Source organism: Amia ocellicauda, chromosome 10, assembly GCF_036373705.1.
Source record: "Amia ocellicauda isolate fAmiCal2 chromosome 10, fAmiCal2.hap1, whole genome shotgun sequence".
Classification (NCBI taxonomy): Eukaryota; Metazoa; Chordata; class Actinopteri; order Amiiformes; family Amiidae; genus Amia; species Amia ocellicauda.
Window position 1 is genome coordinate 32,531,063 of NC_089859.1, and position 209,141 is coordinate 32,740,203.

At 37.6% G+C, this 209,141-nt stretch overlaps 3 protein-coding genes across 3 annotated transcripts; 1 reads left to right on the forward strand and 2 right to left on the reverse strand.

Moving 5' to 3' along the window:
* The first annotated feature begins 26,403 nt into the window (after positions 1–26,403).
* On the forward strand, positions 26,404–141,882 carry ext1b (exostosin glycosyltransferase 1b). The gene is made up of 11 exons (XM_066715969.1): positions 26,404–28,162; positions 113,749–113,842; positions 118,503–118,610; positions 120,889–121,008; positions 122,225–122,357; positions 123,672–123,790; positions 124,254–124,349; positions 129,059–129,148; positions 134,371–134,531; positions 134,701–134,872; positions 136,136–141,882. The coding sequence occupies exons 1-11, from the start codon at positions 27,213–27,215 to the stop codon at positions 136,319–136,321; spliced, it is 2,229 nt and encodes a 742-aa protein (XP_066572066.1). The 5' UTR covers positions 26,404–27,212; the 3' UTR covers positions 136,322–141,882.
* A 9,352-nt stretch (positions 141,883–151,234) lies between these two features.
* med30 (mediator complex subunit 30) lies at positions 151,235–175,408 on the reverse strand. The gene is made up of 5 exons (XM_066715970.1): positions 175,304–175,408; positions 173,915–174,126; positions 172,720–172,878; positions 167,400–167,507; positions 151,235–152,433 (listed from the first exon to the last, which is right to left on the reverse strand). Exons 2-5 carry the CDS (start codon positions 174,086–174,088, stop codon positions 152,338–152,340), a joined length of 537 nt encoding a protein of 178 aa, XP_066572067.1. The 5' UTR covers positions 174,089–174,126; positions 175,304–175,408; the 3' UTR covers positions 151,235–152,337.
* Positions 175,409–182,793: 7,385 nt separating this feature from the next.
* On the reverse strand, positions 182,794–192,834 carry LOC136760528 (proton-coupled zinc antiporter SLC30A8-like). The gene is made up of 8 exons (XM_066715968.1): positions 192,479–192,834; positions 190,326–190,501; positions 189,884–190,030; positions 189,428–189,581; positions 186,719–186,932; positions 186,194–186,299; positions 185,653–185,787; positions 182,794–184,874 (listed from the first exon to the last, which is right to left on the reverse strand). Exons 1-8 carry the CDS (start codon positions 192,553–192,555, stop codon positions 184,729–184,731), a joined length of 1,155 nt encoding a protein of 384 aa, XP_066572065.1. The 5' UTR covers positions 192,556–192,834; the 3' UTR covers positions 182,794–184,728.
* Between the last annotated feature and the right edge of the window lie 16,307 nt (positions 192,835–209,141).

A 209,141-nucleotide genomic window follows, 5' to 3' on the forward strand; every position in this document is an offset into this window, starting at 1 on the left:
ACCAGTCACAAACATGTTTTTTGTTGTTTTTGATTTACTGTGCATGTGAGGCAGCCATATTATGATGCAAACACATTGCTTTTTTCACCAGTGGTTTACAATTACAGATACTGTGGGGAAACTGTAAGCATGCTTTTTTATAGTAGACCGACCAAGTTTGAAGGTAGCAGTGGAGCTGGTTATTGATATAGATCTCAGTTTTAGTGTATGTCTGCTTTGCCCATAGATTTATTTTTAGACTTTCCCCCCACCCCCACTCCCACTCACCGAAAAAGATGAAGCAACCACATCAGCAAACGTTGCTGGCAAGAGTACGACGTAATGTTTTCAGGCACATTGCCAGGGCATTTTGCAGAAGCATGAATCGAAATTCTCCCCCTGTTGCTTACATAAACATACTGTACAGGTGAAATGAAATTGAAAGGCTCGCCCTGTTCTAAGAAACGCTGAAGCTTTCTTCAACGTGTTGCTGCAGCATGGCCTTAAAAAAATGATCTGTGCCTGTTTGCCAGATGAGCTATAGGAAGCAGCAGAGCTTCTATCAAGTCACCATCAAGTTTCCAGTCTGTATACTGACAGAAGTACATTTGCTAACAAAGTTTGAGTTTTGTTCATTATATCATATGTCCACTGTTGTCTGCCTTCCCTCTATAAGAGTGTGTATAAATATCACGGCACAGCTCTGGGTCTGTAGTCTGTTGACTGTAACAGATTGCTTTTAATGGCATCTCTGGCAGCTGTTTCCATGATAAATGTAACTATTGTCACATTGTAATTAAAATGTACTGGATTCAAATATTCAATTGTGTTCCCATTTTGTTGGTGCTCCCACTTCTAGAGTGTATTTACCAGTTGCCAGTTTGCCTAATTACCTTAATCAGGCAGATAAGGCTTTTTCCCATTGTAATTAGTTAGTATCAATTGAAAAACAAGATGAAACAGCAACTGGAAACTATTTTTCTTTCACACATTTGTATATGAAAGTGGAAGACTAACTTATTTGGATCTCTTTGAGGTCCCTGTACTTCTGTACCATGCCTTTGATATGTGCCATTGCTCAATGCAGTCTTTGCAGCTGAAGGATTGGGAGGAAGAAAACTCTACTGGCACACAAGATTTTTTTTTTTGCTTTGTTTGTGTGCCTTTTTGTTGGTTTTGTTTTATTTTCCTTTTTAACTTCTTAATAGCTTTGAAAACAAAGCAAGAATAAAAAAGTGATTTTCTTTTTGTTCGTTTTCCTTTTTATTGTCGATGTTTGTTTGTATGTTTACTCTTTTTATCTTCTCTTGAGACCAGTGTTCTTTAAAACTGTACTCGGTGCCACCCATACATATCTGCATCTGTGAAATGTGTAAAAAAAAGGATTTAAACTCAGCAGGATACCCTTTGTGCCTCTAAATCAGACCTATTTCCTTATTAGTGTGTTTATTATGTTTAGTTTTGTTGTGCTACTGCATACCTCACAATTTTTGCATTATGAGCAAATGGTTTATTTTTCATTTTTATTCAAGCATACCACTTGATTGTTGGTAACAATATTTCTAGACAAAAAAATCCTACTTGCTAAATGTGTAGTCCATTGTGCATTGCTTAATGTTTTCCCTGATTAAGTTATTATTCTTTTGCTTTGCTGAAGATGAGGTGGTTTGGAATTTTCATATGCATCCGAACAGAGAAGAGAGGATGATTTCTTTGATTGTGTCATCTGAGGATATTAGTATCAGTATTTATAAATGTGACAGTGCCATAGAATTGCATTTTTTCTGTTTTGTACATAACTGTGTTCTTGACAAATGTGCATGAAAACAAATTGCAATACAGTTTATTTTACAATTGTTAAAAACCTATTGAAGTTTGAACATGCCTGGACATATTTTTGCAAGATGCAAAGACTGAGGCTGCATACGTATTAATGGGGCTCCTGCTTGGATTGTAGGTTAGCAGTTTAGGGGTCATTGGTTTCATTCTGGGTTTTGTCATAACTGTGACAGGTTTCAGTTTGCCACAATCTTCAGGATGGGATCAGTTACAGTTGGTTTAGGTTTTCCTAAGGTTGGGGTACATCAACAACCCCATGGCCAGGCTAAATCCTCCTGTCAGTAAGACATGCATTTTAGTCCTCTCTATACTGTTGTTTAAGCTATGGATTGGCAAAGTGAAAAGAGAGTACTTGTTTCAAACTGTAAAACAAACAAAAAAATAATACTGATATTGACAGTGCAACTACAATTCATTTTCAATGCTAATGAATCACATTAGACAAACAGTGAGCCCCACACATTCATTTTACAGTAGACATAACCTGAAGTAGGACCTAAAGAGTGAGATGGAAAAACATAACTAACTGAAAAAATTTAAAATGTCTTAAATGTGTGAAATACGTATAGTAGTTATCAAAGATGGCATTATTCTTCTGTTTTAGCATAGTACATTCTCTAAGATTAGATTATTGAAGTTAAGGACGATCTGTGGTTTATACAACAACAACAACAACAACAACAACAACAACAACAACAACAACAACAACAACAACAACAACAAAGTAGGCCTAATGAACTAGGCCAGACAGTCTCAGGGAAGGAATATGCATGAACTGCAGCAGGAACTCCCATCTAGGGTTTTTTATTCTGCATTGAGACTTAAATTCCCAGGGCCAGTTTGGCAGAGAGACTGCTTTGCTTGGAGCATATGCCCTGGCACTGGCCCCTGATTGTGCCAGCTGTAACAGAGGTACAAATCTGGGAGGGTTAAGGAGGTCAAGAATTAAAGATTAGTACCAAAAACATGTAGTGTTTCACAACTGAATTAAAATGATATGCTTTTAATGTTAAATAAAGTGAATTAAATTTGTATGCCTGCAAGTCAAATAGTCATACATCAAGGGGAAAATAGCTCCTTTTGCCAACAAAGACCAAGAAATTGATTTATATTTTCAAAATTGATTATGTTTGGTAGCAAATTGTTTGGGATTATCACATAGACATCTGGTATCTATGGCCTATATGTAGGATGGATTTTCAACAACATGAATAGCACAATCAGTTCTCTGGAAGCAGACATTATTTCTAAAAACATCTTAAGTATAATGTTATGGTTTCAGGCTTGATAACAAGTGTCAACATTTTTGTTCTGTAAATTTCCACATATCTGTTTTGGACCACAAATTCTGCATTTGACTCTACATGAGCTACAGGCAATGCTATTAGCTAAGCTTGGAAGAAAATGAGACAACAGCTACTTGAAAAGTGAGTTCAACAGACTCTGAGTTTAACATCCTGTTCTTATGACAATTTTCAAAGTACCGTATGTAGTTGGATCTCTGATTCAAACCACCACCACAGGTAAACCTCCCATTGTGCAAGACACACAGACCAAATATGCCTCACACCCGCTTAGCCATAATACTAACACAACCATACACGTTTTGTAAATCTATTGGATGAGCCCCATTATTATTATTTTTTTTTTATTTTTTTATTTTTTTATTTATTGGCAGACACCCTTATCCAGGGAGACAGTTCAGTACAAAGCATAACACATTTTACAAATTCCAATTTACACAAATGAATACAATAAAGGTCGTCTTACATCCTGGATTGTAAAAGCTGAGAGCAGACAAGATGTTAGGTCACAGTCAAGGGCCAAGGGGAAGGAAGCAAAGGGGAAATCAAAATAACAATACGAGTACTAGTAACTCAAGTAATTTGATAAAATGTTGTAAAGTGCTATCTTACAGGAGAGTAAAGGACTAAATTACAAGTACTGTCTGAAAAGATGTGTCTTGAGTAAGCGCTGGAAGGGGGTCAGGGATGAGAAGGAGCGGCTCTGGAGGAAAGGGAGTGGAGAGGAGGCAGAGTTAGTCTTCTGGCCCCAGAAGAGCGCAGTGGTGTGGAGGGGATGTATGGAGAGACGAGGGTCTGAAGGTAGCTTGGTGCAGTGTGGTCGAGACAGCGGTAGGTGGAACGGTAAATGGTGGAACGACCTTCCCACCGAAGTTAAAACAGCAGAGTCCTTGACCTCCTTCTGGTGCTTACTCAAGATCTTTTCAGACAGCACTTGTAATTTAGTCTTTCATTCTCCTGTAAGATTGCACTCATACAATGTGTTGTCATACTCCTGCCATTGCATTACTTGCACTTTGCTACTATTGTTTATTTTGATTTCCTCTATGCTCCCTCTCCTATTGTCTGCACTTCATATATTGCTTACTACATCTCATATACACTTGTTAATTCTACAATTGTAAAATGTATTATGCCTGAATGGCACTGTATTATTGCAGCACTGTATTACTACACTTTGTGTAGCTCTTATATTTTGTAAGTCGCCCTGTACAAGGACATCTGCTAATAAATAATGTTTCCATTCAAAAACTGCTACACATCACCAAGTATTTGTTAAGCTGTCCTTAATTGTTATATTAATTGTTTTAAAATCTAAATTAACAAGTGTTGAGTCCAGTACAGTCACATTGAAGAGGTTACTTCACATTTGCGAAAGGTTGTACCCACATGACTGCTGTGTTTCTACTCTCCCTGTCTGAAGCTGGACAAAATCTCCACAACAGACCCCTCGTTCACATCACGGTTTAGAGAAAGGCATTTCTCTAGTAGTTGCAATTGACATCAGTCAAAGAGCAGCTTGAGGACACAAACACCTACACAAAGCTGCCATCTTGAATGTGATGGCATTAATCTCAGAACTGATTTTATTCAGGAAGTGAACAATGGAAAAAATAAAGATTATACATGTTACATAATCAGTTGATGTAATATAGTAATGTATAAAATGATATTTTTCAGAACACTGATACTGCTCCTTTAATATTTATTATGCACAAAAAAGAGAAGCTTAATAAGTGGAGGTCATTTCATGTTACAGTCTCTATTATATTAAAGCTTTCCTAAGTGTTAAATGCTTCGGCAAATAGAGAAATATTGCATTGCTTTAAATTGTGTTTGTTGAAGCATAATTAAAACTCTTAATGAGAAAAAATAGTTTGCTACTTAAACCAAGAAGTATGTCATAATTAAAAATGCCTATTTGCTCACTTGTAAATTGCAAAGGATAAATTAGGGGCATTTTAGATCAATGGGCATGATCAATCATGTGTCCAGACAGGTCTATAATGGCAAATGGCTTATTTAAGAGAGCATGGATAATACATAAATGTCATCGTAAAACTGTAATAATAAAATGAACAATAACTTGTGTTGTTTAATCCAGTTTCCATTTCCCATAGTACGAATCTCTGAATACGACTTGCAGTATTCCCTTTTACTGATAAGAAAAAATGTAGGGTTGATGGGAAGTTTCTGGAAAGGATTTTATTGCCTCTCATTTTTTTCTAAATACCCCAAAATAAACACTAATTCCCCATGAATAAAGCCAGGCTGCTTCCTGGTGCAGAGAGGCAGGGAGAAGCAAAGAACGAGAATGAGAGCTAGACCGAGAATGAGAGCTAGACCGAGAATGAGAACTAGACCGAGAATGAGAACTAGAACCAGAACGAGAACTGCAGACAGTGGAGAACAGTTATTGATTTGGATTTATGAATATGGACTCTGATTGGGATTGGTCTCTGTTTGTCCTGTCATTTATTAGTTGTATGTGTAGAGAGGGATCTGTCTCTCAATTTGGTAGGCTTAATAAGGAGTTAGAATTTGTTTTGTGTTTTATGTCTATTTCATAATCTTATTTTCATCACCGATCACTGTAAATAATAAATCACCACTTCCCTTCATGCCTGCCCTTTGTGTATTATCAAGCTTGGCACCATTGCAACACTCTACTATACATACATACATGGATACATATAAGAATTACACAGTACTTATAAGACCAACACCCTTATGTGTAAGACAGAGTAACACACAATGTGTTTTTATATTTATACTCTATTAGCTGCTTGTGGTCAAGGGAATTTCTCCTCCAAAACACGACTTTTTCCAAGACTGTTTCACATCTGTTTCAGGACTTGTGGACAAACAAGTTCAATCAAAAAAAACCTCTAGGTCTGTGAAGGGAAGGTGGCGTGACATGGTGACAAAGATTCTTCATATGGAAGTCTCCCAGGGCCGACCTGAGGTGTGCGGTCTGTAGAATTTCATTACATACACAAATTGGTAGACGTGCCTGTCTAAATGAGAACATTGATCAGATCCAGTTCAATTGCTTTTTCCATTAGACTGACACTGTTTCAATCAGAATGATAATGATGAGATCAGAAAAACATATATGCCAGCCTAATTGAGGATTAATGAGCTTCATGGCAGCAAAATGATAATGCACGTACAGGTACATTTGTTGATGATGCATTACAGAAATATGAAGAAAGTTCAATCTCCAGTTATTGGCAAAGCAACTATATTATACAGGCAACTGTTATACTCTGGGTCCAAGTCACAGGACACAGCCAACACAAACACCTTCTTTTGTTGTTTTTCATTTTGTGCAAATGCAAAGTTGATTTCAAGATTTCCTTCTCGACTGAGATCATATTTACTTTAAATCATTACAAGTGATGGGACTTTGTGGAAGCTGATTTCCCAGGGTCCTTTAATACACAACTTAAATAATGCTACTAGAACGAAAAGAAGCATGGTGGTTCTTCCAGGTATTATGTTGATGTTATGTAGCGAATAACACCAATAAGTTTAAAAATAAACTGATGGTGTGTGATGTCATTTCAGTTGTGTGTGGGTCTGAGTTTTAGAAAAGAAGTCAAGCTTAAATTATAGTATTTCAACATTTAAGATACAGTGCTTTGCATGCATGGTGTTCAGTCTGGAAACTACCTCCAATGGCATCAATCATGCAGAATTGGGTGTTTGTTTTGACATGCAGCGGTGTCCACAAGGATGGAATTTTTGATCTCAAACCTTTTACTGAACTGAACCTTTTCACCCTGGAACAGAGGAGACTATGTTGTGATTTGATTCAAGTCTTCAAAATCTTGAAAGGCATCGAGCACATCAAACCAGAGGAGCTTTTCCAGATCAGCAGGGACACATGCACCCGGGGACACAAATGGAAATTGGGCTTCAAGGCATTCAAGACAGAAAACAGGAGACACTTCTTCACACAGAGAGTCGTCACAATCTTGAACAAACTCCCCAGCGATGTGGTTGAAGCGACAATTTGGGAACATTTAAAAATAGACTGGATAGGATCCTTGGATCACTTAGTTATTAATGGACACCAAACTAGCATGATGGGTCGAATGGCCTCCTCTTGTTTGTAAACTTTGACCTAAGTGACACTTTTCAACTAACCTATTTCCGCATTGTTAGTGTGCATTTCAGAGAACTGTTTATTTACCCAATATGAACATACCATTTATCTTTATCCAAAAACTAAACATCCCTCCCCAGTAGTTTATTTATATCAATATGTCTGGGCAGTGGTGTTATATGGTTAAGTAACACTGTTCTAAATAAATCATTCCCTGCTGGGTGCAATGGAACAGCAATCACACAGTTTGCTGTTGACACAAAATGAAGCCAAAAGTTCACATTTAAATTCATAATGTTGACAGAATTAGTGCTTACCTGACAGGTATGATTTATGACAAGCCCAGTCATTCACGCAGATCGGTCATAGCTTGTGGCATAAATTATTCAGTTTAGTTACACAAGATTGCACATTCACACATAGACACCCACACATATACACACTTATTCATGCACATATGGCATCGAAAGGAACAGCAGGATAAAGTTTACTGTAATGCTACTCGAGAATTGACCTAAAGGTTTCATAAATGCTGGCTAGTTTTTTAAATACATATTTACCTGTTTAGATTCAATTGTGCTTTATACACAAGTTTACAAACCATCTCAGGTCAGTCAGCTGAAATCTTGTCAGTGATTTTCTAGGCTGAATTTGTGTTCAACAGTGATTAACAAGTATTGTTTAATTAACATATTTAACAAATAGCATTGTTTCAAATGAAGGGTTTGCATTCTTTCCACCACAGCTGAATAAACACATACATTTTTCATTGCTTGCTCTTTGGCTGCATTTGCACAATCGATCCCTTATGATTTACTCTCAGAAAAGCTGAAAAAAATGTTGTATCCTACAGTACACCATGTGATGTTTCAACACCATTTTCTTTACATTTTCAATTCTGGGAAGTACAGTGCAAGATAGATCGATATACTATCCACAGAGATCAGTGTGTTTAAGGTGAACTGCAAAGCTATTATCCATAGCTCCAGGTGTAACATAGAAACCATGTACATGTGTAACAAAGCAGCAGTTTCTAGTGTTAACCTTATGGGCACGTTGCTAATGTTCCCAATCAAATGAACCACTATTAGATCCCCACAGCGATCATATATAAATAAAAATTAATGGTTTTATCTATGAGTCATTTATTTTTCAGACTTTAGATGTCAGAAACTTTGCAGAAGAGGAAGAACAATTTACCAGGATTGACTTTTGATTGCTTTCCTAATGACTACACCAGGGGGAAGTAGGGGGCCTGACAAAGATGTTCTTCTATAATTTAGCGCTGCCTAAAATTAGATTCACTTTCGATCTATGTCTATCCTTTTTCCCAGAAATCCTATTTCCATCTAATTTTGTATTATTTATTTTTATTAATTGTATTTATTTCTGGAGAGGATCTGTTCGATGTAACTCATCAAATTGCTTACAGTGAGTCCAGTTAAAATGGGGCACAATTTCCTGTAAAAGAATGATACACTATCAGCTTCAATCAAGAAATCAATCAGTATTGGATATACACCTTTAATTTTGTTTTCCAGTTCAGGCTTTTAACGCACATGTTTATTGGTCTGTGGCAAACATATATTTCCTAATTTATTCTTTGTATTCTCAGGAGGTAGGAGATAGTGATACTAATATCTAGTCATTGTTTTCCGGTACCATAATACCAATAAAAGAAAATGGTTTGAAGATTTCTATATACTAAATGCAGGAATTCACCATTGTTAAGCAGAAGACAATATCAGTCAATTCCAAAACAGATTTAGTACTGTGCTAAAATACAGATTTCAATACTGTGGTTAGATTTCTGTTAGAATGATAATTCTGCCAGAAGAGTTCCCCTTTTCCATATATTTGATCTGTTACGAATGAATTCTATCTTGATTTGAACTGAATATAAAGAGTTTTGAAGGAGAGGAACTTTGCATAGGTGCATTGTTTTCACAAGACATTAATAACGGAAATGCATAATAAATAACACATAACAGCCTTCAAAGTTTGCACATTAATTAAAAATGACATCAGGACTGTGCACAATTTAAATAAGTGTTGAAGCACTGTTAAACTTTAGACAGTATTGATGGTAGAATCCAGTTATTGAGAAATACAGTGGTCATAAGATGTCTTCTGTTGGCACTCTGACAGTAAATGTGTTTGATATGTCATTGTCACCAGCTGCCAGCACCTCTCGACATCGCCTGCTGGCTGGCAGGGTTCTACTGAGATTCTGTGAACAATAAAGCTGACTTACAGCATCGCCTGCTTTTCCTTTTGCAAAAGTTGTTTGTATCAACTAAAACTCAGAGCTTTATGATATCAAAAGCTATGCCCCATCTTTACATTCTTTCACAAAGGGTGGTCTAGACTAACAACCTCAAAATGTGCAAATTTTAAAAAAGTTGTTAGTTGCAAATTTCCTTTCATTTCCCCTGCCACAATTTATTTCATGTTCAAGGTATAGTAACACTGACCACACTGTATATTAGCATTAAGTATACTAGGTTCTTCAGTTAATTACAGCTTTTGGCAGACCATGATGGCAATTTGTAATATTTCACTTTAAACAACTACTACTTACAACCAAGACAGGGTTTACATCACTTTCATTGTATGTGTGTAGTGGATGTTTCCCATCAAATGAAGATAACCTTAATTGATGTTTTCAATCTGAGATTTACACTTTTTCAGCCAGTACATATACACTGCTCAAAAAAATTAAGGGAACACGTAATCATCACAGTATAACACCAAGTCAATTAAACTTCAGAGATGTCAATTTGTCCAGTTAGGAAGCCTAACCGATTGTGAATCAATGTCACCTGTTTTGGTGCACACGAAAGTGACAGCAGGTGCACTGGAGAGGCAACAGCAAGACAACCCCCAAAAAGGGAATGGTTTTGCAGGTGGTGGCCACAGACTTCTCTAGTTTGGTGTTTTGCTAGTGTCCTCATCACTACTGGTAGCATGAGGCGGTACCTGCAGCCCATTCAGGTTGCACAGGTAGTCCAGCTCCTCCAGGATGGCACATCCATACGTGCCGTTGCAAGAAGGTTTGCTGTGTCTCCCAGTACAGTCTCAAGAGCATGGAGGAGATACCAAAAGACGGGCTGTTACATGAGGAGAGCTGGACAGGGCTGTAGAAGGGCATCAACCCAGCAGCAGGAGCGGTATCTGCTCCTTTGTGCGAGGAGGAACAGGAGGAGCACTGCCAGAGCCATACAAAATGACCTCCAGCGGGCTACTGGTGTGCATGTTTCTGACCAAACTGTCAGAAACAGACTCCATGAGGGTGGCATGAGGGCCCGACGTCCTCTAGTGGGACCTGTGTTCACAGCCCAGCACCGTGCAGCTCGACTGACATACGCCAGAGAACACCACAATTGGCAGGTCTGCCATTGGCGCTCCGTTCTCTTCACAGATGAGAGCAGGTTCACACTGAGCATGTGTGACAGACGTGAAAGAGTCTGGAGATGCCGTGGTGAACATTATGCTGCATGCAACATCATCCAGCATGACCAGTTTGGCGGTGGGTCAGTGATGGTCTGGGGAGGCATATCCTTGGAGGGTCGCACAGACCTCCACGTGCTAGCCAACGGTACCCTGACTGCTGTTAGGTAACGGGATGAAATCCTCAGACCCATCGTCAGACCTTACGCTGGTGTAGTGGGTCCTGGGTTCCTCCTGGTGCAGGACAATGCCTAGCCTCATGTGGCCAGAGTGTGTAGGCAGTTCCTGGATGACGAAGGCATTGATGCCATTGACTGGCCCTCACGTTTCCCAGACCTGAATCCCACTGAGAACCTTTGGGATGTTATCGGTGCATCCGATGCCACCAAGTAGCGCCACAGTCTGTCCAGGAGCTCACTGATGCCCTGATCCAGGTCTGGGAGGAGATCCCCCAGGACACCATCTGCCGTATCTTCGGGAGCATGCCCAGACGTTGTCAGGAGTGCATACAGGCACATGGGGGCCATACACTCTACTGAGTCACATTATGAGTTGCCGTGATGAAATTCACACAAGTTGGAACAGCCTGCGCTTTCAATTGTTTACTTTGATTATCGGTGTGAGTTTGAATCCAGTCCTCAATCGGTTGGTGATTTTAGTTTCCATTGACTGTTGTTACGTCATTTTGTTCTCAACGAATTACACAATGAAAGTAAAGATTCTGATCTTTAATATATTTCGTTCATCGAGATCTGATGTGTGATTTAAGTGTTCCCTTATTTTTTTTGAGCAGTGTACAAGAGAGTATATAGCAATATAATGTGTAATAGAAACCCTATTATTTTATACATTTTTAGAATTATAGGAGGCAGGTAGCAAATACAGTCTATAAACAAACTTTCCACAAAGCTTTCTCTTCTTTAGTGTTCCAAGTCCATCATTTGTTAATGTTTGTTCGATTTGCTACAGACGCCATGACTAAGTGTCTAAGGTTATGAGGCAGTCCCACAAAATGGATCATTTATATGGTAAATGCCACCTGCCACAGAAATTAATAGGCATAACACTAATAAACTCCTCAACACAAGTATGGCATACATCATTCAGATGCAGTAAAAGTGATAGCTTTTAGACTGTTTTGTTTTGTTGCAGCCAAGTTATTTTAGGTGTTATGCCCTCATCTATCATAATTCCTGGTGTAACACATTATTTGAAAAAGTTGACAGAAAGAACACCTTCTACTGCACTTATAAAAGCTATGATTGATAAGGTAGGTCTCCATTGTACTAGTTTCTACGTGTGCATTGTAATGAATACAGATTAGGTCATTTGTCAGATTCAATGGCTATATCTGACCAGCATGTGTCAGCCAAGTTAACCAACAGACATTGCTGATTTATATATTCAATAATATGTTTTAAAATACATATGGCTATTGCTCCTCATCAAAAAGTAAAAAAGAGGGCATATCTGTGATATGATTAACTGTAAAGTGTGAATGACCTGCTAAATATGCTTGGCATAGGTCCTGAATGTTTATACAGTTAAACTGGAGTTTCCTTCAAACTGGGTTCATATAGTGTTATGTGTTTTAATCTTGACAGTGTCTGCAGTCTCCACACAGAGATATTGCTCTCTTTAACATCCTAGGCATCTTTAATTCTCTTTCCTGTGCTGTGTGGTTCTGGAACTCTGCATCCCTACACTATTCTGAGCCACATCACATGACCACTTCAGCTAGATCGGTAACACGTTACATAATTGAGATGGTTGTTGGCTTAATTAGTCCAGATTAACATGATCTTTAGCCAATCTTTCAACACTCATATAATTCCTGTAGGACAGACTCTCCAGTAACAGGGATTGAAGATCACGGCTATCAAAAGATTGATCTTCTCTGTAGACTTCTCATTAGTACAATATTCTAAAACAAACGGGAGAATATTTGCATGTAAATGTACCTATTGAACAGCAGGGCTGATTTACAAAGGAAAATAGTCAAGTGCTACCTGTATAATAATCTTTTATCATCTTTTTGTTTGTTTGATTAAATGTAAGAAGTTGTGGAGAAAATGAACAAATGAAGAAATCTGCTGGCTTCTTGAATAAAAGAAATGTGTGTTTTTTGTAGTGCCTCACTAATTGATGCACCCTCCCCCCACAAAAAAAACAACTTTGATTTCCTCATTGAATTTATGTTTTAGATCAATATATTTTTTTTTCTTCATATATTTATTTTCAAATTCAAATATTTAAGATTACAGTTCTTAGCATAATTTAAAACCATTACCAATCCCTCTGACAGGCAAACTCAATGTCTGGTTTCCACTGTGTACTACCACACTAATGAAAGCATCAAGACTGACCTACATTTTTCATCCAGAATATTGCTGTTAATTTGAGTTTATTTCCATAACATCTGAAGTGGGTGTAAAGCATTTCATTCTAGTTCTGTTTATTAGTGCTAAAATACTCCAAGAGATATATGAAATTGCTTGCATTGAAAGCGGTATGAGAACGATTGTTATGCAATTGACATTTGAGGCTTTATTATCTGTAGTACGATTGGGAGAAGCCTGTGGAACTATGATATTTGCTCAATCTGTCATGCGTCCAAAAACTACAATTAAGATCAAAATATTCTGATGAATTTGATACATTACAAGGGCTTGTGCAGAGCTGGCACACCTGTTAAATGCTTTCTGTAACAACTCAGAGACTTCAGGCTAAAATTATATGGAACTGGATTTCAGACAGGCCTAGAGAAGCGTGTCTAGTACAAGCTAGGAGACTGAGCTTCAGGGTAAAGTCACAGGCTGTCAGAGAGAGGACTGTACAGATATCAGCAGCTAACACCATGTACAAGGTCTTCTGGCCACTGTAATGTTCACATATTTCCATATCTCTTTAAGAGGAGAGGCTTTAATTGAGCAGTAGGGGATGACATACAGGAAATGATAGGGGTTAGCAAACAGGAAATAGATGGAATATACCACATATCATTTTATAAAACACCTTTGTGGCACACAATTTAAACCATTAACATGAAGGCAATAATTAATTGATTGATTGATGGATTGGTGCAAATACAGATCAATTGGTCAAAGTTCAGAAGGATACTTAAGGTCTTGTACATGTGTGTACATCTTGTGAATGTGTGTACATGTGTGTATGGTTAAATAAAGCTACCATCAATGTACCACAATTAATTGCAAAAGACAAATAGATGGTTAGAAATATCACTTATTATGGATAAATTGGATATTTACACAAATATATGTTTTGATTGTTTAGGATCAATGGGAATTGTGTTTAAAAAGCAACAAAGAAACAAACAAATACACAGTTTAATTAAATGACTCATAGTAACTTCAGCAGTTCTTAGTTTAATGTGTTTATCCTGTAGGAATGACTTTTATAGTGATTTAAAAATAATAACCACCATTTTTCAACAGCGTTTTATTTTTATTTTAGCTTTTATAAGAAATGTTTTCTAGGTCACTGTGTTCTTTATTCAGTATATGCATTAGATAAGCTGTTTTGTTTGTATAAGCTGGGCAAAGAGTTTTGTTTAAAATCCTAAATGTCTGCATGGAAGTTCAGAATGAATACTAACAGCTGTCTTCATTTAGAAGTGTGCTTAAAGTGACGAGAACCAAACAAAACAAAAATAATCTTGAAGTTTTTTAGGTCAAACTTTTACAGAATCCCTACTTTTTCCCTTCCGTTCATTCAATATCAATAACCACTTTGTCCTGGTCATGCTGAACTGGAGCCTAACCTGGTTCTAACCTGTACACCATAGACAGGATACTGCAGTATATAATATTTATAGATAATAAACAAATGTTTAAAAACTTCAAGCCATTCCAAAAATATTCTCTGAGCAAAAATACTTCTCTGATTAATTTGTTAATGTAAATAATTTGACCAATAACATATACGGCACAGAAAACAAGTATATACATTTTCAGTGAGCTTATATCAACAGGATACGTAAATTCAGTCAAACAAATACATATCTAACACTGTTCAGCTACAGATACTATCGGCTCAGAACCTAATCCCCCTTTCCTCTTAATGGACTGTACCAAACACATATAATTTCCCACAGGTGGCTCTTTCAAGAATAGTAGCCTTTGTTTTAGAAAGCTCTTTTCCTTAGGAAACCCATGGCAACTGCACAAAACAAAATTTAAACTTCTAAACCAAAAGCCACAACAAACACTTCTAAACCCAAGCGAATACAATTGCAGCCTTCTTTGGCGTCCACGTCTGAGCAGGTGTTAGTATCCTAAGCGCCATATGGAAAGTGACCAACGGAACACGTAAATATTAACAGAGCATGTGAAATTCCTCTAGATCCAAGTTAAACTATCCCAGGACTGCTAGAATCCATTCCAGAGATCTCCCCACATTTCTATTACTTCAAAGTATTCTTTACATTAGTGGAATATGTATTGTCGAGTACCACTACGGGCGCTTGAGTTGTTTGAATATTTTAAAACACATCTCTGTTTATAATTGATTTATTATGATTATGATTATGATTATTATTTCTTTCTTTCTTGGCAGACGCCCTTATCCAGGGTGACTTACAAAATATAAGCGCAATACAAAGTGCAAAAATACAGTTCAGTACAAGGCATCAAACATTACAAATTCCAATTTACATAATACAGTGCAATTCAAAGCATAATACATTTTACAAATTCCAATTTACACAAGTGTATACAATATATGAGGTCTTACATCCTGGATTGTAAAAGCTGATAGCAGACGTTGTTAGGTCACAGTCAAGGGCCAAGGGAAAGGGAGCATAGGGGAAATCAAAATAACAATACGAGTACTAATAACAAGGCAAGTAGTATGATAAAATGTTGTATAAGTGCTATCTTACAGGAGAGTAACTAAATTACAAGTACTGTCTGAAAAGATGTGTTTTGAGTAAGCACCGGAAGGAGGTTAGGGACTCTGCTGTTTTGACTTCAGTGGGAAGGTCATTCCACCACTTAGGGGCCAGGGATGAGAAGGAGCGGCTCTGGAGGAAGGACAGTGGAGAGGAGGCAGGGTTAGTCTTCTGGCACTGGAGGAGTGCAGTGGTCTGGAGGGGATGTATGGAGAGACGAGGGTCTGAAGGTAGCTAGGGGGTCAATGTCTTGAACTGAATGCGTGCCGGTATTGGGAGCCAGTGGAGGGAGCGGAGCAGTGGAGTACCGTGTGCGAATCTGGGCAGTGAGAATACCAGACGAGCCGCAGAGTTCTGGATGAGCTGGAGCGCCAGGTAGTAGTTGCAGGCAGGCCGGCCAGGAGGGAGCTGCTGTAGTCCAGGCGGGAGAGGATCAGTGACTGGACGAGCAGCTGAGTCGAATAGTTGGTGAGGAAGGGTCAGATTCGGCATATGTTGCTCAGGAAGAATCTACAGGTGCTTGTCAGCGTGGTGATGTGCTGGTTGTAGGAGAGAGCAGGATCGAGGGTGACTCCTAGGTTCTTAGTGGAAGAAGAAGGAGAGAGTGTCGTAGATTCCAAGGGGATTGAGATGGAGAGGTCAGCATAAGGTGAGAAAGAGTACTGGAAAAACAGGAGATCCGATTTGGAGAGGTTGAGCTTGAGGTGGTGCGAGTGCATCCAGGGGGAGATAGCAGACAAACAGGAAGAGATGCGAGAGGGCATGAGAGGGTCAGAAGAGGGAAAAGACAGGAAGATCTGGGCATCATCAGCATAGAAGTGGTAGGAGAATCCATGGGATGCAATGACAGGGGCCCAGGGAGCGAGTGTAGAGAGAGAACAGGAGGGGACCCAGGACGAAGCCTTGGGGTACGCCTGTGAGGAGAGGTTGAGGGGTGAATGAGGAACATCGCCATGTCACTTGGTAGGTCCGGTCGTTGAGGTAGGAGGAGAACCAGGTGAGAGCAGTCCCAGAGATTCCAAGGTCAACAAGGCAGGAGAGGAGGATGGAGTGATCGACAGTGTCAAATGCTGCAGAGAGATCAAGGAGGATGAGGACTGAGGAGAGGGAGGCCGCCCGAGCACAGCTAAGGGAGTCAGTGACTGCCAGGAGAGTCGTTTAAGTGGGGTGAGCTGTGCGGAAGCCGGATTGCAGAGGATGCAGGAGTGAGTGTTGGGAAAGAAAAGCAGAGAGCTGACGGTGGACCGCCCGCTCAAGAGTCTTTGAGAGGAAGGGGAGTAGGGAGACAGGGCGGTAGTTCTGAGGAGAGGTGAAGTCAAGGGTTGGTTTCTTGAGGAGTGGGGTGACAGCAGCTTGTTTAAATGCAGAGGGGAAACAGCCAGAGAGGAGTGAGGAGTTGAGGAAGGAGGAGATAAAGGGGAGTAGATCAGGAGCAGTTGCTTGGAGGAGGCGAGTGGAGAGAGGGTCCATGGCACACATTGTAGGTTTGTGACGTAAGAGGAGAGAGGAAAGTTCAGAGTCCGAGAGAGGTGAGAATGAAGTAAAGGAAGATTGGTTGGTGGGAGGTTTGGGTGTGATGGGAGAGGAGGGGGGAGTGTTGAAGAGCTTGCGGATGTGTATGATCTTGGAGGAGAAGAAGGAGGCAAAATCATCTGCAGTGAGAGACGAGGGAGGAGGGGGCAAAGAGGGAGGAGAAGGTGGAGTAGAGTTTGCGGGGGATGTTGACAGTGGATTCAAAGAGTTATTGGAAGTAAAGTATTTACTCAAGTTATTTTATATTTCGATATTTTAATAATGTCCTTGGTAAATATTACAAGTTAAGGTAACTGTCTCAGATGTACAGAGAGAGATTTTTGACCTCATGAGACTTCCTGTTTAAATAAAGGATACATAACTTCAGATCGCCTTGCATGAGGCCAAATCATTGCTGGGAATATTCATACTCACAGACTTAATGATTATGAATATTTTATACATGCTAATGCTTCAGAGTGATTCCTTTTCATATTCTGGAAATATATTTCAGCACTAAACCTGGTCACTTTAAATGCAGGTGATATAGCAAAGGCCTACAATGTAATCCAGGTAAACAACAATACCATTAAACAGAAATTCTGTTTATAGGAAATGCTGATTATTAACAAAGACTGCAAAAGGCTGAAAGTGGAAATAGGTTCCAATAACAATTTGTTTCTATCTGTTATATATGTAGTTTCCACTGCTTGAGCACTGTAATCTGTACAATTTGTTTTCACATCCTGACCATTTTAAAACCTATTAGATGTAAGTCACAGCATGACTACTGTGAAGTCTTTCTTCACCTTTTCTTTGATGTGATGGAAGCAGATGTAATTGGTGTTTCTCCAGCAGTTGTGAGAAACATCGGACTTCTCCAAAACAACACAATGAGCACAAACCACTGCATAAATGTAAGCTGACATCTTTTAAGCATTGTGCTTTAGATTTATAACGTAGAGGTTTATAAACAACTCCAAACAAGGATGTAAACTGTGAAAAGGAAAAGAATAAACATGTAGCCTAAATATGTGGTGATATATAGCACTGTCCCCATCCTAACCCCACTATTTGCACTGTCGTTATTTGCACTTTTTTGAGTTCAATGTCTAAGTACAAAAATCAATAAAAGATGGCCTGATTTAAACTCAGAGATTATGGATTTTCCATTTGCTAAAGATATTTAACTGCCTATGAGCAGAACAGCAATCATTTTGAAAACTCATGCTGGATAAACCAGTCAAAAATGGTGAACTTGCTCTGGCTGTAACTGCTGTCTCTGTGCAGTAGAGCATAGACACGGAAGGAATCGGGTACCAAGTTAAGGGTAGTGGAGCAGAGGGAATAAGCCAATTTAAGAGCATCCCTTCACTCCACCACCTCAAGATAGCAAGTGGAGCTATTAAGCTTTCATATCAGGTATGGTTGAGCCAGGGAGAGAGAAGCAAATGCAAACAAAGTCAGTGGCGGAGACAAGCTTTGAAATGCATAACCTTTTTCTAACCTATATTTTTAACCTTTCAATGATCTGGGCTTTCTTTACAACTTGTACCACTTCCAGTCAAGTTTTATTGTTGTTCTGTTCTTTGTGTGATGGAATAATTGATTGATAAATATATGCCATTTTTCTACAGAAAAAAAAACAACACTTAAGAATGCCAAATGCTTCATGCTTGACAAAACTGCATTGATGTCTGGACTAGAGGGTCCAAACTGTGCTCTGAGCACATACTATTAACAGTTGAGTCACTCTGCAATCCAATCTATAGTATGTATTTTTCGCTTTTCAATTCTCTATGTTTATTCATAGATATCTGTGCATTCCCATAGTATATTGCTGGCATACCTATAAAATATACTATAGAAAAGAGCATGGACTTAAATCACTAATATGTCAGATCAAACATGACTTTTTTCTATATTTAACTATAGGTCTAATGCAAATACAATATATTTTACTCTCACAGCACATGCATGCCTGGTTTTGCTTATATGAGAACAATAAAGCTACAAAGGGTCAAATACAGTACGTTTCCAGATGCAAACGTAATAGTCCCAATAGACAGGTTATGTTTTATTTTATAGCATTAGCCGTTTGTTTTTCCTTTTTTATTGCTGCTGGTGACGACGATATCAGTGATCATTCCATTTTTAAAACACATTTCGGAAACCATTCAATTGATGTTTACCCACAGTCGCCAGCTTCGTTGAATGACATGTGTAATTTGTACAGCGCAGTTACTCCTGCATAAACATGACAAACCACATTATGAATACTCAGATGACCATGACCGCTTTTCTATAACACTTCATGCAGTACCCTCAAACCACTCACAGTGAAGCCAGTGGTATTGACAATGTGCTAAGCTCAGCCATTCAACCTGTTCAGGAATGTTGCTATTTTCTTACTGTTCGAGGTCACAATGTATAATACAATTCAATCTAAAGAGGAATGTGAATCATGCCTATTTTTAATTAAACTGATGTGAACTTCTCTGAATGAGGAGTCATAGCTGGAGCAGAGCTAGGATCGCAATTATAGAAACAGGTTAGTCAAGGCTGGAATTGGTAACTGTCATCTGTCGGTATTGTGAACAGATTACCATGACTCTCTATCGGCTTGTTTATAGCGTTTATGTTTAGATGGTGTGAGGGCATTTTCTTGTGTCTGTAGTGCAATAGACTCTCCCCTGAACGGAGAGTCCAAAGGAGAGCTCTTCAGTGTTTCAGGATGGACATTTCAATATTTACAAGATAGCAGACTACACCTACAAGAGCATGGGGTTTATCATCCCTGCAGCATCTCGGTCGACAGTTACATTTAGTGATAGTGTGACCGTATGGCTCTGTATTCACCGGCACATTTTGAGATTGAGTAGGATGTTTAAAAGCCTGTAAATGGAAACACATTATTTGCCAATTACCAACACAGTAAACACAGGCTCATAACACATATTCATATTCATCTTCTTTATTTGTTTGCCGTTATATGAATACAATACCGTTTCTCTTCCTGTAATTATGAATAAATTATAATTATAAATGCAAAATATAAGATTCATAATTATGCCTGATCTACCCACTGTGCACATTATGAATCTAAGTCTGCACTGTGTTTTGTACTTGTTTTGAGTTCACATTAACTATGACCTATACTGTATATTATTGTGTATTGTATTTTACATGTATTGTTCTTTACTGTATTATGTAAATCTTGTGTATTATGCAGATGGGTATTTACAAAATAAACAACCAAACAAAGACTTTTTAAATCAGTAGCATTGCTATTTGCTGGGTGGCAGGAATAATGAACATTAACAACAACAACAACAACAACAACAACAACAACAACAATAATAATAATAATAATAATAATAATAATAATAATAGCAGCAGTAAATATTACAGGATATATTACATACACATTGACCATGTGTTCTTGCCAGCTCATAGTCAATTGTTAACCCCTGAACAGTTCAATTCTTAGTTTGTACCATGATTAAAGTCAAAATACCTAGGTCAGGGTAGAAGTAGTAATATGCATCAGTGACAATGTGGATAGTAATAATAGCAGGTAGGTTAGTGTCAATGCTAGGTTAGCAAAGTATGTACAGTATGTTGGTTAGTAATAGTAGTGTATGCAGGCAAGAAGAAGAAGAAGAAGAAGAAGAAGAAGAAGAAGAAGAAGACGACAATAGCCTGTGCTTTATTCAGTGGTGCACAGGGAATGTGGAATCTTGATGAATCTGACAATCCAAATTCCAGATCACTCACTCTGTCCGAAAATGTTCCCTGCAAAACCACTTTACATCCCAAGGCCACAAGCGCAAATACAATGTAGGTACTCCTGTCCCCAGCAAACAGTATTTGTCTACCTTTTTGTTTTTCCTTTTTATTTATTTGCTGGCTAGACTTACTGGAAAGATTAATAACACTTTCATGTTCTAATGCTCTTAAGACCTGTTACCAAAGGTGATATTTTCAAGTAAATATAATTTTCTCTTGGGTTTATTTTGATTGTTTTAATTTTGAAAAACAAAGACTTAAATAAAGCAAGACAAGACTGTGGGGAATTCAACATGTGTATAATTATGATGGCAATTGATACCAGATCTAGTGTAGGTATTCAAAGTTACCTGCAAGATTAATTGTTTGCCATTATTCCAATTTGCAGTGTTTCTTTTCTTTTACCTTTAAATAGCTATTTTTTTATTCCTTGCATCTCCCTTTCATTTTTCTTCTGCCATAAACATCCTATTATGTTTTCTTTAACATGATTTCAAGAATATTGGTTTGTTATTAATTGTCATGCTAAAAAAATATTCAAGAAAAAAATTCCCTGAATGATGGATTCTGAAAATATGGGAATATCTCGGTCAAAGAAACAACCCTGAAAGTAATTTATGGTCTGTAATAAATCTGCTCATTAGATTTGTTAAGAAGATTCAAATTACCCATACTGAAAATAAATATAAAAAAACATACCCTGAATGTATGTTTTATTAATATACTGAAATATGCCATACAATATTCAGAATGCTTTTTACAGGCACATTGGAAGCCCTTTTTAAAAACAGTGGTTTGGAAGAAAAGTCTGAAAACAAAAAAATCCTAAAATGTAATGATGACATCATTATAATTGCATTGAGTCGAGAATAATCACAATTACCAGTTCACAAACTACATACAGCTCACATCAAAGGAGGTCTGAAAATTAATCTAAAGAAAATGAAAATGATGTTTATTAAATACGCTCTTCCCAAGGAAATTGATGTAAATGGCATCAAGCTAGAAGAGGTCAACAATTATCTGCATGTGGGCCAATTAATATCAACAACTGAAAGCCAGATGTCCGAAATAAAAAGCAGAGACAAAATGGGCTGGAGGGCTTTTGGAAGATTACGTATAATTTGAAAAGGGGGGAACTGCCTTTCAAAATAAAAATGAAGATCTTTGACCAGTGTGTGCTTCCTGTATTAACATATGGATGTGACAGCCTGGACTCTGAATGCAAACATTGTGCAAGAAGTACAGATGATGCCTTAAATTAAACGTATCCTTGGATTAACAAGAAGAGACGTTAACATAAATGAATGGGTTACAAAAATAAGACAAAATCACATCAAAGAGACTATAGACATAGGCAGGACACACAGCAAGAAGAATGGATTGTTGTTATGTCAAGAAATCTAATGTGAGATTAGATGAAATCAAGATGTGTTGGGTGGGATGAGGCAATTCACGGTACAAAACAATCTTAGAGACATTTTCATCAAGTAATGCAATGACAAAGACTGAAGATGCTAATACGTATGCTTTTGTTCATTTCTGAAGGAAGAAAGTTACTTTTGTGTGCTTTGTGTACTATAGTGTACTTTTAGCTATTTAGAAGTTAGAGCATTCGTTATTGGGACACTGCAGTGATGATATACAGAGACTATACAGAATGTTTGTCTTCGTTATAAAGGTTTTTGGACAAGTCAGTTATCAGATTAAAGATAACAAAAGTTCAATTCAACTGGGAGAGGTAGGGAATGCACTGAAGAAGGGTGGCTGAACTCAAATGATGGAATTGCATTTAAATGCATCATAAGCCTGAGAAAGCTGTATTATACCTTAAGAGCTTAGTTATTACTATGCCTTTCGCAAAATAAATTAAATTGCTCACACTTTGTCAATCTGCATTTGTCAATTGAAAGCTTAGATAAAGTTCTTCCTCCATAATTATTGTTAGTGTCACACTGACCTTTTGTTTAGGAGACATTTTTACTCTCATCAGCATTTGTTCTTTTCTGGTTTCCTCCGAGGAAGTGGTCAATGATTTAAATCTTAGCTTGCAGGTTTTTAAATTTGTTTTAAGGGGGGCCACAGAAAATGATCATTTATAGTGATTATTTTTCAAATCACTCAAAATATCTTTGCAAAATAGGAAGTAGCAAAAAAATGCATTGCTCGTAAGAAATCTATCCAAAGGTAAAATAAACATACAAATCATTTTTCATTCAAGTATGGAAACCACAATTTTTACAACAGAAAATCCATACTTAAGGGAGACTATTTTGAAATGTTTTGTAATTGGCAAAGACAATGCTCTGATTGCTTAATAATGTGTGAAAATCTGATATTGAGGCCTTCAACATCTGTGTTGGTGTGGTCAAGGATCCGCATTATTGGTACACAGAATAGCACAGTAGTATATTCAAACTAACAAATTACCATAAATTATAATGGAAGTATGCATATTCAGAAAAAAAAGACAAGACTGTGATGTACATTACACCACCGTAGAAGAGGTTTCAATGTATCCTGGAACCTGCCACACATTTGCCTGGACCAAATCAAACCTTTAAACCAAATACCAATTGTAAATTACAACACCAATGCTGGATGGTAACTTTATTTTTGTTTAATAGTGGACTCTTTCTTTCTGCCTTATGCAAAGTAACAATCAAGCACTATGTGTCTTCATTCGTAATAGGGTTGAGCTATTTTGTATTTGTATCTTTCTTCTTGTTATTTAGACCATTCCAAGGTTTTTGGTAGCATTCAAAGTCCAGGTTTTGGATCCATATCTTAATACTCACAGTATACATTTGTGAAATACTTTCCTTTTAAGCACAAAGGCTGTTTCCCTTTATCATCATACTTAATCTTTCAAAACCCCTGTATTCTAGTTTGGCTTTTCTGTTTATTTTGGACATCTGGTTTTCAGTTGACGATATTAAGTGACCCAGATACTCATAACTGTTGACCTCTTCTAGCTTGATGAGATTTACTTCAATCTGCTTGAGAATATCATATTTGTGAGACATCAACTTTAGTTTCTTTTAAATTCATTTTCATAGAAGCTTCATAAAAGCTTTTGTAATTCTTGGACTTGTAAATGTATTACAAATGTAAAAAACTGACATATATATACATATATGTTAGTGTGTGTGTATAGTGAATTAAATATGATAATAATTTGACTACACTGTAAAAATGTACAAATACTTCATATAATTTACACAAACAAAAATATATAGAACAGAACATTCAAACCATCTTAGAAGACTCATTATTTTAATAACACCATGTATTGCTATACATTGAACAGACCATATGCGATATCTAGAAATCAGGATCAAATGTATGTAATGTCCAAAAACAATTTATTGTTATTGTAAGATATAGCTCATGCAAAGGCATCATGCATATACGTCATATTCACCTCTGGGATGACCACCTTGCTAAATTCATTGGACAATAATTTCTGACCTCATCAAGGCTGTCAGTGTGAAAGCATGGAAATATTTCAGGCAAATAAAAATGTTATCAAAGGTCAAATGACATGCTGAAGGACATTACTGGAAGTGAAGGTATATTTAGTTTAGGGGCAGACAGCTAAATATATCTGCACACCTTTAATAAAATGGACTGCACTCTGGTATGTTTCATGCATGCTCCAAAAACTTCTTTCATAAAAAATAAGTAATGGTCCAAAACACTTCCATATCCTGTTCTTTCTCTCTCTCTCTCTCTCTCTCTCTCTCTCTCTCTCTCTCTCTCTCTCATATACTTATCTGAAATAAATAAATAAGTAGTATAGCCAAACTTACTAAATAACACGGTTTGGGTTTTTGCAAAATCCCAATTTTAAGTGATTACAACAAACAGGTTTGACCTTATGCTTCTTTTAAAAGGACCAGTTTTTGCTGTGGACTTCATTATAGCATGTATTATGCATACAAGTTAAAGTGTATCAATCTATCAAAGGATGTCAGATCTTAATGTTCAAATTATTATTAAATGTTTCCATTACATTTGTCGTCATATCACATATCAATTGTACTCTTTTTATCTTTTTCTACTCAAATGTTCTTCCTATTTTGTTAATACAGTAATATGTTACATCATCACCAGGGTAGTTTATCAGAAGATTCATCTGCACTGGGATAAGGATATCAAAGACTGTTTTGTCTGCTCTTCTATAATAACGTATTGTACCTGCGGTTTGCGTTAACAAGCTAGGTATTTGTTTACAATGGCCCACTTTGGGTCTTTATGATGGCCTTAAAGAATGAACCTGCATTCTGAACAGAAGTGCTTTAATACCACATCTCTGTCTTCCCAAGGAACAATGAAAACACAAATTCCTATAATGAAAAAAAATGCAATCTGTGCAATATTGCTAGCAGCAGATACTTTTTTTGTTTTATTTTTTTTACCATTCTGAGTTACTTTTGATGTAGTTTTCTTTCCACTTACTCATTTAGTTAATGCATTCGACTCACTCTGTTCATGAGTGAGATTAGTGTTGCATTGTGAATGCAGAGTGTGCCAGATTTTGATTTGTAATGTTTACAATACTATGTATCATGAACTTGATACATTACACACAGTGCAGCCTGCCCTTACTGAGCAGACCCCAGCTGGCAAGTTGACAGCATGGAATTGAACTGCATAAACAATTGAAATATATGTAAATAAATAAATCAGCATCTTTTAAGGGGATGCTATTATTATTTACTATTTATTCGCATTCTTAAAATTACAGATATGAATATTTTGGGGGGATAATATGGCTTATATAAAAGTGTGTGTGTAAATGTATTTATTCTCTGTCTGTCTGATGCATCTGTTCTGCCTTTATCATTGCATATGTTTGTACTGTATGCATGTTCACATACATGGTAAACAAGACGTGCATTTGTGCACAATGAAAATACATTTCATTTGCATCTCATTGTGTGTCTGCTGTTATAGATCGTCTAAACATTTCTGGTTGTCCTGTTGTTGACAGACAGTTGGCTAACCCAGCTCCCCTGTTTAGTGTTATCTGTGGGTTGGTAAATAGACCACTTTGTAAATAGGGCAGCCGGCAGACTGTTTAAAACCTCCACTCGGTGTCGTGTGTTAAGCTGCGGTTGTTCACCCCGAGCACTGGTACTGCTAATCCGTTATTTATCAACATGAAAGACTGCCGGATAAAAATAGGTCCAAACCATTAATAATAGAAACTGGTCCGTAAAAGACTCAGTGAAAGCGAGGCCGCCTAACCGATCCTAATCGATGGGTTTCCTTTGGGCTTGATTGGCATCAAAATGTAACACACCATATCTTTAAAACGTCATAAAATGGGGTGACAAAAAAACGAAACCCAAACACACTTTCTCTACAACGTACATTAGACCTACTTCTCTCCCGAGGCGGCCGGCCCGTGGTTATGAATGGGTGCCGTGCGTGTCCCGCCTCCTCCGGATGTGACGCAATGGGAAAGCCCGCTGCGTAACCCGGTGACGTGCCGTCAGCCGCCGTCGTGTCTGGATTGGAATGTTACAGAGCGATCGGAACCGCTGAGCATTCGGGCATTGGGTACCGACACTCTGCGGCTCAGCTCCCCTTTCGGATTCATTTCTCCAAAAAAAACACACAAATCGCAGGCTTGTGACGTTAGACGCCTTGTTCGTGTATCTCTGTGATTAGCAGCGAACCTGAGAGATTGAAGCCGGTGTTGGTCTTATTGGTGCGAATGTTAAAAAAAAAAAAAATAGTCAGAGAAATGCAGGGATTTGTGAGGCTACAGTGGTAGAAATAAACTGAGGTTTGTCTGCAGGAGCCGTGAGATCCGAGGGAGCCGGCGATCTTTCCTGGGTTTACCAGACTAGGGGTTTAAATCCTGCTTGGCGGCGTGTTCATGAGTTTGCATTGAAAGTGTAGGGCTTCTCCCGGCGCCGTGTATACAGGCAGGCAGGCAGCCCACGATCCTTCACTCCACTGTGGAAATAGTGTATTTGCCCGAGCAGTGCACAGGCTACGGATTGGGAAAGCGTCTGGTGTGTGAAGCTGGTGTGGAGGTGCTATTAGTCCTAGGTTAGGCGACATACCACTAGCACTCTGGAAAAAGAAAAAATGCTAGAAGAGGTGAAAGATAAAGAATAAGTCGCCCACATGCGCTGGATCAGTCCGAGGATTGGGGAACGGAATAAGAAGAAGGGGGAAGACGAGAGTTTGAAATCCTTGCCGGCTGGTGGAAGATGGCGGATTGGAGCTGGAAGTGGTGATCGGCAAACTTCGGGGCTTTTTGGATTTATTTGCAAACATCTCGACCCAGATAGTAGGACACATGCAGGCCAAAAAACGCTATTTAATCCTGCTCTCCGCCGGCGCCTGTCTTGTGCTACTGTTCTACTTTGGAGGCGTACAAGTTGCAGCTCCGAGAAACCCGAACCGGCGTGAAGATCACAGCCGACATGGCTCTCACCCGGATCAGCCCTGGCCCCACTTCTCCGACCATTTACAACCCTTTCTTCCCTGGGATCAGTTGGACAACGAGGATTACAATATGCACATCTCGCCCAGACAGAAGAGGGACGCCAACTCCAGCGTCTACAAAGGCAAACGGTGTCGCATGGAGTCTTGCTTTGATTTCTCCCTGTGCCAGAGAAACGGCTTTAAAGTTTATGTCTACCCCCAGCAGAAAGGGGAGAAGATCTCGGAAAGTTATCAGAACATTTTATCGGCCATCGAGGCATCTCGCTTTTACACCTCTGATCCCGGCCAAGCCTGCTTGTTCGTCCTCAGTTTGGATACTTTGGACAGAGACCAGCTCTCCCCCCAGTACGTACATAATCTGAAAACAAAAGTCCAAAACTTGCATCTCTGGAACAATGGTAGGAATCATTTAATTTTCAATTTGTATTCGGGAACCTGGCCAGATTACACGGAAGACTTGGGCTTCGATATTGGGCAAGCTATGTTAGCGAAGGCCAGCATCGGTACTGAAAACTTCAGACCCAATTTCGATGTGTCCATCCCGTTGTTTTCGAAAGATCACCCCAGGACAGGAGGGGAACGGGGTTTTCTGAAGTACAATTCGATCCCCCCCTTTAGGAAATATATGCTCGTGTTTAAGGGGAAGAGGTACTTGACTGGAATCGGGTCCGACACAAGGAATGCCTTATACCACGTCCACAACGCCGAGGACGTGGTCCTTTTGACAACCTGCAAACACGGGAAAGACTGGCAAAAGCACAAGGATGCGCGGTGTGATAAGGACAACGCGGAGTATGACAAGTAAGTGTGTGGGGGGAAATGTTACACTCAACTCAAGATACATCTGTGGAGACAGTGTGTATCCAGCTAACCCAACGTTGTAGCGACTGGCTACAGCTCCTCTGTTGCATGTGCACAGTGCGAGGCTGCACTGCACGCCAGTTTGTGCAATCTGACCCTCAATGGTATAGCTCTGCGAGTTGATTTGATTGCTTTCAGTATTAAACAAATGCCCAGGCTTTATTCGAAGCAAACATTCTCGAAATCAGAATTCGAATTCCTGCATTCTAATTCTAATGTCCGAATTCTACTCTTTGGTTCGGTTGTTTTCAGTAGTCATTTTGTGCCCAACTTAATGTGCACTCTAACCCGACTTTGAATAATAAGTATGTTTGCGTACCGGTTTCTGTATATATAGTAGGACTGCAGACATACCCATCAATTTGTCTGCTGATTGTTTATGAATGAAGGATGGACTCTCCTTTTTTGCAGTTAATGCCGGGCACTGAACCACTGGCGCATTTAATGGAGCTTGTAAATCGCAGTCGTTCAAATTCCCATGCAGTGTGCTTTTCTTAGCCATGGCCACCGCCACAAGCCATACAGCCTCATCATATGTCTGCATGGAAATATAAACTCGGCCGTCTCTTTTAGAGCCATTCAAATACATGGTCAGGCCTGGCAAGATCTTGGATCAATCTGTTGACAGGTCTTTTTGGGGTCTGCTGTGCTGTTTTCAGGCTTGACTGGAAAATGGAGGACATCTCCAGCTACTCAATTATTTATCAGTGTTTGTGTAAATCACTGCTGTCAGTCCTCCCAAAAAAACTTATCCCAAATTACAGGTAACTGCACTTGAATTTACTGTGACCATGATATACCACGTCCTCTTTCCTTTTAGGAATGTGTGCTGGCTTTGTGGTTATTATAATTTTTGTACTTGTTAAAAATAGCAAGCCACAGTGAGGAAAAGATTGTAACCAATATCAACAGTGGTGCAAGAATCTCAAATGCCCTTTGCGCAAGAACTGAAATGGAAATGTAGGCTATAGTGAACGATTAAATCAACTTTATTTCACAGAGCAGTAATTCTCTCTAGTTACAGAATAGGGTATTTAAATACTAAAGCTACAGAAGGTCACCATCTAACTAGGTTTCTGTAGTTAAAAAAAACAAACAAAAAAACGATATCCAATAATGCAGTTTTTGCATCATAATTGTTCGCAGTTTGGGAGTCAAGTGTTAAGCATTTGTATGAATTTAGTTAACAATAAAACCGTATTTATATGTACAAAATACAATGTTTCACTAAATCAAAGGTAAGCATGCATCTTTAGGGAGAGAGTGTGCTATTTTTTTTTTTTTTTTTTTTTTTTTTTTGCAATGCAGTATTTGTTATTGTGGATGTAATTAATACCTTAACTCAGTTTTCATTGATTTCCTTTATCTTGAGTACAACTGATTTAAATGCTTGTATGACTGTAGTTAGGCCTGTGATTGTTGTTTGGGGGCTATTTATGTGCAACATCAATATTTTTTGCACCTTGCCAGAAACAAGGCTATATATGAAAAGGTGTTCTTCCAGAATAGACTACTTATAGATTTGTGTTTTTTTATATATATTTCTTAATATGAGCCTCTGTGAGAAGGAAAGACATGAAATCTAACTATTTGTCAAAAATGGATAGAAAAAGCATGACATAACTGATATTTCAATCTTATTTTATCTTTAATGAGCTTTAAAGATTAATAGGTGACTGATCTTACAGTGTTTCACATATGGTCTTATTAAGTTGTGTACTGAATTGAACTTTATCTCCCCACCTCCCCACATGACTGTTTGTTTCCCCAAGAAATACTGCTTGACACTAAAATAGGTATATTTAGCAGATTTTTTTTTTTTTTTCCGATATCACATCAAATATTGCTAAAATACATTGACATCGTGGGGCTCAGTTATTTCATCACATCTGCCAACACTGGATCTCTAGTTGGTCCCTGTGGGACAGGCAGCTCAGTAGTCATCTGTCCCATATAGTTTGTGTTCCCAATTTGGACTGGCATGCATGCGTTATGATTATAATGCCTAGCCACATGTCAGGAAGGGAATGGCTCATTTTTGTATGCCTGTGAAGTAATTTAGATGGAATGAAATCCTAAATATGCTATAAATGGTGAAAATCAGGTTATATGAATAATATATGTATTTATTTTAGTATATAAAAAATAATAATCATAAGGCAGTGTGTTATTTGTAAAAATAGCAGTTGAAACCATAAGATAACAAAGCTTTTTAGATTCATGACTGCACATCTTTAAAAGTTGTTAACCCACCACAGAGACTGCAGGACTCCTAATTAAATATCCTATTGCTGGTTATTTTCTAAGGTTGAACTTGATCTTTAATCTTAATTCAACATTCTTCTCAAATTAAGATGAACGTCATTGTGAGCTTTAAAATATTAGAAAAGCCAAGAAAGCCTTTTTGGTTTTTGCTGTTGGACAAAAACCAAGTTTATTATCTGCATTGAGCTGATGCAATTTCCAATATAATTTTTTTCCTTAGACATCTTTAGTAACAGTTTGACAAAGTTAGAAATGTGTTTCCTGCTTCAAATACTTAGACTCCTTATTAGTTTTGACTATGTACCTTTATTTTATTGCCTGGGTTGGTAGATTTCATTGGGAATAAATCATGTTAATGGGGATATAGCAACATCTAGAGAACAGATGTCTGAAATGTATGCATGGCACAAAATGGAAGTGGACTAAGTTTTGAAGTTGATTTGTTACTTTTGTATTGTATTAAATGTATTATGTATTAAATCTTTAGGTAGTCCTCTACATTCATTTTATATATATATATATATATATAATATATAATGAATGTAGATGACTACCAAAAGATCCATTCAGTATAATAAATCCCAAACTCCAATCACTTTCATTTGTTTGCACATCATGAGCAGTCAGGTCATACAGCAGTGCTGTCGAGTGGCAGAAATGAAATCTGTCATATTTAAAATATAACAAAATCAGTCTGTCACTGGTTTTCCCCTTTTGTTTGATTGTTTCTGTTGGTGAGGTCTATTTTTATTAATTGTGCCGTGCTCGGCAAGGAGAGAGATGACCACTGGAAAAAATACATGGAAAACATCAAAACAAAAATCCCTTTTATTGCATAGCCAAGCCCAAGTGTACTGGTAATGTAGATTATATTTTTGGTTTAGGCTTTTGTCATTACCAAGTCATCTGACAGGACTTTCAAAATGAAAATGATTGTTAAAGACTATTGAGACCTGAAGGAGATAAAGGATAGAAGGGGGGGAACAAGTCTTTAGCATTGTTTTTAAAACAAAATTAAAACAAACTTTTAATGTTATTAATCAATCATCCATGGTTTTATTTGATCTGTATGTCTGCTTGTGAAAGCCACAAATTATACAGGCTAAAAAACTGATATTCATAAACTACCCAAGCAGATCGCTCACCCACCCTCCAGTACACTTGAAAATGTTTCCCCCTTTTTAAGGCACTTTATTTCTGTTTTTTTCTATGTTAAGTGTTATTATAAAAAACAAACAAATGTATGCAAATTGACTAATTTTCTGCTTGCTGCCAAGTATTAAAGTATTTCATTTGCCATAATGGTACATTTGTCCTCCAGTATTAGACTTGATCCAGAACTGCTTACTGTTTGTACAAACTATTTGCCTTTTGAAGTGCTTCTGTAGTATTTCTTTCTTTGTACCGCTTGCAGTTTCCTTTGGTAAACAAAATTACATAGTGTATACTTGGATAAATAAATAAATATATGCATTCAAGCAATTAATAACAAATCTATACTCATTAGTATTGTCATCCTTCCTATTCAGATACTTAAAAGGGTATGAAAAGGCTGCATAGACTTGCATGAAATGAAATTGTTACTGCTGTAATCTTTTCAAATCGCTGTGGGAGCGCACTGCACATCCTGAATCAGCTCATTTCTGACCCCAGGACACTTCAGTTAACACGGTTTCCTGTTAGTAAGGTACATGATATCTTTGTGATGGGGAAAGTGTAAACTTCACAGTTTTGTTTTTGTTTTTTGTCAGATTCATTCTGTCTTTCAGTAGTAAATTGTACTCTGAGTGAACGCCAGGCTTGAACATACATTTTGAAGTATTAGTTTTGATTGGAAACCTATTGTATGCTTCATTATATTTTATTACAGCAGGGGAAGCTACTTTTAATTGTTATTTACCTTACATCCCTGCTTCAAAGTGTTTCAGTCTGTGTACCAGACGTTAGTTCAGTTTTCTTCCCAATCAATTTTTGGCCTGCACTCTTGAATTTGTGGCCAAAGATGCAAAAAATGCCAAATATTTCACTTGGGTTAGGCTTATACCATACTCCGTCCAAGTTTAAGTCCAATTTTGAAGTATTAACTATGTTTGAAGTCTGCATTAAGATGATGTGATGATTTCAAAGCTTTCTGTAGTACTTAAAACAGGACTGTGAAGAAAAGGGCAAAGGTGTCATATGCAGTTTCATATAATATACCCACTAACCATTTCAAAGATGTTATTAAGAGAAAATGAAAATTGAAGAAAAGTAGAGCAGGACTGTGAAATTAAGTAAATTAAATAAAAATGACCTCCAGATAGAGGGTGGGAAAAATAGACTAATGTTTTTCTTTGACTACCTGAAGGTCTGTGTGGGATCTGGAATGCTTTTAAAATCAATAGGTCACTCACTACTGTACTAAAGCAAATCATATTGACACATTTTGCTCTCATATTGAAAACCATGTGACAATTACAGGGTTATGGATGTTTAAAGATGCAGGAAGTTTCTTTTGCAGTTTCATTATTTTACTTCTTACAGTAAAGGGTGAGCTTTTTGTTTGGGATGCAAATTAGATTGAAACATCAAGTCATAACGCTCACAGTTTGGAATAGCGCCTCCATGTATGTTTGTAATCTTGTCCCAGTGCTTTATTCAATGAAATACATATTTTGGCTTGGCATCACCTATTTGACTCCCTAGTCACAGGCTTATCTTCGGGCCAAGCTGTTTCTGCTGCAGGCCGTAAATTCTCAAAATGTTTCAAACTGCAAGCTGTGGCTTAGTAATTCACCTGCCTTTGTCCTCTCAACAGCCGCCTCAATGATAGAAATCTGTTGAATCAAATGTCCCCCCCTTTTGTCTTTCCTCCTATCCCCGTCCCCCCCCCCCCCACACACACACACACACACACACACACACACACACACACTGTTTTTATTGGTAACATGCTGCACTTTGTATTTGACATTGGTGTCTCTTTGATGGATTAGAATGAATAATGTGCTGGTGCCAGTGGGGAAAGTCGGAGTTACTCAACCTTTCCAGTGTTTGTTCAACAATTCCCAGCCACCACTCCATTGTGAAGGCAGCTAAGACCACTGCAGAGTAATGTTTGTTCTCTTTAACCCTTAAAATGGGGGTTGTGCGACCTGGCTTGCATTGCTGTGGCAAGTCGGTAATTAGCGCTGTGAGGGGAGAAGGGTTAAAGTGGCCTGAATCAAGATGGCTACCTGGTCCCTTTTGTTGTACTATTTGTACTACACTCTCTCTGTATGTGTCTGGGTATGTATATCTCTATTTATATCAGTGTTGCCCACCTGCCCGGTCCCCCAAGCTCACGAGTCTCTTGAATGACACGTGGGAGGAAAAAAAATAACCTGGCTTTAATATTTCGTAATTGTACGAATTATTTTTGCGATGTAGTTGTGAAGATTGATGCAGTGTTTCCCGCAGCGCCATTTGGTGCCGCCTGGCCAATCAAATGCGTGAATGGACAAAAAATCCAAAACAAAACCAAAGAACTTCAAAACACAAGCGCACATGCTCCGCCCCCTGCTCTCATGCACTACGACTATACCACGCTGGTCGACAACAATTCAGAAATTGACCGTCATGCCTATACTAATTTCTGGCTAGGGGCAACCCTGTATATCTGTTTATATATGTGTATATATATTTATTTGATGCATGACCTTTTCAATCATGACGTATGAAGAACAGTGTAAGAGATGAGCATTATTAGGTATTAAGGGAGTATTTTCAAATGATTATCCTATAGCTTATTTAATTTTGGATGGGCTTCCAAATGGGCTTACAGACCTCTGTAATGCTGCGAAAAAAATTAGAAAAAAGTTGTAATCATTCATGTCTTATCAAAGATATCCTGTCAATTGAAGGAGAAAAATAAAATAATTTATTCATATGCTGTCAGAGGAAAAAAACTTGAAGCACATGAATTAATAAAGAAAATCAGTAGTGGTAAAAGTCTTAAGTCGTGTATGCATCCTAACCAGGCTTTTAGCTTTGAGTTAATTCGAGATGTATCATAGTAAATGGAATAAAGGAAGCAGGCATTCTTATTGTCAACCCAGCCTGAAGGTGATATGATTTAAGCATTCCTGACAACTGTCTTGCAGTGGAGATGAAAGCCGCTCGCCTTGCCTTTTGATACCAGGACGTACAGGGGAGTGCTGAAAGCAGTGCTTTTCGTCTGAACCGCCAGCTCCCTTTAATCTCTTTGCCAAAAAAAGGGAAACCTACCATGTCACTTGTGTGATTAACTGCATTTTGATTATAATCACTATGAGTTTGTTGAAGTGTGTGTCAAAATCTAGATCACAAAAAGGATGAGAGAGGGTAGAGTACAAAACAGGGGGGAAAAAAACAACAATGAAACAGAAAAGTAGAAATCCCTTCTTCACTCGGGCCTTTCCGATATTGTAATAGCCTACATGATTATTTTCTTGGCCAGATCCCCGATGCTCAAATGCAAGGAAAAAAATGCCATGGAGCTGTCTGCTCAGGATGCGTGTAGATACTGAGGCCGTGTACTGTGCACAATTCATTCGTGACAACAAGGGTGTTTGATACATCAGTAACTGTTTTATTTTGTCTTCTCTTATTCAATTACAACATACATTTTTTTTTTTTTTTTTTTTATCCGAACAGGTCACATTTAGTGATTTAGTTATTTACTTTAAATAACTTTAAGAAACACACTGACACAAGAAACCTTTCAAACACACAGATGACATTGGTTAAAACTATTCTTATTTGAAGTTATTGATTCTAATTTTCAAATCCCCTGTCATTTCCGTTTCGCCCAATACATGAAATTCAATAATTTAATAACCATAACAATAAAACATTAGTCTAATTTATTTGCTTTGACAATATAAGTGATTTATGATTTGCTTTTGAAATTATAATGAAATGAAGCAGGATAAAATTGCAACTCAGTAATTGAAGCTGCATTCAGATTCCCATAAGTTTGCTAAAATGTTCAAGTTCAGAGTTCAGTGTATTCTAAAACAAATCTATATGCCTCTGTTTTCATTCATGAGGTTTGAATTTTGGATTACCCTAATATTGTCTATATAAAAATATATAGACCAAAAACAGGTTCTTGATTCATGAGAGAGGACTTCCAGGGACCGTCTGTGAGAAACTTTGCACATTTTTAGTGGTGTCTTCCCAACATCCCCTTCCTTAAGCCTCAGCTTGGAGCTCCCCCCACCCTGCAGCTAAACCGATCGGCAGTGACGTTTTATTTCACCATTTGCTTTTGAACTTTGTGAACAGCACAATGGTTGTCCAGAAACTTTACCGGCTCTCATTTAAGCGGAATTCATGACACTTCACGGATCATTGGCTCTGCTATTGGTGGAGAAAGAAAGAGCTAGAATGTCTGGGAGAGAAAATGACTTTTGAGAGCGTTGAGAGATTTAGCTTGTCTAGGGGCAAAGTCTTAAGAATCCCCCACCCCCCGTCCGCCGATGCTGCTTCTTATTGAAAGTTTTCCTGGTCATTTTTCTCACCTTTTTTTCCTTCCTTCCTTTCAGATAGGATGGTGGAAAATTAAGCCTTTGTCTTTGTAGAAGTTGGTAAGATGTCAGCTTTGACCTAGGGAAATGTTTTGTGAAAACAGGAGTGGGGACAAAGTGTACCTTTTTTGTTAAGTAAATGCTGCAATCAGATGGTACATTTGCTTTGTAATAGCAGGGCTGGAAAACATTTTTTGAAACTTTTATGTGAGGATAGTGTTAATTTTTTAGGACCTTGAATGGAAGTAAAAGGCAGAAGGCTTTTGAAACCAGGTTTTGTTTGAAATTACCCCAAATTTGTGGGTTATTCATACTCAAACTACACCTGTCTGTTTCAGGATTACCAGCTATGCAACATAAATTGTGCTATTTTGTGGTGCCTGTTTCAGTTTTATCAGCAGAAGAACAAAAGTACTTTGTCATTTTAAACCTACTTTAAAGATAATAGAGAATGTCCTTGACTGACTTTGAGCAAGGAAAAACACCCAAGATAATTGCTGGCCCCTCTACTGCATAGAGCAACTTTTATATAATGGAAACGATCATATTGTAATGAGATAAGGCAGTGATATTAACCCAGTGAAAGAAGTCCTTGGTTAATCTTTCTGTATATCGTCCATCTCATTGAGATGCCTTGAGAATCAAAACTTCACTAATTGCACATTTTAAATCCTGTACTTGATGATTTGTAGTAGAAGGAAGAATCCTATGTAAAAAAAAAAAAAAAAAAAAAAGCAGCATTGGTGGCTAAAAGGTTTGATTTGATTTGGTCTGGACTGTTTAAGTTAACTAATCTACCTTACCTTATCTTAAAAACTCTCATATAATTCAATAACATAATATGACTGTCAAGTGTAATAATAGCAATAATTAAAACAAAATGCAATGTTTTTTTATTTCAACTTTGTACATTCTAATTGTGTAAAACCAGTGGTTAATTACTCTGCTATAATTTTAATACTAAGCCCAATTAAACTCATTCAGCTAAGGTGAGGTCTTACTTGTCAGATTGATTCATGTATTTATTTATTTTACAATAGTTCTTTTTATATACCCAGTTCAACACTGTCAACTGATACTCACCCCTGCTTGCAGCTGCTCTCTCTACCTGATCTACGGGAACTTAAGACATTCCAGAACGGGAGCAGTGATGTTTCAAAGTGTCAGCCGGAGAACAGAAAAGACGCATTGAGCATCGTGCAATTGCTGTAGGCACCCAAGGAGTGGGGCTGTGTGGAGATTCAAGGATCTTCTTGCCATTTGTTTACCCCAAATAAATCCCACTGGCAAAAGTTTATTTAGTGTGTCCTCTGGGGAACACGTAGCCACAGGTGTACAATCACACTCCATGCAAATTATTTTACTGTACAAACATCTTGCGTCCATCCATTTTTTTTGTTTATCTATTATTAACCACATGCAGAAATGAATTGGAAGAAATACCACATTACGTAACAACCCCATCTGTGAAGCTGACACGGATGGTTTCATAAACTTTGACCATTACTAAGTCCATCTGAGTCCTTCAGTTAATACTGGTGTGTGAAACCAACCCTTAAAATCCATTGCTTCTTCTATTCTGCTAAATCTTAAAACCAAATCAAAGTACAGCTTTCTTTTTGGAGATTTGTGTTTGTATAATGGTGTGTAATCCCTATCGCGCTCTCTCCTCACACCTAAAGGATGTTTTGTATATACATTTGAAATCTCCAATTCACTTTTCTTTTTCACCCTCCCAATTTTTGACATCTGCCATCAGGTTAGCTCAATGCATAACCCCTGTACTTATGCAGGAGCGCTGTATGTAGCGAACACGTGTCCTTTGAAACATGTGCTGTCAGGCCAACAACTTATTTTCCCTCTGGGACTTCACAATGCAACCAGAAGATGTATGCCACTATTGAAAGGACTGATGCTCTCACTGGTAACACTGGGCTCACAGGTGCCAGGTAAAACCAAATGAGTGTCTGTTACACCAACTATCCAGCCAACTATCATTACCCCTCTGACTGGGCTCCACTGTTCTGGAATTCAAGGCCAAAGTAAAGGATTCTTGAGATACATTTTTATTGGTCAATCATTTTGAAAAGTTTTCCACAGTATATAACTCGCATGTTTATGTATATTTAGTGATTGTGAAAATCTTCAATTTGGTGCAGGCCTCTGTCTGAGTGCAGCAAGATTAATTCTGTAATCTTTTATGTGGGTGTTTCCCCCGATTCCTCAGGTCCACAGGCGTTGCAAACCTGAAAGCCACAGTTGCACTTGAAGTTTAAAACGTCTGCAGTTTTACATTCCTCAGGGGGGAATCCGTAGCAGGGCCAGCGGTGTTCTTCATGGCTGGATATTATCGTGGTTTTTGTTAGTCGAATTTGTACCTCGGCGTATGCAAGAGTTTTGTTTTTGTCATTTTAAACTGCTGGCTGGCCTAGATGGCAGGCTTTATTGTTCTCCTTCAAAAGCTGCAATAGCGATCACTTAAGAAAGTCGTAAAAAGTCTGCCTCCAGTGGGAATGTGTATTAGGCTAAGCTTCACAATCTGGTTTTGTGATTTGCTGAAGGGTTTTGAACTACTGCATTTGTGCTTTTTTTGTTGTTGTTGTAAAGCCCCAGGAATTGGGACTACCACGGTTTCGGCAAGTGCCTGTTAGGAAACCTCAGACGTTTCAGAAGTTTGCCTGTTGAAAGTCTTGTTGGCCAGGGCATTAGGCTTTAACATTTTTGTTTCTTGTTTTAACTGTGGCTTCAGGGTATGTGGCTAGAACAACCAGGCAAGAAAGAACGGACTCTGTTTCTCTCTGGTCTTTTATTCTTTTTTTTTTTTTTTTTTTTTTTTAAATATATATATGAAAAAATTGATTATTCAGTGGTTGCCAAGGCAGAGGATTAGCTAAGGTTTTAATACAGTAGCAGAGCATTATGCCATAAAATTGTTGGCAAAACAATGACTAACCTTCTGGCATTCAGAACAGTAATTTGAAAGTTTCAGGCTTATTTAATGCTTGTGAATGAAATACAAAAGTGTTATGCCTGTTTACTTCATTTTGTGTGTGAGTCCAGTACTTTGTTTTGAAGGGGTTTTTTCTTAAACAAATTTTCCTTAAAATTATATTCAACGCACACAAGCACAATTTATTTTAATTTTTTTATCAATAAAATGAAAACTTCTGAAACTAGTTTACAGATGTTAATTGAGTTTATCCTTTCTTCTGCAGAAGTGTGTTTTAGTAATTACTGTGCACTGCTTAATAGCTCCTTGATGTGATTACAATATGATTCTCAATTTCAATTTGTAATTTATTTAATCTTTAATTTGAAGACTGATTGCTTTTTGCTGAACAACTTTAATGTTGGAATCTTCACGATTGTCCAGTGGGTGTTAAAATAAATGCATACATTTATAAAGACTTGTTTGGTAGCCATCATGCATTTCCCCATCATATTACATTTCAAAGGGATTTAGGTGTAAGTGAATATTGTATCTTTATTCCAGGAAATACTATTGTTATAAATTAAAGCTCCCTCTACAGTTTGTAGCTCAAAATTCTTCTTGAATTGATAGGGATCTTTCATTCTTTGGTAGAAAGTCAAGTGTCTAGAAAGTGAAGCTTCTTTTTTGACCACTTCAGCCCAATTCGGACACTATAGCCCTGTCTGCGTAGGAATGGCTAACAACATTGGAAACTAAAGCTCTGTGCTGATTTTGTTATTTATCCCTTGTATACAAATTTGAAAGGATCCATGTAAAGGGGTTTCAAACGTTGCAGATGGTGTTGTATTGTAGATATAGCTGCAAAGCCATTCTTCACCTAAGGGGTTTCTTTACAGGATCATAGAACAGTTTTTTTTGTTTTTTTGTTTTTACAAAACACATCCTTTTATTTCGATAAACAAAGAGGTTGCTGTGCATGATTGTTCATGCTGACCGCAATTATTTTATTTATGAATAGCATTTTTCTATTTTTTTTACAGTAGGTTTTACTTTTGTTTCTTTTTTTTAATTTGTCCTTTTGCCATAACACAGTTTGCCTTGAACTATGTATTTGATCTTTTCAGGTGTATTTTAATATTTTTTTTGGTTTAAAACCAACAAGACCAAGGTTTTTAAGGTGTCCCACTAAAAAGTTAATTCATAAATGCACAATCTGCTGACTATTCTATTACTATTCTTTCATAAATTCCATTAATTTAGATCTTTCTTTTTTTGTTTTACTGTTTTATTAGTTTAATGTTTAAAGTTTAATGTATAATCTCTTAATCTAAAATTTGAAACATTAGTGAAAGCAATGGCAGTGAAGTAAAACATTTGTACAAAGGACGCTTCTCTGATGGGCTTTATTGTACACCAGAACTGCACACTTAGTTTTGAGTGAATTCAAGGCTTTATGTTTGTGTGCATTCCTTGTTGTTGGTCTTTGGCACAGCCAGCGAGAGGAACTTTTCTTTTGTGAGGGAAAAGTGAAAGAAGTAGTTGCTCCCAGGCAGCAATAATGAACAGTGAGGTGTGTAATTACTAGTAATGAATGCGTTTCTAGATATGTGAAAGTACGGGGGAGCGACGGTACCATAACTCCTGAAGGTATTAAGCTCCAATTAATTTGCCGCTTTCCCTAATTCATTACTCCTTAATTATATAAATCCCCGTGATAAGTCACTGTGGAGAGAGAGAAATACACTGACTTGATTGTATAACTGCGTTATAATTTCACATTCACTTGGTGTACGGAGTAAAGCGGCGGAATATGTTATGATACTAGCGTGCAGGAAGAAATATCCTCTCGTCTGGACCTGTATATCTCTCATAAACATTTAAGTAGGAATACCATTCTGTAATCCAAGAATGAGTCTCTGTTCTATAGTACGTAAATTATAGGAGTCTTACATTTGTGTCCACCTGATTTTTTTTTTTAGGAAGTGCAAGTGCTTCTGTTCTCTTTTTTGGTTTCTCTGTAGTATATCAGTACCTGAAATGTTGTCTAAAATGAAGTGAAGTGGTCTGAAATGCAATGAACATCATGTTGAGACCGAAACCTGCACTGTAAGGTTCTTTTTGTGTGTGGATTAGGAACAAAGTGAATTGTACTGGAATAGACTTCAGCCACATGCACAGGATTGAACACACTGCTTCCTGCTTTCAGGATCCAGAGGTGGGCCCAAACGTGGAAGCAGATGTCTACCTCAAGAGCAGTCCAGTCCTCGCCGGGTTTCCCCTGGCAACTGCTCACATATAGATTCCCACTGATTTGGTGACCCATGCTGAAACAAGAACAACTCTCAGCCTCAGATGAAGTGTATCCCTAATCTGTTTACCCAGTCTGGGGAATGTACTGGCCTTTGATCAGAGTCTGAGGTTTCCAGCCAAAAAAATAGACCCAACACAGCAGTCTGTTACAAGTTTTTCCTGAATGTTAAAACTTATAAACAAATAACCTGGCAGTGCTTGTCTGCTGTATAAAATGAAAATAAAATGAAAACCCAGTTCTGATGGATGCATCTAATCTAATTTGAACATGGGATTTGGACCACAGTCGGCCTGATTAAGTAATCAGTTCAAATTCTGCAGATCCCCCACTAAGGCTATTTTTCCTGGATTACTGGTGCATTTAACTCTCTGTGTTGGTAGCATTGTTCTTTTCGGATTTATTTATTTAGTACGAATCAGGTTGTGTCCCCACCCCCATCATAGGAAGAAGAAGAAACTGTTTTAAAAAATGTTTTGCTTTTACTTAAGTGCCTGACTAAGTTAGAACTGCTCCAAAAAGGACTGAAATGTTACTTTACTTACTTTAAAATAAACTAAAGTCATCTGAAGGGAGAAAATAAATCTAAAGATTCCTTATCAACTGTGTAGGTTTCTTACCATTTTTGAACCTCCTTCTGCTTGCTTATATCACCACTGGTAGAAATCCTTTGTTTCAATGATTTTTTTACAGACGTAGGGAAGAGGTCCCATTGGTTTTGCAGAGGGTTAAGTTAAAGCCACCATGCCCAATGCAATTATAAATTGAAAGGAGAGTGGTGCTCAAGATAGTTGAATAGCTATATGAAATTGTCAGGAGCAGGGTTGAAGGAGACTGTATTTGCAGTAGCAATTTAGCACATGGTTGACTTAGTTGGTTCTGTTGTTGTAGCGGTTACAGCTGGCTGCTTTTTTTTTTCTTCATACAGGCAGCTAACTTTGTTTCACTTTGTCCCTCCTCCATTTAAAATAAAGTGAACAAGACGCTTAGGGAGCTTTTGCAGTCCGTATTCTTCAATGAAAGTATGGAAAAACTGTTCCATACATGACCCTGAAGAGTAATGCCTGTTCGGCCCAAGTTCATATACTCCAAAGCTCATCCTAAATTTTAAAAATGAAGTTGTCTCAATTGAAAACATTATATGAACTATCTTCAGACTGAATGACTCATGCCGTACTTACTGACCTATGTTAGTGCAAGATAAATTACCTTTCAGCATACTGCAGGTGTGTTTTTTTTTTTTTTTCCTGCTCTGGAAAGGAATGTGCATTCAAAACTGAACGCCACAGTACAGGATGGCAATGGGATTTGTTTCAGAATTCAACAAGAACTGCCGGGTAGCTGCAGGAGTAATGAGTGCGAGGAATATGTAAATGAAAGGGAAAGTATGCGAGAATGGCCCCAAGGTGGCAAATTAACCATAGCTGAGTGGGCTTTTAGGGCGCTATTGGAAACTGGGTACTTGTATATTTAAGCTTCCCTAAGTCAGAGTAATAGCAGAAATGTCTAAATTAAAACATCTCTGCCGGTTTAAGTTAAGTTTTATTTGGTTGCATCCTGGATTTTTGATGACTTCCAACTATCTGTGATCCAAATGAATGACCTCCTCTTGCTAGAATGACCCCCCCCACCATTCTCCTTTGCTTAGACTACCACCAATCCCCCTCACCCGGTCAACGATCTACTAGCACCTCCTCTCACCCCATAATAATTAACAGACCGCCATGCCTGTGCGCATTTCTTGGTGGAAACCCTGTATTTATTCTTATTCTGTAATTAGTACACATTTTAAATAAAATCCTGCTTATCTGACAGTTTTTCTAGATAGCCTTTCTCTTAGTCAAAAATGCTAATTTTATGGACGTGGACGAGACATATTTTCAAAAAAATGTGCTCTCTAGAGCCGTATCTATTGTTGAACTTCGGGGGGGGGGTGGATGCAGAATGGCAAACAAACTGCGGGAGGATAAAGTAGGCATTCGCATGACAAAGCACACCATTTACATTGCAATCAGGTAGTACAGAGTTGTGAATGGTTCAGAACAAGAAACCAGTCTGTGCTCTGCTCTTTTCTCTGTGCTCTATTTGCTACAGTGAGTTCAATAAACCTGAATAAACCTTTGAAAGAACACAACTTTCTAATGAATGTATTGTAACCCAGTTTAATAGTTTTTGGAGAGGGAATTGAAAGTTGTTTGCATTTAAAATTATATTTATTTATCGATCAACATACTGTAGTTATTGGGGAAATGGGCCTGTTCAAGTAGTTTGTGCTTAACAGCATAATTCAATTTTCTTCTAATGTTGTCCTCCAGGCACAAACTGGAGTGGGTTTTAAATAACTCTTTTAATCCTTACCTATTGTAATCCCTAGTAGGGTTAATCCTCTGGACACTTGAACAGGACGATGTAATTGTTTATACCATGAATTAAACTTGACTAAATTAAAAATTATTGCATGGAAGATTAACACCCCCCCCTCCCAATTTGCTATTTATATTCTTATATCCTTATTTGTACAATCTTGGCCTAATCAAATAATGAATACTAGTCAGACGTTCACACAGCCTGGTCAGTGGAAAGAATCCTAAATGCTTTTATTAGCGAAACGGAACAGTTTTTGTGTTTCGGTTTCTGAATTCTTAATTTGATATCTTTTTAGTCACTTTTTGGTTAAGATGCATATTAGAAACCCTTTTTAAAATGTGTTCCAGCCAGTTGACTTCAAGGATTATTTAGTATTGCAACACTAGCTCATAGTAATCATAAATTATTTCCAGCTCAAAAAGGTTGATAAATGAGGTTTCGCACACAGGTTTTATTTCTGTCTTAATGTGTCTAGGGGGTTATGAGACCAGATGGTAACCTGTGAAAATAGTTAAATTAGTTTGCTTAAGTGAGCAGTTAATTGAACTAACTTATTAAGAACTCAAGCGGAAGACAAAAATAAAAAATACCCTGTGGCCATCAAAGACTGGGTTAAAAACACCGTCTTTCTTTTAAAATACAGAAGGCAGATATGAGGAGAGTGCAAAAGCAAACCCAATACATAAATTATGTTAAAAACCTAAACATTCACAATTCCTTATTCGTATAACTTCAACATCGCACCCTAATCTGAACAGACAGTCTTTGTAAAAGATGCATCTTATAAAGCCTTACATAATATCTTGCATTATATTGGGTAGGGCTTTATTTTCCTTTTTTGTGCTGAAAACAAGTTTTACTATCTTTGCATTTTCCTTCTTCTGAAATCGTGCCTATTTTATAAAGTCTCATCCCGGTTAAACTGAGAAGTAGGAAGGAGAGAGGTGGGGGAACCCAAACTGTAGCTGTGAAGCAGTACTTTAATCTCAGCAGTGTCCATTACTATTTAATAACTGGATGCTGTTCATCTGATTTTGCCATGCCAAGTCAATGCCATTGTTATCTTTCTCCAGGGGCGTTCTTTTGTATCGGGATTTCACAAAAGCCCCCATCTTCAAAGCCTTTCTTGGAAGTCATTTTAATTTATTTGTTGGATAATGCTTTTTAAAAATAACTTGGTTCCGTGCACCCAAATTAATAAACAAATACTTTTAAATGAAGATGAGGAAGTGATTCAGCAGAGAAGAAAATACACCCAAAAATATGTATTGATTCTTCGCCAACTCATGCTTCCTAATCTCTTGTGAAACTGCTCTGCTGCACAGAACCAATTTTGCATTTGATTCTTTGAACAAGTGCTATCTCGAAAAGGGAAGAAGCAAAACTTGAATGAGAAAAAGGAACTCTCATTCAAATTATTTTCATCTGTTTGGACTGTTCTTTTTTCGCCTAGAAATTGTAAAAGTTTTTGTGTTCCAATAGGAGATGAGAAACCTGACAATCTGAGCTATAAGAGAATCATCCAGTAACAAACATGTACCTAGTCTACACTGTGTGCCTATTATACTGCTTCTTTCTCTCTCCAAAAGCCCTCAGGTTTCCAGGTAACAAATAGCCTAGCTGGTGAAACAAAAATGTATTCATTTATTAACAGCTCAGATTTTCCATTAATCTATCACCTTGTGCAAATTTGCCTGTGATGCCTATAGCGGACTGAAACAGATTACCGCTCATGCATAACATATACTGGTTGTTTTTGCTGAGGTATCAGCTGCGGAGCAAATTAAGTGGATCCGCTGTCTACCTTTAGCTTTTATAGTTGCGTTTGTTCCCCACAGATGTCTCCTGCTAAGGTGCGATGCTGTGTCTTGTGCATGATGACAAAGGAAAGGAAAAGCCTACTTTTCTTCCTGCTTCCTTCTGTGGCAGTCATCCTTGAACATTTCCATATTTGGCACAAGACAGAGACGTAACCCCTTGGCCTTAATTTCTGTGCCTGTGCGCTCAGTTTTATTGTGAATTTGATATTGAATGCAGAGGCTGTTGGTCCTAGCTCAGAGTTTGAAGCTCCCGGAGGATTATGCCACACAGACCAACCCTGCTGGGGAAGTGTCCATCTGAATCAAGTGAGCAGAGCTGATTTCAGATCAGCCACAGTTGTTGATATGGTCCAGATATAGCAAGTGGAGTAGGATTTAACACCACCGGACTGAAATAAACCTCTTGGAGTAGGTTAAGCTGTTGGTGCCGCATCTAAGCTCAAAAGAGGAGGGTAGATTTTCCACTGGCTAGATGGGATAGGAAGGCCACAGTGTATGCTGGACAGAGTAGGGGGTTGCATAGGAGAAGTTATCCCTCATTTATCAACTGTCTTGGGTCCCCAGCAAGCGATGGTTTGATGGTCTGGAGATGATCTACCAGCTGTGGAATGAATAACCCTGCAAGTAGTCCTGGGCAAAGACAACCAAGTTTAAAAAATGTGAAATGCACTAAGGGTTTCAACAAGCAGAGTGTTTACTTTGTTTTTACGGCTTCTCTTTTTTGTGTTTCCCCCTCAAGTGCTTTGAATTCGTTTTAAGCCCAGTTACAATGTTTTTATGATCTTCAAATAAGTGGAAGGGGCAAGTGTTGGGATTCATGGAGACTTTATTTGTCTACTGTAGTGTGCTGGAGGCCACAAAACTGAGATTTTGTATATAAACGCACATTTCCCTGCATGAAAATGGGTGTGGTGGCACTTAGTTTTTATTGACCCATTTGAAAAACCTAGTAAAACACAATTTCCTTTTTCATGTCTATCCCCAATGTCTGTGATTTTATTTTATATCTGGAAAGTGATGCAAAGTACGGTAATTTGACTCTTGAATATTTTTGTAAAGCCAATTAAAAACATGACAACATGTTTCTGGGTATTCCCCAGGTTTGCAGTGAGGAAGCTATGTCAGCTGTGGTTTTGTGGTAAGCAAATTGAGTTTTTAAGCTTTCAGATTGTACAGAGAGATGTGGACAAATACTAGCATGTTAAGCAATTTACCAACCTGCACAGTTTACATAGTAAGCTTTTTGTCTGCACTAGAAACATACATCTGTGAAACAAAAGACGACTTTTCATTCACCTTTTAGTTATATTGACTGCACATTTATCATTTTATTTTGCTGTTAAGCACTTGGATTTGATTAATTTGGTTTCTAAAATTATTGAAAAGAAAATGTCATCAAAATATAGTTTTTATGTCCCTGTGATCAAAAGACGATACCAAGAGGTTCTTGAATGACAAACTTACTTAATATATAGGCTATATATTTTTTGTATTCTAGTAAGATCCAAGAAAAGTGCAGAACACACAGTAATGTTTGCCACAGGATTTAAAAAATGTAACATGAAATATTATTATAATTTATTTCTTAGCAGACTAATGTATTCCAGAATAAACTGTATTTGTAAATTTCTCCAACATAAGAACACAACATTTTCATTTTTTCACAACAACCACAGTTATGTAATCTTTCTTTAGAGTAGTGTGCCATTTGTTTTCTTTTTATTAAGGACAGAATATTTATTTTGCTGGACCTGACTTATTAACCCTCATATATTTCTGGTCTGAAAATTGTACTGCTTCTGGTTGCGCAGTGCAGTGTGTAGTCATTTGTTTTTCTCTTTCATAATCCTTTTTAATCCACTGGAATAGGCCTACTTTCACCAGTTAAGCCTGAGGTTTGGTTTCCGCTCGGTTTAGAACATTGATCATCAGTATTTTTATTTTCCTTTTGTCAGTACTGTATAATAAGTTATGTAAATATCTCTGAAGTGTAAGGGGATTTCTATTGAACTTTCTTGTTTGTTTGTTTTTCTTCTCTTTCCTTTGAAAGCCTTAACTTCAGGTTGTGGGTTTGGCATTTCTGAGTGTTGAGAGAAGAAACCAGTTGTAGTGCATACTGTTTCTCATTTTCATAGTCCTTCATTAACTTTCTTTGAGAAATGTCTGGCTCATTCCAATTTACTTTTCTAATAAAATCAAAACAATGAGCAGCAAATTAAATAGTGTCCGTAAATTATAAACATAGTATACATTCAAAGAATGACTTTGATTGAACAGTAATTGAGGTTTAGTCTGTCTTCACAATGCCTCTAAATATGGATATTCAAATTGCTAGCTTTTGGCACTAACATCACCAAGAGCTACCCATTTACTTGTTATTTCACTAACCTGTGCATTGTAAAAATAACCATATAATTTGTTCTAAACAGTAGTCCTTACAAAGGGCATTCACTGGCCCGAGATCCTGTATATTCATTGAGTAGTTTTTTTAGTTGTTTTTTTTTTTTTTTATTGAAAGATGAATGACAGAGTATATTAAAATAATTGTGGTGATTTCTAACCCGACCTAAAGGTGTCTGATTTTGGAGACCCCTACCTTCTGTAACTCTGCTTGAAAATTCAAATTCAGTTTTATTATTTTTTTCATTCCAGTTATCTGAGAAAAGATTAAAGTGTTGACTCGGATATTAATTTAACCCTTAAAAAGTGGAAGATTCTTCAATACCTACACCATAAATACAGTTGACACCTATGGAATCATTTGTCATTTGTAATCGGCTAGGCCTTGAAATCCACCTCCGTAGTTCGAACAAAGTATGAAATACTATTTCTCCTACAGCAACACCTTCCAGAAGTTTGTTGCTTCAGTAAAACTTGTAGTGTTTTGATTCCTGTTACCAGGATGTGGGGCAAAGTGTTTTTTTATACAATTTGGTGTTTGAGATGTCATCACTGCTGGAAATTCACTATTTGAAAGGTGTTCCAATGTATTTACTTTGCCCTTGGCACAATCACACAAAAACTTTAAACCATAAAAAAAGGCCAGCACAGTTTTAACTTGTTTTTCAGTTTTTCTTCCCTCTACCTTATTCAAAGGACATGTTAGACAGCAATTGCCATCCAGTGTCCAATTAGGATTTATTACTGGTGGACGTGTTACAGTGGTGCCTTAGTTTAGGTAGGCTTTGTGCCTTGTAAAATTGTATAAATTAAGTGTAAAACCATAGCAGTGACTTCAAAGCAGCCTTTCACCATACAGCTTGTCTATGCAAGTACGACTTGGCCTTTTTTTTTTTTAAATTCACATTAATTCTTCAGACATTCCAGCCATGTTACTAATGTCTAAAAGATAAGAAGAGTAGGAGTTTGGAAGTATTATAGAGGGCTTGATCAGTCACTCTAACATCTGGAACAACTGTAATATTGGTGCTTCAGAGAGCTGCAGGGAAGAACAAACAAAAAACATTTTAAATTAGTAAATAGTTGTGTAGTAGTTAAGGGCTTCGGGTGGATTGAAAAAACAGGTATTTTGCCTATCTGTCGCCAGAGTCATCAGGCTACTCAATATTAAATGGATATTTAATAACAAGTACTCTCTAAAATGTAGGGGACTATTCAAGCTTATTTGGTTGTGGTTGCTCTCCCACAAAAAAACAACTGTCCGTCTGATAATGCTGAGTGTTGGTAGTCAATAGACATGTAGTTGCCTGGTGCCTGTAGACTAACCTTCGGGCATCGTGTGCAAAGCCAGAACACAAAAATGTTCACTTTCTGCCCGTTCTGTTCTTGGAAATTGTGTTTCAAGGATTCATACAACAAAGCTGGCGAATGCCCAGAGTGGTTCAGCTTACAATTAACAGCCCTTGCAAAATTTCTCGCATTCCTTGATGAAATATCACTTACACAGGCTTAGATTTCATTACCTGCATCTGAGATGGTACATGTATCTTGGGAGATTGCCTGATGTACAGTTTCAGTTCACCTGGATTCTGTTCTCATTGCACGGATTGTGAAATATTGTTTTCTCATTCCTTAGTTTAATCTTCAATAGTAGGTTGTTATGCAAAGATTATCTGGACTATTCCATTGGCTGCAACCTATTTTCTTCACTGGTAACATTTTATGACTGGATAATACCAAATTAGACCTATTTCTCAGTCTAAAACTACAATTATATCCTTTGTGAACTTGCAATATATTATTAAATCAATTTTTGATTCAGCTTCCAGGTAGGATTAAAATGCGAGGGCACATTTTTCATAACCCTCCTTACTGTAAGAAGCTTACAGTGAGGGGAAAAAAGTATTTGATCCCCTGCTGATTTTGTACGTTTGCCCACTGACAAAGAAATGATCAGTCTATAATTTTAATGGTAGGTGTATTTTAACAGTGAGAGACAGAATAACAACAACAAAATCCATAAAAACGCATTTCAAAAAATGTATAAATTGATTTGCATGTTAATACTGTTTTATTGGGAAAGTATTTTACAATACAGATAAAAACATTCAAACACATTTTAATACTTATGATTTAAAATTTGTTAAAATCAATATTCTAAAACCACTTAAAACATTTTAAATCTGAAGTGATTAACAAAACACATAAACTCAAATAAACGTGCAATAAATCAAATAAACCTGTGTTCAGGGCAATACTGCCAAATAAATCCATTAAACAAATAAACAATATGGTCAAATACATTGAAATTAACTGAAAATGCACCGGACAAACCAAAAAACAAATAAAACGATAAAATAAAAAACAAACCAAAACAGTCCGATGCATTTAAAATTATAACCAAACGACCAATGTATTTGACAAAAGAAAAGAGACCAAAATCGAGCTCTTTGGCATCAACTCCACTCACCCTGTTTGGAGGAGGAGGAATGACCCCAAGAACACCATCCCCACCGTCAAACATGGAGGTGGAAACATTATGTTTTGGGGGTGTTTTTCTGCTAAGGGGACAGGACAACTGCACCGCATCAAAGGGACGATGGACGGGGCCATGTACTGTCACATCTTGGGTGAGAACCTCCATCCCTCAGCCAGGGCATTGAAAATGGGGCGTGGATGGGTATTCCAGCATGACAATGACCCAAAACACACAGCCAAGGCAACAAAGGAGTGGCTCAAGAAGAAGCACATTAAGGTCCTGGAGTGGCCTAGCCAGTCTCCAGACCTTAATCCCATAGAAAATCTGTGGAGGGAGCTGAAGGTTCGAGTTGCCAAAAGTCAGCCTCGAAACCTTAATGACTTGGAGAGGATCTGCAAAGAGAAGTGGGACAAAATCCCTCCTGAGATGTGTGCAAACCTGGTGGCCAACTACAAGAAACGTCTGACCTCTGTGATTGCCAACAAGGGTTTTGCCACCAAGTACTAAGTCGAAGGGGTCAAATACTTATTTCCCTCATTAACATGCAAATCAATTTATAACTTTTTTGAAATGTGTTTTTCTGGATTTGTTTGTTGTTATTCTGTCTCTCACTGTTAAAATACACCTACCATTAAAATTATAGACTGATCATTTCTTTGTCAGTGGGCAAACGTACAAAATCAGCAGGGGATCAAATACTTTTTTCCCTCACTGTACTTGAACAGCAGTTTTAAAGGCTTTTTTTATTGATGAGTTTCACTAGAACATTTGTCTTGTTTGGATTTGAGGACTTTTGGGGATCTTGTGCTTGTAATATGGAGATGAGCTGCTGTTTAAATTGAAAAGCACTTTTAAATAAATTCTCATTGTATTCCCCCCCCCCCCCCCCCCAAACAACCAATTTGAATTAAATGGTCATGTATCTTATTTTGCAATTGAAGTGTTGCATTTAATCTGTTAATTAATGATAATTGAATGTTTAAATTTAAAAACGTGATTGTTTAAATTGATTTGTTATGAGAGCATTTTTCAGTTAATCATTGATTCGATCCAATACATTTGGTCTAATCTGGAGCTAGGCAGCATGAACTCTGTTTTATAGTACATGTAAGAATAGAGCAAATTAGATTTAATTAATAACTGAGGTTCTAATGGAAGTGGGGCAGATGATACAGTAATCTTTGTGACTGTAGCCTGAGCAATTTCTAAAAACCATCTTAACTTTGTTTCAAAATGCTGTCTTAGTGTTCAGTTTCAGACCATCTGCTGTTTTGATCATGCGCTACTTAAATAAATGGAAAGAACATACGTTTTAATAGTGAAATCAGAATCCATCCACGCTTCATTAGGAAGATGAAAAAGTGCCCCTGAAGATGGGGAGGAAGTCACTTTGTCCCTTTTGCCTTCAGATATTTGTGCTGATAAAATTCATAATGAATTTCAATTTCTGTTTGATGCTTTGAACAGATGTCAGGGTTCTTGTGTTTGTGAACTCTCAGGTGGACCTTGGCATCCAGACTCCCAATAAATCTTTGATATTTTACAATCAACACACTAGTGCTCAAGACATAGGAAAAAAAAAAAAGAAAAGAAACACACACTTGACACTTTTAGATGAACATCCAAGAGAAATTACAGTATAAGCAGGGTGATAGATTAATTGTCTGTATTACCGAATTACCGAAGTCTTCCAACTTTCTTATTGGCAAATTAAATGTGTTTAAAAACATTAAGTGCCCCTTTTCAGGATTAGTTTTGCATCTATATGGAGAAAAAAAATAGATTGGCAAGAGTAATGTCTTGATTTAATAGCTACTTACTAAGCACATGTTTAATCTTTCAATTTGCTGTGTCTGAGAATGAGTTAAATTATGTAGTATCAAGGGAAATGATCTCCTTTGATTTGCGTGTATAAATGATAACACAGCATGGGCGAATGACCTTTGTTTTGTTTGTTTTAGTTTTTCAGGTCATGAGTCATTTCTTTCTTAATAACCGTAAATTGTTAAGCAAGCTTTTTTTCCCCCTCTTTGAAAGTCTACATTTTATTGTTTTTGTATTTCATATTCTTGAGTGACAGTTCTTGTTGTGCTCCTTGGATTAGGGCTGCAACTATAGAATATTTAGGTCTTAATAATTGGAATAAAAAGTACTTTTTAAACAAAATATTAATTTAATTGACATATGTTTGTTTTGGACTCTTGGAAGCAAAACTAAGCACTTTTTATGCATGTTTTATGCTGTATTTGCAAACAATAATACAAAAGAAGGATTTGGAGCTAGCCTTCATATTTTGTTTACAATATTTTCTTCTCCCCCCCAAATACTGCAAGTGACAATTACTATACTTTTTTTTTTTTTAAAGAACACTTAAAAATTGTAGTAGAGAAAATGTGATGTCTGCATCGTCTGGACTCAAGCATCCTCTTTTCTTCTAGACCATATTTCCAGCAGAGATGTCATTGGTCAACTGACACATTGGTGACCGCGACAGATGGTTAAGAGCAACATAGCTAAAGACAACCTATTTCATGCTATCGTCTACTGTATTACATAAATACTAATAAAGTGCACTGCAATATATCGTTCAATTATTAATAATTTAAATACAAATTAACATACCACAACATACTTGGCGTGCCCCTCAGTTTCCCACAGACATTTTATTTATGATCCCTTCGAATAGCTAGTGATAGATAATTAACATGCATAGCTAGATCTCAAAAAACAGTCTAACAAACATGCTACTGTAGTTAGTAAAACAAAATAACCATGCGCAAATCTAATGAGTATATCATAGTGATATCAATTTCACTTGGTGTCATACGTTTTGTGTGTGCTGGACTAGTCTACAGGCAGAACCATAATTTAAAAACCACGCTACCCGTCCTCAGAGACACGGCTGGTAAGCAAATGGGGATGTTGTATTTTCAAATGCGCAATCATATATGATGTCATTTGTGTAAGACTTGTAGAGTGCGGCACACATTTTCGTTGATCGTTTTCTGCAGAGAAAAATAAAATCCATCGAAGACTAAAATTCCAATCGAGAGATATTAAATGGAAGTAATCCAATAGTTAGAATAATCGCTGCAGCCCTACTTTGGATTGACTGTATATTTACTGTTTCTGCCCGTTTTATAATTCTAGTTATAATGTACAGCATTTGCAATAGTAAGCCTTCATTAAGTCTATCAGTATACTGTCTATCCAAAACTATACTGGATTCTCTCTCCTCTGATTCTCTAATATGTAAGTAAGCAATTCCTCAGGAAAAGGATTTGAGGTCCAGAAACAAATCCAGAGATTGCTTTAATCATGTTATCTGAAAGAAGCACTTTTGACCTGTCTTCCAATTATGTAGTGGACTTTAGAGTTCATGCCAGAAAGGAACATAAAGAATGCTCACAGTTCTCTTTGTATTTTTTTTCCCCTTTTAAAGGCAAGTAGGCAAACTATCTCTCATTAACCCTGCAAATTGCAATCAAATCTAAGCTAACATCTGTTGATCAGCAAACCAGAGTGATTAGCGGTTATAATTAGCAGACTGCATTAAAAAAAAAAAAAACCTATGCACGTTTTTAGACCCGTGTTTACTTCGTTGTAGGAGAACTCCCTGAAGTGTTTAGAAATCTATTAGTTCTTTGTGATAAACTTTTGAAACTCGATGCTTGATTTTGTTCTGTGTTTTACGAGAAGGTTATCCACATTGTTCTGTAAATTACACGTTTAAATCACGTAAACTCGGATCAATCAGATGGAAAAATGAGAAATGAATCTGTTAACACAACAGTTATGTTATTACTGCAAAGGTAGCTCATGCAGTGGTTCTGAATGAGGTTCCTTATGAAATAAAATCAAATTATGCGCAACAACGACATTGTAATATGTGTGAAGGGAAGTTAAAAAGACATGGCCATTTTTCAGCCTTCATCCATCATATTACATACTTCGCTCAGCCATACAAAAATAGAAAAGCCTTGTAACAAATCTGTGGACATCCGTCTCCTGCAGTGCTTTGAAATCATAGCAGAAAGCGACATCCATGACATCACTTACACTAAGCATGTACTGAAACTGAAAACGTGTAGGCTTATATATCCAGGCACCCTGAGTATACTAATAGCTTTCCACCTTCTTAGCCAGATATCAGGAAACCAGACAGAAATAAATTGAGTTTACAAGAGTAAGGCAACAAAGGGAACAAAATAAATAAATATGTATGTATGCACACCACTTTCTTACAAGCCTTGTGACCAGATGAGCTAATTAAATGGGTTCCCCCTCAGGTATCACCCTGTCAGGCCCTGTCCAGTTTTTTCTGTGTAACATAAATCTTCGTCCAACAGAAACTAATAATAACCCATGCTGCTGTTCATTTTGCTAATCTATAGGCCTCGTGGGACTAGTTTGGGGCCTGGTCGGGCTTTAAAGTTTCGTTCCTTCTGGTGTCAAGTAGCAATGAGGGGTTATTTCTCCCGTTTGTCAGAAAACGTCATAGGCCTCTTGGAGCACCGACTTAATGATGCTGTTTCCCGTTGCAGGAGGCACCAGTTGCTTGAATCGCTCTTTTGTCTGCTGACATGTAGACGTTTGAATAAAGATGGCCCATTGACTGGATTCTGTGGGAACTGATAATTGGAGTATATCTCCTCTCTTCCATTGTTCTGATCGCTCTCCGAGAGCGGCTTGGTCTTCCAGCACACATGAGGGTAAAAGTGGAAGTGGCTGATGGCAAGTGAACTTGCCCGAACGTAACAGTATGTCGATGAAAACAAAAGCACCTGCCAGCAGAGTCCTGACAATTCAATGCCCATTTTTTGCAGTGGAATTAAGTATGATCTGTGAAAAACTGATAAGATAACAGATGACCAGAAAAATACAAATGTGGCATATATATATATATATATATATATATATCTTTTTTTAATCAAAATGTAGTCACAGTTATTTAATTTCCATTTATTCTGCAAACTGTGTTATCTGCTCAGACAAGTAGAATAATTATATTTAAATTATGGTCATGAAGCAGACATAAAGGAGGTTATAGATATTACATTATGTGACAAGTAGAAGTTTTAACTCTGCTTTCTTTTACTTTTAAACTGGGTTATTGAATTCAGACTTGCAGAACAATATCGTAAGCAATAGTTTTTAGAATCATAAGTTATAATTGTTTATATAATGAGTAGAAATGTACAATATTGTAAAAGTGGACAGAGCACTTTAAGATTTTTTTTTAACACACCAGACTGCTTGATATCATCAGAGATTAATTCAATCACCCTGTTGCCGTTTTCAAGACAAGGCACTTAAAAACAAGTAGAGTTGATTACACTCAGTTTTCATCAATGTTTTCTGTATGGTATTGATGGGGATTTATTGATATCCGGTTGCTTTGTGGACGTTACATACACCAAACTCTCTCATTAGCCTTATTATACCGTTGCTTAGAATTTCTCCTCCTATGTCACATGTACATCGAAGAGAAGTTTGAAGGTGATGAGTGGTCACTATAAGCTGTAGCAGGTAGCCGTAGAGCTTGGTTTAACATCAAGGAATGTTGTGTAGAAATTGGTTTATAGAGAAAAGGAAGAATTAAAATAAACCAATACTTCCCATTGTGCCTTACTATAAATTATATTTGTCATTGGACTAGTGTCTGAGCAGTTGGTTTAAGGTACGAGAGACTCATAAGGCAATGATGTGTGCTTCATTGTTGCTGTAAACCAGAATGTACTGGAGCCCACTAAGCAGACTAGAAACAATAAAGCAATTTTTTGGCAGCTATGTAAAGATGCCCTGGACATTTCACATTCATAAAAATGCAGTTATTTACCAGAGGAATGGTAGAAAAAGCTGGTATATCTGAAAGTCTGGCTGTCATGGCACTATAACTACTATTGTGAATCTCTTTTATGAAAAGAGTGAAGGCATATACGGGCGGGTGGATAGTGATCACAGACAAAGAAGCTCTTCACATTTTTACAGGCACTCGTAATCTTCCTAAATGTAACCGAGCCAATTAAGTGTTTGTTAGCACTTTATGGAGGTTTTCTTTGGATGTTTATCTGCGATATGGATTGTAGACGGCTTGTGGCTTAGTTTAAGTAAATTTCCCAAGGCCTGCTTGTTTGGCTTGGAACCACAATGTTTACCTGATTCGAAACCGTAATGGTGTATGTAAATATAATTAGATTTTTAATACTTTGCATGGCGTCCCATTTTTTTATTAGGCCTAATGCTAAATATCACTCAAAGCCTTGATTTCTACTTCCAATATTAAAAGCCAAACTAAATAAATGGTCTTTGTATTCAATATTAGAATCCTATCCATTTGTTTTGCGGTGTCTAAATTTTTTTCAATTAGATCATGCCTGAGGCCTGGTGTCAATGTTTTTTTTTTTTTTTTTTTTCCTTTCTTCTCTCTGTCTCCCTTCACATTAGTAGGACATCAGATGTACTCTAAGGTGACGGTTTTATATTACAAGGGCCAGCCCCAGATGTGTCTCTTACTTCTCCATTTGTCAAACAAAGACCCATACTTGGAGCGAAACAAAGCTGCTACCAATCTTGCTATCTCCTGTATGCATTAACCTTGCTGGGTGTAAGAGAGGAAAGGCCTGCAAAGTAGTTGTCGCTCAATGTTAATAGCTGAGCTGTGTGTCACTGTAGAGAAAGCTCCTTAAGACCTTGGATAGAAATGTTACATTAGTGTATGACAAGCACGTCTGTGCTGAAATAAAATCGTTGGTCTCTTAGGAGGATAATCGGGGCTGAGGAAAATCCCAGTTGTCTCACTTAAGCTGCAGATGGGCTCTACCCCTGCAAAAGGACCACTAGCATGTTAGGTTTGTTAGGGGGCCGTTTAGTAGCTGGAGGTGGTAGTGATGGGGGTGGGGCTTGTCAAGGAGGTTGGACATCTTTTGAATAGAAGGGCTTTGGGGAATGGGCCTTCACTGGGACTGCTGGGAAGGCGCAGATTAGCAGCGTTTCTGGACCAGTCAAAGTGTTCTTCAGTTCATTAGCGGTCATACTTGACATGAGGGTCCCTGATTTGTCTCGCCAGACTCGTCACGTGGCAGATAGCAGGTCCACTTTCAGAGTGAAGGGAGCTAGGTAATTGGGTGTGAAATAGGAAAGCCAGGTTTGTACATATTTACCCAAGTAGGCTTTACCCAGCCAGCTGAGGTCAAATCTCTCTATTAATGTCAATTGCCTGTGGATGCTCCTCAGATTTATACAGTGACTCATAATTCATAATTAGGTATAAAATGACAATCCATTTCATTATTTAATATATTATTTTTTCTTAATAGAACCAAATGCTATTCATTCAGATATGCAGATAATAGATTAAATGTATGTTTGCTTGGCTAAGTATATTTGGGACGTTCCTATTGAAATATACCTCTCCTTAAAAAAATAAAATAAACTTTTGGTGCTGAGCTCTTCACGTGAGTGTTTTATTGTTAATATTTAGATTGATGGTTATATTACAGACCTCTTCCTCTAGTGCCAAGAACGTGGGCAATCTCCTTGGATTCTAAAATGCTTTTTGCCTCTTAAATCATTTAACATCTAATTTACCCATCTGCACCATATTGCAAAATATAGGCCTATAATGTACCTGAGAAAAGCAGAGAAATTGATTCACATTTTTGTTCAGTGATGTACTGTTTATGGTAATTCCCTTTCTGCCGGTGTCTTCACCTTCTGGAGTTCGCTCCACGCATTCTCCCACTCTCCTCCTTCGTCGGATGGCATTTTGAAGCCGTTACGTAGGTTGCCTCTTAAATTTCAACTTCAGAATCTTCTTATCAAGTCATGAAGTTGTTTCCTGGCCTTTGGAATGCATATTTTTCAACTTGTTTCATATTTCCTCTTTGATTCTCCAGATAACAAAATGCTAACCTTATGATTGCATCCCCCTCCCACCCCCACCCAGCCATACAATGTTTACTATTTTCACAACTCCCACTCAGCAACTCCTCCATTTGTATAATTTGTATGGACAGGCATATGAAATGTCTTGCATGGGTTTGTTTTAATGTATGCATGATTTTGTTTAACATGCTTTTGTTTTCACTACTATTTGCTATTTGCATATATATATATATATATATATATATATATATATATATATAATGTGTATATATATATGTGTATGTATATATGTATGTGTATATATGTATGTGTGTGTGTATGTGTATAAATATATATTATACACATACACACACACATATATACATACATATATACACACATATATGTGTGTATATGTATGTGTGTGTGTATATATATATATATATATATATGTGTATATATATGTATGTGTGTGTATATATATATATATACACTCACCTAAAGGATTATTAGGAACACCTGTTCAATTTCTCATTAATGCAATTATCTAACCAACCAATCACATGGCAGTGGCTTCAATGCATTTAGGGGTGTGGTCCTGGTCAAGACAATCTCCTGAACTCCAAACTGAATGTCTGAATGGGAAAGAAAGGTGATTTAAGCAATTTTGAGCGTGGCATGGTTGTTGGTGCCAGACGGGCCGGTCTGAGTATTTCACAATCTGCTCAGTTACTGGGATTTTCACGCACAACCATTTCTAGGGTTTACAAAGAATGGTGTGAAAAGGGAAAAACATCCAGTATGCGGCAGTACTGTGGGCGAAAATGCCTTGTTGATGCTAGAGGTCAGAGGAGAATGGGCCGACTGATTCAAGCTGATAGAAGAGCAACTTTGACTGAAATAACCACTCGTTACAACCGAGGTATGCAGCAAAGCATTTGTGAAGCCACAACACGTACAACCTTGAGGCGGATGGGCTACAACAGCAGAAGACCCCACCGGGTACCACTCATCTCCACTACAAATAGGAAAAAGAGGCTACAATTTGCACAAGCTCACCAAAATTGGACAGTTGAAGACTGGAAAAATGTTGCCTGGTCTGATGAGTCTCGATTTCTGTTGAGACATTCAGATGGTAGAGTCAGAATTTGGCGTAAACAGAATGAGAACATGGATCCATCATGCCTTGTTACCACTGTGCAGGCTGGTGGTGGTGGTGTAATGGTGTGGGGGATGTTTTCTTGGCACACTTTAGGCCCCTTAGTGCCAATTGGGCATCGTTTAAATGCCACGGCCTACCTGAGCATTGTTTCTGACCATGTCCATCCCTTTATGACCACCATGTACCCATCCTCTGATGGCTACTTCCAGCAGGATAATGCACCATGTCACAAAGGTCGAATCATTTCAAATTGGTTTCTTGAACATGACAATGAGTTCACTGTACTAAACTGGCCCCCACAGTCACCAGATCTCAACCCAATAGAGCATCTTTGGGATGTGGTGGAACGGGAGCTTCGTGCCCTGGATGTGCATCCCACAAATCTCCATCAACTGCAAGATGCTATCCTATCAATATGGGCCAACATTTCTAAAGAATGCTTTCAGCACCTTGTTGAATCAATGCCACGTAGAATTAAGGCAGTTCTGAAGGCGAAAGGGGGTCAAACACAGTATTAGTATGGTGTTCCTAATAATCCTTTAGGTGAGTGTATATATATATATATATATATATATATATATATATGTATGTGTATATATATATATATGTATGTGTATATATATATATATATATATATATATATATATATATATATATATGTATGTGTATATGTATGTGTGTATATATATATATATATATATGTATGTATGTGTATATATATATATGTATGTGTATATGTATGTATGTATTTATGTATATATATATATGTATGTGTATATGTATGTATTTATTATTTTACGGTTTAGAGTTCTTTGTTTTAAAACACCTTTTTTGTAGCCTGTGAATTTGATTCTTCTGAAAATATTCCCCTTGTATGAAATACAGTGATTGATTCAATTTAGGGCAAGGAGTGTGGTTCTTTGTTTTGCCATGGGGACTTTTTTTCCTTCCCTGTAATAATAAGAAAAGCAAATAAATTGAAACAACAAGTAATAAATAATGCACTAAATTGAATGAGAAAAACGAGGCAGAAAATTGAAAAGCTTCAAAAGTATATAGTATAAGCTTCTTCTTTTAAAAGTACCAAACAATAATATAAAGCTTAAAAGTTTGAGAACAAATACAAGCAATCCATTTATTTGGCATACTGCAGATTTCCCTTTATTTTATATATTCTGTTTTATGTTTACTCACCTGTGCTGTTATTTTTATGAGGCCAATGAAAAACTTTTGTTATAGCTGTATTAAACGTTCCCCATCTTCTAGCAACAATTGACGTTTTGGAAATACCCTAGTGTTTATTTGATATGTTTTATACTCTCACAGCTACTGTGAATAATTTAAAATTGGAAGACCTCTCAATTCCTAGCTTCTGTTTGCTGTCTTGAGGCAGCAGGATTTGTGGTTTGTTTTCTTGCTTACACAAACCGCTTTCGATCTAATTTCTAGAGGAGTTAACTGTTCAAACCACTTCAAATTGAAACTCAATAATTTGAGCCTTAGAAGAACTAATAATACAAAAAAAATAAACCGTCAAAATAGTTCTCTTCGGTAGGAGAAACAAATCCTAGATGTTTACTTACAGAAGATTCTGCAGCCCATAAAATCTGAAACAGATAATACTGCTATGCATTACTTGTTTCATCTACCGTTATTGTTTTCAGTTAGTTATTTATAAAAAAAAAAAAAATCTAGTAAATGTCCTATTGTCTCCTTGAAATACAGAATGTCTGGCATCATTATCTACAACAATGTTGAAAGCAGGTGGCACAGTCTCAATTTAGCCCAAAGCAAAGCCCCATTCCATTGAAGTTAAAAGAGAGAAGGGTTTTACTGCTGCTTTTCGAATGGGGAGAGAATGTGACTTTAATTCCTTGGCTATTTGGTAGTCAAAATAAGCCCAGACCGGCTGTGTTGTGTTGTGGAGCTCTTGCTGATGAGAGGATGTCAAAGTGTTGTGCTTTATTTTTATATGGTGGCTTCTCAGAATTAAGGACCACTTAAAGAGAAGTCTGGCCTAACACAGCTCTCCCTATCAACATCAGTTTGGGGACAACAACAGAAAATGATCAACTTTAAGTCTTCTGTGGTCAGGAGATATAGCTTGTACGTTTACATGTATATTAATAGATGCTCACATGGTACAAATGGCACATAAAATCTAATTTCCAAGAGGTATGTATTTGTGGAAGCATTCTCCCTTGGCTGCCCTTATCTGGAGATCTTTGGTGGAACAATATGTGATTTAACTTACTTCAGTTGGCCGTTGATATATATACAGGCATTTGGTAAGTGATTTCATATGTGTAGACACGCTATTTAGGTATGTTTGGGGCTATGCATAGGTGGACACCAAGTCTTGGTGAAAATCTTTCACTTTTAAAAATGTAGTTCTTGGGGGGAAAAAAAAGTGTGTGCTAATTTTTGTTCATTTTGTCTGGAAAATCCTCATACTGGTGGTGGTCATGTAATTGTGAAAACAATGATCATTTAAAATCAAAGGCAGTCTGCCTGCCATCAAGCTGCCTGTGCTGGGATTAATTTTGCAGCTCGTGGTTTTCATGTAATGTCCCTGTCCTGTAAATGGCACTGATGCATGGAGAATCTTTTCCCCACTAAGAAAAGAGATAGCGACAATTATCCAAGCTATTTGGAAGCATGCTGTCCAGACTGCTCCCTCGTCCCCGCTTTTGATAAAAGGTTGTTCGGAAGCATCAGAAAAAGAACGAAGGCTCATTTGAAATCACTGAATTGTAATAAAAGATAGGATAAGCATACAGGGCAGTGAATCCAGTAATAATTTACAGCGTTAAATGGTGTTGTGGTTATGGGTTATCTGGTGGGCGACTCATTTGCATTGGTAAAGTTTCTTAGCTTTTTTCTGCTACTGTGTCCCCATTGACCTTCCTGTCCAAATCTCTCCTCTTGCTGAAATATATTTGTAATGCCAGATAGTTGAAGTATATAAGTGGAAGTTTCCTTTATAACTTTCAGTACTTGACACTTCATACAATTGTTAGCAGTGAGAAGGCATCCCATTCATTTATATTGTATATATTTATCTCATAAATAAGGTGTTTTAGGCTGCATACTGTAATATGTATATCATAAAACCTGAATCATTATGATTTGTAAGTCTGCTCTGTCTAATCATAATTAATTAGATTAGCTTTAGTGGTTACTTTTCTTCATCAGTGTGATATTCATTTGCAAACATCTGTGATGCATAAAATTAATAATGCAAATAGTTTTACAGCTTATTTCATTATCGGACTTTCCAGTGACACTTTTATGTAGTAGTGAGTTGTCTGATCTTTAGTTAGACATATTCTGAGCTCTCATTATTAACTTTCATAACAGCTAAAGCTCTCTGAGTATTAATTAAGCATTGATCCAATACATGGTGCATCTAGCAGATATCTGAGGTTTGTTTCATTGAAGAAAAAATAATCAGTGGTAAACATTTAAGGTTTTTAAACAGTATTATTCTTTTTATAGTAGTAGACCATTTCATTTCTGTTTTCCTATTTGTCTTTATTGCACTAGGGTTAGTTTTGGTGGAAAATTATGGAGAGGGCCAACTCGTATCACTAAGGTCCAACAGGCAGTTAAATTCAAACCATTATATCATTACTTATCACTGTTTTACACTGTTTTTTTTTTTTTTATCCCATGCCGGATATTTGTGTTTCCGTGTCTAGGAGTGCAGGATTGAATTTCTGAAGGTCTAGGCTTTGACTGTCAGAGCAGAGATAGCCGACATCAATCAGCCCAGCTCTAGAAAGGCAGATCTGTAATGGCACTCGCAGCCGGTCAGTACGGGCCAGAAAAGAAAGTCTTTGGACGGCTTGGATTGTGATTTATAATGCTACTTTCTCTAGGAGCTGCCAAGAGCTTGGACCTTAAACACAGTTAAGTATTTTTAAATCTGATTCCAAAACAAATCTGCTCACAATCCCTACATTTCAAGGTGGCAAGTTGAAGTGGCATGTCGTGGTACTTTCAGTGAAATCATTTGGACTCCAGGAAGAGTTGGGTGAGGTTGTATAGTCAATAAACAAGCACTGCATCATTATAATAATGTTCCTATAACACAAGCAGCTAGTAAGCTGACCATTAAAGTGTTTTTGTTTAATCATTTTGGGTGGGGATAGGATATGGCCTGTATAATCATTCTTCATGGTTTTGCAGAAACTCCTCTATCTGTACAGTGGATGAAAAATCCTGCAGCTTGTATTGATGTAACAGTTGTTTTTGTATTATTATAGTTTAAAACAATTTCGAAAACCTTTATCCAACATTTAGGCCTAACCTTTTTCTTGCTCTTTCAGGAGTTCATTTAGTTAAGGTAAGTAACAGAATTGGCCCTCTTTGGTGGACAGAAGCTTTTGATATTTGTGACTTGTCATTTCTGTTAGACTAATGGTCCTTTCAAAGAGCAACTTGGATATTTTGCTGAAGATCCTTTAAAAGATGACATTCTTCGCAATCTTCGTCTCCACCTCTGGATTGATTTGGCATGAGACCTTTTTTTTTTTTTATGGTTGTTACCATTATGCAGTCATCAACTCAAAAGCCTTTCATGATTTCATTTCCCCGAGTGCTGCACTTGAATCAAGGACTGAATGATATTTTGATGTTTGCATATAAAATCAGCCTGTTGTTTTATGAGCATTGGGACACGTGTTAACACAGAACTTGAAAGTCAGAATGAGTGTGACTCATTTTAATTTGAACTCTACCAAAAAAAAAAAAAAAAAAGTTTCTTTTCCGAGAATGCCTGCATTAGCCAGTTACTCCTACATGTTTGTAGTAGGGCGATGTGAAAGAAGAAAAAAATAATGAAGCTTCACATCAGGCTCAGACTTGTAAGTCTTTATTCCTGTTGGTCGTGTTGGTTTGGGTCTGAGTGCAGGAATTAAGACCCTGAGGTAAAGAATGTCTTGGAAGCTAAAAGAAAGGTCAGCTAAATTTTTTTTCTTTGTCGGAGAACTCTGAGTGACTGGAGGATAACTTTTTTTTTTCTTTCCCCCCCCCTCTCTTTCTTCCCTTCTGGTAACTTGCACTTGCCTAACAGGGTTCTGCTGTTTTGATTCCACTTATTTGACCTGTTTCTTTATACAATGGATGGTTAATTCTGAAATAAACGAGGCCAATACAAAAAAAGCAATTTTTCATGCCGACTACCACAGTGAACTATAATTTGTATGTGTCAATAAGTAAGCAGTGGATGTTCAATAACTGTACAATAGAAACCTAACCGCTTTCTTTTTGTATTCTGGATTGCGAGTTTTGAATTTCTTATGTATTTCCTGCATGAACTTGTACTCCGATTCTACATACTGATACAGAATGTGTCCAAGCCAAGTCTGTTACCTTGTTCACCTCTTCATTACCTATTGAAATCTCTTCTAGCAGGTAGGAACAGAAGAAAAACAATCGGAGACTCGTATTGGTCTAGGGTGGAAAGTTCATAGTGGATGACTGCAAATATTTGAGTCTTTTGCTTCTGAAATCCCCAATCTTATTCCAATGTCATACCTTCCATTCCAACTCTTCTCCTGACACCTAGACTAATGTTACCCCCACACCCCTACCTATCTCTTTATCAGCCATTAGACTAGCTCCTACCATTTCAAGGTTCACATTTTATAAACCCTGGTATGGGCTCCTTCTGGTACAATTCTCACACTGAATTTGTTTTCCGATTTTCCACATCCACTCCAGGTTTTGTCGTAACAGACACAATTCTCCCACAACATGGAGAAGGAAGCGGTTCTATTTGGCCACTATTAACTAAAGGTTAAGGTTGTTGTTTAGAAAATGTGTGAATTTCCTAAAGTAGTGTACATTCATGATTACTTTTTTCTTGGGGTTGGTGGAGAGGAACCCTACTCAAGCTCTGTACGATGGATGCACCTGCATGACTTTTTTTTGCTTGTGATGGATGGCTAGAACTAGAAAAGTCTGAGTGGCATCATTCGGGATACAAGAGATTGAAATCTGTTCCTTTGATGGTTAGTGCTGCAGCTGGTGTATATCAGAGGGGCAAAGAGGAAGCTGATTTTTCAAAGGTTTTCATTAACCTCTGCAGATGAAAAGACCTCATGCAACAAAACATATGTCCATTCATGGTATATGCCTCTTAACACCAGTCAACCAATGCAGAAACACAATTATGGTTATCATAGCCGTTCACTCCCGGGACCTCGCTAATGTTTTGCGTTGCAGGTATGTGCGGCAAATGTTAACAACGTAGACCTTGCTGTTACAAGAGCTGGCCATGCTTCTCTCACTGCTGAGGCTGAGTTAATTTGCCGAAGTGCTGCGTCAGAAATGCTTGGATTGAAATGGAAATGCCAATTAAATGTCAGCACAGCTTCACTTCCAATTGACTGATTCAGGATCGTAATGGCAGTCTAACCTGTCTCTATCATTGAAATTCTTCCACTGCACTATTACCAGCATGTGACTAGTTTCCAGATATGGCAGAATTCACATTTTATGGTCCAGTAAATGAAGAATCATGGCTTATTTTTGTCCTTTATTGATGAGAGAAAAAATAATGTTGTAAGGAACTTGCATATAGGGGCCCAGGGTTAGTGTTGCAAAAAAAAAAAGGCCTGTAAGCATTGACGGCTTTGTTGTGTTTAGCCGAATCTTATGAGAGTAGGCTTTACTGGCAGACCAAAATTAATATAAATGCATCAGAACATTACATTGGAAAGTTACCAGAATGGTTTTGTGAAGATAAATGTATTTCAAATGTTTCTCCCAATTTCGCAACTGTCTTAATTTAATTTATTATTCCGTCCCGTTTGTTGACTGCAGTTTGTCAAACATCACCACAAAAGACGACTTGATTAGCGTAGACCTTTTGGATTGCTGTAATTTTCTCATTACACTTCAGTGAGTTATAACCATTTATAATAAAATCATATTGTTACCCTTAAGAAAACGAAACATCTGGACTAGGTGGTCCAAACAAGGAACTCTTTGTTAAACTCCTAGCGAAATATCATCATGTTTCCAAGAAATCTTCTGCCTTGATTAAATCTCCTGCCAAGATGTCTTTATGAAATGCGTTCTGAAGCCGTACGATACATAAGCAGAGCGATTGGGTGAGTGGTTGCTATGGGGTATTGTTACATTGCAGTTTGTAGAGTTAGTGTTTGATACAAAAATGTTGATTTAGTACATTTGGTTGCTGAGGACTGAGGTTTAAACATTGATTTTTCTCAAAGAATTAACAAGAATTGCTTAAGCTTTCTTTCATTTCAGATTCTGCTTTCTTCTCTTTTTGTTCCTTATTGCCTCCTGCAGCAGCTAACCCTGAGGGAAACCTCTACATATTAGAAACAGAGCTGTTTTTGGTTATTAGATGGAGTTAAAGAAATTACACGCTAAGGCAAGACGTTATTAATTGCATTAGTGTTTATAGGGGGTGGTCAGGTCAATTTCCGTAACGCACTTTGTTCCACTGTGGTGTCCCCCCTGTGAGACCTTTTATTAATTTAGATAAGAGCCCTTTTGTAATTAAGCACTCCCCTCTACACTGTATCACTGCTGTGGCTGTCAGCTGCCTTCCTGAGTACATTGACAATGGTTATGATTCGCTCTCAGATGATTTAATTCCAAAATTTAGCTGTTTAGCTTATTGGCTAGTGTTTGTATGAGGAATTATTTAAAAGCCGTAATGCTCAAAGAGGTACCCCCCTCTTCTGTTAACGAGTGCAGAGATTGATTAATTGAAATGGTCTTTTTCCTTTTTGTGTTTACTACAGACCTTTCTAAGGGGTAATTAAGATTAGTACAATTGAACAAATAGGAAATAGTGTCCATTATTGATAATAGTAGGCATACTCTAAATATATATCTGATGTATCTTTCGGAAAATTATCGTTTTTGTTTTAATCACATTTAGGAGTAATGGCAACAGATCCAAAACTCCCATGGTAGTTGTCAGGTTCATTTTCAATTTCATTTTCTTTGCCCACAATCCTGTTGTCATGGAAATGGCCTAGCTTGTATGTGAATATATTTGTAAAATATTTATCTCCACAATACTTGGTGCCATTTGTAAACTGACAACTCACTTTTCTTTAGATGTGGTTGCGTTTCACCGCCGTCATTGCTGTAATACTTTTTACCTTCTTTCCCCTCTCCAGCCAAGTCCAGACTTGACCAGAGTCCCTAAGGCCCCAGATGTTCATTTTTATGCCTCCACATATTTGTTTGAAATCCTTAAGTTATCCTCCTCCAGGCAGCATTTCCCCCCCACCCCAGATGAAAACCTGGGCTCTGAGTACAATAACTTTTGTCTGAACTGTGGTTTTCAAACGCAAACGGAAAAACCCGAGTTTGATTACGTTTGTAGGTCACAATTTGGTTTGCCTCGGATGCAATATAACCTCAGTGTAGTAGTTATATACCTGAGGGACACATCAGAGTATGTATTGGAGTTGCTGACACATTAAATGTTATCTGACAGCCTCCAGTTGCTTATATGTATGTATGTATGTATGTATGTATGTATGTATGTATGTATGTATTTTTGTATTAAAGATAGAGAGGTATCTCGGAGAGCCGATTAGACTATGCTATTTGGAGGTCTGTCCTGGTAAAGTTAGTTGCTGTAATGAACATAGGTGTGTTTTTATTAATTTGAATGGGTACAACATCAAGCAGGGATCTTCACTCTCTGCTTTGACTTAAAGGAAATTAAGTATACTTTGACCCACATGTTAAACCAACACAGTTCAATCTCATCTCCCTTCAACCCCTCACAAAATGGAGATATTATGGCAAGGTAGGCAGCACATTCCTCTCCACTGCCCTTGGTTAAAATAGCAACAGTTGTTCTCCTGATGTTATAAATCTTGAGAGCAATACAAAAATAAACTTTACTGGATCTTATGCTTTTTTTGAGAGAGCTCCTCCTCTGATTATCATAAGTCTACCACAAGCAAAATGTGACATTTATCTATTGATTTATTTATTTGTTCTTCAAGCTATCGAACACTTAGACCGTAAACTTAAGCTTAGTCTCTTTCCTTTATATCTAATTATCTCCATTTTAGCCTGTTATGCTTTGTTCCCTTTAAGACACATTTAAGTGTTTTTTCTTATTATTTATATTGCAAAATTTAAATGCACTTACTATGCCAAATGAAGACACCCCATGGTTACATTATTTTAGCCTGTCAATTTGCTCCTAAGCAAATAACAGCAATTTCTGATATGCATTTGCTTTTCAGAGAGTGTGAGAGAACAGTTTGCATTTTCCAATAAACCTAGCTCCCCAAGTCTGGTAGCCCAGGAATGAGAGCTGTGCTATAGCCCTCTCCAAATCCTTCAGCTAAAGACAAAAGGAATCTTGTGCATTTAATAACCTAATTAAACTTCTTAATTTCCCCATACATATTTATAGCCTGTAGCGTGTTGTGTGTTTTTAAAGACATGCCAAATACTGCAAAATTTTAAATGGGTGACGTACACTTTGGGATTTTTATCATATTCATTAACGTCAAATAGACATTTCGGCTCTAGGATTTATCGCTATCTGCTAAATGCTGTTCTTCTTGGAGCAATACTTAGCCTGGAAGTAGTTTTCTATTTGTGTCAGTGTAGGCTATAGTATAAGCATGAAAGATGTGCTGTAGAGTCAGATACTAGTCACCACCACCCAGCCTTTGATGCTTCATAAATTATCCCATAAAAACCAACCTCAGTCTTGCCTAATCTTTCCAATGAGCTCTGTTTTTATTTTAGAAATGTCGAGGGAATACGTGACGATTGCATCAGTAGCAATACAGTCCTCATATAGTATGCATGACGGCCCTAGAATAATCATTCTTGAAATGGAAACCAGTATAAATACAAGCAGATGGCAGGTCTGTCCTATAAAATATCAGTTCTGCTGGCATTTTTATTTAAACCAATTCAAAGCCATTTTCCATGGAAGGTACATGTGAAATGGTGTTTGAAAAATGTGTCCCAGATCTTTCCACTGTGTCATCCATTTGTAAATCCTTTATCCTCAGCTGTTACCTTCTTGTTTGCTATATTGATTGAATGCTATTAATTTGTACGAAGAACTGTTATTGTCCTTTGCTGGTGATGATGTGTGGGGAAAAAGCTAACCCATCACCATAGCCTTTTTAATTTTTAAATCATTTTATAGATGCACTTCACTTGTCTGCCTGCATTTAAAATTTTAATTTATCAAGCAAGTCGGTTTAGAACTTGGTCTTTTTAAGCAAAGCATTTAATTAACTGCACACCAAGAGAACAGCTTTCAGTCCGAAGTATTTAACAGCGAGAAATCAATTCATGCATTTTCTGTGCCCTGAGACGGAAAAAAACCCAACCCCCCCAAAAAAAAAAAATTGTAACCGCTATTGAAAAACTTCTTTTATAGGAGGATCCTAGCTTCACAAAAATGGATAATGGGATCATGAGCTTTTAAATTGCCTAGACTATATTGTGTTGTCCTCAGTTGTTTGAATAGTGTACTTTTTGTTGTAGGCTATTTAACTTGGAATAAACTTTCACAGAATCTCAGGAAATGTCTCCCTTTTGGTAATCATACCCTTTGCAAACTCAACTAACCACCTACTGTGTGGGAATGATGAGGAAATAACTATTGCACCACAGCTTAGTGTGCATGTGAGGTTAAGACGGCTGTTGCTATGGTATACAGAAGGGTCTGTCTGCTCTTGTGTAGTGTTGTGCGTAAGCTGTGCGGTAACAGACTTGAGGAAAAACTCTTCTGTTGACTGTTTTTTTTTATATATCTGAAAAGATGAGTTTGTTACTGGTTGTGAACTTGCAATCTTTTAGTGTCCCCAGAGTCTGCTGTGCTACTTCTCCACTCTTCCACACATGATGACATCTTTTTGCACTTTGGGATCTGGCTAGAGTATTATTATTATGTATTGTTATACATGTTAATATTTTTACTGCACTGTGTTGGAAATTAAAAATACCATGAAACCAGACAGTCTTAGAAAAATGTCGACATTGAAGTCACGTGAAGTCCAATCTGCTCTCAGTTAGGGTCCTGTTGGCTGTACAATCTATTATTTGACTTTTGACCATCTTTCTTTGTCAAATGATTACTCTGTGTCTTGTGAAATGTTTTCATCGGGGATTGTTTTTCTGAGAATTCGTGACAGGGGCCGTGTACCGATTTGAATTTCCTAATTATGGACTTTCCACTGGTTTCAGAACAAAAGAGGATGTTTCAAGAGCTTCATGTGAAACCCAATGAATAACAATTTTATACCCCAGTAGTTGAAAGGTAAAGCATTGTTCAAATTGGCGGGGGGGAGTGTGAGGGAGAAGAGCCTTCCAATGCATGTCACTTACCTAACTTCCTGCTCAAGTATATAACAAATGTCTTCCTTCCTACTGTTCATTGACTTCTCTCTCTCCCCCTTCATCACTCCATCCGTGCAGCTGCCCCTTGGCTTCAAATGCCTATAAATGTTTACACATTACCTCCTACCAATAAAGCACTAAACAGCAAGATGTTGTGGGCTGCTGTTGGAATGTCCTGAATACTAAGAGCAATAAAGAATAAAAACAATACATTTGGAAAGTTTTTTTTCTCTAAATGTATTAATGCATCTCTTCTAAGAACTGTGCTTATCCCAAAAAACAAAAAACGCTTAATGGACTCGTATATAAAATTATGCCGTCTCTGAGAATTAAGTAACTTTCACAGTTGTGTGTTCTTATTGGGGGGGGGAGGGGATGAGGTGTGAACTTAAACTAGTAGTAAAAGCTTTATATAGGCCTGGTTGTGCTAATCACATTAGCAGGCCTGGAAGAGCGTGAGAACGAATGCACTGTGCTCAGTGGGTTCATGCTCTGCCTCTCAATAGATGTCAGTACAGATGTAAACAAGCACCAAACCCCGAATTGGGGAAAACCGAGACCGAGACAAGTCTTTTTTTTTTTTTTTTTTTTTTTTTCTCAAGGCACCTTTTGATTTTCTTAAGAATGGCTTTTTGCTTGTTAGTGCAAAACAGTTGAACGGCTCTTTGAAAACGTCCCTTTTTCCCCGTGCATGGTAGCTGACAAATGTTAAGTTTCCAGAAAAAACAACAAAAACACATCGGCTCTAGGCATTCTGGGAGTTTTAGATTTTTGAGGTCTAATATATTGCTTTTGTTTTTGAAAATAAATGAAAGCTGAATAGTAGACATCTAAAGCTTTAAAATGTACTGTACTTGCTCCAGAGAGACATTTTTGCTGGGTATTAACTTTCCCTCCTGACAGATGTTTTTTGAAAATCCTTCAGAGTGGATTTGTATTTCTGTGCATGGAGAAGAGCAGAATAAAGGCAATGTGTGCTGCCAGGATAATGACAGAAGCAGCAGTGGAGTCATTTGGGTACAAAGGATTATAGTTCCTACTGTTACTGAAAAAATAAAAATATGCACACACACATACACATATATATAAACTATATATTTGTGTCAGACAGTCATGTGCATCCACTGAGACACCTGCTATTCATGTCCGACACTGTTGGAGTATATGCACACAGTCTTATTTCTGCTCCCCTGGGGGCTGCAGATTTTTTTCGTTGTATTTCACAAACCTACTGATAGCTTAGGCTGCAAGCAGGAAAACATATTTCACTTTCATTTAAGGTTGCTTTGTGTGTCGTGTACAGTCATGTCAAAGAAATATTAATAAAATGTGATTTTATTAATTTATCAAATCTCAAAATGCTTACATACATAAGCATAATGCATTAAAAATATATTAATCCCATTAAATTGGGTCAACCCTGACCTAGAACATACATTATAATTAATTGCAATATAAACTGAATATACACTTGAAGAGTGTAATATGGTTTATTCATAAATGTCAGTCAGTAAAATAAATTAAAGCCTTAAAAAAAGCATAAACTCTGTTCATGTATTTGTTTATGTATGCAGGTATACCCTGCTGTGTACAGATTCAAAATAGCACAAACAAAACAAACAAAAAAAAACATATATATATATATATAATTTTAAAATATCAAATGTTAGTAAAACTGAAACGCAGCACTTGCCTTAGATGGATGGCGAGTTAATTTAAAAACAAAATTATTCAAACTCACAAAGTGATCCATTCCTTTAAAATATAACTGTATGCAGTTAGCTTTCACTGTAATACAGGTGAGGAGGTTCACTATAGCTATTTATCCACTCCCTAATCCCCCACCACAAATATTTTCACTCTCCCAACACATGATTCTGTTAGTTTTCAAGTCCTTCGTGGCAAATAGGTTCATGCATCCGGTCACACTTTACAATAATGCACTCCAATACTTGGGCTTCTTCTGTCAGACGCTCTCTGACCCTGTCCAGGACTGATTTCTGTTTGAGCGTGTACTGTATGACGTCAGTCGATTCCCTGCATGAGGCCAGCAAATGGGTAACTGAAATTGTTTTGGAGCACACATTGTATAGTTATTATACTGACACATTGACAGGACAAAGTGCAGGTCAAATGCATTGGCTGCAAATTCATTTAAAATATGGATACACGAGAGCGCAGAAACATTCCCCCTACCAGCCCACGGCCACACACACAAACAACGAGCCATTGATTTCCTTAACACTACCCCACTAACCCCTTTCTCTGCTTCCCGCTGTGCATTTTTAGGACGGGAAGATAAAAGATGTAGCCTCATGTGACCCAGGGAAGTTTCTGCTGAATTTCTCCCAAGGGGAGGGGGTTGGACAGAGGCCTGCAGAGATGGGCCCGTGTAATATAATGAGGTGTCTGCGATACTCTCTCGGGCTACCGCTCTCCCAGTGGTTTGCCGAGGTTTTCTGGGCCCTGTCCCTGTTAGACAGAACGAGCTTAGAAAGTGTGTTTCATCCCATTGTTAAAGTGCAGAATAATTATGTTTGGCATTCAAGTGCTCAAGTTTATGGTATTTTATATGAGAACAGGGGGTTGGGGGGAGCAGACATGACAGAGTCGGCTTTGTGCTACACAGTCTGGCATGGGGCCAAGATACTGAGAGCTTATATTTGTTTAGTAATGTGTATGACAGCCAGTGATGAGGGAACGAGAGAGAGAGAGAGAAGAGCAGACTTTATAAATCAGTGATTCACTGCTTTCGTTTGACTTGAAAGCTGGCCAGCTCCACGCTATGCATCATGTAGCCAAGTCTTAAAGCTGGCGGTTTTAATGGTTTGATTAGTTTGGGAAGAAAACTTTTATTGTGCGTTCTCTTCAATTAAGTAGTGTGTGAATCCCCCCCCCCCCTCCTCTCCGACGGGCATCCCATACAGAGGCCTCCACGAACTACCGCAATCGCCGTTCTCTCTTATGGATCGACACCTAATTTGTTTATCTCCTCAATATAGGCAGGCAAACAAAAATTCAAGATCCTACAGTTCACCGAGCATGTGCGGACACATGTAGCCCTCAGTGTATTGTTTGAAACAGGAACACTGATTGAGGACATTCGGTACAAGGGCCTCTCTACATACTTTGTTGACTAAGTATGAACATTTCTGTTGATATTCAGATTTGTCCCTCTTAGTAAAATCAACTGTATACAATTTGTGATGAGAAAAGCATTCCTGTGGGGTTTACTTGTATGTTTGTACATTAAATCTGTTGTAGAGTGTTGCGCAGCTTTGCACTTGCTCTGTACTCACTCTACTCCAGTTATATGATACTGAAGAAGGAGAATGTATGAAACGGTTGTGTTTAAATGCCAACCAATTTAAGTCAGTTTAGCTGGCAATGTATGAATCCTCAAAAGTTATTCTGCTCAGGGTTACTTGGCAAAGTAGGTCTGCCTCAGTTCATAGTCTTCCAATGAGAAGAATCTAGGTTCATTTTGACTTTTAATATTGATTCTACAACTGTTCCTCAAATGATCTAGCATTCTCGATTTATTTATCTCGATTCTCAAGATTTATTTTTGAAGAAGGGTGATGAAATACTTGTGTCCACCACAGTCATTTATTGAAATAATATAAATAAAGAGAACCTCACAACTTACAATTTAACAAGGCATCTACCTATCCTTACACTTCATGCAATGTTCAACAGTATAGCGTTTGACAGTTGACTGGGCTTCTGAAACAGACCCGTGTCATTACTCATGCTCTATGGTGGCTCACTTGGGGGAATACATGAAACTTGGACGCTTTTCTCTCTAGCCCCTCGTTTTTTTTTTTTTTTTATCCTTTCATGTTGCAAAGCTATGTGTTAGTTTCATCAGTCCGGAGTGCTGAAAGAAGTAGTCAGCTCTTGCCTTTGGATAGTTTTCTTGGAGCTCAGCATTTGTGTCTGGATCGCAGCAGAGGTTTTCCATATTAGAACACATCTTTTGAAGAGAGCCTTGGAGCGCTCCAGGTTTTCCTAATATATATTTTTTAGGCCTTCCAAAAATGTGGATGTCTGTCTGTTGTCTTGAACTGTTCAATTCCAGCTTCTATACTCCTCTGACACAACTTGCAGACCTTTGTAAATGCTTACATATGAGTTCTTATCCTTCTGACTAAATTGTAGCTCATGATGTCCAGCTGAACAACGAATTATTGCATTTACTTGCATAAATTTAATTAAGAACTCTCCAGCACTGAAACTTGTAATCTAATTTATATATTTAATCATTTACTCAACTTTATCATAAAAGTTATGTCATACTATTCTGTTAATTTAATATGTATTTCGATTTATTAGCCTTCTCATTGAATAAAAACAAATGTGACTCGAGTATTAACAGGACTTGTGCAAATATTTCTCCAAGGTTGTACGGCTTCCATCTTCTTTTTCAGTATATTTCTTTTGATGTATTGTTTTTTTTATTAACATCATAAATCATCCGGTGACTGGTGAGTATTTTTTTTTTTTTTATTCATCTTATTGCTTTCTAAAATTAGGTCAAATAGGAACAGAATCTTGTTGTTTCTGCCTCCTGCATCTTCTGTTTAAACAATTTGGATTGAAGTGCAAGCTGAAGGAATAAATAAGAATATTGCTCAAGGAAGGATTCGTACTCGGGAACGTTGAATAACTGTGTGGACTTGATTTATGGGTTGGCACGAAATATAAAAGTGTTGAGGATACAGCACAGCCTGATACCTGCGAGAGGATTAAATTAATCTATCTTTGGACACATTTATTATGAATGAACTTTACTAACAGATAGTGAGGTTGTGGATTTCTTTCAAATTAATTTCTGTAATTCTCTGTAATTCAAATAATTTTGCATGTTTTTTTTTTTTAAGTTTTGTTGCCTAGCTTCCATTCCCATTTATATGTCAAATTATGAATGAAGTGATATCAAGAACTCAACAAGCATGGATTACTCTGAATTCTCTGCACAGTCTGAATACTTTCACATTTCTAATGTAGGTTTTCCTCTGCCTACTGTGGTATCTGTAATGAATTTACTGCTTAGGAATGACACCTACATTGTACATAGATAGATATACAAAGTATATGTGATTGTGTTGCATCCAAATCTCCTAACAAAAATCCACCATGTGACAAGGCTCTTGTAATTATCTGTCTTGTACAATAAAATATGTTTTGAAAGCTACAAGAAGAATTAAGTAGCGCTAAGACCACAGGCAAAGCTAGTATCTTTTAATCCTGTGCTGAACTGACTCCTCTGATCTTCCTCCCTTTGCCATATCTCATTTCCACATATTTCCCCCGTGAGACCGGGATTGCGGATTAATGGGAATATTAATCAGCGTGACTGATGGTGGAGATTTTGGGATCTGACTTCTCATCGTCCAAGCTGCGTAAGCTTCGGAACGTACATGAGAACAATCGCAGAGGATGATGGAAAAAATAAGATCTCCCTCCCTGAACCTCGCAAACATGCTTTTAAATGAACTGCAGGGCTGGTGTGGACTGGTACGAAATTTCCGAACATGACATGCGCTCACCGTTCCAATTAACTAACTAAGTGGTCTCCCCACGTTCTCCTTTGATACAGTAGATCCAATTGCTTCAGTGGTCCTGAGAGAAGTCTTATAATCAAAGCCGATCTGGAATGCTGGCAAGTGGAATCTTTCAAATGGAATCCAAGACTTGTCCTGTTGTAAATGTCTTTGTACAGCAAACCTCGGGCCCCATAATTCCCAGACACTTTAAGATTTTAAGGCAGGTTATTAATGTTGGTTTGAATTTGAGGAACAGTCTTTAATACAAACATAATGATACAAACAGGGTGTAGCCCAGCTTATTTAATACACTTACCTTTTAAGGGGAAAGATATTTACATGAAAATGCACTGGGGGGAAATAAAATGACAGCACATTGCTGTAAATGGCTTAATAGTCAACCTAAACCCAGAAAATAGACCCCATAAATGTGTCAGATCTGTCTTTGAATAATTAGCCAGGCGAGCAGGATGTGTGTTTTCCAAAGATAATTTAGTTTTCCTGCAAGATTGAGTAATAAATATTCATATTTCCCTTCTAAGACAGAACAGTGTCCCGTGCCCCTCACTCGAATGCTTCGTTTACCCACAAAGTCAACATTAAAGTAAATGCAAAAGCTCCTCTCAATGCTAGTAAAGAGATAGAGAAAACCGCTGAGACAAAATAAGGACTCCCAACACTTGTTTTCTTCCATCTCCCTTAGAGTTTCCTCTGACAGTAATTGATTCTTGAGGTAAAAGCAAGCAGAAGGAGTCTGCAAATGTCTTAATACTTGACTCCTCACAATTGACAGAAAAAAAAATAGTTGAATGAAGTAGCTCATTCAGTTCGGTAATAACGTAAGAGATAAAGGGCATGGTGAAATAAGACTAATGAGCCTTACAGGAAAAATTGGCTTTAGGGTTTAGATGTATGCCTGTCTGCTGATTGTGCATTCCTCATGGTCTAGTAGTGAGGGCGAAGATGGGCTGAGGCCTTTCTCGCCAGCAGTAGGCAGGCGGGGGGGCGGTATATTTCTCAGTACTTACAAGTGTTCAGCACTGTGTCTCATGTTGGATCCTAGTTGGCCTTCATTTATTTGTTGCATTCTGTTTTTCCTGTGCTTTTTTTAGCTAGGGTCTGGGCAGGCCTCTGCAGAATACATGTATTGGACTGACAGGCAGCTCCTAAAACAAAAAGCTTTGCACGCATAACTGACATTAAAGTAATGCTCAGACCAAATGTGTTCAGCAACTGTGGTCTTTTTTCCTCATGATTTTTGCATGTTAATATTTTGTGGCCCAATTTTGAAATGAAATGTGTAAGAAAATATAAAGTACTTCTATCTTGATTATTAAGCTCTGTAATGGATAGAAAAGACGCACAAGTCTAAACATTCATGTTCCAGGGAAACACCAGTGATGAAACACGCAGCTCTGATGTTCATTTCAAAGTCACTTGTAATTAAAGAACGGATCTGCCTGGTCTTTACCCTTGAGCAGGTGAAAACTGAATGTGGTGAATGTGACCCACATCAATGGTTTTAACCAACTAAAAAAAAACTGCTTTCTCACCCACATACAGATGACCTCAACTGAAAGTTTGCAAAAGGTGGGCGATAGGCCTTTCAGCTAAAGAACACAAACTTGATTTGTGGCAGCAAGGCCATATTCCATTTTAGAAATGAACACAAATATAGTTTGTGTATTTGTTTTATTTCTCTTATTCTGTGTGTTGTAGTGTTGATATCAAATCCTTTTCTAACCTCTCTATTGTTTGGCAACATTTTATTTAGTTCATATGTTTTGGCGTTCCTTGTGTCAGATACAAGTTCCTTGTATCTTGTATCCTTTACAAATCCTAGACCTGATTCACACGCAGTAGAAGGACCTTTGCTGGACTCCAAATGGAGTAATTGGCTTTGCAGAGAAAACGAGATTAACAGTTTCTCATCTCTGCTTCTAACTTTAAGGCTACACTTACCATTGTGCCCAAACATGAGCATGCATTGCTTTGCATGAGTCACTAAGAGGAGATTTAGTATGAAAACCCTGCCCATCCCCCTCATCCACATCAATTCAAATTTAAGGGAATGTTAAGAGTCCATTTATTCTGTTCTAAGTCATACTTGGGTAGACGCGAGAACATGCTTTAGTGATGTTTCACTAGTTCTGAATCATGATTTATGGTTAGTGATAAAGGGAACAAATAAACAAAAATAACCTTCGTTTGAGTTTTGTTTTACTCATTGCACATATTGGCCTCAGGCGATGTTTTAAAAGAAACAAAGAACTGTCCTGCCCCCGTATATATATATATCATGTGAGTGGCCTTTGACCATAGGGGGAGATGGCACTAACTCTGGCTGAGACTTGTCCAGGCATGTCATGCAATGTATATTGAGGAAGCTTGGTTGAAAGAAACCTTATAGAGTGTATAGTCCATCGTTCTGGTTCTTCCTTTCCCTGGACTTACCTGTTATTTATTTTGTTTGTTTAGAGTAATATCCTAATAGAGTATGTCCGGTTTTCCTAGGTGCTAAAATCATTGCAGTTCAGATCTCGGTCACACAAGGGATTTTTGTGGCTCACATGACTATAATTCACGACAGCACAAAGCAGAAACCACTTATACCACTAACCTAATTACAGATTTGCTCCCTTTTCCCTTATGCACTCCAGTAGGATTTGAGATGTGCTAAGAGAATGGTGCTGGCATTGTGTAGGTTAGGATGTGACAGTTTGTAGACACTATGTAGAAATCTGCTTTAAGATCTTGTTTCCTATATTGGTGCTAGGAAAAAGGCAACGTCTATAAACTCCCCACTTTCCCCATTTACCTGTATTGAAATAGAAGTGGAATGTCACAAAATTAATTTGTCAAGTTGTATTGTCTACGTTTGGCACTGTTTTTAGCATTTCATAAATAAGTATAGTAAGTAAGTGTGTGTTTGTATTTTTCCAAAATATATATTGCCAATTTCTTCTTTTCATCGGTTGTCAGACTGTCTTTCAACGCTTAAAGAAAATCAGAAATCAGAAATTGTAGAGTGAAGGAAGCGGAGAAATACAAATACAGTGCTCCACTACAATGACACTTTAAATAGTATAGGCTAACTCAAATAGACTTTTTCTAATCAAATGACAGGCAAGTGGCTTAAAATTGGTGGTTAAATGATTTTGGTTTAAGGAGGGATTTGTGTCCTGCTGGCATGACTACTAGGCTGAGATTATGCCGTTACAGAAATGAATGTCGTTCAGAATGATTCCCAATGCCTATACTCACTAAACCACTCACTCGCCCATTCTCCCCTCTTTGGATACCACTGCAGTCACTTCGCTGTACTTTCCTCTTCCTGTTTATTTCAATCAGTAGTTCTTTGTGCAATCAGATGTTCATAAATGTACTGGAACAATTTTATCTTCTAAACACAAGGACTCGCATTGACTTCGCCCTAAAAAAACATCCACAGTAGAACAGATGCAACCCAGACTCCATCAGGCACACCTTTTAAATAGTATTTTGTTATTTCTTGTAGTGATGTGAGCTCTTAGCTCATTGTAACATTCTCAATTATTTTCAAAGATCAGCAGATGGACGGACAAGATGTGCATTTCATTACATGCCACGTACTGCACTGATTGATATCAACAAAAAATACGTACTATGGCATATCTTGTGTGGAAAGGTCTTTGCATGACGTAAGATGCATATTTTTGCATTCTCCTCACACGTTGGTTTGTATTTACTTGAATGGACTTGCGTCTTGGCCTATGTCCACTGACGCCCTACTTGTTTAGATAACGCAGCATTGTACCTGTGCCTGTTGATATTCTGACACACAATTCTTCAGCTCCAGAACTGTGAAAGGTCTTGACTTGTACACTGTTTTGCTTTTAATTCTCATTCTTTAATCTTGCCATGTTTCTAGAATTTACCAAATGTTACTGCCACCTCCTTTGGTCCCACTGCATGACTTGAAGAACAATGGGCTGCCCTGTTCCTGGAGCCACTGTTCAATTTCTCCACGGATCTTTAACTCATTACCTGCAAAAAAACAAACTGGAAACTGTTTAATTTGTTCAGTTAGCCAGTAATTGCATCAATTAAATAATTGACAACTCGGGTAGAAAGAGGAGCGGAAAATCCGGAGCCCCTTGAGTATGAAAACCTAGATTTTAAGCTATGGATTACATGGTTTGCTCCTGATTATTGTGACAGTCAATACCTGGATATTTGCAGATCGCTTATCACAGTGGCTCTTAAAATAAGAGAATTGAGTTTGTGTTTCTATAACCATTGTTCACAGAGATTGATTTGCTTGGGTGAATGCTTTGGTCATTAAAAGGTATTTGCATTTGCTGTTGAACAAGTATACTGTAGTTTCTGCTGTTTGTAAGGTAAATGTAAGGAGGGGATTATTTGTTTGCTACAATTATAAAGCTTATTCATAGAACACATATGTATAAAGATTTTCATTCTGAAAACCCATAAGAAATGACAGGAAACAATACATTAAGTGGGCAACATTGGGTTCTAAGTATTTAATAATTATGTTTGTACTTAAATTGTATGTACATTGAAGTTATGTATAGCTGCAAGGTAGATGATGTCTATTCATGTATGGTTTTGTGCAGTTATACCCAGAGGTGTGTAATAATTATAATTATATAAGTAGGTACACATTATCTGCATTATAACTACAGTATAAATACACATTTACCCAATTAATGTATAGTGTTAATGTGAGGGTGAGGTAGAACTTGTTGTAGTATATTGTGTAGTGGTGAATTTCCATTCAAATTAATCATAGTGCATAAAATAAAAGTAACATTGATATAATATCCTCTAGATTTGGTACAGCATTGAAACTACCCGGCATCAGAGGAGTAGTCTTTTGGTGTATTGAGTTTCTCTTTTAAGCTGTGCAGATCAGAGGTGTACCTGATACAGGGGTCTTACTGCAAACCAGGGTCTGACTGCACACACTAGGTAAAGTAAAATAAATACATCGGTATAAATAGTTGATACTTGTTTGCGGACTTGTTTAACATATGGTATTGTACTGTTTGTTGTCTGGCTTAAGAACTGCCTAAAAGAGAAGAGGCTGTTGCCAAGGACCTCAATTCTTCTGGCACCTCCATGATAGAAGCACGTGTAGGATTTATGGGGAGAAATAAATGGAACATTATTGTGGTTTCTTGGAAAAAGTCAAGAAAGTTTAATCTAGGATATTGGTACGTAAACTGCAGCACTTGGGCACTTGATTTATAATGCCAAATGACAGGTGTAAATGTCACAGTCAGGGCTTGGGACATCTTCGCAGGGTATTAAGTGAAGCATACAAATCGACTCAAACCTTTGTAACCTGGGCATCTGCGGACGACTCGGTGCTCGCTCTGCCTCCTCGCTGGAAGGCAGTTGCTGTTGAGTTTGGAGAATTTCACTTGCAGGTTGGTGAATGCCCTTAATGAGCTTCTGTGCTCCCCTCTTGATAGGAAATAGCACCTAGGTGAAAACTGAAGTGCTTCCTTTTAGTCGCCATTAGCAGAATTTCCAAGGGGAATCCCTATCACTTAGCATCATTCCAGTTCACTTCGCAGTAACCCAATCCAGGCCGCGCTTCCACGGCCTACAACCTCAGGGACAGCAGACGACAATAAAAATAGACTGTTTAACCAGTGCCGCACTCATTAAAACTTCAAATACAATGCAATCACATGTGCTGTACTCGGAGAGGCTTAATCTGTAAGGAATTCTGTTGTGGACTCTTTCTTCTTTTTCTTTAAGCAAACAGAAATCCTTTTGTTCTCGCAGACATTATGATACCTTCGTCTGGGGACACTGTGTATAGTAACTTACATCCCACCTCATTCATATTCTATGTATCTTATTACCTGTACTTTATTGAGTGCTATACTCTACATTACCACTGTACTTTTGTTCCATTATTCAGTCTGATTTGGGCATATTTAATCTAAAGAAATGCACCTCAGCAGATTAAAATTTTTGAAGACATTAAGCAAATTACTCCAGGCAACTATTAAATGAGATGATTATTATAGATGTTTTGTTTTGAGTCTTTTTAAGAGAAGTATTTCTTTGTCTAGAAAAGTCCAGTGGTATTTTTTTTTTAAAGAGACGTTCAACTGACATAAAACACAACTGGGCAGAGAAGTACTGATAAGTCATAATCTATTTCTGGTCACACACTTCCCATTAATTTGGTTGCAACGTTACTTCAGTTGACGTCACCTATAGACACATTCAGAAAAAGAAAATAAACTATATAATAATGTTTCGATTCCTCTTGTTCAAAGTTTGTTGAAAAAATGCATCCTAATATTGTTGTCATGTTCCTGCAGTCACAGAAGGCACATCAGTGCAGCTGTGAGGCACGCTTTGTTTTATGCCATGTCTGGCTTTCCTGCTTGTTTAATGAATTCCTATTTGGGCCAAGAATAAAAGATTGCCAACCTGAAGAACAAGAATGAAAAGAGTGCATGGGGGGGGGTTCAACCAATGGGCAAAGACATTTAAATTAAATTTTATGTAATGGGATTTTTTGTTTTGTTATTTTTTAAAATAAAAAGCTTGCCTTTATGAATGCTGTTAGTTCATTCAGCAAAAAGTGGCACAGGCCTTTCAGCTATACATTTTTAACTCTTCATTTACAGAATGAAAAACATAAGCTTGTTTGAGGTTTTATATTGAATTTCTCCATTCTTTCTCATTTCTCTGAAATAAATACAACTTGAAATATAAAGAAAAAGGCTGTGTAATTGTTTATTGGATTGTATATAAAAGGATTGACACTGACATGAATGATTCCTTTTATCATTTTGCCACAGACTTAACATTTAAATTAGACACTTTGCACAGGGTAGTTTTCAAAATGATTCAATTTTCTAAAAAAAAAAAAAAAACGTATTTTATTTATTATTTTCATCTGGCGATGGAATGCAGTTAAGCATTGAGCAAAGTGTCCCAAGACCACTCAGGGTTTTTCTTGAATATGTATATGATCTGCCTGGACTGCCAAGTGAAATTTTCTATAACTGCATGTCTGATAGCTATCAAAAATATTGAGCAGGAAGGCTTTTAAAGAGCACTTACAATGAATAATTATTCGGTGATAAGATCATTTAAATCAATAGAACTGGCCAGGGTTGCTGTCTGAAGTGACGATTGCATTATGCATAGTTAGTCCCTATCGCAGAAGAGGAACCTGGCTTCTGCACTATATATCTCCAACCCATGCCTTCTGTGTTTCTGTCAAGATGCTCCGTAATCACTCTGGGCTCGACCTTTGGGACTGCATTCACTGAGACTTTCTAGAAATGTTTAAGGATGGGATTTAGACAGCTGGATTGTGGATTTACATAGCACTGTAACTGTTGGAATTTGTATAAAAAGTTAATAATGTGAAGGCTGTCTCTGCAATTGCTTCCAAATTTGGCATGCTTCCTTCAATTTTATGCTGTTTTCCTGCTCTGGGACTTTTGTACAGTAATTACAGAGGCTACAGCATGTTAAGCGCTAGGTAATAAGCAGCTCATACCCCTGCAAAATCTATACTTACACACAAGCTTAGTACTGAATACATTTTGAAGCATTAATAAAAACACTCCTCTGATTTTAGTTTAAAAAAAAAAACCTTCAAAGCTACTATTATTCCTCCATTTGTTTTTAAAACCTCTTCTGTTCACAATAAAATTATTTCCTGGACCCTTCTGTATTTTATTTTCCATAGTGTTTATTCATCTCACTTTTAAATTCCTTTTTTCCCTTTTATTTTTTTGAGGCCTGTTTTTATTTTGAAGAGACTGTCCTGTGGAACATGCAAGACCGAGATAACTATCTTTGTGCTCTGTGGTTAAAACCTTAATTCTTAGTTTTAGGAATGTATCAGACTTAAATGATATGGTTGCAAGCCCGAATTAATAAAAAATATTATTATATGTGTATGTGCATGATTGAAAGACAATGTTGCCTCCCAGTGTCACTTTGTTTTCTTCTCTGAGGCCTGCTGAATAATGAATGTCCTTAAGTCCTCCTGTGGCTGCTAGAGATTGGTATCAGAGTTACGTTGACCTGAAAATGCACTCAATTTTAATGTTCTCAGGAGCAAAGGGAAGTAGCCATTTGCAGAGCCAAAAATACCAGAAACAGATGAATCAAATAGACCTGAACTCAGTTTTCCATTAGAATTTTGTGGTTTACAATTGAAGTCGTTGGGAACGGTTAGCCATTTTAATGCGATGCAGGTTGTTTAGTGTTGGAGATGCTAATAGTTGATAAAACATGTAGGCTTACTTTGCGCAGTGATAACACAGGAATATTTATGGACTTGTATATGGATGGCAAAGGGCATTGTAGGGCTTCAAAGCCATTGCTATTCTTCAGTTGTACAAAATGAGGCAAACCTACTACCCAGTATGTTTCACTGAGCCTTTTATCTGCCCTTTAAATTACACTAAGTGGATGAAGAAAAGTGATTTTGACAAACACTTTAAAGACTTCAGAATTTGAAGAAGAAAACCTTATATTTGTGTCTTGTAACACATTTTGTGTTTTCAGTTTAATAACAAATGGGAAGGTTTGGCTTTTATTTAAAAATGTGTGTACATTTTTACAGTTGTTTTTAACAGTGTAAAGGTTATGCAAACATTCTAATTTGTTTTATATAATCATTATTATTGTTCCACAACTAACAGTGCATTTCTTATAAAACTGGAGATTGTTTCGGCTGCAGTGTGAGCACATCTGTGAGAGAGAATGTCACAGAGAATTTGAATGGCCAGGAAAGATGTGAAAAGTGAAGATTTTACCTCTCAGTCCTTTGGCTCTAGCTATTTGAGAACATAGGCATTTCCTACCAAGTCAGCCCAAACAAATTCCCCTTCTTGCTCCCTTTGTTAGTTTGATATGCTCTCTGCTGCCATTTGGCAAAGGAATAAAAAGATTCCTTTGTAGAATTGTATGCCAAAACTTGCTTGTAATTGTATGTAGATAAAGTAACATCTCCTTTATGAAGAAAGCTATTTTTCAAGGTTAAAGATAAGAAAATGCTTTTATAAATATGTGTAGTTTCCCTTGTGGAGAGAGATGTATAGTTTTCTTAGATAACCATTTGTAGTTCAGTTACAATTTCAGTTTTTTAATGCATTCCATGGTACCATGCATTTAAATCAGGATTTTTTTCCACATATCTACACACACCATACTACACATTGTTTTCAACAAAACCGTTTTTATTCTGAAAAATAAAGAATATTAAAATGACATGGTTGAATAGACCCCCTTTGGAAGCAATTACAGTTCTGAGTCTGCTGGGATAGGTCTCTACCACCTTTGCACACCTATATTTGGCAATATTTGACCATTCTTTAAAAATAAAAAAATGTTCCAGCTCTGTCAAGTTCCCTGGGGAGCATTGATGGATGGCAATCTTCAAGTCGTCCCACAATCATTCGATTAGATTTAGGTCTGGGCTCTGACTGGGCCACTCAAGGCCATTTACCTTTTTTCCTTAGCCACTCCAGTGTAGTTTAGGCTGTGTGCTTCCCATTAGAAACATCTAATGAGAAACATCCCATAACATGTTGCTTCCACCACCATGCTTCACAGTAGGGATTGTGTTTGTTGGGTTTGGGCCAAACATAATGCTTTGCATTTAGGCCACAAAGTTCAATTTTAGTTTAGTCAGACCACAGTTTTTTTGCCACATGGCTACAGAATCTTCTGAGTTTATTTCTGCATACTTCAAAGTGGGCTGTCTTGAATACCATACAGGCTAGACTTCTGGAGTGCTTGAGATATTATCACAACGTTTTGACCAGTTTTGGCCATAAAAGCCTGTAGATTTTGCAAAATTGCCATTGGCCTCTTGGTAGCCTCTCTGATCAGTCTCCTCCTTGCTCTGTCATCCACTTTGGAGGGACAGCCTGATTAAGGCAGGGTCTTGGAGATATCATATACTTTCCACTTATTAATAATTGTCTTGACCAAGCTCTAAGGGTTATTCAAGGCCTTTGGTATTTTGTTATACCCATCCCCTGATCTGTTCCTTTCAACAACTTTGTCCTGGAAGTCTTTTGAAAGCTCCTTGGTGCTCATGGTTGAGTCTTTGCTTTGAAATGCACAACCCAGCAGAGGAAACCTACAGGAACTGCTGAATTGATCCTGAAATCATGTGAATCTCTACAGTTTAACACAGGCCACTTAACTTGGTGAGTGATTCTGAAGGCAATTTGGTTACACCAGAGCTAATTTAGGATTACTATTATGAGGGCGGTTGATATTTATCCAGCCAAGCTATTTCAGTTTTTACATTTTCTTCAAATTATTCGAATAATTTTATCATATGGAAGTTGTGGGGTAGGATGTGTAGATTAAATGAAAAAAACAAACATTTCATACATTTCAATTCTACTCTATAAAGCAACAAAAGGTACATGTTTTGAAAGAGGGTGTAGACTTTCTATATGCACTGTATACATCGTAGAAATTCTGACCATCTTATTTTATTGCTTATTTTTCATATATATATTATGAGAGACCAATTTTAATAAGGTTGATTTTATATCTGTTTGGAGCTCTTGCTATTCTGTGAGATGTTCCATTTATCTCTGCTTTTTCCTACATACAGTTTATATAAATATTTTTGTATTGAAAAACAAGCCCCAGGTGTCCATCAGCATGCTTCGTGCTCTACGGTCTTGCACTGAAATAATCAGAGCTAAGATTATTACTTTTTTTTTTTTTTTTAATCAACAAAATAAATTACAACAAGTCTGGGATCAAATGTCCAAAAATCCCTTCATGCAAAGTGATGTCATAATTCTTTGTGCTCTAATTAAATAAATGAACCCCAGGTCATCCAGGATTCCAACACTCAGTAAGGCAGTTCTCCAAGCTGAAATAAATATTTTATGAAGTTTCTTTTGAAGTCGTACAAATTAGGTACTCTGAAAGGCCACAAGTTGTTATGGGACTCTTTGATAGGCATTCAGAGTTTAATTTGTTGCAAGAATTGAAAATAAAATTAAACCCTGCAGATTTGGGCTTGTCTTGTTATGATCAGAGAGGAACCTGCTGCATTAAGTGTTCTGTTTCTCAAATTGTGAAACATTGTGGTTTTCTTGAGGTAATCTGCAGAATGAAAATATTTACATATAGCAATCAGCAGAAATTCTTTGTTCCTGTAAAGTCTTGTAAACCTTTGTTAGATATTTATTATTTCTACTGCATGAAGGTTCTGAAGAGTAGTTCTTACCATTAATAAAATTGACATATATACAGAAGGGTGACAATTTTAAGTCAAAAACCTGAATAAATGAGTGCAGGAACATAACGACTGCAGATTCCTCCAAAGAGGTGTACTGCATGATACAATTAAGCAATTAACATCTTATCATGCTTTGTAGCATGTATAAAAATGTTGAGCAGGCCCAGTCACCAGATCTCAACCCAGTTGAACACCTATGAGAGATTTTGGAGCAACGTGTTAGACAGCGCTCTCCACCACCATCATCAAAACCCCAAATGTGGGAATATCTTTGGAAGATTGGTGTTCATCCCTCCAGTAGAGTCCAGAGACTTGTAGAATCTGTGCCAAGAGCATTGAAGCTATTCTGGCTGCTCGTGGTACCCAACACCTTACTGAGACACTATGTTGGTTTTTCCTTTAATCTGTCACCCATCTGTGTGTGTATATAAAACATTATATGGAATTATTTTAAATGTTTTAATAAAGAAAAATACAAAACAAGGTAATTCTTTTGGAGGCTCATAAAAGGAAGAGAATGTCTTAATACAAACTCGTATAATTTAAACTGAAATTAATTGCCTACTTAAAAAAGAAGGATGTTTTGTCTTTGTATACGGCACTACAAATTTTATATGCTGCCGTCCATTATGAATTTTAATGTAGTCCTTCATCCATCTGTTGTTGCAAATTATCACCTCTAACCACAATACACATACCACCTGTGAAGTCTGTCGTGAATGTAAACACGTTTTTCAGTTTTAAGAACCCGTTAGAATTTTCTTTATTTTTTCATTCATCAAATAATAATCCCGTTGAGTTTTTAAACAGCAGGGGAAGTGTTATTTTGAAGAAAGTTTACTTTAAATTCCATTGTCTTTATTAACTGTTTCACATACCTTTTATTCTAAATTGGGGCATCCCAGCATTATTATTGCAGCAAATATGGGAAGTTGCACCAGATAAGTTAACCCTCTTTATTCAAATTTGCCTGCTTGAACTCTTTGCAAGTAAAAATGTTGTTTTTCTGAGGAATAATATTGGGCACTAGCCCACGTTTTCCATTTTGGTGGTTTTTGTTTCCCCTTGGATTTATAGTATGATGTTATGCCTACTATTTTATTTTCCCCTTTTCCGATAAAGATAATTGGATTTGCAGTCCAATGCTTTCATGTTCTGTATCAATAAAAAAATAACGCACATTCAGGCTTGTCAGAAATGAATGAATGTCAGGTAACTGAACTTGGTTTCTGCTCAAAGCTGACAATGATAGTACAGTGTCTTATTTTAGTATTCTGATTTATTTATTTTCATTAATTTGAAACATCACTATGAACAGCTGATTTGACATGGAACAGGCAAAATTAGGTTAATATCCTCATGACTGATTAAGTTGTCCCTGTGACACCACATTCTGTTTTAAAGGTTTCATTTCCGAAGCATTTTTGGTTTTTATTTTTAAGTTCGGTATGTAAAACCCTGCGGTGAGAGCCGTTTCAAAGCAGGTGGTGGTAGCTGATATATATATTTTTTCTTTCCCCGTTAGTCACATACAGTACTGAATACATTCAAAGTAAGTAATATGGTTATAGAAAAGATCTTTAGAGTTATGTAAGAAAGCGGGGGTAGTTTAAATGAACAGGGTTCCTTAGAACGGCAGCAAAATTTCATTGTAGTTAATATGAAGAGTGTGAATGTCTAGTGTTCTCAAGAAGAAGAAAGCTATAGTAGATGGTGGAAGGAGGTTTCAAGAAAGGATTAATTTGAAGTTGTTGTAATGGTGACCTAACTGCATAAGGCTTTGCTCTCGGTGCAAATTAGCATCCCCTGCTTAGACTTCTGTTCTCAGATGTCCGTGCTTTGACCAGGAGGGCACATGAACTACTGCTGAGGAGCAGGATGAACGTTGAGAAGCTATGATCAAAGCTGTACTACCAACATGTACTCCACACTCCATGTACCCTATCAGTCCTAGTGGTGTGATTGAACCAAAGTGCATAATGAGATCTGATGAACACAAAAGCTTTGCTTCATTTTATATATCAAGTTTGGAACAGATATGGGTACTTTTTGAAATATCTGATTCTCACATTCATGATGGAAGTGAATGCAAGTGACAGTTTGCTCCCCCACCACACGCACACACACCACACACTTTCTCCCTCAAGAACAGCATTGGTTGAATGTCCTTCTAATTTGTGCAATTTAACTGAAAGCAGGTTCTCTTGTCTTTCTCTCCTTGAAACCTCAAGGGAAGTGGCACATTGGTAGCTGACAGTTATTTAGTTAGACACGAGAAGAGTGTCCCGCGATGATTGTTTTTGTAATTAAGTCTTACAAGTGCGTTTCATCTCATCTGCTGCGACTGTGTGGAGCCTGCTTTGTTGTCAAAACCAAAGCCACTTATATTAGTGCACCAGTTTGTTGTTGTTGTTTTTATTTTATTTTAATTTGTCCAAGATAAAAAGTCAGACGATAATGGAACAACAAACCTTGGGTGATTGCTGAGCATCACGATGTCAATTAAAAGATGGCAGATAGCAGTTGCACAAAGCATAAAAATAAATAAATAAACAAACGAGCGCTCTGCTAGTAGCTTCCTTTCCAGCTCTCGGATTACAAAACTAGGCTTCGTTCCCTTGATCATTATTTACAGTAGATGTGGAGATGACATGAGCATCTTCTACTGTAACTGTATATTCAGTTCAGCGTGGAAGAGACGCAGGGGCACTGATATCATGGGATGCAGTCTGGCATATGTAAACAGGCTGTTTGAAGGCTATCCCAATTCCCAGTTTAATCAGAGATCAGTTGAGGCCTGACCCTAGGGCTCCCTGCACAACCCCCTTCTTGTGTCCCAATCCCAGCCAGCTGTATAATTTGGTGCAGGCAAGCAGGATCCTGCTGGCTGCAAGATGTGACCTCCCAGTTGAGCTGCTGTCATTTAGCAATTTAGAAGGGAAGGGGGGCGTCAGGGGTCCTCCTGAATTTTCTATAGATAGCGCTGCTACTTTTCGACCTCAAACAAATTGCTGCTGCTTTCCTTTCCTTTCCCTGCGTGGGCTCACAGTGGGGAGCCCTTGGTGTTAGCAGTGGCTAACAGAGACGGAAAGAAAAGGTCTAAGGGTGGGTGAGGGGGACTATGGGTCCAAGGAAGACTGCTGGCAATTTTGGCCTGGTGCATTTGCTTCCCCTCTCTCTGGCTTTCATGTGCATTCCAGTTCAACTTTTTTTTTTTTTTCTCTCTCTCCCTTCCAAAAACCAGAGACTTTAATCCAGAGGATTGCTTTGTAATGCCGGGATCTGAGAGTTTGGCAGGAGCCGAGTAAACTGTGGTGTTCGGCTGTTTCATTCTGATGCACGGATACTTTTAGAAAGGGCCAGCTGGTCAGTTTGTGACCTCTCTTCCCTTTTTTTGGCCACACGAGACTGCAGGCCCTGGGAGACCTCTCTCGCTGAATTTCATCCCTTGGGAAGGAGAACCACAAAACAACACCAATACAAAAAGGAACATATAGTTGTTTTCTGTATTCGTTTTGCATCCGTGTCTGGTGTTAGTGAAACAAGTCTGCTAACCTCAGTCTAAGCAATCATATAGACAAACACAGTATTTGTTTGATGTTACTACCATTAAAATGTGTGTTTGAAACTTCTCTCGCTTTGACGACACTGGAATTAAAAGCCTAATTTGTGGCTTGATGGCAAAAGCAGCAGATCATCATCATACTAACAAATAAAGCAATACCACATTACCATGTGAGGAAAAGTATCTCTTCTGTTGAGAGCGGGGAAGATTTCCTCAGAAATAATTTATGTGGGATCATGGACCTCCTGTGGGAGATGAAAAGGGTCACAGAAAAACTCCTTGTTAACTCTGGTCTTTGTTGCTAAGATAGCTATTAGCTCAAGGGACATTTTACAGCCTAAAGTCAATGACATCGTAGATCTAAAACGAGAGCATGGCTTTCCCTAACACCACCACCCAATTGGTTGTGCTGCTCTTAATTTAGATTTATGTTGGCATCCTCTGCTTGGAGAAGTTGAAAAGACCTTTCTTGATAAATATTTACAATGGCTAATCTTGCCTCTGTGCTCTTAAATATTACACAGGGGTTGCCATTAGAGGCCTCGATAGTCCAAGTTTCCAGCATTGACATTAGATTCAAGGTCATGGAATGAATTTGCAACCAATTACTCTACTGAATGTTAATTATACTTTAACTGCGTAAGCTCCATAATTAGATTTTTTTCTCTCTCTCTCTCTCTCTCTCTCTCTCTCTCTCTCCCTCTCGCATTTTAAAATATCTCGGACACTTCCAAGCTGTTTTTCCATAGCACTGCAAGTGAGGTGAAGGAGAATAAGAAGTTGAGGAATCCACAGGAAATATGTAGGTTTTCGTGAATGGAAAGATTTAGATTTCAGTAACTTAAGCTTCTGGAAATCACTGACTGGGAGAGCAAACATTGATTAGTGCTCTGAGACGTATTCCCATGGATGTCAAAGCACACAAAAGACAGCTTACAAAAAGAAAAAGGAGAGGGGAAGAAAAAAAGAAAAGAAATCCTCACAGGTTTGTATTTTGAGACTAGGCTTTATCCCCTTGTATAAGTTACACTTCTGACTTACTGAACTACATGACCTAATGTTCTGACAGTTATTTATTTATCTGTCTGTCATGCCATGGCTTCAGATGTTTTCAAGTTACTACCTGAGTGACACTAACTGACAGTTTGATTCCTGTTATAACTTCTTCCCTCATTAGCAGTTGTCCAGACTGCTTCTACTACATGCTCCAGCCAAGGGCTTAAGGCTGAGGTTCAGGCGTGCTGGGAAATGAACACAGATCTTTCTGTGCCAAGAGTGTGACTGGCTGTGGGTCAAAAGCTTAGATTAGCAGTCACTAGCACTGGGCATGAGGGAAAGTAATGCAATTCAGGCTGCCTCTGTGCCAGTGTTGCCTCCCTGAGAGAACAGGGCATCTGAGCAGAATGTCTTCCCTGACGTTGGAGAACCTGTGTTAGAGCTTCTTTTGTAATCTGTGTTCCTCTCGAACGAAGAGCGTGCAGTAACATTTGTGCTGTTCTCTGTGCTTTACCATACATGTCAGTGGGAATCTCTACACGTTATAGAGCCTGCAATCAGTTTGCATTCTCGGTTCTATGCTTTTGCTCACAGGTTTATCCCTTAATAACCCAGTTTGACGTATATGTCACAACCATTTAAAAGGCTTGACAAAAATGTCAACCTAGATGGTAATTTATGGAAAGCAATTTCTTCTTTCTTTCGTTAGCAACAGTACGAAACTTTACATACACGAAGCATTTTATTTTATAATGTCTTTTTTGAGTCGCTTAAAATAAAGCCTTCAGCTTTCCCTATTTGTTTGAAATTAAACGTACCGCTGACATGCTCTTTTGTGTCTAAAATCCGAACCTTCCTTTTACAGTGCCCTGTCAGGGTGAAATGACATTGCACATATGTGATACAATACCAAGAAAAAAAAGTGTAGATGTAAAATGCACAGTAATTTGGCAGCTTTGCTTTGTGCGTCCTGCAAGGCCTGAAGCGGATGTTCTTGCTGGCTGAAATGTATATGGGGGGCACATAAGCGTACCGGCCAAAATAGTTCTACTGTGTTTAAGAGGAGGGGCTTGACTTCTTATGGTTATGTTCTGGTTATGATTTTCATACATACATCCTGGACACTTTGTTCTGTTTTTATCTAGGCATTCCATTAAATCATGACTAGTACTGTAGCATAAATACATGTGAATGACACCTTTTTAAAAGGCATACAGAAAACTTTTAATTGGGGAGATTCCCATACTTAGTAAATGGGATTTCTAGGTTTCCAAAGCTTCCTTGGCTTAATATTACAGTCCTTTGTTGAGGTAGAGCTGTCTTCCAGAGGACTGCCTTCAGGCGCTCAGATTATGGCAAAGAGTCAGTGAGTCAGCCACTGCACTACAAGGTATTTGTGAAGCCCTTTCTTAAAGGCCTATTTTCTTTAAAAATATAATTAATATTATTATGTAGACAGTGCATTCCCATTGATTATCTGTTTGGCAGTGAAGGCCAAATCGTCTAAGATTAATTGCAAGGAGGAAGGAGGGAGAGAGTGTATCCTGCATTTTTCACTTCATATCAACACTTTTCATTAATAAATATGGTCAATTTGCAGTATTGAGAGCTCAATTTGTACAGCAAATATCAGGGTACTCATTTGCCAAGAAGATGTTTGGTGTGAAATCGTTATTAAAAAATCATCTTACTAACAGCTGGTATAGGCGAGGAGGTTCAGCTTTAACAAAATTGCATGTCTAATTAAAATAGAGCTGAGTAAGATTTTTTACTAGTGCTGGCAGTTGTTTTAATAATATTAGATTTTCCCTTCAAAATCCACACAGGGAAGTGCTTGACTAAACGCTGATGGGAATGTACGATATTGAATCAAAGCTGAATTTTATTTTACATGAGTTGATTATAGAAATGCTGCTTATTATGCAAATAAAACTATTATATTTCGGACCCCCCCCCACCCCAACAGTGATTTATTACAGCTTGTATTTGTCAATTACCTCATAAAATAATGGAGAAAGTGTGTCACTGCAAGAACAGCTTTAATAGAACTTGAAGCACATGCTGTACAATTAAATGTATCATTGTTTTATATTTTCTGCCTTGGGGAAGCTGTGTTCAAGTGGAAATTTGGCCAACAGTGACTTTGTAGATCATCTGTGTGCAGTGGTTCCCTACATGGTGTAATTAGTAGCTTGCTTACCTGAGGCAAGAGAACTGAAGACATGCCACAGAACATAAACATGTTTTTAATGTGTTGTGTTTAACGAAAGCAGTTTTGCTTTATCTTCTTATTACGTACTTATTACTGTAATTTTAGAAAGGAAGGACCCAAGTAGAAATTACTGTACATACTGCAGTCATTATGTGGTATGCCCTACGGGTATTATAACCTGCAGGTTTTGACAAGGTATGCGAGCCTCTCACAATGGAATGCCCCAGACTCGTCTTTTTGAAAAACGAGACCTGTAGCTGGTGTTTCTTAGTCTAGTCTGTGCTGACTACTGCACTCCCCCCTTCATCTCCTCCCAATATGTGATGACATTCACTTTCAGTTGCTGCCTGTGAGGTTGAAATTCCACTGGATTTAAGTCATGTTTTGATAATATAAACCCTCCATGACAGTTTCAAAGGTAGACTCCTACGGAATATGTGACAACAATCAGAAGGCCCAGAAGCATGTTACAGAATCTCAACCCTAAGGGCCGCAACATATTTTATTTTGGGTCTAAATTAGGGAGCCGCAATACTGAGCCAGCATACTACATTAGTTTCTTTCGATCTTTCAGAGCAGGCGAGAGACTTCAGTTTGTACAACGATTTGTCAGTGTGATCACATTTTTAGATTAATTTTCTCCCGTAACTAATGGCCTGTATATATCAATTAATTTTCCTTTCTTAACTACCACCCCCAGACAAGATCACAGAAAAGCATTGGAAAATATTGCATACGTTCCTGTTTTAGTGGTTGTTTGCAAGCACAGTTGTTTATGGTGGCATCAGTATAGTTGGTAAATGTTTAAAATGAATTCACTATGCAATTACCATTGCATTTAAAGTCAGCTGTACTCATGCTTAAAATCAACTTTTTTCTAAAAAATTTGGAAAGATATACAGCAACTTTACAATAATAAATTACTAATGAGCTGTCTATGTGCCTGTAAAATACCTTCCTTCGACAATATCCCATTACCAGAAATGACTGCTGCTTTGTTTTTGTTTTTTAACCTTGATAGTATTAAATGAAACTGGGACCATTTTTATTATTTTTTACTTCAGGGTTAAAATAAATAGACATATTTGAACTCATATCAGAATGGAGTTTGTTGATGTGGGTTCATCTGACATCCATACAGGCAGCTCCGGCTTCAAGCTCGAGTTCTGCAGTGAAAGGATTAGCCATAATTCAGGCTTGTCGCTGTTTTTGCATGTGAGGGTTTCTGTCAATATTGCTCGGCATGTTGTTTAGCTAGTATTGCTCTGCAGAGTAGTAATGCATTAGTCTCCCACTCCCCTCTCCCTCTCCCTCTCCCTCCTTCCTTCCCTCCCACATTTTCATGCCACTGGTTTTAAAATAAAATCTGCTGAGGCATTGATTACAAGATGGGTGAGAGTGGTGCACCACTGGCTCCCAGACCAATAGGCTGTTTCTTTGTTTTAGTCTCTTCCTTTGCTCAGAACCAGAAATACAATTTAGTCAGGGCACTCAAAATTAGTCTCCTGTCTGTTATACACAGGATATCTCATCTCATCGACCTGTATTGGTCCAATTATTTAATATAATCTGCATCAAATATGCAATTTTCTTTCAGGCCCCAACTATACTTTCTTTTCATACACATATCTACTGTATTAAAAGAAAATCTAAAATCTGTCCAGTTCTTGGAATAATAAATTTACTAACTGAAAGCTCACATTAGACCAAAAAAATGTGACCCTTTATACCTCTGAAGGCATTTACATCCAGTATGAGCTGATTAGTGCATTCACTAATATGGGATATCACCAGATGCTTTCTCCATCCTAAAAGACATTTGTCTAGATGGTTCAAAAACAAAATGCATGCAGAAGATGAATGATTTACTGTAAACAAATAAGACTTTGTTAATGGAAGAGGGAGAAGAAGCTGGCGTCCTTCTGACTCGGTATTAAACAGCGGATGCGTGTTTTTTTTTCTCTCCGAGACAAACCCATATAAGAAGCAGTAGAGTGGACAGGAAATCTAATGATAATTGACGTTATATTGTAGGAAGGAAGGAACAATGTATTCCTAACCTTGGCTCCAGACTGGAGTGAAAGGCTGGAAAACCCATTGCCCTGTAGTGACACAGGAGTTGTTTTTTAGCTTGACCCATCTTGAGTTGATGAACAAGTTAAGGGGTGATTTTTCACCTCATGTAGTTTCATTTCTATATCCTTTTACTTGGATCAACAGTTTAACTGAATAAAAGCTAGGAAAAAAGTATCAACGGTGCTCTCCAGTTATAACAACAGTAATAATAACAGACAACTTAATTTAACAGTTGTCCCATGTTTTAAGATTATGTAGAATATGTTGTAGCTGTGAAACAACATCCTATGGACAGGTTTTCAGTTTTTGGGGAGTGAAAAAATAACTGTGAAACATGATAAATTCCAGTGGGAGCTTTTTAGAAGTATTTGTTTATCAGTCAATTCTTTAAGTAATAAACCTACAGAGAGAAAAGACAAATTCTCCCTAGTAAATTGTGTGTACAGTAAAATCTTTCTTTCTCACTGTGTATCTTGCATGTGTATGTTGCTTGGAGACCAGATGAACTTTTGCATTGGCTTGTCTTTCCTGCTTCTCTATGGAAATTCTTGTTCATATTCTTGGTGCATCAACAAGTTAGGAAATCATTGCTCTGCCCACCCCCTGCCCCAACTCCATTCTCATCTTTTTCTTTTTTATTAGATGTTTTTCCAGATATAATCTCCTTCCATGGGCATTAGATTTTAAAAACCTAGAAGCAGAAAACATAAAAGATGAGAAGATTAAATTATAAACTTTGCAGATGTGAGATGGAAAAGAGAAGCTGTAGATCGAAATAACATCTTAGAGGGCATCATCCAGCAGTGGATCGATATAGGCTCATGAAGATGTATATATATTTGTCATTTAAAAACAAATCTGAACATTGTGCATTGATTAGCAACAGCATGCTCACACAACTAATTTTCATAACCTCATTTTACATGGATTGTATAATGCAGCGTTCATCTTGATGGTGATATGAGATTTATTAATGGGACAGTGCTATGATTAATGTTATTAAGGTGGCTAGAGGCATTAAAGAAGTGATAATTAATTACAGTAATAAGGTTTCAACATTAGAAGTCAAGATGCCTGATGTCTATTGATGTAGAAGCCCAGCTGGATCTGCTGTCTACCAATCAAAAGACCCCAAGACAAATATGCTGTGACTTATTTAACCTTTAACATCTCTGGGAAAACTGCCCTAGATTTTGCTTCCAATTCTTTTAAAGACCTTGAAGTTTCTGAGAATTTCTCAAAAGGTTCAACCAGTCATCTCTCAAGCAAGATGGGTCCTCCTGGTTTAGGTTTTCAGCTTTAAATGACCTACAGCTGTTTCTGCTAGTTCAATACCCTTGATTTAAAGAGCTGGGAAAAGACCACCTGTCTATTTTAGACTGAAATTTCCCTATGTCTTTCTATATATTTTCTCCTGGTCTGCAAAGGGCATTAGTTTACACCAATAAAAATAACTCCTTATATGTCCAGTGGTCCCTATTAAAACATTTTTCACAATTTATGTTGTGTATGAGGTACCAGAAAAAGGTATGTAATCTGTTGGAGAATTAAATTGGTTGTCTTCAATTACTGGAAAAAGGAAAACATGAGCTGAGATCATAATAACACGTTTTTTCTGTATTGGTGTTTTATGTACACTGCCTTTCCTTCAAAAATCTGCTTGATGATATCCTTTGGCCAATAAGCTACAGGGAATCGTTGCAGGATGAGAGAGCATCCTCCCATTTAAGAACAGGAACAAGAACAAGAACGAGAGGAGGCCATTCGACCCATTGTGCTCGTTTGGTGTCCATTAATAACTGAGTGATCCTATCCAGTCTATCCAGTATATAATTGAAACTTTCCTTTGTGTTCTGTTGGAAATATCACTGAAGTGGTTTACATTTGAATGAACAAGGCTGGAAAAGTCAGAATTTACTACGTCGAGATTCTTTTTTCAAATTATTTTCCACACAAGGGAAAGAACAATGGATTTCTTCACATTGGCCTTTTGATAGGATTTTACTTCTTTAACATGGCTTTATGCCAAAAGGCAGGAAGCATGTGGTCAAGGGTCAGTTGTTTTGGCATGAAAACTGTCCTGACCAGCCATGTGCCAGGAACATGGGCAGACTTCTGCATTCCTGGTTGTACAAAGCAATGTAGGGCTGTTGCTTTAGCCAGAAGATGCCACGAAGAGCCCAGTCGCTTTTCCTTTCTCTTGTTACCATGTATGGTGCTTAATAGTATGCGTATTATTCAAAAAATGACATTCTCAGCTGTTATGTGATGTTCAATTGCATACACTTTTATGGTATATCACGTCTAATAAACCATAGCCTTTTTATATTTTCAGATAGTCAATAGGTTGCAGTCTCAAACTATTAACAATATAAAGACTGAAGAAAATAATAAAAGTTCATTTTCCCACTACAGTTTCCTGTGTTTTTTGTTTAGTTTTTTTTCACGTGATGAGGCTCAGGCATGGCAGAGGAAATCTTCAGCTGATGACCTTTTCATCAGCACAATTGCACTGAAAAGCTCTCTTGAAGCATTAAGCTCTCAGCATGCCTAGCAGGAAAACATGACTTTCTGTGAAAAGGTATGAGGGAAAGGTTAGGCTACTTGTTGTTTTTTTGCGTTTGATCAGCCAGGTTCGTCTCTCAATGTTCATCAACGGTGGAAAGTATCTTTATAGATTCCTATTTAAAACTGGGAATTGGCCTACTTTTTTTTTTTTTTTTTTTTAAAAGCTCTGCATATCAGATCATCTTCAAGCACACATACAACATGTACAGCTGAAGGTAAAATGTGAAATAATTATGTAATTTTCAGCTGAAATTCACTGGTTCAAGTAGGTTCATGTTTAAAATATATATTTCAGCTTTACATCTCTACATGTAGGAAGTGGAATACTCCGGAAAGGGGTTGCATTGTCAATTTGTTCTGCAGCGCCTACATTAAGGACTGCAGTGCAGAACAGATTCAGTATTTTCCTTCATAATCAACCATCTAAAAGAGAGCAGCCTCTTGCTGTATTTGCAGTCCCATGTGGCTGATCAGAGGAGGCCCTGATAGGTTTTATGTGGTACACATTTTGTTATTACAGATGATGACAATGCAAAGTTAATATCCTAGTTCATTAGGGAGCAGGCATATTTCTGTCGTCGTCTTAATTTCCAAAACACTTTCTTGGTTATCTGCAGCTTTCTTTGAATGTAGCTGGGGTGCATATGGTACAGTCTCAATGAGGTTTAACCATACAAAAGTATGCCTTGAATAGATTAGAATATGTTTGCAAATAAATTACTTAATTAGGTTTTAGACATCTCACATGGGAACTGGCAAAAACAGATGGGCCTGCAGGAGTGCTCAAGATAATCACAACCATTGTTTTTTAGTATTTTTATAGAAGTTTGCCAAACACAAAGTTTGAACTATAGGCTAAAAGCATTTTATCCGTCCCCCCCCAGCACAAATTCCTTTAACCAGTGACCAGAAAGCTTTTTCAATTGCTTTACCTAATGTACCTCTGGATAAAAGCTACTTGAAGGTTTTAAAGGGGGTTATTGATTTCCTTTTAAACACTGTCGCTTACATACTCACTTAACATTATGAAAATAACAAGATTACTTTGAATGGCAATGTAGTTAGAATTGACAAGAGCTCCGGCAACCATGATGGATTTTATGTTTGTCAGCAGAGTGTGTAACCCCTTGGATTGGGGTTAGACTAGTTCAATCTCAACCATTAATATAATTGCTCAATCTCATACAGTAGGATGACAACATTGTTTTTCTTGAGAGTAACATGGTAACAGTGAGCTTTTTTAAACCTTTTTATTTTTTTTTGTATCGTTCTGTGCAATTATTTTATTATGAAGCAGTTTTTTGTGGGTTATTTGTTAAACAATTCTTGTTAATTCATGTTCTAATTATTGAACTATATTTTGGTAATGTAACCATGATGGAAATTATTGAATTGCATTGGAGCCATTAAACTTGATAAATGTACCCTTCGTTTATTAAAAGTTAAATAAGGAATTCTTAGATGCTGACCAATATCTCTGTGCAGACTTAAACGTTTAAGTTCATGCCTTTTCAGTGTTCTCCACTGCTATGTATTGATAATGCACTTTCTAGTCTGGACACCTCTTCCTGTTTATTCAAGTGTATATAAAGTGTTAAACATGGATTAGACTTGCACAAATTCTTTAATGTATATGATTACTTGGGATTTACATCCTAACTGCTTATCAGTTTTTCTACTGATGCCCCCCCACCTGACACATGATCTGACTTTCCCAGCTCTCAAATGCTAAAACAAGCCAATCCCTGTGGAGCTGCATATATGTAGTAATTTCCACTGTTCAGCCCCTTCACTGGGAATGCACGAACATGTACGTAATGTAAACTGTTCATTTATGAGGTTATAAATCCATCTGTTGGTCTAGGAACTGCCCAGAGTTGAGTTGCTGAATTAGCCCTAGTTGTTGAAAGTTCCTGGGAAGTTATACTTATTTTCTTATGTGAATATCTGATGTTTTATGGGGTACGTTTAAAAATATTTAGATTTTTAAATATCCTTCTGGAATGTTATGGATTTGTTGTAAGCCAACCAGTGTCTGAACTTTTATCTGCAGCAAGTGGTGTAAATATTTACACTGACGAGCAGAATTAATGTGATATTTTGCCATGTAATGAGATTAATTTACCCGTTAATAGTTTTTTTTATTTAAAAAAAAAAAAAATATATATATATATAAAGCATATGATTTGAAATGTGTTACTAAAAAAAATAAATGAGGATAGACGCAGCATTTGCTTTTACCACCAACTGAACCAAACTGACAAGAGTTCTGGGACCCACCGCATCAGCCTTTGCTCCAAATGTTGTTTCCTGTTTGAAATATTTAACCTGTAAAATCCCTTTGAGGAGAGATGTCTTCTTTGAAAAGATGTCCAGGGAAGATCACAGAACTGAATTATTCTCTTTGTTTTAGAATGTTTCTTGCCGTACAGAGAAAAACTGAACGTGACCTCAGGCAGTAATGTGCCTCAGCAAGGTGATGATAGGGAATCTAAAGGCCTTATTAATGATTAAGTACCGTTATGAACAGCTACACCAAAAACATAACATGTCAAAACTGAATAAGTATCAGTTCAGAAATATTTTACAGGGAAGCTCATGCCACATTGTCTTCTTTAGGGCCTTAATGATTTCTTGGCTACCCATGCTATAATGAGCAGCAAATGCACCCACTTTTGACAAACATATGGCCCATCACAGCATTTACTGCTTCTGGGTAGTTGAATTTTAACTACTGTGGAAAAATCCCACAATAATTCCAACCCACTAGTCAGCATTCTGCAGTATCAAAACAAGGCGAAATAAAAAGTGCTCATGTTTCAAATATGCTTTCACGTCACACTTGATGAGTTTTGAATGTGTTTTGAAGCACACAATGAGGAAAAGTAATGTTATGCATTATATATGTGCTCTAAAGCGCAAAATATTTTTTTTTACCCATGAAGCCTTAGCTATTGAACTTGTTTATAAGCCCTGAACGTAACGACTGTACTTTACCATAATGTCAAATTTGGATGTCTTCAGAAGACAGGTAGATGGATGATTGGATGCATTGATCATCCTTTTCAGACAACTGATATGTGAAGCAGTTGGTCAGGGCTGTTACTACTTTGTTCAGTTGAATAGCAGTTCAAGTGAGAGGAGAGAAGAGGCTTTTTAGATTTGCTTTCCTGAAAGCATCGTGCTCCAACAGAATGTTACACATCTATGCATAATTACCAATCGGAGACAGAAAACAGGACAATTAGCAGCGCCCACAGCGCTAATTAATATAATCTACTTTCTGTGGTAAATTGATGTTTTCAGACAAATACACTGCATACTTGCAAATTAAAATGGCAACCACACAGCTAGATAAAAGCTATTTTTTGGCTTTTCTTTTTATTAATGCACTGAATTTGTGGAGAACAAAGAGGGGAAAGGGTTTAAAATGGGAGAAATCCATAAATGGTTCAACAGAGAATGGTGGGGATTTGTGTTTTTGAGCGTGTGTATATGCACATGGTTTGCTTTTGGATGGCTGTTCAGTAGTCTTCCTTGTTCGTCCTTGAAAAGCTAAGAACCGATGACAAATTTGCACAAATACTACAAAGACATGAGGAAAACGCTGACATTTCCAAACTGAGACATACTGTAGCATCCTGAAACCATCTGGAATTCGGGAGAATAAAATAGTGGAGAACATCTGTTAGGCTCTGTCAGTAGACAGCTAGCAATCTGATTTACGGCTGCTTCTGAGAGGTGCAATATGAGAAGCCGGCTGGATTAGGAGAAAATGTTCACCGTGGGGGCTGTCAAGGGCTGATACTATATTCATAATGGCAAGGAGTTCATAAAGGTAATTCAAAACACGATTCATACCATGAACATCGGGAATACCTGAGGTTTGAGAGAGTGAGACGGTGCAATGCAGTGCTAAACTGACAGGTCAGAATACATTACCATTTCTATTAAGTATTTCAGGCATTTTGTGGACTAAGCATTAAAGTTATTTGAGTTGACAAGTAAATGTGTGGCAAAAATGCTCCAGCCATGAAGGAATATTGATATGCCTTTCTTTTGTGTTGCCTACATATTGTTGTGTGAAAAAAGTTTGCACACCCTTGACTTTATATGTTTTACTCTACAAGAATATGTAACCTACTAGATATGAAAAATGTTCTCCTTTATCAATGAGGCAGAACTACTGTAATTGAAAACAAATTGAACTAATTTTGAGATAATATATCAATGTGTTTTAATTGTTTCAGTTTGTGAAAAGAAATTGTAATTATGGCTGAAAATATGAGATTAATTATATATTTTTTTAACATTCTTCAAATTGTGTTTCTGGATGTTTAATATTTTATAATGCAAATGATTTTGGCCAGTCCTAAAAGACTGTCGCTAGATGCTGGCTAGAGCACAGATACATAAGATTCTTGTCTGCAGAATTGTAAACTACTGTATAATCAATTCTTGTTGGCCTTTGAGTTTTGGATGCTAATAGGAAGTAGCAGAAGCATGGTAATGAGATGCTATGACTAATTAATTTGTTACAGTGCATACAATCACTGAAACAATTGTTTTCATTAAAATACTATGGCCTTATAGCTCCAGAGGGCTGCTATTGCTTACTGCTGCTTAGTTAGTCCACAAAAAGATCAAGCTTAGGGGTACAGCTTTTGTATGTCCATGGTTGTCTTCCACAGCAACACTGCAGTTATCCTTACATGTTTTCATGACATCTCTCAATATGTACTGCTGTCTTTCTAATGCATCCAAAACTTAAATACTCAACATGAAGTGTAGGATTGTGTAATAAGTTCTGAGGGCTGCCTTTAAATCACACAGTCCTTTGTGTTAGGCTACATAGAGGGGTTCAGTTTAATTTTAGTTCAGTATAAATGCAGTACAGTGCGTCTGTGGACGTGACCTGCTTTAATCGTAAACGATAGCAAGTGCTTGGTATAGGAATCCTGACCAGTCTTCTGGCTTGAGTTTGGACACTGAAAACAATAGGATTTTGCTTTGGCCGTCTAGGCTTTTTCCTACAAGTGTTGAATGCTTTTAATTAAACCACTGCAAATGGAAGCAGTTATCTGCTGCCTCGCGTTGCTATGGAAACACTATTTAAAGTTGCAGAGAGGCCTTCTAAAAAGGTCACCTCGTCCCATCAGCAACATAGGAAATGGGAATAATATCATGACTTAGAATACCGGCTCTCCACTACAGATTTATTGTCCTTTAAAGGCAGCAGCTCCTTAGATTTTGTCTGGCATCTGAAAAGCTTTATAAAAAAGCTTCTGATTTACTGTTGCTGTTTTTGAAAAGCAAAACTAAAAAAAAGGGAAAAAGAGAGAGTGTTCCATTATGCTGCAATTGTCATATGTCCATGTATGTCATATTCTGAATGCTGACAGAAACTTTATAACATCAGAATTAATAATGTCTCTGTATTAACAGCAGTGTGGAGTAATGGTCAGGGCTCTGGACTCTGAAGAACAGGGTTGTTCAATGTGGGATGTGGGCACTGCTGTTGTACCCTTGAGCTAGGTACTTTACCTAGATTGCTCCAGTAAATGCCCAGCTGTGTAAATGGGTACACACATAAAAATAATGTGATATCTTTGTAACAATTGTAAGTCATCCTGGATTAGGGTGTCTGCTAAGAAATCACGTAATAATTAACGGCCTCATTTGCCTGTGTCGTGTAGTCATGCTGCGAATTTCCGTTTCTGTGTAGTTCTACGTATTGTATTTGTCTCCATGTATGGTCTCCCTATTTCGGACAGATGTGGGATGTGTCTCTCATTTGAATTGTTAAGATAAATGAAATTCTATTCCAAAGAAACAAACTGAGAAAAAAGTGCACAAGCAAAAATGGAAGGAAATGACAAACATGCCCCATTGACAGCCAAGAGACAAACCAGTGTATACTTTTCATGGCAGGCAAAGCTGGTAGATGCTCGTTTATTCTGTATTGGATGCTCTGCAAACCAGTCCACTCATGCAACACTCTAGGAGATGTTGCGAGAAAAAAAAAAAAAAAAGGGAATGTTTGTGTTTCCGCATGGCTCAAATTCCACTTTCCGTTCTCATTAATAGTAGATTTCTGTGGACATGTTTCATTGTAGATAATCATCTAGTGTCAGACCCATTGGAGCATCTCACTTCTAACTGCCCATCAGTATTCCCCCACCACTTAAGCATCATTACTGTCTTGATTTTACAGGGAATTCAACACACAGTTCACAGAAGTAATTACCGTGTTTCAGCACAGTGTGATATGGAAAGCTCACTGCAGTTGTGTACGTTTCTCCTATAATACACTTCTGATAGGTGCAGATATCTCTGTAGCTAGAGCCGGTTTGTTAAATTGATTTCTGCATGTCATGTGTGATTACTCTTGTGTAATATTGTGTAGATCTACACAAAACCGCCATATGCTTGCATTTTATTTTGTTATATTTGTATACATTATTTTCCAAAATGTTCACCATTGGCATCTTAGTCATTTCCTTGCACAGAGTATACAATGCTATAATAGCTTTTCAAAGGCATTTAATTTCCCACAATTCCCAAGGCAGATTCATTTCTAGGCGCACACCAGGTTCCTTTCCACTTAAACCTATCTTCCACTTAGTCACCGTAGGAGCCCACATGGGAGCTCTGATTCTTCTACCATTTAAAGCAGAAGAATTTCAGTGACACGTTTTATTTTGGGGTTAGAAACCTGCATGACGAATAAAATGGTTATATATTCATTTTTTTTGCATTCTCCTAAAAGAAAATAGTGTCTAAAGCATTTTATTACAGTTTTTCAGCAACAGGTTTTTTTTTTTTTTTTAAGCCTATGTCAATGTGTACCAGTCTATTGGCATATTAATAATAATAATTATAATATATAATTCAATTTAGTTAGATGCAAGAGAAATGTGTGATTTACAGTATAGGCGTAGATCAAAGGTTTTCACTTCATACTTTGGTGATTAATGATACACAGAAAAAAGTGACGCTGTTAAGCTTGTAATTGTTTTGTTGGTAATTGTTAAATAAAGCCCTTATTGAAGTTGCCCATATTTTAAAAGGCCCTTCGGTTTTGTTTGTTTAGTTGTGGTATAACATATTTCCATCTTCAGACAGTATTATTTTATCAAACAGAATACACAGTGACAGATCTTGTTTAAACTACTGCAAAAGTCAGCCTGCTTATAGTTTAGATTTCACCATGTCGGAAGAGGAATGAATTTGATTTCTAGACGGCTTTGAAGCCATGTGGCCTGAGAAATCTACAAAACAAAAGCACCACTGTTATGAAGTGATATTGAAAAAGTTATAAAGTCAGTGAGAAATTCAAATTGCGTTGAAGTTATTTGTATTACTAGAGCCCACATTTCATATATGTATGCAATATATACAAAGCCATTAATCATTTACTGGTACTGTTTCTGTAATAGGGATAAAGTAATCACAAAAAAATAGTTAGATAAAATAATTTTAATATATAAATTACAGGGCTTGCTATTAGAAGATTTGTCCTGCTAAATAAAACAAGCCCATGCTATTTTAGCAAGATTCATTACAGGATTGGTGTGGGTTTTGTCTCATTCCATTGCACAACATCGCTAATCACAAACATGCTGTAAGTCTTCAGAAGAACTGGCCGCCAGTGTGTGAACGTTGGTCGGTTCCTCGCAGCAAAACACACTGTGTAATTGTGAAGTTTGATTTGTCATTTGGTATACTTAAAAATGGCAGCCTTTGAGAAAATAATTCCAGTTCACATATAACCTTTTTTTATTACAAAAAAGCATACACAAATGCTGTAAACACTAACATGCTGGCTCTGTATCAGCGTGTTTAGGAATTGTGGTTCTCCTTTCCCCTCCGGAGTTTTCGAATGGTAAAGCTAAACCTCATTAGAGTCGATGCAAGGTCTGCAAAAAGGCGTCTCTGCACAGCTGTGTGCACGTGTTGCTTTCTGAACTCCGGTGTAGAGTTGGAGAGGAACAGACCTCTGTTCCAGTTGCACAGCATGCTCATTCCAATGCTAATCATCCCAGATACACGGACCTACATCAACTACTGCTCCTTTCATAGTTTGTCCTTGGATTCTTGGCATTTTTTTTTTTTTTTTTTTCCTGATCACTTTTCAAGGTCACCCCATGTAGCTTCAAAGGAATAAAAAAAAAGAATGAAAAAAGAAGAAAATCAAAGAACTCAGGCTTGCATCTTGATTTATAGAATAATTACCTCGCTGTCTCTCGGCTCGCTCCCTGGCTTAGAGAAGGATTAGCAAGTACTTAGGGATCAAATCCATTTTTGTTGGTGTTGTTGTTGTGTAATACAAGGTATTATCTCGCACTGTTCCAAAAAAAGAAAAAGAAACAAAGAGAGAACGAAATTATCTGTACAGTTTGTTACACTGTATTGTCCTAGCTTCCCTAATTGCAAGAATATATAAAAAAAAACGGGAAAAAAAACAGGCATGAGTTACTTAAGGACTTTGAATACAGAAGGGGAAAATCCTCTAACAGTTGAGCTCTCTAATTTAGTCAACATGACTCGTTAGTTTGCAGAAAGTGAAACACGATGCAGCCAGGGGACAGGGTTCCCTGCACTGGTGTAGGAGACTGGTCAGAACAGATCTGTGTGATCCAGGACACTTGAGAATATGTAATACAATGAGTTGAAATTATAGATATGTATTTGTGTTTGGCAGTTGTGTGAAACTGACAGCTGTTACTGCTGTAGAGCGAAGAACTAAATTCTGTAGGACACTTTTATTTTCCCAAGGGAATATTCTCTCTATGGCTTTCCTTTTAGACGATGACAATAATTACAATTACCACAATAACAATCAAATGAATTATAGCTGTAGGGTACACATCTATAAATTGATGTTTATAACCATGGCTTTGCATTGACATAACATTACAATATCTGTAGCTTTTCCTACATGAAGGGGACTGGAAATGTATGGAGGCAAAGTTTTGACCACTGATGAAATAAACCAAAGTGCTTGCTGGGAGTTTTTCTACAAGTCTAACCCCCAATTAGAGAAGAGGTGCTATGAGCTGTGATTTGTGGAAGGACAAAAGCAGTGCGAAGGGAACTTGTTCCCAATATTAAACTCACTCCTTTCTTTGTAGTATTGAACTAATCCCAACCAATTATTTTGAAGAGACTAGCGATCTCCCTTAAATTCCCTCATTTCTTTTAATCAAATGAGGACAGGCTCTGGACTTTGCCAAACCTGAGATAGTATAGGAGAAAATTGCTTGGGTGATGGACTACATTTATATTAATTGAAAGAATTGTGCTATCCAAGGGAAGGCTAACGTTCACACTTGATATCTGTGAAGTAATTTACAGACGCACACAAGAGTCCCATTTCATAGCAATTTAATCAATTTCAAACTTTAAAAGCACCAAGCACTTATGTACACCAACATGCCGAACTGAACATATGCTTGTTAACATATTTTGACAATATATTTGCAAAGACAGATCTATGCAGTTAAAATAATACTGAAAATATTGTTTATCTTCAGAAGCACAAATTTCACAGGAGCTGTTGGTGTTGCTATTGCTGTTATTTTTCTTTTAACTTGGATATATTAAATTCAGAGAGCATCTTAAAATATAGCACTCAGGTGGTCTACTGATGTAAAAGCTTAAATGCAATATGTATGAGTTTACCCAAGATACTTTGTTTATTTCTTGCTCTCTATTCAGCATAATTTATGAATTAGAAAGACACCAAAAACAATGCTGTTACTGTTACTATATGTATTCATATAGTATTCATTTTGTATTGAATTGGTCTGTTACGTGAAAATCCTGTACACTCCACTCCTCCAAATAAAGCCCATCTTTAGATTCATAAACAACAGGGAAACAGGGATAATATAGTATATATATTCCTCTTTTCCACATTAATTACTACCCCCTTACTATTCAGTTTTTTTCGCCCCCTTTTTGAAGCTATGCCTTTTCTTCATTAGCAAAGAAAATTGAATTCTGTTTTACATGTAGGTACTCTGAAGAGATGGATGGAGGACAAAATCCATTCTAGGTCAATACCGAAAGTATAACAACAAATTATATACATTGATAAATGTCGTACTATAACTTTGTAAATTGTGGTCAAGAGAAGTGGGTGGGGGAAACAAATGATTTTATTCAAATGATGCTGCTTTGTAGTGCTGCACAATTCCTGGTGCTAGGCCACGCTTCTGCCGGGTTAAGTGCCTCAGCTGTAAAGAATACCGGGGTGTTAAACCAAGTGGGACCTCAGGAGACGGTGGTGATAACCTCGTAGCCTGGCCAATCAGTGAGGGAGCACAGTGAGAAAGCCCAGGGCTCTGGGAAAGTATGTGCGGCATTGCTGATTAGTCATCAAACATGCACCGGAGGCAGCTTCTGCTAGCCTGGGATAATGACAAATTAGGAATTCCAAGCAGCTTCTTAATCCAAATGCTGAAAGGAACCAAGACGGGGGGACGGGTGAGAGGTTAGTTTCTGGGAGAAAAAAGGCAGTCCGTCTCTGACAGGAGCTCACAAACGGAGCTTTGAAGCAATTTGCTTTTGGTTGCCCTGTCGAAACATGTTAGCCAGTCCATTTCCTATACAAATGTAAAGAAAAACGCTGCTTTCCCCCCCCTCTCTCATTCTGTAGCCGTTTGTAAAGTTGGCAGCAACAGTATGTTACGGTACCTCAGACCAAGGTTACGCATTTAAATGCACGTTTCAGGAGGTCCATTGTTAATGTGGTTATCATTGGTTTGTAAGAAGGACTATTTCTGAAGTGGAAAAGTCAATAGGCAGGTCACAAGCCCTGTGTGATATGAACCAGCACTGCAAACCAATACTGCAGTACATAGTGTAGCATTATTGAGCTGAATGAAAGCTCATCTCAAAAGCTGCGCCAAGGAGCTCCTGACACTGAATTGTCTTATAATTTATAAGTCTGTATATAATATATATCATCATCATCAGCCTTTATTGATCCACTGCTGGATGAAGGCCTCCCCAAGATGTTTCCAATTGTTTAGATGTACAGCATCGCTTTTCCAGGTCACGTCGGCAAAGCTGCTTCTTCTTATGTGATCTTCTAGGCCATTTTAAATCTCCTGGGATCCATTCTATAGTTTCTTTAGTCCATCTATTAGTAGTAGTAGTGGTGATGTTAGGGCAAGTCGGGTAGTATAGGGCATTTCAGATGTACTTGTTATAGGATACACACATAACTTAATTCAGTCATTATTAGGTGTAGGACTAGCTAATTGGATTCACATGTTGCTTCTTTTAATATTGGTACATACAAATGTCAGGAACGGCTGCACTGACTCAACAGTCCTCAGATAGGTGTCTGCTGCTTTGCATTGTGCTGTTGATTGATTGCCTTCTTGTTGTGCATCGGTAATGGGTTTCAGGGTCATCGATATCAGCTGTCTGAGGCTGGGGTAAGATACGAATTACAGTGCAGTGTGTGATATAGCCTCTAGATGTACAGAACTAGCTACCCCATCAGGCCCAAAGCAGGCCTCTCTACCATTCCAGAGCTCACCGCCGAGAGTAGTAGGCCTCAAGGCTCAGCAAATTACCCTCTTTGGGAGAACAATCCATTTTAGTTTTTGTCTTCAGGAAAAGACTGTGCATAGAAAAGACCTTTTATTCTAAACTTACAGTATAGCAGTTTGTCATCTGTTGAAAAATATTAACTATTTCCTCATTATTTTGTCAACTTAGGCTGGTATCCTTTCTTAAATGTAAACATGTGCATTAACTTTAAAAGCAAAGTCACAAGACTTTCTCATATGTATTGCTCTGTTTTTTTATTTCATAACGATTTCCCTGTCTCTCAAGGACAACTAAGACATACTTGGGCCATGTGACCTTTTGTTTTAACAGTATTATTTGAGGTAAATATCTCCATGGTAACTATGGAAAATTTCTCCTGCTCCCAACTCACACACAATAAATCCGAGGATCTGAAATGGGTTTAAGTGGCAAAAAATGTCAGTGACAGGAAGAGGAAATATGAGTGGTGTTCTCTTCAATTTAGAAGATGACAATTCAGCCCTTGAAGTGTCTTATATATGTCAAATCCATTGTTACCATTCTAAAATCATCTTTGTGAAGTCTACATACCTGCCTGTTTTTTTATTTTTATTTTGTTTTAGTTCGTTTTTTGTGGTGGGTAGGGGTGGACAGCACCTCCGCGAATCAAGCATCTGCACTAAATTCTAATAAGATGTGTTAACCTCCTCAGTGACCTTCACGTTCAAATTAAAGGGTGATGAAAAAATGTAAAGGCTACAATGTTGTTTTGCTGACTGACTTTTAATGTTGGTCAGTTTTCATTTATTTGGAGTCCCCTTTAAAACCCATTTCAGCTTTGAAGTCAGTTTTGCAGTTTAATTAATACAGCATGTGATTTTATTTACACTCAGCAGGGAGGCCCCTAATCCATTCATAGCAGCCTTTTCTTGTGCAAATTAGCTATACATGCTTGTTTAAGCAAATGGACCTGCGTGGCACTTTCTTCCTAATTACAAAGATTTTGAATAGAAGTCAGATAGCTCCAGTGTGCAAGTCTTGTATAATAATAATAAAATACAAAATAAAAATAAACTGTGATGATGTTTGTTAATGGTATCACGGGGAGGTTGAGTTTGTATTCCTCGACATGCTTTTTTTGTTACTTTTCAGAGACAGATTCGTTTTTTCTTCTACTTTATTATTAAACGAATGGGTGACAGGATTTTGGATGTTACGTTATTTGAGGTTTTGTTTTTCTCTCTTTCTGTCAGAAAAGCATCATTATTTTTTCCAGTCTTAATGATAGTCTTGAGAAATGGTGCTGTTAATAATGTTGCCAAAAGAGTGTGGTTTCACACAGTCAGTGCTGTAGAAGAACCCATATGGACTTCACTCACATTGTAATTCACCGCTGAGGTTGCGATAGGTGTTGCCCTTTCACGTCAAAATTTTCTTTAGCCTGTTAACTAACCCCGACCGCAGAAACCTGTGAACAAGGTCTCGAGGAAGGTGTCTGGTCTACAGCACATTCCCATATGCTACGCTTGCACACATTCATGATGCATTGCTGCTTGTGAGGAAGAAGGAAACAAATACTTTCTGAGGATTATCACTTCCAACTAATCAAATGACACTGGGATATTACTCAATGTTTACCCTGTTGCAGCTGTAAGTTTCTGTGATGGCTCTTATCTTCCGATGGTTCCAGAGTCCTTTGTGAACCTTATCAAGATTAGCAGGGAGGTTCTCGTCTTGTGTCCTTGGGGTGCCCGAGTGTGACGTGGATTCTGGCACACCTTTTTATGTAACATAACGTACATATCATTTTGGTTTTAATCTGCAATAAATGTTTCTGAATTGATAGTAGGCCTTCTGGAGACTTTGGTCTGTAATACACACAGTACATCGGCTGCTTTGATTGTTTCAAAACAGTAACGGAATTAATAAAACGAAACAATATAACTATAATAAATTGTTAAAAAGGCACATATATAATATCTATCTTCTGGAAACTTTGTTTTTCTGTGTGCTCCCTTTTCACCTGGAGGATGAAACAGCTGGTATACTGGAAAACCAACCTATGCCAATTGGCTCATGCAAGAGCCAGCTGTCATGATTTGTTTTTTGTTTTGGGTTTGTTTTTGTTGTTTTTCCCCTGCCTGAATTTATCAATTACAGTCTATACACGTCAGGTGGAACCAGGTTTCAGTCTTGCCTCATTAAGCTCACAAGTTGATAATTCTGTTTGCGAGCCATTAAACAACCCACCAGAGAGGCCCAGAGAGTGTGTGTGTGCCTGCAGTTCAGGTGTAGTTATAGCAACTGCATGAAAAGGTTCTGGCAGCCAGCCTGCCCAAATGAGATCTCCTTGGTTCCCACGGGGTCTGCTCGGACGAATCTTGAGCCCGTTACTGGCTCACAGCAACCTCTAGACCACTCCTCCATGTTAATTTTCTCCAGGCGGTTGCCTTTGTGAAGGTTTATTTAGCAGCTCTGAAGGTGATATCTGTGGGTCTCGCTTCCCAGGGCAGAGACAGGTGATTATCCCACACATAGCCATGGAAGTTCTGCCCTGATTAGTTCACTGCTGAAGGTCACGCAAGCCCACGGAGAGAACTGTCAGAGTTTGCATTAGCATGACCTCTACATCATTTACACTCCAATTGTATGTGCCTTGTCTGTGAATATAACAAGTATAAAGCTATCTATACTCCATTTTGGCTTTTATGGGTTGTGTTTGTTTTCTGTTGTATATAAAATATGTTTATATAATAAATTATTTACTTCTCAAGTGGGGCACTTGAAGTAAGAAAATGGATCTCCAGTCTTAAAATGTGCTCCTTTAGTAGCAATGGAAATATGAGGCTGTTTCTTAGGCATTTGTGAATGAAAAGAACATCTTTTGGAAGCAGTCCTGTAGAATAGCCTTTGAAAAAGTATTCGAGCAACATATATATTTGTAAATGTTATTATGCATATTCCTAAAGAACCACACATTCAGTGTGTAGCACTGTAATTCATAAAAATACAAATAAATGCTTTCTGTGTTGTGTACTGAATTGTTGATGGAAACTGCCGCTTGTGCCATTAACCGGAAACAGCCCAGTTGTGCTTTTTCAAACTATTTAGACTTTGTTAAGGAGACTAATTAAAACTGTGTCAGCACTGTGAAAATGAACAAGCTGGTGTGATGGTTGGCTTAAGTTAAGAAAACAACAATACTCAATCTTCCTTTTTGTGTCTGTTTTTGCAGATATGACTACAGAGAAATGCTGCACAACGCCACCTTCTGTCTGGTTCCTCGGGGACGGCGGTTGGGGTCCTTTCGGTTCTTGGAAGCCCTGCAGGTAAGTGTCTGAGACCCCACGCAGGAGGCTGGAAAGAAACTGGATGTCAACAGGTGATACTTAATTTTTAAAGTATGAGCATACACTAATGGAAAGGAGATTGTTTATCTTACTCAGCAACTACCTACTGCTTTGCTTTGTTGAACATCTCCTACATTAGGAGGCATTTTAATTACATAAGTCATCCCCAGGTGGAGTAAATCCCCTTGGGGGCAGAATCAGTTATCCATATTTACCTTAATCTCCAGCCTAATATTGATCTCCTTTTCAGAGCTCAGGTGACATTTGCCTGGTTTCTAATTCTGTGTACAGATGTATTCTGTGGTTCTCCCGACTGGGTCTGTTAATGCTTTGTGTGCTGGTGCCCTTGGTATGACTTTAAATGCAAGACTGGTACATTTAAGTCTCTTTTCTCTGCGGATGATAAATATTGAATGTTTTCGCTAACCAGTTTCAGCATGTATTGTGTTGCTGAACTTCAGTAATTAATACAAGCCTTTCTTTCTTTTATAAAGTTATTAGCAATGGTGCATGGCTTCTTAGCTATTTTCCAACAAGAAAAGAGAAGAAAAAAGCCACAGCCATGAAAAGGCTGTTTTAAATGTTTTCAAAGATGATTAAGCAGATGAGAGATCAGGTCTAGAATAATACTAATATACCACATCCAACTATAAAAGCATATATTATTGTGGATTAAAAAAAAAATGCGGATACGTGATGTGTGGAGACATTGTGCAGATCCCCTGTCCACAATAGACCTCCATCAGTCCTGGACTTTCCATCAAAAAGAGTTATGAAATCTAGATATTAAATCGAATGGTATGCGTTTTAAAAAAATGTTCATACATTTCTTCTTTGAAATCTGTATTACTATATATTTAACAAGCTGTTATATTCCCAAGACCTGTATGTAACCTAATGAGAGTAATTTGTAGTTCTATATATTTAAATGACTACATTGTCAGCTCAAGTATGTGGGCAGTTAACAAGAAATCAGCTGACAGCACCGAAAAAGGCTATATGTTCAAGATACACATGTACACACTCTCACACAATGAAAACAATCTTAGGGTCATGCAGGGATAAGGAAATGCAATACACCAGAGTATTATACTTCTAAAATGAGAGATGGCATGTAATTATAGGAAATGTATCAAGGGCACCTTCTGAACAGTGTCCCTTGTAAAATATTCTGTTACCAAATGTACGCACACAAAAAAAAAAAAGTTCTCTCAGTATGCCTAAGACTGCCAGGTGTGAATATTTATTTCTGTTAATTCATTATCTGGTCTAATCAAGATTTTGACAAACATCCTAGCTGTAAAAGCCTTGTCACTCTCTACAGCAGTTGTTTCTCACTGCTGTTTCATTTGTGCATTATGGCAACAATCACTTCACTATCAGACACCATAATCTTATTTATTAAACAAGCCCTGTGAACAGCTGGAGTTCTGCAGTTAGGTTTGTTTAAGGAGTGTTTCGTTAGACCCGATCGTATCTTGTTCCATCACGCCAAAATAAATAAATAGTGCCTAAAAAAAATCATCTTGAAAGGCAGGTAGGACAGAAAATAACGTCTAAAGCTGGCACTCCCATGACTGGAGTTGGATGGTTCCTGGTTGTTAGTGTCCCTATTCAACTCTGATGTGGTTGTCAACTGTGGAAATAAGTCTTACAGTGGGTTGCTTGATTTATGGCATCGCCCTTTACATCTACAAACAACTCCAGTCTGTTGAAAACTCTCCAAAAGTAGTTGAATCATGCTTAATTATGCCAATTGCTCTCTGTACCTTGCAGAATTACACAAACTTTTTTGTCTTCACCTTGATTTTTTTTTTTTTTTTACATATATATAATGAGGCCTAATTTCCTGAAAATGATAACCTCCTCCACTGAAGTACTTTACCACATGCTATGTTATTAATCAACTTAAGTGCATTGGGCACAGCTTAAACCCTTGAGTTTTGTCACCCTGTTGATGTGTCTTTTTCCCACTTTCATCTTAGAGGTCAAAGAGATATCGTTATCTTTCTGAGCCACCCTTTCTCGTTGGTGTGTCTGTGGAGAAGTCATAATCTGCATCTGTCAGAAACGAAATTTAAATGCTCATGTCTTGGGATGGCAATAATCTACACCTGAAATAAGCCCAAATGTTTAAAAGCAATCCACTGCCTAGACACTTATGTAACGGGCTACTTTTATATATACATTAATGAAAAATAAAAGGGTTGCAACATGAAAAGGCTATGCTCTAATTGGGAATGACTGTATCCTCACTTCGTCTTTAGGTATGGAGTCAATTAATACTGTGATTTATTTATTTACAAGCATCCAGTTACTAAGATGTGTTTATTACAAACAGCCCCAGATAAATGCTCAAGTTACTGTTACGCTGGGTAGCTGAACAAAAGAGGCCCAAAAACTGTTTTTCTACATCCTGTTTTTGCTGCGTTTCTCTCTCCTTTTCTCTCTTTTAGTTATAGTGTCTTACAGTTTTTATAAGCCACATCCTCAAGCGACAGATCCACTAATTAGGGTATTACGTTATAAGCCTCCAGTTGTTACCATTTACGTGACACCTTTATGAATATATGAGTGATAGGGCTCATTACATCTCTCGCAGATCAAAAGACAAGCGATTCAAGAAGGCAGAAGGTCAGCAGTTTTTTGAACAGTTAAGAAGTCTAGATAAATAAATGCACAATTGTCCTGCTCAGTAGGCTCATGAGTCTTAATGAATTCCTTTAAATTAGACTCTCTTCCTGTATCAGACCCCCTAAAAAAGGGCAAAGAGTTCCCTGTTCATGAATTAGAAGTTGCTCATGTCTGTTTCCCAGCTATGGATTAAGGACACAAAACTAAACAGCAGTCACATTTATCTCAAGTCTGTGGTGATGGACACCAAGCTTAGGAGATTACAAAAATAAATGATGAAAACCACAAATGTGTCACCAGTCACTGTCAGGGTGCTGTTTTCTTTCTTGCGTCTTTCACAGTGACATATTTTACCTTCTCCTTCAAATCAGCACAGCAACATAGTGTGCGAAGATGTTAGTGCTACTGTGATAATGTAAGAATTATCCCCAGATGATAAGATCGCCTGGGGGGAATTTTCCTTACCAAGGCAAATGCTTTAAATGTGTTGTAATAAGTGGCTAGTAATTTCTGTTTAATACATTCATTTACTTTTGGAGACTAAATCAATTAAATGCTTTAGATTTGCCAAAAAAATTAAACCAAAACAACAATATGACAATAGAATAGGAATTGAAATTCAAGATGTGACTGCTTCCAACTGCCTTTTTTATTAATTTATTTTTTGCAGTCTGTTCTCACCACAGGCTAAGCTAACATCAGGAGTTTATGATGTTAGTTAGAAGGTGGATAGGGTAAGGCAAGATGGGCAAATAAACTGCTCTTAAGAAATTCTGTTTCAAGACATTCCCCACTGGTGAAAATCGCCTGTGGGTTCAGGGAACTTTGATCTAAGAAAGGCATGAGTACTAACTAGACAAGAATGTGAAAGCGGCTTGCACTCTTCAGCAATTGTGGATATCTTCCAAGCACGTTGAAGTATGTTTTGTGTTGGTTTCCCCCCCCATCTCTTTAAGTTAGCGGTGGAATTCGTGGTTTTCAGTGGTGCCAGTTTATAATTATTTTCTACAAGTACAGGAGACTTTCGGGTGAAATATTGTTGACCACAATCGCACCCCTATTTTAACTGCCTACGAGGTTCTCCCCAGCATTATATGGCATTGTCACACTCGGTCAGAGCTAAGAAGTTTAAATACTGTATTATATTCCTTCTGCTACAAACATGAACATTAAGTTGTATGAAACATTGTTTTTGTGACATTAAGTTCTGATGTAGTATCAAATAGATTTAATTTTACACTGCTCGTATACATAGCAGTGCTGAATATGCTTTTTCTGATATTAGAAACTGAGGCGCTTTCCTGTTTCTTTATGATAAGGACGACATGGCAACAGTAACAAAAACAAAGCTGGAAGCAAAAAGATTTTCAGTTTTAAATGTTAAAAGCACAGTGTGAAGTTCTAAGTAAAGTGTTGTATAGTTTACGTTTTTTACATGGATGTTTGTAACCATTTTTCAATCACAGAAGGTAAATGACTCTCTTAAATAATGCCGTTTAGAGTACTTTTTCTTCAATGTTTATCTTTTTACTCCAGTACCTAAAATGTACTGCATTTTGAGGTTGCCCTGAATAAATGGCTGTTTCCCCCCAATGCACTGCCGCTAACAGTTGCGCGTTCACTAGGGGCGTCTGTACCGCAGTGTGTCAACATTAAACACTTGAAACGGCTCTGGGACTGCGGGTCTTTGAAGAATTGGACGGGGTCATCCCAAAGGTCTCCCTAAGAGAAGAGGCCTCCCAGTGTGGCTTGGCCTGTGTATCTTGAAGCTCCAGTGTCTGCCAAAGTCAGCAGCAAAGTTATTTAAAAAAACGCTTCTAGTTTTGCCTCGGCCTACTTACGTTTTTTTTTCTTCTTTTTTCTTTTGTTCTAGCTGATGCTATTCGTGTTCAGTGTTTTTGTGCGTGTGTGTGTGTGTGTGTGTGTGTGTGTGTTTTGTTTCTTAACGCAGATCTTGTAGTCAAACTGCTTCACTGAAATGTAAATTGCATTGCTTGGCTTCCAGGCTGCCTGTGTCCCAGTGATGCTCAGTAACGGATGGGAGCTGCCTTTTTCAGAAGTAATCGATTGGAACACAGCTGCTGTCATTGGAGATGAGAGATTGCTGCTGCAGGTAAGAGCCAGGGCCACGCGCAAGCTAAGCTCTCACCCCGCCAGTGAAGACTGCGAGAGCGTATGAGGAGAATGAAGAAAAACACTATTGCCCTCTTTCACCTGTTCACAATGAAGTTCTTTTTGAAAGTGCATTTTGAATCGTTGTCTAAAATGTAGGGGTACGTTTTAAGTACATTGGGGAAAGAAACCTACAACTGTTCAAAGCATTTTCAGTAATTGGCTGTTATGTATTCCATGTTGACTTCAATACTTTTCTTACCTTTCCTTGAAAGCAATACCAGTGTTGAACACAGAGGAGAGATGCTAGTGTGAGGTGAAGCTGTTAAAAAAAAAAAAAATCAGAACGCAGTACTCGGATAGTGTTTGTGTGAGAATGAGATGGGCAATATACTTGTGGTTTAGTCACTGGGTGTGTTTGTTGTTTTTCTCCAGAATCCTGTTTGTTTCTGTTAGTGCCCTACATCAGTTTTCCTTCACTTATCCCCAGACATCTCTCGCCAAGTTGAAGTGACCAGTTCTGCCGCTTCCAGCATTGTTTCTAACCTGGCACAGCTCCCAATCAGTCGTCCTGGGAAATGTTTTGTTATGTTTCAGTCTCTCATTTCCTGTTTGGAGCGGAGTGGATGTTTTAATAAGTCTCATTGCTGGAGCTGCATTGTAGAAACAGTACCAAGAGACTAGTTGGCAGCCTTCCTGCTATTAATTCAGCTTTTTTTTTTTTTTTTTCTTCTGCCAACACATTTTTCTATAAATACCAAATACTAAGTTCGTAGTCTCACCTGGCCCGTGACATGAGTAATTTTGAATGACTTATGCCGTTCCAAAAGAAACAATGAAAAATATTCCACCATATTTAAGATCCTAATTTGCTATATCCGGACATATATTTGTATATATGCGCACATATACAGTACTGTGCAAAAGTTTTAGGCAGGTATGAAAAAATGCTGTAAAGTAAGAGTGCTTTCAAAAATAGACCATGTTAATAGATTATATTTATCAATTACCTAAATGCAAAGTGAGTGAACACAAGAAAAATCTACATCAAATCAATATATGGTGTGACCACCCTTTGCCTTCAAAACAGCATCAATTATTCTAGGTACACTAACACAGTTAGGGATTTTGCAGGCATATAGTCAGGTGTATGATTAAACAATTATACCAAACAGGTGCTAATGATCATCAATTCAATATGTAGGTTGAAACACAATCATTAACTGAAACAGAAACAGCTGTGTAGGAGGAATAAAACTGGGTGAGGAACAGCCAAACTCAGCTAACAAGGTGAGGTTGCTGAAGACAGTTTGCTGTCAAAAGTCATACCCCATGGCAAGACTGAGCACAGCAACCAGACACAAGGTAGTTATACTGCATCAGCAAGGTCTCTCCCAGGCAGACAGGGGTTTCCAGATGTGCTGTGCAAGCTCTTTTGAAGAAGCATAAAGAACTATGGTTAGTTCTCCAAGATGTTTGGGCCAACCTACCTACCGAGTTCCTTCAAAAACTGTGTGCAAGTGTACCTACAAGAATTGATGCTGATTTAAAGGCAAAGGGTGGTCACACCAAATATGGATTTGATGTAGATTTTTCTTGTGTTCACTCACTTTGCATTTAGTTAATTGATAAATATAATCCATGAACATGTCTGTTTTTGAAAGCATTCTTACTTTACAGCATTTTTTCACACCTGCCTAAAACCTTTGCACAGTACTGTACAACAATAAAATGTGTAGATAGGTCTTATATCCCTGCATCTTGCATTACCCTGATTTAATCAAATATTTCTATCAAAGTTATTATGACTTAAACATACATTTGTATACTATAATGCAATATAATTGAAATTTAAAATAAATAACGCGTTAGTGATGCATTATATGTTGTAACATTGTATCTCTGTATTGGCTGAGAATTTATAGAGCAAAATTATTCAATTGTTTGGTACTTAACCACAGATGATGTACAGTAATGCAGTAGGCTGCAGATATCATATGCTCTATGTGGCTCTGTATGGATCGCCAGCACTGAGATATCAGATTACTAAGTGTTTTTGCAAATCACATGTTAGCTGGTCACTGTTCCTGGTTGAGGAAGTGGTGTAGGATGCCTCTTCTGAGAATATACCCCCATTTTAGCTGTGGAAGGGCTTTTAAAAATGCATTTGTGATGTGCAAGCCCTGGCTCTGTAAACACTACACCCCCCCGCTGCATTAGTTCAATCAGTCTTCATTTCTAATCAATTGATTGGCGATTGTTAATGTCTTGTCTTACAGATTCCATCAACAGTGAGATCCATCCATCAGGACAAAATCTTAGCACTTAGACAGCAAACACAGTTCTTGTGGGAGGCTTATTTTTCCTCTGTAGAGAAGATTGTATTGACTACTTTAGAGGTAAGTAAAAGGCTACACGGTGCCTGCCGTTTGTTTATTTATGAGATTGTGTGTTTATTTAATCATGCTCAGATCATTACAAGAATGTGATGTCAACACTATTTATTTTTCCCTTTGACCTTGAAAAATCACTGTAAGCAAAGCATGAAGGTTTGATGTATGTAAGGAAGTAGGGTATATCTTATTCCCAATTTAGAAACAAAATCAAGCACACCATGCTTTCGTTACCTGCAAAGCCCTTGAGGATGACTGGCTTTCATTTTGCTTTACGGACCGACATTAACCATTTATTAGTGGTAATCAATTGTGATGCAGTAACGGATTGTGAAGACTACGGGAGATTTAACAGATGTTTCGATCTGTCATTATTACTCATGTTAATTACCACACTGTAGCCTGCAAATCCTATGGTGTATTGCCTTTCTGCTTGGTTGTTCTTTTTGACTACTGAATATGTCAATTTAAAAAGCGTTCAACAAAATTAATACTAATGTTTGGACAGGGAGTTTTATGAGTGTTACATTTTTAAGATGAATTTGCAAATTAATGAAAGACTACTTCAACTTGAAACTGGTAGTCTGTGATGTATAATTAACAGACTTTCATGCTTGTCATAGTAATGCTTTACATTTTGTGGGAAGTATCACTTTAAAGATTATTGTTAACATAGTACATTGTGTATGTAAATGATATTCCTCTACATGCTTGAGATGAATGTCCTTATGGTTTATTCATGACCACTATTATACATTTAATTCTACATATATGTTGATATGGAGGTTTACACCCTGCTCATTTAATCTTTCCAACTGAATTGATCTTAGGGAAATTGATGTTTTGGTTTTAATTGTTTTTGTTAGTTAACAGATATGAAACATTGAATGTACATGTATATTCTAACTTTTAAGTCTACGGTAGGCTTGTCAGGAAGGATATATTGTGTATAAAAAAAAAAAAAATCTGATTGCTGTTTTTTAATTTTTTTTGGTATACCCTTTGAGATTAAATTAACATGTCTGCATAAAAATAAATCTCAATTCAATCAAAAAACAGTCCTGCAGTGAGGTTTTAAAATTGACCTTTAAATTTGTAATGTTATCTGTTGTGAATAATTGTATTGTTCTGGGCTTTTTTCATTTTCAACTAGCCATAGCTGTTATTGTCAATGTATATTTGTTTGTATCCCATGGCTAATTTCCGTGTGGTTTTCCTTCAGATCATCCAGGATAGAATTTTCCAGCACATATCACGAAACAGCTTAATGTGGAACAGTCATCCAGGAGGCCTCTTCGTCCTGCCCCAGTATTCGTCATATCTAGGAGACTTCCCCTTTTACTATGCTGGCCTTGGTGAGTGCTGGAAAACAGACCAGTAAATTAAAAAGAGGAACAAAAATGTAAAGCACTATAAAGCTAAAATAAAAATCTTTTTGTTTGGTAAAAACAGCATCCGTCCAGATGGATTTTGACAGTTGGGCAATGTTTACAAAAAAGCAACTTGTAATGCACAGTGATCTATTAGCATCCAGGAAGTTTCATTTGCTGTTGAAATGATCTGTTTCCAAGACTGAAAGCTGATATATGTAACAATTTCAAGATCGCTCTTCCCTAACAATCCAATTCCGTTTCGTCCTTGAACAAGAACGAATAATATAATTAATGGCTAAAATTGAGAAAATGGGCTTTTGAAAATTCATAGGAAACGAGCACAAGATCACAGACCACAGTATAACCACCTGTTGAACGCCCTGTATGTGTTTGTGCATACAAATACAATCTTCAGGCATAATGTATGGCACCTCCTGCCCGATCTTTTAATTTCCATACCATCTTTTACAAGAGCTCACTCATTGTGAAATCAATGTTCAGAAAAGTTTGAAAATGGTCACTGATGAATATCTTCACACCTAACATATGTTCAGTATATTTTGAAATAAACTATTAATTTCAAGCATATGTACTCCTGTGGATACATTTTGTAGACCTATAATTTCAAGCACAATGCTTTAATCAAAACTAATATTATTATAAGGCATAATGATTTTCCTCTGAGCAATAGCAGGTTTCAGTTAAGCTAAGAACTATTAAAGTAATTTGGTTTGAAAGTGTATTAACACAAATCTCATCCTATCAGTTTGTAGGATTGTATTTTAAATTAATATTAAATATATTTTCTGATTTAATCTGTCTCTCTCCCCAAGTCAAAACTTTTTGTATAGCTGCGAAAGGCATTTCAGAAATCAAATTTTTTGTAATATTGAGTATACTTTCAATTGTTTATTATATAAGGATACTCACTTTCTCCTGTGGGGGGGAATAAATAAATAACCTAGTATATAAATACGCTAGTGTTATTTAAGTTTTATGTGGTTTTGTTTTTTGAGAGTATTACTTCAAGCATTTAGGAGTTGGGGAGGGGGGGAAGCTAGCAGACAACACAAAGATATATATGATTGTAAATAGAATTGGCCTCACTATACATTTTGCCCATGTTATTCACGCAGACCTCTGCAAAAGAAAGTAATATATTGAAAATAAAACAGGACATTCCTCTGCAATTTTGAGTTTGTGTTTGTTGCCTTTGTAATGCTGGTCGGGATACATGTATATTTAAGTATGAATAATATATCAATAACTGGAATCATGTGATTTGTTTTGTTTCAGGCATCAAACCATACACAAAGTTTACAGCTGTCATACACGCAGTAACTCCGCTGGTCTCCCAGTCTCAGCCAATTTTAAAGCTCTTGGTAGCTGTAGCCAAATCTCAGTACTGTGCCCAGGTAAGAGTCGAGCCTAGATTTAATCTAGCTTTATTTTGGATTACCGAATTTCCAACCCTTCAAACGTTTGGGCCTTAGACCGTGTATTTGTGGAGCATGGTACTATAGAAACCAGGTATTGTAACGAATATCTTGGTTTCATTTTACCAAAAGTGAAACCTACCTTTTTTGTTTTTGTTGTCATTTTCAACCCACTCTTGAATGCATAGTTGTTTATTGTAATTTGTCTGATGGTGCTAAGCGAGTTCGGTAAAGCAGATGGTGTATTTGAATTTTGACAGTAGGATCCAGGTGGATGTGTTACGCTTTTCTGTTTACTTTATTAATCAAGTCCAGATTGAGTACCTGTCATGAACCTCAAAGTATTGTACCAGAAATCCCCACTTAGTAATACAATTCCAAAAGCTTTGAGCTGGAGGGGGTTGTGATATTTATACTTTTTTTTTTTTTCCACTTTCTGCAGATAATTGTTTTGTGGAACTGTGACAAGCCGTTACCAGCCAAACACCGATGGCCAGCTACGTCAGTGCCTGTCATAGTGATTGAAGGAGAGAGCAAGGTAAGGTACAACTAGATTAGGCGCCAACTGCATCCGCTCCCAATCCTCTTCTGGCCAAATTTCTATTTCAGTCATTCAGGATTCAAACCGTGTCACTGGCTTGACATTGGGAGTCAGGCATCAGAATTAACCGGTCCTTATCAGCCCCTGGTTACAAAGGCTCTAGCAGGCCCCGAGCAACATCTAAAATTTCAAGCAATAGCTTTTCTTTTTCCTCTCCATTGTCTGTTCAAAGAAGCCAGTTTCTTCAGACTAAACCACAGTGGACTGTATGATAAAATGGCCGATGCAGGCTAGTTCTCAGGCAGTCTCTTGTGTGAATGAAAGTAATAGGGGGTTGGTGCTCAAAATCGATGCAGCCTTCTGTAATACTCAAAGGAATTTGGTCTCACACTTGCACAGCGGGCCTTTGCTGATGCAGGCTAATTGTGTAATTTGGGGAAGTAAGCACCCTTCACCAGAAACCCTTTAAAAGTTCACAGGTCAGCTTTCTAAAATGTATTGGTATATTTTATATTGTACCTGCCATTGTCCTATGTAATACAAGTCATAGATTTTGTAATTTGCTTTGGGAGTTTTGTTATGTATGGCTTTTTAGGCTTCAAATTAAAGTATGTATGTGTATATATAAACTATGTATAGTTTTATTATTATTGTTATTATTAAATGTTTTATTACTTCTATTCCAGTATAATATGAATGGCCCCAAGGGAAAATATCACACTTCTAACATTACAGATGGTTCAGTGAAACCTGTAGCCTAGTCTGCATTATACATTTAGAAAGAAAAAGCAGTCTTTTATTCTTTACAGGTGGTTTTAGGATTAGGAAACTCGAGATGTGTTAAAAATGCAAAGTAGAACTGTTTTTCCATTTGTCTACTAATGGTGGCCATGGGGTGGCCATATCTGCAAAATATGGGTATGCATTTTATTCTTACACAAGAGTCTTCATTCAAAGAAACCAGTGAAGGTGTTGTCTTTAATTTATTGCAGTTGGATCATCGATTGATTGAGTAGTCTGCCTCAGAAAATGTTATGGCTGTATCAAATTTCAGATTACGTTTTGCAGCGATGACTATGGTTTAGCCTCCTATGAAAATAGTGCATTAGATTAAAACATTTTTCAGGCTATTTTTAAAATTATTTTCATTCCACTTGATTTATTTTGAATTCCATTTTGTATACTTCATGCTGTACAGTTGCAATTTGTAGATTACATTTATTTGTGAAGTATAGAGGCACCAAATAAAATCACGTAGGATGAATTCTGGAAGATCTAAAGGCGGAAACTCTGTATAACACAAATCAATTTCTGTGTTCATTTTTTTATTATTCTTCTTAAATGTTGAAGGTCAGTCAAACTTGGATGTGCTGATGGAATCACAAAATCAATTTGACTTATTTGACCAGATTAGTTTACAGGGCACATATTGTAAATTTATCGTACTAAGCAGGTAGAGTCTCACAAATAATTCCGCAACCAATACACAACATTCATTCGTTACAATTCCTGAAAGGTATGTAATCAATAGTTCAAAGTGCTAAAGCTGCAGCTGAGGCACACCACTTTAATGATTAGATGTAATTGTCAGAGTAAACTTAAATTCACAAATTAAAAAAACAGGTGAAGTGTTTGTCAGTTGAGCTTTGATCTTTTCTCAGAGTGTATATGAGTTGGTTGGAAGCTTATTTTTAATTCTCCTGTCAAGAAAATCCCATAATATTTTAGTGGGGTGAAGGCCATCAGACTAATGAGACTATTTAATCAGTTTTAAAAATTGATTTGCCTTCTGATTTATGTCATCTCATTTTAGTATGGCTGTGTGTTTAGGGTCATTATCGTGAAAAACGAGCTGTTGTCTTCCTTATGGTATAAAATGATGGTGGAAAATAGTTCAAGTATTTAAATATGTGCCTCCTGTTTGTGCATTGACACTTAGCTCGCCTGCTTTCACTACAGAATCTAATCTCAACGTATTATTAAAGTAACATCCAAGCAACAGGGCACCAACAATGCACAATGTGTTTACAAATGCCTTTGTCTGTAGTTTATTCCTTTTCTGGAATAAAATGTGCCAGTACAGTGGAGTCTTTAAATAGATGATGGTGCTATGATAGGACCACCTAGAGACCCAAATCCCAGCCAGCTGCAATGGACAAGATTGTCAGTTATAGTTCTAAAATGTCTGTATACTATGTTTTTTTTTCTCCTGTTTTTTTGTTTTTCTCCATAGTAACTATACAACAATAGATTCATCTCAGAACTTCCTTGGAATAGTATGCTAAGTTTCTTGCCCGAGAAATTGGTTTGCAGCTCTATTTTAGGAGTACTTTCCAGACAAGAGTTCAAAGTCAAATCTAATTTAAACCAAACAGGTTTTGGCTTCATCTGATCATCAGCAATCGCATTCAGTTCCGTACCGTGTTGCCATAGAAACTCTGGCATTCATCCTCCATGAAGCTCTGGGTGCTGTTCGGATAAACTGGTGACAGTTCTGAAAACTAATTACATTTTTTTTAAGGAGGTGCTACCTTCGCTAATAGTATTCTTGAGAGAATTAATATGTAGGCTTTCTTCAGAGTCACACTACCAGCTTGTAGCACAAAGCTCTGCAAGGTTCTCAAATCTGTTACAGCGGAGCGCAGGGTCTGCTCAGCAAAATCATACTGCAATCTCTAAATGAGTCCAGAGAGACCACAGAAATTGGCTTTGTGTTTGCTGGTTATTGCATGTCTAAATGCTTCACGGACGTGGCTTGAGAGAGAGCAAGATAGGATGTCATTATGAAGGAATGCAAATTCTCTCTGGGTTAGTCATAGGTTTATTCAATGTATAATTTTTGCTTTTAAGTTCCCTTCATAATGAAATTGTCCTCCTTTGTGTGTCATGTTATTACTTTTTCTTGCTCTGGCTTCAGTCAAAAAAATTGCCCGAAAAGAATGCAATGAAATCATGAGAAAATTACTTTTCTCAGCCTGCACATTGATTTTTTTTTTTTTGCGTCCTCTTTTTTTTTTCTCAAACGTCCAACAAAGAACAAGACTTAATCAGTGCTCTAATGGTCCTTCTTTAAACTTGCTTACAATTTCGATTTTCCATACCATGGCCTACAGCCTAAATGTTGCCTCTTATATATTTCAGAGAAGTGCAGTGAGTTTTAAATCACTTGCGAGAAAACCGAATGATTATATATCTATGTATTTTATTGTTGTTCTTATTTTTCATCCTAAGGTTAGCAGGACAGGAGTACTGGGCTCTGTTCTCTGATGTCTTTCTAATTACAAACATAGGCCCAGCACATTATTAACGACACTGAGCTATCTCATAATAAACACAGATGGAGACATAAATGGGTTATGTATGTTTTGGAGGGGTTTACGTCTGAGAAATTTTAAGGCCAAACTCTTTTTTTGTTCCCTGAGGACAAGTTGAACTGCAGCAACATTCCCATGGTTTTCCATGTTTTAGCAAAAATGTAATGTGCCTTTTGAAATGTGGCATATATCAAAGATGGATCCTCACTTTTGTTCCCTTCTCCACTTCGGTGATTTAAGTAAACAAAATGGTGGACAGTAGATCCTGCTCGTGATCTTGATAGTTTCATAGAGTCGTTTTGTTCTTAGTAAGACCCATTGAAAGCTTTGAATATTAAGGTCCAATTTTTGTAGCAACTTTCCAAACAGCGTTTTTTATTCATTTTTTTTGCTGCTCAATTCACAACGGAGTGAGAGGGTGAACAATCGTGGTGTCTAAAAGCTTACTTAAACAGAAAATACCTACATCAGCCCTTTGAGAGTGTAGGCACTCTCTCTCTCTCTCTCTCTCTCTCTCTCTCTCTCTATATATATATATATATATAAAAAAAGGAAATATCAAAAGTGTACCAACAAATAGCGGAGGTAATGGGCTAGACTGTGATGACACTATCTTAACTCTGCAAAGTAGAAAACCAAAGGACTGCAGCTAACAAGTCTCGCATTTGACTGCAATGTTAGTGTCTTCCTTGCATGGTTGATGGAGTTAAATCCCAAGCTCTGAGTAAAAAGTAGTTTCTGGGGCATTTGTGTCATGCAAGTCTATCAGTTCGCTCCAGGAAAATATAATTCTTGCTCAGTCAGTCAACTTATGAAGGTGCATCTAAGGGAATGAGAGGAACACATTACTATTGTTGAAGGGTTACAGATGAGAGCAGGTAATTTGTCACTTCATGCTCATCAGGTTGTTGGAAGCAAGGCTCTTCTTTAATACCCCCTGTTATACAGGCTCCACTCCACTCACTAAGGTATTTTTCGAAACACCTGTATTTTTCGTATGAAGTGCTTCCTATTCTCAGTCCTTAAATCAGTTGCAGAAATTTCCCATTTGTGCTCCATGGTCCTGGTCCTGGTCCTGTAATTGGCTTTCAGGTTAATTACTTGATTTACCTCCATCACATCTCCTCAAATCTTATTCTTAGATCGGTTGGGTAGACAAATATCCAGTTCTTTAAATCTCTACCTCTTTAACTAAAGTACCTCACAAACCCGGGTGTGGATTAAATCAAAATTTTGCAGCAGCATTCGCAAATTGCATATCCTATATTTAATGAATATCCAGTGTTTAATTTCCTGTACCCTTTGGGTAGGTATAAGAAACCACTTAAACTGAACTGAACTTTTTGGGTATTTATTATTTGTATTTCTAAATGTGTTGTCTGTCTGTTGCAGGTAATGAGTAGTCGATTTCAGCCCTATGACACAGTAATCACTGATGCTGTCTTGAGCCTTGATGAGGACACAGTGCTCTCAACTACAGAGGTCAGTATTTCATTCTCCTGGGATCACACCGCCACAATTACTGCTTGGGCACACATTTAATGACTACTTAATTATTCATGCATGGTGAACTAGGATGTGTCATGAACAAATTTAGACTTCTAATTGGATTAATTGTTTACCTTGAATCCAATATTATACACTCCAAGGAAAATGGTGTTACTTTAATTTAAACCCACCTTTGCCTTTATTTTGGCAATTGAGTGTTGAATGCCACTTGAAGAAGAAGTAGATCAAAAACAAATACTGTGTGATAAAACCGAATAGCAAAGCAAATGCTAAATGCCCTTTTGAACAGAGGGGGATCAAAAGGGAAACTGCAAATATAAGCAGCTTAGTTAACATTTGTCTTGGGATTTGTGCTGATTATTATTTTATTTTATTCATTATTATTCTTATTTCTATGATATATTTGAATATCATTGCTTTAAACCAGTTGTAAGCTGAACACACGCACGGACTACATTCTTTCACAATGGCGTGCTGCCTAGCTTTCACATACGATTGGATGGAGTTTTACTTTTAGAACAGTAAAGTTCTCTTGCGTTCAGGTGTTCAGGCACTCAGGAATAGCAAAACACCAAAATGGATTGAGTAGCTGCAGTAAGTGGTGTGACACAGTGCTGACAGGGGAGCTTTCAGTCAGATAACACGTTAATGCTTACCCTGCAATATACTGTATTTTTCTGAAAATTGTGTTATCAGTTGTGTTAGCAACTGGACATCATAACAAACTGGAGAAGGCTTTCATTGTAGGCAGCTAGCGATGAGCAGACCAAAAAAAAATAAAAAATAGCTTACTGTTTAAAATAAGCCCTGGGGTATGTTTTGAATCTGATGTGGAATTAATTTAATTACCACTTTAAGAGTAATTTTCTATAAACTATACATCTCAAATTAACACTTGAGAAAAATAATTTAGTGCACAGCAGGATAGATGAAAGCATTGGAAAATCAGAATGAGAAGCAAGTGTAGGATGTGTTAGGGAAACTGATAATATTCAGCGGCAAAACCACTTAAATGCTCCGACCCCCTCCCCTTGCATTGCCATTGAAATGAAACCATCGGTGCAGCCAGCCAGAATCCAGGCATTTTGGGTCGTGCAAGCAAACAAGTCAACCAAGTCTTCTTATGTTAGGTAATGGTAAAAAGCTTTTTATTATTTTGTGGAAATGTTTGAAGTAACACTGTTTCTAAATCATAAGGAACATTGCTGCCTCTATATTGAAATGGTCCAACCTAGTCAATATTTCACGTTTGTAAGTTCTATAAGAGTTCTACTGCCTAGTTGCATAAAATGTAAGTTTCCCCTGATATGTTTTGTGTGTTAAAGGCTGTTGCACAAAGGACCTTGACATATATAAGTCAATACACCAGTTAAGGGGAAAGCTGCTGCATTAAATACTTCAAGTTTAATCCGCACATACGTTGTTTAATACACAGGTGTCTATCAAGTTGAAGTTCAGAGGAGGTGCAAGAGTTAATTTACTATGGAACAGAGTCGCTCTAATATAACTGCCAAACAAGATGCTCCTGCTGTCAGGCAAAATGTAAATTTTACTTAGCTTGCTTTTCCCCAATTTTTGTTGTTTTTTTCTTTGCATATTTGTGCATCATAGACTTCAAGATAAATCAGAGCCTCAAAGTTTTTCCTGATTTCAGCGCTTTCTGCCAGCTCTTGTTAAAGGATTCTGTAATAGAGGGGTGCAACAGCTTGTCTTAATGAGCTATATAACATATAATGGCTTTGTCCTTGAGGCCTCGATTAGTGCACCATCCTCAGCAATGCATGGTTTTCTTAATGTTTTCCACACTTTGAAGCAGAGATCCAGTGCACAATATCCGTTGAACTGTTTTATGCATTTTGAACCACACAAAACATTATCGGTACTATTTTTATCTTTACTGAGAAAGAATGCATCAAAAATGTGTGGGTGCTGGTGGACTTTCTACTTCTTCACTTGTTCTTTTTTAATGTTGAACATCAGCCGAACCTCTAATACTATTATGACTTTTATAGAGAATTCTACTACAATAATTTAGTATCTTGGTTTGAAAGGAATGACGAGTTTTACCCGAATATCTGAATACCACGCCTGTTACAGTATCCTTTCTACACTCCCTTGTAGTTAATTTCCATTCTCTATTGCCATATGAAGCAGCTGCTTTCTTTCAAAGTAAAGATTGGGGGATTTATTTTATTTTTCTGTGATTTATCCTGAAGGAAAAGAGACAGTTTGTTTTGTATCCCTGGCACACAGGTACATCTGAATAACTTATTCATTAACTTGTTAAATAATATATTCAGGAAACATGCTACAGAGGAACAGTGGCATGCCATTGACTAATTAGACATAGATTCAGCTATTAACACTTTCTCCCTTCAGGGCCTGGAGTGGCCAAACGAATTTGGCTTTATCTCATTAGCAAAAGTTTCTCCAATCTGTAATTTACCAGCAGCCTCTTTACAAAAGCTACTTAGTCACTTCTCCTCAGTTTATTAATTTGCATCTGTTTATTCATTCATTAATTCTGCAATTATATTACATAATACATATTATAGATGCTTATTACATTTCAAGGCCTTCGTTCTCATTAAAATCTTTGTTAAAAAATTATTTTGAATTTAACAAATGAATACACACAGTACTCCCAACTTCCAGTTAGTGCTTTCCAGGAAACAAGATGGAAAGACAGAATGGTTTGGTATAAGTTTGTTCTGAATTTCTTACAGCCTGTACTTATGAGGAGTGAGGAAGAATGAGCAATATTTTACCTGAGCCAAATGGAGTATCCCAATTCCTGTACATTTCTCCATGAAAAGCAGAGCTTATATATATTTGTATCCTTATACAACCAAGAATGTCTCCAAATTATATAAGGTTGCAAAATGTATAGTTACTTTATAAATTGAATACAATTACAAAAAAGTAATGTTTCAACAGAACATATGTACTGTTCTTTAAGTTCAGTGGTCCAGTGTCTGTGGCTTTTCGGCTTTCGTTATATTTCAGTTGGCATCTATTGCAGCCTTTGCCTGACTTTGTACTCCACAAGGCCTAAAAAGTGTGGTTTGCGCTTCCCTTCCCGCATTCTGATTTTGTAGACAGACAACCGCATATTTTTAATGCTTAGACATGTGCAGACTGCAACTGTATTGGTATTCTGTCAGACAGTTCAGTGCTCAGTGCATTGTGTAAGCATTGTTCTGTTGAAAAGAACAATTAAGTCTTTCGTTGGTTTATTTTAATTAACCGACATCTCCAGTCAATTTGGATTCAATCGCTAATGGTTATTTTCTCTGCTTCTTATAAATGGATGTGTGAACTGGACCTTACATCGACTGTACTTTGTTTGTACACATTTTTCCCTTTGTAAGTCACTGAAGAGTGGATGTTTGCTTCTTCAAATAGAAATGGATTTGCTTGACAATGAACCTTTCATGTATCTTGCCTTCATCTCTCTTTGTAAGAGCTGACAATATTCACTCCCCAACCCCAAGCATACTAATAACGCAGTTACCTGCTTACAGTCATTTACCGTTTGTTTAGGTGAATGTTATCGTACGTAATTTAGCGATGTCCTTGTAAAACAAAGGTGGAAATATAGCAAGATAACGGATTGGTTTCAGGGAAGATATTTAACAAAACCTGAAAAAACAAACAATTTTAAGGCTATATAAAATGTTGCCTGTTAAATTCCTGCCTCCTGGCAAATTTCTGCCACTCTGAGATAATGAATTACTGCGGGAAAAACTTGAATTGCCAATAGATGACTTTGATTTTTTTAATGGGAATTTATTTATTAATGTATGGACAGAATTATTTATTTTCTGTGTGACGGCAATAGGAATCTGTAAAAAGTGTTTATTCTGTGAAAGATGCATCTTGTCTTGAAAAGCAGCACATTTGTAATGTACATTTATATTATCAGTAATGAAATACGTCTGTACCCCTATGTGATGAAAGTCTGGAGTTTGTGGCGGCCTCCGTTTTTTCCTGCTTACACAAGGGTGATGAATCCTGTGCTCGTTAGCTAAACTTCATATCAATAAAAACAACGATGTAAAATACTACAATAGGACCACTACAAATTCTTGCAATTTCCTAACTCGAGTCTTGTGCCGTTCCCTGTAAATTATCAACAGGTAACCCTAATATTTTTGAGTGCATCTATATTCAGAATACTCATCTGACCTGAGTAACCATAATGGAATACAGTTATTTTACCAAAAAAATATATAATCTGAATACATAACAGGAGTTTTATATATATGAAAACATAAAAAAGAAGATGATATGACATTTATTCAACCTCTGTCCAGCCCACCCCACTAGCAATGCACAGCCTCTCACTTTCAGCTGGTAACAGACTTATGATGCAGCTTGTTCCAGGCAAAAGCTGCGGTGAGAAGATAAGGGAAGGTTTGCACACAACCGCCTGCCCAGTGTCTGTCCTTGGAAGGTTTTGAAACCTTAACTTTCTTTCAGGCTTTGCTCAAGTTTTTAATAATGAAATCAGATAATAATGCAGAATAACTGACAGGTGTATTTTCCAGGCAGTGTTTAAAAAAAAAATTAAATCATCGATTAACAGTGTTTGAAATCACTCTGAATTTCTGCCATCACAAAATAGTATAATTTGTTAAGTAATATCAGGCTGTCCATAGGGTATATAGCATACAATATTTTTGATATTATTAAGCCTTTTCTGTAATCAGACTTTTAATCAACAGATACAATATTTGTATTTTTTGTTGTTTTTTTACTTTTTATACTAGCAATAAATGCTTTGTAATCCAAGGTTTGTTCCAAGGTTTATCTAAGAATGGGAGTTGCATTGCAAAATAGCAAAAATTGGAAGTTTTTTCCTCTAATATTTCGTGACCTTTATTTTTTATGTTTTTAGAGGATTTTCAGTGTGCAATTTAATCACAAAACACAGTTTCCTCTGAAAAGGTGCCCTAGTTGGCCCAGAATATGGTCCGTCTGTCAGATGAAATTAGAATGGATGTGTGAAAATGAATATATAAAGCTACATGTTAGTTTTTTTGTCCGGTTAAAATCCAAACACTGGAATGACAACTTGACTGTGCAAGAATCAAGTAAACTCAATAAATGTGATGGCCTCCTACTTAAGAATAATTTCCCTTCCAAAACCTAAAATAATAATACACCTTTTTTAAAATGTGTTATTTCCTTAGGTGGATTTTGCCTTCACTGTCTGGCAGAGCTTCCCAGAGAGGATTGTGGGATACCCTGCCCGCAGTCACTTTTGGGACAGCAACAAGGAGAGGTGGGGCTACACCTCCAAGTGGACAAATGACTATTCCATGGTGTTGACAGGAGCTGCTATATACCACAGGTGAGACGCAAGCAGGCTGATCAATCCGTCTTTTATTTTAAATTAGTTGAGAGAGTGCTTCAGTCATAGTTAAGCCTTATTTAATCCTTCAAAAGCATTTATTTGATTTATAAGATTCACAATTGCACACAAGACCCGATCTCTCAAAACTGTTTCTCTTTCTTTTCAGATACTACCACTACTTGTACACCAATTACCTACCTGCTAGTCTGAAGAATATGGTGGACCAACTGGCCAACTGTGAGGACATCTTAATGAATTTCCTTGTGTCTGCTGTCACCAAACTGCCACCCATTAAAGTCACACAGAAGAAGCAGTATAAGGAAACAATGATGGGACAGGTAATTCAGGCTCCGCGGACGATGGCAGAGCTCGGGGCTGCAGTATCAGTGCCAGATCTAATTGGGCAATGTAACAGAAGCAATTTTCTTTTGAGCAAGCCATGCCTCTGTGTATGATTATCTAAAAGGCAGTGCTGGAGCGAGCCCATACAGTACATCAGTCCAACAGAAAGTGAGATAACTGAACAGATTTCTAGGGGCACTGTTGGCAATGAGTCTGGTTTAGCTGTAGATGTGTACTGTGAATGGCAGGAGTTGGTCCCTTGCAAGAAGTGTTTCTGGCACACAGTTCTAATCAAGTTCCTTCTGTTTCATTCAAATGAGTGTCTGTGAGCCATTTGAAGATTGTGCTGTGCCTTACTGAAGCTGCCTGCTTTAGGATATGTATATGTTTTCAGTGTAAAAGTCCTCTAATACAACTCTTAGTATTTGTTTCAGATTTTTGTTTCTCCTTGAGTTATTATAAATGTGTTTTTTTCCTACAACACCATTTGCCTTGCAATACTTGGCTTATTTATAAAAGGAAAGGGAATATGTTCCAAATCCAGAAGAGAGAACCCCCTTTGGAGTGCATCTAAAGAGAGAGAACAAAGGTTGAAGATGTTACGACTGCAGCCTTTCCTTGCAGTCATTTCGAATAAGGACAGTTTCGTCAGCTCTAAGGTCACAGACTCGTGTATGCAGTAGTTTAAACGGCACTCCTGGGTTTGCACTTCTTCTGTATCACGTTCCATATGAAACATTTCCTTATGCATAAAATGCCTAAAGCCGCTTTACACGGCTAATGAGATCAGATATCCATGTCGACATTATGAGGGTGCTCTGCTGATTCTAAGCGCATCCAGCCGAGACTGCATAAGAACAGCAGCGGCTTTAAAAGAAGCCCACAGATCTGTAGCATCAGTTTTGGCTTTCATTGGGCATCTTTTTTTTCTTTCTCTAATTAAATGCTTTCATTCTTTATTAATTGAAAACAATAAAATATACAGAGGCTGATTTTGAGCAGTTTGTACTTAGTTATTTGTGCTCTAGAGGAAAATTTGCTCCTGATTTAATATGAACGCTGACGGGTATAGTTCCCAACATAGCAGAGAGCAATGGGGCGATTAGAATAAGGGGAATAAATAAAAGCACAGTTTTGAGATAAATTACTAGTTTTAGAATCTGAAATGGACTTCATTAAGAGTACCAAGAGGTTTCTGTTTAATTGTCCTGCGACACCGATTTTAACTCTCTCTTCCTCCTCTTCCCTCCTGCCTGCAGTCCTCCCGTGCCTCCCGCTGGGCCGACCCGGATCACTTTGCTCAGCGACAAACCTGCATGAACAAATTTGCCAACTGGTTTGGCACCATGCCCCTCATTCACTCTCAGATGAGACTGGACCCAGTCCTTTTCAAAGACCAGGTATCCATACTGCGCAAGAAGTACAGGGACATCGAGAGGCTCTAACAAAGCTCTTCACTGTGGAGCTGAGGGGAAAGACAGGACAGGGCTTGTGTGTTCCCTTCGATCTTTGCCCTTCGTGGCACACCAATGACGACTCAAGCCAGAAGCCACTGCACCCAGAACCACAGGTCTTCTGGCCGGAAGCTTTTCTTTTGTGTGTGTGTTTCGTTTTTTTGGATGCAGTAGAACGACTACAAATCTCAGCACAAGCAGAAGCATTGCATCGGATATGTGGTGTTATAATCGGGATTCAAGAAAGAATGATCTCCTCTGCTCACACCACACCATCCCCCCACCCCCCGTTCTTCAAACTATGCAGATTTTTTTATTTAAGGAAGGCTTACTGTCTGAAAGACCTCCTTTTTTTGTTGTTTTTCTTCTTTTTTTTTTTTATTCTGCTTTATTTTCTGTGGCCAACACTATTCCCGCTCGACTCAAAAGTCTTCATCTTCCAGGACAGATGGAAACCACCTTATGTGGAAAGTAGGAGCTCACTGTGCCTTTTGAGCCAGCAAAAAATCTAAATAAGGTGATAAAAGGTGACGCTGATGGAAAAGGGGGAAATAATGGAGATCATGAGAAGATCGTTTGATCTGCTACTCCGTGTTTACTGGTCCACCTTATTTTGGTTATTTTAACGTCGGCATTCCTGACCATAGAGGGTGCAAAATGTCTCCTGCCTCAGTTCATTAGGTGTGCTGCAAGAACTGATAGTGACAAGTTGTGAAATACTTCTTATGTACTATCATGTGTCATTGGGAGTCTTGTCTTGTATTGAGATGTTCTGTTTTAGAAGGGGGTAGTTGTTTCACTTACCTCTTTAATCCAGATCATAGTTGAAAATACAGGAGAGAGATGATTTTGAAACATATGGCTGTTTAATTTTAAAATGTTATGTGTAACTATTGGCAGACATTAAGTTTGGTTTTCCTGATGATTCCATTGTCCATGTAAGCCCACACCAACACCAACAACAAAAAAGGATTTTATCATTCATTTTTAAATCTAGTTCTTGGAAGGTGAATAGCCTCAACCAAAGAGGAATTTCTGTCTTGATCAGCCCAGTTAAAATATGACTTTAGAACTACTGATGAACTAAGTAAGGAAGTTAGGTTTGGAAAATCAAAGAAAAGGAACAAAGCACCATGTATATCACAGCCTTCAAACCAAAGTGCATTTTGGATCCTTTAAAAAAAAAAAAAAAAAAAAAAGTTTCTGCACTCTCTGACCCAAGGCTAGGAGACAACACAATCTATAGATCCAAATTACACTAAGTTGAAAGGCCACTGATACATCGAAGTCATCCTTAATGTTTAAAGCTTCAGAAAGAATGAACTCAAGCACATCACAACAGGAAAGCTGGAAAGCACAGCAAGCTCAGGTATCAAAATGCAATATTGAAAGGATAGTGTGACATAGAAATCTGGTGTGTGTATCAAGGCACCTTGGTTAACAACCAAAGCTACAGAACTGGAGAAAGCCTGTATACTGGATCCTGTCCTAATGTGGAGCAGTGTGCATAAGCAGCATGCCAGCATTCACAAAAAATAGTCTTTTACTATTCATAGAGCTAGACCGATGGAAGACACCCAAGTAAAACCATGATATCTGTACATTTGAGAGAGAGCACAGCAACATATTAAAGGTACCAATAGTGGTCATGTTGGCAATGGATTTGTTTTGTATTCTTAACAGACACATGCAGTCCAGTGAATGAAAGTATGGGAGGTCGGTGTCATTTCCTACAGTATACCTGTTGATAGCTTCCCAATATAGGAAACACATGTCCAAGTTGGACACTGCATTTGCATGTAAACAGTAAAGCCTTCTAATGTATTTTTTTGTGTAATTTTGTACATCACTTTCCTTTTAAACTTTTTTTTTTTTTTTTTTTTTAAAGATGACTGATTTGATTCCTAAATTGATCACAGTATCATTTTACATTTACATTTTATAATAAATGTAGAAATCTGCCACATTACAATGACAGTACCACAAATCTGAGATCAAAATGGAGCAGACACCAAAATCGGAGGCTGATATGTAAAGTGTGGTGTGGAAACCTGTTCAATGTCACTTTGAGTGTGCTCATTGTAATGTGGCAGGACTCTATAGGTGTAAATGTGCATCTCTCTATGTATATCAACATTTATATACATAGAGCGAGACACGCACACTTTTATAAAACTACAGATAATAGAATGTTTTTAGAGTTGGAAATGAAATGGAGCGATTTAACAAAAATCAACAATCAAGTTACAATTGTAGTATTCTGAAAAAAAAATAAAAAAAAAAATAGGATGTCCTTATCTTCACTTTGCAGCTACAGAGAACCTGCAAATGGCCACGACTTCTCAAGACTGTATGTGTGTCTGTGTCTATGTGTGCGTGCGCGTGTGTAGATTTTTAAAACATTAATTACAGAAAATAGGAATATTGAGCGATGGAAATACGAGAAATAAAATAAACACACAATCAAATCATAATTGTGATATTTTGACTTTATAAGTCCCTGTAGCAATGGAATGGCCCTTAATGGTATTAAGCAGCCGCTGAGAGCCAGCCCGTGATTTGCCACAACATCCCCACACTGTATGTAACCACATTTTGAAACACCTGTAAAGAAAGTCAACTTTCACTTGCAGCAGGGAGTGAGTGGCTCACACACACATGCTTGTAAATATGCCTTACCTAGGAAATAGCTCTATGGCTTCTTCTCATTTAATCATTTCACTTTTTCTACATACACATGTGCATGTGGGTTTATTACTCATTCTTTTTCTCTCTTTGTTTGTTTTGTTCATTTCAAGGGAATGGTGCTCTGACAAGGGTAGTTCCTTGTTACAATCTATATAATAAAAGTTCTATTTTTTAGAGCGGGGCTATGTTAGCCTTTGCTTACAGGTACTTGAATGTCTGATGACTTGAAGGAGTGCTGTGCAAGTGGCCTTTAGGAAAGGTGACTGAACTTAAGTGTAATCAGAGGTGAGCCAAAGAAGGACATTTGCAGCTGGTTTCTTAGCTTTATAGAGTAATTTCACACAGCATGTGTGCTTATTGTAAAATAACAAAAGGAAGAAGTTTGAACATGTTTTTATTAGTACGTGCATGTATTGTAATAGACACACAGGGTTCATTGGATTTTTTAAATGAGTACAATTTGTGTTCAGATGGACATTTTCTGCACAATATTCTAATTGTAATCTGAATTGTATCCTTTCTGCCTGATTTGTTCCGTAAGTCAAATGGCTGGAAATATAAGCAGAAAAGTTATACAATACCTATATATAGTACAAAACCCAGAAACACAGCAATCACTATAGCTGTACCATAAGGAATACAGTCTGAATTTGACTTTTATTATTTTAGTTTGTACTAATTTTCAGACTTTGCGTTTGAAGTTCAACAGTTCAATTCTCCAATAATTTAAGAAATTTTATATTGGTATGCTTTTCAAATGCCAGATTTTAAACTCAGCGTTTTGCTAAACAAACACTTACCCAGGATATTGAATTAGTTAAGTATGTTTCTGTCAGAAGCCTTCACTGTAATGTGAGGTTACGATATCACATTTTAATGGCTCACTTCTGGTTAACATTTAAGTGTTGTTCTCCTTTAAATCACCTTATTTTAATTAATATCAAGCCTTTTATATCTTTAATGCATTATTTTATTTTATTTTATTTTTTAATATAAATGTTTTGGTCATCTCATATAGAATATTTCACCCCTGCATAGTATATATGTTTCATAACCAAATTAGAGAAGTTATAGCAGGCCTTGTCAAACTGTACATAGAATTGTATATTTATTTTGACATGGAAAAATGTGTATAGTGTATGATTGATTAAGACATGGGAAAACTTTGATGGTTTAAGGTTGTATAGCAAAAAAAAAAAGCAACAACAACAAAAAGACATACCTTATTTTGTATAAGATGTACATTTTTGAGAATTTTCTATTATGTTGCCAATGTTTTTTCATAGGATTGCCACATCTTTTCTATAAGTCCCCCCCCCCCCGCATTGGTAAAAAGTGATGCTGACTTTAGTGCAATTAAAAGCTAACAGAGTATGAGAACGATATTACAAGCCATATAACTTGATTTTGCTTAATTTAAAACTGCAGCTTCTAGATTCTCCATCAAATATAGATTGTTTTATAGGTAGTGCCACCAAAGACTTTGTCCTGCAGATATGTGGACACCGATAACTTTTTTGTGTGTGTGTGTGTGTGTGTGTCACAACGTGCTTGTGAGGAAAGCATTAGGTAATTTTGGTCACCACTTAATAGCTGTTTAGTCTACAACCGATATTTAGGATTTGTTTAGTCTTTTCCCACAGGATTATCTGTACAACTTGCCATGTGTCTGTATGAACTCATTACTGATTTAGTTTTGTTTTTCATGTTGGCTCTGTTAAAGTCACAAGTGCATTGATAGCTGCAGAAGCTACTGAAAGAAAATGTTCCCCTAAAAGTACCTCCCTTATTGGACTTTCTCTCTTTCTTTTTATGTTTTGATTTTTTGTTTTTGTTTGGTTAAAGGAGCTTCTCAATGAATTCACAATTCAATGTTTATCGCTTATGAACCATATACTGTAGAACAAAATACACATTTACTTGTCTTCCTTAGAGTCTAAAAAAGCAACTGATACAATTTAGTAAAAAATAAAATCAATATTGATTACTGCAGTATTACAAAGCACATTGCTAATCAAGATGTAAGAGGCTGCTTGCAGGGTAACTCTCAAATGTTCAGAATGTAAATATGGTCAAATTATTCTGCTGAATTCTCCTACACCAAACCAAATACTGTATGTGTGTGTGAGTGTGCATCTGTGTAGCAGTCAGACACTAATCCTTACTCCAAATGTAATCGCATAACAGTATCAAACACAACAGTTCACATCAAAGTAGGCCCTGTATATAGTAAGTGAAACAGATACACAGCAATACTGGCTAAGTCAACACAATAAAATACACAATCCTTTACATGCTAATGGAATGTCCAATTTCAGAACTAATTCAAAAGAAAGCAGGAATGTTTGAGCTTTTTGGGAGAGTGGTCACACGTTCCTGCCCAGATGCTGATAAAATATTATCTACAGATATCTCAATTTGTGTTTCGGGACAGTGTGAATGTGCCTTTAATAAGAGCCACTATGCTTTCTAGTCTTAAACAGGAGCTCAGTGCTACTTTCCCAGAGTAGTTTGGGAATTTGGGTTGTTTTCCTCCTAAGACTCTTAAACTTCCTTTAGTTTACCTTGTCTAACACTGGAGCCATTACTACATTGATAACTGACATTCCTACCTTTCTGTGGGAAGGTGTTGTGGTTTCTATAGTACAGACAACTGGTCGTGCATGATTTTTTTTTTTTTTTTTTACTATTTATAATGAGTTATCACACATACTGTATTTTATTATATTTTTATTTCAACCCCGTCTGCCCTGTAATTAACAAGGATTCTGTTGACTTTTATAGAGAGAGAGTTAAAATATTAGACAAATGACAATTTTGTAAGAATGATTTTTAAAAAAAAAATAAATCGTATTTGATAATAATGTGTGGTATGCCTTTTTTTGGTTCTGTTTCAGTTTGGGGGGTTGTCCTTTCTAGATTGTGGGTTAAAGGACAAGTACAATGGGGTAAATGGAGTTAAAATATAAAACATTAAAAAAAAAACATAGCTACTGGTATATATTCAGATTAGTTAAATTATTTTTTTTTTCAAACCGAAGAACACTACCAAGCTGGAGACGATAAACAATTGAAAACTTCCTGCTGTCATCCATTTTTTTCAAGAATTCGAGCCATGGACAGGAAATGAACATCTGTACGCTTCTGAAGTATAACAACCATTTCCTGAAAGATGCAGGAGGTGGCAGCACTGTCAACGAGTGTAATAAGAATTGGAATTTGATACCTACAGTACATATATAACAATATGAGCAATCATTTCTGAGGCAAGTAGACAGTTTTACAATGAACAAACAAAACATTTAATTGTAATTATGCTGCTTTCACACCTAGGTCAATATTTGTTTTTGTTTTGTTGTTGCAAAACCAACTTATGCTGAGTCAGCAAATCTTCTAATGAAAGTCTGTGCCATGCAGAAGTCGGCTGAACCCATACAGAGATCAAACCTGTGACGCCGTATGTTGAAATCAAAAGTATCATCTGGATCTCGCATACATGAGCTAGATTTGGAACTTCACAGTCCATATGATGATTATGATACTTCCTTGTTTTTATTTCCATTAATATTAATTTAAACACATTAATGCAGGGAATTGTTCATATCTCTCTGGCAGTAGGAAGATAACAGCTTTTGGAAAGCTCTTGCATGCAACACAAACAATAAGCAAGACCTTCACCTTCAAGTTAACCATGTCCTTATTTGAAGCTGTAATTAGTATATTCACAACATTTATATGTAATAAGATCCCATTGCTGGAGTCCCTTAGCATATTGGTTCAAGGGGGAGTTCAGAAGGTTTGCTATGACACCTTCATCCCCATTTACAGCTTGGTTTGCCTTTTCATGTATTATAGTTGTTACAATTCATTACCATGTCTTTTAAAAATCCAGTTTTGCATGATGAATCTGAAATCTGACACTAAAATGTCAACCATACAAAGAAGAACACACAGATGTAGGAATATCAAGCACATACAGAAAAACAATCACATGTATCTGAGAACAAAGGCGTGTGACATGAAGGAGTGAAGATGCTGACAAATAATACCAAACAAATACTAAATACCAAATCAAAGATGGTGGATGAGATTAGAAAATTTTCTAGATTAGCATGGCACAGAGATGCTGTAGACTGAATCAAGTGCAAAAATCTTGGGGAGGCCTTCGTCCAGCAGCGCACCCACAAAGGTGAGTTGTTGCTTTCTCCCCCCCAGACAATCACATCTAATAGAAGATCTGAGTTTAATTTGGCTGTGTTGTGTAGGAGTCAGTGCAATTTATTTCTCCATTCCCATGTTAAGTAATGCATTGTTACAGCCAAACTACACCTAAGAGAAAAGCATATTTTATTTTATTGTATTTTAATGATGATGATCTAGGACACACATTAAAGGTCCATTTCAGTCTGGACGCTATGAAGGTAATAAGTGTTTAGCGCCTGTTGTTTTATTATATCAACAAACATTAACTTGTTTTTTTAATCCTTCAAAAGACACAATTAACTTTATAGGAAATAAGGGGATACCAGTATGTGTAACTGATTATTTTCCACTGACTGATCGCATTAAAAGTTCAGCAAAATTGTGCAGCGTGCATCCCTGCAGATTACAGGTCACGACTGCTTAACTTGTATGCATTCGATCTAATTGAAATCGGAAGATATTTCAAACAAGCTCGCATTGCATTTAACACTGGGAAGCGCCACACAGCTGATAAGCAGATACAGTGACAAATAAAACACGTGGTCGACTTCCACAGCTTAAACCAATAGCCGCTGTGTAACTTTGCATAAGAGCATGCTGGGCGATCATAGAGAAATATAAAGCTTGATATAAACGACACAACCTCAAAATAGCGAGACATGCAATTGCATATGCTATCTTAAGAGAAGGCTTAAGTATTAGAAACGAAGAGAAAAATATATATATATATAAAAAATAAGCTAACCATAGGTTTGAAACCGTGCTGTAGTTTGGGGTATATATTCAAGAGTGACGCCATTTCAGTTTGGATGTGAGGGCGAACTGGCTGCGACATCTGTAACTCCCCATTGATCGCTAAGGTTGATTCGGCTGATCTGGCTAGGCGGGTGTCCCCTTCCTCCCTCATCCTCCATGGGCGTCCCTCCCGAAGCCCCGCGCTCGGTGGCAGAGGACCGGTCACCGGGAACGAGTAGCTGCTCCCCTGCTAAGAATCTCCAAACAGACGTAATTGTAGGAGAGCCAAGCTCCGAGAGTCCACACACATCTGAGTCCGGCGCTGCACGGGGCAGTCTGCCTTTCTTTTGCCAATTGAAACGTGATTGTGATTATACACACACAGACAGACGGGTGGCAAATTAAAGGAAAAGCCTGAATAAATGAGTGGAGGAACATAATTAATGCACTGTGGCATGTATACAAACGCTGAGCAAGATGGCAAGAAGAAAGGATCTAAGCGACTTTGAAAGGGGGGGTCATTATTGGGGCACGAATGGCAGGAGCTTCAGTCACAAAGACTGGCTAGTGTTCTGGATAAGTCAGGCCTGACTGCTTGACCCCTACAGTGAGGGGGTCCGGAGGCTCTGTTATGCTGTGGGGGGGGCATTTTCTTGGCAGTGATCACCTTTATCCTGATGGGAGTGGTCTCTTCCAGGATGACAATGCCCCCATCCACAGGGCACGAGGCGACACTGAATGGTCTGATGAGTGTGAAAATGATGTGAATCATATGCTATGGCCTTCACAATCACCAGATCTCAACCCAACTGAACACCTATGGGAGATTTTGGATCAATGTGTTAGACAGCGCTCTACACCACCATCATCAAAACCAAAACTTTACATTGTTTTTTCCTTTAATTTGTCATCCGTTTGTATATACGCACACACAACCTACAATTAAAAAATATCAATATGCATTTGAAAATGTAGATTTAATGTAATCCTATTTAGGATAAAAAAACATTCTTATAGTCTTATTGCATGAGAATGTGTCGATGACTTTGCTTTTAGCAGCAGGTTTTCCAAAACAGACACATTTAATCCCCCTTGTCCTCTATCTTAACTTCCCAGCAGATGAGGTGCTTTTGAATTGCATCCCTAGCAGGGATTCTGAATTTGTGTCATACTTAATGAACCACTGGTTTCCCTTTTTTAAAATTGGATGCTGTTTCTCAGATTCTTTTAAAGCACTGGAGCATACTTTACATTGCTGGTTGCATTTTTCCCTTCCTCTGCACAGCCAGCTATCACAGGCAGTTCTGCAAACTGCAAGAAACAACCTGTTGTTGTACTAAGTACAGACTGGCTCCCAACCTCAGAGGCTCTGTTCGACATTATTGATATTATGCAGCCTTATCCCCTCATTTTCTTCCTGTGGGTTTTCAACCTGTCCCCATCTTCTGTTAATGAGGCTCCTTCAGTTGGTGTTCTTTATTTATTACCTCCTCTTTAGGTGATCTCAGTCGCCTCAGCGATTTTTCCTTTTCTGCCCGACAGATTTATTGTTCGGTAATTTGAGGAGCATGGTGTGAACTTAAGGGAATTCATTTCACATGCATACCACTTTGCTTCAGACATTGAGCAGCAAAGGGAATGACACAGTTGGAATCCACTGCAAATATTATAAAGCACTAGTCGCTGCAGCGTGCATGGTGGCTTTCGAAACAAGTAGGGGGCTGACATCAATCATTTTGAAATTACAGTACATCTCCTGAAGGAGGGATGCTGGGGCCAGCAGGTAGCATGGGGCTGGACGTTCTCCTTTGAAAGCCAGACTTGTGCCCAAGGATTTTCATTTCTGTTTTTTTCCAATGTTCAATCAGAACTTTGAAAACTAGGATATCCGGCTTCTATAAAGCGAAAATAAACCAGTAAGTGAAACATTTTGACTTGGCTTTTTTGGTGTAAAAGAAGTAATTTCCGTTTTATGTCTGTAGTTTCTTTTAGGTTTTTACAACATGCATTCATTTTCTCCTCTGATAAATGTGTCGACTTTTAAGTTGTTCTCAGTCTGTAATGTGTTATTTCACTGATAACAGCTACATCCTGCATCAGCTGATCCCTTATGCTGAAGTTCATCCGGTTTGAAACAAGCTTACATCTCCACACTCATCTGATGTTTGAGATCAACAGATAAGAGTTTTTTTTTTTTTTCCTTTCTGGTGCAGTCCTCTTTATTTCGTATTCTTGGTATGTCTAATTTGCAGTTGTTTGTACAGAAATGTATTTCTGTTGTATATTTGCCAGTTTATATTTATATTATATAAAGGGTTTTTCTTCTAAAGTTATATACTGGTTAACTAATAGGCTAGTAGAAATATAGAAAATAAAATTGAGCATGATCAAAAATGCTGTTCTGTTTGAGGTGTATTTGTCACACATATTTAGTACACATTATGCAAACCTTTTTCACACATGAAGTTTAATATTTAAGTCCATTTCTTTTTTATTACATATAACAGTTGGATTTGTGAGACAAAAATAGCACACAAAAATATCCTGTATTTCAGGATGACTGTACATTTGGCCTCCTGATTTGCCCACCATATGCCATCAAAGCCACACAATTTACTATAGTCCCATCCAATAAAATGCTTATTACCTCCGGCGCTTTTTCATCCTGTTTGTCTAACAGTCAAACTTGGGCGAGTCATAACTTTATGAAGATAACTGTGAACAAAATTGTGTATGTTTATTTGGCAAATATAACTTTCGCTTAATTAAACCTTGATTTTCTGGATAGATTCCTGTGTACATGACTGAAGTCTCCCGTCTTCCATCTTTGTTCAGTAAATTAAGTAGTGATTTTTTCTGTCTTAGAAATATATCTCTGCATTATTAGTCTCCACTGTAGCTCTGACAGTTCCTAGTGATTCCCTCACAAGTCTCTCTTAAAAACTGCTATCTGTACTACAGGTAATTTGGTAGCATATATTCAGATGTACCCTAGGGATCATAACTGTATTATTTCCCGTCTTTATCACTGTTATAACTCAATTGCCGAAAGCCTGCAGTCTTCTGATGTTTATTCAGATCATTTATCATTTATAATTAAATGGTGTTCATGTTTGTTCCAATCAATTTCCATGTTACTTAATAGATCTGATTAGTTGATTAATTGGGTTAATACGTCTCCGCAGACTGTCTACTATGCTATAAATATTGTGTACTATGTTTGGCCATCAGCTGTGGAAACAAGCAGACAATTTTATTTATATGGAATTGATACAATTACTACATTAAATCATTGAAAGGGCCAGTTGAAATGAAAGTGTGGGGGCCTCAAGGAAGAGAGATTAGATTTCAGACCTTTGTTGTATAGTATTTCAAAGCTGCTTTTGATTAAAGCAGACAAGGTTTAAGATTCTTCTGCTGACTTTTGATGCGCCACATGGCCTTACATCAATCTGGACCAACAGGGTACTCACTGTACTACAGGCTTTGCTTTGAATTCAGACAATAAGGAGCTTTTTTTTCCCTCATATTGCAGTTTTTCGGTGCATACAGTCTCAGCTATTATTTCTCTTACCATTAGATTTTCTCTTCCTGCAGACATTTGAGCTCAGAAGGTGGAGAATAAGGCGCAGATGATATCGCAGGATCTCGGACTTACTCCCTCGATTAATTGACAGCTCCCTCCAGAGGCAGACAACAGACCGCAGCACACTAAAACGAGTCTTGTGGCTAGAAAATAAACGGTTACCGGTGAAATTTCCGATGATTAGTATTACCGTTTCAAATTTTAATTATCATTAAAACCGTGTTTCATTGCCGCGGTTTGAAAAATACTGACCCGCGTCAAGCAAAGTTGGCAGCAGTGTGACGCAGGCGCAGCAGCAGCGCGGGTTGTGTTTCGTGTGAAAACATGGCGGAGGCAGTGACGGCGCCCGGGAGGGTCATTTGTTTTCTAACGCAGTTCTGCCCGAACCACGCCCCGCTTCTACTAGGGGCGTGTCCTAGCCTTAAAGATCCGCGTCATTGGTCAACTGCCTGAGAGCGCTGATTGGACAGACTCGGAGAGACTCAGTACAGTCACGAGTGCAGTGTCTCAGTGTTGCGGTGTTTCTCTATATGACTGCGCTCTGTGGTTGTCAGATGTGATGAATGCACTTCAGCCGCCATCACTTCTTTAAAACGCTGTTAAAGCCTGGGTTTGCGATCCTGAGAAGCCAGCAGTTAGCAAGCTTGTTTCAAAAGCATAGAGCCCGCCCTCGCTTCAAGGCGTCTCAAAAGCCACGCCCCCTCTATCACACATGCGCACACACACAGAGTAGAGTCTCAGCGCCAGGAGGAGAGACGTGTGGATGGAATCGATCGCAACAGTTTCAGATTACCGCATGTCTCATTCATAGGTTAGACATTACAATAATAACGAACGTAAACATTTTATTTACAGTTATTATGTTTTTAAAAATAGTAGCTGCGGCTCGCCTTCCATTCTCGCGCTCGCTCTGCACAGCCTCAAGGTTCCTGCGCTGATGACGTGTGATTGTCTGCGCGAACAAGTTGCGCGGCGGTATGCAAATATAGATTGACAGACAGGAAGGACATCCTATCGTTACATTCGGACCGAATGCAATGATTGGTCGATCCTTTTTTAGTCCTGTTCCTTCCACAAAGAGACAGATATATATATATATATATATATAGACCACTTTAATTAATTAATTAATTAATTAATTAATTAAATTATTAAATTATTGATTGCTGTCAGGATGTGAAGACTTTCAACCAGTATTTGACTCTTTTGTTGGTAGCAGTTTGCTTTAATCACGTTTGTTTTGTTGTTTTGTGCACTTGTTTAAGTTCATTTATTTTGTTTACGTTAAATCACAAAGATTTTAAACATTTTAAGTGATTTTAAGAATTGATTTTTAAAAAAATTTAATCACAAGTATTAAAATGTGTTTGAATGTTTTTTATTGTAATGTAAAATACTTTTACCAATAAAACAGTATAACAAAAACATGTTTCTGGAAAAGATTGCGTACCCTACTTTAATATGTGTGTGTTTCGAGGTCATTCATATAAAGTTAGTGCGCTTCATCAATCTTACATCTCGTACGTTATTGCTGATGGGTTTTCAGTATTTGAACATCATATAACCTTTCCTGTCCTTATGAGCTCCAGACACAGACAGACATATGTAAACGTTTGACATTGTCTGATTAAAACGCAGGTGTTGTGTTTTAGCTCGGCGTTTGCGGCGGGCATCCGATCCGGTAGTGTTGAGGTTTACAAAATGTACATCGTGTTCAGTCCTTATGGGACAGCGTACAGCGTTTTGCTGCGTGCTGAATAAATACCACAGATTAATTCCACAAACGCCACTCGTTCGAGACTCTATTTTTGTTCTAGTAAATATATATATATATATATATATATATATATATATTTAAAGATTACATTTGATTTGCTAACTTAAGGTTGTGTTCACTACAACCTGCACTAGGGAAACTTTTACCTCTCATGGCCACATGATGCCATCTTTAATGTTAATGTTATTATTTTAATGTTCATGCTAAAAAAAAGTGCATAGTGCTGCTAATTTTATTTGTTGTTTGTTGGTTTTAAATATACAACTTGGTGAAATGATTTCAGTGTGTGTATCACTACTTTTTGATACCACGATAATACTGATAACCGTGATAATTTTGGTACCAATATTTGTGATTTGAAATTTTCATACCGTTTCATCCCTACTTGTGGCATGTGTTGTTTCGCATTTCATCACCCTGTTCTCAGCTGAATGATGAATACTTCCTATTCATCTGACAAATAACGTTCTTTCAATTTAAACTACCTTTAAACTACCTAGTAAGCCCATCCTATATGCTAATGAACATATTAAGTTTACACTGAAGAGTTACTTATGTTTCAATGTTGACTGATGTTGAAGGATAGGTCCTGCTGGATAGAAGAGGCCTTGCCTATAGAAATTACATCTCCTCTTCTTCTCTACATTCTCCAACACACCTGAAGAATTAAACTCTAATTTGCTGCTTGCCTTGCTTGGGAAATGAATGGTTCAGAACAGCTTCTATTATAACGAACAACTGTCACCATTAGCATGCACTTTATTCATCATTCTCCTAATACAATAGATTTGTGGTAAACTTGGCTGCAAACCATGGAAACAAATAAAACATAAATTAAAAACTTGGTGCAACATTAGCATGAATCTTCACTTGATTACATCATAAGAATAACCTAAAATGAATACACCAGAAAATCAATGCAGAGAACCATACCAGTCTTTTTTTATCCTCCTAATAAATCTAAATAATTCAATACATGTCATGTAGCTCTATTCTCAACAGCCCTCAATGGTGGCCGGATGATTTACAAGAAGAGAGCAATCAGATAACTTTGGCTGACATTGGCCTCTCTTCCCACAGCCTGGCAGTCAATACATGAACCTGACGGCAGGGAGGGGTCCATTATTAAATATCCCATTATAGACTTTCTGCTCGACTCGCTTTCTTTGTCTCTGCTGTGATTGCAATTTGGCAAGCTAGCTTACTTTTCCAAGACAAAACAAAAATCTTCTGAAAAAGACATCCCTTAGCTGATTGCCAGGACTCTTACACAGGAAGCAAATTAAAGCTGCACACATGATGATCTGAAAACCACTAATAAAGCCTTACACACCTTTCTTATCTAGGACATTGCTGACTTATCTTTTTTTTGCCAGAGGATCCAAAGCTACTCTACCGAAAGGTTCCAGGCCTTTAGCAAATTATAGCTTATTCCTGACTAAAGATCACAGCACTTTTAATGTGATTTTTAATAAGAATGTAAAATGCCATTTTTTAATTTTGACTTTCATTTTACTTTTCGTTTTCAATTATATTGTGTGCGAATCATAAGCAGAAGCAATAAATAATGAAGAAGTGCACCTATCAGCAAAATCAGCAAGCTATCATGCGATCACAGGAAATTAGAGACCATATTAATATTTTTAAATTTGCTGCATTGTAGATGAATACATAATTTGCTTCAATCATTGACCAGGAATAAGTCAAAAGTACATCCATATTAATGACACGAAAGTGCTGTAAATATTGAAAACCTGCAGATATGTCTATGATAAACATTAACAGTAATATATTAGTTCATATTAATGCTATGCTATTTTACCCCCAATAGGTCAATTTAATTTGGAAGTTTACTATTTTAAAACAGCTCAATCATTGTGAAGCTGTAGATGTCAAAAAAAGGCTTCTAACTCAATTTAATCATTTTGTAATATTTTATTCTTCATGTTAATGCAATAAGACCAAAAAATAAGAGTCTCTCCACATCTCTGGTGATCCCAAAAATGAGTAAAGATTTTTAAACATCAGCCACTATAAAAGAAAAGGATATATCATTTACTTTTTTGAATATAAATTTGATTAAAAACTCGTCGATAAACACAGAATCCTATAAACTTATTCTCTAAGATCTTAAACTCACAATCTGGATTTTTCACACATTCTATAAATAGTATTTTGAACTATCAACACCAAGAAATGACAGATCTTTTGTATCTTTTCCAGATACAAATTAAAATGGTATGTTAGTGCCACTTTTTATGTATTTATGTTCTTTACCACCTTGTTGTTGTTGTTTTATTAACTTTTTACATATCTGGAAACATTGTTTTATATAACTTATAATTTACATAATGTAGAAAAGTAACAATCATCAAGTCAATTATTCATTATATGCAGATATTTTAGTGTACAGATGAGCAAACAGCTACTGCTAGAGACCCCTCTGCTTTCCCTGCCTCATGCTGTGACCTGCATGAAAGAACTCAGAAATGGCCTGAGGGGAGAAAGTAGCGAAAGATCTTTTTCGCCTGATCCGTCTTCATCTCTTGAACAGATACGAGATGGTAAAAATAGAACGGGAAAACATTAGAGGTGTTTGGTTTTTCAAACAATCATAATGCTACAGAATGTGATAATGCTCGGTACATGAAACAAACAACCTGTGCAACAAACTCGAGAAAACAACGGGAAAGTATGACCATTAAAATAGAACTATATTCAAGAAATGTATTATTATAATTACAAATGTATTCATGTTTGTGAAAAAAAAAATGCTTTTAAAGATTTAGCTGGATATGCGTCATATTTAGTAGCTATTTTAATAATGTTCAGCAAGCTTTTCAAAAGGAGAACAGATTGTATTATGATTTTAAGGTCTTAGAATTTACTTGGCAACCAACTTACTTTGCTCCGTTTCAAAATACATTGTTTATATATATTTACAAACAAAATTACTCATATTTGAGTAGTTTGCTGTGGAGCAGATGCCTTCTTCAGGACTGCACAGATGTTTGTGGATCAGTTCCTCACTGCCAGCATGGAATTGATCTCCCAGATGAGATTCCGGAGCTGATCCATTATTTGCTTCAACTGTTGATTCTTCAGTTTAAGCTTCTGTAAAAAACACAGATATATTAGCTTTGTTTTCCTTGAATTGGGAAAAACTGCTTAGTTAAGACACAAGTTATAATATATGGTGCAATATGGTTTTTAACACCAATAATTACAAGAAGCTTTTCTTGTGGGGAAAGCAGAACGGGGAGGTCAAGCTAACCAGAAAAATGTAGCTTGATGTTATTCTGCAGATGGTTGAGTTACCTATTTTAAATCAAATAATACATTAAAACAGAAATCTTCTCCATTGATTAGATTAAGTGGAGAAGCAACGTTAGTTTTTTCTTAAAGAAAGTAGGTGTTCTTTCATTCCTGAACGCAGTCATGTGAATTCAATTATAGTGGCTTTACTGTACATTAGCAGAAGGGTTTTGTTACGGTAGAATGAAACCTTTTCAACATTTTACCATCAAGTCGCTGATCTTTAGGGATAGCTGGAGATTTCAACAAACTGAGGGCAATGAAAAGAACAGTGTTTTTACTCCCATCTAACAGAGGTTAGTAAGTGAAGTGGAAATGGGAAACAGTTTTTTTGTGGTCTAGGGATAAATGGAGTAGAAACAACTAAGCAGTCAGGAGGAAAAGGAGAAGAGAAACCTCAAACAAAAGGAAAATGAATACATGAAAAACTCTTTCCCTGTATAAATCTAAAACAACAGAAAACAATTAAATACAATATGTTTTCAGCAGTTTTACATATTATTCACATAATAATCAACAAAATCCAGTTAACTTTAACACATACCATGCACTAGGTTTTTACATAGGAATTCAATATGTCTTCCCTATTCAACATTGCAGAGGCTATAGTGAACAGTACAATATGAGGTAGGGTTGTAAATTAGTCCTTTGCAGGGTTTAGGCTACAGCACAAAATTATTCTATGGTGTGTCACCAAGATGTAGATCTCGCTACTTTCCTTTCCGGTTGCTTTCAAGTCTTCACAGAAGCTATTTCCTTTCTTATAGTTGCTCACTGTGGGAAAATAAAATCCATGGACTCAGTTGAGGTCTTCTCAACACAGGTTTGACAGCTGCTATTCATAAAAATCAAACAGCTTAGATAAACATGCGTGAATAGCTCTATCCAAACTGCTTTATTAGCATCGTTGCAACTGCGGATCAGAAACTGCTGCAGCTGAAATGACAGCAGCTTTTGCAAATGGTAATTAGCCTAAAGTAAACCCAAATATAGCTAATGTAATTGTAGTTATGGGTTTTGCACAAGCTCTTGATGTTGTCTTTCCTTTTTGAAACAATGCTGGAAAACTCAAGGATAACCGTGTATGTTTTTGATGTTAAGTGCGTGGCAAACATTGCTTTCCACCGGAAAACCGAAGTATATATTTTTGTTATTCCCTCAAACCAGCAATTGATGGGTGGGCGGTGGACAGCAGGCCTAAATTGGCCAACCTGCTGAACTATGTTGTACGACCAGGGTTGACCACTGTTATTAAAACTATATGAAGCTGAACAACTGTTGAGTACAGGAGGATATAACTGAGGCCCTGTATGACTTGGATAAAGGTATAAACTAAATGTATTAATAATAGTAATGATAATGAATACATAAGTGGGGGAACCAACATATTGTATTATGTAAATAAACTGTAGTGGGAAAATGTACTTTTATTATTTTCTTTATATTTTATACAATCATTTGTTTGTATTTACCCCTTTCTGGGAGCTACTGAGGTTTCATACCAAACTTAGGATGCTATAGAAATCTACCAAAGTTATGTTACCCTGTCTCTGCCTGAAGGTTCATTGTTTCTTGAATTGTATACAACTATTGTCTGAGAGGGTACTTTAACCAACCATTGTCCTTTGGATAGTTAACCAACTACTGTCTGAGAGGGCAGTTTAACCCAGCGGTTCCCAAACTTTCTGGGTGGCGCCCCCGCAAAAACATTTGAGTCACAGGTCACGCCCCCCAAGCCCCACCCCCCCATGTCTCACACGGTCATATTTATATTAACATTTATTTTTTTAAAGCCCTAATGCTTAACAAGGATGAATACACTTTAATACTTGTTTGCATTTCACTTTTCACAATTTTATTTGGCCATTTACATTGGAATCTCTCTGCATGAACCTATTCTTACTCCTAGTGCTGTTGACTCGAATTAATGAGATGGATGAGCCTGAAGATACAGTAACGCCCTCTTTCCATTTCATACGATGTTACCAATTTTATATATATTTTTGACTATTCGGTCTCATCCCTAATTATATATATATTTCTATGTTAATGTGTTACCAAAATATTGTAGCAGAGTCCTGGCATTTTGGAGCTGGAAGTTATTCTTATGTATTTATTTTACCGTAATTATCACCTCACATGCTGTGTATTTTGGTCTGAAACTACCAATTAGCAGGTTTCACAGACGCTGCTACCTGACAATCCTCTATTCTCATTGGCTGTGACTGGATATGGAAGAATCCAATAACCAAGAACTGATTTACACTCTTATTAGTCGGGACAGTACAGTTTGTTTTTAATGTGTGTAAGTGTGGAAAAAGTCGTTTCATAGAGATAGGTCGATGCAAAAGAAATAAGATTATTCAATGCAATTTCAGCGGGGCGGCAATCAACGGTTGTCATGTTTTACCTGTTCAGCTCTTTCCCCGCACCCCTGCATAAAGGGTCTTGTGCCTCCACAGGGAGAAGCGCCCCACAGTTTGGGAACCACTGGTTTAACCAACCATTGTCTTTTGTATAGTCAATCAACCATTGTCTTTTGGATACTTAATCAACGACTCTATTATTATGCATGTGGCAAACTAAACCTGTACAACTGGACTTTAATGAGATGTGATCACTTCCGATAGATATGACTGTAAGTTATCTGAAATACAAAATACAGTGAGGGAAAAAAGTATTTGATCCCCTGCTGATTTTGTACGTTTGCCCACTGACAAAGAAATGATCAGTCTATAATTTGAATGGTAGGTGTATTTTAACAGTGAGAGACAGAATAACAACAAAAAAATACAGAAAAACGCATTTCAAAAAAGTTATCAATTGATTTGCATGTTAATGAGGGAAATAAGTATTTGACCCCTTCGACTTAGTACTTGGTGGCAAAACCCTTGTTGGCAATCACAGAGGTCAGACGTTTCTTGTAGTTGGCCACCAGGTTTGCACACATCTCAGGAGGGATTTTGTCCCACTCCTCTTTGCAGATCCTCTCCAAGTCATTAAGGTTTCGAGGCTGACTTTTGGCAACTCGAACCTTCAGCTCCCTCCACAGATTTTCTATGGGATTAAGGTCTGGAGACTGGCTAGGCCACTCCAGGACCTTAATGTGCTTCTTCTTGAGCCACTCCTTTGTTGCCTTGGCTGTGTGTTTTGGGTCATTGTCATGCTGGAATACCCATCCACGCCCCATTTTCAATGCCCTGGCTGAGGGATGGAGGTTCTCACCCAAGATGTGACAGTACATGGCCCCGTCCATCGTCCCTTTGATGCGGTGCAGTTGTCCTGTCCCCTTATCAGAAAAACACCCCCAAAGCATAATGTTTCCACCTCCATGTTTGATGGTGGGGATGGTGTTCTTGGGGTCATTCCTCCTCCTCCAAACATGGCGAGTTGAGTTGATGCCAAAGAGCTCGATTTTGGTCTCATCTGACCACAACACTTTCACCCAGTTCTCCTCTGAATCATTCAGATGTTCATTGGCAAACTTCAGATGGGCCTGTACATGTGCTTTCTTGAGCAGGGGGACCTTGCGGGCGCTGCAGGATTTCAGTCCTTCACGGCATAGTGTGTTACCAATTGTTTTCTTGGTGACTATGGTCCCAGCTGCCTTGAGATCATTAACAAGATCCTCCCGTGTAGTTCTGGGCTGATTCCTCACCGTTCTCATGATCATTGAAACTCCACGAGGTGAGATCTTGCATGGAGTCCCAGACCGAGGGAGACTGACAGTTATTTTGTGTTTCTTCCATTTGCGAATAATCGCACCAACTGTTGTCACCTTCTCACTAAGCTGCTTGGTGATGGTCTTGTAGCCCATTCCAGCCTTGTGTAGGTCTACAATCTTGTCCCTGACATCCTTGGACAGCTCTTTGGTCTTGGCCATGGTGGAGAGTTTGGAATCTGATTGATTGATTGCTTCTGTGGACAGGTGTCTTTTATACAGGTAACGAGCTGAGATTAGGACACCTGGGAGCCAGAAATCTTGCTGATTGATAGGGGATCAAATACTTATTTCACTCATTAACATGCAAATCAATTTATAACTTTTTTGAAATGCATTTTTCTTGATTTTTTTGTTGTTATTCTGTCTCTCACTGTTAAAATACACCTACCATTCAAATTATAGACTGATCATTTCTTTGTCAGTGGGCAAACGTACAAAATCAGCTGGGAATCAAATACTTTTTTCCTCACTGTAGATACTGAGAATTTATGAAACCACTACATATACTAACATTAGTAGCCTGATTTACAGCAGTGTAACTTAAAAGTCGTTCAAACAGACCTCTACCAATCCCTGATTAAAGATCATAGCTCTGGCACCTTTTGCCAAATTGCTAATTTCGGTAACATTAACAATACTCTAGAAGTCACCACTGTGTGCTGTCTAACCATTGTACACATTATCTATGAGTGACAGATTGATATGTTAATATTTGCCCATCCCTCTCAAAACAATCAACATTTTTGGACTTAAATTGACCATTTTAAATGTTTGTTTGATTCTCACTTAAATTCCTCCAATAGTGAAGCTGTTTTTGGTTTTTAATGGTTTCTTAAATTACATTCTGAATCACTTTAATTCTCAAAACTTGAAACTTAAAGTCTACGATACTCTTCCTGTTCAGCTTTTACACTTTTCAATTTCCCTATCTCCTAAAAATATTCCATAGCATAATTTTGCGGAAGATTATGACTGCTGTGGAAACCTTTAGTGTCTTTTCTCAGTTTTATACATACAAAAGCGTTCCTATACCTACCGTCCTTCTCCTTTATAAGTCAAGTCTAAACAATTTTGCAGAAATTCTAGAGAATTAACATATTAAATTGCAAGAAATGTCTTTATCGCTCAAGACTGGCAGACCTTTACTCTGAGCTGGTGGCTGGTTCTGTGCAGATGACTGACAACCTAGAGCCTCATTTTAGGATGTGCGGGATTCTTGCTTTTGTGATCACTGTTTTTTCAACGGAAATATCTATAACACCCAGAGCAGATCTCTACTTAATTCTATTAGACACATCTACTAAAACCTTAATGTGAGGAGCTCTTTTTTCATCCCTCTCCCAGGCTTTTCTATGAAGTTCACTGTCTTTAAAAGAAAAGAAAAAAAAACGAGAACTGTGATATGATTTCATATTGTAGTTCACACACATAGCAAAGTGCTGTGAATCATTGTCAGTTCCTGAGAGAGAAGCTGCACTGTGTTGTGGCTATGGAAAAGGGTTTGATTAGAGAATCAATAGAAATCATCTCCCTGATTCTTCCTAATTCACGTTAATTACCTTCATTTTGTGAAGGTGGAGATTTTGTGTTAGTTTCCTGTAACATAGAGTATGCATTTATTCTGAACACTGCCTTTGCTGGATATAACAAAGAAGGGAAATATAAGAGCGTTGAAAAGAATCAGTCTTTACAGCTGGGAAAAAGCACTTCTTGAAATTCTGTAGACAAAACCAATTTGATTAAATCTGCCTTAAAAGAAAAAACATTAATTTGTTCTCAAGTAAAACCATTACCATGGTTCTGCTTCCCACAAAAGATTAATCCCCAATTTATTTGGACAGGAAGTCAACAAGCATTTCAAGAACATGCAGTGCTAATGTCTCAGCTTCCAGTTCATTTTCGCAGCTGCTGTTTCTGCTCATCTAAAGCACAGATCAAAGAGAAATCCCTGCATATTCAAGAAGAAGAGGATTCGGGGGTTTCAGGGGTGAAAATAATATTGCTGTTTTTTCTCTTTTTCCATGATCTGCTAACACTGTCAAGTGCTTAACACTTTTTGACCTGTAACTTCTCAGACTTTTCTTGTAATCTCATAGAAATTGCTCACAGTTAGACTCCATGGTCCTAAGCAGAACCTGGGCTTAATTAATTAAATTAAACATCAGAGATTTTAAAAGAAAGATTTCAAACCAACAAACAAATCGGGTAATATTTTAGTATAATAATTGAGCTTTTTAGTCCTTGGCTAAAAATAACATAATGGTACTCAGGTTTACAGATGTTCCATCAGCTAATAAGGTATAACGTTTAATTTATTTTAACTTCTAGAAGGAAAAATAAGTCTTACCAGTTCCTTTTGTGAGTCAAGACTGTAAATCAAACCATTAAAACATTTGTTGTAAATCAACCACAAGTATAATGGAAACTAGAATACATATTTATAGCTTATTTGGTTCCACTACAGTATGGATTAATACCTTAGTCATTAACTAATTTGAGATTGGCTCAAAGCAGTGCAAATAATAAAATCTAATGTTTTAAAAATGTTTGATATGTTTGTCTTGGTTTCCCTACGTTCTCTCCAGTTATGAATAAATTCACAGAATACCATCACAATTTTTATTATTTCAGACAAATACACAAATGTTACTACCAATATGCATTGCCACTGACCAATATCAGAGATACAATATGAGAATGAGCTCAGCTCAGAGTTTTCAACTGTTCATACTTGTGTGAGGAGTTTGGGGAATTAGGGAGTACCACAGCACATTTTCCCTTATCATTAGAATGTACAATCTGCCACTTGGCCCAAGCTAAGCATTATCATGATTAAATGGCAGTCTTTTATTACAAGATTCACATCCTGAAATACAGACCCCAATTGTAACATTTTTTTATTACCACTGATGTCTTTTTTCACCTGACAATGATTTTTCATTCCCCAGGTTGCAACTGAAACGGAGTCCTGCAATACACAATTCACTTGGGGAACTGTAGCTCAGTTGTTAAGGGATGGATCGGAGAAAATTGCAGACAAGACTGAAGCAAAGATGCTAAAATGAAATTATAAATCAGTGTTTTTCAATTAACTGCATGCACTGTATAGTTGTCTGTGAAGCTTGCTGTGTCCTGTCCATTGACAATTGCACTGCACCTTGCTGCTGCTTATCATGCATAAAGTGTGACAGCAATCTATTTCAGATGGCACTGTGATACAGTTTTTGCCAGCCTAAAAAGGTGCATGGAAAAATCCACTAGTATACACTCATATCATATTATTAATGAAACAAACACATACACAAACAAACTAACAGTCTGAAGACATTCAACAGAAATAAATGTGAGAAGTCTCAGAAAACAACATTGTTTAAAAATGTAAAACCACTCGTAGTTTTCAACTTGATCCTAAAATCTGGGCTATTTTACATTTGTTCATTCTGCTTTGCACTGCCTACCCTGGGTGAGTGGTATGTGTGAAGGTGTGACTCATTGCCCTAAATGTGAAATAAAATGTGAAATTAGATGGCTGATGAGATGTTCGTATCCACAGTATGCCTCTTCTAGCGTTCGGCAGAATTAATCTGTTACATGCTGCTCTCGGTAACTCAAATTACTGTTTTCACTCCCCGAGTCTGACCGGAATTACACATGTAATAAATGCAAAAAGGGATTAAAGAGATGGCAAACATTTTAAATCCTGCTAAAGTATGTCCTGCATTCATGCAACACTCTGCAGGGTAGAATAATTTAACGCCTCCATATTTCTGGACAGGACACTTCTGGCTATGAATGTGCTGTTCATAAAATGTCAAAACAAGCTTCAACTAACATGCTTCAGGTAGCTCTACTTTCAGCAGGGTGCTGACATGTTTTTAAAATGTATTTCTTCAGACAAGCTCTACACCTTTGCAGCCAGGCTTAAGAGAGGCCCCTTATCAACAGTTCTGAAGAGGATGCAAATAAATCCTCAATGAAAGCAGTGCTTAAATGAGATTGATTACTTATGTATTAAGTCAAGCCTTAGTCATGGGAATAACTGAATTGAGATCAGTGCTCCATACACAATTCCTTCCCTATGTCAGTTAACAATTAAACCCTGCAAATTTTCTTGTGAAACTAGGATTTGTTCTGAAAAGTCTCCTAGTATAAAATATTATTCATCAGCAAACAAGACAGTTCACATTAATTCACTTTATATATCTGTAGAGACTAGTAAAAAGGTCATAAACAAATACAATTGTTGTTAAACCACAGAAGTATATAAATATTATATACATATACATATTTACATATATATTTACATACACACACACACACACATATATATATATACATATATTTCAATACACAACATTTTCATAAATGCTATAAAGTGTCAAAGAGGACTTTCCTCCAGGCATTCTTTGGCATAAGGGCTGAGGTGAAAAAATGAAAACAATCTGAACCTTACCCTGGCTGTAAGAATTCTCTGTGGAAATCAGTATCTTACCTGTTCTGTAAATTAGGCACGTTACAAATAAGTAGGCCTATTTTATTTCTTGAGGATTTACACGTCTAAGTCATGCATCACCATCACCAACTCACCATCAAGTAATGTGTTTTTAATTTGCAATTAACAGGTACACGTAAGTATTAGTTTTTGTGTGGGTGAAAACATAATGATTTTAGATTTGTTGAAAATCCAAAATTACTTTCAATCTCAAACAAAATTGTAATACAAGTAAGGCTTCAAAACAAATGATAGAATATATGGTTTAGTGTCAAAATTATACATGTTTGGGATCTCTTCAAGAATAATAATGCATATTATTATTATTAAGTCCATGAAAAATATGCTTATTACCAATAATTTGCAAAGGTGGATACACAGTTCCTACAAATATAGCAGAGCTTAAGTTAAATATTATCTATTAATTATCCCTTCCAATTAAAACTGCATATTAAAGACTGCTGAAAAATATTAAGAATTCCCTCAGCTATGTCATGGCAGATTAACATAGAACAAAAAGCATCCTGCTAAAACCGCATTACACATTTTCCTCATAAAAACCACCAATGTATTAACATATATTTTACTGAAATCTTTCCAAAGCTCATGTTTTCTTGTTTTCTGATTAGATGGTTTTCAATGAGAGAAGGGCTTCTAACATGGGAGAGAGGATGAAAAATATGTGGGATTTGCAGTGGTCTACTTTCCCCCTAATTGGCTACTCTTCTTTCTCGGCATGATTGAATTTGTTTTTCCAGCAGGTTTATAATAACAAAGGAATTGCTTCAGCATACTCTGTTGGAATATAATAAGTAACAAAATACTGCTGCTTATGTTCTTAACTTTAATTTAAGTTAAATTGGGGTTTGCTCTTGCAGAACCACAACATTACAATTAATTTGCAAAAGGAAACAAAATGGCTTCCAGTCACAGACCTCTCTTCTGTCCTCGGAGTTTACCCTAATGGAAACCAGGCAGAAATCATCATAAACTAAACTAGTACTAACATGTGCCATATTTCTACTGCAGGTCATGCGTGTACCATGTCAGACTTTACAATCAGCTGTTTGTATCCCAGAAATAATCTGACTGCTGTCCCTTGAGGGCAGAATTGAGAAGAACTACTGATTGGGTCAAACCCATAATCACATTTTCATGGAAGTATGGAAGTATTTGGAAAAGACTGAAATGTCTTCAAAACTCCATGGCCAGCTTTGGGGTAGAAAGGATTGCTTTACTGTAAAACTGACGAGCATTCAGTCTACTTCCAATGATCGGGCTGTGAAGTACCCAGTGTGGAGGCAATTTTTATTACCGTTTGCAGTCCTCCAAGGGTGAAGTAAGAAGCCTGGGGAAACTGGCTCCTTTCCCACTAATGTGGGTCTCTTATATTGAGAACAGCAACTATTGGGCTTTCATCTCTTGTGCTGTCAGTTTCTTCAACCTTGAGCTATAGCTTTTATTTAATTTAAGGAAGGGTAAGATGCAGCTTTAAAGTTTCAAGAGACTGGAGCTCTTCTATGCCAGGAATAAAAAGCAGGGCACAAAAAATTCCTCGGTAAACACATTATTTTCTGTGTAAGAAAAACACCCCCCTCCTTCCACCATCAGTCGGCGGTCTCCAGCTATGACACTCAAGTGCCTAGAATAAATCAGAGCAGAAATAATTTTCTTTTTGTAGGCAAAGGTAATAAAAAATGTGTAGCTTTAAATGCTTCCTTGAAGCTTTGACGAACAGCTTGACCTGCAATTTTTTTTTCCACATTCACTACCCCCCAAGGACAGCAATTAAATTGAATCTTTCAGCTACAAAGATAAACTATCTAATGGGCGCTTGTGAATAGATTATTAATCCACACCATTCCTCTTGTTTATACATGCAAAGAGCCTGTGATTTCATCCCTGCCGAGAGCCGTTAATATTTGACTACACAGTTTATAATCATAAGAGAATGCTTGAAAGTTATTGCTGCAGTTTAGATATCTGTAACCACAATACAATGCAATTTATCAAGAATGCATTCTTGCTTGGAGAGCTTATTTCAAATTATAACCCCCCCTCATTTAAATAAAGAGCACTAGCTATAATTAACAGCATATTTAAAATGCAGGGGGAAAGAAGAGCAGAGGAGAATTAATAATACCCAAGCACCTCTCTTTTCTCCAAGGTTTCTTAATGGGCTGTGACAGGAATTTATTCATACTTAGTTATTCTGCCCAACAGACATTTCAGACATTAGCGAGGCGGAGAGTTACAATTTGAACAAAGGGCAAAAACTGAGACTAATGAAATGATGCAAAATCCCCCCTGCCTCCCTAATCAACCCCACCAACACATTAGCAAAGTAATAATTGAAAGTAGATAAACATTTTATATACTTTGTATATGTATCAAAGTGAAGCCTCTTTCTTCCCATAATTGATTGTACCAGTCATCAGGTGCTGTGTGTAGGCCATATCCCCTAATTAACAAACAAAAAGGTTTGTATAGTAACTAAATAGTAGTGATACTAGCAGTTTCTATGTATTGTGACCTGTATATTATTAATGTATGCACAGTGGGATATGAATTTTAATTGATTTTGAATATTTTATGAGATGCTAATGCCATAATAATTGTAGGGTGTAAAAACTAGAATGCATTGTGTTTATCTATGTCATTGATATTATGTATAGATTTAGTGGATTGTGAAGGTTGTTGTTCATCATCATCATTTTTATTATACCTCTTTTACATGAACACTTAAAGTACAGAGGGTTTCAAATAGAGGAGTTGCTTCTAATTGGAGTGATGTTGTTAGTGGAGTTCCACAGGGATCAGTACTAGGGCCTTTGCTTTTTCTAATCTATATTAATGATCTGGACTCTGGGATAGTTAGAAAACTTGTCAAATTTGCAGATGATACTAAAATAGGTGGCTCAGCAGATACAATCTCAGCATAAATATTTGGACAGTGACACAATTTTCATAATTTTGGCTCTGTACACCAGCATAATGGATTTGAAAGGAAAATTGGGTGATAATAATAATATTGAAACTCACAATTTAATTCATGATTATGTTAGTTTGTCCAATTACTTTTGAGCCCCTAAAATTGGGGGGACCACAGAATGTTTGTAATTCCTACACCGTTCACCCAATTCGGATGTAACTACCCTCAAATTAAAGATGAAAGTCTACACTTAAAGCACATCTTGATTGTTTCCTTTCAAATCCATTGTGGTGGCATACAGAGCCAAAATGATGACAATTGTGTCACTGTCCAAATATTTATCAACCTAACTGTATGTAAGAAGGGAGCCAAAAGAGGCTGATATTCTTACCTAGACAGTAAGATTTAAAGATGTAAAAAGCAGTGCACCACAATTAATAGTTAACAACATATGACAGGGGTCTTTAATGACTGCGGGGTCTCCTGGTTTTAATTCCACCTGAGCTCTTAATTACCTAATTGAATTAATAATTTGCCTCACTGAACCCGTTTAACCCTTATCCCAGGTTTTAAGAAAAAGAAATAAAACCTGCAGGCCTGTTGTCCTTAACAAAACAAGTGGAAGAAACCCCAGCTATGAAAAAGGCTGATCTGATCTGATCACATCAATTAAACAAAATGCTTAATCCATCCTGAGTGTCCAAGTGTAAACATACAAGGCTGTCACAAACAGGGAAATCCTGCTGCTGTGCACAAATTGTTCTTGCAATTGAATCTTCCAAGTGAATATTGGAAGAGATTTTGTTTGGCATCAATAACAGAAAAAGCATTGTTGAAATGTATAGAATGAAGATCACAGTCATTCAGTTTCCCAAAAATCTAAATATTTAAATTAAAATATTCTGGTTTAAGAAATAAAATATTTTCAATCAATTTGCAGGGGTCCAATTTTAGTTAGTCAAGGATGCTTCTGCCAGCTATATCCCACCTTTCACCAGATATACTGGGCCAGTTGTTCACCACACTAATCTAATACCATAGGCTGCTTTTTACCCAGCATCCTATAGATCAGGGGTGGCCAACCCTGTACTTGGAGAGCTGCAATCCTGCAGATTTTCCAGGTCCCTCTAAATCACCAATCATTGGATACCTTGAACACAGGGACATTTGACCTAATTAAGCCCCACAATTGGTTCAATTAAGCAGTTAACGATCTGGATAGAACAAAAACCTGTATGCCCTGTGGCTCTCCAGGACCAGGGTTGGCCACCCCTGATCTAATTTATTCTTAACCCCAAGCAGAAACATTTGTGTAGCTAAACCGCTCTGAAGCTCTACTTATTTATTTATGAATATTAATCAGACTGATTCAACTGAATTAATTATATTTTAAAACATATTCAATTGCATATTCCTGTGCCACCTGTATAACAGACATGCAGATATTAACATATTGGATGTCTTTTCCACAGCTCTCTGCAAAGCACAAACTTGCACTTTGTGTCCCACATGTATACTTCTTCATGGAGTGTATAGGTTTAATGTGTAGCCTATATGCATCATTTAAGCACTGCACATTCCTCAGACAGCTCAAGCTTGTGCCTTGTTGGTCTCTGCGACTGAAAATATAGCCTAATCTTAAATATTCTCCCCCCTACATAGTGCTTAATAACACTGTGACAGGTGTCACTTTGGACTGATAGTTGCTGCAAACACACTTCTAACGAAGCGTGGATTTCATATTACCATAACTTATGCACCTCAGTCCTCGGTCAAATTACAATTACCACAATCAGCAATGCGTACGGATATAACTCACACAGGAAGAGCGCTTGCAAATGAGAAAAACAGACATGAGAATAATCCATCTATGTACTACACAAAGTAATAAGTAATAGGGGGACATTCAGCCCAGTGCCTTCACATCTTTCTATAATTCAGAGAAAAAGATTGGTGTCACTTCATACATTTCACTGTAGCAGGGCTACAAAATAATAATAAAATACTCTGCAATGCTAAAATATAGATGAAAGTGTTTTATATTAAATGAAGACACCAGTATTACAGCCACAGGATGGTAAGTACATTGCACCAGTAGATTTGTATTATATCTAGATGTGACTATTTTGTAGAAGGCTAGATCAAGTAATTTCAATGCAATGAAACCTATAGAAAAGTCTCCTTAATGAACCACACTGTGTTCTAGCCATGGCAGCTGTGCAGGAGGTCATAACATCTGTTTTCCTGTTCATATTTCCATTTTCTTCCAGAGAATTACTTTTGTATTATTTATTACAACTGCCTCCTGAGTCTTCAGTATGTCTCAGAATGCCACAGGACTACTCAATCCATCTACCCATGCACTTAACGGCTAGGCCCTAATTGTTACAATTCTTTTGATTCACAGTCAAATGTATTGTGCATAACAGGATGCATCATAAAAAATAAGGATCTGTTTCTGGCTTGCACATTGAGAAAGAACACAATAATTTAAAAAGATATACGTATATGACTTATGTAGAAATATGTTTGCTAATTCAGCTGTGTAACATTTATCTGGAAATTGCAAAACAACTCAGACAGGAAACAAAGTCAGCAGAAAGTCTATACTTATTATGCTTTATGCCTAAACAAAGGATATTAATTATTTTACAAAGCAGTATTTTGAAAGTTTTGCCTTTTGTTTTAATCAGAATCTATGTTAGACAATTAATATTATTATTATTATTATTATTATTATTAAGATGGGTTCCGTTTAATTGCTTGTAAACACATTTCTATGTGTATACTCTTATTTCACATGCTGACTTACTACTTCAGCAAATACATTTTCTCTATGGACATCTCTAAGAAGAGAGACAGGAAATGAGGTGTGGGAAATACATCAGTGCAGCACAGTGCAGCTATATCCGGATGTTAATTTGTTTCTTCATCACATTTTCTATCTATCAGATCTGACAAGTCATTCCAGCAGCTTTTTTTTCTGAAGCTGTTTAGTTGGGATTAAGCAACAATCAAAGCAAAATAAGCAACAGGATCTGACATGAGTCACACAGAGCAGTATAGTTTAAGAATCAGAAGAATTTAGGTAAGTGGACTATCCTTTTAAACATTAATTATTCTCATATCTTTTTTAGTAATGAAAGACATCTGTCGTAATTCATGGAACCTCAAGAGTTAATTGTGAGTGTTAAGTTAGTAAACCAATTACTATTCCTAATTACTGTGAGCAGAGTGGTGTTCAGAGCAAATGTATTCTCTTAAGGCATCATTAAATAGAACACAAAACTCATACATTTCTGGAGAGGAAATCTGTACTATAACATTATGTAATGATGTCTTGTTAGTACTGGGTCTTGCCATACTATAATTAGCATAATCAAACAGTTCATTCAGTTCCAAATAATGCATGCCTACTAAGGCTATGAATGAATGTAAGTGGCCAGTTACTGCTGTGTTGGGGTCTGCTCCATTTTATGCTTGGCGTTGTGTCACATACATATTATGTGTGTCAAGGCTACCTATTTTAACACAACAGAGCTCATATAAGGTGCATTTTATAGCATGTGCATTCCAGATGTATTTTTACAGTGAGGGAAATATTATATATTTTTTACCTTGTTCACCTCCAGCACTTCCCTCCTCTCTTCGGTGGCATATCGAATCTGGTTTGCTGAGCGGTCATCGTGCTTTGACCCATCCTCCTCTATATACGGTATCAGTTGCTACGCAGAGATAAGAGGGAAAGCACAAGCAGGTTTTTAATGACAGAGTTTTAATATTGTGAGATTTTCTAGGGCTCACAGCAATCCGAGAGATTTGTGGACAGCAGAGTCTGTCAACAGAAATAAAAGGCGGCAGTGGGTGGTAAACAGATCGGTGCAGTGGGAAGCCACTCTTAGAACAGGTTGTAATATAGAAATGAACCAACAGAAGAAACTGAATTTCAGGTTGGCAAAGCCAATCGGATTTACTTTTTGATCAATGCAATTGCCATTCCAAACACTGATCCCCCACATGCATCACAGACAGCATCTTGCTTCTGCAAAAGGGAATTTCTTATAATTAGATTTTCCTCTATTAGGCCTAATTATTTGTTCAGACATGTTATTGTGTATGCTATTTATCTGTTTCGGTTAGTCTTTCCAACTGTTTTGCTCCTAGATACCTCAAGGGTGAGCATCAGGAAAATTACTATGGGGATGCAGGTCAGCATTGTATACTGAAAAATGAACATCACTCTATTTATTGGGTAAACCTGTTGGAAGTTAATGACATTTAAAGCATTTGTTAATGGGAACTGAGCTAAACTAGCCCTCTTTCACTCAAAAACACATTTCCTGAAGAACTGTAATGTACTTTATCCATGGATCTGCCAAACAACCTTCACTCTTCAACCAGCTGGTCGTCAACATTAAGATGTTCTTTACCTTCAGTTAAAATTAAACTAACCATTAAACCTAATTTTGGTAAAGAAAAGATAAAACCTACAATAGCAACCGATTTGAAAAACAGCGGGATGACATTTGTGGAGTATGAAATTACTGAAAATGACAAAGCCCTTAGCAATTTAGTAACCAACAGAGATGTAAATAATGCTTGTCAACCCATTGCAACTCAGTCTCAAGTCAATTTTTCTTTTAGTTTACAACAAAAAGTATAACAAACTCAGACAATTCACCTTTATTTTTATACACACATCACAAACCAAAAATAAAAACTCCCAGAGAGTTATACAAGTGGTATTATGCAGAACTAATGCATCTGTGCAGTGCGTCACCATTGATGAAAAACACTTGGTTCCTTTTTGTGATTAACGATTAACGGGAACACCTGACTCTGGCAGTTCAGCAATATACTGTCACAGGAAATACATATGATGAACTACTAAACAAATCTTATATATTTAATAGCTGTGGTCTGGTACAGTAAAGGGATTAACTCGGCATTGACAGTACCATCCACGGTATCTGTGTTTAATGTATTATTGATTATTGGCTTCAGCAGCTTGGACCTGATCAATATTTCCTTTACAAGGCAAAACTACAGTGTTTCCATTTATTTGTTTTGCTGCAAATTTAGTATTATCTGTTGCAGTGATTCCACTCAACTGTGAAAGGCAGTATTGGATTACACTGGGGTGGGTTTTGTGGTTGATGAATGCAGAAAATAAGTGCCATAGTGTGACATAACCTTTGAATATAACCATGAAGGTAAAGCGCAATTTGACAGTATGACCTTTGTCCATACCATGGGGAATTACACACTGAACATCTTTGATTAAAATATGTGATGCTAGTTTTGGTATACAGTGTCTCCACTACACATTTATTGTATCACAATTTTACAGATATTACATATTTACTGTATATTTCTCGAAATTATGTGACATTCACCCCTCACATTTTGGTAGACCCCCACCCCCGCATCCAGGGACCAGCATTTTGGTCATACGTGGATCAGGCATTCGGAGCTGTGCCCGAGTTGGGGGTTCAAATCTGAACGGGGGTCTGACTGCACACATTACGATGATGCACACACAGGTTATTAAGGGAAACTTTTGCCTTGGCCCCATTCACCTCAGCTTATCACAGCACCTCTATGTAAGGAAGCACCCCTTGAGGTTTTGAGGAGATTTTCATTTTCTTTTTATCTCATCCCTACTGGGCTCAATAGCTTAGTGGCAAGTGTTGATGGGGCCGCTTCAGATGAACAAATCTGTCTGGAGGCTAAGATCCAATGATACTCACTGATCCTGAATTGCTAGCTAGGTTTTTTGCGAAATCATTCACTTTCTTGCTTTTGTGCAGTATTCACTGTAATCATGCATTACCCTTTATATCTCTTTGTATCTGTACCAATGCACTTGCACAATGCTGTCTATACAATATTATATATTGATTATATTTAACACTGCCTAACTTCAACTTCTATTTGTCCTTTCACAATATACTTTAAATCTACAATCAGCATTGTTAATCCATGTCTGTTTCTCCATTCAATCACAGAATTGTCTGATGGTGAATTACACATTTATTAATGTGTCCATTAACATATAATAAGGTGATGCAGAGTAATTAACTAGTCAGTCAGTGTAGCATCATCAAGTGAAAATACTGCACTACTGCCGCCAGAGAATCGCAATTGGCTGGTCACATCTAACCAGTGCTATTCAGAATATGAGACATGTCTGATATCCTGACCAGAGAATTTTACTTGCTGTTCAATTAAGAAATAGGTCTGAGTGATCAATATGCTCTGTCGAACACTTATGTTTGGATGTCAATCAAAATAACTGCATTTGTCCTTCACATAAACAGACTTTGCTCTTGATGACCGAGAATCCAAGATTGTAATGTGTCAAGACATCAAGGGGCTTATTTTAGACTTTATTTCCCAAAAGACACCGTACAGTACACTTTTTAAAAGAACATTGTTCAAAGAGATTTCGCCACAAAAATGCACATCAGAGAACCAGCTCAATGCTTTTTTTTCTTTCTTGCCTGACCTTGGAAGCAATCAATAACTGTACACACAACTCAGATGGTTAATCAAGACTGACTTTCCTTGCTTTTTTTACTTTACATTATACTGACATCTGCTGGTGTTCTTGCATTGTGCATGTATTTCTTTAAGTCCATGCTACTCATGACTTCAGCAAGTTTTTATTTTTATTTTACTTAATAAACGCAGCTATTACAACTATTATAAGTGGATGAATCGCATGTAATCTAACAGTAAACACAAACTAAGCCCTCCACATCATTTTCTGATTTAATTCATATTTCCAGAAGCCAGAAGCATGCCAGACAATTAATAATAAATAGCATTAGCAGAAAACACATAAAAAATGCAGACTCAAGGCACAGACTCCAGGATCTGAAACAAGAGGGATTGGAGTAAAAAAAATGCATGAGACATGAACTACTGATTTTAAGGCGGAACATACTTTTTATGCATGTTAACAACATCAGAATACACATCTGAATAGCTTTCGCTACATGAAGTGCAGGAATAAATGGGTTGCAGTAAAGTGTTTTTCTGATGTTGTGTTAATCTGAGCATTAAAAGCTCCCTCAGCTCCACCAAGATAATGACTGAAGGCCAAATTGAGTTAAAACATTAAAGAAATCCCTGTGGCAGACCAGCACTTTGGACAGGCAAATTAAAACAGCCAAGTGAAAATGCTTTAATGGCTGCATGCCTTTACTCACATCTAAGCCAAGCCATAAACAGGGGGAGAGACTGTGCCAGATAAGAAAATATATACTAGGTATTAAATGTGTGAGCATTCCTGGCAGGAAAAGAAAGAACAATTCCTTCAAAGCCCAAATTTAATTTGAAAATCAAGTTGTTATTTTGTTGGCTATGATTAAAAAGAAAGTGCTTGATTGCACTCATGGGCATAAGTGGTTTCCTTGTACTGAAAATAATAGGTATAATATGTTTTTCAGTCTTATCGTAGATACTTGTAGATGAAACTTTAGAAGGCATTTAAAGGAGTATGCTGAAGCTTAGGACTGCAGCACTGTAGAATGTGTTAATAAAAACTTTACTAGATGTATGTATCTCTATCCATCGAAGAAGGAAATCAGAATTGCAGATTTCATGGACTAGATGATATCATTAAACTACCCTCACCCACACTTCCTGCAAGAAAATATGTAAGATCAGTATAATGTCTACAACAGTCATTAAGGTAATAGTGCATTTCATAAAACTATATAAATAATATTTATATTTTTGTTTCAATTTTATTTATATGTTGTTTTTAATCATGCCACATTATTAGAAGTTGATGGATTACATGCTTGATTCAAATCAGAAATTTTTCATTTGCAATATTTACATTCAAAATAAAGTATTGCAAGCAAATAACAAATGTAATACTGCCTAAATTATTGTTGTAAATACCATGCATAGGGTACACACATTAAACACTAAGTGAACACTTTTTATTTATTTTGTTTACACTTAAAACAACTATGACATTATAGTGAATTACATAAATCCATCAGACGACTTTTTAAAGATAATTGGAAATTTGACTTTCAACTGGGAAGCGAAATGAAGGAAAGCTTTAAATGTTATTTATATATTGAAATGAATGCATCTTACATAATCAATCTGGCATTTCTTCCATGATAGTTTAAAATAAGCTGATATTGTGGGTTTCTTTTAAGGTGGTTAAAGTATTATTAACAGCTAAAATAAACAACACATTTAATCTAATCCAATTGATATAGTGAATGAAATGTCAGACTCTTATTCACTGTAGACAGAGTGTCAGAAAAAACACTGTGGCAAAAATGTATTAAAATGATTACTAAATACAGTAAATTATATGTTTTGAAATTTAAAGACTGCCTGTCAAAAACAAAGGCAAGTTATTATTTAAGAGAGAAAATCTGTTAATGTTAATCTGTGCCAAGTAAAGCATTCACATAGCCTTGTAAAGTAATGCTGACTCTTTCTAGGGGGACCTATAGGACAGAGAGCACACAAGGTAGAAAGTAGATTATATGCAAGTGAAACCAGTAAGACAGCCACTACACAGACAGTTTGATACACATCCAGTTTAACAAGCTGCAGGCTCACACACAAATTGCACTGATAAAGCAAAAAAGGCAGTGCATTTCAAAGTATTGCCATATGTCTGTCTATGCACGTTTCCTCAGAATAAGGTAAGAAGCATTAAATATTCGTCAGACAGTGCTCTTATAAAAGCTGGTAAACATAAAATGGATATGACTTCAATGCAACAAAAGTCTCATTAGTTTTCTAGAAAATGGTACAGTGAAAATGATGGATGAGTCCTATAAACTTTATTTAGATACTGCATGGTCATTTCAATTTCACTGGGATTTATACAAAAGACTGTGACTGATAGTGATATCTGCTGGGTGAGCAACAAAACCAAAGCAATGACGCTCTCACCTCGGTAGGGACAGGGTCCAGCCCAGCACAGTTCTCGTTGCATTTGTCGTAGACCAGCCGGAGCTTTCTGAAGAGCACAGAGAGCTGCCGCAGGTGCTCCTGTAGTTTGCCCAGCCGGTCCTGGTGTGTGCTGGTGTGATAGGTCACGCCATTGGGCAGCTGGGGAATGAAAGACGCTCTGTAACACTAAAAACATTGCTGCTATGGCACAGGTAATCCCGCAGTGACTGGCTCACTGTGATGCCAGGTCTCATGTGGCTGTGAGATGCACTACTTTTAAAACAGCAGATGCAGCAATTAAAAGGAATGTATTTCATCCATGGCCAATTAAAGAGTGCCTCACCTTGGCACAACATCCGTCAACATGGAATGGCCTACATTACTTACTCAGAGAAGCTTACACAAGCAATGCAATAGCTTGGTTTTTCCATTTCCTGTAAAATAAACTTAAAATATTTTAAAATTTTTATTGTTTAAATTGAGCTGTTAAGAATATTATAGAGACTGCTTTTGACAATAAAGAATAGCATTCAAATTAGCATCATTAAACATGTATCTTAGATTGTAAATGATTTCACCTGACCACTGACAACAATTAATATCAATAGCAATGGTAAATAAATAAGCAGGGAAACCATTAATGCTTTCTTTATCAACTATGTCATTTTAATCTACTCCAGCTAATGCCCAAAAGCAACTTAAACCTCATACTCGCACAATATTACTGCCTTTCAGTAAGGTTCGCTCCCATTAAACCACTTCACCAACTATGTGGATTTTGCTGGCCTTGAATCCTTCTGAATGATCCAAAGAAGCTTTGGGTATTGTACACTGCAATGCAAGTATCTTTGACTGTGATGAGTTCAATTCAAAGCAATGAAAAAGGACAGGCAAAAACATGGACCTGACATAGTTTAGTATCTACAATTAACTAACGGGCCCAGAAAGCCATTCAATATTTGTTCTTTGAACTGTTATTAGATAAACAACAGGAATGGCATATGCTTTAGCCGGCAGCCTTAATTTCCATTTATATTTCCATTCAGTCCTGTGCAAGACTGTAAAAATTCATAACTCTCTGGGACCACTCACACAGATAAACTGAGTCTGACGATCTAGTCGTGTTGATGAAACTAGGCTCTTGAAGATGACCTGATCGGTGAGACCTGATACACACAAGCAGTTTTCCACACACCTGCATGTTTCTCAGCAGCTGGAAGATCTCCATGGTCCTGAAGACAATATCTTGCACAGTTTCTTGTCCAATGCGACAAAGAGAGGCCGTGTTTACTTCACGTGCCGCCTGGGCCTGTTGCCCTGGGAATGCTCCAGAAGGCATTCCTGCTCCCGCTACTGGAGGAGTGGCCATATCCTTATTTGGGAGACCAGATCACATCACACACCATGCTAGAAAGAGAAAAAGAGAATAAGGCGGATCATATATCATTATTTCATTTGTAATTATTGGTCCCTTTCCAGATGTAAAATATAAAATGAAAGCTGTCAATGTCTGGAATGCATATTATTTATACCCTTCAAAAGCAGAACCCAGCTGTGATCCATCAACCTTTTTTTGGTTGAATCAAAAAGATTTGGACTCTGCATTTTCAGAGCTATGCTCCTTGACACAGTTTGTGGTGCGCTGCCATAAGTCTGCAGATGTATGGTTCCTCACCAATACCATTCAATGTCAGTACACTGTGGTTCAAAAGTCATAATACTGGTGGTTATGAAGCCATTCAAAAACAACTACAACAACAAACAACTACCAAAAGAGGATGATTTGCCCCAATACTTCTAGTGCATGGATGGTTTATTTAAAACAGTACGTCCCTAAGTACCAGTGTAGCAATGAGCAATTAGATTCATTATTCCAGTTGTGCAAAAAGTCCTGCACACTTGTGTTTCGTCAAACATTTAAATGTAAGGAAGCACAAGTTCCTGTTTAGAAATGTCTGGTTTCCAAACTACAATCAAGATGAAGTAGTTTGCTTTCTTCACTTTTTCACTTATATTATTCAGTCAATCTGCCAACACCAAAACAAAACGGTTTCCCATATCTTTGGGCAGATAATGTACATTATTTCTCTCGGTAGTAAGTGATCCTTTAATTGGGTTTTACTAGGAAACCAGTTAAACTAAAGCATCTGCAGTAATACCGTAGGAAATACTGAAAAATACAGTAGGATAATGTCAATGCTGCATCAGATTTCTGCTTGGATTCGTTGTTTTAATTCAAGCGTGCATGTTCACCTTCTTTAAAAATGTACTTAGTTGATAAAAAAATCTTTTATAGTGTTTTCAGATACAACATTAGTCATTGACAATAATCTTGTCTGATTATTCCCAGTAATAGATGTCATAATATGCGATCACGATATAGTCGGGTTCGTTAATTAATTTGGCTCCGTCAAAAATATGACCTTTTACACCTATTCAAACTAACAGACAGCTAATTTATTGTGAACAGTAGATCTGATTAATTTAAATTAGTCTGATTACTTATTTTTGAGATCCTCGACTTCCTGAACAACACGTTGGTATTCGGTTTATTTTGCCACATACGAAGCCACCTTTTGATTACCTGAAAGTTGAGCAGATGCTGTATGTTCATATAGTTTCTTCTGTTTCTAACTGTATATCTGTCATTTCTATTTTTCTTTCCCGAGATCTCAGCTGTACTCCAGGAACATCGCGAGAATAGAGCACACACTGTACCGTAACATGACTAATATATACGCATCACTTGGTGACCCGGCATATTTGCGAATGTATGTGAAAGTATTGTGTGTGTTTATTTAAAACTGCTTTTTAGACTTTGCGAGATTGTTCTCAGTTTAAAAGCCTTTGCAAATAAGGTAGTGACCCTGGACAATTACATAATATAGGCGTACAGGAAGTGGTATATTTTCTTCGAAGGTGCCTTGACTGTTAGAAGCATAGAAATGAATAATTCTATAGTTAGAATATATAATAATAATAATAATAATAATAATAATAATAATAATAATAATAATAATAAGACATTGCCAAAGTTATGCAAACCTGCAGTAACATATTGTAATAGCTTATATATTAACAACAACTACAATAGAAATCTGAAAACATGTTGTCTACATATGACAGTACTTTTGCATGATAATATATATATATTTAGCACTTAGGGGTTTTTCCACAGAACTGGTATGGCACCAGCCGATCTTGATGCAGTATGACCCAACTGGTGCATTGGAGCTCTTGCTTGCTGCTGGGGCCCTTTTCTTGCTGTGCAGGCATCACAGCGATGGCAGCAGCTTTCCACATCCCTTCTACTCTTAAAATGGAGGGCTGGATAGCAGTGGGTGCCACTCATTTGGTGTTTTGATGATGGCAGTGGAGAGCTCTGTCTAACACGGTCCAAAATATCGTCGGTTCAATTGGGTTGAGATATGGTGACTGCGTAGGCCATAGCATATGATTCACATAATGTTCATTCTCATCAAACCATTCAGTGTGCCCTCGTGCCCTGTGGATGCTCCTGCCATTCGTGCCCCAATAATGACCCCTCTTTCAAAGTCACTTAGATCCTTCTGCCATCTTGACCCAACATCGAGGTCAACTGGGCCTGCTCAGCATTTTTATACATACCACAGAGCATGATAGGATGTTAATTGCTTAATTGTATCATGCAGTACACCTCTTTGAAGGCATCTGCATTTGTTATGTTCCGCCATTCATTTATTCTGATTTTTCCTTTAATTTGTCACCCGTTTGTAAATATATTTTACACATCTGACCTGCTGTTCCCTCCATGACTGACTCCCCCTTCATAAAACTAGATGAGACAGACCTGGTGTGGAGAGGCAGGAGGAGAGCCTGTGATTACGAGCGAGAGAGAAGATGGGAAAGACAGACAGGAAAGACGACAATGCAGACTTTTGGAATTGGACTTCAACTTGGAATATGGATTGTGGGTTGGACTTGGTGGCTGTTATATTTGTATTATTGTTAGTTACTTGTGTACTGAGGAACTTGTTATATGTGTAGTTTATGCTCGAGAGGAGCTAGGGTCTTGTTTTGGATTTCTTTGAGCACCAGCACACTTTTAATATAATAAAAGCATGTCTCTTACACCGTACCCCTGACTACTGTTTCCCTGTGCTGCATGTTCCACCACTGACACCCTTGCCTGTGGCAGGGAGATGCACAATGAGACACAGACACACAGTGAGACACACAAAGACAGTCAAAAATGCACATACAGAGACACAGACAGAGAGACACACTCACAAACACACAGATATAGAGACAGTAACACAGACACACATACAGACACACATACAGACTTACAGACACACAGACACTGTTAAAAGGGGGTTCTGGGGGAGATGTGATATACTCAGAGTGAAGGAGGGATTTGCTGACAGAGACAGCTGTGGGGGCAGTCACTTATGCAGTCACACACACACACACACACACACTCACACATAGACACAGTAACACACATAGTCACAGTCACATACACACAGTCTCACAAACGAGCTGACACAGAGCAAAACGAACTTTCCAACTGTCCTGCTCCCTCTTTCTCCTCTCCATCTCTCTCCTCTCTCCATTCAAACTCTCTCTGGGCAGAGGCAGGGTGTGTGGCTGGGGAGAGAGTTACGACATTATTGTGATTTTTAGTTTGTTAGCCTAGTTTTTCAGCACCATTGCCTAGGGTAATCTGCACCTCCATAGTGGACTGGAATAGATACACCGGTGTATAGGATAGCAGGGATAGCAAGGGATAGCAGTACTGATAAGGAGCAGGCTTTGCTCTCAACAACATTTACGGTTTGTTGTATGCGGTTCAATAGTCTTTCTGTGGTGTAGGACTCAGATATCTTTTGGGAGGAGGCATTGTTTATGAGTACCATACTAATTCTGCAATAAATACCACAACACTGAGCCCATCTACTTGGGGACAGTGGAAAGATTCCATAGTGCATAAATACTACGCAGATAGTGTAGTCACAGTCACTGGTGTCCTCATCTGTTAAACGAGCTACAAGATCCAAAGCATATTGGAGGGGTGAACCAGTAGGGATCATTGTAGAGGGGGTAAAACAGATCACATTCAAAACTTACACTGTCACTCTGTGGAGACAGAAACACCAGTAAGATGGAGAAATCCATAGCAGATTACTTAGCTAAACTTAGCCCTAAAGAGGATATATTTGTCAGGGCACACAGAGAAGAGGAACCGTTCACCTGGGTAGAACAAAATAATCTGTCGCAAGCCAAAGGGCTATGGCATCTAAATTAGAGAGTTGTGTACAATTTTCACATCACGTCTCACAGCTTCATCATGGTTCCCTCTCTCCTTATTTGACATGAGAGGTGGTTTTGCAGAGTGGCAGGCCCTTGCGGTTCCAGTGTCATGAATTCTCATCTCAGCCAGTACCTCCAAAGTATTGTAAGTAGTGAAATAATTGTCGCAGGTGAAGAACGACAGCCGCTCCAAGACCCATATGCTTCTTGTTGTCTTGGGAGAGCTCCATAGTAGCACCTTGATGGAGGAGGAAATCGTATGCAAGACCAATTTTGCCACAGAGGAAATTGATCTTCACACCCCATGAATTGTTTCACAGAGAGTACCCCTCTGAAAGGCACCATTTGTTAGTCAACGCAAAGATTTTCTTCCAATGGGAGCTCCAAACAGCGCTCCCGAATGGAGTCATACAGTGGGTGCATAGTGATGTGTCTCATAGTGATATGTGGAAGCAAAGATATGTTTGATTTCCTGGATTTCCTGGAGATTGTGAGCTATGTTTTTCAACTTCGATGAATCGCGCATTTCAGGGCTCCATTTTTCACAATTCTGAAAAGACCCCAGACTTTTAGTTAAAAGTCCACATATTACAAGGAATTTCATAACATGATCAGTAGAAGTTTTACCAAATAGATACAGTTTCTTGGGTTGGAGTATTGAAACTGTTACAAAATGAAAACAGTAGATCCAAGGAAATAATCATCTTATGTAGTCACTTAAATTAAAGGCCAATCACTACTATTTGCACAAAACCTGCTCATAATGTCAGTTCCTGTGTACTACATATTTTCCCTAAACTATAAAGGTACTAATGATAAGGTTTGAATTGACAAAAAAGGGAAAAAATACTTTCACCATTATTAACTTTGCAGAGCACAATAAATGTCTTAGAAATGTTTTTTTTTCATTTGTCACAATGCTTTCCCTTTTTCCATCTTACTCCATAAACGTTTAACATAAAGACACTTCATTATCAATGTGAGGTCACCACATCACCTTGAAATTGCATTTCTAAGGTGTCTGCTGACTCAGACCCCTTATTAATTACCTCACAATGGTCAATAACATTCTTTTGTGACTCAGCTCTTTATTTTTAATTAACGTATCAAGTTCAGACTGTGCTAGGAAAAGGTTTAGCATGACAATGCTAGGCTGTTCTGAATTGCTGTTTAGATTGACAGAATACCTATAGTGAGGGCTTCTTTCCCCAATCTATTACTTCTGTCCCATTATATATTCGGTTGAGATGATATTAAGACTGGATGGATGTCAATTTATTTAGTTTGAGTCAAGAAATTCAGTTAATAAAAATCTGTAACTTAAATAGTTTTGGTTTACTGGCACCTTTTTGGCTAGTAACTTTTACTTTCACTTTAGCCAACTCTATAAAACATAAATGTTAACTTAGTGTACTGAGAAATATAGAAATCAAACCAATTATTTATGACTCTATGAATATTCTTCTTTTCAAAGAATAAAACCCATACTTCTTATGAATTATGTTTGCTCTTTATTTTTTCACTGAATTCCCTTTTCAATGTCATATGTAATGTCCTATTAGTAATTTAATAAATTATGTTGCAGAAATTATGTTTACAAAATCATATTTGAAATAATATTTGAGAATGTATTTCTTTCAATCTGCTTGGAGGAATAATTTTGCATAGTTAAAGAAAAGTGATCTATATATTTATTTTCTTGGTGCATGTGTGTGTGTGTGTGTGTGTGTGTGTGTGTTGGGGGGAGGGGGGGCGCATAATAAGAAAAAAGTGTAAAAAATGTAGTCTGTTACATTTTACAATTCCTGATTAACAGCTCAAAACATTTGCCATCATGTTATATCCTGAACATTTCTTTTTGTCAAGCAATAGACTAGACAGCATATTTTCATAATGAGTTTTCAGTTGGTGAAATGCATAGCTTTGAGCAAAATTATAGATGTTCAGCCACACAGTCTATCATCTGATTTTGTTAAGCTCCTGAATCTTGAACGTCTGCTAACAGACTTCTGTTTATTTGGCCCTGAAAGAATACTGCAAATATTATATAGGCAAGCAGTTGCTAAATTAAAACTATTTTTTTCTGGAGATCACATTGGAGTTGGACAAATTAATAAGCTAGAAAGTAAACACACACATCTAAGTAATAAATTACTATGATAAATAAAATAATTACAATTTAGCTTCTGTCACTGAACATAAGAAAACAGCTGCTAAACCCAACATTGATTCATCTGTTCCAGACCATAGAAGTATAAGAAAGATTAAAGTTCTCCAATTTCACTAGCCACCTTGATTCAGAAATCTGATCACAGTAGCAATGGAAAGAGATTTACTTACCAAGACAATTCTGAGGAAAATATATGCCTTCTGCCACTACCTACCAAGAATCCCTGTTTGAATAACACCACAATTGTCTCCAATCCATTGCTCACTTTGGCAGAAAGTACACCATATTTATATAATATTATTAATAACTACATCTTGCATTTTCCATCATCATCCCCCCCCCCCAAAAAAAAACAACAACCCAAAAACCTTTACAATTTCAAAGATTTCAGAAAATTAGGCAGTCTGGAATTATGTAGAGGCTCACAAACTTTTGCCCTGTACCTGCTGACTTTGTGTGGGTAAGAACCTTATCATTGGACAATGCTGTACTAATCAATTCAATCTTTTTTTTTGCTTCTATCCTTTCTTCTATTTTCCCACTCTAATTTTGAATCAAACCGAATAATTGCAAATCTGAAATGCATTGAATAATTTTGAAAATTAAAAATACATATTCAGGACAAATAAATATGTATCAACGACCTCTCTAAAATGTAGTGTTATTTAGTGTTCTGTAGTTGCCAATTTACTTTATAGTGCATGAAGAATAAATGCAATTTTATGTATACAGAAATATGCTTCAAAAAACATACACTGTTTAGCAACTGAAAGGCTTTACAACAACTAATGTTTGAAGGTTGCCCTTTTTCACCTAATGAAGTATCAGCACAAAGGTAACATGGTAATTCGGATCGTCAACCTCAAATGTGAGGTGCTTTAATTAAAAAACTGAATAATCTCTTCCTGCTAGACTTCTCATTCAACCTACCGTGAATAATGAACAGAGGTATATGAAAAGTGCGCTAAACAATGGGCAATTATAGAGTGAATAGGCATTTCCATCTACCAAGGTTAAATAGAAAGGCTACAGTGGGGAAACAGAGCGTCTTATGCATGGAATACAAATGTCTAATTGTATTAATCTGTGTAGCACATTCCTTTGAGTATTAGGATACCAGTATCGGCAGCAGCAGGATAGGCTTAGTCAAGTTTCTGTGTCACTGAGGCAAAATGGGAGAGAGAGACAAAAAAAAAGTGAAGAGAATAGGTCATGAGGTGTCAGATTTATATCTCAAAATAAATGTCTCAGGTCCAAAACCTTTAAGCATCAGCATCAATATTCATAAAAAGGCCCTTTACTTAGTTCTTTTTTTTTGTATTGTCACAGTCATAAAGCAACCATAATCTGGTACTGTCAAAAGTTGTGTGGAAACTTCATTAGAGAAAGGTGAAGGCGGTAGGACTGTTCAATTGTAAGAGACACTAGATTTTTCTGGTTCTGTGTTGTGTCCTCGAATGATCTTTATTGTTGACACTGTAGCGTGTCTACTCTGTTGCTACAGAAATAGACCCACACAATGGGCCAGAGGGGGAAACATATGAATATAGATCTGAAAAGAGCTTGAGATCACTTACAGTCTATGAATGGCCTTTGTGAATGTTTTAGAAGCAAGAAAGTTTGTTGTATGTTGAGCTACTTCTGGTTAATTGTGAAACATGTCAAATGAAAACAAAGCTTGGCCTTGGGTTAAGATCCTTGGGGATGCAAAAACAAACCTGACCTGACTCGCTCGTGTTATTCTGTCTTTGTTATGTTGCATTGCCTTTACTATGTCTTCACCCTCGAACAGTGCTACAATTTGCTCATACCCTCGGGGAACGATAAACCTTTCCTTTTCATCACTTCACCACTCAGTAAAGATTGAGCAAGTTGAACAACACCATGTTAAAGCCTACACACAGGGAACTCACTCAAGAATGCAATATTGTTTTATGCAAATATTAATCTGACTAGTGCTTAGGGGATGAATCTGAATCTTTCTAAATGAAAAAAAAATCCTTGCCAAGGAAATTAATAAGAACATCAGAACATAAGAAAGTTTACAAATGAGAGGAGGCCATTTGACCCATCGTGCTCATTTGGTGTCCATTAATAACTAAGTGATCCAAGGATCCTATCCAGTCTGTTTTTGAATGTTCCCAAATTTTCATCTTCAACCACATCACTGGGGAGTTTGTTCCATATTGTGACAACTCTCTGTGTGAAGAAGTGTCTCCTGTTTTCCATCTTGAATGCCATAATAATAATAATAATAATAATAATAATAATAATAATAATAATAATGACATCCTTCATGATTTTGTTGAACACAATTCTAAATAAATATGTATATTGTGGCCATGCGAGGAGTGGTACAGAATGGGAGGTATATCCGGGCAAGGCTCCTTCTCCCTTTTTCCACTCTCAATGATATGGAAATGTACCTGCCATGTCCCGACCACCTGGCACCTGCGCCAATCTAAGCTGTATAAGGATTTGGCAAAGTACTTGAGGGGAAACATGAGAAGGGTGTATAGGAATGCTTTTGGGCTGCAAGGGTGAGTAAGAGAGAAAGGATATGCAATAATGAATGAACCATACTGTTATATAAAAAAAATTAAAATAGAAATTAAACTGAAAACTTTAATCTTGATTTATTTTCTAGGAAACCTAAAACAGATGCTATGTACTTTTACTTCAGTTTTTAAAAAGTAATAATGAAGTTACAGACGTTTTATATACATTGCAAACTTATGTTGATATTATGGGTAGTTCAATTTATTTACTTTTACTCTAGCTAAACTTTTTTCTACCTTTCTTTACATTCTACAGATCTGCATAAAGTTATCATAAAACATAGCAAAGTCTGAATGATACCTAACCTGAACTTTTATTAATGTCATGCATTTGTCTAGATTCAGAGTGTATATAAAGTTAATTGGCCTATTCAGAATGCTGTGCACTGTGGAGCAATGCAATTTGGTATAAATATAATTGGGACTATGGGGAATAGGGCATTGGGCACTGTGCAGTTGTAGCATGCCATTCCAAGGATGCATACCATCCAATATGGACACAAATGGTGGTCACACTGATCCTCATGCTTGTGTTTACTGCCCATGGTCCAATTTCTATTTAATTTTTTCACTATGCAGTTGTTACCATACAGTTCCAACTAAGTTAATAAGAACCCTGTATATACACTCACCTAAAGGATTATTAGGAACACCTGTTCAATTTCTCATTAATGCAATTATCTAACCAACCAATCACATGGCAGTTGCTTCAATGCATTTAGGGGTGTGGTCCTGGTCAAGACAATCTCCTGAACTCCAAACTGAATGTCTGAATGGGAAAGAAAGGTGATTTAAGCAATTTTGAGCGTGGCATGGTTGTTGGTGCCAGACGGGCCGGTCTGAGTATTTCACAATCTGCTCAGTTACTGGGATTTTCACGCACAACCATTTCTAGGGTTTACAAAGAATGGTGTGAAAAGGGAAAAACATCCAGTATGCGGCAGTCCTGTGGGCGAAAATGCCTTGTTGATGCTAGAGGTCAGAGGAGAATGGGCCGACTGATTCAAGCTGATAGAAGAGCAACTTTGACTGAAATAACCACTCGTTACAACCGAGGTATGCAGCAAAGCATTTGTGAAGGCACAACACGTACAACCTTGAGGCGGATGCGCTACAACAGCAGAAGACCCCACCGGGTACCACTCATCTCCACTACAAATAGGAAAAAGAGGCTACAATTTGCACAAGCTCACCAAAATCGGACAGCTGAAGACTGGAAAAATGTTGCCTGGTCTGATGAGTCTCGATTTCTGTTGAAACATTCAGATGGTAGAGTCAGAATTTGGCGTAAACAGAATGAGAACATGGATCCATCATGCCTTGTTACCACTGTGCAGGCTGGTGGTGGTGGTGTAATGGTGTGGGGGATGTTTTCTTGGCACACTTTAGGCCCCTTAGTGCCAATTGGGCATCGTTTAAATGCCACGGCCTACCTGAGCATTGTTTCTGACCATGTCCATCCCTTTATGACCACCATGTACCCATCCTCTGATGGCTACTTCCAGCAGGATAATGCACCATGTCACAAAGGTCGAATCATTTCAAATTGGTTTCTTGAACATGACAATGAGTTCACTGTACTAAACTGGCCCCCACAGTCACCAGATCTCAACCCAATAGAGCATCTTTGGGATGTGGTGGAACGCGAGCTTCGTGCCCTGGATGTGCATCCCACAAATCTCCATCAACTGCAAGATGCTATCCTATCAATATGGGCCAACATTTCTAAAGAATGCTTTCAGCACCTTGTTGAATCAATGCCACGTAGAATTAAGGCAGTTCTGAAGGCGAAAGGGGGTCAAACACAGTATTAGTATGGTGTTCCTAATAATCCTTTAGGTGAGTGTACATGATAATGTGTCAATGCATGTACAGTATCATTGTGATAAGTAGACAAATTCAGATTTGGAAACCATAGTCATACTGAAGAAAAAGAAGAAAAAAAATCCATAAGTTCCAATTCATCTCACTCTGTAATAAATGAGTATACTAGTTTTTGGGGTCCTGGCAGAAGACACACTCTGGTTTCTGGTCTGATTGTTGCTCCACTTGAATTGTCACAGAGTGGCAGCCAAAGCTCTTGAAGCAAGCCTGGGTGATTTCTTTAAGGGCCGACTGAGGATCCACCGTGTCATCTGTAAAAACAAGACCAAGATAATAGACATCCCCAAACTATCATGACTGGCCTTCACTCGGAACATAGATTTTCTAGTATGATTGGGCTAGATGCTGAAGTAATTCCTTCATTTGCATTTCACTGTATTATTACTGATTAGACCATGTGAATCAGCTGATAAAATACAAATAAGAAAATGCATTCCATTTAAAACATTTATATGATATTAACCTTTGATCTCAAGTGATCTAAGAATACACTAACTAAAAAGGCTGTTGATCACAAGGGGGAGTGCAGGGCAGATGTATTTATTACATAATCCACACTTTTAGCTAAATATTCAACACTTTTAGAACATAATCCACAGTTAGCTACATAATCAACACTTTTAGCAACATAATCCACACTGTTAGCTACATAATAAACACTTTTAGCTACATAATCCACACTTTTATGACACTTACTTAAAATACAGTTAAAATAAAATCCATACACTGCAGCTTGCTATATCACGTGTGAAAATGTTGATAATAGCAACCAGTGTTGTTTTAATTGCAGCCTATGCAGTACAACTTCAAACTAATGCATCAATATTAAAAATTTGCCACAAAACACTACCTAAATCATTCACACAAAACAGTAAAGCAGCAGATTTCCCTTTTTGGTAATATAATTTTTTCAATGAAAGAGCATTATGGCCTATTCCTGGCAATTGTATGTTTGATTCGAGAAGAATAATTTGGAAAATATTGTATTTTCAAAGTAATCTATCAAAATAACATGAACATATCTCTTACCTATGGCAACATGAGCAGAAAGCACAACCTGATTCATTGTGAGAGCCCAGATATGAAGGTTATGAACAGCTTTAACCCCCTTCACTGTAAAAATCCTCTCTCTTATGCTATTGTAATTAACCCCAGCAGGTGCACCTGAAAACACACAAACAAAACAAGACATTAAAGACTATATGTCACAGTAGCATCAAAATGAACTGCCATTACCCAATTGATCTTTAAACTCTCAGGCAAGATGTACAGAAAGACAAGAAAAGATCATGATGCGTAATTCAAGTTCCATTATTCACTGCGCTATTTAGCTCTATTGTTGAAAGCCTGGCACTTTTAACCATTTATCTTTTATGTTTCACAGATTAATAATGTTTCAGGGTTTTAATAAACGTGACAGGAAATCTTTCAGTTATTCTTTCCATGCATATTATTCCAGCATTTTGCTTAACCTGAATTCTAGTTTGTAAATGTAAGTACTCGAGGTAAATTTATCAAAAACACTTTGCATTCGTCTACCCAATTGAAATACTCAATCTGGAGGACATACCTTCCATTAGAACCACCAAGATATCCCGTAAAATGGTTGCAGTAGTGCCCAACACAAACACGGAGAAGAGAAATGTACAAATAGGATCAGCTATTTTATATTCAGGCTGAAAAGAAATAAAAAAAGAAAATCAAAATGCTTATTTCACTTTGCAAATTCCAACATACACAGAAAGACAGTAAAACACAGAGGTAAGTCAAATATATATTAGATTGTAAATGTAAATTATTGTTTCATATATATTCATGGTACTAGTGTATATTTGAGCAAATTATTACTGTGATCACGATCTGGTAACCTGGTAATGCTACTTTAAAACCATCAAATTAGGTTGTAATTGTGAGGGTGGTTTGAAATGTTTTGAGAAGTATATACAAGGAATCACCAGGGATACTCACACATTGTTACTTAATGTGTATTTTCCTAATTTAATGGGCTTTAATTTCATATATTGGAAATGTATGTGCAGGGCATGAATAGGAGGAAATCCAGTTTCCAATGGCTTTTTCGGTTCGCACCGCTGACCTTAAAGAAGATGATGACTGCGCTGACCAGCACGCTGATGCTTTGTAGAAGGTCTCCCACAACATGAACAAAGGCTGCTCTCACACTAGCATTGCCCTGAGGATGGCTGTTGGACTCCTGTATACTGTGTTTCTGGTGACTGTGCCCGTGGCCGTGGCTACTGAGGCCTCCGTGACTGTGGCCATGTCCTGATTGGTGCAATGTCAATCCCATTCTGCAGAAGAAACCAATTCAAGGTCAGATCAGGGGGATGAGTAGCATTGGGGAGTAGTGGTAAGGGCTCTGGACTCTGAAGTGGAGTGTTGTGGGTTCAATCCCAGGTGGGAGAAACTATATCCTTGTTAAGGTACAAACACTTCATGGAGAAGTGAACCCTTTGGGTTCCCTGGACTACCCAGAAGTCAGAGTTCTGGGGCAGGACATATCATATTACAGATCTATTTGCTAGGCAGACATGGAATGTGTCCGTTATCATAACTCCCATCACAGAGACAAAACTCGAGAGTTTCGGTTGACATATCTGCACGGTTTGCCTAGTAGTAGATGACGTGGGACTCTATCTCATTTCTGGTAGGTCCGAAGAGCAGCATGTATATTGTTTATGTAGTTAGCTCTGAGCTCATCCTCAAAATATAGGGAGTTGTGGTTTGACATTTCCAGAATAGAGTCGAGAGGAAGGCTGTGGGTTCTAAACTTGCACAGAAACACAGTTTTGCGAGAGTATGTTATTTCTGCAATGAAGACAAATTTCAGTCCCCCTGGCCCCGAGAGGCCTGCCACGGCAACAGTTCTAACAGTGAGATATGTCAATGTAAAATCTGCAACTTTTAAAGGTTAATCCTAATCCTACAATAAGAAAGCCGATACATGGTTACAGAAGGTTAAATAATCAGTATGCCTACATAATATCAGAACAAAACTTAATAATCCCTAACAGTGAGTAGAATATGTTATATAAAATTCCTTACAGTTGCCCTCTTTAATGGGACGTGAAACACGTCACATTAACCTATTGAGAAAAGCTGCTATTTCCTTTGTTTCAAGAGTTGAGCCCTGTGGGCCCCAAGGCGTTTGGGGTTCAGAGCATCCCTTGAGGACGACACAAACCGTAACATACAGTGCTGTAAACAGGTACGAATGCAAGGGCCACAAATAAGTAAGAAAAGTAATATAAGAATACATGGAATAGCCACAGTCACATAAGGGGCCATCCATCCAAAAATAAACCACCACCATCCCCAAGTCTTTTCACCAGTTTCCTCGTCCCTCAGTTGTTGAGAAACTACTCTCATGTCATGAAGAGCAGTGGTTATGTCACCCTCCTCAGCGTCATTCGGGGGAATGTATGTACAACAGTGTTCTCCTACCATATGATAAACACCCCCTTACTGAGCTCATAACATATCAAGAACTAGTCTATTTTGGGTAGTCATAAGACGAGTGGCCGTCAATTCTGTCTTAATAGCCTCTATAGCAGTAATGGTGTCATAAGCAAATTGTGCCAGTCTATAATGTAAATGCTCTATACTGTGCCATTGTTGTACAGTTCCTAATGGAGAGAAAATTGAAGTCCAGAACTGCCTAGCTTGCGAAGTGAGGCGGTGCTCCTCAGGTATAGAATCTACCGAGGTGTGTGCGGAGGCTGCCCTCTTACTTCGTTTCAAGTGTTTTGATCTTCTATGTGGCCACTTATCCGTGGACACGAAACAAACAAGCCTAACCAGTCAGTGGGCAGGTGAGAATAAGCTTTATTTCCACAGGTGGGAAGGTGGTGTTACAGGTGTCGGGCTGTTCGGAACATGTAAGCCCAAAACTGTCACTGTTCAAGACAGGAGGGGTGCAGGTGTAGTTACATAGGGTTGGGGGAAGATTTCCAACAGCAGTGTAAGTGTCATTGGTGTCATTCTGTTTTGACCTTATTTCTGTTTAGGCAAGGTACTTTACCTCAGCTGTATAAATGGGTAATTGTTTGTACAAATAATGAGATATGTTGTAAGCCACCCTGGATAAGGAGGTTGTCTGCTATAGTGGATTTTTTTTCCCTTATCCAAAGAGACTCAGGTTGAGTCTCAGCTCTGGATATTTTATTAAATGCAAGGGAAGAGCCACCTATCACTCATGAAGCGATAAAGCAACTCTTAAAGAAATTGGAAACATACAGAGCAATATATACTTGTCGTTTTGGTGGTCGTATTGACTGGGAGGGCACACGGTGTACTTGGTGGGACCTGGGAGTGTCTAATCTATCACAATATTTGTATTTATGTATGTGAGAAATCAAACAGGAGTTTTACACCCAACTCTTGTGTGCCTGCAGGCCTGATTGGGAAACCTGTCTGTAAACAAGAGCTGCACCTGGATATTGTATAAGCAAACCTGGGGCTGGATTAAATCAAAGCTTTGACCCACCTGCTAATAGAAAACTACAAATCTGTGCAGTAGCGGTTACATTTATGATTAGAAGAAAGTGGCATCTTACTAAAAATGCAGCCACAACTGAGTACAGTTTAGTTTTCTATTAGCATGTGGGTCAAAGTTTTGATTTAATCCGGCCTCTGGTCCCCAACTGCCTGCAAAGTGAGGGCTATACAGTCTGTCTCTGCTAAACAAAATTGGCCACAATATTTGAAGACAAGAATCATATGACACAATGATCTTGCCTAAAGCTTATTTTTCTCTTCTGCAATCTCTCGAAACAGACCCACTTACATGATATTGGCTATTACAGCGCATCCTGAGGTGATGAGCATAACAGTGCCCTCGATAACATAGTCATCAGTTATCAGTCTCTTGCAGGCCAGGTAGACCAACACACCTGTCACTAGCCAGATGGTAAAAACTGAAAGCAAGGCACCCAGAATTTCTGTTGAGAAACAAAATGCAAAAAGCAAGAAGTAGTTAGATCATTGTCTAGTTTAAATAATCAAGGCAAGTCAAAAACAAATTCATTAACAAGGCAGTTATTTCTTCAAATTCAGACTGTAGACACCTGTGGAAGCAAGAGACTGGTTTGCAAAGCCTGGGGGATGCTGATACAAATGTAGCCAGCATTTAATGTACATTAAACCATACTAGCACCATTCTCACCCCTCCTAGAGTTCAATCCAATAATCCAATCATTCAGATAAGGCCACAAGGGTTTCAAACAAAGAACTTCATTTCTACCTGCTCTGTGCCATCCATAATTTAGCTTCTTTGTGGCAGGCCTGGAGGAGAGCCATAGGGAACACAAGCTGATCATGAAGCTGGTGAAGTCCACAAGGAGATGGGCTGCATCAGTAATGACGGCCAGACTCCCAGCAAAGTACCCACCTAGTGAGAGATATTGGACTTTGTATTTGTAGTTCCCGTTTCTGCATCAAAATATGCTTTGCCAATGTCCAGGTTGAAAGACTTCGAAGAGGGGGCTTTTAACACATGTGAATGATTTTCTTCTCACATGCTGTATATGTTTATTGTGTACTATGGAGGTATGCATTTGATGACTTGACCATGAGGACAAGGGTTATTCGCACCCTGTTTTATAAAACCAAAGGAGGAGTTAATTGGAGTTAGAGCATGTTGAGGGCCTTGACCTAGTAAAGAGATAGAGTGCGCACAAACCTACCTACAATTTCACCGATCATGAAGACCAGACAGACAACTGAAACAATGTATAGTCTTTTACTCGCTTGTTTTTTCTCCCTCTCTCTGTCTTCCAAAGCTCGGCTATTGTCATGGCAGTGATTGATGGGAACCCCATCCTGGTCACATAGTCCTTTCTCTGGATCTTCAATGGTCATACTAAGCATAAGAGACGACAAAGACATTTCTGTGAACAATATTTTACCTCACATATATAACAACTCATCATGTATGATACATAAATATGAATTAATGCAGCTACTGGGTTCTCAATAATGTGAAAATCCCTAACATTACGAAGCCACCAATTTGGGCATAACAGCAGTGTCATGAAGTGAGCTTTGTGGATGGGTTAATCACAAGTACAACCAAGAGGACTCAACTCAGACTAAAATGTGTAGCTTTGATCAAAAATTGTATAGCATTGCATAGTGCACTTCAGTTAAAAAATAAAAACAGCAATGCTTTTTTGATTGTGCTCAATAAAGTGTAAAGCAAGATGCAAGGAGAAAAAACATTGCAGCCATCTTTCTGCGATGGAAGGTCAGCTTCACTCTTTGGAAAAGTATTACATTTTAATCTCCAATCAGTACTAGTAATTAAATATGCCTTTGAATGTCAGTGTATCATTGAGAATGCTCTCCAGATTAGAGTTAACATCTGCAAGACATCTGTTCAGTTGCTGATACATGAATGGAGTATCACATGGGGTGCTCAAGGTTAAATGTGATCATCACAGGAATCTCATGATCTCATATACAGCCATCTTAAAATTGCTTCAGGATAAAATTTTATAAAACGTTAGTTCAGAAAAAAAAAGATGATCTTACTAATGGGGTATATATATATACATATATGTGTGTGTGTGTGCGCGCGTGGCCCCATTAGTAAGATAATAAGGCTGTTCCTTTGTTGAAACTGTTGGTTATTTGCGACATCAAAACAACTTTCTGTTATAAAATGTGCTCAATGGTGAAAGGAATTCTAGTAGACAATTCTACACCTGATAGCGATTTCATGGCTCAGACAGAAAAAATGAAATGCAGTTCAATGATCCATTCAAGTTGGCTGAGCTCTACTGCAAAACATGACACATCACATGACGCAATTCCTCCAAGTTGTTCTATGTTCTCTCATATAGAAATACCTACATTTGGTAACGTCTCCTACCTTCTCCTGCAAAATGAATGAGGGTATGCAAAGGTCCATTTGCATACAACACTTACAGTCATTATATCATCTATATCAGAAAACATCCACATGGTAAGTTATGAACAAACTATCAGAATTGCTCTATCACCGGCGATTGTATGCTGAAATTGCGAATGCTTACAGGTGTTTGTACAATAAGCTGTTTTTGTAATATGTCCCATACCTTATCTTAATAAGGAATAGATTATGTATGCCGATTAATTTGTTACACAGACGTTAGTTTGAATGGAAGTTTCATTGGTTTGATCAGTTCTAAAGAGCTATATAATTTGCATTATGTAACTACATCAGAGGTCACCCTGAAGCTTGGGACGATAATAATAATAATAATAATAATAATAATAATAATAATAATAATAATGTATCAGATTATCAAATATAATCCAAAATAACTATGTTTCTAAAATGAACTTGTAGGTTGTAATATCAAATGTACAGAATTGGACACAATCATCAAGTGGACTAAATTAAGTTATACCTGAAATTAATTTACCCTCCTGTTGAACACAATGAAATTAAATTTGACACTACCAACGTTACACAACACGTATCGAATCAATTGAAGCATTATTTAATGGAACAATAATTCAATATCAACAACTGATGTAATTTTAATCAATATATTTAATTATCCTTGGCTTAAAATGCTAAAACAACTACTACTACTACCAGTAATAATAACATCTGCGCAATCAAAACGTTTTAACAGTTATGTACCATATTGATAGAAACAAAATGACGTTGGAAATAGTTATCTATCTTCATTATTACAGATTAAAGAAAACAATTAGTATTGTCATAGATTGTTATCATCTGGTTGACACTAGCCTACATTTTCAAAAGCTTTTTTAAATAAACAAATATAGAAAGACAATAAAAACAAAACAAACAAACACACAAAAACATGCATATGTATATATTTACCTTCCAACAGTCATGGTGTACATGTTGTCTCTTTTTTCACTCACCAAGTGAGACTTTTCAGGATCCTTTTTAAACATTTTGAGAGTCTCCAACAAAACGTGCGAATACTGTATTTTGTGTTATTATTTGTCAAATTGTAATGGTACAATAAAGTTAACCTAAATAATATGATATTGTTTTGCGCCTACAGCTCTTTAAAATGAAACTGATGTTTAAATCACTCCTTATGTGATTATATCAGTTGTTGCTTGTCAGATCTCAGGATGCCTGTGTCCTACTCTCTGTGGTCTATAATAATTGTTTTTGGTTTATCTTTTCTTTAGCATCTCAACTCTCAGCTCCTGTGTAATTTACATAAAGTAGGCTACTCAGCTCTGTTATTTGAAGCCTTGTGACTCAGGACCGTGTGCAAAATTTTTAGGCTGCTTGCAGCACCTTTCAGACATTGAAGATTGCAAGTTTCCTTGCATATGAAACCACAGAGAGGTGTGCACAGCTGCTGCAGAGATTATGGAGAAATCCCTTTTAAGGTACTCGGACAGAACGCTTTACATCCAGGTCACAAAAAGGTGAACATTAAAAAAAGTTTTGTAGAACATCTATGTATTATGTGTTTCTTATATCACATTATATACATATATTGTCCAAATGCTCCATATCCTCCAGTATGTCAAAATCAAACATTGTCTTCAATCTTATATGTTATTCACATAAACATGGATATAAAACTTCAGAATTCATGCATTGGATTATCCAACACACATTATCCAATTGACACGAGTTTACTTTATTTGGTGATCAAACTTGAAAATCTCTTTTGCATTAGTTGCTGTATGCTGTATTGTGCTTCCCGGTACGTATTTCTACATACAATATGATGTACTGTTATCTAACCGACTGTCAGATTCTTCTAAGACTACTTAATGTGTGTGATATCTAAATTCAACCGTTTTCAACCATTATTTAATTATTGGGGTAATTTGCTATATGTATTGCCATTTTGCAGTTCTTACATCATGTTTTGAGCTACATGCAGATCCATAATTCAGACGTTTAGGACATCAACAGTACTTAGGAAGTCTATTTTATTTGTTTTGCTAAATATAAAAGAACAATCCGTTTCTGAAAGCAAGGGTTGTGTCAGTATTGCTTTAATAATATAAAGTGTTGTTGTTGGGTTTATTTTCATTCTTGACCAGAAGATGGCAATACTTCCCCGTGTAATATTTGACACAATTATTTCTATCGTTTCTTATGTAATCTTGCTTATTTCTCAAACACTCGCATTTCTGTATTGCCGCGGAGCTCCCCTGCAGTAAGGGCTGAGTGCGCGTTTTTGCCTGCCTGAAACATAATTACATTTCAAAGCGTCAAATCAGCGGCTATCATTACCAGGCTTTCCACTCTGTCACTACTGTTGATTGATTTATTGTCCTCCAGGTCTATTGCATTTCCCCCCGTGAAATTATTGCCAATTTAAGCATGAATTATACTTTATTGTCATTTTTCTCTCGTCCGCATATTGATCAAAAATATAATTCCGACGGAAATGGATATAATTCACAGTCCTACCCTGCCGTTATCCTGCTGTGTGTAAAACGTTACATGACCAGCACATACATAAGCATTCACTGCTGTAGCATCCTTTACATGATTTAACGCAAACTCCCTTATAGGGAATAGGAATGAACCTCAATCATGGCAGTTGTTGTTTTTAAATGACACACGACTTTTACAGTAGCTTTCATTGTTTTAAAAACTGTTTTGAAACTGATATAATATTACCTCATTAAAGCAAGTTATCTGTACAGATGCCTTGGGAATCTAAATGGTACCCAATAATACCCAAACTTAGCAAATTGAGGACCAAACAGTATTGGCAAAAATTGTTTAATAGAAGTATGCAAGAAAATATCAAGAGAAAGAAAATATTGTATAGCGCATACAATAGAGATTAAACAAAATACAAAGAATATGTTGAACTGCAAAGAGATCTTAAGAAAGGGATCATGAAAGCAAAGAGGGAAATGGAAAGAAACATAGCTCTTGGAGCTAAAACTAATGCAAATAGCTTTTTTCAATACTACAACAGCAAGAGGTCAATAAAGGAGGAAGTGAAACAGCTAAAGGGCATAAATTGAAGCATCTTGGAAAACAAGCAAGATGTGGCAAATGTTCTAAATGAATATTTCACAGAGGTTTTTACAAAAGAAAAAATGGATAACATGCCACAGGTTAACAACCAGTCCAGTCAAATCCTAAGAGAGATCAGGATAAATGAGGAGGAGGTACTAAAGTGACTAGCAGAATTAAAAACAAACAAATCACCTGGGCCAGATGATATATTTCCAACAGTACTTTTATTATTTCTAGGCCGCTAACTCAAATATTCCAAATGACACGTAGAACAGGGGATGTGCCAACTGACTGGAAGACAGCAAATGTCATACCTATCCACAAGAAAGGGGACAAAACTGAGCCAGGAAATTACAGACCAATCAGTCTCACCTGCATTACTTGTAAAATGTTGGAAAAAATTATTAGATGTAAAATAGACGAGCATCTTAATGAAAACCATATTCTTGGAGATAGTCAACACGGATTTAGACGAGGCAGATCATGTCTTACACATTTATTGGAGTTGCTTGAACATTTAACTGCAGCTGTAGATCATGTGAAAGCATATGATATGATATACTTAGATTTCCAAAAAGCTTTTGATAAGGTTCCACACCAAAGACTGATCCTCAAATTGGAAGCTGTAGGCATTCAGGGTAATGTAAGTAGATGGATTATGAACTGGTTGATGTATAGGAAACAGAGGGTGTCGATAAGAGGAGTTGCTTGTAACTGGAGTGAGGTTGTTAGAGGAGTTCCACAGAGATCAGAACTAGGGGCTTCAAGGCTTCAATGCATTCAGGATGGAAAACAGGAGACACTTCTTCACATAGAGAGTCATCACAATCTGGAACAAACTCCCCAGCGATGCGGTTGAAGCTGAAAATGTGGGAACATTTAAAAATAGACTGGATAGGATCCTTGGATCACTTGGTTATTAATGGACACCAAACAAGCACGATGGGTCGAATGGCCTCCTCTCGTTTGTACACTTTCGTATGTTCTTAAGTTCTAAAATATTGGGGATCCTCTTGCTCCAGGGAACATTAAGAGGTGGCATAGTTTAATTCTTGTCCTGTAAGGAAGTACACTCACTGCCACATTCTCATTATTGTAGGTACATTAATCTGGATGAATTAAGATGACAGGCAGACGTTTATCAAAGCAAGTTAATGATTAAAGTTATTTTTGCACAGTTCTTGTGTACTGCAGCTGCCAATGAGATGTTGCATCGGTACCTTTGTAAAACACTTTTACCGATTTGACTTGCAATATCTATTTAATTGCACCAATGAAGGCCTACCTACATTATTATGCACAGTATTATGTCACTGCATCGTACAGTTCAACTGATAATTGCAAATACAGTGTAATGCGCCAGTCAGCTCTGATTTAATTGGCTCTTATTGACCTTAATTGGACTGAGCACTGTGACCAATCACGGGATGTCTTATCAGGAGCAGATGGGGATATAAGCAGTGCTCAGAAGATACGCAGGAGTGACTTTTCTACTGCTAGCTCTGTTTGGGGTTGGTCTGTGTGCAGAGAATATGGGGCTGCCTGTTTTAGACTAAACTCTGTGCTGTGTTTTGTGCCAAAATCCTGGGAGTGGGGAGCTGTCCAATTGAAGGGAAAATCTTTGGCTCCATTTTAAATCTATATGTGTTTACATTGTTTCTGGGACTATGTGGGATTGTTTGTAACTGATTGAATGCTTTCTTTGTTTTAATATGGTTTTATGTTATTCCTTGTCCATAATAAGAGCCATTTTTAAGCAGTTTTTAAATAACTCTTGAACTTTGGAATTGGACTTAAAAACATGCTGGTGTAATAGGATCAAGTTATTGATCGAACAGTGCTGGATCCTATTAATTACATTATTCCAATTAATTGATGTAAAATGGCAATTAACCTATTTTTGGTTTATTGTGAATCCTGGATTTATATTGAAGAATTTGGATTGTTCTTTATGGTTGTAATTTCTGTGTTGGAATTGTGGTTATCTATATTAGTGTGTTAATTGTATGGTTTATTTGATATTTTGTATTTTAGTGTTTTTATGAAGGTTATTTGCTGTTAGATCATAACAATTAGGTCAATGTATGAGGACTGATTTGGCTGAGAAATTAACTGAACTATTTAATGGATGTGGACTTTTTATGGATTGTCTAGTGGTACTGTGATTGTATTCTATTGCCTAAATTGCACATTGTGTACCCAGCTTTTATTTTAATTGTTTATTAAGAAGACTATGCATTTCCTCCTGGTATTTCACTCTCCTCTTTTACACAACATCTCTGGAAGCTGGAGGTAATCTGACCGGACCGTCCCAGTAAAACATTGACCTGTAAATCTTTATAGTGGACACTAGACAAACGATACTTGTCACGTAGTAACCAACTGTAAGTAGAGTATGCATACCACATCTTTTTACAACCATTTAGCACAAATTATTCATGACCTAAATGCCTTTTCTATTCTGATTGGCTGTTCGGCTTGTGTGTGTGTGTGTGTGTGTGTGTGTGTGTGTGTGTGTGTGTGTGTGTGTGTGTGTGTGTGTGTGTGTGTGTGTGTTAGAAATACCCTTCCTGACTCCGTACTCTTTACAAGCCATTCGCCTTGTGTCCCGAATCGGGATATTCTGCACTGATGTCAGAGACCAGACGTCGAAGTTCATCCTCAGATCTGTCCATCATGCGTCAGTCTCCTCCGGATGCTCTGCACACTTTACAGACGACACGTGTGATATCTCGGGGAATGGTCAAGTCCTGTTCTGAGAGACTCCAGCTGTTCCATGGAGATATTGAATGATGGCTGACTGTGTCACCTCTCCTCATTGTCCTTGGTGTACAAGAATAATTGTGTACTCAGGCCCAATTTAGAATCATATGTAGGTTTAAAAATTAAGGCTTGTTTTGCCAACTCACGCTGACAACTTTGTATTTTGTTTGTAGACAGAGGAAGCCATATGTGGCAGGGAGGGGGTTAACATAGGTTTTGCAAACTGACGCCTCACTGGAGGTTTTTAGACCCTGACATGTCACAACTGCTCCTCTTCACTCTCGATATCCTGAGGACGGAGAGTGTTCCACTCTGGAGCCCCAGGCTTTTGCAGTTTGATTTGAAACTGTTAAATGTGATTATGGCCCATCTATTCCAATATGAAGCTTCAATGTGATCGACTGAACCAAAACCTTTTACTATTTCCATGTCTTCATCCCTACTGGATCAGTGCTTAACTGGGTACAATTGGGTATTTAAAATTGGGGGACCGAACCTTATCCGCTATTCCTGATAGAGCGATTCATATTTCAACTGAAATATTATTAGATGCCTTGTTTTAACACATAGACAAATAATTATTTAAAACCTATATAATCACGTATGTGTTTGACTGTTCAGATGACAAAACTACAGAGGAACGACAGACTTGACAGAATGTAATATCGTGTTCATGGATAAGGAGGAAAGGAAAATGTACTTTGTAGGAACAACTTAATTGTAAAGAATGATTTATGACCAAAAATACTTCTCAGGGGGAAAACAGCGAGAGGAATGGATTGAGAACTGCACATACCAGTGTCTTATATAATAGGCTTTAATTTAAGGGCTTGTAACATTTCAGCACTGAATACATGTTTATTTTGACTGAGATCTGTTTCAATTGTAATGATTTTATAAACTGAACTTTAGCACAAAATAAAATGGCGCCGTGGATACAGGAGCCCTTACACGACGCACTTTAAAATCTCAGTAGCGCTAAAGGTCTTCTGTGGGTGGACTGTAGTAACTGTGGAGTTGAAGCCCTGAGTACGGGTGTCTACACACACACACACACTATACTCCTGTTGCTCGTACTACTAATAGTATAGTAGGAGAGGATACCAGGTTGATAAAAGTATATTATTTTCAAGCCACACATGATGTAATGTGTTATTTGGAAAGATTTGTAAGTGAATACATTGCACTGTGTAGCAGAGTCATTGTGTGGTGAGACAGTACAGCCACTTTTCACCTCTAGCATCTCACATACAGGGGCTCCTCGACACTCACAGGGGACGCCTTCTTGAAGATCGAATGTGTTTCAAACACCATAATCCACTCTTATAATTCATTACAGCGATGAGGTCACAATAATAAATGTGAGGGAGACCTCAGCCCCCCACTCTCCCCACAGCAGCTCAGACACATCTCAGGACGCTCAACTCAACTGGGTTTAAAAAAGAAAGACATTTATTAATTTTCCCCTTTTCAACTCTCTCTCTGTGACTGTCTGTCTCTCTGTCTCTTTTTCTCTCTTGGGATGGTCTGTCTCTCTTTCCCTTTCCCTCTCTCTCTCTCTCTCAGGGATGGTCTGTCTGTCTCTCTCTCAGGGTCAGTCTGTCTCTCTCTCTCTCTCTCTCTCTCTCTCTCTCTCTCTCTCTCAGGGACAGTCTGTCTGTCTCTCTCTCTCTCTGGGACAGTCTGCCTGTCTCTCTCTCCATGTGGGATGGTCAGTCTGTCTTTCTCTTTCTCTGGGACAGTCTGTGTCTCTCTCTCTGGGACAGTCTTTCTGTCTCTCCCTGTGGGACGGTCAGTCTGTTTCTCTCTCTCTGGGATGGTCTGTCTGCCTCTCTCTCTCTGGGACATTCTGTCTGTCTCTCTGTCTGGGACGGTCTCTATTCTAATGTCTGGATGTTCTGGTGTCCCTACCCAACACCACCTTACCACCAATCTCCAAGATAATCAAAGTCGCTGAAGAGGTTCTGCTCCTGCTCAGTCAGGGCTCTGTGCTTGAGAGGCACCGTGAGGACAGTGTCTGCTGATTGGCCCAGGACCTCTGGGTTCTTGCAGGGGGCCACAAAGGGAGGAGTCACCTTCCTCGCCTGCAACGCAGCCCAATCCACACCCTGAAATGAGAGAGAGGAGAGGGAGGATGAGGAGGTGCCGCCTTTATGGGACAGAGCGGCCGTGAAGCGGTTGCCGGTGTCATGTGGCTCTTCAGCTGCTCCACACCTCCCTCCCTGGCCCCCAGGCGCCTCTCGGGGTTCTTCTCCAGAAGCTGTGGATGATTCAAAACAACAAGGAGAGGCCAGTTATTCTCCATCGATGGACCTACAGTGACACGCCTTCATCATGGCTGGTCAGCAGGACAGCAGGGGACAAACTGAAGTCACACGGAAGAACAGCGCTGGCACACACACCCCTGTGATGATGGACACTGCGTCTGCGGACAGGAACTGCGGGTATGACTCTATTGAACGGGACCTATGGGCACAAGGAGACAGAGGGTCACTCCAGACCGAGCCTTTCAATATTCACAACATAACGGGCAACAAAACAGTCAATTCACACCGAGATGTCACTTATAAAAGCAGAACAATCATAGAACACAATGTCTGGCTGCAATAATTCTGCAGCTATAAGATTAGATTTGCATTTGTGTGAAGAACACCCACCTTGCCAACCAGCATCTGGTAGAGCAGGACGCCCACGGCCCACCAATCTATGGCCCGGGTGAAGGACGTCTCCGTCAGTAGCTCAGGTGACACAAACTGGGGCGTCCCACACATGGTGCTAGTGCGGTCGTTCAGTCCCATCCCTAGCAAGAACAATGAAGAGGAGTCGGGTGAAAAAAGCCTGGTAAGAATGGAAATTGCAGATAAAGTGCTCAACTGGGAAATCAACACTATTTCTTTTCTCACATACCTTGCATAGGCTAAAGTCACTTAGCTTGACGTAGCAGTGTCTGTCCAGCAGGTCTCCCCCTGGAGTGAAATCCATGACGAGGCACACCTGATGTGCCGTCTGGAAGGAGCCATAGAACGTGACCAGGAAGGGCTCGTCTCGCACCGCCTCCAGGACCCTCTTCTCACACCTGAGGCTGAGGAGAGATGACAGACAGACAGCGTGTGAATATACGTTTAGAGACAGCTGGGGTGCAGGAGATGCAGATGGGACAAAATGGTGGCTTCCTTGCAGACTGAGACGGTCCAAAACATCAACGAAGACCTTGCTAACACGACGAGGCATTACTATCGCTGCTCTGCTTACAATAAATGCTGTAAACTATACTGCCTGGAGGGGAGGCAACCATTAGGCCTAGACCATAAGCCATGGACCCCCAGAGATTCATTTTCTCCTACATGCCATCCATAGGAGTTTTTTGTTTTTTCTCTCCTCTGTGCCTAAATGGTTTATTTACTTAAATGTTCACGTACTTTATTCTAGATCATGAGGAGACAGCGGATGGTGTCCTGGGGAATCTCCTTCTCACTAAAATCAGTTGGGTTAAAAATGACCCAACATATAGCCCAATGGTAGGTTGATATATCATCGACACTTTGCTGGGTCATTTTAACCCAATGCATTGGGTAGCAAGTTTTACCCAATACATTTGATTATAAAATAACTAATTTGTTGGGTTTCATTTATTTATTTTTTGAGGGCCAAATGCTGCTTTAACCATCCTAGTATTATTGGTACCATTATTATTGTTGACATTATTATTATTATTATTATTATTATTATTATTATTATTATTATTATTATTATTATTATTATTATTATTATTGCTGTGTAAATAAATTATAATGCACAAGTTACAAATATCTTGAAAATGCTTTTATTTCCATTAAATTAAAAGTTGCAAACATTTTCATTAATTAAGTAAATGGTTGCAATTGTGTTATGAATTTACTTCCTTTTTATCATTAAGTTACATACAATCATGTTTCAATTTACAAGAACCACCACAAATAAATTAGTAGGCAATCGTGTGTTGAGGGAACACCTCCTGGCACAGAATACATTGTGTTACAAATTAAGTTACATGCAATTATGTTTCAATTTACAAGAATCAGGTACCACAAACAAACAAAGAAACAAACCAAAGCTAGTTCAGCTTATCCAATAACAAACTGCCTAATTAACCGACAGTGTGTGGGAACACCTCCTGGCACAGAATATATTGTGTGCTGTAGAAACTGCCAAACAGCAGCAGCAGGCTTCGGATACTCAATGTCCATTACATAAAATAATTTAAAGCATGTATCAATTGCTTGTAAAAGACTGTCTTGTTCCAGTGCCATTCCTCCTACAATAACAAAGGCTTGAGAGTAGGACATGAGGGAATTGCCTCCGTTGCTCCTCTTCCTCCAATTACTGAATGATGTTCGTTCCGACCTTTAAACAGTATTTTAAAATGGTAAATATGCACACATATGCAGGATCAAATAATACCCAAAAATGTATTGTCATAAATTATGTACTTACAGGCTGCAAATCAACAAATGCTTGTTTTGCATCCTGGTAAGAAGGCCGAAGTATCTTGCTACCAATTTTGTATGGCGATGGAGGAAGAATAGCTGGCAGGGTTTTTAATGCAACATCTCCAAGAGTGTCTTTACATTAAAAGGAAAGAACAATGGGTACATCTCCAAATAAGAAGGTTAAAAAAAGGCAAAAAAATCTGCAAGGCCATGGTAGCAGTCTTCCAGTTGGCTTCTTACTGTTATACCAATGGATTGATGTATGTAATATAAACAATGTTTATACAACAGTTAGTTCCATTTATTGAATTTGACTGGCCTAACAGTACTCTTGCTTGTGTGATATGGCTTAAGTGTGTGCGTGTGTGTCTGACAGTCTGTGTGCTTGTCACTATGTAAAACATTAAAACTTGGCATGAAAAACAGGTGTTATGCGGGATTTTCTCACCAGAAGAAATGTTACTATGAACTGGAAGATCCAAGGCTCTCTTCTCTGTCTTACAATAAGCAAGTATTCGTTGAGATACATGCCCCCAGAGCTCAAGAAGTTTATCTCTGGCATGTGGAAATAATAGACAGAAGTCTTGAGCAATCTAACAATTCATAAAGACAAAGAACAGTTAATACGTTAATGCCATAAAACCACTAACACCCCAACACATGCACAACATGCCCAAACACACAAATCCAGAATATCTGCATCAGCAGTAAAGAAGGTTAAGATCAATTTTCTCTTACCAATAATGCGGAACCTCATTTTTATAGAACAGATTTAATAGTTCCTTACCATTCCAGGGGTGTCCATAAGTCTTGGATACTCTTGGGTGATCTCCATTAAAGACTTACAGTGAGGGAAAAAAGTATTTGATCCCCTGCTGATTTTGTACGTTTGCCCACTGACAAAGAAATGATCAGTCTATAATTTTAATGGTAGGTGTATTTTAACAGTGAGAGACAGAATAACAACAAGATCCAGAAAAACGCATTTAAAAAAAGTTATAAATTGATTTGCATGTTAATGAGGGAAATAAGTATTTGATCCCCTATCAATCAGCAAGATTTCTGGCTCCCAGGTGTCTTTTATACAGGTAACGAGCTGAGATTAGGAGCACTCTCTTAAAGGGAGTGCTCCTAATCTCAGCTCGTACCTGTATAAAAGACACCTGTCCACAGAAGCAATCAATCAATCAGATTCCAAACTCTCCACCATGGCCAAGACCAAAGAGCTGTCCAAGGATGTCAGGGACAAGATTGTAGACCTACACAAGGCTGGAATGGGCTACAAGACCATCGCCAAGCAGCTTGGTGAGAAGGTGACAACAGTTGGTACAATTATTCGCAAATGGAAGAAACACAAAATAACTGTCAGTCTCCCTCGGTCTGGGGCTCCATGCAAGATCTCACCTTGTGGAGTTACAATGATCATGAGAACAGTGAGGAATCAGCCCAGAACTACACGGGAGGATCTTGTTAATGATCTCAAGCCAGCTGGGACCATAGTCACCAAGAAAACAATTGGTAACACACCGTGAAGGACTGAAATCCTGCAGCACATGCAAGGTCCCCCATCTCAAGAAAGCACATGTACAGGCCCATCTGAAGTTTGCCAATGAACATCTGAATGATTCAGAGGAGAACTGGGTGAAAGTGTCGTGGTCAGATGAGACCAAAATCGAGCTCTTTGGCATCAACTCAACTCGCCGTGTTTGGAGGAGGAGGAATGACCCCAAGAACACCATCCCCACCATCAAACATGGAGGTGGAAACATTATGCTTTGGGGGGGGGTTTTCTGCTAAGGGGACAGGACAACTGCACCGCATCAAAGGGACGTTGGACGGGGCCATGTACCGTCAAATCTTGGGTGAGAACCTCCTTCCCTCAGCCAGGGCATTGAAAATGGGTCGTGGATGGGTATTCCAGCATGACAATGACCAAAAACACACAGCCAAGGCAACAAAGGAGTGGCTCAAGAAGAAGCACATTAAGGTCCTGGAGTGGCCTAGCCAGTCTCCAGACCTTAATCCCATAGAAAATCTGTGGAGGGAGCTGAAGGTTCGAGTTGCCAAACGTCAGCCTCGAAACCTTAATGACTTGGAGAGGATCTGCAAAGAGGAGTGTGACAAAATCCCTCCTGAGATGTGTGCAAACCTGGTGGCCAACTACAAGAAACGTCTGACCTCTGTGATTGCCAACAAGAGTTTTGCCACCAAGTACTAAGTCGAAGGGGTCAAATACTTATTTCCCTCATTAACATGCAAATCAATGTATAACTTTTTTGAAATGCATTTTTCTGGATTGTTTTGTTGTTATTCTGTCTCTCACTGTTAAAATACACCTACCATTAAAATTATAGACTGATCATTTCTTTGTCAGTGGGCAAACGTACAAAATCAGCAGGGGATCAAATACTTTTTTCCCTCACTGTAGATCCATTCTGTCTTATCCACTGTGCTCGGTAGATGGTTGTTCCTCTCATATACTCTTCAACTTGACTGATAGGTTGCTTATTCTTCTTCAGTCATTGGGTCATTGTATACCATACCCCCTAAAACAATCAACATGATTAAGTTAAAGGGATGGTTTACCCCAAAAACTAGTTGATTTTATTGGCTACGATCCGTGTTTCATTTGTTTCTTTTTGCTTTCAGATACACGTCATGTATAAGCAAAACACCACCATCAATCCTTCATCGGCACAGCCATTGACCAGGAAAATTAAAAATGGCACTCCATGTCAAAAAGGTTGCCGATCCCTGGTGTAATATCTTGTTGAGTCCAATTTGTGTTTTATATCATTTAGTCCCTTACAGATACAGCTTTCTAGATGAAATGTTTCATATTTCCGATTTGAAATAGTTTAATGTTACACTGTAAAAATGACAAAATAATTTTCTTTCAGTTGATGAAAAACTGCAGTGTCGGATAGTGAGTCTTAAAGCCGATCGAGGCGTCTTCCAATTTCTTCGCACGTCGGGCAAATATATGAAATATTACGAGTGATTTCCACAAAAAAGTGTCGGGACGAACACAGAAAGTGAGGGGGAGCATCCCAATTTATATAGTTTCCACGCCACAGTTTCAAATAGGCTGGCTTTATAGCAAGTGAGCAGCAATACAGCAGACCCACAATGACTTGGAATGGGACATTATTTAATTATTTAATTATCTACTATTGTATGTTGGTAAAGAAAACGGAAAGCGTTCAAATATTATTAACTTACGTGTGTATCTCCTGTTGGCGGTAAAGTAAACCCAACTGAGTACGTTATTAGAGAAACAACCCAGTCAACGATAGGAATAACCCAACACAACGACCCAATATGTTTAAACCCAGCTATTGGGTAAAATAAATCACCCTGCGTCTCTTGGTATCTCCTCCATGCTCTTGAGACACAGCAAACCTTCTTGCGACGGCACCAGGGGATACAATTAACTTTATTGGCCACTAGCCACTGTGTCTGGTAGAAGGAAAAAAACTTACCAGCCACTTGGTATTTTTACCAGCCAAAGGCAAACCACCAGAAATGCATGAGGGTGCGTACATGTGTGATGAACATGTAAAAACGTGGCATTTATTCACGTCATTAATCAATCACAACAAAAGCTAATCCCACACTTGTATAGAGTCTTAGACAGGTGCATATGAGGGAAACGGATCTCGATAGAAAAACATGCGCCCACACACTGTTTCTACTTGCAAGTGTTATACGGTCTTTGATCAAAACATTGCAAGTGTAGAGAGTGTACGGGAGCATCATTTTTCAAATTAATCAATCACATATGAAATAACATGGCAGCTAATGGGGATCTGTATAAACACACTAAACTAACACATGAGCAGGGGTGTTACATGGTGACACATTATTGCACTTCATACTCTTCCTCTTCAGTGTTACTCCCTTCTCTGGGTCTCTGCACATCATTAAAAGGATTTCATTGGATTGGTTAGATATTGGCTAGTCACGGTCTGTGGTTGGGTAGAACATATATAATCTCTAGGAATGATGACAGACAGTAACGTCCTTTCCATTGTCAATACCATGCACGTCAGCAAAGACGTGAACAAACAGCACCTTTCTCTTCAGCAATATCTCCGCTATGCAGCAGAAAATGCATGTCTCTATCGCAGATCGTTTACCCATAAATTAATATGCTGTAATCGATGCAATTGATGAATACGTATCTAACACAACAACTTTGTTAAATAAATATCTATGTAAAAATACATTATTAGAAGACGTATGGAAATGGCATAATAACAGCAGAACTGTCAACTCTCACGCACCTCGTGTCAGACTCTTATATTATTGTCCCGACTTTAGCACAACTTTTATTGTCACAATTTCAAATTAACTATAAAGGTTGTGACTATTTGTTTTATAAAGGAATATTTTGCAATTACAGCAGTAATTGACCTACCAATATGTTTTTCTTTTTCGTTTTGTATACATTTTCATTCAATTTCCAGTTTAGCAATGTGAGCTGCAATGAAAATGCCTTACATTAGCGTCCTTGTGGCAATGTTTTCCGGTCACAACAGCGAAATACAAAATGTATAAGACCTATCTATCTAGCTAATTTATACAATCTACTTGATTAAACGATTGACCACACTCAGACTGCCGCTCTGCGTTCGGAAACAGAACCATGCGTTCGAGTTCCAGCGAATACAGAATAAACAGCAATAGCCGGCTGTGTGTGTATTCATGTGTTTGTTGCTCCTCTTTCCTTTTCTGACATATTATAACTCTGAAACACTTTGATCTAGGAAATTAAAAAGTCAGTAATTATGACTATGAAAAGTAATTAAAAGTCATTATTTTTCCACATATAACCACCTTACTTCTGCTTCATTGCTCTCCTTGAAATATGTTCTCCTGGACCAAAGACTGTCCAGATGCCATATATTTTCAAAAATCATGATATTGCGGTTTGCCAAATCAAGTAACATACCAACACTACAACGTCAACAAATTAATTCGTATTTTGAAACATACCGACAAATCCATTCAACTAAAAGTTGAGTTCCCGTACATTTGTTGGCTACCCGCCAAAGTGGCTGGTAAAATTGACAGATTTACCCGCGACTGGCTAAATCTACCCGCATTTGGCGGGTGGCGGGCGTTAATTGTATTCCCTGGTACGATGTGTGTATTATCATTATTGTATTATTATTATACTGAATAATCAATTGTTGCACTAATCAGTGGAGATTTTGTTTGTCCTGCATATGAATGTTTGTGTTGCCTCCCTGTCTGCACTATTATATGCTTTCTGTGGTTTTGAGAAATATCATGAAGGTGCTGGATCTCAAGGCAGATCTTTATTATGTGGTGTAGTACCAGAATTATACTGTCATTATTGCACAAGCATCCTTTTCAGACATTTTCACCAGGGGTTGATGTTATCACTTGTCTTGACATGGCTCATAAGCTTGCTCTCCAGTTCATAAGAGTATCTAAGGTACTGAAATGTCCTTAAAAAGTAGGAATCATTCTACCCTTCATAGGTGACATACGTTTACCAGGGCTGATACTGGACTGACTTCCATTTTTTTAAGAATATGATTAATTGCTAGCTGTCAATTCCACTATAAGGAATGTACAACAGTAATTCTAAATTCTGTATTTGGGGGTGGGGGGTGGGAATCAAACAACAGTCACCCCCTTACACATACCCCTATCGGTATTCATTGAGAGCAGCTCGTTACATCGAAATTTCTCCTATTTCCCTTCTTGCAAAAGAGCATCAAGTCACATATGTACAATATCACAGAAATGTAATTGGATAGACTCATGGATTTGTGTGGCTTTCCGCTAAGATCAATGTCCGTAGCTTGTAGTAATTGTGTCTCCAGAGCGTTACAAAAAAAAAAAAAAAAAAAGAAATTGAGAAAAAGTGAACACATGAGGGCAGCAAAGCACTTTTCATCCAGAGCACATAAGCCTGGTAGTGTCAAACAAAGGGATGTATTCCTGGAGTCACAGGTAATTAAATGGTGAGGACTGCTATTTGTCAGATATCTTAGTAGTATTACTGTTGTTGTTGATGCAGTTGTGATTGGAACCTAGATTTTCTTTTGAACTAGACGTAATTGAGTATTTGTATATAATTAGGTGAGTTTCACAAAACAGTAACCTGATGTAAATATAATAAGTATCTATGCAAACAAATACATACTCATACCAGTGTTACTTTTAGACTTCAAAAAATGTGTATGACTTTATGCACTGCCAGCCCCTACCAGAGTTATGTGGTTTACACAGTTATCCTGAAACCACAGGAATTGCTCTTCCCAGGGGAATGGCACCAAATCCCTCAGGCTTAACTGTCATTACTCAGAAGACATTGCTAACAAGCCTTCTCATAGATAAGACTGGACCCACCCAGTGATGATGCCATGTGAAAATATCGGTTAGCTTGTTTTAACTTTTTATCCTGGGAGTGCCGTTTACATCATTGCCTGATATGTTTTTTTTGGCAAGACTATATGTATATCTTTTTGTGTGTGTGAGCATTATATGCACACGTCTGTACAGAGTCGTCTTTAACCGTCTTACCTTCAGAATTTCAAACTCCAGGAGTTTCTCCTTGACTGCATTAACCCAATTCTGTCTCAAATCTCTCTCTTTTTCATGCAAACTAGAGCTTTGTTCTCTTGAGTATTGTTTTGCCTTTACCACAACTCTCTCTGTTAATTTAGCTTTCATTTGTCAGAGTTGGATCTGTTATGAATTCCAAACAGTTACTTACATTTGGTTTAGCTTTGTAACAGCTCCAAGACAGTAAAATAAGAAAACGATTTGAATTGAGGTAGCACTACACTGGTGGCATGGGTCCCGTCTGTTTGTGATGTTTACAAAGACAAATAAGCGATGCCATCTGAATTGTTTTGGGGAAAGAACAGCTGATAGGAGCAATCAATGTCGATTACAATGTGTGCCGCTGCTGTGGAAAATGGTACAGGGCTTTATCCCACAGATAATATTCAAGTCATTCATAGCTCTGCTTCAATCACTGTCACATTAGTCACTGAGCTGAGATACCAGGCAGGCTGGTCAAATTATTCCACTGGCTCAATGTAGTTCAAAACTTGAACAGAAGAGAATGAATCAAGCAAACTACAATTAAACAACTGGCAGTTAATCAGGCACCATCAGGAAGAGAGCACCTCAGCCAATCAACTTATTTGTGGCAGTGCAGTAGTCATATTGTCATTGTAGATCATCAGATCAGTCTATAGTTATATCATTTACACTCACCTAAAGGATTATTAGGAACACCATACTAATAC

Excerpts from the sequence above, each read along its gene's own strand:
- ext1b (XM_066715969.1), top strand. The coding sequence starts at position 27,213 with ATGCAGGCCAAAAAACGCTATTTAATCCTGCTCTCCGCCGGCGCCTGT. Across the intron at positions 113,843-118,502 it reads GGTTCTTGGAAGCCCTGCAG|GCTGCCTGTGTCCCAGTGAT; the intron begins GTAAGTGTCTGA and ends CTTGGCTTCCAG. Across the intron at positions 134,532-134,700 it reads GGAGCTGCTATATACCACAG|ATACTACCACTACTTGTACA; the intron begins GTGAGACGCAAG and ends CTTTCTTTTCAG.
- med30 (XM_066715970.1), bottom strand. The coding sequence starts at position 174,088 with ATGGCCACTCCTCCAGTAGCGGGAGCAGGAATGCCTTCTGGAGCATTC. Across the intron at positions 172,879-173,914 it reads AGCTGCTGAGAAACATGCAG|CTGCCCAATGGCGTGACCTA; the intron begins GTGTGTGGAAAA and ends TTCATTCCCCAG. Across the intron at positions 167,508-172,719 it reads TGGACCCTGTCCCTACCGAG|CAACTGATACCGTATATAGA; the intron begins GTGAGAGCGTCA and ends ATCTCTGCGTAG.
- LOC136760528 (XM_066715968.1), bottom strand. The coding sequence starts at position 192,555 with ATGTTTAAAAAGGATCCTGAAAAGTCTCACTTGGTGAGTGAAAAAAGA. Across the intron at positions 186,933-189,427 it reads GCTGTAATAGCCAATATCAT|AATGGGATTGACATTGCACC; the intron begins GTAAGTGGGTCT and ends TTTCTTCTGCAG. Across the intron at positions 186,300-186,718 it reads CAGTCATCATCTTCTTTAAG|CCTGAATATAAAATAGCTGA; the intron begins GTCAGCGGTGCG and ends ATTTCTTTTCAG.